This window comes from Onychostoma macrolepis, chromosome 12 (genome assembly GCF_012432095.1).
Source record: "Onychostoma macrolepis isolate SWU-2019 chromosome 12, ASM1243209v1, whole genome shotgun sequence".
Classification (NCBI taxonomy): domain Eukaryota; kingdom Metazoa; phylum Chordata; class Actinopteri; order Cypriniformes; family Cyprinidae; genus Onychostoma; species Onychostoma macrolepis.
Genome location: NC_081166.1, coordinates 16,835,397 through 17,054,794, shown reverse-complemented (window position 1 = coordinate 17,054,794; position 219,398 = coordinate 16,835,397). Strand labels below are relative to the sequence as shown.

General features: G+C 36.8%; 5 protein-coding genes, 1 long non-coding RNA gene and 1 other non-coding gene across 10 annotated transcripts; 1 reads left to right on the top strand and 6 right to left on the bottom strand.

The window, feature by feature from the left end:
- Window positions 1-40,341: 40,341 nt before the first annotated feature.
- Window positions 40,342-192,806, bottom strand: snx29 (sorting nexin 29). Of its 3 annotated transcripts, none has more exons than XM_058792899.1 (23): window positions 192,429-192,806; window positions 191,654-191,718; window positions 187,107-187,159; window positions 186,859-186,983; window positions 184,602-184,782; window positions 184,392-184,462; window positions 184,031-184,285; window positions 182,550-182,910; window positions 181,515-181,633; window positions 181,230-181,323; window positions 181,046-181,128; window positions 174,627-174,690; window positions 173,486-173,614; window positions 164,944-165,029; window positions 138,103-138,209; window positions 109,941-110,057; window positions 109,809-109,846; window positions 101,274-101,313; window positions 101,093-101,148; window positions 100,615-100,696; window positions 77,042-77,182; window positions 51,224-51,363; window positions 40,342-41,606 (listed from the first exon to the last, which is right to left on the bottom strand). In XM_058792899.1, the coding sequence occupies exons 1-23, from the start codon at window positions 192,433-192,435 to the stop codon at window positions 41,477-41,479; spliced, it is 2,544 nt and encodes an 847-aa protein (XP_058648882.1). In that variant the 5' UTR covers window positions 192,436-192,806; the 3' UTR covers window positions 40,342-41,476. The 3 variants fall into 3 exon arrangements, with proteins under 3 accessions (XP_058648882.1, XP_058648883.1, XP_058648884.1); XM_058792901.1 differs by lacking the exon at window positions 40,342-41,606 and adding an exon at window positions 41,614-45,830; XM_058792900.1 differs by lacking the exons at window positions 101,274-101,313; window positions 109,809-109,846.
- LOC131550639 (uncharacterized) lies at window positions 66,430-70,975 on the top strand. The gene is made up of 4 exons (XR_009273609.1): window positions 66,430-69,127; window positions 69,507-69,563; window positions 69,759-69,880; window positions 70,639-70,975. It is a non-coding gene; the product is annotated as an uncharacterized LOC131550639 (long non-coding RNA).
- A 254-nt stretch (window positions 192,807-193,060) lies between the features above and the next one.
- LOC131551256 (tumor necrosis factor receptor superfamily member 17) lies at window positions 193,061-195,464 on the bottom strand. 2 transcript variants are annotated; one of them, XM_058794051.1, is made up of 3 exons: window positions 195,289-195,464; window positions 194,570-194,638; window positions 193,061-193,837 (listed from the first exon to the last, which is right to left on the bottom strand). In XM_058794051.1, exons 1-3 carry the CDS (start codon window positions 195,440-195,442, stop codon window positions 193,650-193,652), a joined length of 411 nt encoding a protein of 136 aa, XP_058650034.1. In that variant the 5' UTR covers window positions 195,443-195,464; the 3' UTR covers window positions 193,061-193,649. The 2 variants fall into 2 exon arrangements, with proteins under 2 accessions (XP_058650034.1, XP_058650033.1); XM_058794050.1 differs by having other exon boundaries at window positions 193,062-193,837; window positions 194,570-194,710.
- Window positions 195,465-199,199: 3,735 nt separating this feature from the next.
- Window positions 199,200-202,114, bottom strand: rsl1d1 (ribosomal L1 domain containing 1). The gene is made up of 9 exons (XM_058792678.1): window positions 201,977-202,114; window positions 201,469-201,608; window positions 201,229-201,367; window positions 200,810-200,958; window positions 200,483-200,584; window positions 200,158-200,251; window positions 199,882-200,007; window positions 199,646-199,792; window positions 199,200-199,505 (listed from the first exon to the last, which is right to left on the bottom strand). Exons 1-9 carry the CDS (start codon window positions 202,016-202,018, stop codon window positions 199,362-199,364), a joined length of 1,083 nt encoding a protein of 360 aa, XP_058648661.1. The 5' UTR covers window positions 202,019-202,114; the 3' UTR covers window positions 199,200-199,361.
- LOC131551640 (small nucleolar RNA SNORA55) lies at window positions 201,055-201,185 on the bottom strand. Its single transcript, XR_009273811.1, has one exon. It is a non-coding gene; the product is annotated as a small nucleolar RNA SNORA55 (small nucleolar RNA).
- Window positions 202,115-202,579: 465 nt separating the features above from the next.
- On the bottom strand, window positions 202,580-214,952 carry gspt1 (G1 to S phase transition 1). The gene is made up of 14 exons (XM_058794159.1): window positions 214,511-214,952; window positions 212,322-212,363; window positions 207,687-207,923; window positions 207,492-207,525; window positions 207,309-207,386; window positions 206,490-206,670; window positions 206,025-206,179; window positions 205,799-205,939; window positions 205,611-205,704; window positions 204,308-204,388; window positions 204,035-204,208; window positions 203,865-203,954; window positions 203,587-203,755; window positions 202,580-203,461 (listed from the first exon to the last, which is right to left on the bottom strand). The coding sequence occupies exons 1-14, from the start codon at window positions 214,674-214,676 to the stop codon at window positions 203,409-203,411; spliced, it is 1,695 nt and encodes a 564-aa protein (XP_058650142.1). The 5' UTR covers window positions 214,677-214,952; the 3' UTR covers window positions 202,580-203,408.
- Window positions 214,953-215,053: 101 nt separating this feature from the next.
- Window positions 215,054-219,055, bottom strand: dmc1 (DNA meiotic recombinase 1). Its single transcript, XM_058794161.1, has 14 exons — window positions 218,923-219,055; window positions 218,583-218,640; window positions 218,316-218,360; window positions 218,087-218,233; window positions 217,900-217,982; window positions 217,584-217,636; window positions 217,445-217,486; window positions 217,277-217,349; window positions 217,079-217,170; window positions 216,895-216,968; window positions 216,696-216,810; window positions 216,038-216,098; window positions 215,851-215,967; window positions 215,054-215,368 (listed from the first exon to the last, which is right to left on the bottom strand). Exons 2-14 carry the CDS (start codon window positions 218,637-218,639, stop codon window positions 215,299-215,301), a joined length of 1,029 nt encoding a protein of 342 aa, XP_058650144.1. The 5' UTR covers window position 218,640; window positions 218,923-219,055; the 3' UTR covers window positions 215,054-215,298.
- Between the last annotated feature and the right edge of the window lie 343 nt (window positions 219,056-219,398).

Below are 219,398 nucleotides of genomic sequence, written 5' to 3'. Positions count from 1 at the left end.
GATGTAGAATATGGTTATACAGAATACGTGCTTTATAAGTGCTAATAAACAGCCAATATGTTAATAATAGGCATGCTAATAAGCAACTAGTAAATAGTGAGAATTGGTATACCCTATACAAAGCTGTTACCCAAAATGTTCAGAGCCAGAACGGAGATGAAAGGGAGAAACAGTGAAACAACAGTGAGAGGAGAGTATTACCTTTATGTTTTCATATTTTAGAGTGAGTTTAGATAACAGGGTAATATACATAAATCTTTATCAATACATGATTCATTTATAAATCAATCAATGCATGAATATTAGTCTGGGTTAGGTTAGTTCTTTTCACACATAAACATAAAAACCAAAAACCACAGCACATTCACAAATAGCACTCACTGATTTGCGTTTTTTATACTCCAGTCAGAAATCTCCAAATTATGCGCACAACCTAATTTCAATTAAATGAGAAATGAGGTTGAGAAATGGTATTGACTGTGATTAATGGACTGAGCCTGAGATAAGTCTGATTGTTATGAGGTTATGATTAATTTGAACCTATATTGGATACTGAGAAACTAATCAGATTCAAGGGCTTATCTTTTTCTTTTCATATTTCAGTGTTGCTACTTGTTCTTATCTATGAGTGTAAAAAGCAATTCATTTTGTTTACAGTGCTTTTACATTAGGATATGTCACCACATGGCAGATAAGCTGACTTTAAAACTGTTATGTAAGTACTATTTTTGTGCAGTGTCTTTGTATACCAATGACATTTATTAAAGATACGCTAAACTGATGTAATTGTTGACGGTTCATTTAATTGTACTTTGATTTATTCCTAGTTTACTTAAGATTGCCTACTGTTAAATTCACAATTAGAGGTTTTTGATTTTCTTTGTTTGCACAGGTACATTAATGCCACGTTTGCATGTATCATGCAGCGTGGACAAATGAGGATTTGCTTGTACTGAATAATGCTAAACAAAAAGCTAATTTCATCCATATTATATGTTAAATATCATATCATAAAGTATGCAAAGCAGTACATACAAATTTGATGTTCATTTGAGAAATTTTTAGGGCTATCCCTTGAATAAACTGAAAAGTAATACGTTTACTATGTAATCTATATGACTTGGTGTTACATCTGAGTGACTGACACTGATGTTGCTCCTTTCACAGGGTTGCATCTGAATTAAAATGCAGTTTTGCTTCACCTATGCACCCGTCTTTACATTAAAGCTTGATTTATGTATTTCTTTGTTTCATGTGTAAACAAACAGACAGATAGACAGATGTATGGTAGCCATTCCATTCCAACACAGGCACTCCTCATTCTACCTTATGAAGAAATGATTGTCAGGTTGCTTCCATCCTTAAAATTTCAAAGACAGTGGTTCATAAGAACAAGGTCAAACTGCAGACATTGGGGACAACAAAGATACAGACTGGCAGAGGGGGAAAACGACTCTCCGCTGACCAGGATAACTGCCAACTCATTCGAATGTCACTCAACAACCATAGGATGACATCAAGTGACCTACAAAAAGAACGGCAAAATTTAGGGCTGGGTGATATATTGAACACGATATTCATGCGCATCTCGTCAGTAAAGCCGGTTCTGTGATTAACAGTAAATCTCCATCACCTGTTTTCAAATAGAGCGCCATTTAATACACAGAGCCATAGTTCACTGACAAGCTACGCAATATTGCGTTCTTTATCGAAGGCAATTCAATGCATCTTCATCTGGGGTGAAGTGCACAGCGAGGAACGTTCAAAACAGGCTCCTAGGGACAGTGCAAAGTTTGAAAAAAGCCCTTCGTCGGTGAGAAGCAAAGAAGAGCCAGGCTTAGGTTTGTAAAAGACCATAAGGATTGGACCGTAGAAGCCTGGAGTAGGGACATCTTCTCTGATGAGTCCAATTTTCAACTTTGTCCAACACCTGGTCACCTGGAGAGGCCCACAAGCCACAGTGTCTTGTACCCACTGTGAAATTTGGTAGAGGATCGTGATGATCTGGGGTGCTTCAGCAAGGCTGGATTTGGGCACATTTGTCTTTGTGAAGGGTGCATGAAACAAGTCACGTATCAAGTCAAGGTTATCCTAGAGGAAAATTTTCTTCCTTCTGTTCTGACAGTAGTGTTCCCCAACTCTGAGGTTTGGATTTTCCAGCAGGACAATGCTCCATGCCACACAGTCAGGTCAAGAACCTGTCATGGCCAGCCCAATCTCCAGACCTAACCTCATTGAAAATCTCTGTGACCACAAGGAAGATGGATAGTCACATGCGATCAAACAAAGCCAAGCTGCTTTCATTTTTGCACCAGGAGTGGTATAAAGTCTCCAAACAGCAATGTGAAAGACTGATGGAGAGCATACCAAGACGCATGAAAGTTGTGATTGAAAATCAGGGTTATTTCAAAGGTTAAACACTGGCATTGTGTTGTTTAAAAATTAATGTGAACTTGTTTTCTTTGCATTATTTGAGGTCTGAAGACACTGCATCTTTTTTGTTATTTTGACCAGTTGACATTTTCTGCAAATAAATGCTCTAAATGACATTTATTTGGAATTTTGGAGAAGTGTTATCAGTCATTTATAGAATAAAACAAAAATGTTCATTTTACTCAAAAACATATCTATAAATGGTAAAACCAGATAAATAATTTTGCAGGTTTTTTTTTTCAGAGCTGTAGATTGATGGACAGACAGACAGACAGACAAATGAAACCCACTGACATTCACTGTACAAACAAACAAAATATCTTCTTCAGACCTTTCCCTTTAAAAGGTCTTGGCTGTTAATGACACGGGTGATACCAATTAAGTTATAGTGCTATTGGTTTTTCCAAGCATTAATTACATGCTTTGTCTTGTTGACCATGGTGCTATCCTCATGAGAGCATGCTGAAACATCAACCGAAGAGACTAGAACAACTCTGGCTTAATTACAGCAGTACCTTTTCATTCATACTGGTTAAACCAGAACACAATGAAGTGCACAAAACGATCACTGATGCAATCTGTCATGTCGGACATAGATCTCTCATGGGTATTTCTGCAGAGGCTGTGTGTACTGCTGCGGTTTATTCCATACATTCAAGCCTGAGTGAGTTATTCTGCTCATCCATGGTTCATGGAGATGATAGGCCATTGCACCCACCAGTCCACTGCTTGGTCTAATGGCATGATTACTGAAAGCCCTATGAACACATTGAGTCTGCAGATCTAGCGCCTGTCACATGGTGAGTCACTGCAATGAGATTCAATTTCTCAACCTCATCTACAACTGACATGAATATTTATGTATGAGGTAGACTTTTATCTCCCACTGTTTTCCCCCAGAGTGTTCGCTCCTGTAACACTAACTTTCTGTTTGAGACAAATGACTGATCCTGGGACTGGTCATGTGGAACATAAAACAACCTTCAGAGCACTTCTTCTCTTTATCTGTGAGAGAATAAACCAGTGCAGGACACACAAGAGACTCCTCACCAAGCAATGCCCACCAATAAGATGAGCTCAGATCCTGAGCATTTCCATCACGCCTTTGGCCTCAGTGTGTGTCTATGGCTGCTAGACTGAATGACTTCTGAGAGGCAGTTCACATAGGATACATTGGAGAGTCCAGTCAGATCTGTGAACAAATAACTAAGAATGTGAGTGAACAAGGTCATCAGGAAGATTAAAGTTAAAATAATGATTTGTTCATGAAACAGACTTTGCTTCCATCTGCGCATGTGAACATGCAAACTTTAATTTGTATCATGAATCCATTCACCTCATCACAAACTGAGCTAATAATTAATGAATTGAACTGAATCAGCCGGAGCAGTTCTAGGGTCAACAACTTGCTATCTGTGTCTGATTCCAATATATTTTTTGGAATATGTACTAAATGTGATAAGGAACTAAGATAAAGTATGAATTATGATTTATAAAATACACTGCTGTTCAAAAGTTTAGGATCAGTATTTAAAATTTTTTTAAATATGCTTTATATGCTCATCAAGGCTGTATTTATTTGATCAAAAATACAGAAAAAATAGTAATGTTGTGAAATATTATTACAATTTAAAATAACATTTTTCTATTTTAATATACTGTAAAATACAATTTATTCATGTGATGCAAAGATGAATTGTTGTCATCCATTACTCTAGTCTTCAGTGTCACATGATCCTTCAGAAATCATTCTGATTTATTAACAATATGCCTGCTGAACATCTTTGCTGAGAAGAAAAAAAACAATTCTTTAAAAAAAAATGACTAACCCCAAACATTTGTACGTAAGTGTAAATTATTACAAAATATTTATTTTTTAAATAAATGCTATTCTTGTTAACTTTTTATTCATCAAAGGATCCTGAAAAAAGTGTAACAGTTTCCAAAAATATATTAAGCAGCAAAAACTGTTTCCAACACTGATAATAAATCAGCATTGAATAATGTATAAAATAAACCAAACTAAAATTCATTTACAAATTATACTGCAGTTTTATGAGCTGAATCATGGCTGCAACAAACCAAACTAGGCCACGTGAAATTTCAATAAACATCCTTAGTAGAAAATTGAATAAATGGCAATACATGCTGCCACATATGGCTTTGAACATCTCGGAGCATTTATTCCATGCCAGGATGTCAGAGACCACTGATTATACAAAATAACCATTCGACTCAGAAGAATTAACAGAAATGACTCAGAATTCCAATCACTAGTTTTCAAGATATTCTTTTAAAAATGAAAAATGAAATCCAGAGACCCCACTGTTCTCTTCCGTATCGCCTCACTCTGTCTACCTGGGCTTTTTTTTGGAAAGCTTCCTGTGCGAACAGCTCCTTTCACCATATTTCTAAAGAAGCATGGAGATTCAGATTGATACATAAACCATGACAGGTCATAAGACAGGTCATCACAGGAGGGACTCCAGCTATAATAATATTCATAGCGGTCCTTTAGTCTACCTTAGTAATTAAGACCTGAGTGGCAGTTTAGGAAATTCTAATAATACCTTTTTGTTACTGCCGGGTTTTCTTTAGCTTCATTTGTGCTCCTGAATAATGTTATGATGAAATTATGACAGGTGAGCGCTCGGCGGAAATGAAGCTCACACGGGCCATTTTAATGCCTTTAGATCCAACAATTAGGTTTTCATAAAGCCCATTCTCGTTTTATACCCATAATGAATGTTCAGAGGAAGAGGAATTTTCTCATCAGTGATAATTTATGAGTTTTGCACAGCATATCCAGAAAGAGAAGCTGGGTCACGTAAGACGCCACAAGCGCCTTTTAATAAGCCCCCGTTCGGCACCCTGGAATATTTCCTCCTCGCAATCAGGAGTCATTTACTGCTTATACCGCAGGTTTAATGTGAAGTCGGCAGTCTGCTGGTGGTCACTTTGACAAATTTCAGAAAAACTGCGAGAACTAGTCCCCCAAAGCCTTGATGAAACCCAGCCGTTGCCATGGCAACAGAACTTGAGCCGCCTGCTTACAAATCTCTTTGTATGTTTCCACGGCAACAACTGTAGATAGGTGGAGAGGGGGTGGCGGTACGGAGGAGTGAGTGGGAGGGAGTGCTGGGTGCATTGTTTATGCTCTGGAATTCACTAGACCCCAAACAATACTCAGCAGTTTCAACTTAAGAACGATCATCCGAGACAAAGTTTGAGTGCAAACTAGATTTCAAACTCTTTTTTTGTTTAGAACCCAGATAGGTAACAGATTAGGTTATGTTTGTTCATCAAAACATCAGACAAGCCCTCTTTTAACCCAACATTCTTTACTAAACGACAGTCAATTTAGCTTTTCACAAAAAGGACAATGAGTGCATGCATCTGCAAGAACTACAGTATTTCAGTTTGGAAGCCTCTGAAAATCACTTGGCTTGTAAATCAGTTGGGCTCTAAAGACTGAAGGATTCTAGGATTCTATTCTTGTTACTTACAAGATTTGAAGCCAAACCACTGGATGTGGGCTATGAGCATTTGTTAACCATAGCAACTGGCACAGAATGAAGTACGTCCGAAAAACACAGCTAGCCAGCTCTATCATGCTGTATGACACAGGAGGTATATCAATAATTACACTAAATTGATGTTATGGTGTTTCTCATTATGAGAGAACAGCAAGTACACAAACAGTGCACACTTCGAGCTTCGCTCTACACTCAGGGACAATAAAGCTTCATCCCACTGAGAGATGCTGCTTATCTGAGAAAACAATTAGAATGGCAGGCATCAAGCAAACTGCAAACAGACTCAGGTACACACTCATACACACACACGAGTGCAGATACATCCTCATCAGCACGATACATCTTCCTATTCAGGCGAGCCAGACAGGATCCTATCTCAGTATAAGCTGTGGAAAGATTTAATAATGGAACATGGATATAAGAGAACACAAAACAGTAGAAGATCATTTCAGCTATACAGGTACTTGTATATATCTAAATGAAGCCGACAGTAACATTTTTCTTGTTTATTCTAAGATTTATTTTGAGCACTTTAGAATAAACCACAAGCAGTAGTGTGTCTTCAAATCCAAAAGTTTCCCTGTGGGCGATAAAGGTTTTATAATTACTTTTGGTGCAGAACAGGTGTATTTAAAACTGATAAGTAATTAAATTTGTTGTACGAATGATCGAGCATAATAAAGCTGCCAAAAAGCATCAACTTAAAATGGTTTCACATGAACAAAAAGACTGATGTTGTTCAATAACTGTTTCTGCAGGTTACACATTGCGGCGGTAGGTGGTGACAAGTGACTGATATGAGCAAGTCAGTCATTCAAACCCACAGCTTCAAGTCATTGAATCATTCACTTAACTAAATTGTTTAAAAACACACTAAAGAAAAACAAAAGGACTACTATATGTTCCTCAGAAGTTTTAATTGACATTGAAATTGACATTAATTGAAATTTTAATAGAACATTTAATTGACCTCTTTCATTCAACCGATTCGTGCAAACAAACTGATTCATTTAGGAACAAAATACATTCTTATAGGTGAGTCACTGAATCATTCACTTAACCAGTTTATTCAAAAACAACAGTTAAAGCAAGAACAAAATAGCAACTGTATGTTCCTCAGAAATGCACAATGGTTTATTCAGCTCATTCGTTCAACAATCATTGAATCATTCACTAAAGAAAAACAAAACTGTCACGGTTTATGGGTTCACTGACTCATTCTCGCTCTGTGTATGTGTGTGTGTTGGGATGGGTGTGTCTGTGATTGCTGCTGACAGGTTTATCAGGGCCAGCTGTAACTCATCAGCTCCGCTATTTAAGACCTGTGCTATCTGCCCTGTGTTGTTAAATCGTTTTGGTGTTCCCGCTGTGTTCCTGGTTGTGTTCCGAGTGTCCCTGTTTCGGTTCTTCGTCTCCTTTGGATTATGTTCCAGTTCTCTGTGGATTTCCATGTTCCTGGGATTTACACGGCTGCCCATTTGCGTCCCTGCACTGCCAAGAGTGACTGTGATTCTCCACATGTTTCATTTGACTCTTGCCTTCTGTTTTGCTGGGACTCTCTCTAATAAATTGTTATTTTTCACACTCGCTACTGAATCCTCTTTTGTGATCGTGACAGAACGACCTGACCAAACAATGGATTCAGCAAGTGCACCGGATCTAAGGGACTTTTTGTCCAACAACAACACACGCATGGATCAACAGGAGGAACAGATGTTAGCGACTTGTCGAGCCGTACAAGCCTTGGTAGCACAGGTGTCCGAGCTCACAACCCAATTCAAACAACTGAGATCGCCCACTGCGCCACCAGTTCCTCCCAATTTAACGAACACCAGACATCGACATGAGCTGCGTCTACCCACACCAGAAGCATATGGTGGTGAGCCCAATCTTTGTAGAGCATTTTAAACTAAATGTTCACTGTTCTTTTCTCTGCAACCCTTGACTTTTGTTACTGAAGTGTCAAAGGTAACTTTAGTGTTGACATTGCTGTCAGGACGGGCAGCTCTGTGGGGAACGGCGGTGTGGGAGAACAAACACCCTTGCTGCTCTTCGTTCCACACACTCTCTGAGGAGATGAGACGGGTCTTTGATTGCGCGGTGGCGGGCCGCAAGGCAGCGCGCATGTTGGCCGATCTACGGCAAGAGAACAGACCCGTCTCTGACTATTCCATCGAGTTCCGGACGTTGGCAGCTGAGTGTAAGTGGATTGAGGAGGTGTAGTGGGACATGTTCCTGCATGGGTTGGCTGATCGGATTCAGAAGGAGATTTTTACAGTGGAATTACCCACTGATCTTGATGGACTCATCGAATTAGAACTCCGTGTTGATGCACGTCTACAGCAACGCGATCAGCGAGACTGCTACAAGTTGGTGTCGGATTTTCATGAGTATTCCACTGCCAATTCCTGTAATACGGTCAGTCACCCATCTGATTGTGAACCCATACAGGAGAGGAGAGGGACCGTCGGAGAGCAAAGGGACTTTGCTTGTATTGCGGTGCTGCGGGTCACTTCCTGGCTGACTGTCCAGTAAAAGGCCAAGCCCAACAGCAGAGCTGAGGTTACTGTCAGGTGGATTGTCCCTGGAGAAATCCTCATCCACAACTCTCCTCCCAGTAAGACTCCAAAAGGCAGCCAGAGTCCACAACTGCCAGGCCCTGCTGGATTCCGGAGTGGAAGGTAATTTTATGGATATCAATTTGGCACAACACCTTCAAATTCCAGTTGTTCCTCTCATCCATAAAATCTCTGTCAACACACTCAATGGACAGACTCTTCCTAGCATCACACACACGACTGGTCCTGTCACCCTCATTACTTCAGGAAATCATACTGAGAAACTCACTTCTGCTCACAGAATCTCCTTTGACTCCTGTCGTTCTGGGCCATCCCTGGCTCGTTCATCACAATCCTTGGGTGGATTGGGGCCATAATTCCATCTCGCCGTGGAGTGACCTGTGTTATGCTTCCTGTCTTATGTCTGCTTGTTCGTCTGTGTCTTGTTCTTTGTTGCAAAATGAGACAGTGAACCTGTCTAATGTGCCCAAGGAGTACCTCGACCTGAAGGAAGTGTTCAGTAAGTCCCGGACTGCTTCTCGTCCTCTGCATCGTCCCTATGACTGTGCTATAGATCTAGTACTAGGTACGTCTCCGCCTAAGGGCAGGTTATACTCGCTTTCTGCTCCAGAAAGAGAGGCCATGGAGAAATATATTTCTGATTCTCTAGTAGCCAGGCTCATTCGTCCTTCCTCTTCTCCCACTGGGGCAGGATTTTTTTTTTTTTTGGAAAAAAAACCATGGAAGAATGATGTTTCCCTGCGACCTTGCATTGATTACCGAGGGTTGAACAACATCACGGTAAAGAATACTTAACCTTTGCCGTTGATGTCTTCAGCCTTCGAGCGGTTGCAGGGAGCATCCATCTTCACCAAATTAGATTTGCGTGATGTCTATCACTTGGTCCGCATAAGGGAGGGGGATGAGTGGAAAACCGCGTTTAACAACCCCAGGGGGCACTTTGAATATCTGGTTATGCCCTTCGGGCTGTCCAACTCCCCCGCGGTTTTCCAAGCAAAGAGACATGGTCTGTGCTAAGAGACATGGTCGATCAGTTCACATATGTCTACCTGGATGACATACTGACATTTTCTTCCTCTCTCCAGGAACATGTTCAGCACGTCAGGCAAGTGCTCCAGAGGCTGCTCGAGAATGGGCTTTTTGTCAAGGCGGAGAAATGCGAGTTCCATGCACAGTCAGTCCTGTTTTTGGGGTACATCATCTCGTCCGAGGAAATGCGAATGGATCCCGACAAGGTTTAGGCTGTGGTGGATTGGCCAACCCCAGATTTCCTTAAGGCCCTGCAGAGGTTCCTGGGGTTCGCCAATTTCTACCGGCGTTTCATTCACAATTTCAGCCAACTCCTCTGACTGTCTTGACCTCCACCAGAACGACGTTCATGTGGTCCAGTGCAGCTGCATTTGCCAACCCCAAGAGCCACTTTGTTTCAGCTCCCATTCTCATAGCCCCTGATCCCACGTGTCAGTTTGTGGTGGAGGTCGTAGCATCAGAGGTGGAGGTAGGTGCGGTTCTTTGCCAGCGCTCTTCCTCAGACGACAAGATGCACCCTTGCGCATTTTTTTTCTGACCGCTTGTCGTCCCCTGAACGTAATTACAACAATGGTAACATAGAGCTGCTGGCAGTCAAGTTAGCTTTGGAGGAGTGGTGTCATTGGTTAGAGGGTTCAGGGATACCCTTTATTGTCTGGACCGATCATAAGAACCTTGAGTATATTAGATCTGCCAAACATCCTAACTCCTGGCAGGCTCGGTGGGCAATTTTTTTCGCCCGTTTTGATTTTTCCCTTTCCTACCGTCCGGTTTCCAAGAACATCAAACCCGATGCTTTGTCTCGTATTTTTGATCATTCCGAGTGCCCATCCACTCCTGAGTGTATTATACCTGAGAGACTCGTTGTCTCTACACTCACATGGGAGGTCGAGTCGAAGGTTCGCACAGCCTTAGAAGGGGTAACGCCTTAGCCTGGGTGCCCACCGGAAGATGATTACATTACTTTAAACGAGTCTACACCCCAAGATTACTGTTACAAACATGAACCGCGTCCAAAAGGTAAAGGGGAGGTGTTGCTACAATTTATAGAAATATTTTCAGTATCTCTCAGAGGTTGGGTTTCAAGTATAATTCGTTCGAAGTAATGGTGCTTCATATAACGTTATCCAAAGAAACAAGTGTTAATGATAAATCCCCTGTGATGTTTGTACTGGCTACTGTATACAGGCCACCAGGGCACCATACAGACTTTATTAAAGAATTTTCTGATCTTCTATCGGAGTTAGTGCTGACTGCAGATAAAGTCCTAATCGTTGGTGATTTTAATATCCATGTTGATAATGACAGAGATTCGTTGGGATCAGCATTTATAGACATTCTAAACTCAATTGGTGTTAAACAACACGTGTCAGGACCTACTCATTGTCGAAATCATACTCTAGATTTAATACTGTCACATGGAATTGATGTCAGTGGCGTTGAAATTTTGCAGCAGAGCGATGATATCTCAGATCATTATCTAGTCTCCTGTATATTCCATATAGCTAAAGCTGTAAAGCCAACTTCTTGTTACAAATATGGTAGAACCATTACCTCTACCACAAAAGACTGCTTTATAAATAATCTTCCTGACTTATCTCAGTTCCTCAGCATATCCAATAGCTCAGAACAACTTGATGATGTAACAGGAACTATGGACTCTCTTTTCTAGCACTTTAGATGCGGTTGCTCCTTTACGCTTAAGGAAGATTAAGGATAAGAGTCCAACACCGTGGTATAATGAGCACACTCGCGCCCTAAAGAGAGCAGCCGGAAAATGGAGCGCAGCTGGAGGAAAACTAAATTAGAGGTATTTCGTTTAGCTTGGCGGAAAGTACCCTATCCTACAGAAAAGCATTAAAACTGCTAGATCTGATTACTTTTCGTCTCTTCTAGAAGAAAACAAACATAACCCCGGTATTTATTCAATACAGTAACTAAATTAACGAAAAATCAAGCATCAACAGGTGTTGGCATTTCCCAAGAGCATAGCAGTAATGACTTTATGAACTACTTCACTTCCAAGATCGATACTATCAGAGATAAAATTGTATCCCTGCAGCCGTCAGCTACAGTATCGCATCAGATAGCGCACTATAGACCCCTGAGGAACAATTCCACTCATTCTCTACTGTAGGAGAGGAAGAATTGTATAAACTTGTTAAATCATCTAAACCAACAACATGTATGTTAGACCCGATTCCATCTAAACTACTAAAAGAGCTGCTTCCAGAAGTCATAGATCCTCTTTTGGCTATTATTAATTCATCATTGTCATTAGGATATGTCCCCAAAACCTTCAAATTGGCTGTTATTAAGCCTCTCATTAAAAACCACAACTTGACCCCAAAGATCTAGTTAATTACAGACCGATCTCAAATCTCCCTTTTCTGTCAAAGATACTAGAAAAGGTAGTATCCTCACAATTATATTCCTTCCTAGAGAAAATGATATCTGTGAGGAATTCCAGTCAGGATTTAGATCGTATCATAGTACTGAGACTGCTCTCATTAGAGTTACAAATGACCTGCTTCTATCATCTGATTGTGGTTGTATCTCTTTATTAGTTCTACTGGATCTTAGCGCTGCGTTCGACACTATCGACCACAACATTCTTTTGAATAGACTACAAAACTTTGTTGGCATTAGTGGAAGTGCCTTAGCATGGTTCAAATCGTACTTATCTGACCGCCATCAGTTCGTAGCAGTGAATGAAGAGGTATCATATCGATCACAAGTGCAGTATGGAGTACCTCAAGGCTCAGTACTAGGGCCGTTACTTTTCACGCTCTATATGTTACCCTTGGGAGATATTATCAGGAGACATGGTGTTAGCTTTCACTGTTATGCTGATGATACTCAGCTCTATATTTCTTCGGCCCGGTGAAACACACCAAATTGAGAAACTAACGGAATGCATAGTCGATATAAAAAACTGGATGACGAGTAATTTTTACTGCTAAATTCTGAAAAACAGAGGTGTTAATTATCGGACCTAAAACCCCACATGTAACCTAGAACATTATCTAACACTTGACGGCTGCTCTGTCAATTCTTCTTCATCAGTCAGGAACCTAGGTGTGCTGTTCGATAGCAATCTGTCATTTGAAAGCCATGTTTCTAGCATCTGTAAAACTGCATTTTTCATCTCAAAAGCATATCTAAATTGCGACCAATGCTCTCAACGTCAAATGCAGAAATGTTAATTCATGCGTTTATGACCTCAAGGTTAGACTATTGTAATGCTTTATTGGGTGGTTGTTCTGCACGCTTGATCAACAAACTACAGTTGGTCCAAAATGCAGCAGCTAGAGTCCTTACTAGAACCAGGAAATATGACCATATTAGCCCGGTTCTGTCAACACTGCACTGGCTCCCTATCAAGCATCGGATAGATTTTAAAATCTTGTTAATTACTTATAAAGCCCTGAATGGTTTAGCTCCTCAGTACTTGAGCGAGCTCTTATCGCATTATAGTCCTCCACGTCCGCTGCGTTCTCAAAACTCTGGCCGTTTGATAATACCTAGAATATCAAAATCGACTGCGGGCGGCAGATCCTTTTCCTATTTAGCACCCAAACTCTGGAACAGTCTACCTAACACTGTTCGGGAGGCAGACACACTCTGTCAGTTTAAATCTAGATTAAAGACCCATCTCTTTAGCCTGGCTTACACATAACACATTAATACGCTTCTATTATTCAAATCCGTTAAAGGATTGTTAGGCTGCATTAATTAGATCAACCGGAACCGGGAACACTCCCCATAACACACGATGTACTCGTTACATCGTAAGTTGAATGGCATCTGCGCTAATGTTTGTCTGTTTCTTTCCTAGTCTGTTTCTCGGTCCGTGTCCGATCAGATGGTGGGTCGGCGCCGGGAGGTGACGTCTGCGGCCCTGATCGTCGGCGGAGACCAGGACGCCCGGATGACCCCCAGAGATATATCCCCAGATATATCAACCAAAAATAACAAAATAACTAAAATATAATAAAATACCTAACTACATAATACTACTATTGTTAGAAATTGCAACAAAATTAAAATAGAAATAGAAACTTTTGAACTGCGGGTTTCGTCTGGTCAGAGGAGAACTGGCCCCCCGACTGAGCCTGGTTTCTCCCAAGGTTTTTTTCTCCATTATGTCTCAGAGGAGTTTTGGTTCCTTGCCGCTGTCGCCTCTGGCTTGCTCAGTTGGGGACACTTAATTTCTAGCGATTATCGCCGATTTGATTGCACAGATACTATTTAAACTAAACTGAGCTAGACAATGACATCTCTGAATTCAATAATGAAATGCCTTTAACTGAAAATTGAGTGTTTAATCTTATCATTATACATTACTGACACTCTATCCTCCAATTTGATACTGTTAAGTGCTTTGACACAATCTGTATTGTAAAAGCGCTATATAAATAAAGGTGACTTGACTTGACTTGACCTTGTCATTAAAGCCTTTCAAATCAGGCCTGTACTATAATAGTGAAATGCAAAAGAGCATTTTCAGATAATAAGGCTATACGGCCATATATGACGCATCTAGAAGGTTTGCAAAGAATGACTGTAACTCCACATATCAGAATAAATGTTGTGTGCTGATAATGTTCTGGAGCTGAAACAAAATGCATTTGTAGATGAATAGATCTGACCTAATTATACACAAAGCCATTTTTATATCTCTAACATGCTTGAGGCAAAATACTTCATAGGTCGTTGGTGCTTGATGCAGCCCCATGAGAGATTATCTGTCTATATGAAAATATACAGTATAATGTTTTACAAAAAGATTTTATCTCCACATATATGGAATATTGATCTACATTTGCCAGGAAAAAGGATCCTTTGAGTATTACCTTTTTACAGTTTCAGTATCTGCCAGTGCAAAATGTTAATATTCAAACAAATTGCAAACCAATAAAAAGGGTTTCAGATTCATTAACTAAGTTATGAAAAGATTACTTAAAGGAATAATTCCACCAAAAAATGAAAATTCTGCTATTTACTCACTGTCGTGTTGTTCCAGACCCGTATGACTTTCTCACCTAGCAATTATTGAAGATTTCAAGCTTTAAAAAGGACACAAAGCACCTTAAATTATAATTACAGTAATTCACACCAGTTGTAAACAATATTCCAAGTCATTTCAAGTCATTCAACAGATTTATGTGAAGAACAAACCAAAGTTATGCACTCATAATCTTTCCCTCCAGTGGGCTGTTAAATGCTGTAACTGGATCATTACCTTAGTGGGTTAAACTAGTAAACTAATCATTCAGACTGGCTTTGTGAACTGGATCAGCTGATTAATTGACTAAAAAGAACAATTCATTCAAGCATCAGGCATCAGTACTTTTCTCTCAAAAACTTTTCTCATGAATGAGACTGTAGTTTTAAATATCAACTTAAATTTCAGCCAAAACTCTTGTGTGGCTACAGAATAATTTAGATTGTGGTGTGGACTGCTTCTATGATAATTTTATGGTTATTAAAAATTTGGCTTTGCTCCTCAGAAGAAAGTCAGTAATACAGGTTTGGAATGACAAGAGATTAAATGACAGTATTTTTGTTTCAGGTGAACTATCCTTTTAAGGTTCAATGAAAGTGGCAGTAGTGTTCCACTCAGGCAATTCATATAAAACATGTTCTTTGTGATCATGAAAAAAGAAGGATGTTTTCACCATGAGCTTGAGGTGTTTTTCTGTGTATGTTAGACAGTCCCTGCTGTCATTTGATTTTCACTTTAAAAGTTTTCCCACACATAATGGAGGATCCGTGAGAAGGGATTTACCCTCAGGCCTTGTTAGTGCAGCACTTTAAAGTAATTGCCTGAGAAAGTACAAATTCTGTGAGTTTTTTGTGCTCTCGATCCTCATCATCTACATGGAGTTAAATTGAATGTATGATATCCTCCTCAGAGGGTCGTCTGCCTGGTTCCACAAGATGTGGAAACTCATAAACTTGCTTTAATCTTACATTGAGATGCTGAGAGTGTACTAAAATGGTGGACGTGTCTGCATTTGCAACCACAAGGCGTACCTTCACAGTGACTAGAAACAGATAATTAGAAATAAACTGATGGACTGTAAACTTTCAAATAAAAAGTGACTTTCCTTTACCTGTTCCATAATGCATTAAATTATTAATTGCACATTAATATTTATGTGCAAAGGTGATATGCACTCTTTGCCTGTATTGATTTAGGTGAATGCATTTTCTTTTGTATTTAGATCATCTGTATTTCCATTGTCAAAGTTGACAGTGATGTCAGCATGATACTTGAATGATGCAATTGTGTGAAATCAGCACTGGTTTTTTATTTGTAATATCCATCACCCAACCCGGAAGAGAACATTGATTATATTACGATTTTAATGTGAATATTGATCCAAAGACAGGTCAAAACCCAAAATATTGAAAGAAACTCTTCACCTGATAATATACTAGATTAAAACTTGAGCAAAATTTCAGTATTAAAAATACAGTTCATGACAGAAATAATGAAATTCATTTTGATTAGGTGGTGACCTGAAATTGACCATAGTTGGGTCAATGACCTAAACAAATGTCTTATCCATTTTTAGTTTATTCAAAAATACATTAAAATTGCAATTCATATATATATATATATATATATATATATATATAAAAATATATAAATAATGTATATTAAATTCATAAACTCAAATGACAGTCAAAAAACACAAGGGTTCCTTGAGAAAATAAAAAAATCTTCTCTAAATCTTATCAGCAAAATGTTTATTATGTTTATTATTTTAGCAAAATAAGAGAGATCATAAAAAAAATCATGTTATTTCATATAAAAGACGTTTACGTATAGTCCACAAGAGAGAATAACAGTTAACTGACTATTGCATGCACTTTCGCTGAATGTAATGAGCATTGTTTATGTTCGCGCGCATGCTGAACTTAAACAACGCTCATTACATTGATTACGTTCTGGGCTACTCTCCAAAATGGCGGTGTTACAGTATGAGGTCTGACACAGAGAGTCGGTGAAAACTGAGATGATTTATTGAGCAGCAGAGTAACTCTACGGAATGGGGATGTGGAGAAGGTGATCACTTGAGATGGAAGAGCGACTGATGAAGTGAATGACTTGCCAGGAACTCGTGATCGGGAGAAGAGCTCACACCTCGAGTGACGATGGGGATATCCGCCGGAGATCGCTGGAGCAGACGAGACACTGGAGACAGGAGGGCACACTACTGGAAACAAGACTGGGGGTAAGTATAAGTTCAAGTTAGTAACATGTAAACGTCAGATAAGCTTTGGAAGGAATCCTCTTCGTAAGAACGAGATCGGACGTCTAACTCTGGCGAGGTGTGAGCTTATATGGGGTGTGCTGATGAGGTGCTGATAGTGTTCAGGTGCCATTCATTAACACTCGGGTGATGTGTACGTTGTGATTGGCTGGTGTGAAAACCTGGCCGATCTGTGACAGGCGGAAGACAGTAACTCAGGGAGAAGAACTGTTGAATACGTCTTTGATGTTAAAGAGGGATGATACCATAACATTTAAGTGAGACAATTATTACTGGGTGTGGAACAGATCAAAGATGACACTGAAAAGTAGTACGTTTCAGAAGACTTTACTTGACACATTGTGTGGAAGTGTACAAATAATTATTAAATGAAAAAGAACATGAAATTTAGCCTAAAAAATGGAGTGTCACCCAAATCAAAGAAATAAACAAAACAAAACAGTCCTTATAACTAACCTCTAAACTGACTAACAAAAAAAAGTTATGAAAATAAAACTGTAATCTTCGTCTTATACGACGCCCTAATTAAACTCCTCTAAACTAAAAAGCAAAAGTACAAGGGTAGCGTAACACTCACAAACCTAATCTAACAAAGTACAAACTAATCTAATCAAGAAACAAAACAAACAGTATCATAACAACGATTGACTAAACACTCGAATTATCACCAAAGACGTGTTTGGTTAAGCAGATGCACCGGGATGCATTCTTAACTTTGAACTTGACACAAACTCTGAAGCTCTAACACGGACATCAGCGTAATCTTTCACACAGAATTCGATACCAGAAGTCAAAAGGTCAATAGCCAAAGAACGAATCTAAAAAAAGGATCAAAGCATGACTCCATAAGACAAGAAACTTTAAGCATCGGGAGACAACTGGCGTCAAACACGAGGTACGCTGGCATGACACACACACACACACACAATCAAGTCGAGGCCTCAAATACAGCCGGCGCATCAGCGGATTGGCAGAACGTCATGACGTCAGAATGATGATTGACAATCTAGGCAGCCAATAAACACAGACCTAGAAGCGGACAAGGAGAAAACAAGGAGAGCGAGAAAAAAACAGAATATACACAAAACACACGTGGAACGTAACAATTATGTTATTATAGTTTTCTTTGAGCACAAAAAGTATTCTCGTACCTTTGTAAAATTACGTTTGAACCCCTGATGTCACATGGATTATTTTAATGATTTCCTTGCTACGTTTCTGAGCCTTGATCGTGGTAATATCCTTGCTGTCTATGGGAGGGTCCGAGAGCTCTCAGATTCCATCAAAATATCTTAATTTGTGTTCTGAAGATGAACAAAGTTCCTATGGGCTTGGAATGACATGTGGGTGAGTAATTAATGACAGAAATTTCATTTTTGGGTGAACTATTTCTTTAATGCTTCGTGTTTCCTTCTGGAGCATCAGTGACCGTTTGAGCCTTTTGTAATAGTTACATGAGTCCCTCAGTTGTATGTAAAAATTTTGACCATAACTGTAGCTTGACTAGTAGACTAGTAGTAGTTTTATTGTTTCTCAGAAAGAAAATGTCATTGACATCAAATGCTTTCATACTAAAAAAGTATTTTGGCACAAATTTATCTGTCATCTGACATTAGCCAAGTAAGGTTACAGATGCCAACATGGAAAGGTTGTGTGTCATTCCCTCATCCTATGCACAAAACTTTAGGCAAAGATGAAGAAAATATGACCAGACTACATGAAATACAAGATCTAGCAAGAACTAAATACTAATCTATAAATAGGCCTACTGTACATGTCATCAACAATTATGAATTGTAAACCTGACAAAATGTGTCAGTCCTGTGAATGGACCAGTATCATTTATGATTTAATCTGGTTACAGTTTCAGGTTGAAAAACAGCAGTGACATAATTGTGAACAGGATTCGTAAGAGGGCATTTTACAGACACATCAGCAAGATTCACTGACAACACATCTGCACTTGGAGAAAATCCAGAGCTGATTCAAACTGACCATGAGGAGCTCTGAGCTGCATACCTATGTAAACACTCCAGGCCCCTCTGGCCTTGGGCTGGTGAATGCAATTTATCCTTGTCTTTCTTTATAATGTCATTTGCAACAAGGTACTTCTTTAGATACTAGCTTGGGGGGCAAAAACAGAAGCTCTTTATCTGTAAACCGAGAGCTGTTTTGGATCCAGCCCCTTTTACTGTGTTGCTCCAGGTTAAAATTTAATCTCGAATAAGCACAGCAGAAATGTTTTGGCAGATATGGAGAATGCGAAAGTAACACATGGAAGCAACTGAGCGTTGTTGTGCGCTCTTCATGTACGTATCCCCCCAGAGACCACAGCCCAGATTCATTAGACCACTGAAATGTTCCAGTGCTCAGCACATCCTTAGGAACATCTGTGTTTTCATGTTACATAAGTCAGTGTGCAGAACCGTGTTTTTCGCTTTGATCTTTTCAGCTGTCAAGGGAGAAAAAGCAAATATACAAGATAAGCAAGTAGCAAGACATAATAGGATAAGCTCAGAAATCATTGCTTGACACAAATAGAAAAATCCAAAATTGTTACTGTAATGCTAAACAGCACAATCTAAGCTGACATAGTACCAACTAATTTACTGATCAATATACACATTTAATGCACATATAACACCTGAAAAATTAGCAGGATATTTGGTCCTACAGACCACCTACTTTACAGTGTAGATCATTCAGTCTTTTTATTGCATATTAAAATGCAATTCATTAGAGAACATTATTTACAAAATTCATATAAGAGGAGAGTAGGGCAACCTGACACTTTTGACTTTTCTTCATTTGTGTTAATGCACCTTTTTCTTTGGTCATATCAATTTTACGGATTTTACACATGCCTGGTACAAATAAGTGGTCTTGTTTGATGAATAGAAGATAAACTATAAATAATTAACAAACTAAATACTAAATGTCAATAAAAGATTTTCTTAAAATTCATTTTGGCACTTGTAGATGAGTTTGTTTCTTTATCAAACCAGATTTGGAGAAATTTAGCATCACAACAGTAGCTAACAAATGAATGGGTGCCAGCAGAAAGGGAGATCGTTAAGGCATTTTTAACTTCTAACCATTGCTTCCTCCTAAAATTCAAGTCCTCTATCCATAATACTGCTTTCTCCAGTGAAAAAGTCATTTTGTCTGAATCAGGAGAGAAATATGCAAAGTTCAAGCACTGCTTACAAGCAAAAACAGTCCTAAACAGTTCTAAACAAATATGTCTGTAGATTTCGATGTGAGAGGATTTCTGTCACCGATAAAGTTCCTTGCCACTGTCCTCAACTGACTTTAAAGTGACTGTTTGTTATTGTCCTGTGCTTAACAGCATAATAGAATTTTTTGCATTATTGAAACATTCTTTTCCTTTTTAACACTAAAGCTGCTTCGGCACGATCTGCATTGTATAAAGCTCTATATAAACAAAGGTATTTGAATTTTGATACATTTGTACAAAATTTACATGATAACATATAAACCAATGAAGTTCCATTATACTAGCAAGTATACTGTACTAGCATGTGTTACAACTTGCCCTGTTATCCCCTACCATATGCTACTTATGTGGACCAGACTTCATGCTCAATGCATGAGAACACTCAGTGGTTAAACTCTGTATTTTCTGCTTTAAAAACCATCTGCATAATTTGCTTAATAGTCATTTGTTGTGTCAGAGAAAGAAAAAAAACACTAGAGAGCAACTTTGTTCAAAAATTATGTAAAGGAATTCAGGAATGATGTACAACTGGTATCATCCTTAATTGATGTGTCAAAAATATGACCTTCAATGAATTATATGAAGTTTGTGGTTAACCTATTGACATCACCTTTTTTTTCCCCCAAAAAAGGCAAAAGTCATTTCCATATTTATAGTCTTTAAGTGCTATGAATAAATCACAGACAGCTAATGGCCTTTGTGCGTTGTAGTAAAACATGTTTTAATGAGCTTCATTAAGTTTCCTATTTGTGGTTGCAGGAAATGCCAGGAGTAATTCTTTTTCATTTGTATCACAATGTGCTTTTTTGCTCACCATACTTTTTTGTATTTGTTTTGTCATTTGTCTTGCCAGAGGGCAACATACTAACCACCTTACAAGTTAAAAAACTTCAGAGAGGTACAGTACCAGGTGATGATTTCATAAAGATATTCCTTCATCTAATCTCTTCAAATCTTGTCTGACAGTGACATATGTAGACATAAAACTTTCATCAAAACTAGGTGCTATATGGAAGTGGAGCGGCACATGAAATACATCGCTCAACCATGAAGAAAACGATGTATTCATTTACCACGCCTCACGGGTCATTATTTTGAAAGTCTACATAACAGGGTGCAGTATGTGCAAAATCATTGGAACAGAAATGATGGGATTACGTCTGTATCTGCGTTAAGGAGACTGACGGATTATAACTAGGTGAAAATGTAGAGGAAAGAGGCAGTGGGAGGCAGTCAGATGGTGAGGACACACCTTTTGTACTGGCAGTATGATGGGAAGAGGTGCTGTGTATTATTGGAAGAGAAAATGCCTCAGAGGATTGTGTACAAACCAGCCCAGGTTTCACGAGAGGCACAATTTCCCCCGTCCTTGCTTGTGCATTCAAATGCTTAAATGGAGAGCTGAGAGTTTTAAAGACAGGGAGAGAATAGAGTGTCTCAGAACAACAAAAAGACAGACAGAGATGAGAGGCAGTACATAAAAAGTACCCCCCAAAGATCATATTTTACACTGATTGTAGACGGTAATGATTACTTGCAGCCAAAATTACATACTGGAGCTTCCCGGAAAAGTGAAGGCCTGATTCAATGGAAAACTTTTCTAAACTTTTTTAGAATACTAAAATTCTGAGACAAAAAAAAAAAAAAAAAAACTCTCTGGCTTTAGGAGCTCAGGAGATATTTTTCAGTTATTCATAAAATGTTGTTTATTTCAGCAATGCCAGATCTATCAAAGAGTTCTATCAAAAAGTTTGGTCAGCAAGCTTTTGAAAGGAGTCTTGTATAACTACCAAGGCTGCACTGATTTGATCAAAAATGCAGTAAATACCATAATATTGTGAAATATAATTACTATTTGAAATGACAGTGTTCTTATTTAATAAGTAATGTATTCCTGGCATTTCAGACAAATGTGAATTTAGTGTCACTTGATGCTTCAGAAATCATTCTAATATGCTAATTTGACACTTAAGAACCATTTCATAATTTCTTATTACTTCCTGTGCTGAAAACAGCTTTGCTCCTTAATATTTTTGTGGAAACTGTGATACATATTTTTCAGGATTCTCTGTTGGTAACATTATTCTGTACATTTTAATTTCATGCGTCATCGCTGAATTAAAAAAATTATTTCTTAAAAAAAACAGTAACTTACATTTGAGAAAAAAGGCCGTCCAAAGGCAAAGCGCAGTAACTACACATCTGGTCAAAATTGAAGTCCTAAAATGTATCTGTTAATATTATTTAATAGACCTGAGATAACATGAACTAACAATCAATAGTTTTATTTTTATTAACTAACATCAACAAGGATTAATAAACACAGTAACAAATGTTTTGCTTAATGTTAGTTAATGCATTAACTAATATTAACTAACGGGACCTTTTTGTAAAGTGTTACCACATTTTTCCTCCCATTTATTATATGATATATATTTTTCTTCTCACATACTCTGGTCTAGAATGCTGCAAACCCAGACAAGCAGACTAATAAAAAATGAAACAGTAAAGCGTTATATGAAATATAACCACTCTTGCTACTTGTCCAATCAGCATAGCAGTATGTTTTATAATTGAAAAAGGTTTCATTGTTTCTCATTCGTAGTCATTATGTGTCACAAATGTAAATTCCGAGCCTGAGACAATTGAAGAAACCTCAGAAAGCAGAGGTCAATTCCACACAATGACCCAGTGTCCACATGGCTCAGTGCTTCCACCCTCAGTGTCTGTGTCCTTCCAGATCAGTCGTTCTGCTCCATTAGGTGGACATACAAAGGCTGTCATTTCTCAGACACATAATTACTACAAGCCACAAATGGAACGTTCCAGGTGCGAGTGGAATGACATGGTTTCATTTACTGATCTAATGCGCTGCTTCAGTAAACTAGACGCTTGAAAATCATGATGGATGTGGTTTGTTGAATAAAATTTTGTTGCAATAAAAAAACTTTCAACCCACCCAATTGTGACCTTGGCCCACTCTGGGCAACCACCCACCAAGAAAAGGAGTTTGTCATGAATTTTACAATTTTAATCACCATCAGTTGGTCATATATTAAAGTTAAACAAACCTTGTAACTCTGGAAAGAAAAATGGATGATTTTTGTTCTACTGTATATTTAATAATATCTGATTCGATGAGGAGAGGAAGAGCTCTTAACATTCATCCATACTGCACAAAAGGAAACTACCCAAAGGGAGCAATTTCATGATCACTAAGGTATTTTTTTAAACAGGAGCAGAGCAGAAGAATCTTACTGAAAATGTTCTTTACTCTCTGGAAAACCATCTGAAGAAAGCAGAACATCAAAGCTTGCAATTACACAGAAATGAGAATTATTTGCAATGATCTTATCAGACATAATAGACACAAATATCAGTCTGCGTAAATAATGGTTTGCATTTACCGACAGTGTCTTATTCATGACTGAGCTTTGAACATAAACTACCCAGGAAAATCACAGTATAGCTCTCTAACAGCTCAAGAGTTTCACTGCAGTAAATGTATTTTGACCTTTCTGTGAGTGCTGATGTCATTTGTTGCTATAGTGTGCATAGGCTGTGAAACGCACACAACTCTGATGGTCACCAAACGGTCAGCTTCCTTCTGTATGTTATTGGACTCATTTTCTCCAGAGTAAATGGCACTTTAAAGCTACAGTGTCAAACAAATTACTGCCATACATTTAGTCTGTGCAGAGTGTAATGGTGTGCAAGTGAATCTCGGGGGCCATCAGTGATTTGTGCTGAAAAACATATTGCCAACGTCATTTTTTCCCATATCCCTTCTCTTTCCTTATGCCCACTCAGATTTTCAGGCAAATGCTGTGGCAGAAACAGCGTGGTCAGTCCACCAAATCCAACGCCATTTGCTGTAAACACAAAATTCTGTCATTCATTTGTAATTTAGCATAGTTTATTAAAAAAAACAACAAAAAAACAACAACGTATGTTTCCATACACACAACAAGCAAATGTGCAGCTACACTTTTCCATTGCACACCCATAGTTCAAGTGGTCCCCTTTTATAATGTCTTATCTCAACAGGGCATCAATTGACTCAGGACTATAGTGTACCCTCTAGAAAATTCTTCTGTGCAAAATGCAGGTTGGGATTTTTTCTCTCTCTCCTGTTTTCCCACAATGTAATATCTTTGCATCTTCACACATACAGCACGACAGTTGCAAAGTGTGGAAGACTGCAAACAGATCAATGTTATGGACCTGTCTCAAATGGCACACTTGATGTTGACTTGCAGCTGTGATGTGCACTTTTGCAAAGCCTGCACTGATCTATCTGGGGTATGATGAATTTTTTTTCACATTTCCATTGTTCTCAAAAGCTGAAGTCATCATAATTGGGTAAACATCTGTAGTGGTGAACAGAAAATTCAGCAAATTTATTTTTTGTGTTCCCATTTGCTCCAAATGAAAAAAAAATCCATAATAGTGATTCTATGATTTTCTATAAAAATCAAGAGATAGATTATGTTGTCTTACACAGCAGCGTTAACTAGTTTTCTGTAATGTAATTCCAAAAAAAATACAACCCAAAGTACAGTATTTTAAATGTAGGCCTACATTTTTGAAAGGAAAATATAACTTTGCTAGTGTTTACAATGTTACTAACTGTGTAATTATCACTCTCTGTGAAAATAGTCAATACACAAAGCAACTGAACTTGACAGTCAGTGATCATACATTATTGTTGTAAAGAGATGAAAAGAGATACTTTGAAATTTAGATATTCAATTTTGTGTTCCATTGGGGAACAAATTATATGTGTGAAATGAAGCCAGTTTAATGCAAATTGTTCTGTGGATGATGTGACAAACTTTATAGAAGTAAATGGTTTGTTTCAGCGTTTTATACAATATTCTTTTTACCTCAAATTTCTTCTTCTCTAAAATTTTTGGTGTTTTTGCTTTTATTTTGATAGGACAGCTGAGTAATATCAAGAATCGAAGTGGGAGAGAGAGAGAGAGGCAGGATTGGGAAAAATTCACGAGCAGGAACTCAAACTTGGAACGCCTGTAGCACTATATGTCGGCACGCAGTCCACAAGGCTATCGACAATGACTTTCCTAAAATTTTCAAAAACTTTTTGGGTAGTTCAAAATATTCTTGGCATGATGTCTGTCTATATAATAGTCTATGTGCTAAAGTTTGGACAGAGGTCCTAAAGGACCTGAAGACCTCAAGGCTGAGGTCATCATTTGGGTCAGGACATCCTGATGTTTCTTCCTTACATAGCAGGTCCACAGCTGGGCTGTGTGTGTAGTCAGGGTGAAATACATATTATTATTCTCATGGGTGAATCTGAACAGACATGAAGTCTAACCTCTGGAAGAACGCAGATGTGACGATCTTTAACACCTGCGTGATCTGGACTATCCATATGTTGCAGATGCATAGATGTGGCATATGACTTTACTTATGCTGCACCATTATGGGGTTAGATCTCTGCCACAATTTTGAGTGCGAAATATCATATTTTGAGCGCGCAAAAGTGCATTTTGCACACACGCAAACTGAGTTTTGTGGAGAAAATATTTGTCTCGCAAAGAAGAAAGTACTTTGAGTGCACGAAAATCTATTTTGCATTTAAAATAAGTTTTTGGATGTGTGCAGACCTTCTCTTTTGCTGGTGCAACGTTTCACTAGCTTGCTCCCCTGATGCCCACCCTCAGTGCTCTCTAAATGCCGATGGCTCGCTTGCTCAACACAACCCAGCTTACAATATGCCATAATTCTAGCCAATCAGAGATGAGGTTGCTAAATTCTGATTGGCTGCTTTGACAACCAGTCGCAACATTCCCTGCATTACCGATAACAGCGGAAGAGGAAAAATACAGTGCGTGCATAATTATTATGCAAGTTGATATTCTGATCATACGTTTTCCAAGCACAATTTACCAATTCCAAACGACATCAATCATAATAACTACAATTAATCTTGTATTTAATCATTTATAACTGATATATAATTGTTCATGAAGGCTGGAAGTGAAAAACGCCTTATATTCAAGTGTGCATAATTATTAAGCAGGTTTTCTTTGCACTTTCTTCTTTGCGAGACGAACATTTTCTCCACAAAACTCAGTTCGCGTGCGTGCAAAATGCACTTTTGCGCGCTCAAAATATGATCTTTCACGCTCAGAATTGTGGCAGAGATCTAACCCCATACACCGTATATTTAAACAAATGTGCTCTAAAAAAACTCGTTCAGCTTCAGTTGACTAGAAAATGTGCACTGGTAATAAGGGCTGTTATAATTAACTAAATCTAGAAGTAAAACTAAAACCATAAAAAACAACAACAAACATTTCCATTACATAAACTACACATTAAATAAAATAAAATCTATACATATATATATGTCACAGTCGCTGCTGGAAGGAACACGGAGCTGTGGATAAAGTAGACTTTATTCAGATCTTACACACAGGGGAAATCCACACAGGGAGCAAGGAATGACACATGAACGTAGCTGGTAGACCCGACGAACACAAACTGAACAGACTAGGGCTTATAAGGACAGGACAATCAAGGAACTAAGGAGACACACCTGGAATTAAATGAAACAATCAAAGGGAGACAGAAACTGGGTCACAGGGAACACATGGGAAGCAAAGACACAACAGTCCAGGGGTGTGACATCACTCCCCCCTCCCAGAAGGTGCGTCCTCGCACCGTGGAACAACAGAGGGGGGGGGTGGGTGGGAACAAAGGCGGAGGCTCAGGAGGAGGACGGACAACCGGGAGGGGGCCGGCAGACAGAGACCAGGGAGGCGACGAAGGAGGGAGAAGCCAGGGAGGAGACAGGAGGGACCCGGAGCAGGAGGAGCCTGGCAGGACCCAGGCCACAGCCATAAAGATGGCCCACGGTGGAGCCGACGGAGGGAGGAGCCATGGAGGAGGAGTGGCCGCCGACTCCAGGGGGCCGACCAACGGCGGTGGAGCAGGTGGAGGAGGAGCCCGAGGCTGAGACGGAGAGCCGCAGAGCAAGGGCGACGGGGAGGATCCGGGGGTCCTAGGCGGAGCAGATGGTGCCGGCGACCGACGCGGAGGCGTGGATACGGGAGGCCGCGGTGGAGCCGGAGCGACAGAGAAGAGAGGAGGAGCCGAGGGGATGAAGGAGCCTGACGGAGCCAGAGGGACGAAGGGACAAGGCGAAGCCAGAGGAGTTGAGTCCCGAGGTGCAAGATGGTCGACGCCAGACCAAGGCGGAGCCGGAAGGACGAGGGAGCCCGGTGGAGCTAGTGGACTACCGGGCCATGGCAGAGAGGAGGGAGCTAGGAGCCATGGTGAAGCCGACGGGTCAACGGGCCGAGTCTGGGCCTCGGAGGCTGGAGGCGGAGTCGAGGGAAACTCCAACCATGGCAACGCTGGAGGATGGTAGTCCCGCCGAGCTCGCACCTCACAGATGGTGGGCTGAGGGCGAGCAGAGGGGCTGCCATACGACAGCGGTGGAGGAGGCAGGAGTGGGCGGGAGGGCTCTGGGGAGCGCCTTCGTGGTGCAGACACAGGGGGGGCGCTCTGGGGAACGCTTACGGGGAGCAGGCACAGGAGCCTTCCGACCCTCGCGGTGGCACAATCCACGCGCCATAGTCAGCTCACCCTCAGCCGCGGTGCAGGGGGCGGAGCTCCTCTCCGCGCTCACACAGTCCGTGGCGATCTTTCCCAAGGCGGGCGTTGTTGCCGGCTCACGCACCTTGACTGACGTCATTTGCAGCTCTGGCTCCGCGGCGATGGCTCGTCGGTCGCGGCGGGCTCTGGCTCTCCGTCAGCGGTGGGCTCAGGCATGCGCTCCGCGCAGCGGGGAGAAGGTGGGCTGGGCACTGGGTCGAGAGTGGCACTGGCGAGATTCTCCTGGGAACAGGCGGGGAACTGAGATCGGTTTCTCACCAGTGTCCACTCCACAAAGGCGGTAAAGATCGCTCGAGGGCCACACCAAACTGTTTCTGGTCCTCGCAAGCCTCACCACCTACCCGGATGACGGCGCTCTGTACGCGATGTTCAAACTGGCGTCGAGAACGCACAGAGCGCGTCATCCGGTAGGTGGTGAGGCTTGCAGGACCAGAAACAGTTTGGTGGCTCGAGCGATCTCTCCCTGCTCCAGCAGGAGGAGGAGATATTCCGGGCGAAGGAGGGGATCCATAGGGAAACACAACGGAAACAAAAAACACTGGGTTAAACACGGAAACAAAACGGAGGGGAAAACACAGAGGTTACTGTAATTTGGTCGGGTCTTCTGTCACGGTCGCTGCCGGAAGGAACACGGAGCCGTGGAACACATGGGAAGCAAAGACACAACACAACAGTCCAGGGTGTGACATACATATATATATATATATATATATATATATATAAAATTTAAAAAAGTTTTATTTCAGCTAGTTGACATGCAACATTTCCAATTATAGTTTAACTTGTACTAAAATAACTAAAACTGAAATGAAATTAAAAAACTATTTATACATAAAATAACAAACACTGCTAAAACATACAACAAAATTACCAAAACTTTAAAAACTGTCAGTTCATCCATCAATATTCACAAATAAGATTATTGTAACTATCAGAAGAAAGCTTTATATTGACGAGGGTTTGATCTTGAAGATTTTGAGGGAAAGAAAAGATGAAGGATCTCTTGGTACTCTCGAGTGTACGGAATGTGGATGATTTTGATGAAGTTGTTTATTTCTTTGCTTAGAGGCATTTTTCTGCAAATTTTTATTCTGCTGAAATATGGATTTTTTCTTCTTCTTTTTGTTGCTGCTGTGTGTGTGGCTTGATGATAATCACACAGAAACTCATCTGATTTTACATTCCTCACAAACGCCCTCATACAAAAAACAAAAAAAAATCACAGCATGAGATGTTTCCATGGTGACATACAGCAGCATGCAACGTTCAGAGTGTATGTGATGCACATACATGCTAGACAGACCGACATCCCATTTATCTTGGAAAATCTGCTAACATGACATGGCATAAAAATGATGCATTATCAAAACAAACTGTTTTCGTTCCAATAAATCAAAGTGTTAATGTCTATAAAACACCTTGTGCCTGACAAGAGATGCATTAATGCACTCTAGAGAAACAATGAAGTCTTCAAGAGGAAGAACTGAAGGGCTATCATGTAATTGCTCTTTGACCGTGCAGGTATGTCAATGAGACAAGCAATGTGCACTACAAAAACAATAAAATGCCCAGTTTGCTGGGCCACACTCCACAAGGATGCGTGCCTATAGAGAAGATTACACTGAGATCTCACAGCCTCTGGGACATATCATGCAACCGCAGGGTTCAAGGACAAAGCGATCATTACAGGGACTCCAGTCTGTCATCTGCTTGAAACTCTCAGCTGCCTGGGCACAGGAACAGATCAGAAGATAAAATATATAAAATATATATATATATATTTACTTGATTTCAATAAACCACGGCTGATTTAACTTAATGTTCAGGTGCATTCGCTTGCATGTAGGCAATCAATCAGTTTACTGTTATTGGAACATCCAGACTATCTCAAAAATAAATAGAGTAATTAAAGTTACCCTTTAGAGAAAGTATTTGCTACATTACAAGCAACTTGATATTTATAATAATAAACGTTAAGGACCTGATTTAAATTACATCTGCTTGCATAAGCAATGTGTTATTGTTATCAGAACATACAAGGCAGTAGATATCAAAATACATTTAAAAAATATCCTTTAGAGAGCTACGTTATTAGCTACATGACAAATACTTATATTAAGCACAACAGAACAAAATATATTTGTTCAAAACATATACCACTGTATTTTTGGTACTTAATGGGCCTCATTTACGAAACGAACGAACGTCCGACCGAAAATTGGGCGTATGGTCGTTTCTACGCAAAACTTGCGGTGGCTACGATCAAATCTCACGTCAGGTCTGAGCTCGTGTACGCAAGTTTTTGAGTTAGCCTGAACTTGCGCGCAGCATACAGAATTTCGGAGAATTGTATAATGACAGCGTTTTGTTCATTTAGATTATTTTCCTAAACCGACAAACAAAGCTTTTTTTTCCTTTCATGGCTTTAGCTTTTATATACGCAAATAGCAGCATAAACAACAGACCATGAATCACACAACGTCGTATCACGCACCTGCTGCGCTTCTGTGAACGGAGAAAAACAGAAATTATAAAAGGAATAATATAAATAGGGCTACACGAAATATATTTCTCTTAATTAACAGATTAACAAAACAAAAAAACAACAACAGTGCGACAAGTATAGGCCACTTTCGTTTTTGTGACACTCTTAATGCATTTTATTTGTTTTCTTTAGGCTATATCTTTATTTTTTAAAAATTAACTGATCGGTGATCACGCAGGTGCCTCGCACGCACACACACAACATTTCAGCCATTAATCAAACTAAAATGCAGTCAACCAACCATAACAGTTACACTGCACAATTTACAAGGTCCACTGTAAAATCAGCGTGCAGCGCCGAAACAAACATTTATTGCGCGTAAAGGGTGATATTTTACGTGGATATTGGAACACAAGTGAAGTACAAAGCCTTGTTTGCATCATAGATAATAGTTTAGCAAACCAAATGTTACATGGCAGAAATGGAACATTTGGATGCAGAATGAGAGAGGCTTGTCAGCCCAATGCCGTTTAGTTTCGCTTTAATAAATTAATTTTAGCTTGACGTTGTATTCTGTTTATAATTAATGCCACTATAGCCTAATTTGTGTGTTTTACTTCAGTTTAATATAACATTTTATAGCTACTCATTTTTTTCATTCTTGTTCTGTAATAGGCCTACAGTTAAATTTAAAGGGTTTGTTGTGGATTAAGCAGAACTAAATAATCTATATAGTGTTAATGTTTATAAATGTTTCGTTATATTTACTGGTAGCCTATTTAATATATATATAAATTAATGCCATTGTTTGCAATTAAGGTTAAAGGGTGTTTTTGGAGTAAGATCAATTTCTCTTTCATGAGATTAGCCTTCTAACGTTACCTCTTTTTGGCCGGGTTTCGTTCCTCCGTGTCCCTCAACTCTAGAGGCGAGGCTTCTAAACCGGGGTGTTTTTGATATTCAAACGACGATTGTTTTCTTCCGCCACATTTATCAACGTGCGATCTTTCGTACGATGAGATGGCGGCATATGAATGTTTCATAAATCACACATGAGCTCTAGCTCTGTCGTAAATTGATTTGTGCGCTCGGATCTGCGCTCGTTTCTACGTTACATTGATAAATGAGGCCCAATGTGTTTTGACTGATACTCGTTTGGTCTTTACCTGCAGTCCAAAGTTGTTTGCTTGCTGTATGTGCGGGTTTTTAATGTGATAAAGAACTTCCAAGTTCTGAAGTACTGTAATACCGTTATTATGCCATGGTCTGTCTGAATACTTGATTCTGATTGGCTGGCAGGTGTTGATTAAATTCGTTGAACCTCACAGGTAGTTCCTGGTCAGTTTAATCACGTTCTATATTAATGCGCTTCCTATAAACATTGGTAACCATAGTAACATAAAGTTACAGTTGAATAGTAATACAGACGAAAATAACCGTCATTTTTATCGTTCCGGTCAAATATTGCAGCACAAATATTGTTAACATCTTTAATATGTGAATGCTGGGAAATGACCATGGCATAAACGGGATAATCAACGGCTAGCTGTGCATTAAACGCTGCGCGTCGGGTGGTTCTTCGCCTCCACCTCGTGCATTCAAATCGTTTAATGCACAGCTAGCCGTTGATTATCCCTTACACGTTTTTAATGTTTGAAAAGCCATTGTAAGCAAATGAGCGTGCGTGAGCTGTTCGAATCCAAAATGATTCATTGAAAAGAACTGACTCAAAATAGTGATGGGACACACAACGTGATTCCTGAAATATTGTTTTAGTGACTGTCAAAGCTACTGTGCTATTATTTAGTAATTATAGCAAACAAAGAAGAAAAGGGGCTGGGACAAGAAGCCCCAGAAGATTTCACTCATTTGAATATAGGTTTTAAAGAATATCAAAGACATTTGAAATGTACATCTAGCTCATGGAATTATTGAAGAAAAATAAAAAAAAGAATTATATTTAAGTCACCCAAAAATTACATTAATTGCTGTCATTAATTACTCACCCTCATGTCCTTCCAAACCCGTAAGACCTTTGTTCATCTTCGAAACACAAATTAAGAAGATATTTTTGATAAAATCCAAGAACTTTCTGACCCTCCATAGACAGCAATGTAACTGAAATGTTCCCAGGCCCAGAAACATAGGGGACATTGTTAAAATAGTAGCCTATGTGTGACATCAGTGGTTTAACCTTAATTTTGCAGAGACACACATTTTAATTAATTCACTTTTTCTCTTGACCATAGATGGCACAAACTGTCATCTCAACAAATTTGATGAATGAACTTTCTTAATGTTTTCACATCAGCTGAATATTAACATTTGTCAAATTTACTCAGCCTGACCAGCTTTGATTATAAAGTAATATCTCGTGGCAACACTCTATACGCTCAGCTCTAAACTAGGTAAGGAGAAAGCATTACAAAACTGAAAACCTGACACCTTTAAGAACACTTTCAACACCCTGAATACAATGGATTGCCATCAAGAAGAAACAGCCTGAAACCAAAGGGACGGTATTAAATAATGTATAACCGCTGCACAATGGTGTATACCATTGTGCAGCAGTTATACATTACTTCCCTTTGGTTTCAGGCTGTTTCTTCTTGATGGCAATCCATTGCCAGGGAATATAGCCTGTGAGAGCTCTTATTACTTCCCCAGCTGTTCTGAACTTAGCTTAGCACAACCTCACACTGCTACAAAGAACACAGAAACTAACAGCCTGACATATTGCTATTGACAGAAATCAAAATGTTGGCTTGTCATTGTCATGTTGCATATTGTTACGGGTGTTGCTGTTTTATTGAGTGTTAATTTTTTTTATTATTATTAAAGCAAAATATGAATATTTCTAATATTATTTAAATATTTTAATACTTTTGTTATAGAAATAAATGAAAAGTGTTACAGTCTGAGAGGTCTTGGCATAAAGGCCATTTCTAATGACTGACAAGGTCTCCATTGGGTGGATCGTAACCACAAACTCCTCAGCATCAAGGCTTTCACACCCTGACCACGTTGAACCTCCCTCGAGAGCGACAAAGAGCATCAGAGGTATTAAGCGTACAGTACAATCTGTTTTCACAATGTCATGACCCAGTGAAAAACCACATTAATGCTTGTACACTTCCCACATGACCAGTCCCTAAATCCTCATCGTTCACACCACCTTATTTGTCATCAGGGGTTTGATTTCACTATTAAAGTGGTGCGAGAGAGATGACAGTTTAAAGTGTTCCTGTAAGGTTTCTCTGGCATCGCCGATCAGTGTTCAGTGCCAATAAAAACATGCTCCTGCTAAGTGGAGACAGAAATGGTGTGATGCTGTAGAGAGTGAAAAGAAAGTACCTTTTGTTTCATGCGCATTGAGATAGAAAGAACTCGAAGCGCATAGAAGTGTGAGGAATCGCCCGCGCCGCGCGAGGAGGGGAAATACCACGGTAAATGAGTGTGAAATGTAACACGTTTGTGTGACAATGCATGACTGCAGAGTTGAGGGAACAGAACTTAGTTGGGCAAAACTTTGAATTTCTCTGAACTTTCGTCATGAAGACCTTCCTACGGCACAAACCTACGGATCCCTGCGTTGCAAGCCTCGTTTAGCAAGGAAACATCAATCTAAGGGCTGAAGGGAGATAGAAATAGAAAAATAGTGAACCTCTGTCGACTTGCACATCATTGTTCATCTGTCCTTTGCCATCAGACCAGACACAAAGTGTTTGAAGTGCTAGATAAATGAAGTTTACCTCCATTTCTCAGATGAGTTCATACTGACAGCATTCTGGGAGTGTTGGTGGTTGACCTTCTCTGTCGTGGTTATATTTCACAGCAAATGTAACATGTTTTAGGACGTGACATGTTTGAGAAAGACTGAAATGCGATCTTGCTTAAAAAGTAGTTTTGTAAGCTGGCTTTGTAAGTGCAAATTTCATTTTTAATGCAAAATTTTTAATGTAAAAATCACAGAAAACTCGTGCTCTCGCTTCTTCTTGAGAGTTTTAGCTTCCACAATCAGTCACTATATTTGGTATGATTAAAAAAGTCAGTTAGCCTCATAGCCTAAATGCACAGCAAAGTGTCTTTTCATGGCCGGAGCACTTTGATTCTGGAGAAGAACATGAAGAAATAACACTGTGTACCTGTCAAAACACTTCCAGATCTCCAGAACCGCGGGGTGTAAAAGAAAGCATCTTGGCAAAGGGGAAAAGTTGTCATAGTTTTCACTCCAGTGACTGCTTCTCAGGTAAGGTTTATTTTTGGACATCAATTTCTGTATATATAGACAGTCGTGCCTACAAAAAAGTTATTAAACATTTCCACTGTTATTGCTCAGAAGAAAAGATACCGTTTTACATACTATGAACTAAAAGTTTGTTCACACCAACAACTGTAAAATAAAATAACTATATGTATAACTATCTTAGCATTCATATCAACAGTTTTGATGATGTTCTGTTTATTTATGTTGTCTGCTGCTTTAAATGCGCAAGCTATTAAAGTCAGATGGATTCTGATTGACTGTCAATGGTTCTGTCGTTCATCAACTGGAAAATATCACTCAAAGTGATTTCAATAAAATCGGTGATTAAAACTTTATATTTGCAGTTATCATTATCGTTATAGTCCATGTTGTCAAGGCCAGATTCACACCAAGAAGGATAGTCTCAGCCTCATTCTTCTACCGTCATCTGAAGGTCTGGCTATGAGAGACTAAAAGAAGGATAACTATAAAGATAACTACTGAATAGCGTCAACTATAATATTGTTCACACCAGTGGATGATAATGTTCTGTTTATTATGAACTACATTTTTATAGTTTATCAGCTGAAAAAAAAAAAAATAATAATAATTCTGAAAGCGATTCCAAAGATGTTCCTCTGTGTTGTTATCGTTATAGCTGTATGTGTGGACTTTCTTCTTCTCATAGAACCGGAGTGATTATTAAAACTTTATAGTTATTGTTATCATTATTGTCCTTGGTGTGAACCAGCTTTAATAGCAGGGAAACTTCACAATTAAACTGCCCATTATAGGGCTTTCAGCCAAATGTGAAACAATTACAAAACACAAAACTACTCAGAAAAAAGAAAAAGAAAAAATGGAATACAAAAATATCAAATCATTGTTTTGGCCAACAGAAATTGCATCTCATGACTTGCCTCTTCTTGACATTTATGAAAATTACCCTTCATTATATAGATGACTGTTGACTAAATGTACAGTAGCCTACATTCTTAAAAATAAAGATTACAAAAGTGTTTTTATTGTGAAGAACATTTTAATAATCTAAAGAACCTCTTTTTTCCATGGATGGTAAATGTTCTTCTTCGAACCACCGAAGCCATTAAAATAACCTTTCTTTTAGAGAGTGTATGTCAGCGTTGCTTTATTGTGTTCATTTGTTACCCTATAGCAAACGATGATATTTTAATTTTAGTTCATAGGACAGAATTCACATAAAAATAAAAATAGGGTTCTTTATAGGCATCCATGAAGAAGCTTTAAAATCCATGAAAATTTCCTATTACACAAAAGGTTCTTGGAAAACACAAAAAGTTCATATTTTTAAAATGTTCTTCACACTAAGAAAATGATATTTTTTAAGAATTGTTCACTTGTAAAAAACCTCTTTGGGAAACTTTATTTTTTAGTACCGGTAGATGTTCGTAAACAACAAACGTAAAAAAAAAAAAAAAAAACACTTGCTATTGGGCTAAACCTTAAAGTTACTGAGATGCAATCCTTCTGCAATGTGACAACTAATCTTGGTTTCCCATATTCAAGATCATGTGAGGCTGGCGTAAAAGTGGCCTAAAGCAGAATTCTGGATCCATGGCAGGTTAAGATTGTGTGGTCATTCCGCCATGTGTGAATAAATGAAAGCAGCATGTGCTGTGCGCTGCCATAAATCATCTCCATATCATTTGTTTCTCAGCAGACATGTGAGCAAAGCCAGTTAGATCTATAGAGCTCACTTACTGTCTAGATCTATGCTGGAGAATCCACTTCATGTAGTAGACGCAGTACGCTTGCTTTCCTTCTCTAAGTACCTGTTCTTTGTTGTTGAGTGTTTTCGTGTCTCGCTAAGACTTGTACACTCTAGATTAGCATAATCACAATAATTGAATCATAATTACATTTGCAATAAACACAAAGCCTCCATGCAAAACAGCATATAAATAGAGTGTTTCTAATGGGGCCAATCTTCTCGTGCTGCTACCTCCGGTTTCCGTTCTGAATCTTGATAGGCTTGTTGGAAAGGAACTCGATTGGGATGTTGGGTGACTGATGCTGTTTGTGTTCCTCAGATAAAATGACACATACTGTGCCATGTTTTCTTATACGCAAGGCCCTTCTCTCTTACCTCGCTCCCAGATGGGCCAGATATGACGTCTCCTCCCAGCTTCTCCATCAAAGCAAACGGAGCCAACAGCAACAGATGATCCCCAAGCAAAGCTGAATTACCATCTAAATCTGGCTTGTCTTCCAGCTCCAACTGTTTATGGAAGCGACACATGTTGTATTTAAAACCTGTCGGCTGCTTCTGCTCATTAAGCATTCGATTTGGAATTGGGTGTGAATTTTGTGGCTGGTTGACGATTAACAGCATGGTTCCTCCTGTTGTATCGACTGTTATGCTTATGTGTCCATAGTAGGTGGATCCAATGTTCATTTTCTTTTTTGTTTAAATTTGTCTTTTGACATATTTGTCTTTAGTCAGTTTTACTCATGGCATCTAATTTTACATATGCCATTCAAACATTTTAATTGACAGAATGTGCAGAATTAATCATTCAAACATGTGTTGTGAACACTTCATCTCATAAAGTAATGTTACAATGATTACACCATTTCCATAAAATGTTGTGAATTCTTTACGTTAGTTATTTACAGTCCATTTTTTTAGTGTGCTGTTATTAAAAAGCATATTGCATATTTTGACAAGTACTTGTGCGTGCATTTTGTCAGTTCACGTCATTGGCTGTAACTGGAGTATACAAAATCAGATTCTTTCTAGATTTTTCTTCAAAAAACATTATTACTGCACTGTTAATATTTTGTGGCATTATTTTGTATTCATTTTCATTAACAGTACAATTTAAGTGAAATCATTCAGATTTCATAGTCTCATTAAAAGAACCTTTGTTAACAAATATTTGTCAGTAATTTGTAGATCTTAAAGGTCACTCAGGTTGAAAGTAAAAGTAAACTTATGAATATTCTGACTGCATAGACAAAAAATAAATGTAACACTTAAGAAAACAGAGGTCTTTGAATGAAGCAAAATTTTAAAATTGACCGTTTGATGAAAACATCAGTTTCTTAAGATATTTCCTTAGTTCGAAATACCAGAGTTTTGAGATTCAAACCAATGATATAAAAAGAAAAGAGGGAACGAGAATACATGGCAGCTGTACTTCAATTCCCACTAAAATACTCAGGACTGTTTATACAACAGCCTCGACATAACTAAGGTCACTGCGTTCTGCAGAGAAATTCATGGAAATCATATTCAGCTGAACAATAAATGTTAGGAATGTATCACATGAATAAAACAGCTTATTTAAATGTGACATAACTATGCAGAGTGCTAAAGGTAAGTAGTTTAATGTTTAGCCCAAAGATTGACTATATCTTTGTAATGCAGATTTGACAGGACTTTTATAGTGCCTTCTATACAGTGAAATAAATTACCTGTGTTTTTTTTTTCGGTTTTAAATGCTGCCAAGCTATGACCAGAAGCACAAGTAACATTATCTAAATGGTCATCCAAGTGGAAGTGCACAGATTGTCTGGCCTGTATTCACTCAGCTGTGAATATACTCTCTGTGCTAGACTGCGACGAGCAGTGCTCTACTTCTGACTGCCAGCAAGGGACACCTGTGCTAGTTGACACAAAAACTGATCTCAGTAATTACAAAGTCTCCAGTCAAATGCTTGTGTTCTTAAAATAGTTTTGTATGTTGATGTCTTAAATAAAAAAATATCTTAGAAGCCTGATTTTCCATATAGTGTTGACAACATACCCCACTATTGGTCAAGGCGTGTTAAAAAAGCAAAATGGTTGATTAGTTTATTAAAGGTGCAGTAGGAGATCTTGGAAAATGCTAACTTTAGCCTGATAGCACTGAAAGCGAACGTCCCACCCTCCCTGCAATTGGCGTCCAAAGCCACGCCCCCTGAACGCATACAATCATTACTACATCAGCGGTTCCCAATTCCAGTCCTCGCGCCCCCCAACCCCACCTTTCACATTTCATATGTATCTATTATCACGTGCGACATTTGTTCTATTCAACCGTGAGTGTCCTGCTAAGTGGACATGTGCGAGACGTAAATTTAAATAGTATTTATTTACAGAGGTATAATATGCCACACTTCACACTTATCTAGTAAGTTTAGTCTGTGTGTGAAGATGCTGCGCAGCGCAAATCCGTGAATGAATGTTCCAAAGTGAACTAAACTTCAACGGATTTCCCTGCTCAGGGAGTAGGGAACAAAGAACACGGTGTAGGGAGCATGTCAATCGGAACAGTTAATGCAAGTAGCTCTCTTCTAACGAGCTCTGAATCGAGTGTGTTAATTAAGATATGCAAAATATGCAGAGACGGGGGGTGCGAGGACTGTAATTGGGAACTGCTGGGCTACAACGTGTCATTCACTGGTGAGAAAACTTTATAGTACAGTTAGTAAAAGTACTACAATACCAGGAAGGAAGATCGGGTTGTTGATGTTTGTCTGCCATTCTTGCTCTGTCTGCAATAGCGTACCGGGTGCGCAGAGGTATGCAAATATATACGTTGACAGGCAGGTAGGAAAGACAATTAAAACGCTCGGACCGAGCGTTTTGATTGGACAAACATTTCTTGGTCCTACGCCTTCCACAGAATATATAAATACAGATAAATACATTTAGACCACTTAACTTAATGATTGCTATCGGGACGTGAAGAGAATTTCAACCAGCATAACAAAAAAAAAAAAAATCACCAATTGCACCTTTAACTTTTGTGTAGCCAAATTATTTACTGTAAACAGTATAATGTCTAGCCCAGATGTCACTAATATTACATTCAGTTGTATTATATGAATATTTAACTTTGATAGTTTGATAGTTCTGACAGGATTACTTGTGGATTATTGTGATGCTTTAATCAGCTGTTTGAACTCTCAATGACGGCACCCATTCACTGCATGCTAAATTTCTAAATCTGTTCTAATGAAGAAACAAACCTACATCTTGGATGGCCTAAGGATGAATACATTTTCAGTAAATTTTCCTTTTTGGGTGAACTATCCCTTAAACTCAAAGTATTAAACTTGTATTCTTTGTTTTTGCAAGCTTTTTACATTTTAAAGAATTTAAAATATGTATACAATGTTGAATTATGATTGGATATAATTGCATGATGACAGCAAACCTACGATGCAGCATTTTATTTACAAAGAACCAAAGCCTAAAAACGCACTTAAAATTTTAAAGGGATAGTTCACCCAAAAAATGTTTTTCTGTTGAATACAAAACAAGATATTTTGAAGAATGCTGGGAAACAAACAGTTGATGGTAGCCACTGACTTACATATTATGGAAAAAAATACTATGGAAGTCAATGGCTACCAGAAATTTTTGGGTTACCCACATTCATCAAAATATCTTCTTTTGTGTTCAACAGAAGAAAGAAACTCATACAGGCTTATAAAAACTTGAAGATGAGTAAATGATGGCAATTTTCATTTTTGGGAGAACTATCCACTACTATTATTTTCCTGCCTTGCAAAGACTATTTTTAATTTGTTGGAATAAAAACCACATGTGACAAGACACTTTGCGTCACTCACAGTGACAGAAAGCGCCAACAATTAGAAACAACTGATCCATTTCTTAGTGATCTGGAGGTTTGTAAAATTCTCCTGATTTTGTTTCAAGTTACCGTGGCAACACAGCTCACAAGCTCAAAATCTGCCATTTAAATATAGATTTTTTTTTTTAATACATTGAGCCTTTAAAACACTTTCTTTACTCAAAATGGAAGAAAAACAGTCTTGTGGCATAGCACTAATATCGACTTACCTTACAAATTTGACACAAAAACAGAATGTGTGTTGGTACTTGTATTTATTCATGTATTCATTAAGCTCATGTACTCTTAAGGCTGCAAAAGAGCTGCTTCCTGTCACATTTGGGACAGAAAGATACTCTGTTTAAGAAAAACCATCATATACAGTTGCTTACTAGTACAAAAGGTTGCAAACAGACACATATGCAAAGCACACAACAGATCTGCTACTGTATGAGTTACAGCCGAGCAGAATCTGATGGCAATTCTACATCATATTCAATTTGATAGCAGACAATTTTTTTTTATTTAAACACATCATGGTTCCTCTCTATGATCTCCTTATACATTATAACATGTTAAAACCATAAATACTATTTATTAGTAATGAATCCCAATCATCATTGTGCTTGTAGTTAAAATAGGGCAAAATGATCTCTCACTCTTTTATTCAGTGGAGATTCCCCTGCTACGAAATTCTCTTCTGTTCAGTCCACACAATACGATACGCCCCATCTTTCTGTGTAACAGTACTCTCGAGGTCATACAGGATAATGGCAGCCCGGGAAATTTCCAATGAAAGGTTTTCAGGGACAGACGACAAGGGCTCTGGAGCATGAGAGTCCAGACCCGACTAACACTTTCATTCTGACCTGACATTCATCTACGTAATATCTGAAACTGTTTTTTGGATTTACTGTGAACAGGATGGTGGAAAGTGATTGTTTTGTATATGTATTATAAGTGTAGTCATAATACAATTACATCTAACTTTGTGCCTCATACATAGCAGAGCATGGTAACAAAATGTATACAAACAGAAAAATCAAATTGAGTCCCATGTGTCGCAGTCAAATAATATGATGTGCAAATTATTTCCAGACAATCGCACCATTCTCATCGCAGTCTCATAAAAGTTTCATGTCACTGCTGTTAGTCAAAATGACATCCTGGCTTTTCCCAAAAACAACATCTGTTATCAATCACTAGGCACAATAGTAACTGAAAAAGTTCTGCCACTAAACCGACACACGCCGCAGTTTCTTGCAGATTTTGTTCGTCGTTTCTAGACCCAGCTAGTCTCCAACGGTGTCGGTATGTACATCCATAATAGAAGAGAAGGTCCTTGGCTCGGCACATCCATACTGATGAGTTCTGAGGATTGCGCTCAGAGGTTAAAGGTCACCGCTCTGGGGTTCAGGGTTCCGAGCTTCGCGGCCCGAGTTGCGGCCTAGTCTGGGGAAGCGGCTGGAGGCTTTGGATCGGGCAGTTTTGGCTCCACTCTCATTAGCCGTCGGGCTGTCCCTGTTAGAGAACAAACGCAAACATCGGTAAACCCCTGGGCGCTCTGCTCTTTCTTCTCCTGCCTGACTCCAGGTGTTCATTTATGTTGTAATACCTTTGGAAAACAGATAGTTCCCACCAGGCACCTAAATGCTTAAACGGAGCAGGAAACCATGTTCTCTGTGCATTTACAATAACTAAACACTCCTTCGTGTCAGAGTCCCCGCTGTAGGTAAATAAACAATGAAACAAGCTCCTCGCAATAAATTTTTTCCTTACATCCTCACAGGCCGCACACTGACATCACCCGTAACTCAATGCTAACAAACTGAAATTGAAAGATGGCTGTGAGTTGAGCACCGAGCGGAAAGCCCTCGAGGCTGAGGGAGGGCTGTATAGACATCAGCTGCTGTTGAGGGTTAGACGCTATACATACACAGCTGCGGCTCACCGTACAGAGTCAACTCCAGCCTGGATATCATGACAACTATGTCACTCATGAGCTGGAGGAGTCTAGGAGCCAGTGGCGGTCCTGGCTCACATGGTGCCTGCTCCCAAACTACATATAAATAAACAATGTAAATAATGTAACAATGTACTGCGCAAACTGCTGTACGCCTCTGTGTGCTATAAAATAAGATAAACGATTAACTAAAAAGAACTAAAGATAATACAATGAAATACACAATTAAATAGAAGAGTAAAAATAAAATACAATGTCTGTGCCGCTAGCCTTGTGGGCAGCGTGCCGACATACAGTGCCGTTGTGCTACGGGCGCCCCGAGTTCGAATCCCGACTCGAGGACCTTTCCCGATCCCACCCCCTATCGCTATCCCCAACCCAGGCTCTTTCAAAATACATGCCTCTAAATACATTTCTGCAACACCGTTATTATGTACCTTACTGCACATTTCACAGCAGTGAAACATCCAGTGAGTGGCGCTAAAATGCTGGTTCAATTCGTGACCCTGACATGTTTTTCTTACGTTGATATGGGCACGTATTGCTGTGTTCTTTATTACGTAGTTTCAGGTACGTATTGTGGTGGTTCATAATTCAAATATCTGATGAATGTAGCTAAAAGTTAATGCTCTACCGTATTGGAAATATCCTCTACACCAAACCCAAGCCTAAACCTACCCGATAGTGTTAACAAATGCAAAAGTGATTAAAAAAAAAAATTATATATATATATATATATATATATATATAAATAAAAACATGCATTTGCTGAAGCAGCCGTGCTATTTCCACTTCCTTATGCGTATTTGAGCTTTTTTGTTGAACCGTAGTTTCACAGGGTTCGTACAGGAGCAATTCTTCACTCAAGTGCAACGCTGTTATCCTGTGAGCTACTGAGCAAACCTACTGAATTAGAAAACTCATGCAAATTAAGCTGTATATGTGATGACAATGTTCAAAAGTATCAGTTTTCAAATCTCGCAGCATGTTAAAATTGTTTTGAATTTATAACATAATATTTCTCAAGTAATTAAGCAAAAATTAGGCTTTATTAATCGAAATTAACCTGATTTGTGGACCTGCAAATCATATGTGACCCTGGACCACAAAACCAGTCTTAAGTCGCTGGGGTATATTTGTAGCAATAGCCAAAAATACACCGTGTGGGTCAAAATTTTTCTTTTATGCCAAAAATCATTAGGATATTAAGTAAAGATCATGTTCCATGAAGATATTTTGTACATTTCTAACCGTAAATGTATCAAAACTTAATTTTTGATTAGTAATATGCATTGCTAATAACTTCATTTGGACAACAATATTTAGATTTTTTTTTGCACCCTCAGATTCCAGATATTCAAATAGTTGTATCTCAGCCAAATATTGTCCTATCCTAACAAATTATTAATTCAGCTTTCAGAAGATGTATGAATCTCAATTTCGAAAAATTTACACTTAAGACTGGTTTTGTCGTCCAGGGTCACATATTTTGTGTGAAAAGGAATAAAAGTTTATTGCCTCTAGTGTTCCTTTCAACTGGAAACTGCAGCGATTCGTGTGTATAGGTACGTTTTTTAAGTTTCGCAGAAATGTAGGTAGAGGCATGCATTTCCAATGAGCCCATGTTGTATATCCCACTTCGCTTCTTGTCAGTTTTGATCTGTCCTATCATAATAAAGGCAAAAAAAAATGCAGATCTTGAGCCAAAAACTCTTTACCAAACACCAATGACTTGTACATATGGGTACAGTCATTTTAGACACTTCCAAAACTGTTGCAACAGACATGGAAATACAATTTTTAAATACATGAATTATGTTTCCATCTTTGTTGCCACAGTTTTGGAAGTGCCTTTTTCTGTTCTAAAGAAGGGGGTGTCCCAGTACGTTTGTCCATACAGCGTATGTAAAAGTCATTGGTGTTTGGTAAAGAGTTTTTGGCTCAAGATCTGCATTTAAAGTCACACCAGAGGTGTTCAGCTTGGATTAGGACTTGGCTTTCTGCAAACCAGTCAAGTTCTTCCACACTGACTAAAACAATCATTTCTTTTTGAACCTTGCCTTATACACAGAGGTATTGTCATGTTAGAATAGAAAAGGGTCCTGTCCAAACTGTTGCTTTAAAATTAGAAGCACACAATTCCCTAGAATATCATTATATGCTTAAACATTAAGATTTGTACTCATGGAAATGACTAAAGTAGTCAAACCTGTTCATTAGAAGGGGGTGACCCAATACTTTTGGCAATATAGTATATATATATATATATATATATATATATAGGTCAGTGGCCCTTGGCTTGGTATTTTTGGCAGAATTTGGCCCTCGGTGAAAACTAATTGAGGAACCCTGATTTATAGCCTATGTTTAGCTTTTTCCTTCTGCCGATTGTATTTAAGCTTCAAAATTCATAAAAGTTGTGTTCATTTGTGAGATCATAATGTACAAAACGTGTGAGAGTTGTAAACTTTTGTTGGTCACAGAGCTTATTTTCTGCAACAATCCAAAAGCCAATGGGAAAAATCTGTTTATTTGTTTAGGGAACGAGGGTGATGTGAACTTCTGGGATGGTCTACAAAATAACATCATAAATGTAACACTTTATAGATAAGGAGACTTTTTCTCTTTTATTCTATATCATCTTGTTTCAATTTGTCTTATATTTATGGTGCTGATGGTGAGCAGGGGAACTAAAAGCAGGCAGAAAAGCAGAAAGGTGCTTGGTTAAAAAAAAAAAAAAAATCCACATTGGGTTACAATTGGAGGTGTCAGGTGAGATGGAGGGCAGCTGCAATGTCATGAGACTGCCATAGATGAGTGACAGAGAAGTGGTGTGTGTGTGTCTGAGAGCGGTGTGACTGTATCAGTGCTGCACTGTCTGAGAGTCATGGTTTTTGTATGATTGTGGCTAAAATATATAGCCAAGGCTTCATAAACTTGCTGCATATGGGATGGAAAGGGTGCAACTGCATCCAATCGAATTCACACACTGATGGTGTGTGCTTTATATGCATGTTTAAAGTGAATGCCAGACATTTTAGGAGTATAAAACCACAGAGAAGAGCAAATAAATGGTTTTGTCAAACTGAATGCACCTACATTTGCAGAAAAAATGTTGCTACATTTGTGGATTTCTGCTAAAATGACTTTCGATCTTCAACCAAATCACAACAACAAACACCACAGTCTGCTTAAATATAAGTTTTCATGTCAAAAGAACAGGTTAATGACTAACTTAATTGGAGTCAACAAGAGTCAGAGCTAACAGAGCTTAAATAAGGAGTATAAAATAAAAAAAAATTACTTGCTCTTTGCTGTGGTTCCATACTTCTATAATGTCTGACATTCTCCTTACACAAGCATAAAAACACAATATCTCTGTGTGAATTCGAATGGATATAGTCACACTCTTTCTATCCCACAAAGCATCAAATTTTATGACCAATTTATGCAAAAATCTATGGTTCACGTACTTTTTTTCTGCAACTGGATAATCTTCAAGTGGGGAGGGAACCATGAATTTCCTTCTCTGTTCTCAAAAAGGACCAAAAACAACAGTTTCAAAGCACCTTTGTGAAGGTATGACGGAACAGCCACTTATGAAGCCATTGGTCTGAGAGCTGGCTAATCTAACTGTACTGATTACATAGAACTAATAACGTTCAAGAGGTTTCAAAGGAAATGAAATTTGAACAGTAAGCCAGAAGTGGGGTTATGCAACATACAACATACCATGATCGGCTTCTCCTCTGCTGTATTGCTGCTGTCAGATCGGCATAGAGCTGAGAGAGAAAAGAGGAGAGCTGGGCGAGGGGAAAGAGTGAGGGAGACAGCTAAAAAAAAAAAAAAGGAAGCCTGAAGTGTTGAGCAGCTTTCAATCAGGCTGGAGCAGCAGGGAAGAAGCTGGAAGCAGGTAAGTGGGGTGCTGCGATGCCCCCCACCAGTAAATCTATCCATCTCTCCATCCTCAGCTCTTCACAAAGCAACACACACACACACACACACACACACACACACACGCAGATACTATTGAATGGGTCCATGCGGCAGGAGGCTGATCTGCAGTCTAAACAGTAGCCGCTGAAAGAGCGTCCTTATATGTTACATAACCTCTAAGAACAGAGATTCAGCTCTTCATTTAGCCGTGGAACAAGCCCTCCTTATCTGTCTATCCCCTGCACCTCTGCTGGAGAGGCTTCTTGTTGTGGATTTAGGCGGTAATGAAGCAAATTTTGAAATGGCTCAACCACATTGAAACCGAATCGAGCCTTACTGGATGTGTCCCCTTCTCAATTGGAAAAACACTGGGATAGTCCATAGTCCCTGGGTGAGACTAGAAGCATCATCCCCATCAACCTGTTCCCTTTGATTTTTGGGCCAAGTGGATTTTAAACAATACAAAATAATCAAATAAAAATCTATCTAAAAATATTATACAGGTGCTGGTCATATAATTAGAATATCATCAGAAAGTTGATTTATTTCACTAATTCCATTCAAAAAGTGAAACTTGTATATTATATTCATTCATTACACACAGACTGATATATTTCAAATGTTTATTTCTTTTAATTTTGATTAGAGCTTACAGCTCATGAAAGTCAAAAATCAGTATCTCAAAATATTAGAATATTACTTAAGACCAATACAAAGAAAGGATTTTTAGAAATCTTGGCCAACTGAAAAGTATGAAAATGAAAAGTATGAGCATGTACAGCACTCAATACTTAGTTGGGGCTCCTTTTGCCTTAATTACTGCAGCAATGCATGGAGTCGATCAGTCTGTGGCACTGCTCAGGTGTTATGAGAGCCCAGGTTGCTCTGATAGTGGCCTTCAGCTCATCTGCATTGTTGGGTCTGGTGTCTCTCATCTTCCTCTTGACAATACCCCACAGATTCTCTATGGGGTTCAGGTCAGGCGAGTTTGCTGGCCAATCAAGCACAGTAACACTATGGTCATTGAACCAGCTTTTGGTACCTTTGGCAGTGTGGGCAGGTGCCAAGTCCTGCTGGAAAATGAAATCAGCATCTCCAAGCTTGTCAACAGAAGGAAGCATGAAGTGCTCTAAAATTTCCTGGTAGATGGCGGCGTTGACTGTGGACTTCAGAAAACACAGTGGACCAACACCAGCAGATGACATGGCAGCCCAAATCATCACTGACTGTGGAAACTTCACACTGGACTTCAAGAAACATGGATTCTGTGCCTCTCCACTCTTCCTTCAGACTCTGGGACCTTGATTTCCAAATGAAATGTAAAATTTACTTTCATCTGAAAAGAGGACTTTGGACCACTGAGCAACAGTCCAGTTATTTTTCTCCGTAGCCCAGGTAAGATGCTTCTGACGTTGTCTCTGGTTCAGAAGTGGCTTGGTAGCCCTTTTCCTGAAGACGTCTGAGCGTGGTGACTCTTGATGCTCCAGCTTCAGTCCACTCCTTGTGAAGCTCTCACACGTGTTTGAATCGGCTTTGCTTGACTGTATTCTCAAGCTTGCGGTCATCCCTGTTGCTTGTGCACCTTTTCCTACCCAAATTCTTCCTTCCAGTCAACTTTGCATTTAATATGCTTTGATACAGCACTCTGTAAACAGCCACACCTTTCAGTAATGACCTTCTGTGACTTACCCTCTTTGTGGAGGGTGTCAATGTTCGTCTTCTGGATTATTGCCAAGTCAGCAGTCTTCCCCATTATTGTGGTTTCAAAGAACAAGAGATACCCAGAATTTATACTGTAGGGATGGTCATTTATTCAAACTCAAATGTAAATATTCTAATATTTTGAGATACTGATTTTTGACTTTCATGAGCTGTAAGCTCTAATCATCCAAATTAAAATAAATAAACATTTGAAATATATCAGTCTGTGTGTAATGAATGAATATAATATACAAGTTTCACTTTTTGAATGGAATTAGTGAAATAAATCAACTTTCTGATGATATTCTAATTATATGACCAGCACCTGTATGCTTATGTATATGTATGTATGTATGTATGTATACATACAGAGCTGGGTAGTAACTGATTGCATGCAATCTGGCTTACGATTATCAGATTCCAAAAATTAAGTACACTGTAAAAAGTGATAAGTTGACTTAACTTAAAAAAATTGAGGAAACCCGTTGCCTTAAAATTTTTTAAGTAAATGATAATTAAAAAAATAAGTTAATTGAATTGTCAAGTTCACTTAACTTTGTTTTTTATTATTATTATGTACTTAATAATTTTAAGGCAACGGGTTTCCTCAATTTTTTTTAAGTTAAGTCAACATCACTTTTTACAGTGTACTTATAATTAGATTAAATATTACATTTTAAAATACTCGTAATCAGACTACATTTACGTTTTTGTTTTGTTGTTTACATATCATTCACTCAATTCACTCGAAGTTCTTTTGAACTTTCTCATTAATGAATCCTGAAAAATGTCACTACCACAGTATCTACAAAAACTATTAAGCATAACTGCTTTTCAACCTTGATAATCAGAAATGTTTCTTGTGCATACAAATAGTATATCAAAATGGTTTCTGAAGGATCGTATGACACTGAAGACTAAATTTGCCACCATTCAGCTCTGTCAAAAAATAAATTACAACAGTTATTTTAAGTTGTAATAATATCTCACAATATTACTGTTTACTGTATTTTCGATCATAATAAATCTATCTATCTATCTATCTATCTATCTATCTATCTATCTATCTATCTATCTATCTATCTATCTATCTATCTACATATACACGACAACCTGATGAACCTCCATCCTAAATGAAAATGCACTAGTAGACTAAGTCTCACATAAATTGCTAAAGCGCATTTTTGTCTTTGGTCATGTCTAATCTTGCCTAGAGTACCAAGTGAGTCGAGACTGCCAGTGAAGCTCCATCAAAACCAAAACAACGACTCTGGGTGAAACCACCTTTGCTGGAAGCTCTTTGAAGCAGCCCTGCACTGTAAAGATGTATAGACCTCAAGTGTCTTCCATTTCAAAGCTGAAGTCTCAAAGTCTGAAAACCCTTTTTGTTCCACAGAAACCTTCTCACAAGTATGTCTTTTAAAAGACCTTCGTCATTCCCACTCAAAACTGACAGTGACAGTCAGGAGATGCCAGGAACGGGCACACAAGAGCAGTTTTAACATGAAAGGATTCCCTCGTTGCCAAAGCGAGCTCACTGTAACCTCTGTGTGACAGCTTTCCACTCTGTCTGTTTGCCAGGAGGCGGCTTTATTGGCATGCAATGGATATGTAATCACCATGTGTTTAATGTGACTGTGAGCAGCTACTCCAGGTCTGAGAGCGTCTTTCAGAGCACAAGAACAGAACTGTTAATCACATAAATCACTGGCAAATTTATCGAGAATGAACACAGTTGCTAGACAGCATGTTCAGAAACACAAGCACTCAACCGATGAACGGTGAACGGTGAACTGGATCTACACTAAGAAAATCCAACCCACATGCAGAATGGAATCAAGGACTCTGGGAGCCCTAGAACAAGTGCTTTTATGATATATTCGCGAAACATCACTGCCTAATCATACATCACATTCAGATCTCTGCCCAGCTAAAAAGCAGCTGGACTCATCTGTCCTTAGTACTCAAATTATCTCCAGTCATGCCAAGCAAAGAGCCATTATCGTCTCACAATGTGCCAAGGGTCTCTTTTAATTAAATCAGATTTGATGTGAGGGTAAAATAGTTTTTTTTAATTAATTTCCTGTTTGAAATCGCGTCACGCTGCCAAATCCAGCACTAACAATAAACCAATGAGATGCAGCATGTGAAAGGAAGTCTGACCTGATAAATCAATGAGCCAATCAGAACAGACAATTGGCCAGTAAAATGCAGGATGTGAGCGGTCCTGTAAGCAAATCAAATTTCCTGTAAAAGAACAGCTGTGAGATGATTGGTGACGCATTTGTCTTGTGTAATGCGCAGATTGGGATTTCAGCGAAGAAACCTGTGCCATATTCACTAACTGTCGTAATCTAGCTTAACCAGGTGCTGAAAAAGTGCCTTGGGTATATAAATGAAGTCACTGTCATTCTTTTCAGCACAAACACACCTGTCTATGTAAATAAGGCTTTAGAAAGTTTGTAAAAGTGAGCGCTATTTGCTTGCTGTAATTAACGCTGTGCTACTACCGCCCACGGAATGCAGGCAGTAAATAGGGTTTATTAAAAAGTGAAGTTTGTGTACATTTTCTACTCATCATGGCAGTAGTAATTCATCAAATGATGATCAAATAATGGAGAACAGCATTATAATTGCGCATATATCCAGACAGCGTGCAGTCGAGTACACTTTCTGCATTTTAAAAAGCCGATCGCAGTGGTGGAGTGATACTGGTATAGTAAGTGGTTCTCAACAAAGATGATTATCTATGACAGGGCAACAAGCATTAAAATAAGCTAAAACGAGTCGAGGTGTTTCTTATTTAATTCTTGCTCGCAACAACTTTTTTGTCTTGAAAAACCAAGGTTGCTGTGTATTTATGAGGTAGCCTAATTTTAAGTGCAATTTCTAGACCTGAAAAAGAAATCTGAATCAATAAATTAAAACTCCCTGGGCATGTTTTATAATGAATATATATTTTTTCAAGCCACGCCAAGCTCTAAAATATTTTACTGGGTAGAAATTGTGAGTAAAAAAAATATAGATTTAAAAATCCTTATCCTTCACCCTTATCTAGTAACTCACAAACAAGTGGAAAAGTTCTATGAATTCAGTGTTTAAAAATAGTGGGAACCCTGAAAAACATTCAGCTCTTAAAACTTCTGTGTCTGGCCTTCAAATGTTGTTGTGGACAATAGTGTTGAGAAATTGTGAATTTTAGCACGCAAAGTGCATTCAAAACAAACTTTTCACAGCCTTATTTGCTTAATTCCTTTAGTGAATCATGTGTAGCGCAAATGGCGAGTGTGAATGTGGCACTCTAAGTAGGTGCAATTCATTCTTGGTGAATTCCCCTTGTGTGTCTATTTTATTCAGCATGCATTTGTGGCATTTGAAAGTTTGATTGCATTGGCCTACTTGAGTGACAACTCAAAATGGCATGAATCATCCATTGAAGCACTAAAATACAGTGTCATATAGAGTTCATGGAGCTGAAATACATACAGTTGATTATTATTGCATGTGAATTATTGTGTCACTGTGTGTATGTACTCACTGGCAAAAAGGCAGTAACTGCAGTAAAGTCTCCTTTGTGGGCTGGGCAGTGAATTCAGGCAGTGTCTGGATCAGTTTATTCATCACCATACGCAGGTATGACTGCAGCAGTTTCCTCCTCTCCTCTACAAACTTGGCATCCTACAAATTGATACAAATACACAGTTCAAATATCTTAAAAGGACAGTCCAGCTAGAAATGAAAATTGCCATTGTTCACTTCCCCTCATGTCATTCTTATTAATAAAATAAAAAGCCGCTTAAGTATATCCAAAGTACACTTCCATGTTTCCTAACAACCTTAAAAGTTTTAAAGTACATTTTAGATCGTTGTTTTAATAATCTTTTGTCATGATTTAAAAAAGAACAGTGCACTTATTCTGATGTGGTGAGTAAAATATTAAAGCACTTGTAAAGTACTTGATAACTGTAGTGTGTTATTATTTTACATTACATTTAAAGTTAATATATATATTTACATGTACTAAAATGCAACTTAATGATTACCAAATGAGTAATTACAGTACAAATATATTCAAATACATGATATGTAAGATTCAACAGAAATTACATTAAAGTATATTTTACTTCACCATTTTGCTTCTCAGTACATTTGACAATTCAAATTATACAGAATTATAAAAAAGTTCAATTAACCACATTTAAACTATGATATATTTTCATTTAATTGTATATCCCAGTAATTAAGTGTCCAAAAACATTACATTCAGTTGGCTCAAGCATAAAGTATATTATTTCCATTTTTCAAAGTACGCCAAAAAAATGTACTTCTTAAAGGATGTTTATGCAGCTCTTTTCCATACTGTACACTGACAGAAAAACCAACAATGTTCTATAATAATCATTTATGTCAAGCCTGGTGCAACACCTGAAAATGCCATATTTTAACATACAAACGTGATTGAGATTTGAGAGCTTTGGTGGAAGAGATCATTATGAGAAATTATGAAATATGGGTCTATTCATCACGTAATGCTATTGTATCACTCATAAATATTTAGAATAGAGCACAAATGTTGTATAAAGCTAGCTACTTGCACCTTTGTGGCACTTTTAGTTCTTTTCAGAGATTGAATATATATATATGGAACAGAAAAAGAGAAATTTAGCAGAATGTTCATGCTACTTTTTTATATACTGTGTGTATCTATCTATCTATCTATCTATCTATCTATCGAGAGTAGCATATAACAATAGAGTAGCATGAACATTCTGCTGAATTTTTCCTTTTGTGTTCCACATGAAGGTGGGAAGTTAACTATGATAATATAGTTGATCCAAACAATATTCCTCTAAAAGCCTGTTTCATCAGGACTTGCTTTGAATTTAGAGCATCAAAACATCAGCATCACGACTGTACGCAGCATATCAAGCTGATGGATAACCAGATCAAAGTCAGTGCTGTGGCGGGGGTGACATCAAAAGCAAATGAGACAGAACAAGGGACAGCGGGAGAAAGATTGAAATGTTATTAATGTCCCCTTGATGGCTGATTAATTGGCCCTGATGCTCCAGTTCGCGTGTGTGCATATGACATCAGTCAAGTCTCACGTGCTGAGGGGAAGTGGACTACTCTAAATGCTCTGGCGTCACCCACTTCATCAGAGGCCAACGGCTCAATCGCTTAACAATAATAAAGAGCGTTAGGAAATGAGTGTTTGTGTGCCATCTAAACCACTGTCACCCCGCATTTCAGCATTAGTGTGTCATCGGGGCATGAAGTTCTAATAGTGGTCTATCTCCAAAAGGCATAAAAGTTGATTATGATATGGGGTATGTGGAGGAGATCACCGCTGTCAGATTAGCTTACCCATGAGGGCTGTGCCTGCCAGGGCTAATTTAATGCTCCGGCCCACATCATCTCAGAACTCTTTTTAAAGGTTAGAACCATGACACCAAGCACAAATATTTGCTCTTTGAGCACTTGACAACAATAACGTCAAGTGATACTCAATATTAAGCATGTTAGGGGGTCTTCAAACACTTAATCGGGATGGAGACAAAGCAGGGATTCCCCTGTTTCATATTATAAGAAACTGAGTGTTGCATTTTAAGCCTGACCTATAAAAACATAAATATAGTTATAAATATATGTATTTGCATACATTGTTATGATGCTTACATTACAATAACAATTTAAGGTTTGTAAGATTTGTTTGTTTTTGAAAGATGCATCTTTTGCGCAACAAAGATGCATTTGCTGTGTTATAAAATACAGCAAAAACAGTTTGAATTTTTGAAATATTATTACTACTTAAAATAATGTGGTTTTTAATGTTTTAAAAGTGTCATTTATTCCTGCAATGACAAAAGTGAATATTCATCAGTCATTACTCCAGTCTTTAAAGTCACATGATCCTTTAGAAATCATTTTAATATGCTGATTTGGTGCTCAATTAACATTTCTTATTATCTTCAATATTAAAAAAAGGAAAAAATCAGATTTGCTACTTAATATTTTTTGGAAAAACCGTGATACATATTTGACAATTATTTAATGAATATAAAGTTACAGCATTTTCAACATCTTTTGTAACAATTTAAATATCTTAACTGTCATTTTTTTCATTTAAAAGTATTAATTTCTTTAAAAAAAAAAAATCTGACCTTAAACTTTTGAGCAGAAGTGTATCAATTAATTATGCCAGAAAACTACATCTTAATAGGATAAATATGATATGATAGAAATAGTCATATGAAACAAAAAAAACCCAAGCGTTTGGTATTCTTAGTAAAAGGCTAATTTCTAACACTAGTTTGAGGATGTATTATGCTACTAATTGGATTCTATCAGGATAACAAGACACTAAAACACCTTTTCACTGAGGGACCATTAAGGGCCAAACACCTTGATAAACAAGCCAAGCACACGCGCACACAGCATTATGGCAAGTGCATATAATAACTGATGTTTTAAGCTGTTTATGCGTGCAGCTTGAGTAGGACCTTCAGACAATCTGTTAACACAAACACCCGCCTGCATTTCACACAAACAACTCGTGACAAAACCAACAAAGCACTTCGCGATCTCTTCAGAAAACTAGAGTGTTTCTCTGCAAATTATTTTCTCAGGCTTCTGTCTTAGGGCCAGTTTTGTTTCTTTCCTTAAACGACAGGCTCCTATCCAAATTCCTCAAAGCACAGTTCTGCTGATCGTCTGTGTCTGACAGCGACAGGCAGTGAGACAGAGAAAATCACTGCCAGACGCTGCCATTATAGCCAATAAATTCTTGCTGGAGTGCTTCTCCATCTTCACAGGCTATTGTCTGGACCAGGAGATGGCTTTAGCCAGCCGGTGCTGCACTGGGAGTTGTGTTTGTGTTCGCTTTTGTCCGATCGCACGTGCAGCATGTATGGACACGTGTGCAGATTTGAATGAAGGAGAGCCGTCGTCAAAATGACAAAGTGTGAGGGTGATTCAAGCTGGTACAGTGAAGCACAGCACAAGCCATCATACTCTCCCTGAGAATTAAACAGTTATGACTGAAAGAGGTGATTTATCACGCTGACCGTCCCACTGAAGGTTGCTGTAAAAGTGGTTGTATGTTGCTTTTCGAATGGGCAAATAAACTCATTCATCCTACAAATAAAATCTGATGGTACATATTTACTCTAGTTTATCTCCGTGCTGCCCGCAACTGTTTGACAAATTGGATTTACTGTACAAAACCACACCGAGCTAATCAATCATTCTAGGCATATCTGCAGTAACTAATCAGGTGCGATGTGAGACGTTATTTACAATTATGCATTTGCATGATGGTTTTATCCAAAATGACTTGCAGAGGATTCAGGATTTAATCCTGTGAATCAAACTTTTGATGCAGTTATTGCAAAAGCCATGCATGTTACAAAACCGGGCTTGTGAAAAATGCAGAATTGAAGAACATGAACTGAATGGGCCAGAGGAGAAGTAATCCTCGACTGAGCCTGGTTTTTCCCAAGGTTTTTTTCTCCATTTCTATCACCGGATGAAATTTGGATTCCTTGTGACGGTTTCTTTTGGCTTGCTTAGACTTTAATATTCATTTAATATTCAGTAATATACTGCACTGACACTGTTGAATGAGAACAAAACTTAAACTGAATTGAGCTGAATACTGATAGCATTGTCTACTGTAGAGCTCCTTTATGGCTCAAATTAGTTCACAACTGACAATTTTTGCAACATCAACTCTGTTATGGAATCGAACTGAATAATGAATAGTTTGAGTTAAATAATGACACTACTGTATACAATTGAGCTGCTATTCTCTAAATTAAACTTGTTTGAACTTTACACAGTCATTGAACTGATCTGAAACAACACTGAATATCTGCACTCTCAGAAATAAAGGTACAAAAGCTGTCACTGGGGCGGTACCTTTTCAAAAGGTACATGTTTTTACCTAAAGGGTCCATTTTGGTAGCTTAAGGGGAGACACTGCAGGCAAAAACACTGTTTTTTCATGCATCTGTCAATTTTGAGATTTTGGGCTTTTTGGCTTTTCATGAAGTGTTTTTTCAGACTAGTAGAACGAAAACATCCAAAAGACACTGTTAAGTGTTTCTTTTATAGCACTTTATCTATTTGTGTCAATAGATTTCAATTACAATACATATTTTTAAAGGCCGTTTTCTCAAAATGAGTTTTTTCTCCTACACTGAGCCATAAATCTCCACTTCAGTAGCACTTACAGACACCAAACTTTACATTTTTATTCCTGTCTATATCCTGAAGGTTTTTACAGAGGGATTTGTTCATATATAATTTGCTTGATTATATACAACATTTTAATCCCCCCAAAATTGTCAAAATATAGTGTTTTCTGAATTATGGAGTGACAAAATGAGATACCCAAAATTCCTTCTGTAAAAACTTTTGACTGTAATATGTCAAAAAAATTAAACAAGAATTTTGAAACTGACTTCATCCAGTGTTTAGATTTTTGTACTAGAAATGTATGCAAATTAGTGCATATTTCATTAAATAATGCCTCATTTGCATATTTAAACCTAACATTTTAGAAAACTTGTAATACAAAAAATGTTTGCAATTATCAATATAATCAATCAACTAGGTAAGTAAGGTAAGGTAAGCAAGTAATTTACCCTATTCACCTGCAGTGTCTCGCCTTAAAGGTACATATTTGAACCTAATAGGTACAAAAGTGTACCTTTTGAAAAGGTACCACCCCAGTGACAGCTTTTGTACCTTTATTTCTGAGAGTGTGACTGGAGTTGAATAATGACACTATTGTCTTGTTAGAGCTACTTTACAGCAGAACATGTACTTGCCTCATTTTTGTAGTTTGCATCACTGATTATGTTACTTTCCTGTTTAATACTGTTAAGTTGCTTTGAAATAATCTCTATTGTATAAAGTGCTACAAAAATAAAGATGCCTTGACACCCTACAAGAAGATGAATTGGAATTGAATGAATTGTAATTTACACCAATTTAACAATGTTCTCTCACCCGGAACACAAAAGAGAATTTATTAAAGGGAAAATTAGACAATGGAACACACTTGTTATTGTGCTTTATCTGAGGAGACAATTGAATAATCAGTACTTGTATGGCTGAAAAAGCAGAAAAGGTCTGAAGAAATAAAAACGAGTGTAAACATTTGTTAGTTATGAACAGATTTGATTCAGCTCAGTACAGGATACAGAAGATGGAGAAAATCCTGTGTAGTGATGCCCAAGTTGCCTCTTTTCTGTTGGATAGTTAAGGGAATTATTACATACACCGTCTTTTTATTATTATATAACTTATTTTCGAAAGTCAATATTCAAATTTTGTCTTTACAAATTTGATTTTTTTAGTTTAAAATGACATGTGTCCTTGAAGCATTTTCACATTCACATTCAAATTGCAATTCTGCATTTTGTTTGCTACCTCACTTCAAATTCATTTCAATTTTGGGAATTGAACTGGAATTCAGGAAACATTTTCAAAGCAATTCCAAATCATGCACAATCCTTTTACACATATTGAAACAACAAGCAATTTGAACATTGAACTCTTCACAGCTGGCTATTAAAACATTTTTGTTGCTATTTATTTTTTGTTTGTTGACTTGTTTAGGACATGGTCTGACAGTATAAAGTGATTCACAATTGCAGCATCACACACTGACAGTTTTTTATTAAGAAAGTTTTCATAAGAACCAAACAAGTTATGAGATCACATGTGTTTCCTGTGTGTTCTCTGCACATGTTCGGTGCAAGAAAACACTAGCACACACATCAGGCATGATGCATATGCATACAAAATCCAGGAGTCATAATTTATTCACTTTGACTAGTGAAAGCAGAAATGGCAAACACCGCATTAATGAGAACAGGGCAGATCCTCCTGAGGCTGTCATCTTTAATGCAAAGATAATGTGGAGTTCAATTAAAGCTGCGCCCAAGAAGCCCGAAGAGACAACAGACTGTCTTCTATTTCTGCGCCTCCCTCAACCTTTTGTTTAAGCCAAATGGTGGGAAATCAATAATGTATGATGCAGGTAGCCAGTACCATAATGACCATGTGTTATGAACCATAAAGAACTTTCCAGACTCTTGCACTCAAGAAAATATGGATACTAATGTCTCAAACCAGGTGTTGGGAAAGGCCAATGATGAGAACAAATGGGTCAGTAAATGTACAAGAACCTGCAGAGAGTCAGTGAATAATTCAGCACACAGCAGAAGGTGGGTCAGAAGAGAAAGTCTCAACCTCCACTCAAAATCTTGAGCTAGAAAGAGCCAAATGATTAAACGAGTAGTTCACCCAAAAATAAAATGCAAACAAAAATGTAGTCATTTTATATATATATATATATATATATATATGTGTGTGTGTGTGTGTGTGTGTGTGTGTGTGTGTGTGTGTATGAGTGTGTAATAACAGTTATCTGAAAATAATTAAAGATTATAATGCATTTATTTGTATAATATAATATTAGGGCTGTCAAGCGATTACAATTTTTAATCTAATAATTACATGATGGGCTGATTAATTAATTAATCACAAATTAATCACACGTCAGTTTTGGCAAAAGATAATTTAAGAACCCCCCAAAACATAATTTAAAGTCATTATTGTGTTAGATGAAAAAAGCATTGAAGAGACATTACAAAAATATTTTTAGAAAGAAATATCTTCATTCAACATTAAATAAATAATTTTTTTTTTTTGGCAGATTCTGAAGGGATGTATTTTTTATTTATTTTTTTTACCACAACTGTAATGAACATGCATGACAATGTACTGAACTGTGTTTTTCTTTAAATTATCAATGTTTTCTGTTATGTAGTATGTAGGGCTGCCACTAACGACCATTTTTATTTCGATTAATCTATCGACTAATTTATCGATTAATCGATTAATCTAAACAATTAATTTCCCACCCAAAAAAAATCAACAATTTTACTTAAGAATATTTTATTAAACCAAATGAAATCCAAATTTCTATTAAATGCTTTTTTAAAGTAAAAGTAAAGTGCAACAGAGTGCAAGAAGCAAGTGTCCATCTCATAGTCCAAATCACTGAAATCAAAGGGAATGACAACATATCCACGTGTTCTAGTCTACTAATAATAAAATTATAACCAAAAAACACTTTTTAAAGGAGTATTTACCAGAAATATTATTTACCAGAATTTATTTACTCACAACAACATGCAGAGATGGAGTCTGAGACGCTCCACACATGTAAATGATAACAGTTTCTGTGGAGCTACTGTGAACGGAGCCGCTGTGTGACGCACGTACGTAACCTACACGCATGTGAATAATTAAAGCGCATAGACTGTATTAGAACTGTATCGCACATAATTATTTTATTAAATCATAGCGTTTGTGAATTCACAATTATGCTTAATTATGATTTTTAAATGGGTTTAATATATCATGCAGTCTTGGAAAATAGTCTAAAAATGTGTTTTATGCACTGATTATAGATCAGTGGTTTTATAGATTCTCGTCTGTGAAATGCGCCACTTCCGGTATTTTAAGTCGATGATTTTTAAAAATCGACTAGTCGACTAAAACCGACGAATCGCGACAGCCCTAGTAGTATGTGTCAAGTTTATAGATGCAGAAAAGTGCCAGATGTTAAAAATGAGTTGTCATCAAAATGACTTTTCAAAAAAAATAAATGAACTTGACCAAGCAAAATTACTTTAAATAATCCCCTGCCTAGAATCACCGCTGAATATCAAATTTTCAATCGTGCAAATATTCACGAAAAAATTACACTCTTGCTCATGCATGTTATTTCTAAACTATATCATATGATATCATTATAAGATAAAAGCCCATAGGCTTTTTAGCTGAATAGTTTTTGCATCCTGGGAAGAATGTATATTGGGACGCGGGCTGTGCAACATCTACGCATTCCCTCAAAGTTCTTCTGAATCTCTGCTCTCATTCTGGCCTGTGGCTATGTGGTACAGTATCACCTCTCTCTACATCTGTGCAACCCAGCTGCAGTGAAGATCACACTGTATGCAGCAAAGCGTGAAAAAACATGAACATTTGCTCATTTTAATCATGGTAAATGTGGGTCACAGGGATGGTCAAAGGTCTGTAATTGTTCCCCCTGGAGACAAGAGATGTGATGAACAATATGAGCAAAATGTGAGTGCGCAGATAATCTAGATAAAGGTTATTCATTCATAATATGACGTTAGCGAGGTCCTCTAAGAAACAGTGTAACTAGAGTTCCCAGCTTTGCCCTTATATACTCATTATTCTAATCAGATTAATATTCATAACCAATGTTAGATTCATTCTTTGACCACATTTACATACACATTTTCAGATTAAAATAAATATTCTCATTAAACCTTTAAATTGAAAAGAGGTCCGTGTGTAACTATTTTATATTCCTGCATTCATGGAAAACATTGTATTTTGAATAAACTAAGACATGCACTCTTTCCACACTATTATTCTCTTCTACGTCTCTAGCCACTTATTACTCCACATTTGAATAATTTAATCATTCATTTACATTCATATCCACAACAATAGAATAAACTGAAAAGTTTTTTTTTTTTGTTTGTTTTTGAAAGAAACCTACTATGTCCAACAAGGCTGCATCTAAAAATTTTGTCATATTGTGAAATATTATTATAATTTTAAATAGTACTCCATTCTCAGTAGAGCTGTGCAATTTGGGGAAAATATCTAATTGTGATTTTTTTGACAGATATTGTGATTGCGATTTGATTTGCGCTTTTAATTTTGCAAAGTCAAGCTTCAGCTCAATATTGTCAATAGTGTGCAGCACAGTATGGGTATTGTTCTTTGCTGAAAAAAACAATAGAAACCGTCACAGAAATTCTTATGGTTTCCATTAAAACCATTACAAAATTGCTTTTTGTAGTGTGTTTTGGGCATTATTGCATAGGAATTACTGTTGCTCTCCTGGTTCCCATCTGCCAGATTACATCCCACCAATAGAATCCATCAAATTCCAGTAGACACCATTATGTTAAAACCAATAAAATTCCCATTATAACCCTTTATAATTATAACCCATTACATTTTCTATTGTGTTTTGGGAGGGGTTCTATTGTTTTTTCAGCAGGGAAGATTATAATGGTATTACTACTTTTACAGAATTTACTTAATTACTGAATTTCACCAGAAAGATTTGTTTATTTTGTGTAAATAAAGAACTGCATTACTTTAGTCAATTATTCAAGTATTACATAGGCTGTTTTATTCATTTTTAAGTATTTGGGATTTTAAGAACAAGTGGAAAATGTGCTGAATGTTTCATTTCATCCAAGTGAAATTAACAAAGCAGTTAGACTGAATTTACATTTGTTTCAAACGCGGAGCCAGGCGCGAGTTGACACAAGTTTGACACAAGGCGCTTGCGTCAAGCCTCGTCCATACTGCCAGATGCGCTCGTGCGGAGCCGGGTACGAAACCGTGAGTATAAACGAGCATTACGAAACAGGCTGCGTGTGTGCGGCAAGTGTAAACGGCTCGTCCGTGAGACGCGGAATACGCGCCGCGTGGGGCAGAGAGGAGCGAGTATGAGAAGTATTCAGAGACGCAGGCTGTGTGTGCGGTCTTCTGAATTGGGAATAGCAAACATGCATTATAAACTTATTTCAAATTAGAATCTGTTGGGGAGACAAAATGTGTAAGATAACGTTCATGTACTAATAAAAAAAAATAAGAAATTGTGTATTTTATTCTCCAGTACTAAAAGCAGAACCGATAAGGGAGCTCTTTTGCGTTGTGGCACAGCTCTTGCAAATTAACCTTTTTTGTTCGGTGTCTGTCATTTCGAAGCCGAAGTAATGTCATATTACATAAAATTTTCTTTAGTATTACTTTGCCTGACTATTGATCTGACCTTGTAGATGCCATAATCCTACTCGCGCGCGCTTTCTATTTTTTTTTGCCACTAGAAGGCTGGCAGTCACGCATTTGTGTTCGATCTGGAACAGAGAATATCGCGTCCACATCGCAGGCTTTGCGATTAGTAAAATCGCAACATCTCAAATCGCGATTGTGGTTCGATTTCGATTAATCGCACAGCCCTAATTCTCAGTATCACATTATCCTTCAGAAATCATCATAATATTCTGATTTGGTGCATATTAAGTATGATAAAAGAGATAAATGTTGAAAACAGTCGTGCTGCTTAACATTTTTGTTGAAACCATGATGCAATCTTTGATGATCAGAAAGTTTCAAAGAACAGCATTTTGAAATCTTTTGTAACAATGTCATTACTGTCACTTTTGATTGATCCTCAAAGAAAACAAAAGTATTACACTGTGCAATAAAAGTACTGTACTGTACATTCTGAGACTCTGACATGACGCATAATAGGAATATAACTAATTTTGTATTCACTTTGGAATATTATTGTGCATGTCAAATGTGGTCTCCTTTTTTTCCCCATTCATTCACTCTCAGAAATAAAGGTACAAAAACTGTCACTGGGGTGGTACCTTTTCAAAAGGTACACTTTTGTACCTATTAGGTTCAAATATGTACACTTTAAGTACTAATATGTACCTTTAAGGTACCAAAATGGACCCTTTAGGTACAAATAGGGCTGTGCGATATGACAATATATATCGGATGGACGAAATAAAAAGTCTATCGTTTCATATGTTCTATCGTTTATTTCGTGGTGTCGCAAAATACATTGTTTACGTCGCAATACTTTTTAATCATTTGGATGAGTGCGATCTTTACACGCCACCCACGGGGCGTGAAGGGGTGACAGAACCAGGTGGAGAACGACCAGAACAAAACGAGGAGCTCGTTCCTAAACGAGGGACTACATCTGTAGCATGGACAAGCGTTTTTAAGCACTGCAGTTTTAAAACAACCGATTTTAAGCCGTTGAAACACAAACAACAGAGCTATATGCGCCGTCTCCGTTTCTAGAGAGAACCGTGCATTTTATTTATTTTTTTTTGCCGCTTTATTGACTTTGAACGATTACATAAACACACTTATGCGCGTCAGAATCCCCGTCTTGGCAAGCATCCTCATAAAGACAGCGATTTAGGCCTTAAGAGAGAGGAAACAGCTAAAAGAGAAAACGCATATGTAACAGTATATTGGATCCGGACTTCGGTCTTAAAGGGGAAGCTGTCCAATATTCGTTCTGTCTGCCATTCATATTAATCATAGCACAGTGCTAGAAAATCTGTCACTGCTCTTGACTAAATCACTTTTGTAACTTTAATAAGAAGAAATAATAATAAAAAATAATTATATATATATATATATATATATATATATATATATATATATATATATATATCATTAAAATAATGATATAATATATGGGTAGGGGTTTGGTCCCCCTCGGCTAGGGGTGGGCGATTTGGCAAAAATATCACGATTTTCTTTAGAAATATCACGATTCACAATAGTACCACAATTCTTTGTCATGTTGGATTTTCTATTTTGCAAGTTGTTTGAGCAGTACAGCCAAACTAATTTCCCTACTATAAAGACAAAGCCTTTCAAGGTAACAAAATATAAAAAAGTATGGCGGATATTTAGGCCAAAGTGGGTGAAGATAAAAATCGTTGTCATTGTTTTATCTTTGTTATTAAAAAATGAGAGCAAAGATACACATTACAAATACACATAATATACAAATAAAATAAACAGTGTTTTATTTTCAGGTAGTCAATAGGTGTACTTAGCAGGAGCATTCAAGAAATTGAATGAACAAATATAAAAATAAAACACTATATAGATTGATTCCTATTAAAGCAACTGTATTAAAGTTTTTCAGTCAAGAGTAGTGAGTGATTTTTCTCTTTGTGTTTGGTGTTTTATTAACATTAAAGGAATAATTCACCCCAAAATTAAAATAGGCTAGTGTTTTATTTTTATACCTTCATTTACTCACTCAAAAGTTGGTTTAAACCTGAACGAGTTTTTTCTGCTGAAAATAAATGCTATTTTGAAGAATGTGTAGAACAGTTGCTGGTCTACAGTGACTTCCATAGTATTTTTTTCCCTACTGTTAAAGTAAATGTGGACCAGCAACTGTTAGCCACATTCTTCAAAATATCTTCTTTTGTGTTCAGCACAAGAAAGAAATTATTACAGGTTTGGGACAACATGTGAGAGTAAATAATGACAGAAATTAAATTTTAGGGTGAACTATCCCTTTAATTACAGTCGGCAGCATGTTTAGTACTATCCCTTTAAGACCTGCATGCATATAATATATAGGCACGCATGCGTTTCTCTCGGATGTTTACTTTCATTTTAGACATAACCAACTGAGTCTATATATAAACATTGTGTGTTTTGACAGTATTAGCACAAAACATAACTTAGTTCAGTAATCAGGCGCTGTTTGACAGGCTTTTTAGAGCACGCGCTTTGGGTGTATGTGCTCAGAAAAGGCGCTCATCAGAACAGCACACAAATGAAACGTTTAACCAGTCTTTGAAGCAGATGCAAATAATGTACTTTTGTGACTGCAAATAAGTGCAGTGTCCCGTGAGAGTAACTCTACCGCTGAGTTAACACTGATGTGAATGTATGTGGCGTTGTACAGTATATAGAGACGGCGGCGCCAGAACTGCAGCTGATAGAATGCGCGCTGAAGTACCATACTACGATATTTCTTCAAAAAAGCAGATCGTGGAGACATTTTTATAGTCCACCATCAAAAATCGTCATATCGAACACCCCTACCCTCGGCAGAAATCGCATAACGGGAGCACCGGACCGCAAAGAGCACTTTTCCGTCAGACCTCAAAGGGGCAGGGGCTCGAGCCCCCCTGGACCCCCTTTGTGCACGCCACTGTATATATATATATATATATATATATATATATATATATATATATGTGTGTGTGTGTGTGTGTGTGTGTGTGTATAGAATCTATACATAATACACGTGTTAATTATGTCTATCATAGATAGATAGATAACACAGTAAACATTTACATTTACATTTACATTTAGTCATTTTGCAGACGCTTTTATCCAAAGCGACTTACAATTTGGGGAACACATGAAGCGATTCATCTTGAAGAGGCAATTCGACAAAGGAAGTGCTTGTAACACCAAGTCTCAGGCATTGTTTAAATAAGTACAAGCTAGCAAGGGAAGGAATAAGTAAGGAGAAAGATTTTTATTTTTTATTTTTTATTTTATGTGTAGGTTGAAGTCGAGTAGTGTCGAAAGAGATGAGTTTTCAGCTGTTGCTTGAAGATTGTAAAGACTAATTAATTTACACAATGTATGTAGCGTTTCTTATTTATTGTAGTTTTTTGTCCTATTGCTTGCAATTAGTTTCTTATACTTATTTCATCACTGACTATTTATTTTCAGTGAGCTTGAGGTTTTTTGGGGTTTTTTGTCTATTTTTAGGCTTGTATTAGTTTGATATTGACATTGGTGACAAGGATTATGAAAATTCTATGGTATCAAAGATTTTTATATCATATATATATATATATATATCATGATATATATCGTTATCGTGATATAAAATTAGTCATATAAAATTAGTCAGCCCACCCCTAGGTACAAACATGTACCTTTTGAAAAGGTACCGCCCCAGTGACAGCTTTTGTACCTTTATTTCTGAGTGTGTTCAGTCAGTTCAGCTCACTCATTCGCACTCGCACCACTAGAAAATAAAGTCTGTGCACTCTGGCGTGTCAGTACATTAGCACAAAAAGTTCTCTCATGCTTTTGTCTGTACTTGTGTCGTTATATGAAAATGTTTACGTCAGTTTCTGCACTGATAAATTGCAATCTGCTTGCTTGTAAGTTTGATGTGGTATGGTGTAATGGTAACATATTTAAGTAGCGAAGTTACAGATTTGAATTCTGTGAGCGGCAATCAATGATTTAATGCCATTGTGCCCTTGAGCAAAGCACTTAAGGGATACTGTCCCTGTTACAAGTGTACTGTAATAACTGTACCTTTAGATTAAAGCATCAGCTTAATAACTACTATTGTTGTGCACCTTCGCCACTTTTTAAATGGCAATGAGTCATAATAGCAGAATAAATAAATGGTTCAATTAAACAGTCTCTAGTGCTGTGTTCTTAATATACAGACCTGGGTTTAACGTGTGACAAGAAAGTATATTATGCTAAAAAACGTCAATATATGCCTTTACTATAAAACACCCAGGTAAAAGTGATACATTGATACACTTATCAGTATGCATATGTGGGTGAAGCTAGCAGGTATTACACACTGGCATTGTCCTGTGTTGCTGTGAGGCTATCAGCTGAGAGCAGGGACAGTGAGGATGCTGCCTAGGGAGGATGTGCACATTATCGCTGTACTGAAACCCTCTAAACAGCCAATCCCCAGACAGACTCACCAAATCCCTCCATCAGCCCCCTCAACCTATGAGTGGATGAAATAAACCTACCGCACAAGACACACACACAAAACAACACAGTCACTTGGACAAACACTCAAATGAACGGAAGAGCATGATCTTGAACCAAACACAAATGCACAGATAGATACAAACATACTAAAACTCTGTAGTGAGGGGCATAGACAAAGCTTATATTATTGTATTTCTAATATATTAAGAATATATTAATTCAATAAAGTTGAATTTTTTATTAAAAATGAAAAAGACGACAAAAATATTACTCGTTATATTTTAAATATTATTATTATTAAATTACTTAATAATTTTACAATATTATATTTAATGGGCTAATAGTGACCAAATTATTCATATTTCTGGATATTATTATAAGATATAACAGCATATCAATATAGAATTATGAATAATTAATATTCAAATCATTATTATTTTTAATTATTTAAAAAAATCTGGCTATATTCCTCCTTAACCATACATAACATCTCAGGACTGTACATAACTTTTCATCTGTAAAATAGCACATTCATTATTCTTACTATTTTCTCTATATTTTTATTACCATATAGCTATAATTTTTAATTTATTCTCTGTTCTCTTTATTATTAGTTTTATATTTCATTCTATTACCTTAATTTTTATGTATGTCTGCACTAGGTCTGTATTTTCTCCACTGGAAGCTCCTGTCACCAAGACGGATTCCTTGTGTGTGTAAACACACTTGGCAATAAAGCTATTTCTGATTCTGACATATGAAATGCATCTTGAGGTCTAGAAGTGATTGTTAAAGTAAAAAAGTGTTCAAATTTTGGATTTCGATAGGGCAGTGTATATATATATATATATATATAGGCACAGTAAATGTGTTAAAATATTCTTACTTCACAAGATCAAGACATCTTTCATTAAACTACTTTGTCGGATTTAATGCATATTTGCAGATTGCAGAGAAATTTGAGTTTCTTCATTCAGTTCTATCAGTGCTTATTGCGAGCACCTCGTTACATAAAGGTGTTTCACGAATAAGGAGCTGAATTCAGCTTCATACTCCACAAACTGCTCTAATGAAATCCAAACTTAAAGCTCAGTGCACACAGTCGTATTGCACAATTCAGCCCATTTAATGGCGAGCCTTCTCTGCCGTTACAGAGGATGCGTTAAAGCAGACATAACGCCGTTATATAGGTATAGAAGCCCATTTTTGAACAAATAGGTCCATATTAAGTCATGTGCATCCAAACTCTTGTTTTCTTCACAGTAAAACTGCAGTGACTGACAAAGGAAATAGGTTATAGTTTACATAAATCTGACATTGTAACGTGTGCGCATGTGAAAAGTTTCTTGTGAGCATGCAATAGTTTCTTGCGCTTATGCGAAAGTCTGTGTATTTTTTAATGTTTGCAAATGTCCTATTAGGGGCTCCGTACATACCCCCCCTCAAGAAACTCTACCTGTCTCAATGTGCATACAACTACTCATCCCGAGAGTTTTTAACAGGATAACACTGGCTACTTTATATGATCTCTCAATTACTGTCTAAGACAGCTCCCTTAAGATTTTCTCCCCTTTAAAGTCCTGAAGCGTGAACAAGAAAAAAAAAAACCCGCAAAATGGAGCCTGTAAATGTGATCCTGATAAAAATTTTAAAAAAAAAAAACCCTCAGTCATAAAAAATGTTTAAAAAATCAAAACAGAGCTGAGGAGCTTATGAGGTGACAGTTTGACTGTAGTGCTGACAGTCGCCTCTCTTTGATGTCATCATTCTTCCTGTGGTTGGCTGGGTTCAGCATGGCTCTGCTTGGTATTCAGGGCACATTTGACGGGTAGGCTGGGGAGCATTTAGCGTGTTTGTCCGGCAAGCCTCTGACAAATCAGCTGTTTAGAAGCTGTCAGTATGGTTGAGCAGCAAGGGGCCTGACATGGCCCAAGCAGATGGAGTCATGGACACAACAAGACACCAAATTCATATTCCATTCCAAAACACAGAGAGCTTCACGACAATCACAGAAGGACAGTTGCAGTCTTAGAGATAGAAGGATATTATACACACTGTATGGAAGTGTATGGAAGCGACAAGGAAACTTTTAAATTTATATTTTTGTGCCATTACTTTTTCTAAGGTGTCAGACTTTTATGCCTGGTGGATGATGAAAAGGGCCAAAAAAGTGTAATAATCGAGATTCTTTAACATTGCATGTTTGGAATTTGTGTGTAATCACCAAAGTATCGAATCTATTTGATTCACTCACAGGTGGAAAACAAAGTGACAGTTGAAAGAAAATTCAAGACCTTGTCAGAGGAGATGCAAAAGCAGGCCTACACTGTAAAAAAAGTACAATATACCGTAATAATTTGAAGGAATTTTCCGTATTTGGTTTTTACAGGTTTTTTTCCGTATTTTTTAAATTATGCTTTGCATTGTGGGAACAAGAAGGTCAGTCGATTATCGGCGCGAAAACAATGCTAGAGCAGGCGCCATTATTCACGGAGATAGTATCAGTCAAAATTTCATTTTAAAGTCGGATTTCGGGTTTGGGAAACTGTTCTTACACTTCCGTGGTAAATTAGTTTTTGTTAAATGTAACAAACCGTAACTTTAACTTAGTTGCTGTCTAGCTTGTTTGGTAAATGAATGTCGGAGCCGTCATATTCAACATTTTCAGCACACCGTCACATCTTACTCGACGACGTGGAGGTAAGTTACTTGTTACAGTGTTCTCACTTTTAGTTTTATAATTACAAGTTAATTAACTTTTTAATTGTTGTTGCTGTGTATTTGTTACTGAGCGTGTCATAAAGCATCGGCACATAACGTTACTGAGGTGATGTTAAGAAGCTGTAAGAACATTACATCTGAGGTACAACTGTGTTTAGAGAACTTTATGCCTTCAACAGGAGCTGGCAGAGGAATTGTCAAGAAAAGAAGACTCCATTTACGACTTTTTAAAAAAAATTGTAAAGATATTAAGATAAGACTAGGTGAAGATCTGACATCGCAGAATTCTTCAAGGATAACGCCTTTTCTGCCAAACGAGGTAGGTTTAGACTTTTTATTGTCTTGTTTATGTTAAACACACACACACACACACACACACTAGAAGTTCATTCGGTAACGTTACTGGCACACTGTCTGTGAACACGCATGTCATACACGCGCAGAGAATGCCGCTTTATTTATTTATTTATTTTTTTTCAGACAGCGCATCAGTAGCGCACCGAGTTCTCTCTTGCACTTACACAGACAAAAGCACACAAAATTATGTAAAAATTACCATTTTTGGCGAGTGACAGTCTTAAATAAGTTAATGTCTTGACTGATAATGAGTTGGGATGTGTCAGGTGTGAGTCATGTTTTAAAGGGACAGCAGTTCATGAGATTCATGGTGCTTCTTTTGTTTTCTTTTCTAATGACAGGTCTAATTGCTGCTGCTGTACTGTACACCCCAAGCACCCCCTGCATTCTTATCATGGGTTTGTATTCTGTTTTATTTATTAACTGTTTTTATTTTATTTACCATTAGGCCTGTTCAATACTGACAAAAAATTAGTCATTGAGTCATTTATTCAGTTGACTTTTGTTTGTGTAGATTTAATCAATGTTTGGAGTGGTTTTCTGAATTCACCATGTGTTTTTTATAATTTCTTATTTGTTACTGGTGATTCCAGATTGCTGTCATTCAAGAAGTTATCATTTCCTCCCATTGTGGCTGAGCTACACATTCTCTTTGTTTTATTTTAAACATAAAACATCCAGAGGAGATGGCACCTATGCTGGAATCCATACAAATGTAAGGAATTTATTGTGTTGCTGTTTAGTTAATAATCAAAGGGTTATTTCACCCAAAAATGAAAATTCTGTCATTAATTACTCACCCTCATGTCATTCCAAATCCATAAGACCTTTGTTCATTTTTGCAACACAAATTAAGATATTTTTGATGAAATCTGAGAGCTTTCTGACCCTCCATAGACAGCAAGGGTCCTTACACAATCAAGGCACAGAAACATATAAGGACATCGTTAAAATGGTCCATGCGACATCAGTGGTTCAACTGTAATGTTACGAAGCTATGAGAATACTTTTTGTGCTCAAAGAAAACAAAAATAACTTTATTCAATGATTTCTTCTCTCCTGGGAGAGTCCGCTGCCATTAACGAGAGTACCACAACGCATGTTCATTTGCCAGTAAAAAAAAGTGCAGCGTCAGCACCACCATGGGTCAGAGAGCTCTCGGGTTTCATCAGAAATATCTTAATTTGTGTTCTGAAGATGAACGAAGGTCTTACGGGTTTGGAACGACATGAGGGTGAATAATTAATGATACAATTATCATTTTTGGGTGAACTTTAAGTATATCGTAAAACATTGTTGACAAGATCACATGACAGATGCAATTGGAGACCACTGGAAATGCAAGTTTAGCATTTTATAAACAATGTTTGAACTGGAAAGTATTTGGAATAGCAGCTGATAATTCAATCTCAACCTGTTCTGCATGTTACTCTGTACTTCACTTTCACTCATTTAGTTTCTTGTCATTTCCAGTCTTCCTGTGAAGAAATCCTGAACAAGGGTCAAAGGTTGAGATGATGGGAACCTATGCTTCCAAGACTTTGAGAATCCATGTACAATTTGAGCTTTTTTCAAATCTCAACATGGAACTTGGACTGAACATGCAGAAAAAAAAGTAGTTTTCACAAACTGGCACATGACAAGAGATACTAAAAGCACACAAGTTTAGTTTAGTATAGTTGTATAGTATAGTTTCACATTGAAATGTGAGGCATGAGTGCATGAATCTTTGTTTTTTTATTTTCAAATGCTGTACAAGAAAGTATTTTTTGCAGTACCATGCCAATTGTAGATGCAGATAATTTAGCATGAATTAGAGGTTAGTAATCTAACTTAAAGGGTTAGTTCACCCAAAATGTTATATGAAAAATCTTGTTCCAATCCTTTTAGACTTTTGTTCATTTTTGGAACACTAATGAAGATCCTTTTTAATGAAATGTGACAGCTATACCTTATTGGACCTTGAAATGGTAGTTGTATATGGTAGTTGTCAATGGAAGGACAGAAAGATTTAATTAAAAATACTCTTTGTTTGTGTTCCAAAGATGAATGAAAATCTTATGGATTTGGAACGGTATGAGGGTGAGTAACTGATGTCAGAATTCACATTTTTGGGTGAACTGTCCTTTTAAATAATATTGTGTTCTTCTATAGGTTAAATGGTGTAAACACTGGAACATTTCACTTGATTATTGACTGTAAGTCTATAGCAATTGTTATTAATGACAGCCCTGTCTTTGTATTATTTTTTCCCCATGTATTTGAAAATATTTTGAATCTTGACTGTTTCACAATTAAGTTTACCTTTGTGACCACTATTTGGTGCAACAAGTCAAGTACCTGCTCATGTTTTCTACTAAACTAAAAAGTTTTCCACAATACAAGCATTTTCAGTGGTGCTTTACACATTGTTAAATTAATTGATGTAATAATATTTTTGTCTTCACCTGTTTAAGGCAAATAAAAGCTACTGAACACACTTTTAAGAATGTTTACATGAGGTAAAAATAAACCATGTTCAATTTGTATATATTGTGCTTGATTTATTTGCTACTAAAGATAGGCCTATGCTATAATTTTTTAGAAATTTCTGCATTAAGGATTGTCCGTTTATGGTACAGAAGAAAATGTAAATCTACAGAATTTTCCGTTTTAATGTTGAAGGAAATGTCCGTAAATTTAACAGAAAATGTCCTGGTAATTTTCTGCCAGTACATTATCCGTTTTTATGGAATTATTTTTTACAGTGTAGTGTTGCACTGGTTTAAGCGAGGCTCATGAAAGGTCTGGATGGGTAATTACACAAGCTGCTGTCTCAAGATAAATGATGAGACTAGCAATGAGAGACTCAAAGATGCAGATTAGACAAGGCCAGTGATAACTCAGTGTAACTAGTTGCAGAGATTCAGGCCTGAAGAGAACACAACCATGTTACACAGTTCAAAGTTAGCTTTCGGTTCAAGCATTACAGGATGGACTCTTACCATCAAGAGACATCAAGCAACATGATTTACTGAGAGAGAGAAGGTTTTTATATATTGTAAACGGAATATAGCTCTCTTAATATTAAAGTATATACACTGCCATTCAAAAAAATAAAGCAAAAACAGGAATACTGTGAAAAATATTATTACAATTAAAATAACTGTTTTCTAGTTGAATATATTTTTAAGTATCATTTATTCATGTTTTGGCAAAGCCAAAATTTTAGCAGTCATCAGATTCTTTAGAAATCATTCAGATATGCTGATTTGATGTTTTGGTGCTTAATATGTGTGGAATCTTTATTCACAAAACAATATTGAGCCTATTTGAAATAGGAGATTTTTGTAAATATGATGCATAATTTCTGAATAAAAGTATTAATTTCACTAATGTATAAAAATGAAATCACTATATGAAAAAATATATATTCATATTAATATGAAAAAAGAAATATTATATATAAAATAAATCATTTCCCCCCCTTTTTGATGAAAAGTTCAAGTTAGCTTATTGAAAGCAATATTGATGATGTTCCACAAACCCACATAAAGGATTTAGAATAAAAATAAGATTATAAAATAAGCCTACTGTGAAATTGTCTGAACATCCATCCACTTATTTCATCATATATGTACGGAGAGCCACACATGACATGCAGACAAAAATATAGTTATTGTGACCACAAATGAATAATTCATTCTTTCGTTTTGTAAATCATGGCCACATTGTACTAATTTGTCCGCTCGTTTAAACTAAATCAAAACGAGAGAACAAATTAGTATGACCACGGTTTGCTAAAATGAGTAAACAAATTAGAACAACATGGCCGTGATTGGCTAAAATAAGGGAAGAAATTAATAAGCAGTGGGAACAAATTTCCTAATGCGTGGCCATGATTCAACTAAAACAAGGGAATGAATTCCTAATTTGTGGAAACGCCAAACGTATTTCATGTGCAGGCTTTCTATTTTTAAAAAGGAGCCACTCAATAAATCTGAAGTACCCTGTTAACCTTTGATTTATCCACACAAGTGGATCCACAAAGAATCATTCTACGGCCCTTTTAGAGTACCTCAAAGATTCGGTTTAAAGCTCAGGCCTGCAGAAGATCAGATATCATACGTGCATACGTGTGCAATGGCGCATATCACAAGGAAAAATAACGGAGCCACTTTTTAACCAACCTCCACCGAGCTCCAGCAAAACAATAAGAGAATTAACGATAACATGACAGCTAATCTCAACGGGCCAATGATTACAACAAAAGCCCTGTCGCCATCAAAACCCTCCACACTTGCAGCCATTTCAACTTTAAAAGCCTGCTCTCAACGCACCCTTTTCTCCCTGGTTTCTTGTTCTAACTGAGCCCTGAGGGTTTCCACACTCCAGTTGCATTTGCATGTCAAAGTTTCAACTAAAACTTCAGCAGAAGGCAGTTAGCAGCTCTCGGCTCTGAAAAAAAGAGAACAGAGAGGCTCCTTCTGCCCCGTGTATGTGCGTAGCTTCTACACGGCACATAAACGAAACCCGCTTCCCTAAGAGGTCAGGAAATTATCACTGAGCAGAGCAAGTTACTCGAGGACAGATGCAGACACATCTCCGAATTGACAATTGCTCAGCTGTTTTCTACTCCTTGGTGGTATGTTAAGAGCAAGATGGCAAAATGTGGCACAGGGTTAAAAATAACTCATTTTGAAGTCCAAACCAACAACCGACTGCTGGTAGTGCAAAACTAATGTGCTCAGAGCAGGTACAAAGCGTGCTGTCTTCACGCCAGCCCTGGGGTTGATTGACTCTTTTGATTGGCCGTCCTTGAGGTGGGACGCAGGCTGGCAGTGCCTGTCTGGGTCCCGGTAAATCAGGTCTGTCTTTCACGCTCTAAAAAGTCTACCTTTGAAGGGCCGCGCGGGGGCCAGTGGCTCTGCCTGGCACGCTCTCAAAAATCACAGGCAGCGGGAGGAAGCGGTGCCACAAGCCAATTACCTGCCCCTGGGTGAACAGAGGGGGGAAAAAAAGAGGAAAATGAAAAGACAGGTGGGGAATCAGAGTGCTGTCAGAGTGGACTATCCTCATTAGTGCATACAGTGCTGCCCCGCTGATGATGCTGATGGGCACTGGGGCAGAGGGCAGGAACACATGACATAGCAATCTCGCCCTTATACTCACTGCGCAGCAGCCTTGTAGATGAAAAGCTAAGAAAAGTGTCCATACCTCCAAAGTGGCAAAATCAATGATGATAGAATTGAAGTTGGTCAGCAAAACTCTATATATATCAGTACAGCATAGGGTCAAACAAAAAGGTGCTTCGGGCAAAAAATGCCACTAAAATAAACTAAACTGCTCCCCAGATTCAAGAAAAGAGGACAAAAATGCCCCTGCATAATTAAAGTGGTTAAAGGGAAAGGTGAAAATGAATGACAAGTGTCAATTGTGTTTACATTACATTTAGACCTGCTGATGTTGCATCATCATGTTGATTTCTTTTTACACGTTTTTGGCAGAGTTGAGTATTATAACCACTCCTTTTGCAGGGTAGACAGCTTCAGTGATTATGATGGCATTTTTTGCAACTCACACTAGAATGAATGTTTTAGTGATGGGGAATGTTCTTTGAAATGGAATTTAATCAGAGTTTGAATAACCATTCTGTTTTAAACAATAACCAATGTGTAAAAAGAAATAAACTATTTCATAAATGGTTCTTAGCTTGTTGTGTTTGTGTAACAAGAATGTGATGTGCCACTCCATGTTTTATGTCTACTATTAAATCAACATTAATAATAAATATTACAATATCAAAAGAAATATCAACAATAATGATTTTTGTTGCAGCTCTACCTTGTAATGTCTTTTTTATTAATATACTTTATTTAGGCTATTTACATCATGTCACTATTGTGTAAATACATGTATGCCCACTTTGAACAGCATTAATCATAAATGCCATGTCATATGCAGCTTCTGTTCCACCTTTGCCGTGTAAAGATGGTTTATTGGTCTGTATTCTGTAGTATTCTGATTGATTGAAATAATTGGTTAAATATTTGTCTACAAAGGCACAATTTAAAGGTGTCATATGATGTTGCTAAAAAGAACATTATTTTGTGTATTTGGTGTAATGCAATGTGTTTACGTGGTTCAAGGCACATTATTTTCCACATACTGTATATTATTGTTGCTCCTCTATGCTCCGCCTTTCTGAAACGCACCGATTTTTACAAAGCTGATCGTTCTGAGAAGCAAGGTGTGCTCTGATTGACCAGCTATCCAGTGCATAGTGATTGGCTGAATACCTCAAGTGTGTGATGGAAATGTTATGCCCCTTACCATGTTGTGATGCCATGTCCTGGTGCGACAAGACTAAAACAATAAAACCCACTATAAATGAGGCACCTGTTGCATTCAGTGAGGACATAATTACTGATTATAATGACTCATACGGGCTTTTTACGCGTTGCGCCGCGCCGCATAACATAACACCACATGTCTGCATTTGTGATTGTAGAAACGCCAAACAAGCACTACTCTACACTGCTCAAAACTCACGTTTGAATAGTCAGTAGCAAATTCTTTAAATATCGAAACGTACTTACAGGCTGTGAGTCAGAAGCACCAGACTGTCCTTGCGACCTTTCATTGCGTATACATTTAGTCGGTGTTATGCAAATCTTTATACACTGTGACGTAGACATGTGGGGGCGTGTTTCAATGAGCCGTTTTAGGAAGGCATGGCAGAGTCTTAACTTTTATAAAGAATATCTCTTTTGGTTTGAGACTTTAATCTTTGCAACTTTACAGATCTTTTATATGCACAAACAGCTTGCAACACTCCAAAGACAAAGGAAAACACGAAATCGCATCATACAACCCCTTTAATGCGGTAATTTCCCTTACTAACTTAAAGCTCCTGGAAATCAATTCCAGGGGGCAAATATTGCCCCTTAATGAAAATGTTGATTTCTGATCCTGGTACAGAGTGATCTGGTCTTGTTGTGTGGTTCAGTCAGAGAACAGAGAATGCTTTATCCAGGAAGTTCTGAAGAAGTAGCTGAAAACAGTAGATTATAGCATTGCAACTTCTACAATTCTTCTGCAAGTTTCAAAACATCACTTTGCACTTTTCTTATTGCAAAACTACCTCTGTGAAATACTTCACAAAAATTGTGAGGGCTGAAACAGGGCTAGTGATGTCATGCATGCTGGTTAGTAGCAGGTGGTGATGGTGGCTCTGATGGAAAGTGTTTTTTGAAAGCGATCTGGTTCTCTTTTCAGTAGCATTCTTTTTATTTTGCCTTTTTGTGCTCTGCTGACATGTTTTCTTCTCATATTTTTGGATTACCGTCATTTAAAAAGTTTAAATGTTATGGCCTAAAACTTTGCCATTGACAATGTTTTCTGCCGGCTGTGCACAGAATCAACAATCAACTTTCGAGAGTGTGATATACTGTTTCCCACAAATGTGAATCCTTTGAAAATGTCAGATTAAAAGTTTGTGGATCCACCTTATGGTGGTTTGGATGCAGTTTTCTTTGCAGTACAGGGTTGTGCCAAATTCTGAATTTAAGAAATGGATTCACAAGTGTGAATTTGGATTACAACTTTCACACAAGAAATTTCTGTTGAATTTCAATCCTTTTTAACTCATTAATTCTCAACTGCGCATGTTTTCTCTTCTTTCACCTCAATTCAAATTCAACTAAAATTCATGTATTCTCAATTTAACTCTGAAAGATGCACAGCCCTGTGGATTTAAGTAAATAAATAAATAAATAAATAAAATATATGATAAAGACAATCTGCATACTAATCCTGTATTTTCAGGTGAGTCAAGCAATACAAGGACAAGGAAAAAAGAGAACCTGCCATTATAGAGAAAACCTGTGGTACATACCTTGTTGCCGATGGCTTTTTTAGGTGGGAAATTGAACGCGTCGACTTGTGGGAATTGTGGCCGCAGGTAATTGTGCAGTACCCTGAACTCAGCGTAGCGCCGATACACATTCCACTCATTGTCCAGGATTCTAATGTAGACCTGGAAAAATAAATACATAAAATGTCACGGGTTACGGTGATGAGTATCTGATGTGTCATTTGGCTCTTGTTAGTCTCATTATTATTTGCATCTGTTATAAATCAGGTCTCCCGTGGTGCCATAGCCAGATAGACACAAGGGACTGTATCTAGAAGTGCATTGCAGGGACAACAACACAAGGAGGGAGCTAGAGGGATGCTATTTTCACGCCTCACTTTCTCCTTCAGAGCAGGACAGAGGATCCTGGCTCGAATTACCCAAGCAAGACCTCTGATCACAGCAAAGTGGCATGCTTAAGTCTCTTGAACAGACAGCAGCGAGTCCACTGGGGATGCAGAGCAGAGAGTGTGTACGTCTGGCTTTAGTAACAGGATCTCATGAGAGGTTAGACTCTGACAGCACGTTTGCACCTGCAAGGCCTCACTGATAGTGTCAAACTCAGGCTGTTCACAGACTACTGGTGTCACAGCGTCAGTGCAATCACTACCCGAGAAAACAGAGACATACACTGTCATTGGGAATGGTAATTTTTTGTTTGTAATATTTTTACATTTAGACATTTTTAAGTCTCTTACGCTCATCAAGGCTGCATTTATTTGATCAAAAATACAGTAAAAAACAAACAAACAAAAAAACTGTAATATCATGAAATATTACTGCAACTTATAATAACTGTTTTCTATTTAAATATATTTTAAAATATAATTTATTCCTATGATATCAAAGCTGAGTTTTCAGCATTCATTACTACATCACATGATCATTCAGTAATTATTCTAATATGCCAATTTGGTACTCAAGAAACATTTCTTACTTTTCTCAATGTTGAAAACAGTTGTGCTGCTTTTATTAACAGAACGTTCAAAAGAACAACATTTATTTGAAATCATTTTAACATTATAAATGCCTTCACGGTTACTTTTGATCAATGTAATGTGTCCTTGCTGAATAAAACTATGAATTTGTTTTAAAAAGAATCTTTTGAATGGTAGTGTATATTTCAAAGAAGGTGACTTCTAAAACACCATAGCGTCTTATTACAATTGACCCTTCACAGGGAGTTTGATTGACAGGCGATCTGACCAATCATAATGCTGAATCTGCCATTTTTGTCCGTCAAACAAACCAGACAAGAGAGTAGATTAATGTCAGCTGGACTTGAACTTGAAAAATGATGTTAACGTCTTTCCGCGGTTGAAACAAGATCATTTCTGATGTTCATTCATGTTTATTTTCATGTTTTAAAGCTGCAGTCCGTAACTTTTTTTTGATTAAAAATTATCCGAAATCAATATTTGAACAAGTACATAACCAGCCAGTGTTCAAAACTATCGCCTTACTTTAGCCCGATTCACAACGGTTAGCTTATGATAATGTTTTATAATTTGAGTGGTACGGGTAGGTTTTCACGGGAAATGCGTCATTACGTCACGTCTGTAAACAAAGAAGTTGTCCCGGCTAGTAGGCTATCGCATGTGAGGATCCTGCAGGTAGCGGATCATTTATAGCCTTTTCTCACAGCAACTAGAATAATTAAATGTATAATTTTGATGGTGGATTGTAACCCAGAAAGGTTGTGTATGTGTTTATAAAAAATTTGAAATTATTAAATTATATTATATTCCAGTTTTAAATGTGCTTCTGTTTACAGATAGCCTGGGATTACACAAGATTTGTATTTTAAAGACAACCAGTTCGAAGGGAGCATAATTTGCTTTTTGGGTAAAAATAATTTCTTAATATGAAATTCGAATGGTATGACAATTACAGATTAGACCGTACAGAAATTGAAATCTACACGCTAATGCACACTATACTCATAGTCACGCAATGCTGATGTTGTTAACATTAATAATTTGAGAATAAAGTATAAAAATAATAATAATTTGCACGGTTTGATGTGATATGAGCTAATCGATCGTTAGATTAAATCAACATTGGTAGCGCAATTTATTGTAATGCTTTTTTCCTCAGTTGGTCAGAACAAACATGGCAGACTTAGTACAGTACATATCCACATCGGTGCGGTGACTGCCACGCATACTCCTCAAAACATTAGATTCATCTGGGCTGGAGCCGTGCCACAGCACAACAAACGCAATAAAAATAATTCCTCAATGAGCTGCAATTCCAGGTTTTCAAACAGAGATGGCAACAAAGAGGCAAAACTTACTGACTGCAGATTTAAGTAAATATGAGATGATGATTGGTTCACATGTCGCCTGAACTGAGGCACTACACCAATCCGTCACAACACATTACAGAGCCACAAAATGGTATTTGTTGTTTCTTAAAAAAATGACCAAATTTGAAAGCTGAGACTTTGTTTCATACCAAAAGTAACCTGCTCTGTCTTGTCTGTCAGCATGTTGTCAGTTTTCTCTTTGCTCTGCAATGTCTTTTTCACTGCGCAAGAACATGAGAGTGTTAAGAACACTCATTACGAACAGTAATGAAGGGGGAGGGTCTTTGCATGTCATGATGTTAATTAATAAACCTTTTCATATGAACTACAAATGAGGTTTCATTTGTCACACGTTATGAATTTTGAACTGTTTGCATTTGGGTCATGCCAAGACCACACATAACCAAACACCTCTTGTGATCCATGATCCAGAACAATAATAAAAGGGTACCCACACTTTCCCATAGTGCACTGGGAGAATAGACATGTAAAAAGCAGAATGACTGTAAAAATCACATTAGAAGGACTAGGGTGGTGAAGATGAGAGTGAGCAGAATAACAAATAAGGCTTAGTCACAAGCAGCAGGCCATTACAGTTTCACTCATAGCCATTATCTTTAATAGCCTGTGCTCCGTTTGAGTTCAGTCTGGTTTGGCGCGTTCATGAATATAGGATGTTGATGCTTTATAAAGTTTAATTTAATTCTCTTTACAAATTAGCTCGATAGCAACTGCTTTATGCAAATCTTATTTATGATTAAACCTTGAAATTCTCTAAACATATTAATCAGAGGGATATTTCAAAGAAGCTGCCACAATCATATTAAGGCACACAGAATGATGAACATACACACAAACACACACACACACGAGAGGTTTTATGGCCTTAACTAAAGGAAATCAAAATGACAAACTGACGGTGTATTAAAGCTATCATAATCCCATAGAGGCGGTCTCATTAGCATACATATTTATGGCAACAAATCATCCTCTAAAGAGCAATCACTTCCCCCTCGATAATCGCAAATTAATACCATGAAAAAGTGTTTGAGGAAATCCAGCTCTCACTTAAAACTCTTTCTTGACAAAAATAAAACCAACCTCAATTAAAATGAAAGCTTATGGCAACATGCCAAGAAATTCTGGAATTAGCCCAATCAAACAAAACAACATTCACAAAAAAAAGGAACAAGTATTTCACCTGCAATTCACTCTCACTAGTTATTAACCATTAAACATTACAACCTAGATTTTAATTCCATCATGATGTTCAAGTGTTTCCGCAGGGCATTTCTAGACAGTTTCTAAGGTGTTCTGAGTGGTTGTAGCACACTGTTATGCGATTACTAGGGTGATCTGTGCGGCTGCTATGCAGTGTGGTTTTAGCACACAGCTAAAGTGTTGTGATTGGTGTTTGCACATTGCTATACATTTACAAGGTGTTGCTATGTGGTCTAGTTAGCCACAAACTGTCCTGTAATTCCAAGTCAAAAGGTAATATCAAGTAAATAGGAAATATGGGCAAATTAAAAACAAATACATTAATCTGCTCTAATTAATCTAGCACTGAGAATAATTAATGACAATTTACGAGTGTCAGTGGGACGCACTAAGTCACCAGTCTATTTATTTGGGCATTACTGTAATGTGTATTAGACTTGTGTACCTTTTCAGATGTCTTTTCAGATTACTTCCACTACGGACAGTATAATGGAAAAGTCTTTTATCTTTTTTGAGAAACAATGAAAGAAAAGAGCAGCCAGTGTATGATTCATACTAAAAGCAAATGTCAGCCTGGGGGAGGATGCTAATATTTAGCCCAGCTATAAAAGCATTTACAATATCTCATTATATCCATATTGAGAGAAGATGTGTTCCTTATGGAGAGACGACAAGATGCGGAGAAAAAGCATATTGTGGCGATTTACCACTAACACACACACACACACACACACACACACACGCACACACATAAATACTCGTCTTTGTTCCAGCTCAGATACCTCACACCATATTCGTCGGGCAAGCGTGCGATCTTGTCTGAAGATGAAATGCAGGGAATTAATGTCGGTTTGGCAGCATGTCTAATTGGAGTTGCCCAGCTGTGGTAAAAGCTGTGGTTTGACCCCTTCTATTTCGGGTGGAATCATATAAGGAGGCCTCCTCCTCATCTCACGCTCCCTCTTTCTACCTACAGAGACTCCACACATCCTCTCTACTGAGCCATTGAGCTTAACTACAGCTGTCAGTGCACAAATCACTGGCTGCCGGAGTGCCGAGGTCTCTTCCTGCTGAGGGCTCCCCGGAGAGATTTGTCTTTTAGTCGATCCTAGAATTATGTGCATTATTCTAATTTGACCACTAAGGGATATTTTGAGCAAAAATGGAAATGCACAAACCACCCGCAGGGTTCATTTCACCCATTTTCCATCAACAAGCTTCAAACTTGCCATTCATGATGCTCCTCTAACTGGCCTCTACCCACATCTAACTGATAGCGATGCAGCATCATAGGAGCAAATGTGTTGTTGTATTTAATATTAGAGCGGCTGTGAATCGCCCACAGGCAGGGTCATCTTCAGGGTGGGACAACAAGGAATGTTGGGAGGCTCACTAAGTTTTCGAATACACCAACAGATATTCAGTAAAACTGCAAGACTATGAGTGTGATCTCGCACTTACACAACAGTTCAGTAAAAAAAAAAAAAATGGTAGCACTTTAATGTGTCCGTTATACAGCACTTTACATGTATTTACTATAGAAATAGCAGTTACTTATACATAATTACTGGCCCAAAAATGGATAGTTCAAAAATGAAAATTAAGTCATTCACCCTCGTGTTGTTCTAATGCCCTATGACGTTCTTTCTTTTTCAGACTGCAAAATGATTTCTTTGTTATGTTTAGTGCGTACTTGTCCATATAATGGCAGTATATCAACAAAAAAGATGCAAAAATATCAAAGTGGTCCCATGCGACACATGCCGCATATTCCAAGTGTTCGGGGGGTATTCAATAGAGTTTGGTGAAAAACAAACAGAAATTTGACATATTTAACAAATATATTGACTGGCCAGTGGTCTCTGTGCACTGTTCATGAGACTCTATTAGCATAGCAGTTCACTATGACTCGCCCAGGAAAAGCACACAAGTTGTGAAAAATCAAGATTAATAAAAACACGACATGAGATTAAATCCATCTACTTTATTCTCTGAGGTAACTATAACTGCTCGCAATAAGTTATTGCATTCATCTGTCAACTGTCATTTTGACCATCACGGCAACCAGAGTTCAGATCCAGAGATATTCAAATCAGTGAAGAACGTTTTTAGCAATCTTGATTTCTCACAACTTGTCTGCTTTTCCTGGGCGAGTCGGAATGAACCGCTGCCTAATAGAGTCTCATGAACGTGCAGTTGTGCACAGAGACCAACAGCGCAAGTCAGGATATTTGTTAAATAATGTTAAATTTTGGTTTGTTTATCAAACCCTATCAGATACTCCTCCAAACACTTGGAATATACGTCACGTCGCATGGGACCACTCTGTGATTTTTAAAAAGCTTGATACTGATCGCCAAATACTGCCACTATATGGACGAGCATGTGCAGGACATCAGACCTTTGTGGTCTGAAACACCTTGTAAAAATCTTTCATTTCTGAAAAATGACAGCTGTGACTCCATCTACTTTTGGAAACTGTTAATGGACAAATTAAATAAAATGGTGAAAAGTGCATTTTAAGAGAGTTATTAAAAGTCCAGCAGAGACCAAATTAGAGGACCGGAACCAACAGTTGTATTATACTGAACAGAATTTCGATGGTCTGTCCAAAACCAGGTTACACTACGTAGAGCATCTTAAATAACTCCATTCACAAGTAAAATCTAATTATACAGTTTTGAGTGATTCTGGAAAGCACACTCATCATGGTACACAGCCCTACAATTTGACACCCACCCCCAAGTTCACTCTACACTCCAGTTCTACCGAGACAAAACATTTGCCAAATTAGGCAGAAAATAGAATCCATTTGGAAGATTGCTGTGCCAGAGTCATGGTGTAAAAGGAATGACAGAGCCAGCGAGAGAAATGAAGAGAGGAAGGAAAGGAGGAGAGGGAGCAATAAGGAGGAGTGAGAAGAGTTTTTCATTAGGAACATTCAGCCACAACACCTGTCACCTGTGTGCAAAATGCAAGCAGGTGTGTGTGCATGTCATCTTCAAAGCGTAACCATTATCCTTCCAGATGACATTCAAGAACCTCAAAATACGAGTGAAACCCAGTAAGCACTCGCGGTAAAGCATGGTTACATGCATGAATGGTCAAATTCGCTTAGCTTTAAAGGAACACTCCACTTTTTTTGGAAATAGGCTCATTCTCCAACTGCCCCAGAGTTAATAAGTTGAGTTTTACCGTTTTTGAATCCATTCAGCCGATCTCCGGATCTGGCGATAGCACTTTAGCATAACAGCATAGATCATTGAATCCTATTAGACCAGTAGCATCGCGTTCAAAAATGACCAAAGAGTTTCGATAGTTTTCCTATTTAAAACTTGACTCTTCTGTAGTTATATCGTGTACTAAGACCGGCGAAAATGAAAAGTTGCGATTTTCTAGGCCGATATGATTAGGAACTATACTCCCAGTCCAGCGTAATAATCAAGGAACTTTGCTGCGGCAGCAGCGCAGTGATACGCAGCGCCTGAAAGCAGTCCCCAGCTATATTATAACTGGGTAACTGGCTGGGGACTACTTTCAGGCGCCGCATATCACTGCGCCTGCTGCGGCCATGTTACGGCAGCAAAGTTCCTTGATTATTACGCCGGAATGAGAGTATAGTTCCTAGCAAAATCGGACTAGAAAATCGCAACTTTTCATTTTCCGCCGGTCTTAGTACACGATATAACTACAGAAGAGTCAAGTTTTAAATAGAAAACTATCGAAACTCTTGGTCATTTTTGAACGCGATGCTACTGGTCTAATAGGATTCAATGATCTATGCTGTTATGCTAAAGTGCTATCGCCAGATTCGAGATCGCTGAATGGATTCAAAACGGTAAACTCAACTTATTAACTCTGGGGGAGTTGGAGAATGAGCCTATTTCCAAAAAAAGTGGAGTGTTCCTTTAATATGCTCTCTGCAATCGAACAGGAAAATAGTCCTAAAGAAACAAAGTAAAATTAGAGCAGCTAAAAGACAGACCGCATTGAATCAGTATTAATGTTATATTATACCTAATAATACACTACCATTCAAAAGTTTGAGGTCAGTAAGTAAACTTTTTTTTTAATATACATAATTTTATTCACCAAAAATGCATTAAATTGATCAAAAAGTGACATTAATGACAAATGAAAAAATATTTCAATTTCAAATAAACGTTCTTTCTTTTAACTTTTTATTAGGAGTCCTGAAAAAATGTATCTCAGTTTCCAACAAAAATAGTAAGTAGAGCAACTTTCCCTACTGTTTTCCCCTGTTTTTAATAATAAGAAATGTTTCTTGAGTAGCATAGCAGCATATTAAAATGATTTCTGAAGGATCATGCAACGCTGAAGACTGGAGTAATGGCTGCTAAAAAAATTCAGCTTTATTGTATTTTTTTTTATTTTAAAAAAACATTTATTTTAAATTGTATTAATATTTCATACTATTACTGTTCTTACTGTTATTTTTGATCAAATAAATACATCTTTGTTAAGCATAAGAGACATAAATTATATTTTAAAAGTATATTAAAATAGGAAACCAATATTAGAAATTGGAATAATATTTAACAATATTACTGTTTTTTTTCTGTATTTTTGATCAAATAAATACAGCCTTGATGAGCAGACTCCATTAAAAAAAAAAAAAAAAAAATCTTACTGATCCCAAATTTTTGAACGGCAGTGTAATAACTAGCAGTGAAGAGAAACACATAAAATAACTGAGGAAAAAAATATATAATTGTATTATTGTGATAAATCTAATAATACCATAAATGACCTCACCTTATTTGTCACCCTGAAAAATAACTAGGGGTGTCAACGTTAACTAATTTGCCAAAAAAGAAAAAAGATTAATTTGCGTTAAAAAATATTAACGCGTTAACATTTTTTGATTAATCGCATGCGTTAAAGCGTTGATATTTTTTTACGCAAATTAATCTTTTTTTTTTTTTGCAAATTAATCGTTTGATAAGGTTTGACCCCAACTTCTTCCCGTCATCGTAGCGTGGAAGGTTATCTATCATTGTGTGATGAGGGTACAGCGGAGCAGTGTTGTCAGGGTAACGGCACAATTGGGCTATTTTGAAAATACAGTCGTGGGAAAAAATTACAGAGCCGTGGGTTGCGTTTTTTGGGCTACTTTTAAAATGTACCACGGCCGCCCAAAGTGTATATTTTACTATTTTACTAATATTTTACTTACTTTTACTAATGTGTATTATACTTGGAATGTATCCCTGGCAACTTAAGAACGGAGAGGCGGTAACATCACAAACAACGTGAGTTTCAGCAGAGCATACATGTTAAGGCTTTACACAGCAGAAATAAACATGACAACTGCCACTATAGATTATATAATAAACACACGATTACGATAGGATATTTGTATGTGATTTTCTTGAGAGGATGTGTACATCTGAAATGCTAATTTGTGCAGCGATATAAAAGGCTATAAATAGCATATTTTAACAACAGTAAACGACCAAATTCCACATGTGATTGCAAAAGGAAGTTATTACAAACACTCAATGGTGTTTGAAGTAAGTTCTGAGTAAAAGTGTACTATTAATCTCATAAATTATCTTATGAAGCATGATGCTAATAGCTCTAATGCACCTTCAGAACAGGTCCAATTCTTCTTCATAATGCATTTTGTCATAATACTTCACATAAGGTCGCAAGAAATGTTTTGTTATTTACTTAGAAATACTTTTGATAATAGTTGGGTAAATGTATACTGGGATTGAAGCGATGTGGCTTAGTAAACGTTTTATTGCCAGTATAAAGGCTGATAATGGCTGAATAAAAACAAAAGAATAATAAGGATTATGTCTCATACCTGGCAGAAGTGTGAAAGGTTTCCTTAAACTAGTTTGTCATGCATTTCTTTATTTCAACAAATTTACAGGTAAATCCTAGTACTTTAAAATTGTGATTAATCATGATTAATCACAGTCCAAGACTGTGATTAACGCAATTAAAAAATTTATCGATTGACAGCACTAAAAATAACCAAAACAGCAAACCACTTACAGTTGAATGCTGCCGAAATAACAGAATAAAATAAGAGTCAGAAGGTAAAAATAATCTAGGCATGGAGCTGGGGTGCCATCCTCAGCCTGACCTTTCTGTCCAACATACATCGATCTCATTTTGTGTAAGATCTGAGGCGTGATGCCCTCTAAAATTCTGGCCACCATGGGTCGAGTCAAACAATGCCGAGAGCCAGCGTAGGCGTGAGGGAGCGATGCAAGCAGGACTGAAGAGACAGCAGCAGATGGGCCCATAAATACCGTTAGTCTGGGTTAGTGCGATCACGCGGCAGCATGTGAGGAGGGCAATTAGTGCTTGAGCGCCACTAAGAACTTTATTAAAGGTGTGATTGCTGCTGATCACAGCTGGATTTAGAGGGAGATGTAAAATGATTCAATAGGAAAAATAACAGATGGGGAATTGTGGAAATAAGGCAATGGTTCACAAGCGGTGAGTCACGGGTCTGTTCCGATTGGACAGCGAAAGGTTTTGTTTCAGATTGGAAACAAAAACCAAAGCTAAATGCAAATAATAGACTGTAACAAACCTGAAGATCATGCATGTTTAGTACAGCAAAGTAAATACCCTTATCAACTTTTTAAAAGGAGGTGAAAATCATCCCAAAAACCAATGTTGTTGATGTCAAAGGTCATGGTCCCAATCAAACTCTTAAGTTAACCAAATTTAGCTTACTAATTTAGATGCTAATATGGACATGTTGCTTGACCATATTTACTGCACTCTGGGTTGTTTTTACTTTAAAGATTAGGTCATCTTAAATAATAGTTCACATACAGCTTGTACTAAAGTTGACTAAATTTGTTTAGTGTGGTCAATTAATGGCTGCTGAAGGCATGAAACTATAGAAATGTTTCATGCATACAAACAACCAGAATTAGAAACCACAATCTTTAAATTTTCTCCTCAGTATATGCAGTTCCCGCAATATTAATAAATGCCAATGCAGGATTATTTACTTTTGTATAATGGCATTAGATCCAATATATAATCTGGGTCATGAAGCAAGACTAGTTGAGACAGCAAAAGTCACATGTTCAAACAGAGAAGAACTTTCTACCACTGTCAAAAACCTGGACCAAAACTGACTATCCAGCCCATTCATATCCAGATTCGTTCAGCAAGAAATGCAGACAGGTCATTTCACCTGTTGGTATTGCCCATTTTATTTTCCTAAATTAACTTGCTCCTGATATGATACTATGCATCTCATACAGATCTCTCTCAATTTCCCAAGCCCCATCCCAGTTTATAGGCAATCTGCTCTGGGCACATTGCCTTTAAGGTTAAGAGAGTGTGATACTATAAAGATGCAATCTGGACTAGTATGAGCACATGCACCACACAAACCATCAAACGCTCAAGTTCAATACAGCCAAAAAAACATTTGGATTTTTGTCCATTTAACTTTGGCTAAATTGCTTTTTAAACTCCCAATTGTACAGGGGGTTAAATATTTTGAATATTTTTAAATATACGGAGTCACAAACCTCCCAGTTTTCATCCAAAATATCTTAAATTGTGTTCCGAAGACGAACAAAGCTTTCATGGGTTTGAAACGACATGGGGGTAAGTGATTAATGACAAAATTTTCATTTTGGGGTGGTGTAACCTTTTAATGCGCCTCTTGTAGAGCGATAATCAGTTGTTTTAATACTAACTAACTGACCAAGAGGGGGAGAAGATAAACCATAAATAATTTTATACATCAAGCATACATTTGCATACTTAATCATGTTTTCCCAATTTAACAAATTATATTTTTTCAGTACTGGACAATGATGATAATGTACCGATTTCTTATCGAAGACTTTAAGTGTACGTTTTTATAAGGACTCTAATGGTTTTAGAGTCACTGAACTTGCCTGAGACCAGGTGGTTAAACAGTAAGTCATGTGAGAAATACCATAGAATACATATACATCTTAGCTGCCTCTAATGACATATAATCTGTAGTAAATTTAAAATTATAGAGATTAAACTTAACCTGCTTACAAACCTTTTTAACTTGAGCTTTAAATGTAAGTTTAGAATCAATCGGTATTCCCAGATATTTACGTATATTGAGGCACTACCTGCAGCCTCACCCCTGACACGTAAACATCCGGCTCTTTAATAATACTGTTAGACTTAGAGAAAAACATACATACTGTTTTGGACACATTTAGTTTAGAAATTCTCTTTCAGCCATGCAGACACATTAACCATAGAATTCGTAAGTTCTTTTGCAACTTATGTCATACTATTACCATGTATATAAATTACTGTATCGTCCGCATACATTTGTATGTTAATGCCAGGACATGCAAGATGAAAATCATTTATATATATATATATATATATATATATATATATATATATATATATATATATATAGCATAAAGCATTGGACCCAAGATAGATCCTTGCGGAACACCAGTTGATGAACCTAAATCATTGGATAGGTGATTTTGTACTGATAGATATGTAGGTATGTACAGATAGATATCTGATAGATATGACTCTATCCAGTTACAGTCATGGCAAAAAATATCTTTGGTAAATATGACCAAAGAAGGCTGTGAAAATTAATCTGCATTGTTAATCCTTTTGATCTTTTATTTAAAAAAATTCACAAAAATCTAACCTTTCATTGGATAATAAGAATTTAAAATGGGGGGAAATATCATTATGAAATAAATGTTTTTCTCAAATACACATTGGACACAATTATTGGCACCCTTATAAATTCTATAGTATATTCCCATTCATATTCACAATTTTGAGCACTCCAGGGTGATTATGAACATGAAATTATCCAGCCATGGCTTCCTGTTTCAAAGAAATATAAATAGGAGGGAAAACAAAGCCCAAATTCCCTTAATCATCCATCACAATGAGAAAAACCAAAGACTATATTTCTGATGTGCAGCAAAAGATAATTGAGCTTCACAAATTAGTGAAGTGGCTTTAAGAAAAGAGCTAGAGCAGTGAAAATTCCTCGCCAATAAGTAAAAAATTCCACCATCAGGGCAATAATTAAGAATTTCCAATCAACATAAAATGTTATGAAACTGCCTCGAAGAGGACGTGTGTCCTAATGCACGGTGAGAAGGAGAGTTTGAGTGGCTAAAGACTCTCCAAGGACCATAGCTGGAGAATTGCAGAAAATAGTTGAGTCTCGGGGTCAGAAAACCTTAAAAAGAAAATTGTCAAACAGCACCTACATCACCACATGTTGTTTGGGAGGGTTTCAAGAAGAAATCTCCTAGCTCATCCAAAAACAAACTCCAGCATATTCAGTTATCAAACACGACTGGAACTTCAAATGGCACTGGCTTCTATGGTCAGATGAAACAAAAAAATTAGCTTTATAGCAGCAAACACTCAAGATGGGTTTGGTGAACACAAAGATAAAAAGTACCCCGTATATACAATGAAATATACTGCTGTATTTTTGATGTCGTGGGCCTATATTTCTGCTGGAGGTCCTGGACATCTTGTTTAGACACATGGCATCATGGATTCTATCAAATACCAACAGATAAAAAAATCAATAAGTGACTGACTGACACAAACCTCAAAAACAACACAAAAATGGGTCACTGAGCACAAAACCAAGCTTCTGCTGGCCATTCCAGTCCTCTGACCTGAACCCTATAGAAAATGAGTGGGTGAACTGAAGAGAAGAAGCACCAACATGGAGCTGGGAATCTAAAGGGTCTGGAGTGATTCTGGATGAAGGAATGGTCTCTGATCTCTTGTCAGGTGTTCTCTAACCTCATCAGGCATTATAGGAGAAAATTTAGACAACTGGCAAATGGAGGTTTCAAAAAGAATTGAACAAAAGGGTGCCGTTAATTGTTTATTGGCCAATGTGTATTAGAGAAAAACATTTATTTCATAATATTTCCCCCTATTTTAAATTCCTATTATCCAATGAAATGTTAGAATTTTGTACATTTTTAAATAAAAGATCAAAAGGATTAACAATCCAGATTAATTTTCACAGACTTTTTGATCATATTTACCAAGGGCGCCGATATTTTTGGCCATGACTGTAAGTGTATGTAATGAGAAATTAAAACAAGATAACTTAGACATAAGGATTCTATGATCAACCATGTCAAAAGCTCTCTTTAAATCAAGGAACACAGCTCCAACTACACCACCTTTATCTAAGAAAGTTGTAATATTTTCTATAAAAAACAATTAGCAGTTTCCATTGAGTATTTTGCTCTAAAACCAAACTGTATCAGATGCAACGAAAATGAACTACTAAAGTAACTGCTAATCTGTTCTGTAACTAGTTTTTCCATAACCTTAGAAACAGTGGGTAAAATGCTAATTGGCTAATTATCAATAGAAAGGGGATCTCCACTTTTGAATATTGGAACAACAATCGCCGACTTCCAAACACTTGGGAATTTCCCCTGAGAAATTGATAGATTAAAAACTTTAGTAATAGGTTTAATTAGGGTCAAACTAGACTCTTTGAGCATAACAACATCCATGGCATATTTATCTTTTGCTCTAGATCAGGCATCCTCAAATCTGGCCCACTCCTGCAGAGTTTAGCTCTAACCCTAATCAAAAACACCTGAGCATGCTAATCAGAGTCTTCAAGATCATTAGAAAATCACAGGTAGGTGAGTTTGATCAGGGTTGGAGCTAAACTGTACAGCAGATTGGCCCTCCAGGGAAAGATTTGAGGAACCCTGCTCTAGATGATTTAAGAGATCTAATTGTTCTCTTAACATCAGAATCACTAACAGGCCTTATTCTAAAAACAGGCTCCACTGTTGTAACCGGACAGACATTAGTATGGCGGAAAAGGCGGAAAACAAGGAGTAATAGTTTCTACGGAATCAACAAAACGATGATTAAAAATCTCTACCACCTCAGCTGGATTGTTTATTGATTTTCCCTTTACTTTAAGTTCTAGAATTTTCTTATCTTCATTTTGTTATCCTGTTAATTTTTATTTTAACTGATTCCAAATAATTTTGCCTCTTGCTTTTTCTATCATAGTGAGGAAAAAATCTGCTTTAGCTTTTCATAATTTCTTTACCACAGAGTTCCTTAACATAGTAAATCGATATCTATCATTACTCAATTTAGTTCTAAGTGAGATCTTTAAAGCATGATCCCTTTCTTTCATCAAATTCAGAATGTGTACATTTATCTATGGGACCAAATTCTTTTTCTTTCTATGATAAAAATTTACAGGTATAATCAGTAATAATATTTTCTAATCTTCCTCATATTCAAGATCCAATAATAGATTATCCCATTCTATCTGCTGAATAGCACCTTTAAAGTTCTCTTGTTTATTCTTTGGTATCCCAAAGGATTCACGTTTCTTAACAAATTAGCTAAACGTTGTTTAAGTTAGTTTCCTAGTTACCAGAATCATATTATGGTCAGACCAGTTAACATATTACAGGATTTCAAAATTCACTCAGGTCTATTAGTAAATACTAGATCAATTTGACTTTTAGTAGAATTAGTTATTCGAGTAGGTCCACTAATTAATTGTTTAAGATCAGCACTATCAGTTATCTGCTTAAGATTTTTCCTAGTAGATTTATCTTTCCAGTTAATGTTGAAATCACCCATGATAATTACCTCCTGGTTAAAATTCAATTCTTTCAGTAAAGTCTCAAAATTTTCATAGAAACAGCAATTAGAAGAAGAGGGACGATAAATTACAATGACAGTAAACACACATTTGTGGAGATAAGACAATGTTTAAACCAATGCATTCCAATTCCTGGCAATTCACCCATTGGATTTCATTACACTGAATAGTATCCTTTATATATATCATTACTCCACCACCCTTGGAACCTTCTCTATCCTTTATAAAAATATTAAAACCAGGCACCTGAACTACTGCAATAGAAACCGCAGTTGTATATTTTTAGAAGTAACATTTCATAATATTTCTATATTTCAGCCCTTTCCTTCAGCTTTCTAAGACTTTTTTCAAAACTAAAAACTTCCATTAAAAATTTGACCCCAAAGTTTTGAATGGTACACACACATATATATACATACACATGCACGCACACACACACATACACAGTATATTTAGGATACATTTCATTCAAGATATGTCACATCCTTAAAATAATTGAGACATTTAAAAAGTTTAAGCAGGCAGTTGAAATGACTTAATATGGGTATGTGTGTCTCAACCGAAGCACAGAAAACAACATCAACGCAAATGCAGTTATAAATGACAAACACAGATTCTAGATTTCTCAAACTGCATCAAACGCAGAGGGAATGCATACACTGAACTCAATGCAAATCTGCAATAATGGAATATCATCACATTTTTCCCCACATTTTTCAAACAATAAAGATGTTTCTGTTCCTGGTCTCCAATGGTCTTCTCATTAAAAATGTGCACAAATGATGCCATCTTTCATTTGTAGGTTGCATGTCATGCTTGCTTGTTGAGCCTCAATGATGCTCAAATTGTGATTCGTTTCTTCTGAAAGGTCTCATCTGGACTTCATTTATAAATAATTAGCTGTCAAGTCTTTCTGCTCACAAAACTGTCAAAACTTGTAATAGACAAACAAGGAATAGAGGAAGCTACTTATTGGCGAGCAAGTTTTTTTACCCACATATCGATTGCTTTGAGTTTAAAAGTGCATCACTGCAATAATTGGCCAATTTAAATCATGCCAAAAGATCTACAGTGATATTTCATACTTTTTCTATTACATAAAATTAACACATCTGGTTTCGTGTTGATTAAGAGGTATAGTTAAACGTATGGAATGGTTAAATAAGACAAAAAAAGTGCTTTGGATACACCAGTTTAGGAGAACACATAAATATAAAGTCTATAAAAAGGTCCATCTAGACAAGTCTCACTATTATGAAATGAAATATTCAAGAAAGTGGCACATATTGCTTGGGACCCAAATCAAGCATCCATGAAATACTGATAGCCACACTATCACTCTCAAATTTATTATATTTGTGAAAGGATTTGAAACTCCATTTGAGCAGCCAAGAGAGAAAAGCAGAGGAGGGAAAGGCAGGGGAAACTGAGAAAAGGGAGTTTCAGGGAACTGACATCTTGTCTCCTCATCCAGCTATGATGAAGTCATTGAGCCTTCCCAGCGTTCAGTGAGGTTCTGGCCCCAGTGAGCTCCAGCAGTCCTCTCTGTATGAATTAGTCATGAGTGCAGCTCCACAGCCGCCATAATGAGGATGAGTAGGAGATCAGTTCTGCTTTGTAACGAGCCCCATTCTAAAGGTTAAACATACACTCTCACACCTTCTCCCGTCCCTGGGTGTTAACCTAATAATCAACCATTCAGACATGAGCAAATACCACGGCAAAAAGTGACCTGCCATAACCCATGTCAAACTTCTGGAAATCTCTCAGTATGATTGATAATACAAGAAATAAAATTGGTATTGTAAGGTCGACCACTCAAAAAAATATTTAGGCCTACATTTAAGATCTATGTATTTAAATTGCATATTAAATGTCCATCCATTTGGACGTGTGATCTATGCATCCACGTGATGTATATTTCTCAGTCATATAAAAATGAAAAAGGCAAGAAACAGGTAAGATTTCTACACTCAAAATAATTACGGTATAGTTCATTATGAACTATTTCCATATTTCTGTTTTTATTTAAATTATATTTTCAGAATGCTTTTATTTAAACTGGCCACCTTCTTTAAAACTTAGAATCAGCATAACTCCATTTAAAACAATTAAAAGTATTCAGTTAAAAAAATATGAACATGGCTAAAATTGCTAGATGTGGAATAAGCAATATTTAATTAGTTAAAATGTATGAGATTGAAATGAATTGGATTTATGAATGATAAATATATAAACCTGGTTTAGTAGTTAGTACTACTACAAAATCTTGTCTGCTTCATTTTTGTATGACTGACAAAATGCACCACATTAAGCTTATTACAGTAGTTTATGGTAAAACTGTAATCCAAATGAATGGAAATTTTGATATGTAATTCAAATACATTACTCGAAAAGGAAGAGTTTACCCAAAAATTAAAATGTGCTGTTATTTCACTCACCCTCAGGTCATCCAAGATTACTTCATTTTGAGTCACAAAAGCAGAAAACAAAATTAGAACAAAATGAATACCCGTGGCTTCAGACAATATATTGAAGTCTTATGAAGTGAAACGATCAGTCTGTGAAAGAAACCAAACATTATTTACAACAGCAATACCTGTAACTGTCACCATTGTTGTTTACAAGAGAGAGGCAGGATGCATGTAAAACAACAATGGTGTCATTTCACGTGATTTACCACACAAACATCATCGTGCAACAGAAAGCATGAGCATCACAATCATTTGCCTGAGGTTGTGGATTACAGATAATAATATCCAGTTTCTTGCAGAGACCAATCATTTCACTTCATATGACCTCAGTATATTTTCAGGAACTGTGGGTATTCATTTTGTGTTTCGTGTAAGTGCTTTTTTGGCTTTCAAAGTAAAGGAACCCATTGACTTGCTTTTTATGAAACACCAGGCACTATGGATTCAGCTAAAATCCTCTTGTTGTTCTACTGAAGAAAAAGGCACAAAACCTCTGGATGGCCTGAGGGTGAGTAAATTACTAGCAATTTTTTATTATTGGATGAACTATTCATTTAAATTTAGGCCTAAACATTTTTCTGAGTGTAAGGGGCTGAATGAAAACAAGAAACTTCAGAACAGCTGGATACTTTTCCTATCTATAGAAGATGTCTCGTAAGACACAACCAAGAAAAACGAGCAATGATCCATTCATCACAAGTGCCATCCCTGCCAGATTTCAATCAAATGGAGTGGCACAATAGCCAGCGGGCAATTTTTAATGTCGACATGCAAAGTACTTTGCAATTAATAACAGCCCGGCGATGATCTGACTGCAATGAGAATCATTATCTTACTAACCGTCATCGTGATTCTCATTATAATCATAATCACCGGCTTCACCATCCTGATCATCATTACACTATAATCAGTGTAATATCCTTCAAAATACATATGCAAGGTTCAGCTTTGCGCACTGCGCCGTGCTCATGCATGCAGCATCTGTCATTTTCCTTTTTAAGTCAAGCAAGATTCAGTTTAAATGAGACTATTTTAAATGGGCAGGCGACTGGAGGCTGTGATACTGATATTAGAGACTTCACTACATCTTCTCTGGGGAGAGACGATGACATGAATTATGGAGATGTCCACTTTTCTACAGATTTATACTAATTCAATAGTCACTTATGTGTGCATATTCAATGCTATCACTAGAGAAGTCATTTAGCATGAACTTACATAATACCAATGCTCAGTTACCTTAGAGCATTCACGTTAGAAGACACGAGTACAAGCACATCATTTGGTTGTGTTCTTAACCTAATCATTAGCTATAGGAAATATTCAGAATGGAAATAAAAGGGAGAGGGAAAAAAACAAGAGTTATCAAATCTCATTAGTTCATAAAAACAAGAACTTTGTGGAGTTCGGAGGCACTGGGCTCAGCTGGTTTTGCTGATCAAAGGGAATAACTCATTTAAAAAAAAAAAAAAAACTGAATTCTGACTGAGGAGTTCAGTGCTTGTATATGTGCACTTCAGAAAGCTAAGAGCAAACCCAGAGCACTGGAACAGGAAAAAGTACAGCAACACCAGGGAAAGCCTTGCAAAGGAAGCTATTCTTGCCCCTTTTTGAGTACTGAGGCAAAAACACTATTACTTTGTAGAGGGCATCAGAGTGTGTAACATGGGCCAGTCTACACTTGGGGCCTGTGCCAGGATGATCTTAACAAAATGTAACAGTTCTAAATAAATAAAATGAAATTTACAGCTGGGTTAATACATGCATATGTATAATCTGTTCAAATAGTTTATATATTTTACAGACGTTTATATATTTTACAGATGCTGTCACATCCCACAACCTAATAATCTCCAGAGATAACCTGACACGATGAAATGATGGATTTAAAGGCGTCATAAAGGATTGTGAAGATACAGTCTATTATCTATTTTGTGATTTACTTCTTTATGTATTTATTCATGTTCGATCTCCATTTATCAAAGTATTCAGCTATTAATTTGTTAGAACACTCATGTTTGTTTCAATTTCACCAACAAAAATAAAAGTACTTAGTTGAAAAAAGGCAGATACCAAAATAAACTTGTAGCCAATCAGCAGTAAGGGGTGTGTCTACTCATGATCCAGACTCCGGAGGAGAGAGCGCTCAGTGCACATGGCGAACATTAGCCGAGCGACGACAGAAAGATAAAGATGGCGGATAAAAAAACAAGAGGAAAACGTCTGCGGTACAAAAGGCGGCTTACACCGTGTGTACACCAGACGTCGAGCCGCGCCGTGCCGCAACAGCTAAAGTCTGTCTACACAGGACGCGACCATTGAAAATCATTTGAAATTTGTGTCAATACGTCATAAATAGAACGTGGCAGCAGTTTACTGTCTGGGATTTGTCGTGTCCCATCCAGTGTAGACAGCATCACTGATTATAATGAGTTCTATAGTATTTTGTCACACCGCACCGCACGCGTCTGGTGTAGACACGGTGTTACGATAAGGCAAGAAGTAGGACACCGTGTAAATATTGGATCAGCTTTCCAGCGCTGGAGAGAACTCAAGGAGCGGGAAGGCCTGGTCAGACGCCGAGGTTGCTTTGTTTCTTCTCTATAGGTGCGTAACATTGGTTTTGCTTTGTTTCACAGAACTAATTGTTGCGTACGTATGTGTGGGGCGGAGTTATCAAAATAGGGGGGTGTTTGTTTTGGTGATTTCAAATATCAACATTGGCTACCAGAAATCACTTAACCCACCTTTAAGGTCTAATTCTCACTATTAACAAACCATTAACTATGACTTTTGGCTAAATAAACTCCTAATTTGCTGCTTATTAATAGTTAGTAAGTTGTTATGTTTAGGTATTGGGTAGAATTAGGGATGTAGAATATGATCATGCAGAATGTGTGTTTTATGCAAGTACTAATAAACAGCTAATATGTTAATAATAGGCATGCTAATAAACAACGAGTTAATAGTGGGAATTGATCCCCATACTAAAGTGTTACCAAAAAACAATATTAATAAATATATAATAACAATATGAATGATATTAATAATATGACTACTTATCCTGTTGATATACTGACAGACAGTGACTAAAGAGAGGGGGGGCACCACAGGGAACTGTTTGGTAAAAGATACCTACTAGATTCAATGAAATTGACCCAAATATAAGAGCAGCATCTGCACACACCGCCCCACAACCTCCTATATCGCATATGCCAAGATGAACAAGCTCAGAGTAAATAATTTCACTTTTTTGTTTTACATGTGATTTTAATTTACTAATGCATTTATTTTCAAATGTTGCATATAAAAACAAATGGGAATATATAATAGTTTGGTCTATGCATTCTGGCTGGCAATAGAGTGGGGACGGCCCCTCGAGAGAACCCTGCAGCATCGACCCTGTCTATATGTATGAAGCAGTGCACACGTTTCGTCACCACCTCTGATGTCTTTGAAGAAAGGAGATATGAGGGAAGGGTAAGGAGAAAAGAACAAGGAGATGAAAAGAGAGAAAGGTGTATCCTTTAACTGCATGACCATGATGAGAGCTGCGATTGCTGCCTGCCACCATATAAAATCCCTTATTAAGACACTATCACCGCAGCAACACTGATTTACAGCGGACATTTACAAAGGCAGAGCAGCACCATTAACACTTGAGAATGAAACCACAGATCACACATACAGTACATCAAATGGAAACAACCGTACACAGAATACAGGCCATTTCTGTGAGATATCACCAAGAACGTCTGCACTGAAAAAAAGGAAAACAGCAGAACGACACAGCCCCTGTAAATCCACATTATAAAAGTCATTACATCCGCTTTTTTAATAACCCTTTCCGGCGAAATTGTATAAGCTTGAATGAGTTGTTTTAGGCAGCTGTTATATTTTTTCATTATGTGACATGAAACTGAGGAGGTAGAATTCTTCACAGCAAAACAAAGCTCTGGTAATATTAGTGAAGATCAATTACATTCTTTCTATGGAATCCAACAGCAGTCTGATTTATTTTATAGAGGGTAATTTCGAAGCACAGACGAGAGGCAGAAACACAAAAGTGGGAAACGGAGGAGCTGCAATTTTGGACGGTGGTGGTAATGTGCCATAATCTGCTGCCAGGAGATGCCTGATGCAGGACTCCAGACTAAAAAATTGCCTCTGGAGCCACTGAATCATAAAATGAAACATTCAGGAGCCAGATGACTTTTTTTGTTGCTGAATTATAGAATCACTCAATATAGATCGGAAAGTACTGACATCCATGCATTGACATTTAGTTATGTCAATGAATCTTGAGGATCTATTGCAGTGGATTTACATGGAGGTGCATCACACTCTGTACTTTTCCACTTTTGGCATTGTTAAAAGACCAGTTAGCATGTGGAATGGCTGCAGAAGTATATTTACAAAAAATATAGATAGCTTGTTAATTTGTTCCCTTTCAATCAACAAGCACTGCCGTGGGCTGCGACAAAGAGACTTTGATTAACCTAAATCAACGACTAAATAACTAAGGATAGCATGATATAATGTCTAATAATTATATATAGCAATTCAAAATTTTAGTTGTAAAGATATTAGGTATATTTTATTGGTTTGGGGTAAGATTTTTTTAATTATCAGAAGTGAGAGAGTTTTTTTTATTTATCAAAAAATCACTTATTCTAAAATTACATGCGACAATGAATACTGGAGTAATACTTATCTATTAATATAATATCTATTTTTACTGTATTTTCTATCTTTTTTAGTCTATAATAAATAATATGATATAATATAATATAAATGTGTGTGTAGAGAGAGAGAGAGAGAGAGAGAGAGACAGAGATGCTTACAGTGCGCGTGTATGTACAGAGTGTATATGTACGCCGTCAAATAGCAAGGGTTAATAGGTTAACCTTGGCCCCTTGGTGCACTCCCCAACTTTCAACCTCCTTTTTCGCTGTGCTATTCCATTAAAAAAAAACCTAACTGCAAAACCTAATTCTTGATCAATGGCTGACTGAACATCAAAAAAAATCATGACAAGCTCTTTAAAATGACACAGGTTTGCTACATATAGCCACTAGTGGACATCTCTCTGCAAGATGAGATGAATGCAAGTATATTCCAATACATATAAACATGAGATCAGTTCTCACGTGGGAAGCACAATGTCTGGAGTCATTAATCATATCAGGAAATGAGAAGACCTGATATACAGGGTTAAATCTAAAATAATGGAAAGCATTATCCATCAGTCATGCCTTGAAAAAAAACAATGGATCCGTTTCTATAGGGATCCATTTCAAGGCCAGATTCAAGGGAACACTCAAAGAAAATCGAAAAACGCTGTCAAAACCAATTCACTCAGCAAAATCAACTAATACCTGGGGGCACTATTGCTACTTAGTAGGGTCTCTTGGTAATCTATACTGTTACAGAAAGTGCATGGGTCACTATCACATGAAAACAGCAAAATTACAAAAGGTGTCATATCGTCATATCACCCATTTAAACTATATGTCAACATGCTGGGGGTTCAACCCAAATGCTGGGTTAGGACTGTTAAGATTCAATTTGGATTGATAATCGTTCATAATCAGTAACCTAACAATGCTGGGTTTGGAATGCTGACATGTAAAAGCAAGCAGTTCTATGTGCACCAATACCACTTCACATATCCATGTTCTAGTTTTGGTGTTGTACTATATAATTATCTATTAACTTAAATACTGAGGCCCCCTGGTTGAGAACCGCTGGACTTGACTTAAGTCAGCTAACTTTCTGTACAATCCAGCTGACAGAGCAATACATACTGTGAGGAAAAGGGTGGTAAAGAGAAGATTAAAAAATTTCTGGAGTGCATGGTAGATTAAATTCTGATTAAAAGAACTACCTGATATACATGATAGGCGTTGGCAGCCCGACCTTGAAGGAACACAGAGGGGATCCACACGTTGACAAGGGCACGTTGTGTTCTTAGAGAGACAAGGAAGAAGAAAACAAATTGGGAAAGTCTAATTAGAGAACCTCAACAGAAGAGTCATTTAGCAATAGATTAGTGTAGCTATGATCACTTTATCTGCCCAGGGGTATGAAAAAACACTCCTTTGACAAACTGAGGAGGGTGGGGGGATGACAAATATTGACACCATGAACCATTACTGGAAAAAAAAGTAGAATTTTACTTAACACACAAGTTTAACATTGTATGCAGCATTCAGCTTCCCTATTTTTAGCACAGTCAGATCGGAGGCATTGCTTTATGGAATTCCATACCATCGATTTGATTCTCAAAAGAGGCTTGCGTGTACACCACCTCCAACATAAATACATACAAATATAAAAAGAACAGCGAGTAGGAGGCCACTTACGTCTCGAAGTCAGATAGGCTGGGATCGTCAGAGGTCTGGCTCAGGTCCCCTGGCACCTGTCCAAAAGCAGAGCGCATGAGGCCATGGTGAGCTTTTCCTTTTGCATCCAGCTGAGTTTGCTGATTAACACTGAACTTTTGCATAAACTTCCAAAACAGCTACTGTATATTCTGTTGCTTACTTTCCTTTCTGCTAAAGGCATGCCAGTCCAGTGATATTTACTGGGGGGAAAAAATGAATTTGGACCCAAATAAAACTTGAGAACTGTCATTTGCCTTCATAATATAACATGTTTCTGAATTAAACAAGATATTTTATTATTTAAAAAGTAGGACAGTACTTGATTTTATGCATCAGGAAATAACTGAATTGTCAAAAGTAATATACATTATATTCATATTATAATAATATATATTATATAAATAAATTATAATAATATTATAATAATAAACATTTTCAACTTCATAATAGATTGGTTTAATTGGTGCATCTCAACAAAACAGATATAAATATAATAAATTTTTCCTGCATTATAAGCAATGCATACAGTCTTAGGCAAGCAGTAAAAAAAATAAATAAATAAAATAAATATTTGTATTCAGCAAGATACATTACAATGATCAAAAGTGACAGTAAAAATGTGTTGTATTTACTAATTTCAAAGAAACGCTGTTTTGAACTTCCTATTCATCAAAGAATGCTGGAAAAATTTATAAAGGTTTCCACAAAAATATTAGGTAGCACAACAGTTTTCAACATTAATAATAATAAGAAATGTTAATTGAGCATCAGATCAGCATATTATTATGAATTCAGAAGGATCATGTGGCACTAATGACTGCAGTATTGACTGCTGAAAATTCACAGGAATAAATTATTTTTAAATATAATTAGAAAATTGATTTCAAATTGTAATAATATTTCACAATATTAGACTATCTATTGTATTTTTGATCAAATATGTGCAGCCTTGATGAACATAAAAGACCTTTTTCAAGAACATTAAACGTTTTTACTTATCAACATCAAATTTTACATAACTTGTATGTATAGTATATACAACTTTAATAAAACCACTTGCCCTAAACAAATTTTTTAAAACATAAAAACACAAAGGCATTTCAGTGTACTGTAATGCTGATGGAAAATTACTTCACTACTTAGATAATCTATATAAAGCTCTGCACATTTACCCCTCATTCCTGAAAACACAAGAGCTCTAATCCTATTTGAGTGTGCATCTTATCTTGTGGTGAAAGTGTGGTAATGTCATTTACAGGGGTCAAAGGCTACTGCATCTTGGCAGGCAGTGGCATCAGAGAGGAATGGACATATGAGCCATGGAGGCTAGATAAACCATCCACCGTATACAGTTCAGCACAGTTACAGAAGGCCATGGTTCAAAGCCACTGCTGTCAGATGTATCAAAAAATAATCAGTGGTCAACAGATAAGCAGTGAACAGGAAAGAGCACACAGTGGCCGAGTGTGCCACTAGAGACAGACTGGTCAAATTAAATGGACACTTCACCCAAAAATAAAAATAGCTCCCTTTCCCTTGTGGAAGGGAAAAAACAAATTTTAATTGATATTCAATGAATGTTTTCCTCTCAAATCTCATTAAAATAGAAATCTAATTGGGGAAAAAAATGTCTTTTCTTTTTCATTTACCTGTTTCAGTGTTATGTTATTTGCTTTTTTTAGGTTAATGCCATATTTGTTTGAGTATAAAAAAATGCTTGAATGCTACAGAAAGTACTTGCAATAACAAGACACAGACACTGATATGGAACTGGAAAAGAAGTATAAAGAAATATAAAAAGACTGAAGAGTAAATCACTCTTTAGATGCTCCCTGCATTAAGCATGAAGGACACCTGATACCCTATCGAGGAGTGCTTAACAGCATCTCCACTATTGCTGTTTAGAGTTTGATAATAGAGCTCTTAGCTTAGCCGATTTAAAATATTATTTTTGCATTAACTGCTTTTTATTGTAACCAATAAAATTAGTGTTTTTATTGTTATAATTGCCTCCCATGAGACTTTACTTATAACTACAAACTGACTTTGTTTTAGACACATGAACCTTATTTTAAATATAATGTAATTAGTGGTGTCAAAATTAGCGCGTTAACGCAGACGATTAATTTTTTCAGTTTAACGTGTTAAAAATATTTAACGCAGGGGCAGAGCTAGGGTTGGCCACCCCACTCACAACTGCTGTTTCTGTCACTTTTTCTCTTGACAAGAAGTGCATTCATTCAGTCGCAGAACGTCTTTACGACCACATCAAACCGGAGACATTTCAGACACGTGCTCCACTTCAGCGGCAGGTGCGAGTCAAACGAGTGTCCGGAAACGGTACTGTGCTCGCAGCGCCAGCGCGCGCTGTATCCTGTATCATTTCATATCAAAGCATGAAATAAACTACGTACATGCAATGTCGTGATCAGCTAAGTCATGATGTTACTAAAAAGGCAATTAAAGCTGCCTTAAAACGGTGTGTGCATGTAATATATTTTATATGAGTAACATTTTAGAACATGTCTATGAAATGGTTTTCAAAACTGTCCTGGAGCAGCCCAGCACTGTCTTCCTCATCTAACACACCCGATTCAACTCGTCAGCTCGTTAATAGAGACTTTATGATCTGAAGTGTGTCAGAAAATGTAAAAAGAGTTGAGAGAAAGTATGATGCATGTCAGATCCACGTCACATTCAGCAGCAGCAGCTCTTAAAGAAATAACAGCCAAAATAACCTAATAACCAGCTGCTGTGATGTCTATTAATCAAATGACAAAGAAAAAAAAAAAAAAAAAAAGAGGAAAAAGCTTTAAGCTTTTATAGCTTTAAGAATTCATCTATATTTAATTTAGTATTTGATAACTTCAATTTCAATTTCTGTATATTTCTGCTGAAGGGCACAGGTAAATATGATAATTATTATAATGGGTTTATAAGATTGTTTTAAGTTCACTTAAATTAGAAGTTATTTTTTTAAAAGTCTAATAAATGTTAAAATTGATATCTCTCAATTATACTGTAATGCTGAATGGCTATAGTCAATAGGTAAATATTGGGGGGGGGGCAATTTTATAGAGAAATCAGTATTGGTATCAGTGATACTGGCCTTCAGTCATTAAAAAAAGATGCAATTAAACAAATATTTAAAAAATATACTGTCTTTATGTTGTTTGTACATTCATTTGAAGATTGAATGTGAAATTATTGCAATATAAAAGTACATTTAAAAATGTTAATGTTAGGTGGGATTAATCGCGATTAATTTCAGAAAAATGTGCGATTAATTAGTTAATTTTTAATCGATTGACAGCACTAAATGTAATATAATATAAAACAGTGAAGCTATTTTTTGTCCTACAAAATTAATAACAGCATATAGATTTGGAATGACCTGAGTGTGAGGGGTAGGGTTGGCAATACTGAATAACAGATTTTAATCAATCTTTAATTTAAAGAACCAATATTGATTCTCAAATCTTAATCTAAAATTTAATCTATGCCGTTTCCTGTTGATGCTCGAACTAAATTTCACTAAACATTATTCATAGCTTGCCTGCCATCCAATAATCACAATAAGCTTTTGATATGAAACAAGGTCTGAGCTTTCAAATTCTGTTAGTTTCATCAAACAATAAATGTAGTTTTGATGCTCTTTAATGTAGCGTGACTGATTGATGTAGCCGTCTCAGTTCAAGCAGCACCTGAACAGATCATCTCTTCCACTTCGCTATTAGTTATAGCAAGAAACAGAAACTAATAAACATCAGAAAGTATGTTGAAAAAACTGTTGCAATGCTGTACATGTTGCACAACGGTTTCATATTTCAAACCGCAGAAAGACATCAATAAAAAAAACTTGTAAACAATATGTCAAGTAAAATTATATTTACCTCAGGAAAGCTATTCAATGGCTACAGCACATTAGCTAGAAAAAAGTTATAGGTTATTAAGTTATTGACGTATAAGAATTTTAGACATGCAAATTTTAAAATACAAAAAATTATATATTTTGTATTTGTTCAAACATTAAGAAAGTTGTGTACACAAATTCATATTAAAATTTTAAATTAAGTGATTTTAATGTTTTTTCATCTGGATGAATCGGCCGTAGCCTTAAAGAATGTCATGTGGTGCGACCATGATTTATATTAAAATTAATTAATTTCCTTAACATGCTTAACATTTTTTTTTTAGGTGTTCTCAGTAATTAAAGTGTTTAAAAACAAAGTATTTGCATTTCCTTTGAGTTTTTGTAAATAATGATCTCATATTTTTGTTCTGTAATTTCAGAGTTGCCTTCTTCATTGTAGTTAGCAGACTTATTTTTACTGTAAATTGTATAAAACTGATAAAAAATATTTTAAATTACCATTCACTTACTACTACTATACTAGCATACTATAGAAGTGATTCATATTTCAGCCACAGAAATTTGATAATTTATATTTAATTTAATACAGTTATTGCTATTATTGGTCGCACCACATGATGAGTGGTCACTTCAAATTACACAAAGACCTTACATCATTAAAAATCTATTTAAAGAAACGTGTGAAAAGTTCAGCATATGGCATTAACTGCAGTCATTTTTTTTTCAACTGACCCTGCGCCGGGAGTTTGATTAACAGGAAATCTGAGCAATCATAATGCCAAATCTGCCATTTTTATTCGACAAACAAACCAGACAGGAGAGTAGATTAAGGTTGGTGGAATTGAACTTGAAAAATAGTGTGTATTGACATCTTTTCAGTTGAAACAAGATACCTTCAGTTTGTGCTATAACTAGTAAGAGATGATCGGTTCACATGCCGCTTCAACTGAGGTGCTACAGCGATCTGTCACGACACATTAAAGAGCCACAAAACAGTATTTGTTGTTTGAATTTCAAAAAAGATGACAAAATTTGAACTCTGAGACTTTGTTTAATACCGAAAGTAACCTGTTCTGTCGTGTATGTCAGTGTGTTGTCAGTGTCTTCTTTGCTCCGTGATGTATTTTTCACTGCATGAGAACATGATATGTGGCATAAAAGCACCATGGTTTGTCAGATAGTTTGTCGGACGTAGCAACAGTAACTAAGGGCGGGATTTTGCAAAGGGTCAATTTAGAGTAGCGGAAGGTTGCTGGCTCAGGTTCTGAAATGAAATCATAAACATCTTTCTTACAGCAGAAAATTACATCTGGAGTTTGTGCTTGACTGCAGGGTCATGCTGCCTATGGCGAGCGTTTATTTTACTTTTCTTGGCAGTGGAATCTGGTAAAATAGATTAAAATAGTTAATAAATATATAATAAATTACTAATAAATGCATAATTACCAAACTAAAATTAGATGCTCTAAATTATTATTTTTTGCATTTTTGTCTCATATTGTACAAAGATTAAACATAAACCACCCAAAATGGTCCAAATTGCATAAAGATCTATTCCAAATGATATTAAAATAAAGTATTTTGTGTATATAAACCATTAATTGAATATAAAAGCACAAAAATGGCGAATCTGGGACATAGTGGGTACGGAAAGTATTCAGACCCCCTTAAATTTTTCACTCTTTGTTATATTGCAGCCATTTGCTAAAATCATTTAAGTTCATTTTTTTTCCTCATGAATGTACACACAGAACCCCATATTGACAGAAAAACACAGAATTGTTGACATTTTTGCAGATTTATTAAAAAAGAAAAACTGAAATATCACATGGTCCTAAGTATTCAGACCCTTTGCTGTGACACTCATACATTTAACTCAGGTGCTGTCCATTTCTTCTGATCATCCTTGAGATGGTTCTACACCTTCATTTGAGTCCAGCTGTGTTTGATTATACTGATTGGACTTGATTAGGAAAGCCACACACCTGTCTATATAAGACCTTACAGCTCACAGTGCATGTCAGAGCAAATGAGAATCATGAGGTCAAAGGAACTGCCTGAAGAGCTCAGAGACAGAATTGTGGCAAGGCACAGATCTGGCCAAGGTTACAAAAAAAATTCTGCTGCACTTAAGGTTCCTAAGAGCACAGTGGCCTCCATAATCCTTAAGTGGAAGACATTTGGGACGACCAGAACCCTTCCTAGAGCTGGCCGTCCGGCCAAACTGAGCTATCGGGGGAAAAGAGCCTTGGTGAGAGAGGTAAAGAAGAACCCAAAGATCACTGTGGCTGAGCTCCAGAGATGCAGTCGGGAGATGGGAGAAAGTTGTACAAAGTCAACCATCACTGCAGCCCTCCACCAGTCGGGGCTTTATGGCAGAGTGGCCCGACGGAAGCCTCTCCTCAGTGCAAGACACTAAAAAAAACACCTGAAGGACTCCAAGATAGTGAGAAATAAGATTCTCTGGTCTGATGAGACCAAGATAGAACTTTTTGGCCTCAATTCTAAGCGGTATGTGTGGAGAAAACCAGGCACTGCTCATCACCTGTCCAATACAGTCCCAACAGTGAAGCATGGTGGTGGCAGCATCATGCTGTGGGGGTGTTTTTCAGCTGCAGTGGCAGGACGACTGGTTGCAATCGAGGGAAAGATGAATGCAGCCAAGTACAGGGATATCCTGGACGAAAACCTTCTCCAGAGTGCTCAGGACCTCAGACTGGGCCGAAGGTTTACCTTCCAACAAGACAATGACCCTAAGCACACAGCTAAAATAACGAAGGAGTGGCTTCACAACAACTCTGTGACTGTTCTTGAATGGCCCAGCCACAGCCCTGACTTAAACCCCATTGAGCATCTCTGGAGAGACCTAAAAATGGCTGTCCACCAACGCTACCATCCAACCTGACAGAACTGGAGAAGATCTGCAAGGAGGAATGGCAGAGGATCCCCAAATCCAGGTGTGAAAAACTTGTTGCATCTTTCCCAAAAAGACTCATGGCTGTATTAGATCAAAAGGGTGCTTCTACTAAATACTGAGCAAAGGGTCTGAATACTTAGGACCATGTGATATTTCAGTTTTTCTTTTTTAATAAATCTTCAAAAATGTCAACAATTCTGTGTTTTTCTGTCAATATGGGGTGCTGTGTGTACATTAATGAGGAAAAAATTAACTTAAATGATTTTAGCAAATGGCTGCAATATAACAGAGTGAAAAATTTAAGGGGGTCTGAATACTTTCCGTACCCACTGTATATCTATAATGGAAAACACTCTGCAGTGGTCGCACCACATGATATTTTCAAATTCAGTCAAAATTTACAAGCACAGAATTAGCCACCTAAACAAAACAAGCTAGCTTCCCATGAAAGGTCACTATGAAATTTATAATAAAAATAAATGCTTGTAGAAATAACTTAATATTCATTGTTTTTTTGAAGGTCATACCAATGTGGTAACTACATACCAGCCATTAAAAAGGTTATTTTTTTCAAAATTTGAAAGAGAGTTACAAACCTGCTTGATGCTTCGATGGGTCCTTGGCAAATTGTTATATGATGCAACGTCTCATTTTTGAATGGATTTTAACATAAAAGTACCAAAATGGTAGTTTCTTTATGGTCGTACCACATGATATTTCATAAAATGGAGATCATCGGACAAAGTTTGTTTGAATATTATGATGGAAATATAAATACAAATGCTTTGCAATTTTATACAGGATTACAAAACGCTTTGGAAATCATGTCAAATAGTGCAGAAAATTAATCTGAATAAATTTAGGGTAATTTCAAAGATATTTCCAAAACAACAGTTATTGCCAGACGGTCGTACCACATGATGTTTTGACACTTTGAATAACAGAAAAATTACAAATAACTAATGTTTTTTGAAAAGTTAAAGTTGGTGCATATGTGGGGGAGAAGTACTTCTTATATATGACATCTTTTTTAAGCATTTAAACCAATTTTTAACTGAAAAAATGCAATCGGATAGAAAATTTAGGCATCACGTCATTGACCCAGGTATACTTTAGTATGGGGACCGATTCTCACTATTAACTAGTTGCTTATTAGCATGTACTATTAACATATTGGCTGTTTATTAGTACTAATAAAGCAAATATTCAGCATGACCATATTCTACATTCCTAAATATCTAAACTTAACAACTACCTTACTAATTATTAATAAGCAGCAAATTAGGAGTTTGAGGCAAAAGTCATAGTTAATGCTTTGTTAATAGTGAGAATTGGACCTTAAAATAAAGTGTTTTGATAAATATATTCACTACTTTACATATTGTTTATATGTTTAATCAACCTGTTAGCAATATCTTCATTACTGTATGTTTGAAAAAAAAAGTTATGACAGACACCGTTACATTTTGCATATTTTGTCTGCAATTTAAAAGTTTGAATAAAACTTTGTGATTGTTGATACGGTATATAAAAATAAATAGCAGTTGAATTGCATAGTTTGGAGTCTGTTGTTAATTTTAAACTTTATTATTAATGTACCAAAGCTTGTGAATCAGAATCTGAATTCAATAGAATTTTAAATTTGGCTTGAGTTTTAAAAAAAAAGAGTGAAAACTCCTTTTAAAAGATTAGTTCACCTAAAAATTGATCATCATTTTGTCAACTTGAAGTCATTCCAAAACCACAAAAAATGTCAAATGTCAAAATAGCTCTTATTTAAAAAGAAAAAAGTATCTATAGAATGCCCTTATTTATCTAGCTAGGTAATTGTGTGCATTTGGGTCATGGAAAGGAAATGGTGTATTGGCACAGACAGACAGTTAATGATAGACGTGGGGGCAGACCTATGGAAGCAGACAGCGATCTGCCCAGAGTGCCTGGACTGCAGAGATAGAGAAAAAAAGAACAACCACTCAATGAGGGTACGGTTTCACAAACCCACAGAGAGGAGTGTGTGTGTGCTTGCATCTGCTTACCGGCCCGCGCAGGTCGATGAGTTCCTGTCTCATCTGTCCGATCAGGTTGTCTTTGGCCATGAGGGAGCGGTACAGCCTCTCGTTAAACTCTATCAGCTCTCCGTGCATCTCAGCCACCTAAAAACACACACATTGACAAACTCGCATCAAACTCCCAGCCAAATAGGCTGTTTAAAAGGCACTAGTCACTATCGTGAAGCAGGTTGTAGTATGTGACATTTCTTAAAGGCATGTGAATATGAGTTAGCTTGGTTTTGACTCTCAGGTGTGGAAGTGTTCAGGCGGTGAGCGTTAACTGCTCGTTACAGCGAGTCCCACACCTGCCCGGCGACTCGTCAGCTGTCACTTAGAGTAAGTGACACAGACATGGAGGCAGGCTCCAGTCTGCTATTCAGAACTTGCATTCATTTGTTTATGGAAATCATATGTCAGGGTATATTTGGGTTAGCGGCGTTTTGCCTGACAGACGCATCATGTCACTTTTTGACATGTTTGTCCTGGTTGCAAGGCCGCACCTGGCCAGAAAAACAGGCATGAATGAGTAAAAAAAATAAATAAATAAATGAGTCATGTAAAATCCTGAACTTGAAAGTGAATGCGAAAGACCATAAGACTGCAAATTCAAATGCATTTTTGGAAAAGGATGGACACAAAAGAGAATGTCAAATATAAAGTGTATTTTGTGCATTAGGATTCTCTATTTACATATGCTAATGCAAACAAAATTAAATTAACCTAAATTAAAGTCTTGATAGCTTGAACTAAACTTGTACAGTGCATCCTAACCAGATGCAACATGGTAAGTCTCATGTAAATGGGATTTTTTTATTTTTTAGTACTGACATTTTGCCAATAGCTTGGTTTCTATTCTGAATCTCACTGGTCCAAAATCCTGCTCCATATAACTTTGTTTTTGACTTTTGTTAGAGTGAAAAGACAAATTGTTGCATTAATGCTGCCTTAAAGTGCACCAAGGAATGTATTTCAGAGTTAGACATTTATTATAACGACATGTTGTGCATTCAAGTCAAAAATTTAAAAAAGGAGTGCAGATGTTTCTACATTTACTTTTTATAACATTTTTATTGCTTTGCAATATAAAACTATGTAAAAATTACATAGAATTTTTATATTTTACACATTTTATATCATTTCAATTTCTGTCTTATTTATGCATGCATCTCTTACACAAAAATTTATTTTGGATCATTTTTATTGCTTACAATTTATATCATTTTAATTTCTAGTACTTATTTATGCATAGTACCAAACAAAAACATTAATTTTGCATGTTTTATATTTTAAATTTATTTTAATTTCTCTCTTATTTATGCATAGTACCAAACAAAAACATTTTGCATATATTTTTTTATTTATTTTTATAGCACTTTAATTTCTCTCTCTTATGCATGGTATCTTACAAAATACTTATTTTGCGTATTTCACATTTTACATGTATTTAATGTCGTTTTCATCTTGCAATAACATTTACTCTGCATGAAGCAAACCATAAAAGTGAGTGATTAACTTTACATTGGTAGTCAACTGTCTAAATTCTGAGCAGAATCACTTCCCACTAAAAATACATCACATTGCACCTGATGTACACAAAAAAAAAAAAAAAAAAAACGAATTAAAACTTCCTACCAAAAATTGAATTTCAAACAGTGCTGAACGAGTGGGTGGCAGTCTCAAAGAATCTCACAAAGCAGTCTGAACTACAGAAATAGCTTCAAAACTTTTGTAATTGATTGTCAGACACGGTCCTCTATCTGGCTACTTCACTGCCTAATGTAATGCTTTATATAGCACCTAGCTGTTTCACAGCATAAAATCCATTTCTCCAAGTCTTTTTTAGTAGCTTGTGTGACAACTTCAAAAATAGTGACCCTTTCAACATGTTAAAAGAGTGTGAAGCTTCAAAACACATATTTTACAAGAGAACTATGAACATCTCTTGTCAAGAAGGCCACTGCAGGTACTGGAACACAAGCACGTACAACAATCAAGCAAGCTCAAACATACACTACACCATGACAAAAGAGTGATTATCCATCAAGTTGGATACAAAAAGGGGAAATTATGGCAGTTCTGCCATTGTTACACACCCAGATCGATATACACACACATTGATTACATCCACGGTTTCAGGTTTCATTCATCTCGCCATGGCTCCGCATGGCACACTGCTCGTAGTATTCTCATTCATCACATTTATTTATCTGCGGCCCAGCTTTCGAACAGGGCATTAAAAAATGGAAATTAATTTTAAGCGTCAAGGAACCCAATTAATTCTCTGCTAGGAAGCGAGCTAATCAGTTTGTTGTTCAGTAAGCAATAAGCTGGCTGCGTCCTTCCAGGTCGCTGGGTGAATTTTCCGACCTGCGCTGCCGGGTGTTAGCGCTTTGGATTTATCTAAACAGGCGACAGGTTCATGCACTTCAGACAACGCATCAAACCTCATTACTGGGCCTTAGCAGGAATCTGAGTGTGTGACTGTATCTGTATTCACTCATTGTAATTACGGGCCGCCCTAGTGCTCCAGCACAGATATCAAGAACACTGTATTCCACAATTATCCCTAGTCATTATTTCCATGATGGAAAGAAAAACAATTGTGCAAAACACAAACACCACACAAGCATAGCATCGCTGAAATAAGTCAAAGCCGAGGTGAAACCGAATAAATGTCAAGAAGGATGAAAAGCACGTGCGTGTTTTCATAACACGCTCATAAGCAATAAGCAGAAGTAGATGGGAGCATATTAATGAGAGGAGACTTAGAGGAGTTGATTTTTCATTTTTAAGATGCACAACGAGAGAGATGGATATATTTTAAGACTGATGTGTTTGCCAGATGCTTTCGCCTTTGAATAAAATAAACTTCAACTGATTAATACTGCCTCTAAATGGATTTAAACCACCAACAAAACAAAATGAAAAGGAAAGGTTCTGATTCCTTTTAACATAGTTGCTTTATGGTTCCATTAAGGATTCTTTTATAGGCACCATAAATGCAATATAGGATCGCATTTAAGGCCTGTTAAAAATGCATAGAATTTATTAAAAATATATGATTCAAATAATAAATAATACAGATAATTTATTAGATGTTTTTAATAATAAATAGTTATTAATTAAATAAAGTACTTAAACCAATAAAAATGTTGCAACTGGGTTAGGTTCATAAAACTGAAAAGAATATTTGTTTGGTCATTCACTTAAAGGGATAGTTCACCCAAAAATGAAAATTACTCCATAATTTACTCACCCTCAAGCCATCCTAGGTGTATATGACTTTCTTCTTTCAGATGAATCCAATTGGAGTTATATTTAAAAACATCCTGGCTCTTCCAAGCTTTATAATGCCATTGAATGGATGTTATTTTTCAATAGTCCAAAAGAAGTCCAATAAAGCACATCCCATCCATAATAAAAAAAAGTGCCTCACACGGATCCAGGGGGGTGAATAAAGGCCTCCTGTAGGGAATTAATGTGTTTTTGTAAGAAAAATATCCATATTTAAAACTTCATAAACACTAATCTCTAACCTTCGCTAACTGCCGCATATAGAATATATAGAATGCTGTTTCAGTCGATAACGTAGGACGTCAGCGTAGCATTAGCTCCAGTGAGAATATGCTAGTCTCGCGAGAACCAACGTTTTTTTACTTCTAATTCGTGACCAGTGTTTTGTTTTGCTCTCTCCTCTGTACTTCCGCGTTCATCACTTCTAACCGGAGCTTACGCTACGACGACATCCTACGTCATCTGCCGGAACGGCATTCTATTGTGAAAGCATATACGACAGTTAGAGAAAGTTAGAGATTAATGTTTATAAAGTTTTAAATATAGATATTTTTCTTACAAATACACATCAATTCGCTACAGGAGACCTTTATTCACCCCCCGGAGCCGTGTGAGGCACTATGGATGGATGCGCTTTATTGGACTTCTTTTGGACTATTGAAATATAACACCCATTCACCACCATTATAAAGCTTGGAAGAGCCAGGACATTTTAAAATAAATTATGGGGTAATTTTCTATCCCTATGCCTATAAAACTATCTCTTTAAAATAACCTCAGAAGATTTGTATTTATGTCTGAATAAGAAACCGGTTCTTGGTTCCTGATCCTAACTACCAAATTAAACAAGATGGCTGTGTCTGAACACTGAAAAACTCACAGGCAGTATAAAATGGTACAGTAGGAAGGCAGCAAACCCAAATCCAATCTTTGTATCACATCCTGTCTATTATTAAGATGCCTGGGCTGATTTTGAAGGCAGCAAAGATGTATTTATATTCCACAATCCTGTGCATGTGGCTGAGGGAAAGAATAAAAAAGGCATTTGAAGGAATGGATGAAAGCAGAAAACTTATTTATAAAGGTACTCTTTTTTAAAATTATGACTCCATTTCTACTGAGAGAGAAAAAAAAAAAAAACATTAAATATTCACTTGGCTATCTCCAAAGCTCATACTTGAATTTGCTTTAGATCATTAGACATGAAGGTGCTCTGGAAGCCTTCTGAAACCAGAGGGAACCTTCATACATAGTCATTGACTAACAGCAGTGAGACAGCAAGGCTTCTTTCAGTTTCAAACACAGCCAATGATTCAGTGCTTTGCGTGTGGGGGGTTTCCAGCCATCCAATGGGCCTTTGAGGTTACGTTGGACCCAAAAAACCCAAAAAAATCCGACAACGGCAGGTTATATTACAGGTCTCTGGTCTTCTGAGGTAAAGCTGTTGCTAGCATTTTGGAGCAGTGCTACTTTCAGAAGCAGGTGCTGCTGACAGCTCGTCTGCATGGCTGTCAGTGAGCGGGAACGAGTGCTGAGCCAGGTGTCCTGAATGAAAAAGACTTGGTCAAAGCAGTAGGGGGGATGGGGGAGCGTGGCCCGCTGCAGCTCTAATGCCCGTAATTGGATGTGAAACAAGTTTGAGAAGTGAGCTTAGAAGACAGGCTTAGCAAACACAAACAGACTTGAAGTGTCAGAGGAAGAGCGAGGGACTGGGGCGGGTGTAGAGACAGAGGAGGGGGGATAAGTGTGACAGTGAATGTGCTGCTATCACTTTCTTCCCCAGGCAAACACTCGCTGACAGAGGGAGAGTTTGGCCTGGCAAAGAAGATCCAAACTGATGGGTAAAAATGCAGCAGGGATAAAAAAAGAATGGAAAAACCAATAGTACACCGCCAGAATAGAAGTAAGGAGAATTTGAGCTTTAAAATGAAAGAGAATTATCATTATCATTATCATCAATTGATACTGGAGTTCATTACACAAAGTACATCAAACCAAGTAAATTAACATCACATCCAACTCTAAATGACTATAACACGATTAGAAACCCCACTGAATAGACTGCATCTTGCTTTTCACTATATTAGCAGTCATACTTCATTTATACAGCTTAAATGCTCTAATTACTATATATATATATTTTTTTTTTTCAATGTCACTGTATGAGGGTTCCTACACATTTTCCATTTCAAAATTCCATACTTTTCCAGACTCAAATTTCCAAACCTCTCAGTAGATTTTCAAACCATATTTAACATAAATGGTTCATAGAGCATTATTTTCACTTTTATGTTTGGTATACAGTACAGTCATCTGTAAATATTTTTATTTACTCAGGTTTTTTTCAAATTGATTTTCTCGAAGTGACAACACACAGAGTTACGGAGCCCCTAAAGGGACATTTGCAAAAAATAAAAAATGAAGACTTTCGCGTGTGCACGAGAAACATTACGCATGAGAACGAGAAACTATTGCGTGCGCACGAGAAACTATTGCGTGTGCACGAGAAACTATTGCGTGTGCACGAGAAACTATTGCGTGCTCACAAGAAACTTTCGTTACAGTGTGTTACAGTTTCCAGTTGAGTCTCTTCTGCCATTTTACAAAGAAGAAAACAAGAGCAAGCATGCGCATGAATTAGCCTAATTGAGATCTATTTTGGCCTTCAATAAGAAAACATTGTTTCTGTTCTTGCATTCGACACAAATAAAGGACACAGATAAATCATCACTGAGGGCTTTTATAAAGACAGGATAACGAGGGAACTAAGGAGACACACCTGGAATCAAATTAACAATCAGACTGGGGAGAAACTGGGTCACAGGCAACACAAACCACAACAAAACAGTCCAGGGGCGTGACACCTTGAGGCTAATTAATACGGTCCAAAGAATATAGTGAGAAGAAACCCAAAATGCTTATAACCGGCATTTTGCATAATGAAAAAGTGCACCTTGAATTCATTCAGTCGTATTTGACAATCACTAAAGAATCACTAAACACTTGCCATGAAACCTCAGTTCTTGTACGTTACATTTATTTTCATTAAATTCTTAATTTTCTATTATAAAAAAAAACTAAATAGGGGCAAAAGTCTGGAAACACAAATATTTTTCCATACTCTGCTTTCTCTTTTCCATACTTTTCTAGACCTGGAAAATTCCGCTTATACTACGGTTGCCACACCTCAAGACATCGATCAGATGATATGTTTCAAGGCATTCGTCCAGTATTTCTACTTAAATCGCTATTGTGAGTAGGATTATTTCTTCCGCATCTCATCCAACGCCTCCGTTGCTAATTCCAAAACATAATTTTAAACCTGTATGTGCGGTCTGTGAGGGAGAGAGAGCGGGAGAGATAGAGTATGTGCTTTCCGTGCATAATAAAGCGTAATTTTATGGCAAAAACATGGACATGATCTGTTGTTTTTATCATATTGTTTACTATATTTATTTATTTGGCCAGTGTCGTTGTGAGTTTTGGTTATTTTGCTATTGTAAGACCTTTGAAATAACAGAAATCATTTGGCGAAGTAATGCGGTCAAGAGCGGCCTGGAACTATTCGCTGTGCGTTTCCCTGAAAATAATTGCACACCTTCAGGGATCTCAAACTGCCGGCCCGCGGGCCATTTACGGCCCCCCCTCCCCCTCCCTCCGGCCCGCAACTGACATCAAAAATTAAACGCAATCCGGCCCGCAAAAATATTATTATTTTAAAATGATTATTATTATTATTATTATTATTTGTAGTTGTTTTATAGCAATTTAATATGTACTAGAAACAAAAACACGGTTAAAAAAAATTTAAATTAAAATAGTGATAGCTTAAAAAACCCGCGCTTACCGGCAGACTTGATAAGACGTTAGCTGGTTTCTGAGGTGTAGCAGTTTATTTCTTGTTTGACTGTGAACGAAAATATGTCTAATTCCAAACCGAAAAGGAAGGTTGATGATGAACACAGACTGTTTCAAGAAAGATGGACACTGCAGTATTTTTTTGTGGAGTTTAATGGAAACGCCACCTGTCTGATATGCAAAGAAAAAGTTGCGGTTCTGAAAGAATACAATCTCAAGCGTCATTACTCGACTAAACACGGAGACCAATACGAGAAGTACCAGGAAGACGAGAGAAAAAAACGAGCCACACAGTTGCAGAGAGAGCTAACGTCCCAGCAAAGCCTTTTCCACAGAGCCAAAAAGGATGCTGATGCTGCCGTCGAAGCGAGTTATGTGGTGAGTGAGATGATCGCTAAAGCAGGAAAGCCATTCACTGAAGGGCAGTTTATGAAGGACTGCATGTTGAAGGTCGCTGATATTCTATGTCCAGAAAAGAAGAACATGTTCAACAATCTCTCTCTATCGGCCAATACAGTGGCAGAGCGGATTACCGAGTTATCCAGTGACATTTATGATCAGCTACGTGGGAAAGCTAGAGTTTTCACTGCATACTCTGTGGCGCTTGACGAAAGTACAGACAAAACTGACACTGCTCAGCTAGCTATTTTCATCAGAGGTATTAATGACCAGTTTGAGGTGACGGAAGAATTGCTGAGTTTGTGTCCAATGCACGGCCGTACGACAGCCAAAGATATATTTCAGCAGCTGTGCGACGCGATTGAACGTGCTGGTTTGCCGTGGAGCAGACTAGTAGGCATTACCACCGATGGCGCCCCATCTATGACAGGTAAAAAAAATGGACTGGTAGCGCTGGTACAAAGAAAGTTGGAAGAGGAAAATGCAGATCCAGCAGTTGTTCTGCACTGCATTATACACCAGCAGGCACTGTGCAGCAAATGCTTAAAATATGAACACATCATGTCTGTTGTCCTAAGATGCATCAATTACATCAGGTCAAGAAGTTTACAGCACCGCCAGTTTCGAGCCTTTTTAGAAGAAATTGAGGCAACATATGGTGATGTACTTTACTTTACTGAGGTGCGCTGGCTCAGCAGGGGAAATGTCTTGAAGAGATTTTTTGAGTTAAGAACAGAGGTGAAGAGATTTATGGAAGATGGCAGAATGGATGTTCCTGAATTTGATGATCCTAAATGGGTCATGGACCTTGCATTCCTAGTGGACATTACACAAGAGCTGAACATCCTTAACCTGAAGCTCCAGAGCCCTGGTCAGCTCATCACAGCAGTGTATGAAAGTGTGAAAGCCTTCTCCACAAAATTGAGATTGTGGAAAACTCAGCTTTCTGCAAAAAATCTCAGTCATTTCACAACATGCAGATCTCTCGTGGAGGAGGGCATAGCATTCAATGGTGATGAATATGCCTCTGCTGTTGAAAACCTACTTCAGGAATTTGATCAGCGTTTTGCTGACTTCAAGGCACACCGTGACACTTTCCAGCTGTTTGCAGACCCCTTCTCAGTTGATGTGGAGAGTGTCCCAAATTTGTTGCAAATGGAACTTATTGACTTGCAGTGCAACAGTGAGCTAAAAACTAAATTCAGAGAGGCACAAGGAAATGCAGACAAGACTGCACAGTTTCTGAGAGAATTACCTCCATGCTTCCCAGAGCTTTCCAAAGTGTTCAGTCGGTTAATGTGCCTTTTTGGAAGCACATACCTGTGAGAGAAACTTTTCTCAACTATGAACTTCAATAAATGCAAGTTCAGGTCCAGGCTCAGTGATGCTCATCTTGAAGCTCTACTCAGGGTTTCAACTGTGAACTCCATCAGGGCAAACGTGGCTCAGTTGTGTGAGCAGAAGCGCTGCCAAGTGTCTGGCAAGAAATAGAATAGTTTGTAGTATTCAGAGATCGCAGTTGTTCAGTGTAAGGTTCAGCACAGTTTTGAAAAGTTACTTAAGTTAAAATAAAGTAGGTAACTGTTAAAAATGTAAAATTTGACACTTTTGTTTATATTTTTGTTAAGCATGACAAAAATATGTTAGTAATGTAATTTAAAAGAAATGTGAGCTAATATCTTAGCAATTAAAGTAAATTTCCAGAACTTTTGTGCTTCAATGTTAAAACGGCCCTCCTATGAGATGTCAGTCACAGCAATGGCCCCCAGCCAATTTGAGTTTGAGACCCCTGGAACGTTCGGCAGCCAATCAGATTCAAGCATTCAACGGTCCCGTAGTATAAACGTATATATACACTACATAAATGCATACATAGATATAAACATATAGCTTAGGGATGCACCGATCCGATATTCGGTATCGGTATCGGCTCCAACACTGGCATTTTCCGCCGGATCTGGTATCCAAATCCAATATTGTGCATATACTATTCTGTGTTATTATTAAGCCCCACAAGGCACAAAAACATTATAAAGCACCATAAAGTTTTTGTGCACTATATTTCAAGTGCTCTGAAGCGGTTCCATAGTTCAATGTGAGGTACAGATGAGTATTTAAATCGTTAAATTCGAGTTCATGTGAACTCTTCGCTGTGGCTGTCTGTCATCCTCCATTCAGCATTCAAACTGCATGTCACGTTCGGTTACTACAGTCAAAACGATGAAACTCTCTTCAAGAGCTTTGTGCTTTGAACTTTATGCTGCGCGCTGTGACCCCGAAGTCCGTGTTGCGTCAAGTGTATCATTCTGTGCACAGGATGCGCATAAACGCTTTTTGTCGCTCTGTATTGGAGCCATACCCTTTCGTATTATAATACTTTTGTGCAATGAAAGAATTTTAATAGTCATTCTTGTTCTGTCCTATCTAGCATATGTTGCTGCCTTAATTACTGCACTATACATTCAAAAATATATTTTTTAACTTTATATATATTTTATATATAAATATATTTAGGCTACTTGTTTTTCATGAATGCATTTTACAACAATACAAAGAGCAATTTACATTTACATTTAGTCATTTTGCAGACGCTTTTATCCAAAGCGACTTACAATTTGGGGAACACATGAAGCGATTCATCTTGAAGAGGCAATCCGACAAAGGAAGTGCTTGTAACACCAAGTCTCAGGCATTGTTTAAATAAGTACAAGCTAGCAAGGGAAGGAATAAGTAAGGAGAAAGAGTTTTTTTTTGTTTGTTTTTTTTGTGTGTAGGTTGAAGTCAAGTAGTGTCGAAAGAGATGAGTTTTCAGCTGTTGCTTGAAGATTGACAGGGATCCAGTACTCCGAATATGGGTGGGAAGATCATTCCACCAGCCAGGAATGGTGAACGAGAATGTTCTGGAGAGTGATTTTGAGCCTCTTTGTGATGGTACCACGAGGCGTCACTCACTAGCAGATCTCAGACTTCTGGAGGGGATGTCGATTCTTAATAGTGAGTGCATGTAGGCGGGTGCTGAGCCTGTGGTTGTTCTATGAGCAAGCATCAGTGTCTTGAACTTGATGCGAGCTGCGATTGGTAGCCAATGCAATGAGATAAAGAGAGGTGTAACATGGGCTCTTTTGGGTTCCTTGAAGACCAGTCGTGCCGCCACATTCTAAATCATTTGTAGAGGTTTGACTGTGTTTGATGGAAGTCCAGCCAGAAGAGCATTGCAGTAGTCCAGCCTAGAAATGACAAGGGCCTGGACAAGAAGTTGTGCAGCATGCTCCGTCAGAAAGGGCCTGATCTTTCTGATGTTGTGTAGTGCAAACCTGCAAGATCGAGCAGTCTTTGCAATGTGGTCTTTGAAGGTCAGCTGGTCATCAAAGATTACACCAAGATTTCTGACCGAAGTTGATGGGGTAATTGTTGATGAACCTAACTGGATCGTGATGTCATGCTGTAGAGTTGGAACGGCAGGAAAGACAAGAAGCTCAGTCTTTGCCAGGTTGAGCTGGAGGTGATGTTCTTTCATCCATGCCGAGATGTCTGCCAGGCAACCTGAGATCCTTGCAGCTACCGTTGGATCATCTGGTTGAAGCAATGTGTAATGTGTAACATTTTACCAGATTTAGTCCTACACTTATTAACTTTTATTTGCTCCCCACTAAATAATTTTGTTTCCCTAAATTATTATATTTTAATCAAATTGTGCACCCATGATTTGTATATGCTGCTGAATTATCCACTAACCTAGTTTATAATAGTATTTTTGTCATAGATTATGATTATATATTTTTTTCATTTGTTGTTTTTCATTAAAATTAAGTTGTCCATTTAGCAGATTGTGCTTAACACACAAAAGAACGATGATCAGGTCAACACACAGAAGTATAGAAATTCTACATTGATTTTTTTTTTTTTTTAACTGCGCTGGATCGGATCAGAATCAGCAGATACTCCGAATTTTCGGTATCTGATCGAATCGGTGCTGAAAAATGGTATCATTGCATCCCTAATAATGCTGCAGAATGTGCAAATGAAAGGGTCTGAATACTTTTTGAAACCACTGAATATACATACACACACTTTAGAGAGGAAGCATTACAATGGTCAAAAGTAATGATCACACTTTATTTTAAGGTCCAATTCTCCCTATTAACAAACCATTAACTACGACGTTTACCTCAATAAACTCCTAATTTGCTGCTTATTAATAGTTAGTAAGGTAGTTGTTAAGTTTAGGTATTGGGCAGGATTAGGGATGTAGAATGTGGTTGTGCAGAATATGTGGTTTATAAGTACTAATAAACAGCCAATATGTTAATAATAGGTATGCTAATAAGCAACTAGTTAATAGTGAGAATCGGTCCCTATATTAAAGTGTTACCGAAGTGACAGTAAAGCAGTAAATGTTACAAAATATTTCTTTCAAATTATTGCTGTTGCTTTATTCATAAAACAATCCTGATAAATGTTAAAAATTGTTAACATGTTTTCAACATTGATAATAATAAGAAATGATTCTTGAGCACCAAATCAGCATATTAGAATGATTTCTAAAGGATCATATGACAAAAGACTGAAGTAATGGCCACTGAAAATTCTGCTTTGCCATTACAGGAATAAAATACATTATCAAATATTATAAAAATTACATTAAAATAGAAAAACATTATTATAAATTGTAATAATATTTCACAACATTATAGATTTACTGTATATTTGCTCTAATATAGCCTTGGTGAGCATAACAGACTTCTTTCAAAAACAAAAAAATCTTTTGATAGTATATTATGGTGTTTATGCATGTTTATATACATTTAAATAACAATATGGCAAGAACCAAAAACTATTTAAATTACAAGACCAAAGACCATATACACAATAAAATAAAAATTCAGATAGATAGAAAAAATTATGTAGCTCTGGAGTGTGTCAGGAGATTTAAGTGTAGACAGCTCTGTTGATTATAATGGAAGCAATCTAGTTTGATCACATCACAGTGTCTGATTGCTAGTCTTTTACATATATCATATCTAAATGCCAGCCATGGCAAATAGCATCCAAATATGAACAACATTACGACCAGAGCAAAAAAAGGTTTCCGTGTCTACACTGAATGAAGTCTGTTTAGTAACAGAATCAGATGCATTTACCAATGCAGAAAACATCAACGTACTATATTATTCCTAATTTGTTTCTCATAATATGGTCAATGTCGTGACTGACCTATTGTCCCAAATCCAGACGGTATAATGTGAGCAGGTGGTGCTATGAGGTGGGTCACAGCTATGAAGTTCTTGAGTCTGGTCTCCCCCGTGCACAAGGTGTCCTGATGGCCACAGGTGGCTGCTACACAGACAAAACACCTCCGTGGCAATGACCTCTCGGCCCAGTTTCTATGGCACAACCTTTAATTCCACCACCACTACAAGGATGTCACACCACAAGGACACATTAATCCCTTTTAATTTGTTACCCCTTTTAATTTACTTCTGCACAGTAGTGTATGTATATACATATATTACATATACATAGTCCCGAATGGGCTCAGCCCTCCCCCCGCGCGTTTGTCATATTAGAGTTTAGGTAGGGTTTCGTGATCCCCCCGCAATCCGCCGCATCCCAACGTGTTCGCAAAGAAAATGACATGTACTGTGGAATGCGGATCCCTTAAATCAGTGTTACTCATTGCGCGGCTCACGAGACTCATGCGGCTCGCCAAGCTTTCATTTGTGGCTCGCATGGTAGTAAATAATACGATGATATGAGCAATACAGAGATTTCATAAAAACATTAAAAGAAGAAGCAGGGCTATAACATAACCCATAAAAAAAACTTACACCGTGTCTACACCGGTCGTGAGCGTCACGGTGCGATCAGGGCTTTATGATTTCCGCGATGCGGAAAACGCGGACGGAATCGCGGAATCTAGTTATAAAAACAGAATTTACTGTATAACGCAGAATGTCATTGAATTTGTCAAAGTTTGGATGAATAAATCAAAAGTAGGTCATTACACTTAAATCAAATTGCGATATGAACTAGTATCTGTAAATGTTAAGCTGCAAAAATACCATTTAAATATGAATCATGCGTGTCTCGTTATGAATGAATGCACAGATGTGCAGTTTCGTTTACTACACATACTGAAACGTTTCAGCGTCTGCCGTCTCGCCAAATGAGGGCATAAATACATGAACAACAGTCAGTGTCTGCTCTATTACAAATATATATTTTTTTTTAAATACCCAAAACAGCGGGATTACAAAATGGAAATATAGACTAGAAAGATATTTAAACTTGCTCTGCCCTTACATCCATGACACTGACTTACTGCGGAGAATAAATACAAGATGGGAGGAAAATGTATATTTCTTTCCCTCGCAGTTTTATCATTGGGTGATCATCATACTGTATATAAAATTGCGGGATTCAGGGAGCCGTTATTATGCATTGCTACTGCTTTTGAATGCATGATTGCTTTTTAGTTTCACTTTCACTTGCGAGATTGGCGATTGCACGTCCGTGTTTATACTATGGAGCGGCAGTATTTACCACACATTTTACAAGATTAGATGTTTGTCAGTTTTGCTCATGATCTGCAAATCATTCGTCATCGTCCTGAGTCATCTCTCCTTACTCTGTTTATGTGGTAAGTGAAATTTTAAGTACTGTATTCGTTTTCCGTGCCTTTCTGAATACGGATTCACGCTTCGGGCACACCCCCTAACCCCCACGATGTCATCGTCCATCGTTTATCAGAACTACCTCCTATCTACTGAATAGCAAGATGTTAAACTTGTGTTTAAAGAAAACTTATCAAAAAGGGTCACATAATTTTATGTTTTATGTTACATTTTGTGTTTTATATGTTATGTTATGTTACATTTTCACTGTTTACAATGGCAGGGCCTGCCATCTTGTCTCTTTGGCTTGTTGTTTCTGATTGTACTTTTAACACCAAGGGGGAAATCCAGATCAAATCCCAGAAGGGAAAATCAAAACAAAATAAAGTTAAAACTTGTTTTGAACAATTTCTTTGTCATCTGCAGATTGATTTTAAGTAGGGGGAGGGAAAAAAAAATCTATTTAAATCGTAAATCAGATTTTGTGAAAAAATCAGGGATTTTTTTTTTTAGGCCATATCGCCCAAGCCGCAACACAATGAAACTAGCACAACACAACAGAAACAAGCCACAACACAACTAAATTAGCACAACACAACAGAAACAAGGTGCAACACAACGGAAACAAGCTTGCAACGCAATGGAAAAAAGCCACAACACAACGAAATTAGCACAACACAACAGAAACAAGCAGCAACACAACTAAATTAGCACAACACAACAGAAACAAGCCACAATGCAACTAAATTAGCACAACACAACAGAAACAAGGTGCAACACAACGAAATTAGCACAACACAACGAAATTAGCACAACACAACAGAAACAAGCCACAACGAATCTAAATTAGCACAACACAACAGAAACAAGCAGCAACACAACGAAATTAGCACAACACAACAGAAACAAGCCACAATAACAACAAAAAGCCGCAACACAACAAAATTAGCACAACTCAATGGAAAATAGGGGTGGGAGAAAAAATTGATTTTCCGATGCATCGCGATTCTCTCTTTTTCCCCCGCATATGGCACGTGCGCGCGCTAGAGATTTGCGCTGAGAGACACGTGCACATTGCTTGACAGTGTGTGCTTCCACCTGCTGTGTTTTCTTTAGATATGATTTAGATATGCTTTCATTTATGCCGTTTGGAATGCAGTACTATTAGATGCACAAAACTCGTGCACCAACAGACCTTCACGTGCACTTTGTGTTTGTTTGTCCTGAAGCTCGATTGCGGCTGCGGTTAAATGCACTTGCATTTTCGAATATTTTTATATGAAATTTATGTAAACACTCAGTTATGTTTTCAGAGCAGGACAAAACATCTGATATATGGAAATAGATCTGTGCATTAGTCTGAATGCAGCCTGTTAAAGCTGCTACCGTCCATGATCTCATCAGTAATAATCAAACGACAATAATGCAGAGGAAAAAAAGAAAAACCCATAACTATTGTCTGTAAACTTTCAGATACTTAAGGAACACTAATTTTAAATAAGTAATTGTTTTAAAAAGTATATACTTATAATAAAAAAAGAATAAAGTACATTTTGCACAAAATAAATTTGATTTAAAATTTATATGAAAATGTAGCCATGTGCAGTAATATTGAAAACTGAGAATGTGATATTGAGTTGATAATGATAATCGTAATTGAATTGAATCGTCAAACCAGTGAAGATTCACACTTTTAAGATGGCAGTACTGACACACAGAGATTTTGGTTAAGATGTAAAGTTGTAAAGATGTATTTGCACAGCAGAAGAATTAATTGGGGGAAAAATGTAGGACACGGCTCGCAAAATTTCAAAATCCCTGGTAGCCCTTTGGGCAGGTACTCTTCAGATTTTGGTAGCCCGAAAATTAATTTAACTAGCCCGAATAAAAAAAATATATATATATATTTTTTTTAAATATAGGAAATCAGATAGGAGTCTAAATGTCAATCAAAAATATGTTCAATACACAAATAGGCCTATCAACAAATATGAAGGAAGGAATTTTATTTCATTATTTACAGGGTATCTGCAGAATTTAAAAAAAAATTTATTTAAGGCAATTTATGACCCATTTTAAGAGCTGCACAAGTAAAATGAACACATTATGAGCGGGGATGGACAATGTCTATGGTAACCGTATTAAGCCATAAAATTACATTTATAGTTCAGATACAGATTTTCACAAAAACAAAAATCTTATACAACAGTATTTCAGCCTTTAGACCATTTTTATGAAAAGGGATAAATCAAGCATATATAAATTATTATATTAATTTAAAACTAATAAATATCACGGTCTTAATTGTTTAGATTTTTGGAAGGCACATTAACTTCTTTCTCATTTACAACTCTATGTGTTTGCTGCGTAAAAACATGGGTCGATATTTGCTTTGATCTGACCATAAACAGCAAGAAAGGCCTATTGGAAATGCAAATATATTCTCTGCCACGATGTGGCGCTTTAGGAGCAGCTTAATATAATGTTAGGTGCTTACGTAGTTACGTCCCGGGACGTGCTACTGTCGGTTAAGCTTATGAGGCTGTCACGTGATGAACAAACAACTCAAACCCCAAGACTCGAGAGATGAACTAATCAATTCTTTTTCCGGCTCAGATGGCATAGGTTTACGCGTATGGGGCTGTCACTTGATGAACAAACGACTCGAAAAACCCGAAGACTCGAAGCTGGTGAACTAAATCAGTGCAGAACCTATAGGATGTTGCGCATGCGCGACTGAACGAATCACTCCCCGAGACGACATGTTCTTCCCGAGTCACATTAAAGATTCGTTCAAAATGAACAAATCATTCAAGAACGACCCATCACTAATAAGCGGTTTCCGGTGCTGTACACAAAGCAGCACCGTCCGTGCTCCTGAGGACAGTCGGTTCCCTTCAGATACATTCACATAAAGACATCTGCGCCGCGTTTTGACTTGAAACGTGCAGTGCTCATATTTAATCAATTGCATCATTGCCTTTTGAAGTTTAATCCAGTTGTATCGCCATTTTTGTCTTTCCGTCCCCAACTGTAAGACCTTTTGAAATTATAGTTAAGACATTTCTTATACCATTTAATGTATTTAAAACATTTTTATGGCCTTACGGCCGTCGGGCAGGGCAGTGATATATTTTAGTAGCCCGAATGGAAAACACAATAGCCCCGGGACGTCGGGCTAGCGATTTTGCGAGCCCTGCTAGATCAAGAATCGTTTTGGAATCGGATCGTGACTCCCAGAATCGGAATCAGATCAGATCGTGAAGTGCCTGAAGATTCCCACCCCGAATGGAAACAAGCCACAACAACAAATACAAGCCACAACACAACGGAAACAAGCCACAACACAATGGAAACAAGACGCAACACAATGGAAACAAGCCACAACACAACGAAATTAGCACAACACACCGAAAAACAAGCCGCAACACAAAGAATACAAGCTGCAACACAACGAAATTAGCACAACACAATGGAAACAAGCCACAACACAACGAAAAACAAGCCGCAACACAAAGAATACAAGCTGCAACACAACGAAATTAGCACAACACAATGGAAACAAGCCACAACACAACGAAAACAAGCCACAACACAATGAAAACATGCTGCGACACAATGGAAACAAGCCACAACACAACGAAATTAGCACAACACAATGAAAACAAGCCGCAGCACAACAAAATTAGCACAACACAACAGAAACAAGCCGCAACACAATGAAATTAGCATAACTAAATGGAAACAAGCCACAACAACAAAAACAAGCCACAAAACAATGAAATTAGCACAACACAACGAAAACAAGCCGCAACACAATGGAAACAAGCCACAACACAACGAAATTAGCACAACGCAACGGAAACAAGCCACAACTACGCATGGGCCGGTATGAGATTCTGATGGTATGATAACCTTATATAAAAATATCACGGTTTCACGGTATTGCGATTATAGCTCTAAAATATGTTATTTTTAAATGTCTGGGTAAAAAACAACGTTTTTTCCACTGAACACAATACATTTTATTTTTAAGAAATATATAGAACATTTTGGAATGGTAAACATGTCAGGCTAAATAATTAATATAAATTAATTAATTCTTGTTAATTAAATTACATGCAGTCACTTAAGTGAGCCTAAACCTGCAGCTCAACAATAATCAGAACATAAATAAATTATTTTCTGCAAAAAAATAAAAAATAAAAAATCCTTCTAAATGAAAAAAAATTGAAAATGCAGTCACTTAAACTAAACCTATAGCTCAATAATCAAAAACAAATCAAAACAATTTCTGTAAAAAATAACAAATGCAGCCATTAAACCTGCAGCTCAACAAGGTTTTTGGAGATATGCTCACTTTCTACACATTCATCTTTCAGTCCAAGTTATGAGCGGTGAGGTACAAAGATGTGTGCACATACACATAAGGAGAGTGCGAGATTGTGTCTCTCACACACACACACACACACACACACACACACACGGTCTCTCTCCGTATAACACTCAAACAGTGGCAAAGACACCTGAGCCAGCAGTTTGTTTCTTTTTTTAAATGACGTGATTTTGAACAGATGTAAACAATGGCAGGAGGCTTAAAATTATAGACGTGATACCAGCTAAATTTATTGTACCAAATCGCAGAAACGTAGTACTTTAGTCTGCTATTCCCCACTCTGTGAAGTAATGTGAGGGAGGAAACTAGTTGACGTTAGCTAGTTAATTAGGTATGTTACCTGCCTCGGTAGCAAGCAAAATAGTATTTATTTCAACACTGAAACAACCGGCGAATGGATCTCTGTCTTGATTGAGGGTGAAAGAGGGAGAAATGAAGACGACACAGATATATCGTTTGTGTACGACCTGGAAGTATTTATTTAGCGATCGGCGCCAAAACGGCATCTGTACGGAACATCATTGTGTACGGAACATGATTGGTCTACGACGTTACCTGAGAAATTCCCATACAGCAGACTTCGCCTTTTTCGACGGGGGAAAAAGTTCCAGGGATTCACCTCATGCGGCCATCATCCTACACACATGTGACTCTCACTGACCATAGTCTGGAGGGGGAGGGGTCGTGTGACTCGTTACGCTCTTCACTGCTCACAACTGAGGGGAGTCCGGCACTTTCCGTCTTTGACGACACGTAAAAAAACTGCGCATACCGCAGGAACGGTATAACAGAAAATTTTTGTGGTTTTGAAACCGTGAATTTTCCAAACCGCGGTATACCTTGAAACCGGTCATCATCCCATGCCTAGCCACAACACAACAAAATTAACACAACGAAAACAAGCCAACACAATGAAAACATGCTGCAACACAACAAAATGAGCCGAAATGCGAAAGAAATGCATTGTGTTGTGGAGATTTTGTTGTGTTGTGCACTAGAGGTCTTCACGGGTCCAAAAATTCATACCCGAACCCGAAGAGACCCGTAAATGTGCTGCACCGAACCGACCCGAACCCGTATTTTATTTGAAAGTGGGACCCGAACCAGTACAGACCCAAGAAATGCCTTAAATGTACTGCCCGGACCCGACGCGGACCCGACCATTATTCGAAAGTTGGACCCGTACTCGGCTGGGAAGACACAGACCCAACTGCACCCAATCCACTGATTATTGCTTTAAAAGTCTACTTGCTGTCACGGTCAGTGACGGATGACTAATGAAACTTCGCAGTTTTTTTTGTTTTGTTTTTTTTTCATCTCGAGTCAACTTCGACTGTTGCGTTTACTCAACAATAATGATACTTTTTGATTCGGAGCAATTCTTTTTTAGCAAAAAACGTGCAGAACAAGAAGCGAGTTACACTTTACTGCATGCGTTAGAGATGCGCGGATGAGCTCAAACGTCACCCAAATCCGCTGCTTCAAATAAATTATCCGCCCACCACCCACCCGCACCTATATTTTTCTCTGATTTAGATAACCGACCCGACCCGCACCCGATCGTCACATTACAATGATTCTAATTAGACTAATTCTTAGTTTTGCACAATGATATGATGAATGGATGGTTCATTTTTAACAGCAGATTCAGTGATGTGAGAGCTGATCTGCGCATCACGTCTGTAACGGTAAAGTGATTATATTTCGTTTCGTTTTTTATAAAGCTAATTTATAAAAAACGTTTGAAGCACTTTTTGTTCGTTAAATTTGTAAGGGTTTTTTATTTTTTTTTATATAAGTAACAACCAAGCGGCCAGCTGCAGACAGTGATCAATTTAGCCTTCTCAAATCATCACGACTTGCTTAAAATACAATCTATAGATATAAAAAGTTCAAGCATATCACAATGTTAGTTTAAATGTTTGAACTATATAAATGCGCTAGGTGCATATCTAATCGTTTGTGTGAAGAGTGGAAGCTGAAGCGAGCTTTGCAGGACATGGAGGCGCCAGAGCAGTCACTTGCATTTTTTTCTTGATCGTGGAAACAACTTAAAATATGCCGTAATTTTTGCTTATAAAGGTAAGAGTAATACATCATTCGGAACTGTAAAGGGTCTACTGTTATTTGTGTGCATTCACAATATCAACAAAATGTTGTGCTTTTATTAAAATAAATAAGAAAACAGAAGATGCACTTGCCGTCTCGTCTTGAACAGGAGCGCTTCACAATGATGAACCGAAACTCAACGAATTGAGTCACAAATATGATAAATATATCTATAGAAAGCTTTAAATTACTACTTTAAAACGAAATAATTCAAGTCGAAAACAAAAACTCTTTCATTATGTAATCCGTAAAGATGCATTTCTCTCTAAAGGCAAGTCCAATGAGGAGATGGCAAATCATTTTTCATCACCGTCTAAAATATAAAAATAAGCGAAAAGCCTAGAACAGGCCCGATTATATATTTTTTTCAGATTTTTATGTTTCTCTGCTCTGAATTCCTTAGAATTTCCTTAAAATTTAAAGGATTTTCTGCAACGCAATTTTGTCTGATATGTGAATTATTTATTAGCCTATTTTTAATCCATGCATCTTTAAAATTACTTTATTGCATTCCAGATGATTTTAAAGAACTTTTCACTATAAATTTTACGGGTAGCTTGAATGTAAAACATCATGAATGTCATGAATTCGTTGTATTCCCATTTGTAAAATAGGCTACAAATTAATTGTTGTAGTCTAACCCGATCTCATGAAAGTACGTGTAGCACGATTTTCTCTTTCTATTTGACGCAATGTTTATAAGCAGAAATTGGCTTTGGCATGCAAAAGACTGATACATTCATTATTAATGGCATGGCTGGTTCAGTCGACAGACATACGGGACAAACGGGCCTATAATTTACTGCTGAAATGTTTGCGGGGCAAATCTCAGGACAGTCTGAGCGCTCATGGTACGCATAGTGCGTACATCCGTACACCTGCAGGCACCACTGGTCTCGAGAATCCAGTTGCTTCGCTCCTGATGTGATTTGGCACCGCGTGGAGGAACAAAACGTCGTCGCAGCCGTAAGGGGTAACGGTAACGGTAACAGGCTAATACAATTATAATAGGCTGCTTTTAAATGAACATTTAATTAAAAAACAAAAGTTTTTCTTTGGCCAGATTATAGTCTACTTACTTAATAGCATAAACACACGCTTTACACCATTCAAACTTTATCTGGAATGCCACTGTATCTGCAACTTCCCGAACAGGCGAACACACAAAAATTAAATCTGCGTGTCTGTCTGCCTGATGAAAAAAATTCATTAAAAAAACGTTCATATTTTAGAGAATATTTGCATCACTAATGATTTATCTCATCCACCCGCGACCCACCCGCAATTAATTAGAATGTATTTTTTATTACATGACCCACCCGACCCGCGGACTACCCGCGGGCCCCGCGGATACAACCGCCATCCGCGCATCACTATCGTGCGTGTTCAATAACAGGTGCGTCTCTTCTTCAGTTTTGTTTCAGCTTTTTTTTTTTTCAAAATCACTCATGAAGGAATCCATGATCACCGTCCGCTTGCAGTAGGCTACATTAACTCCGCCCGCGCTCTGCTCCTGGCGGCTCGAGATAACGCATGTGTTTTTTTTTCGTTTTTTTTCTTTCATCTTATTTCCCGCTCACAATTTTCTCATCCTAATTTTACAAACTGCAAGTTACAAAACACACGCATGCTGACTGACACTGATCTCTGGCGGGTGCGGTGTTCTCCGATCGACTCGGGTAGGCTATTACACACAATGTTAAACAGTCCTCGGGTCTCGGGTCCTCCGTGAAGACCTCTATTGTGCACTATTGGGCCACCGTAGTTTTCTTACCTTGACATTAAATTACAGAAAACTAATACAACGGCTGACAATTTTGACATCTTTCTCTCATCTGAACAACATTTCTTTATGACTGCACATACATAATGGTACAATTGCTGTTTTGTTTTGGTTTTCTCTGATTAAGAAAAAACCTTTCTAAAATATATTTACTATAAGCATTTTAACTATAATCGCCAAGCCCTAATGCCAAATTACTTAATGTGCCACACGCTGTTCTAAAATGCCATCATCAGTGAGCAAGTGAAAAACAAGCATACATGTGAGCCAGTGGAACAGTAAAGTGGTCTCAAAGCAATGCCTCATACAGTCTGATGTGACACTAGTCACACAGTCCTTTAATTCCTCTACCTACCAGACTGGAGTCATTAGCCTATACTCACCTGGAGTGGTGAAGCAGTGGATGTAATGATATTCCTCTACCACCATACTGACTACCAGCTGAAGAGACCTTCAGGTGTGAAGACTGTAGAGCAGAGGTTCGGTAAACATGCTAACCCTGTAGTGATGATCATACATCACATCCCTAATGAAGACTCGGATCAAAGAGGGATTTTCAGCAGTTCTTGCCATTACTAGGACCTTCGCTGCTCGAAACAGAGTAGTTCTCCAGACTTCAAAGCACCTTCAAGAGGTGGGGATCATCTTATTCATCAGGTTGCCAATTCAAAATGATTCAGCCACAAAGAAAGAGAATAGTTCATAAAAACCTGTGGCTGGACTCTCTTCATTTTCTTCTTAACCCCTTAACTGTCACTCACAGTTTTGAACAGAGACATTATAGTGCACTATCCAAACTTAAATTTTTATAATTCATGAATGAAAATATTTTGTAACATGATTTTAATGTACCATTTCCATGGTAACGCAATGTCTGATTTTAAAATGGGTTTCAAAAGGATGAATTTTGAGATTTTAAGTTTTCTACTGATAAATAATTTCTTATGATTTCTAATTCGTGATAGAGAACAAGGCAACTAAGAAGACTTTCTGTGACAAAGGTCAGAATTCCCATTATGATGTAGATTTTTTTCAGGTGCACTCTTGTCATAAATTAATCTATTACTTTTCCTACATAATCTGAGTGTAACAGATTACTGAACAATAAAAAACAGAGTGGTTGGTTCTATATATCAGTTGTTAACTGAATTGTGAGATGTTAGTGTTGCAGACAAAAATGAATAAAAACTTATAGTCGATTGTTGATGGCTGAAGTTTAAAATATTTTTATTACAAAAATAAAAGTGTTTTTTCATGAGAATGTTAATTTCTTTTATGATAAGATTACTGGTTACACTTTATTTTTCAGCATGTGTACTTACAGTGTACTTACCCAAGAAAGTACTGTAATATAAGGTAACTACATGGGTTAAGGTTAGGATCAGGGGTAGGTTAATACCTAGTTATTACCCAGTTATTGTAGTTATTGCAATTACTATTATAAGTACACAGTATTTACATGCAGAACAGAACTGTAAAATGCAGTGCTATACCAGATTATTCTTAATAAGAATGAATAAATAGATAATACTACACTCTCTTACGAATTGTGATTTCTGTGAACCCAGTAGTGAATTCACAGTACTAAAGAGTTACAGCCATAGTACTAAAGAATTTAATTGTTTTTTAATAATCTATTTAACCAGATGGTTATTTTTCTCTGATATAAGGGGATAATTCACCCAAAAATGAAAATTCTGTCTTCATTTACTAACCCTCTTGCTGTTCCAAATTTAAAGAACATTTACCACTATGGAAGTCAATGGGAACCTAAACTGTCTGAGTAAATGATGACATAATTTTCATTTTTTGGGTGGACTATCCTTTTAATTCATCAGAGTTTACCTTTTTTGGTCCTTTTTCAACCAAAGTATAGTGTCTTTCTTCACTCAGTGTACATCAAGTATGTTTCTTCCTGATCTTGGAAATACAGGATATAGGTCAGCTTTATTTGTTTTTCCAAAATCCTTTTTAACAATCTCAGGTCTATAAATTCAACTCATTGTTTGTCCCTGTTCTATGCCAAAGCTGAGAAACATCCCCTTATCCCCCTTAAGCTTAAATTGCAATTTGATGTAATCACTCTCATTTTAGAAGACTTACTTACACTATAAGTTAAACTGAAAGAAGAACTCATCAACCATGGGAAGTCTCTGGTGTGTAAAAAATAAAGAGAATAAAAGATTAATATTAAATGTATTTATTTTACTTATACTTCACTTTAGAAATGTTTTAGGAACTCGCTTGCTTGTATATGCCAAACTACCTTTTGCAGAACGTTTCATTTTCTTCCACAGTCCATCTGAGGTCACAGCGCAAGAGCTCACAGCAAAACAGGCAGTCTGAACACTTTCTGTGCCTGGAGTCCCACAGGGCCATTAACTGGTGTGTGATAGTATTACGACAGCTTCCAAGACAGAGGAAGAGTATTCCACAGTGATAATTTGAAAGAAGACTGGGAGAGGAAGTGTGTGGGTTGCAGAGAGAGAGAGAGAGAGAAGATGCGAGGCTCCTTTGGTGTTACTTCTGAAGAATGATGACATCTTCAAATCATCTGATGCATTTAATATGATGTAAGTACACACTTACAGTGTTTCAGGCACACGTGAAACATACCAGTACGCTCGACTGTATACTTGTGGCAGAAACGGATAGTGAAATCAATCATTTAAATAGATTTATAGATGTACACGCAGGTCTTTACAGTATATAATTTCATGCAATAAATCACAACTGCAGTCAAGATACCACTGCTTTTACTTTTTGTAGAAGCAGAACTTTAAAAATATTCATTTAGCTACATAAATGCACCACAAATGTAATAAAACTTCCATATGGTCCATATTCACTGCTGCTCTTGTGGAAACTGAAATAAATATGCTAAATTTGTCAGAAGAGAAAAATTGCAACTCTTTTACATATCCGGGCAGAAGCAAAAAAGGATGCCTGCTTGCCAACCAAAATTAAATAAAGCCTTCAGAGCTCTGCATGTAAATTTAAAAACTACAAGGAGGCAGTCTTCACACCCATGTTTGAAAAACCTTATTGAGGCCGACAGCTAAGCAAAAGGACCCATAAATAAATGACTTGTTGAAAAACATACTACTGTAAATACATAAGTTAAAAGATACTCACACGCAGAATATGAAGTTATTACAGCAGAGAGAACTATATATGAATTATTCCTACATCCTCCATTATATATTGTCCAGACAGTTCTGTAGATGTTTGACAAGTCAATATAAGCTCAATGCACAGTTACAGCAAAACAAAATGTTTTTCAAATTTCAGTCCTTTTCAAAGGCTGCGTTTTCACTGGCACAAAAAAAAATCTGTTTTTGGCTCACATATGACAGATCGGAATTTGTTGCACACGCGTAAACTCAAAAATCCGCATGAGATCCAATTTTTTTTTTGAGCCACTTCCAAATGTGGTTTTAAATCAGATACAAATCCAATATCGGCATGCTGTATTGAGGTGGGAACTTTATACAGTACATAGGTAAGAAATTGCACAACATTCAGGAGCTGGTTTTCAACCCCTACCCTGTGAATTTTACACGTAAATACAACAGCTTTGCTACTAAAAGCTACATTATATTTCTCAGCAATGAGGTGATGAAGTAGCTGGTTTTGTAATTAAACAATCTTATAGGCAACTCGCTCATGTGTTCGCTCTCATTAATTAATTCAAATTGCTTCACATAAGTATAATCTTACAGTGCTACTTTATTTCACTTCAGAATTCTACATCTAACGAGCTGTAGACAAATGACAAATACAAATTACCATTATTTTACAGTCTTTATCCATTCAGTCAGATTTTGTACTGCAAAACTTCCATGACAGCTGGTGTTCATGCTGGCAAATAATAATTTCTACTCGACATGAAATAAAATATAAATCATTTTAATAGCACGGCCATTTAAAACCAAAGGGTCCATAGTGTGCATAGTAAAGCGATCACTGACAGGAATTAATGTAAACACAGACACTGGAAAACAGTCGTGTCTAAAGTGAATGTAAACAGGCGGGCCAAAAAATCGGATATGGCCAAAAGATTGGATCTGTGCATTAAGAACATAGACTGTAAAAAAAGATGGACGACGCGTCTCCACTTCCTTCCACTACAGAAAAGAGAAGCGAATACATCTCAGTATGGCCGCTGCCATCTTGAGTAAATGACGTCATTTGGAGCCTGAGTCTGCGCAGTAGAGATTCATTTGGAGCCCGAGTCTGCGCAATAGAGATTCGTTTGGAGCCCGAGTCTGCGCAATAGAGATTCGTTTGGAGCCCGAGTCTGACTCGTGAGGTGGAGCCGCGGAATCAAACTTCCGCCCAAACTTCCGCAGACCCAATCAACCATAACGACACTTTTATAGCATCAAATTACTAGCTAAAATCAAACGTATCACAAAAACGAACAATTGAACATATATCAGCGTGATAACAACTGCCTTAATTGACCAAAACCATATTTCGGAAAATTGTATTGGAAGTGTAATTTATTTTTTTATTTTGACTGAAGTCCCATTCGTTTACAGGGTTCATGACCTGTACTGCAGCCAGCCACCAGGGGGCGATCAAAGAGCCTGCAGCTTCACTTTTAAAGACAAGTGAGACACACCCGATTAAGACGTGCAGTGTAAACGCAGCCAAAATGAATCTAGACAGTAGTGATGCACGGATGAGCTAATACGTCACCCGAATCCGCAGCTTCAAATAAATTATCCACCCGCCAACCACCCGCAACTATATTTTTGTCTTATTTAGATAATCAAACCCGATCGTCACATTCCGGGTTCATACGGTCATGAAAAACCTGGAAAAGTCATGGAATTTTAAAACAGCAATCGGTCTAATCGGTCATTGTTGCATCGACACAGAAATGTATTATTTGCATGTCTTTTTAAGACTTTCGGTACTCGTGCGCTCCAGAGGTGCTTTTCTGTGTGCTGCAGTCACATCCAAAGTGCGCGCTGCGAACAAACAAACAAAGCTTGTTGCGCTTAAGTGGCCAAATACACACAAAATAACGTCAAAATGGTCGTCCTGGCAAGTATCCTCATAAGCATTGTCGGTTTTGTCTTAAGTTGCTAAAGAAAACGCATATGTATAAGTATTGGTTCCGTGAATTGGTCTTGGTCTTGTATTGGTCTTGTGACAGCAGCCTAATAAAGCTGTGCCGTCTGTCATTAATGTTAATCAAACAACAAAAGACAGAAGAAATCCCTCACTGCTCTTGACTAAATAATGTTTTGTTGAATAACTTTAATATGTTGATTTACAGTTTATTCAATTTCTGTATCCTATTTAAAACATGTTCATATTTTAGAAAATGTAGTTAATATTTGCATGATTAATGAATTATCTTATCCACCCGCGACCCACCCGCAAATAATCAAAATGCAATATTTTATTACTCGACCCACCCGATCCGTGGATTATCCGCAGCACCTGCGGATGTAACCGCCATCCGCGCATCACTACTAGACAGCATACGTTGAATCTACACATTGCACTTTTCATAGAAATTACACAAAATGCTGTAAGAAATTGAAATTTAGTAATTACTGACATCATTGAACCTGTTTGCTGAAATTTGGAGTGGTAAATGTTGGTTTACATTACATGACATTGAGATTAGAGAAGGAAAGGAAAAGTGCTGCTTGCTTTGGTAGCTCCGGTACTTACCTCAATGAGTTTACGCTCATAGTTGGCAGCCAGTTCCTCTATATCAGCTACAGACCGGTTTTGTGGAACTGGAAGGGGACCGTCACAATTCCTTTGAATGGTTAATGCTGGGAACAAAACGTAACACACATTAGGAAGTGCAATCAAATGAAAAAAATTGAAACAGTCCTTAAATAAAATAAAATACATTTTAATATAACCCAAACATTTAAAAGGAGGTCATTTTATAAATGTTAAAATACCACCAGTTTATTGTGCACAGTCAAATAAAAATAGTGTAAATGTTGCAAAACTGTATTTCAGTGGTCGACTTCCAGCACAACCAATGGCATGAGTTTGGGGCGGTATTATCTGTCTGATGAATATCGAAGACGATGCAGTATAAGATGTCTGGAAACAATTATTTTTGCAAGCTGCAGTTTGGTTGCCCTAAAGGTGAAAAAATTACACACTTCAGCTTTATGGCAAGTTACAAAGATTCAGTAATATGATTATGTCTTGTAAAAGTTTGGGAAAAACAATAAAATCTGAGATGCTTGTTGTTCACACCAGCAAACTTGGGCTTCCTCCAGTGCTGCAGAGCTGTAGCCTTTAAATCCGGTGTAATCTAGTTTCAGTTGAGCCGCCTGTGACGGCTGAGATCCGCTGAGTTCATAAGCAGCAGAACAGAATCTTTTACCAATTGAAAACTCAATTAAAATCTGCAACTTTTCACAACACAAACGTTGCTTGAGGCGCCACAGGACAGCAGAGACGAGGAAAGCAATAAGAACATAAACGCAACCCTGGACCTGGCCGACTTTCAACTGAACAGCTGTTAGACTCTCTCATTTCTTAATTCTCAAAGGAGAAAGAAAATACAGATATTTCCAGGGCGAAAAACAAAATTACATGCAAAAAGTTTTCTTTTGTGAAAAGCCAAAAGATGTTTTTGACCAAGAGAGGATGTAAAAGTCACAAATTGACTGTCACTGATGTTCTTAGTCGGGGCAAAAGCAATTTTGCATGCTAAAAGCCTAGTGTGACCACATCTTAACACCAATTGGCTGATAAAGGGTGGCTGGATCATCAGAATAGTGGAGATATGCACACAAAGTGTCCAGAGGGCATGAATCTGCTGGGGTAAAAATGATGGCGACGAGGAGGTGGTGCTCAGCTGAAAAGTTTGTCATAAAGCCGTGAATAAGTCTATGGAGTACAAGTCAACAATCCTGAACATTATCAGCTCACCCGCACACAGCCGCCCGCCATTTCAGCGCTGAGTCTTATCAGTGCTCTGCCAATAGTCTACGCGTCCCACGAACTCACACACCACTACTGTCAGCAAGAGTGGACTGCACTCAAATTACTGCCAATGTGCAGCTCAACCTTGATTTCAGTCCACCACAGTCATGCCTGAATGTATTAATAATAAATACATTTATATATAATTGTTGTGTATGAAGTTTATCACACTTTTTGAAACAGAACAACTATACACAAGAGTTTACGTTGTGTCAGAGAATTAAAAAAAAAATATTCGGACACGTCACGGCAGATTTCACATCATATTCAACAATTCAACAATCAGTTGAGAAACTGATACTCAATTAAGAAATAAAAAACAAACTGAGAAATAAATAAATTAAATGACAAACTGATGCATCATTTCAATGATTAATTAAAAAAGGTGGATAAATATATCCACACTAGAATCTGATTGTACAATCAAAAAACGAATAAATAAATAAAAATGAGTCAAAACAATTAATAAAAATGCAAAACAATATTAAGAATTTTTAAGATTTTTTTTATTATTAACACTATTAATGCTTTCATCACAAAGCAGTAAGCAATCTACTGTCAATCACTGCACCAATGGGTAACACTTTATTTGAATGTGTCTTTGATAAACACGATACATGTACTTACTATTATATAACATTATACTACGGGGCCGTTGAATGCTTGAATCTGATTGGCTGACGAGGTGTGCAATTATTTTCAGGGAAACTCACGGCGAACGTAGTTCCAGGCAGCTCTTGACCGCATTACATGACCATATCATGACCTTACAATATGATAAAAACGACAGATCATGTCCATGTTTTTGCCACAAAATTACGCTTTATTATGTACGGAAAGCACATACTCGGTCTCTCCCGCTCTCTCTCCCTCACAGACCGCACATACATAACAGTTACAGTTTGCGCACACTAACATACATCGCGCTAATGTTAGCGCTACTCTGACGATTTTATCAGTAAACAACTTAAAAACTACATGACTTCTCACAAGCGAGGTAACAACAACGGCGCAGTTCATGAACAAAAGGAACTAAGTTTCACTATAACTAGAGACATTGCCGCAGAACACTATTGAGAGACGCACAGAGGTAATTATCTCTTTCTCTCTCTCTCTCATAACTTACTTATTAACTGTATTAACTGCATTATTAGTCCACTATCAACGGCTCAAGCCTCAGTTACCAGGTTTAAAATGACGTTTTGGAATTAGCAACAGAGGCGTTGGATGAAATGCGGAAGAAATAATCCTACTTACAATAGCGATTTAAGTAGAAATACTGGACGAATGCCTTGAAATATATCGTCTGATCGATGTCTTGAGGTGTGGCAACCGTAGTATAAGCGGAATAATTGACTTCGGTCCGTTGAATTATTAGAAAAATAATGCACACCTCCGCTTCGCGTCGTGACCGCATCACCACCTCGGGTGTGCATTATTTTTCTAATAATCCAACGGCCCGTCGTCAATTATTCCTTACTCAATAAATTATGCATAATTACATGCATAGCCAAACCCTAATCCTAACCCTACCCATATAGTACTGTAAGTACATGTAGTTAAAGGGATAGTTCACCTAAAAATGAAAATTCTGTCATTAATTACTTAATTACATTAATTACCAAGACCTTCGTTCAATCTTCGGAACACAAATTAAGATATTTTTCCTAACACGATCAAGGCACAGAAACATAGCAAGGACATCGGTAAAATAATCCATGTGACATCAGGGGTTCAACCGTAATTTTACGAAGCTACGAGAATACTTTTTGTGCGCAAAAGAAAACAAATATAACAACTTTATTCAACAATTCGTCTCCTCCGCATCGCCATTTTGGAGAGTATCCACTGAATGTAAACAACGAATGCTGTTCTGTGTCAGCTGCGTCATGCGGATACATTGTCTGCGTTGTTTACGCTGTTTACACTTTGATCAGAACATAAACAACTTATCCGCGTGACGCATCTGACACAGAACAGCATTCGTTGTTTACGTTCAGTGGAGTCATTAATGACAGAATTTAAATTTTTGGGTGAACTAACCCTTTAATTAATTTTACTCAGTACTTAAACGTATAATTACACTTTAACAAGGACACCTTAAAATAAAGTGTAACCCAAACTAACATTAGTTGAGACTATTTCATGTATAAGGCTTAAAAAGCAATTTGGGTCATCATGATCATAAAAAGGTTATACAATTTCTAAACTGTAACTGCAGATTAGATGTGTGTCTATGTAAGGGTAATTTATGTTAAGGCAAAAGTTATATTTAATAGCTATGCCAAACAGGAGGACACCTAATAGCAGTGGACCTCATCAAATTGATTTGTTTTCAGGCATTAGAGAAGTTTTAATGACTGTAAAGATAAAACACCAACAACAGCTCCCTGAATTAAAAATAGATCATTTCAGTCTGGGCTGTCCTGAGAGACCCATACGGTGGTGTGGGTTATCATTATATTTTCTTTATGAATTTCAGATGGTTCTTTTTTAACCCCAATTCTGTCAAAACGTTCTTAGAGAACTTGCATCTCAAGAAACCAAGAGGAGAACAAAAAATCGTACAAGTCTACTATGTGAGTGAATGAACGTAGGTTTGACAGACATATGCAAAATTAGTGTCTGTTTACGTGCTGGAAAAACAACAAAAAAAAAAAACGAAGAGAGTTAATGAGAGTGTTGATCAAAGTAATCTCCATCCATTTTCCCATCATGCAGCAGTCGCTTCCTGTGAGACAGCTTGAGATAACAACAGCGTATCATTCCATCAGTGAGCGATCTCAACTAAGTACAGGACGCAGTCAATTTGACGCCCAGACGTGAAATTGCATACCAAACACTCATCGCACCTTAGAGGGCAAACGCAGAGGGTTCTGAAGAGCAAGTTTGCTTATAATCTTCCAGCTTACACATCTGAACCCCTCATTCCTCCATCAACATCTGACCTCAATCAGACTGAAGAAATTAGCCAACAATAGGTGATTTAAAAGACAGAGGAGGCACAGACTGAGTTGTTCTGCTTTTCTCTTTGATGTAGGGACCTCAATAAATTCATCTTGTGTAAGTTTCAGTAAAGGTACTCTACTGGGTTAATCTTTTTTGTGTAATTTTGAGTTTGTCGTGGCCGTGTTACCATTTTTCCCCTTGTACTTCACTATTTTTATATCACAAAACAAAATCCTTGAGGCAATTTCTTGCGTCACTGGCTGTTTTTCCAGCATCAAAGAAAGGGCATCTGCTGTGTAATCAGGCCCTTGAATAAACAGCAGATATCTGAAATATATTTATATATATATATATATTTATATATATATATATATATATATATATATATATATATATATATATATATATATATATATATATATATTAGGTGTGCGATATGCCGATTTTTGATCGTGGGCGATAAATATGTCTCCACGATCTGCTTTTGAAGAAATATCGTTGTATCGTGCTACAGCACACATTCTATGAGCTGCAGTTCTGGCGCCTCCGGCTCAATATGTACAATGCGACTTGCATTCACATCAAATGTTAAGTCTGTAGTAGAGTTGCACTCATGGGACACTGCACTTCGCAGTCACATAAGTACATCTGCATGTGCTTTAACGCCTTGCTGGTTAAACATTACATTTACAGGCTGTTCTGACGTGCGCTATTTCTCAGCGGATACACATGAAGCGCACGCACACTGTCAAACAGCGCCTAATTACTGGACTCTCTTATCTTTTGCACTAATACTGTCAAAACACACAAGGTTTACATATAACCACAGTTGGTTATGTCTAAAATGAAAGTAAACATTTGAGATATATATATCCGTTTGATATCAATTCAGCCAAAATCATTTATAGCCAACACTTTAATTTTTTATTTAATTTTTAATTTAAGAAATAAAAAGAGAGATTACTAAGCAACATGGTAATGCTATGCCTTACAAATTTTCATAAGGAGAAGGAAAGCGGCCAGTGCATTATTAAGGAATCCCTTTTTTTTTTTTTTTAGCAATTTGGTTAAAATAACCAGGCCTGATTTAGCTTGTAATCTGCCAATGGCTTCCTTGTAAGAATCCGCATGCTTTTCTAGATCAGTAAGAGAAAATATGTAATGAATAAAACAAAAATAACCTTTTTTCTGGTAAAAACCAAACAAACTGATATGTTTACTTTGAGAAAGCTTGATCATTTACATAAACATGACCACCTATATATCTCAGAGTCAGCATGTGTAATGGAGTACATCAAACAGAACAAACTTCAGTTTTGTTATTCTAAACTGTACAGCACCAGTAAAAAATCTTCTAAAACATTAGGAAGAAGACTAGATAATATCACCCTCGATTTCCCACTTGACTTCACATATAGTTCTTTAGTATAAATTTATGTATACTTATCTGTGTATGTGTGTGTGTGTGTGTGTGTTAGAAATAAAATCCTCATTATTCACATTAAGATCAAAGCTGTTAGCTTAAGAAACTTGACCTGATAACGTCAGCTGCACTAAAAACATGGAACCAGCCTTGTTGTGGCTCATTAATCGTGAAATTCTGAAAACATCACAGGCTACAAGCCATAATGAGGATTCAAATCATCCTCCCCTACCCTTCAGTGGCCTTAATATAACCCATGAATGACACATTCATTGATGGCCGGTTATTAGAGTCACCACAAACACCGTTTCGCCTTGAAAATAGACTTGAGGTAGACAGAGTGCCCCTAAACCAGTGCTTTTGGGTCATTTAACTCATCCTGCATTGCTTAAGCGAGAGGGGTGGTGGGGATGCTTGTTTTTATTAGCGGAAAGCAACATTATCGGATACTCAACAATCTAGTTCCAGCCAGTGTAATTGACTGCCATTTCTAAAAGTCAATCTAATTGCTTTTTCGTTATTGTGTTAATAGTCCTGACAGCGGTAAAGGGAAATCCCCCTCCCCATGAGAGGGACCAGAGCCTACAGACTATTAATTTGCCTCTTCACCGTAATTAAATGCACCGTGGCTGATAAACTTGCAGATGACTAATGACAAATGTTAAAGTAGGTCAAATCAATTATTTCAACATCCAGCCACCAGAAAACAAAGAGGAAAAAAGCAGCATTCAAGCAGTCTCAAGGGGCAACATTAGGCGAGTTCTTGAATGTGGTAGGGGAGTCCTACACAACGTCTGAATACTAATCATCATGCCTGGATAGTTTTTTTGTTTTAGTCCATCAGCCCCAAGGACTGATGACATGAAGAGAATGTGGGACTATACTTTGATTTTTCCTCAGAGACATTCCCATAATGGTTTGGTTATAATACAGTGGTAATGTACAAAATAACTTGAATTGAGAATATTCTCTGGTGAAAAAGGATGCTGTGCTGATATTCAGTACAACATCACCCTTGTTCGGTGCTCAATTTTATACAATAAGTGCTTATTCGTTCTTCGCTTGGGATTAGAAAGAAGTTTGAAATACCCGAGAAGCAGTATTTGTTTTGGCCTGACTTCACTCGAAGTTATGTCACATGCAATTATATCCTAAACGAACAACCTAGGCTCACTGGAATATATGCGTAGATGTAGCGACATTCCAGCAAAATTATGTTTCTTGCACGTTCTGCAACACTTTCAAAATGTCCAGTGAGTGTCGCTAAAAACGTGTTCAGTTTTATCCGAAACAAGATCAATGTGAATCTGGAAGCTATATATTACATTGATTGCTGCACGTATTGCACCAATTCAGAAATCAGCGAGTGGCGCTAAAATACTCAACAATATTTGAAAAATGTACCACCTACACTAAAGCATGTAACCCATAGTGTTAACAAAAGCAAAAATAAGATAAAAACACATTCGCTAAGTGTGGACTATTTTTAGTCAACTATTTACTATTTATTTATTTATTTGTTTGGAAAAGAGTAGTGAGAATAATAAATAAAATGCAAAAAATGTAATTAGGGCCTTTTTATTAGATTAATACATTTATCAAAGAAACAAATCAACAAAGGTAATTAATAATCAATACAATTATCACCAATAAATAATCATCAATGACAATTTAATAATGAAAAAAAAATCAATAATTATTAGACCAGTAGGCCTCAGCAAATTTCCAAGGAGGTAACAGAATAACTTAAAATCAATTACCTAAATAAAACATTTATTTTATTTTATTTTTTTATATTTATTTTTCCTCAATCACTACTGGTTTTTTTGGAGAGCATGCATTGCAGAGAACCTTGAGTATTCTGGAGTCACAACATGAATCATGGTTAATTAACTTAAATACATTCATGTAATATAAATATATCAGTAACTTAAAAAATATAAACATATTCCCAGTTTTTGTTAATAAAAAAAGTTTGAAAACAAGCAACACTGTCACAATTACAGCAGAAATACCAGAGGACAATATATTTGGACAATGGGGGGCTTGGATTCAAAAAGCCATCACACTAATCTTTGCAAAATTAAATTATAAAATGCAGTGAACTAAGCCAGATTTTGCATTTGATTAGTATATTAATCAATTCCTTTAATCATTCAATGATGGCAAGTGGGGTGTGTGCATAAAGTCCTGATATCCCCATCTGTTTATAAAAAGACAGGAGGTTGGGTGTCTGCGACGTGGCCACATGCAAAAGTCCTCTCCTGCCCCCCGCTACTCTTCTTTTCAAATTGTTGATAAGAGAAAGCCTTTCATTTCATATCAAATGAGATGTGCTCTGTTCCTGATAGAAAGGGAATTAAAAACCAAGCGACGGGAGGGCAAAATAGAAGAATCGCCATCACGGCATGCTATTAGCAAGTGTAATTTAGACATTTCCTATTTTGAGGTTTGGGAACGAGTGCAGAGGAGGCCATATCTTGCTTGGCAGTGGGGCTCAGTGCTAGTCTGATGCTATCGTGCTCTATTATGAGAGCTAGATGCCTGACACTGGCTACGATACTCTCCTCACACTCCCAGCATTCATCAGCAGGGACAGAGAGCACGTTCTTCTGGAGGATGCTGAAATGAATCCCGCTGGAGAGGCCATCAGTGCACCACCTCTGACCCACAGTAATATCCCATGAGCAGAGGACAGCTACATCTCAGTCCCCGGGAGATTCAGAGTGGTGGCTGGCTACAGGTTATGAGATATGAATTAAATCAGCTGAGACATGCATCTAAATCAGCTGTACACATTGCACCAACGAGAGTAATTTACAATGTGGGCTAATCAATCACTGTGATTATTACAATTTAAAATAACTAATTTATTGGAATATATAATATTTCAAAGGAAATTTATTCTTGTGATAGCAAAGCTGAATTTTCAGCAGCCATTAGTAACATCTTGTAACATTATAAATCTCTTTACTGCCACTTTTGATTAATTTAATGCTGAATAAATGTGCTAAAAATCTTGCTGACCCTCAACAGTAGTGTTAAATCACTAACAGTGACAATGAGCATTGCCTACGAATGCAGGACGTACTGTTATATTTTGAAGTGGGGGCAACATTTCTTCAAAGAATCTGAGGGAGCTCTGACAAAAAGAAACCCGTTGTTCCAAGAAAACGATCAAGGAATTTTTTTTTTTTCCTGCCCCAAAAAAAGTTAAAGCTCCTTCAGCCTCTCAAAGTTTGGGGAACTGCAAAGGAGGAAGCAGCAACATTTCATATTTCCCTGCAGCACTGACGCATGGTACTGTATGTGGAATAATAATGTGCTAGTTTGATCATTTAACGTTGTTTCACTATATTAAAAAAATCGAAATATTTCATTGCTGGTTTATGGATATTTTAAGAAAATGCAAATATGCAGACTCTATAATGGGACTACTTGTGCATTATTAAAAAGGTCATTGCATAAATAACTCATTTATGTTTATATTTTTTTATTTGAAATATAAATCGTTCAGGTAATCCAGCCAAGTCGTGACATTGGACCACTTTTTTTAAAGTCAGATTTTTACATCACCTTTCCCTTCAACTATAGTACTAGAGTACTTTTTAAATAAATACCCTACTCCATTCCATTTAGTGAGCAATCTCACACATAAACATCTAGTAGGGTTAAACATAGTGATCAAAAAAAACCATTAAAGGATGGGCTGTAATTACTGAACGACTGGTGTCTCCCCTGAAGCAAATGACAGTCAGCGTGTAAATCACAGTGACCACAATCAAGGACAGAATTTACATGAAGTATTTCTCCATTCCAACAGGCGTCATATAGAGTGCTGTGGGCTTTTTCATCTTGTGCTACCTGAACTGAGACACCAGCATATTAAATATGACACCTTCACTAACCGAATCAGGTCTCAAATACTCACCGCACAAGCATCCACCTCACATCTCATTTCCAAGCAACCCGCAATTTAAATTTCACAATCATGTTCAATCAAAGGTGTCATGTAACCATTATTTCCCCCAGCCTTAGTTAGAATATTAATGTAACTAATAAAAACAAAACACGTCAAACAAAAATTCACTAGTCTTGTCAGCGAATTATTTTCCTATTGTTGAAAAATAATGCAGAAATGAGTCAGAGAACACCTTCCAGTTTCCATTAAGAACATTTCCTGACAGCAGATGGCAGAGCGATTTTCCATATTTAAATCATTACGAATAAAGGACCGCAAGGTTACTACATAGCAACTTCTGAGAAAGATGTTATTCTGAGCAATTTCACTGAGAATCACTTCCTCCCTGTGGGCAGATTTCAGTCCATGCACACTAGGATGAGCAGTAAACGCATAGCAGCTCTTTTCTCAGAGCATCTTTACGTGATAAATCTAAATATCCAGAGGCTCTCAGCACTGAACGGTCAAACCCAAAAATATAATCTAGAGGAAACGCATGGCTGTAGAAATTAGGCCAGTGACGTTATGTCCATATGTCGCGCACATTATTCACAAAACAATTCAAGGGATAGTTCACCCAAAAATTTTGTCATTATTTACTCCAAACAGTATGCTGCATTTAAAGAAATGGGCTACAATGCTTCAAAATAGATAGATATTTAGATAAAATGATAATGCCCTTCCCATTTGAAGCATTTGGTGCAGAGTCAAACAACCAAGTTGAAAAAAAAAAAAAAAATAGATAAAACACAAACCAAACCAACGCATTAAAACCAAAACCAAACAACATAAAAAATTTTAAAACTTTCTCTGAAGTCCACAAGAAATAAAGTCCAATAAAGTTGTCTCAAATTGTTCACAGATACTCAACTAAAAGGAAGAACCTGCTCAATGAACTGCTGTATATTGATGGGGAACATTCAAGGCTGAAGAAGGACATTCTCTTGCAGGAAATTGAGGCAACCTCCTCCCCTGGCATCTATGCAAATACACAAATAAGCTTCAACATGCATATCCGATTTAATCAGCCAGGCATCTAATTACTGTTCAGATTAAACTGCCATTAGATATTAAGTCACCAGTGGCAAAGTGGTAATAAGATTGAGTATTGTGATGCGAACTTTAGATGGCTGTTCCCTCACAGTCATATGGCACGTATTTCTGATAAAAAGGCTCCTCGGCTCAAACGTGATGAGTCCGAACCGAACTGACCTCAAGCATTTCAATACACAAGCTGTCCTACATGTTCATCTAATTTGGCAGCCCATGAATATTTTCCCTTGAAAACCCATTATAGTCCAAAAATTAGCACAAGGAAAAGAGCATGAATCAGAAATAACACAGTCGTATTTGAAAAGCCTGTAGGTCTAATGATGCTGGAACAATTTCTTTTCTCTGTAATAGTGACGGCAGCTGCTGTTTGAGACGTTTATGAGGTGAGCTCAGCTGGAGCAAACAGATGGTCCAATAGTTCCTGGTTTTGGCTAAATTTATATCAGATGTCACATTGATGAACTCAGAGATGCAAGGAATAATGTAAATCAGCTCAAACAGTTTGCTGCAAGAAAGAAGGGAGGAAAACATTTTACCTTCTCGCATCTATTGTACTCTGCATAAAAGTTTCAGTGTGTCAGCAGAAAGGAAGCACTAAAATCCTAAAACGTTCCGAGATCATGGGGTCAGCTGCATCAAAATATGCATGAAAAAACCATGTCAAAATGTCTGTTTGCATAATTAATGCACAGACACCATTATGCAGCATAAAATATGAGGGCAAAGGTACTGCTTCACATTACAGACAAGGGCAACTGGAAATCTTCGAAAATGGAGAATTATGTAACCCCAAAGCGGCGGAAGCTTTTCAAGGGAGCATCAGGTTGCTTTGAGACAAGAGAAGAAACGTTTTGTTTCAGTATCTTGGAGAAGGGCTTGTTGATCTTTCTCAGTTCACATTTTCTGGCCTAATAGGATCGGATGATGAGAAAAATAATTAAATCATTCAGTTTTTACTGAAAAACTGCAAATCATTACATTAAAAAAAACCAAGCAGCACACAGAACCAATTAGTCTTGAAAGGGTAACCTAAGCCTTAATAAAAATTAAGACAAAATGTTCTCATTATTCCTCACAAAAATGTTACATAATTTTAGCCTAATCAGTCTTTACATATCGATAAATTCAGATTTGTCTTGTCCCAGCAGGACACTACATCAACAGTCAGGTATTAATGAGTATTACTTCTGAAATTAAGTCCTTTAAATCTGTTACTTTTAAATATTATTAACCTTAAGCCAAATTTATTAGTAGCCAGCAAAACACATCAAATATTACACTAAACAATGTAATGAATAACTGCTGTTATTGATTAGTGACAATTTACAATCTAGTGTACATTAAATTTATTAGCTAATGCAACAGGTATCATAAATTAACAATGAAAAACCTTTTCTAAATGTTTCTAATTGTATAAATTAACATTAAACTATTATAAGCAAACTAAATTTAAAAAAGAACAGTAGTGTGTGTGTGTGTGTGTGTGTGTATATATATATATATATAATCTAAATGGGCAATAAATGGACAAAGCCCAAAATGGTTGAACACTAAGCTTTTAATTGTCATAACCACAAATTATTGGTCAGGAAATATGCAAAATTTAAGCAAATGCACTACTTAAAAAGCCATTGCTATCTCAGAAAAACATCAAAGACAGAATTAAGTCAGAATATGGGAAGTCTGATTTTGTGATGAATCACGATAAAACACGAGTTGCATGGTAATGTTCCAGAGCGGTGTCTCTGAAGATCTGATGAGAAATATAATAATAAATGCATCTCTACCACACTGCAGCGTGGATGAATAAGTGTCATTGTGTGGGGAGCCTTTTTACCTGCTGGTGCTGGTGAACTACTTCACTGTGAACTAGGGCTGCACGATATTCGAAAAAACTCACATTGTGATATTTCTGCAATATATATTGCGATATGAAGATGATGATGACTTGGAAAGTTCTATTTGGAAAAAAATATCAATGATCGGGGTGATTTTGTAGGTGAGTAAATCAGCATAGAGAAATAAACTAATTAAAAACATAGATAAATATAATAGAACAAAGATATAAATTAAATAAACAGTGCTTTATATTTTTCCGGTAAGTCTAACAGTATTCAGGTATACTGGTTGAATAATCAAATGTAAAATAACACTGCATAGTCTTCACTGTATGAATTAAATCTAATAAATCTGTGTTAAAGCTACAAAAGTGATTTTTCTCTATGTGTTTTGTTGTTTGATTAACATTCACGACACAGAAAGCCTTTGGAACATTAAACTGCTGTGAACCATACTATCCATTTTCTTTATCAATTATTCACCTTCACCTAAGCCATAAGCAACCGTGTTTACAAGGATACTTGCAGAGACATGCATTTTGACAGTTTTGCGCATGTGTGTCATTTCAGACACAAACAGACGCGGAGATGAACGGAATTCAGTGTTCACATGCATCTGAGTGGCTCTCACCGTGTCTACAATGGGCGCGAGCAGAGCGGCGTGGCGCAACGCAACAAAATACAATAGAACCCATTATAATCAGTGATGCTGTCTACACTGGATGCGGCAAATCCCGCGAGTAAATCCCTCATTCTTTTTATGACGTACTAACACAAAGTTCAAAGGATTTGCAACGGTCACTTTGTCGCGTCCAGTGTAGACAGCGTGGCGACAGCTGTCACGAACAATCAGTAGTCTATACTAAAAATTGCACATCCTGCAATATGACTATCGCAGATGTGCACATCGTGATATCGATGCTGAAACGATATATCGTGCAGGCCTACTGTGAACAGTCACTTAATGCTTTGGAGTAGAGGTCTTCACGGGTCCAAAAATTCGTACCCGAACCCAAAGAGACCCGTAAATGTGCTGCACCGAACCGACCCGGACCCGACCATTATTCGAAAGTTGGACCCGAACCTGGCTGGGAAGACACAGACTCGACTGCACCCGATCGGCACATATTGCACAACAAACTGCTATTAAGTCAATAACAAGTTGCAAGAAAAAAAATTCCCTTATTACTGTTAGTAGCCTTCTCCCTGACTGCGATGCATACAATCCTCCTAGACAATAAATTTCCATCCATGTTGGCTGTTCATTCCTCTCTATTGCCGACTGAAAGAGCCTTCTTAATCCACTGATTATTGCTTTAAAAGTCTACTTTCTTTCAAGGTCAGTGACGGATGACTAATGCAACTTCCCAGTTTTTTTTTCTTTTCTCCATCTCGAGTCAACTTCGACTGTTGCGTTTCTGCAACAATAACGATACTTTTTGTTGGTTGTAATAAAGACTCGGAGCAATTATTTTTTAGCAAAAAACGTGCAGAACAAAAAGTGCGTTACACTTTACTGCATGCATGTTCAATAACAGGTGTGTCTCTTCTTCAGTTTTGTTTCAGCTTTTTTTCCCCCAAATCACTCATGAAGGAATCCATGATCACCGTCCGCTTGCAGTAGGCTACATTAACTCCGCCCGCGCTCTGCTTCTGGCGGCTGAGGTAACGCGTGTTTTTTTTTTTTTTTACCTTATTTCCCGCTCACAATTTTCTCATCCTAATTTTACAAACTGCAAGTTACAAAACACACGCATGCTGACTGACACTGATCACTGGCGGGTGCGGTGTTCTCCGAATCGATCGACTCGGGTATTACACACAATGTTAAACAGACCCGGAACCCGAAGTAGTAGATTGGGACTCGGCTGACCATTTAAAATATAGACCCGAACCCGTACGGGTCCCGGGTCCTCGGGTCTCGGGTCCTCCGTGAAGACCTCTACTTTGGAGTACTAGAGAATATTGGCAGAATGGCTTGCTTCCCACAGCTGAAAATTTGTTTTATAAAGAGGAATGATGAGGTGTCATTTCTCAACAAGACAATGCTCCTGCCCAAACTGCAAAAACAATCAAGAAGTGGCTTGTCCATCAGGCTCATGTTTTGGCCTGGTCTTAGTCTATATGAACCCTATAGTGAATATTTGGTCTCGCATTAAACCCAAACAAACTGGGAGACATATTTAACTACTCATGAACCATTTGAAGCCATTAACATTGAGTGGAACAACAGTGATTATTGATTAAAATGGTTAAGACCATTTAAAGATCACTAAATATTTTGCCATTTTGGCTTGTCACATTTTTTTTTTTTTTTTTTAAACGCTGTAAAATTTTTAACCATATTCTAAAGTGTTACCAATTAATAATGAGCTAATAGTGGAACTGATCAAACCCATGTACTTTCCCAATTCCTCAAAATCTTTATTCAGCATGTAATAATTTATTTTTTCAAAAATACTCAAGTAGGGCTCGCTGCAGTCCACAAGATCCAGGGGGCGTGGTTGGATCCACATCTAGGGGGATGGAGATTGGTAGGTTTAGGGGTGGAGATGGGGTGGGTTTAGGGATCAGGGGGTGGAGATGGGTAGGTTTAGGTATATGTAAGGTGGGAGGAGTTGGATCTGGATCCAACCACGAACCTTGGATCTTGTGGGCTGCAGCGAGACGCTCCTCAAAATACTACTGTTTCAGCTTTTCCTGATGGATATCACCCTACATTTTTGTCATATATCCCGACTCAAAAATGTGCTAATAAAATAGATTGCGTACAGCAATTCACACTATGGTGACCCACAAAACATTTTTTAATTTTGTCTGCAGTTTGACGCAACTATAATGTAACACAACTGTCATGCTTATTAGTTTACAATTAGTCACGCATAAAAAGACAACAAACATAAAAGTTCTGGCTCCCAAAAGCTTATCAAGTGCAAAAAACTTGCCAGCATCTATCACCTCCTCAGTCTGGCTGCTAGGTTAACAAGAAACGCTTCAATTAACCACGATAACCATCATGCATGTTGAAGAGCTTAAGTCACCATGCTGAGAGGCACATTAGCATGGGCCAGGTACAAGCAGCACCTGCGTTTACTCTTCATCTCCTCACACTTTTTGAAGCAGGGCCTGGGGACAGGCAGAACAGCCGGCCCCACTTTGATAAGAGCAGAAGCGCCAAGCTGCTTCTCTGATGAGCGCAGGTCTGCTCAAGCGCAGAGCATTCCTGGAGAGCCTCAGCATGGTATAGGCCTCTGAAGTCCGGCTTCATCTGAATAATGTCAGATAAGCAGCTGCTACTCACCAGAACGCAACTGTTGCATTGGTTCTTTGTGCTGCCTACAATCTGTTGCCCTCTACTTCACCCTCACTGTATAGCTGTCATTGTGCAAGACGAACACAAAGTCAGTGATGCTACAGGAAGAAAACAGCCAAGTCAAACACAACAACGTTAAGATCTTGTTCTTACTAGATGGTTCGTACTAGACTTTTAGATCTTGTTCGTAGAGAGACGGGATGATGCTGCAGGCAAGACTCCAAACTAATGCAAAGAAGAAACAAATATTTTGTGCAGTTCGCCTGACTACAATTTACTTTGTGTGTGTGTGTGTGTGTGTGTGTGTGTGTGTGTGAAGTAAATTGCTGTTATTTTCTTGCACAATCACAATATATAATGATTATGTCTTCAAATATCTGGATAAATAGATATTTAAGTCTTAAAATAAATGCACTGATATTGAAACTGATTCAGATACCAATAAGCTGATCATTACTTTCCTGTTATGGTGAATAACTGACAAATGACTAGTTGAATAGTTTAGTATTGTGTGATTTTTTATTTTGTAAATAATGTTCAGTTTCTTGCACAGATCGATCATTTCGTGTCATAAGATCTCAATATATAGTCAGGAGCCATGGGTATTAATTTTGTTTCTCTTGATTTGTCTTTTTTTTTATTCTTAGATTACAGACATTCAGACAGCCACTGACTTGCATTTTTTGAATCACTAAGGACCACAGTTTAGCTAAAAAACTTTTTTACTCTTCTACTGAAGAAAAAAGCCTATATCTTGGATAGCCTGAGGGTGAGTAAATTTTCATTTTTGGGTGAACTATCCCTTTAAGCATTTCTCTAAAATTTCAAAACCCATTATATACTCCTGGAGAAAGCCTACATTGACATGATAATATGAATGATATTAAGGTCTAAACATGCAATACAGAGACAGATTTAACTGTTGTGATGTATAACATGTCTTTATCTTAAAATAAATGAAACAACTTTTCATAAAGAAACAAGAATATGGTATTCTTTTCAACAAAAGACAGTGGTTATATTCTGTATGTGTTTTTTAAACAACGTTCTTCTTTCTTTGAATCAGACATATTTTATATAAATTAAATATAAATTAAATATAAATTAATCCTTATTAAAGCTACTAAAGTGATTCAGTCAAGAGCATTGAAGTGATTTTCTGTTTTTCTTTTGTTGTTTGCTTAACATCAATAACACATTCACTTAAGACATAACCGACTTTGTTTGTCAATACATTTTGACATAGACATTGACATAATATTGTGCACATTTGTCCATTCAAGCATGATAAGATGCGAAAAAGAACTCAATTCGGTACTCTTGAATCTCTTTCCAAATCTTCCCTCCCTTACATTTTCATCGTTTATATTCGTTGATATAAACGTATATCTCTTAGTTTTTGTCATTTAAAACTATTTTTTATTTAGCTATCATCTTGTTTTTGTCTGTTAAAAAATGTCAATGATGAAAAATATTTGTCAACTAAATATTATCACTGGACGTGGACCATCCAGAAGCAGGACTGTATATATGTGTATATATATATTAAAAATTAAAAATTATTAAAACAATTATCTTTTTCAATGTGAAAGCACTTAAATGACAAATTGGCATAACTTGCATTTAACTGGTAGTTTCTATTGGTGCTAAATATTTTTAGGTAAAGAATGTTGAGTGAACTTGTAAATTTGTATACTTATAACAAATTTTTTCTCATTAATTTGACATAAAATTGCTTCAGATGTGAAGCAAAAATGGTGAATGTATATTTAAAGTAAATCCAACACATTTTTACCAGTGAAGGTTTTGTGATGATTACTTGTTCAAAGTTTCAAAGATGTTTGTATCAATTCCGAGTTATCAAAGTTGGCATCATGCAGAAGAAAATTTTAGTGAGGAAAAAATCCTGCTGCACTACTGCTGTAAAAAAAAAAAAGTTTTCATTCTGATGTCTTTATTTACCTGTCTTGCCTTGTGCTTTTTATTTGAGATTGAACCTCACTGAGATAATGGCTTGAGTAATGACGGGCAAATGTAGTCCACCCTCTGCCCTTTTTACTCGCCTGTCTGTTTCTTTCTTTCTCTCTCGGGTGGCACGGCAGGACCTGAATCACAAATTAGTGCCGGCATCACACTCTGACTGTCAGTGAAGATCTCGAGGTCCGCCATAGCCAAGAACCAGAGCGCCCGCTCTGTCGCCGGAGGGGAGCATCTGTGGAGACGTCGGAGGATGGCTTGACAGTAAATGAAAAATAACCACAGGCAATAGAAGCCATCACTGTCCAGGTGCTCCCACCAAGGTATCTGGTGTACACCTGCCTAGCCTCTCTATCGTCAGGCACGACGGCTGTGCAATAACGGACACGAGTTATGAGGTCCCCTGTTTAACCTGCGGGTGATGATTAAAATGTTCATTAACACCGTTCATTAACAGGTGATCAGGTACGTCATCCCCCTTGCAGAAGACCACCTGGCCCCACCTACACGGCCGCTCATCTCCGCTCTGCTGCAAACGCACCCCTCTGATTAATAAAGACCAAGCTCGCTCACACACGACGGGGATCCGCATTAGTCAAAGTAAACACAATAACCCACATTACCCACACACGGCTGCACACTCATCTACACCTCTCCACCGAAACAGAGGCGCAAACAACAAAACAGCTTCACTTCCAGAACCCAACAGGGATGAGTAAATACAATCCGCCGTGTAATGAATTCGAAACATGAAATTATTAACGCTTTTCTGGCTGCACCAGTGAAGAATGGCCTTCATTGACTCATTAACTGTGGCTGTCATTGGAGAGAGGCGAAAGCCCGGCACGTTTATTCATTTTTAAATAGCACCCTGATCCATTTTCTGAACTAAGATTCATTTAGCCTGTCAGAGGCTCTGTAATGAATGCATTACAAGTCAAGGAGGGCTGATGGAGCAATGAATCCATCGCAATTTGAGTGCCAAAATCTCACACTGTGATAGACCTGGGCGGCATATGAATAGTTTGAGAGTGTACACTATATCTGATGAAGATATACACTGAAAAAAAACTACAAAAGAGGCTGGTCATTTTTGACAGGGAACACCAAATTAGGTAAAGGATTTTCAGCACAGTATAATTTAACCACAAGAAACAAAATAAAAGTAAAGTAAAATTTTCAATTGTTTTTAAAATAAATCTCTAATGCTCAGAAAGGCTACGTTTATTGGACACTCGCGCAACCGCCGTGCATACGAGGCACTTCAGACCAATCAAAGACTATAGAAATACAAAGACGGTTCACTCCTATACTTATGAATGGGAGAAACTGCAACGTGCAATATGGCGGGATAGTCCCGCCTTCTAAATGAAAGAGCCAATCGTTGATTGGTAAAGTGATTGCGTCACTGCAGCGGCCGTTAGAAGCTCCGGTTCCCATAGAAACTGGACCAGCCGATGCACGTGTGCAGTCATAAGTGCATTGGAACTACGCATGCGCATTGGCTGGTCTAGCCTGAAGTAAGCTTTTTAAACACTATTTGAGCAAAAGAAACAACATTCATGGGGCAGTTCATTTCAGATTTTGTTTCTGATTTGAAATATGTAATTTAATTGCCACTTCAGCAAGCAGTTTTTGAGATTTCAGGATTCCCCCATTCATTTAGATAGGACTTGGTCTTGTTTGAGCTGCCCGGAGGCGTTGCAAGTATGGCGGCCGAGTGAACGGACTTTCCTTAAAAGGGACTTTGGATCAATGCAAATCAAAGTAGGCAGGGTTTACTGTTCACAGACTAGTGATGGGAAGTTTGGCTCTTTTCAAAGATTTGGCTCCCTTAGAAGAGCCGGCTCTTGCGGCTTCATTTAGTATCACTTGGAGCCTTCTATTTTAGCCGAATTTAGCAATTGTGAACGGTTTGTGTGTTGGCAAGCAATTTTTTATTCAGTGTTTTCATAAAAGCCTTATTTTTATGCAGCAAACATATCAAATAAATAAAGGCAAAATTATTAAGATACATTAGACTTTAGTGCAGGTTGTCATTCAGAAATATCAGATGCCTCAGCTTGGATGGGCTGATGCGATTTCTCCTCTCCGTGATTATTTGTCCTGTTTTTGAGAAGACTCTCTCTGATGGGACCGATGTTGCAACAATACAGTGTCTTCCTACCATTATCTTAACCAACGCGCCTGCATTTAAATCCGGCTCCCCTGCCTCTCTCTGTCGCTCTGTGTACCTGGCCTGTACTACACTCGCAATCTTCGGAGCGTGTGTCCCCTTCCCTCTTTCACATAATGGTGTGACCCTAGTCTGTCCTCCCATGTGATTAGCCGCATGTGTGTTGTTTTTTGTTTTTTTTGTAATGAAAAAATGCAGAAGGCGGCTTTTATGAAAACAGTAAATAAAAAATTGCTTACCAACACACAAACCATTCACAAGTGCTAAATTGGGCTAAAATAGACAGTTCCTGGCTGAAGATTTGCCTCTCCCCGACGGGAGTCGCCTCTTCTCGTTCGCTACAAAGAATTGGCTCTTAGAGCCGGCTCGATCGCGAACGAAATCACCATCACAGACACAGAGCGCGAATTCCAGTGGAATTAATGTTGAAAGAGAGTGAGGTAAGATGAAGCTGCAAATCATTTAATATTAATCAACTGTTTCACGGTACAATTTGTTAAATGACCAACAGCTATATCCAGTGATGCAAACTACTCGATTATTTTTTTTTTCAAATATGGCCATTTTGAGAGAGAGAGAGAGATTGAAGTTGCTTGTGTGAATTGCTTGCATCTGTCTCTCTGTACAAACAATGAAGTTGAGTTTAGTTAAATAAAAAAACAGTGATTTTACCCCCGCGTTACTGAAAAAAATAATGTAGCAATTCAGTACCGATTAATATGTCACAGGACAGCACTGACAACAAGTTTATGAGCTCCTGAATGTTTCTGCTTGCACAGCGCAATCTCCGATCTCTGTGTTCAAGTGGTGTGTGTGTGTGCACATCAAATAAAGCAGCACATTAATATAGAACGGTGATTAAACTGTTTTAATGCACAATTGGCCTTGTTACACACACACATACAGTGGTGTTCAGTACGGTCATGTTGTACATCTGTTATTAAAGAACCTTGGAAAAGTTTAAAAAACAATTTATGAAAAAATGCTTCAGAAACTATTTGCATGAAAATCAAATATTGCTTTTTTATCTTATTTAAAAATGCTTACAGTGGTGTGAAAAAGTCTTGGCCCCCTTCCTGATTTTTTAATTTTTTGTATGTTTGTCACACTTTAATGTTTCAGATCACCAAACAAATTTAAATATTAATCAAAGATAACACAAGTAAACAACATGCAGTTTTAAATGAAAATTTTTATTATGAAGTGAAAACATAATCCAAACCCACATGGCCCAGTGTGAAAAAGTGCTTTTCCCCTCCTATTAAATCATGAAAGAACTGTGATTAACCACATTATTTTAGAAAGCCGAGTTAAATTTCACTAGCCAAACCCAGGCCTGATTACTGCCAGACCTGTTGAATCAAGAAATCACTTAAATAGAACCTGTCTGACAAAGTGAAGCATGTTTAAAGAGCAACACATCATTCCGCGATCTTAAGAAATTCATAAACAGATGAGAAACAAAATAGTTTACATGTCTCAGTCTGGAAAGGGTTATAAAGCCATTTCTAAGGCTTTGGGACTCCAGCAAACCATGGTCAGAGCCATTACTCACAAATGGAGAAAACTTGGAACAGTGGTGAACCTTCCCAGGAGTGGCCGGCCTACCAAAATTACTCCAAGAGCACAAAGACGACTCATCCAGGAGGTCATAAAAGAACCCAGAACAACATCTAAAGAACTGCAGGCCTCACTTGCCTCAATTAAGGTCAGTGTTCATGATTCAACAATAAGAGACTGGGCAAAAACAGCATCCATGGGAGAGTTCCAAGGCAAAAGCCATTGCTGACCAAAAAGAACACAAAGGCTTGTCTCACATTTGCCAAAAAATATCTTGATTATCCCCAAGACTTTTGGGCAAATATTCTGTGGACTGATGCAACAAAAGTTGAACTTTTTGGAAGGCGTGTGTCCCGTTACATCTAGCGTAAAACCAACACAGCATTTCATAAACAGAACATCATACCAACAGTCAAACATGGTGGTGGTAGTGTGATGGTCTGAGGATGCTTTGCAGCTTCAGAACCTGGATAACTTGCCATAATTGATGGAACCATGAATTCTGCACTCTATCAGAAAATCCTGAAGGAGAATGTCCGGCCATCAGTTTGTAACCTCAAGACTTGCAAACGCTTGATTGCAGTTGTTGCTAAAAAAGGGTGGCACAACCGGTTATTAGGTTTAGGGGGCAAGCACTTTTTCACATAGGGTATTGGCACACTGGTTAACCAGAAAAATTAAAATGGTATGTCATGTCGAAAAGTTTGCAAACCCCTGCTTTCAACAAAAATAGTTGCTACTAAATGCCAAGCCATACTTACCAATAGCAAAAGTCCTTAAGTTCTTGTGTTAGAAAAAAGCTAGAAAAGTATGAAACTTCTCTGAAATGATGCCAACTGTCAGCTAAAAAAAACAGCAGTATGTTAGATTGCTAATTAGAAAAAGGAAAAGAATCTATATAAATTTGCGGACCACACTAATTGACTGTTGTTGGACAACTAGTCAACCACTGCGACCCATTCCTGTAACTTCTTTTTTCAAACTACACAGATACATTTATATAATAACGAGCTGCAGAACTACCATCCATCGTATGAGACAAATGTAGGGTTCTCTCAGCTTGGGTTATCCCAGAACTGATGACTCTCCCTTTGACCCACATTTCTGGAGAAAAGAAGAGAAACAAAAAGAAAACGAAAACCCCAGCTGTTTCTGCTCTCTTTGCAGCCTTTGCAAGTGACAAGACACTTAACCTCTCCTCATTTGCATGATTTCCTGTTCACTTCCAGTGCCTAATAAAAGAATATTTGATACGGGAATGAAAAAGATTCTTCAATTTCACATTTTGGTGGAGCGAGGCATTTATCTAATTGCATGTTCTAATTCAACACTCGCAATACCGTGATAGCAGTTCAACTTTGGGGAGACACAAGGAATTCTTTTTTATAATATCATGATCTTAGTAGTGTGGGTTCACGTAAGATCACACTGGGAGCACACTATCATTAAAGCAAAACTTTCAAAAGAGCTCATATCATGTGCGCACAGTCTGACAGAACATGAAAAAGTCTTGTATTGTGCGCTTGTATATCAATTTGATGTGTCCCTACCATCCTTTTCAGTTGCTGTTCAACATCAAAGTCAAGATTACAGTACGGACACATCATTAGCCCAGAAGACATGGAGGGAGGAATCATTTAAGCACTGTTCTACAATCTAGTGAGCTGCCTCGCTGTCTACAGCCAACACAGGCAGCACCTAACCTCATATGTGCATGCTCTACATAGGCAGCGCACCATACCAAGAGTGTTGCATTTAGAAGACTTATGCTGCGTTCACGCCATGTCGTAATTACCGTAATTCTGAGATGACAACACGTGACTGTTCACGTCCTCGGACTGGGGATTATCTTCCGTATTTTAAAAAATCGAGTGAAATATATTTCTACACATGAAATATGAAAGCAAATAGACATATGATTATGACGATATATTTTCAGTATGTGTTTTGTATGCAGCTCATGGTATGTTTATGACAATAAGCAGTGTGGCATTAAACATACAAAGTATGTTTGTCTGCCTATTACAGAATCAAAATCAACTATAGATCACAATCGGAAGTTATTACAAGCACTCGATGATGGTTTAAAGTGGGTTTTAAGCAAAAACATTAATAATTAGTGTATATAAATTTTCAAATGTGGCTTATGCTACTTCTGTTTGTATTTTAAGTAGGGGTGTCAACGTTAACGCGTTAACACATGCGATTAATAAAAAAAATTGTAACGCGTTAATTTTTTTAAATGCAAATTAATCGTTTGATAAGGTTTGACCCCAACTTCTTCCCGTCATCGCAGCGCGGAAGGTTATCTATCATTGTGTGATGAGGGTACAGCGAATCAGTGTTGCCAGGGTAGCGGCACAAGTGGGCTATTTTGAAAATACAGTCACTGGAAAAAATTACAGAGCCGTGGGTTGCGGTTTTTTGGGCTACTTTTATAATGTACCGCGGCCGCCCAAAGTGTATATAGACAAATAAAAATTAAAATAGATCCTTTTACTAACGTGTATTATACTTGGAATGTATACCTGGCAACTTAAGAACAGAGAGGCGGTTGTAACATCATGAGTTTCAGCCAGAGAATACATGTTAAGGATTTTACACAGCAGAAATAAACATGACAACAGCAACTATAGATTATATAAGATAATAAACACACGATTACGATAGATATGGTCTGTATGTGATTTACTTGAGTTGAATGTGTACATCTGAAATGCTAATTTGTGCAGCGATATAAAAGGCTATAAATAGCATATTTTAACAACAATAAACGACCAAATTCCACATGTGATTGCAAAAGGAAGTTATTACAAACACTCAATGGTGGTTTGAACTGAGTTCTGAGTAAAAGTGTACTATTAATCTCATGAATTGTCTTATGAAGCTTGATGCTAATATTAGCTCTAATGCACCTGCAGAACAGGTCCAATTCTTCTTCATAATGCATTTTGTCAAAATACTTCACGTAAGGTCGCAAGAAATGTTTTGTTGTATTTATTTAGAAATACTTTTGATAATAGTTGGGTAAATGTATACTGAGATTGAAGCAATGTGGCTTGGTAGACATTTCATTGCCGGTTTAAAGGCTGATAATGGCTGAATAAAAACAAAAGAATAATGATAAAAGAATAATAAGGATTATCTCATACCTGGCGGAAGTGTGAAAGGTTCTGTTTCCTTAAACTAGCTTGTCATGCATTTCTTTTTCAACACATTTACTGGTAAATCCTAGTATTTTAAATTTGCGATTAATCATGATTAAATCACAGTCCATGACTGTGATTAACGCGATTAAATTTTTTAATCGATTGACAGCACTAATATTAAGATGTTTTCTTGTAAGCATTATAGATAGTTTGTGTTTCTGGCATAGAACCAAACTTTATTTATCTTAATGCAGTATATCGAGCAGCGGACGATATTAAATCCATATATGAGATACATATCTGAGGAAAAATGCATTGTTGGTTGGCACCACCTAGCGTGCAGGCGTGAATTAGCAGAAGGGGAACAATCACGCTCAGCGTGAAACGACCTTAATACTGTGCAAAGTTATAATAGCTCAATGATAAGCATTACAACAAAAACAAATCACCTAAAAATGAAAATTATTTACTTAAAGAAAAAAAAAGTCAAATTAGAGTAACTAAGTATGGAAGCTTGTTTCTGCCACAGGATAAAATAATACAAAAGGTAACTAAAACTTTATCTCAGAATTTAGAATTTTTCTCTTGATAAATTTGAAATTGCAATATATAAAGTCAGAATTGCAAGATATAAACTTGCGACTACAAATAAAAGTCAGAAATGTGAGATTTTTTTTTATTTTGAGATGTAAACTTTGAAAATTCTTGAAATTCTGTGATTATATCAAAGAAAAAGAAAAATAAATCATTTTTAAATTATTAAATAGATTTTTTTGCATTAAATTGTTTAATTTAATTTTCATTAATTTTTGAAAAATCACTCATTTACAAAGAACTACTTCAACCGATACTCATAAATAAAAAATTAAAAAATCACAATGGCATTTCTCTTGTTCGCCAACTTAGATTCATCTTATCACTAGAGCTGGTCATTCTGTGAAGGATACATGCAATCCTATCATAAAATGTGGCTAAAACTGCAAAACATTTGATTAAAAAGAAGGCAGGCAAGGAATTCCTATGCCTAACATCAAATTGGGAGCACATTTTCAATGCTTTAAAATCCAGCCTCCATAGGCAGCTCACTGGGTTTTCGAATGGAGAATTAGACTCGCATGTAGTCACCTCTATTTTTTCTAGTATTATTTCTTGCAGCAACGGAGAGAGAGAAAGCAAGATAGACAGCAAATGGGGAAATTTGCAACAATAGTGCTGCTCGGTGCATCCAACAAGGAGCCATAATAGACCCAGCACACGCAGCATGATCCGGCCGCATAAAACTCTTTATTAGGCATCCGTTTGGGGTTTCTCTGAGGCTTTCACTCCTGTGGGAACACACTACCACACACAGATATGACTGATACTGTAATACCGCAATGCAATGACGAGCTGGGAGAGCTGTGACTGCTGATCTGTGAAGATGAGCATGTTTGTCAAATCCATTAAAGAGATGCAGAGCACAATCAAAAAGGTTTGCAACCAACTGTTGCTGGGTGTGCATCACCCAGTTATCTGGATTTATCGAAAGGGCTGAGAAGCAAACAACCCACACAGGAATTTTGATAAATGCTTCGCATTTCAGCTCCTGTAAGGCACACTTTTACTTTGCATATGAGAGCCGTGCTACCACACTAAAGTTACTGCATGGAAAAACCTTACAATGTTCATCTGATGCAAGCTGTTAATGAAATGATGTAGAGATAATTGAAATTCCCACCAAACTGCAGAAAAAACTGTGAAATTATAGACACAGGCTGTTCAAACATATGACAGCATCCCACAGAGGGATGTCATGTCATTCATCACACACATGCTAATAGTCTGCAGAAGCGAAGGAACAACTGCATTGCAATATTTCAATTTTTTATTTTTTTTTTAATTAGGAAATTTTTGGGTCCCTTCTAAACCCTCCAGGGGCTTGGGTTGTCTGCAGATCCAACGCATCACTGCACAGATAACTGTGTTTTGTTTTGGGTTTTTTGACACTGAAAATATTAACAGTCCTTTTTCCTCCACAAAATCATTCATGTTTATGTATCTGACTTTAAATAGGTGGTTTTATCCCGTTACAAGTTTTAAAAAGTTTTTAAAAAACCACCAAGTATATAAAAATGGCACATTTCGTTAAACATGCTATAGTATGAGAACACTGCCTTACCGTCATTGCCTTGGCTGCCTTCTCTTTTCAGCATTTGGACAGCTGCAACATACTTCTTCAGCTGGACCTTCAGAACCTCATTTTCTCTAAAATAGTCAAAATAAAATTATCATAAAAGAGATTAAATGTGCATAGAAGCTGGTGAGTTCAACAAGTAGCTAGTTTATATTAAAAAAGAGAGAAACATCATGTGGAGTTATTTTACAATAGATAAAGGCAAAGCATAACATGCTATTAATTAAAATATGATAACTTTGACGGAGTACATTTCTAATTAAAAGTTGTTTTAAGTTTCATCATGTTCTATAATTGTTAATAAATGATTAAAAATATATATTTTAAAAAATTTTATCAGGGATGTCCGGATTAGGTTTTCTGCACCCACAATCTGATCCAAGTCATTGAATATTGAGTACACTCGTATTTTTCTATTGCTTAGTGCACACTACAAGTATAATAAAGTTATTAAAATCAATCCAATTTATACAGGAATCAGCAGATAGTTTCTCATGGCCACGGGCACAAATGTAAAAAAATAAAAAATAAAAATGACAATTAATACAGTGTGTATAGTGTATATGTATGCATACATATATACAAATAGGCATTGGTAGATGTAAACATGTTACAATGGTAGATATTGTAAACAGACTGTGTGGTCAAAATTATGAATATGGGACTACTGATATAAATGTCTTGTATTTTATATGTACAATAAGCAGAATAATTGCAACATGAAGGAAAAAGTGGAATTAAAGGGGTGGTTGATTGAAATTTCACTTTTTTAACATTAGTTGGAGTGTAATGTTGGTGTTTGAGCATAAATGATATCTGCAAAGTTACGACACTGAAAGTTCAATGCAAACGGAGATATCGTCTTTTAAAATTATGAAAGTTTAATGCCTACAAAAACGGCTCGTAGGGACAACAACGAGTTACTTCCCAGGTTTGTGATGTCAAAAACACAGATAAACCCCGCCCCCGGGAACACGCAACAAAGGCGGGGAGAGGCCATGCTGCGCTGCTTAGAGAATAGGAAGAGAGAATAGGAAGAGAGCCGTGCTTGCACAGGTTCTGCGCAATCCTCTTCATTAATATTCTCTGGGTCTCAGTCGGGCTCAAATTGATAAGCAATACTGACGTTTTGTTTACAAAACACCATTGTTTACAATACAACACCAAAGCACATGCACTGAGCTGAGGGGAGTGACATTTAGACGCGCTCTAGGCGGTTTAGCAAATAACCAATCTGAGCTCATTGCGTATTTCTGAGGGAGGGGCTTCATTAAACCAGGAAATCATTAGAGCGTTAATTGGAGAAGGGACAGAGCAGTGTAGAATAAAGATAAATTATGTGAAAAATAATGCGTTTTTTTTTTTAAACGAAGCATTAACACATGCTAGACTGCACCCCATAAAGACAATCAAGCCTAGAAAACAACCAGTCAACCACCCCAGTTAAACAAGACGCAACCCATAGCAACACATTATGACAACAACATCTGATGGCAAATTAAAGTAAATGGTAAATAAATGACTTTCGAGTGAAACACCGGCCCCTGCGTCAACAGCACCACACGCATTCGTTATGGTACTCTAATGAATGCGGATCAAAAACTGACACGGAAGAGAAGAAATTGTTGAATAAAGTCATTATTTTGACTTTATTCAAAAAAAGTATTCTTGTAGCTTCAGAAAATTACAGTTGAACCACTGATGTCACATGGACTATTTTTAGCAATGTCCTTACTACCTTTCTGGGCCTTGAACGTGGCTGTCTATGCAGGGTCAGACAGCTCTCAGATTTCATCTAAAATATCTTAATTTGTGTTCTGAAGATGAACAAAGGTCTTATGGTTTTGGAACGACATGAGGGTGAGTAATTATTGACAGAATTTAATTTTTTTTGGTGAACTGTCCCTTTAACTGCACTTAACATGATTAATTGCTATTAAATCACAGAAAACTCTGAGATTTTTTTTTTTACATTTTTATTGATTCACAGCCTCAATTAAAATAAAACTCCACCACTATCTGTAATAAAAGCTTGCATATTCCATAACATTAAACAGAACTGCTCCACAGAAACAAATTATTCATTTAGGAATTACAGGAAAATAATGCATAAAAGGATATGCTAACATCATCCAACACTATCCTGACATTCAGGATGTATGTGCAGTATGCATTAGGAGCCCACTGAGAGACTCCCACAGCAAGCCCCCCACTGAATTCAATTCCAGGAACTGCTTTACACAAAGTTTAATAAGGCTGTTCTGGGGAGCGAGATGTGTGCGCGCGTGTATGCGTGCTTGCTTACAAGCCTTGTTACTGGTGGTTTGGGAAAATCAATCAGAATCAATCCAGGTTGTGTTACTGTGAAAAACATCCCTTTCTATCCCTCCAGGACGCCTTTTGTAACTCACTTATCACTGACCATTTTATACCCTTCAATAGACGGAGAGAATGAAGGAGATCCAAAGGCGTCTGGCAGGCTCTCAAAGGAGGGGACTCGGCCGTTTTTCACACCGGCGAGCTGCGCACGATTCCGCGGCGATTTAATTAAAGTTAATAAGAGACAGCTTCTCTATGGGGAGGACTCGGCAAGTCAGGTGTGCCACATTGATCTTTTCCATTGCCCCTGCAGAGCGAGCCACAGTATGCACACATGCCAGTGGATTCATATTAAAAGACTAACATCCAGCACAAGAGGGGGACCACTGGTCTCCCTCTGAAGGGCTTATGGGTCATATAGTGCTCTACTTAATGAGTGCCACCTTGAACAGACACATAATGTCATTCTCTCCAAAGTAATTGTTGCATTAGTCTAAAAGGTCTAGAATTAATGCGCATGTATGAATCATTTATCCATACCACAAAAAGGTCACTGTTCTTAATACACCAGGTCAGTGTTTTCTCACTGTAACAGTAGTTTGAATTAAACCATTTAACTTAAACACACCTGTGAGATAAAATTACCTAACATACAATTTCTTTTTGTATTCAAAAACACTCTGCTATATGTACCATACATGTACTGATGTACACACAGAAGAGAAAAGTTTCGTTTAAAAACCTCTTCCTCAATGAATTCCCTAAATGTAAGTCCAGTAATGAAATTGGATCATAGAAAAACTAATAAAAAAATGAGCTAAAAAGGATTTGCTATACAACCTCTCTGGTTACAGAATTCAAAGTTCCAAGGAACCATAATGCCCATCAATCATAAAATTCAATAATGTATTCTATAAAATTATATTTGTAGTTGTATGTGTTTTCTGTTTTTTTTATGAACACAGCAGAAAGTTCCCCAGAACTTAAATTAATTTATATAATGTATTCTTTACACTTAATAATAGTTTATTATGAATTTTGGCTTCTTTAACTTCCTGATGCATGAACTATAAAATCACAGATGAACAATTAGTCTTATAATCTTTAAGAATATATATAATTTGCATAACATTGTTTAATTAAAATATCCCGCGCATCAAGAAATTTGAATCATATTTATTTTAATAATTAAAAGTCACCATATATCTCAAAAATTGCCCAAATGAACAACATGCCCTCTGGATTAAACTACAATAAACACATAAAATCAATAAAACAATAAATGATTAATACCTAAATAAAAGTGTTCCTTATGATCTCATTCAATTAAAAATATTTGTATTTTTATTAAATCATAAAAATTAGAAAAAACACAAAAAAACAACTAAGTAATTGTAAAATAAAAAAAATTAAAATAAAACCTTTACTAACGTAGTAGTTTGGGAATCCCTGTTCTAGAGGTATGTGGTGCCTCACCAACTTAAATCAACCATGCTGAGCACAAAAATATATTTAGCTGAAATCCACAGATGCTCCTTCAGCACTGCAAATGTCCCTAGACATGACTATGCATGACAGCAGTCTAGATGCCCTTCCCAGAACCCATTTCCATCTCCCTAAGGCTACAGGTAAATAAAATGTCAAACACAGCACCAGCATTATGCAGCAGCTGCTATTATCTTAAGTGTTACAAAATGTGACGATTACTGAGCCAAAACAGAGGTCAAATATAATCCAATGCCAATCAGAAGAGAACATTCTCCAAAACTAAACGCAACGGTAAATACAAAAGGCCTGTCTGGCGGCCCCTTCAGATAGATTAATAAATTGACTTGTAAACAAGGCCAACCCTGTGTCAGTTTGTCTAAACAGGCTGATGAAGAGCAAGTGGAGCGATGCACCATCCAGACATGGTGCAGATGTCACCAGCATGATACTGAGTGTGGTTTTCTCCCCCATAATCCTCTCTTTGACACAGCGTCATACTGACAAGCCTGCCTCCTGCTCTCGGCCGCTGTCTTCCTACTGAGCTAAATTAATTTGTTCATTCACTCCCCACATTATCCCCCTGAGGAACCACTACATTAGAGCTGATGAAATGCTCACAAAAGCAAGATGTCTCTCCCAATAATACAGCAGCACTTCAGGAAGACAAAAACCCTGGCAGCTCCGCAGCGTTCGGTGAAGTATTATTCTGACTGTCAGACGCTGCCACAACCATCCCTTTGTCTGTTTCTGCTCGTCCGGCCGAACCTGGACGTGACGGCGTGGGAGAGCTTTGTGTTGACAGGAGCCTGAGTGTGAGTGTGAGAGCATTTTGGCCTCTGGATCCTGCTTCTTAAATACTGCCCAGTGAGTCAGGCTGAATCGATGGAGCTAAGCCCAAGAGCACGGCTCACAGGTGCTTCCTCTGAGCGCACAGCCGCACCGAGCGTTTCCACACCTTATTTTTAGTCTCTATTGACTGGAACAGATTAGGTTTGAGACAGAAAAACTGACTGGACTCTTAACATTTGAGTTTGCAAGACTCTGAGACAGGAAGCAACAAGATGTTAGAAAAACATGTTTTACTTAAGTAGTGGTAATCAATTTGATGACGCTGATACTTGAAGTGAATAAAGTAATACACAAAATGCTTAATGGTTTCTGATCATCTTATAGCGAATAACTGCAACAGTGTTAACATGTCATTCTTTAGTTAGTCTCAGCAATAGATCTCTTCTGACATTGATTTTCACCATAGGCGTTTAAAAAAATGCTTTAACAAAGAGTTAGAAGCCTTACTTAAAAGACCAAATCACAAAATCATATCACTTGATTTAGCCATGAAGAAAGTATTTTAAAAATGTAATAAAAAATGTATAATTACTACACAAGGACTGCAAATAATGTACACTTCCATTTAAAAATTTGTGGACATAATATGTGTGTGTATACAGTGCTGCTTGAAAGTTTGTGAACCCTTTAGAATTGTCTATATTTCTGCATAAATATGACCCAAAACATCATCAGATTTTCATATAAGTCCTGAAAGTAGACAAAGAGAACTAAGTGAGAGAAAAATACCGTATTGACCCGAATATAAGACAATGTTTTTTCCTTGGAAATACATCTGAAAAAAACGCGTTTGTCTTATATTCAGGGTCTAGACTTTGACATGTCAATAATACACCCACAACAATTGGTTGGCGGTAAAAACACATAAAACGAGTGTGCCATGAAATATGTAATGTAATGTGTGTTGTAAAGATCGCGAATGAAAACAAATGAAAAAGAAAAGCTTACAGCAGCATGATCGTGACTGTCATGTTAGCCTGATGGGAACAAACTTCCTCTGTAAGTGATTTTAAAACATAAGACAGTACCCAGATTTGAAGACTATAATAAGATTTCACATCTACTGATAATAACATTTTGGTAGGCTACTATGAGTTGGATAGCCTAATTGTTATATAATTCAGATGGGCTACCTGTTATTTCAATGGTATATCAAAATTTTCCAATGTCATTGTTGGTACATTTTACCAGTATTTACCATACTTTCAAAACAAAAATTAGAATTGGAAAAATATGCAATATGAAAATAATTTAAGAATAAATGTGTTTTACAGAGAGAGAAAAAAAAAAAAACAAGATTTGGTTTTCAAAAAGCCTTTTTCCAACAGGTACATCTGGAAAAGGGGGATTGTCTTATAATCAGGGTTGTCTTATATTCGGGACAATACGGTATTTTTTTTGTCATTTATTTAGAAAAATGATCCAGTGTTACATATCTGTGCGTTGCAAAACTATGTGAATCTTTGGTTTCAGTATCTGGTGTGAACCCCTTTTGCTGCAGTAACTGAAGGTAAAGTTTCTTGTAAATGCTGATCAGTCCTGCACAATAACATGTAGGAGTTTTAGCCCATTCCTTAGTGCAGAACCACTTCAAATCTGTGATGTTGGTGGGTTTCCTCCAATAAACTGCTTGCTTATGTCCTTCCACAACATTTTAATTGGATTAAGGTCTGGACTTTGACTCAGCCATTCCAAAACATTAACTTTGTCCTTTAACCATTCTTTGGTAGAATGACTTGTGTGCTTGGGGTTGTTGTCTTGCTGCATGACCCACGTTCTCTTGAGACTCTGTTCTTAAACAGATGTCCTGACGTTTTGCTTTAGAATTTGCTGGTATAATTCAGAAATCATTGTTCCATCAAAGATGGCAGGCTGTCCTGGCCAAGATGCAGCAAAGCAGGCTCAAGCCATGATACTACCACCACCATGTTTCACAGATGGGATGAGATTCTTAAGCTGGAATGCAGTGTGTTCTTTTCTCCGAACATAATAGCTTCTCATTTAAACCAATAAGTTCTATTTTGGTTTCATCCGTCCATTAAACCTTTCTCCAATAGTCCTCTGGCTTGTCCTCATGATCTTTAGCAAGCAATTTTCTTTTTGGAGAACAGTGGCTTTCTTCTTGCAACTCTGCCATGCACACCATGGTTGCTCAGTGTTCTCCTGATAGTGGGCTCATGAACATTAACATTAGCCAATGTGAGAAAGGCCTTTAGTTGCTTAGAAGTTACCCTGGGAACTTTTGCAACCTCGCAGACTATTACACGTTCTGCTTTGGAGTGATCTTTGTTGGTCGACCACTTCTCGGGAAGGTAACAGTGGTCTTGAATTTCCTCCATTTGTGGATTTGTGTAGTCCAAACTCTTTAGAGATGGTTTTGTAACCTTTTCTAGTAATCTCCTCTGTTCGTGACATGATTCACTTCCACAAACATGATCAGACTTTGATAGATCCCTGTTCTTTGAATAAAACAGGTCACATACTGACATTTGATAGTCATTGCACTGACTGAAAACACCTCTGCACAGATGGACTCTAATTTCACCTTTAAATTAACTGCTAATCCAAGAGATTCGCATACTTTTGCCACTCACAGATATGCAATATTGGATCATTTTCCTGAATAAATAAATAACAAAGAAAATATTTTTGTCTCATTTATTTGATTGGGTTCTCTTTGTCTACTTTCAGGACTTGTGCGAAAATCTGATTATGTTTTGGGTCATATTTATGCAGAAATATAGAAAATTCTAAAGGGTTCACAAACTTTCAAAACAGCACTGTGTGCGTATATATATATATATATATATATATATATATATATATGGGTGTGTGTTTTTTTATTATTAATTAATATTTATAGAAAACAACTGTTTTCAATATATATTTCAGTATAAATGTTTCAATATATATAGATAATAATAATATGTTTAAGCCTGGAGTAATAGCTCATCTTTTATTGTTCATCAATGGTTCAGCTAAATGACATTTTAAAATATACCGAAATAGAAAACTGTTAGTTTAAACTGAAATAATATTTCGCAATATGGCTGTTTTTACTGTATTTTTGTTCAAATATGTGCAGCCTCAGGAAGCAAAAGACACCTCAGTCAAACACATCAGAAAATCCTAAACCCAAACATTTGAATGGCAGAATCATTAGAATCAGTGGGGATTTTTAACATTTTAACATATTTTCTGAAAACACTGCCAACATTTAAGCTCTAACACAACAACATTCCATATTACGAAATGCTAACATTAGTCCGCTATCAGCCTGTAGCTACTCTCCAAAACACACAAAAGCTCTGCATGCACTGATTCTATTTTTCTCTCCAAACTTCTCTAACTGGTATATCTCTCATTGGGATCACGATACATCACTGAAAATTCAAGTGTTAAACATACATAAAATCAAAACAAAGTGACAAATGTCCTCATATACTGTTGTTTGGCAACCTCAAAGCTCAAGTATATGAATTTTGTGGCATCGAATGTATGAATGTTTTGTTTCAAGTAACAAGTTAGTGAGATAACTGAAAAAACGGCCAGGAAGCAAATAGGCTACATTTGGTCTGATGGAAAATCTGGCCTCAAAATAAATTTTGATTATTTCTTTGCTATTATTGTGCAACATTTACTTAGACTGCTGAACAGTTATTTGAAGTAGCGAGAGGTCTATTACTGCGATATCACCAATTTCAGACTTTCTCACCCCTAAACTACAAAAACCACAGTGCTTCTCATGTAGGTCAGATAGCTGCTATCCGTCTAAGTAGGTGGTGTTTGGCTTAAAATGCAATGTGGACTAGAGTTTAGGCTGATAGTCGGCCTGTCAGACTACTGTTCAGTTAGTCTCTAGGGACTTTACCTCATGAGAGCTTGGACTTTGGCTGCATGTCTCTCCTCTAGTTCAGCCAGTCTCTTCTTCAAGCTGTCCACCTCCTGCCTCAGCCCAGCCGAGTGCTCCATCTCTCCATCCAGGAGACTGCGCAGAGATCTGTGCCAGAGTAGAACAACAGTAAGACACACACACACACACACCTGACCCACTTTTCCTCAGCTGTCTTTAATGACTACAAGTGCACGTGATATTATTTAATGTGCACATCATGGCACTTTTCACAATTAGGGTACAAAAAAGGCCTGTTACTCACTGAAACTCAAGGGTTTTGTTTTGTTTTGGTTTGGGTTTTTTTCAATAAAATGGTCAGCGAAATCTCAAAATTATAACATTATATACTTAGGTCACAATGCAAGTTATTTTCTATTTGTGGTTTGCAATTTTTTGTATTGGCTGAATATAGTAAAAAACCATGATATAGACAATTACGTTAAAATATCAGCTCACCAACCCTGCATTTATTTGATTAAAAAATACAGAAAAAAACAGCAATATTATAAAATGTTAATACAGAAATCATTCTAATATGCTAGCATTCCGCTCAAGAAACATTTCTTATTATTATTAGTTAAAAACAGTTGTACTGCTTAGCATTTTTGTGGAAACTGATACCTTTTTCAGGATTCTCTCATGAATAGAAAATTCAAAAGAACAGCATTTATTTGAAATAGTACAGATACATTTTTACTAATTTTACTTAAAAGAATACTGTTACTTTTAATCAATTCAATGCATTTTTGCTAAAAAAATAAAATACTGACCCCATTTTTAAAAAAAAGTGTTGGTTTTGTTACTTCAGCAATACATATTGCATAAAAATATTGATATCAACTAATTAAAAGTAAACTTAAATTAATAAAATGCATGAATAATTATTATAATAGCAGTTTTTAGTGCAAGGATCTGAATAACAGTTATGTTGGATTCCCAAGTCAACACCAAGGCAGGATAAGCCACAATCATCAGAACGAATTTCTGAAAATTGTTCAAATCATTCCAACCCAAAAGAATTCTTTAATAACAGATTTCTACACAAATTTGTTAAGATCGTATTTCACGAACGAAAAATGTCTGTCCATAATGATCAGTGCAATCAGCAAAATCTTACGTGTTCTGCTCAGTGAGTTCATCTTTCCTGTTCATCATGGCCACAATGGCTTGCCGCAGTTCAGCTAAGGAGAAAAAAAAAATCAATGTTATAAGGGAATCAAAACCTACTCAAAATGAACAATGGCTTTTGTCCTCACCCAACTCAGAAAAAAACATGACTTCTGAACAATAAGACTCAATATCTCAGTGGGATTTAATGTCCCACACCTGTCTTCATTCTTTCAATAAGGGTTACTGTTTTATACCACTGACATTTTCATTTGTGTAGCACCACAGAACTAATAAAGAGAACTATGCGAGGCTTAAAATACCAGCCCGACATTAATTTCTTTAAAATGAAGGTGATGTGAAAGGGTAAGGCATTTATAACACAGCCGTAAGGGGAGCCTCTGCAGATTTTGTCTCAAAACACATTAGCCTGTGAATAATCCGAGTGAAACATAAAGCTCTGACTGGGAAGCATTATTATAGCACTTCAAAACACTATGGAAAAATCGGCAACACTCGGTACTGTCTAAATCAAGAATGGCGAGTGAAAAGGAGAGAGAGAGAGAGAGAGAGAGAGAGAGAGTCAGTTTCTTTGTTGTTGCACTCTGAAAGCTGGATAACCTGGCACTGGCTAACCTAGATAACCCCAACAACACGGCTCCGAAAGACAAAGTCTGAACGCTCCTATCAGTCCATTATCATTTAATGAATCTCAGAGGAACCGCAGGCTTGGACGGAGCCATCTATATAAACCTGGCTGGTCTGATCCACATTTAACAAGCTTAAAGTACTTTCAGCAAAAGAAAGTCAAAGATGTCTTTGTTATTTTTTTGAAGAACAACATTGGTATCTTTGAACAGTGATATAGCTCAATTACTGTCTCTCTAAGAGAAAAAGCTTTATCAGACCACCAGAGATCAATTTGGCAGCCATAGGCGTAATCAGAAACCGCTTCACTTATGTGCAATGTCCCTTTCAAAAACTAATTCCAGAAAATGGTTACAACAAAAGTCTTTTTTTCAGTCTGGTTACTGTAATAAATCTGGCCAAGTTATACACTGAGGACATGAGTTGTTGAAAAAGGGATAGAAATTAGATTACAAAAAAAACAAAAAAACATACAGGGTTGGCATGCAAAATATTGTCCCAAATGAATAAGTAAATTAAAGAAACCATCCTGAGGCAAAAAGCAACTCTTGAAAATTAGAAAATACCCCTCTTAACAAAATATAACTTCAACCCTTGAGAAAGAAAGGCAAAAAAAATTATTAATCATAATAATATTTACCATAAAAATGTAATATGTAAATTAATAATCAAAACAGATCTGCAGAGGTGAATAAGGGACCCCGTTGCTGACAGAAATGGTACAATAAAATTTTCCCGCTGGAGCCAAAGCGCGTTATTAAAGGAGGAGATGGCAACCTCAGCTTCTGTATCATTGAACAAAGCGTTATGCTCAATTTGGGGTCATGTGCAGTGTTTTCACAATACCAAAATGTCAGTAGTTGGGACCAATACCAGTAAACTTTCGCAGTTCTTTGTACCAATTTCTTTAAACTACTGGGAACGTTTAACTTTTTTATAAATAAAAATAAATAACATGATATAATAATAAACATTTACATCTCTGTTTGTAACTTGTAATTGCAGTTATTTGCGGAATCATCATATTTGCATGGGTTGTGCACTTGCAGGTCTCCTCAGTGCAGATGAATCTATTGTTTTGAGGAATATGTGTAGTTGTCAGTTCTGACCAACTGAGAAAAAAGCATTACAATAAATCGTGCTACCATTGGTGATTAAATCTAATGATCGCTTAGCTCATTAAACATCATACCGCATGTCATGGCCACATCACCACCTCAGGTGTGCATTATTTTTTAATAATTCAACGGGCTGTTGTCAATTATTCCTTACTTAGAACTGGTTCTCTTTGAAATAAATATCTTGTGTGACTACGGGTAAATCTCCAGTTGTCACTGATGATTGTCATTTGGACCTTTCTGGACTACAATCCGCCATCAAAATGATAAGTTTTATTATTCCAACTGCTTTGAGAAAAGGCTAGAAATGATCCGCCACATAGTTTTGAACACTGGCTGGTTATGTACTTGCTCAAAATTTAATTTTGGATCATTTTTAACCAAAAAAAAGTGATAGACTGCAGCTTTAAGTAAACATTGCTGAAAGTGTTCAAGTTAGTAATAAAATGAATAAAGAAGCATATTACATTAAACAGAACAAGTGACATATCTTTTGATTTGCATTTGCACTTTTAAACTTAATTTACAGACATATTGACATATATTTTTTGTCATCCGTTGCTATGGTTATCACTTTGTCAATCCCTGCGATTTCAGATACAGTTACGAATTTACATACTCCCAAAACTTTGCAGCTTTTAGTGAATGGTTAAAAAATTTTCTCCAAAAGTGAACAAAGAGCATCACTGAAGCAGTCAATCACTTCAGTTCAATGCAATCTCACGGAATTACACCCTCTTGAGAAAATTCCAGTCATAATCAAAAAAGCTGTTTACACTGCACAATTAATCTCTTATTTACATCATATTTACACTTTGTTGGTTATCATGAAACAATCTGTGAACGTGCAGAATTCATTCTATAAGCTGAAGCTGAAGATTGAGGGGATTGTGACTAACAAACACTCAATGCACTCAACATATATGTCTATGATTGTCTACAGTGCTCAATGTTGCAAAAAAAAAAAAACTGTAAACTGAAATCTTTGAGGCCCTTAACAGAATGCTCATACAAATAGGCACTACTGCTAAAATTAAGTTGCTGCAATCTTATTACTTATGAATGGGAGAAAGTTTAAGGTGCAATATGGTGGAATAGTACCACCTTCTGAATAAAAGAGCCAATCGCTAGTTGGTAAAGTCATCACATCACTGTAGCTGCTGTTAGAAGCTCCAGTGAACAGCTTTGCAGAATTTGATGTTTCCCTATTCAAAAAGATAGGAGCTGTACTTGCATATCTGAAATAGCCATCCGAGATGCATTTCAAAGCTGGCCACAGAGTGAAATGACTTGCCTTAAAGGGACTCCAATATTACCCACTGCCTATCAGCTGCTTTCAAATGCTTCTGTATTTATCATACATGCGAGACCAAAAAGGGAACTGAAACTGGCTTACTGTCTTTATAAGCTAAACATTTAACATTATCATGAAATTCACAGCATTCCCTAATTTTAAATAGTCAGCAAAGATACTTTTATACAGAATTTTTACTAAATAAATCTGTAGATAAGGCTGTTTTTCACCCACACAAAGGATTGTAAATATGTGCTGCACTATGCACTTGTCACGGTAGCGCTACACAGCAGCAAAGAAGTGTGTGCCGGAGAAGGAGCGGGAGGAGAATTCTTGCGGAAGAGCCCATTCCCTCTCCCAGAGCCCCTCATCTGGAGGAGGAGAAACACACCAGAGCGAGGTGGTCCAAGTATGTTTGTAATCCTTAGAGGAAGCAGGCAAGTACAGAAGGCGAAGCTTTGACTTCCTTCCCAGAAAGCAAGGTTCACAGACAGCAGTCTGAGACACCTGGCATTGGTTCACATTTAGCACAGGCTTTTCATCAAAGGCTATTTACGGTGCATTATCTGCATGAAGATTCCCTCTGGAGTAACCTGGGATTAAGTGTCTGCTTAAAAGTGCAATGGGGTCACCCCTACTTGGGATTGAACCTGCAGCTTTGTGTTACAAGTAGTGTAACTATACACTCATGTCTCCATTCGGTTCGATACACATTCTGATCACACAAAAGGGTTACTCTAATGATACTTTCAACAAAAAATGTGAAGGGTTTATTGCTATTATTATTACTACTATTTCTAAGATATAATATAATATAATATAATATAATATAAAGTTTACAGAGAGTGCTGTTCATAAAAATGCTAAAATTGGTATTCATGAGTGGACCTGAACAGGCATGGTCTTGGTCCTTGTGCCCAATGCACAGGGTAATATGGTAACACCAAAATAGAAAAATTCATGATTCTGCTTAGCTGAAAATTAGGGTTGCTTAGATGCAGGAAATTTCCAGTGCATTTCAGAAACTTTTTGGAAAGTTTCCACAAATTTACTGGACATTTTCTGCCCCTTTGAAACCCTGTTGAAAATACAGAATTATGTTAGACTGTCGCTGATTAAATACATTTAAAAAGTTGTATTATTCTTAAAATATAATTAGATTATTATAAGCTGCAGTATTAAATATTTATTATAATTTACTGGTGAAATCAGACATTCTGCATTATCAGGATGAATTTTACATTTTGTACCACGATACATCATGGCATTATACTATCAGTACACCGCTAGTTACAAGCAAAAAGGTATTGCAATCAATTGAGTCAATGTTTCCATATCGTTAAATATGTTTTGGGAAATTAACAAAAAAATTTGAATTCTGTCATCATTTACTCATCCTCATGTCATTAGAAACCTGTACGACTTTCTTTCTTGAGTGGAAATTAAAAGATGACATTTTTCAGACTGCTGGTAACCAAACCATTTTGGTTACAATTGACTTCCATTGAATGGACAAAAAAAAAAGATTTCTTAAAATACCTTCTTTAGTGTTTTGCTAAGAGAAAGAATTAGAAAGAATTCATACAGGTTTGGAAAAACTAGAAGGTTAGCAAATGACAACCGAATTATCATTTTTATGTGGAGTATCCTTTTAGGAATGGCTTACTTATAGTTGTTTCTGCATAATAAACAAACTATAATGTGAACTAAACCCCAATTCTTTTAGCACATAAATACAGTACATAAATGAGCATAAATATAATGATTCAGGTCAAAAAGCTGTCTACTTTATAGCTCATAAAAACAAAACTAAGGAGAAAATAGCATTTTCATGCCTTAAAGGTAATGTTCGTTGTATCCATATTTAAATATCAGTTAATAGGTTATTAAGGCATACTGAGAAAGCCATGTTTGATCTGAAATTGAATTTTACTCATGTATGAGAGCACAAGCAGATTTGGGCACCCTGCAATTTCTTGCTTTCATCTTTTCTCCTTTTTATTTTTGAAAGCTGAAGTATAACTGGATCAGTCACCTCCAGCCCCATCTCAGAGTTGTGTCCAGACAAAAGACAGAGAGAGAAAAAGGAACAATGTGAGAGTATTTCACACTGAAACAACAGTGCCCTCATCTGGAAAGCGGAAGTATGCAGGGGGTGAATCAAAAGAATAGAAATCCTATTCAAATCCAAAATGATGCACAAGCAGCACAAAAACAGCAAGTTGTTAGATCGCCCTCATAATTTCCAGTTTCAAAGTCACGTTTTCAAAGGCAAAGTCTTATGGCCAATATTTAAACGATGATTAAAACGGCCTCACATCTGCACCAAACCACTAGACAACAGAGCTGTAGTCAAGGCAAATTACCTCAATGATGCCATCTGTCCACAGCCCAAATCCTCAAAGACCTAAATGCTTTAGATGAAGCTCAAATACACAAAAAGTGTAGTTTTAAAGGAACAGTACGCTCAAAAATGAAAGTTGTCATTACACATATTTAAAATAATGATTCTATCAGTACTTATTCGCCTTCATGTTGTTCCAAAAAAGTCTGCTACAATTTTTTTCTTTTTGAAGAATCATCCAGCTCTTATTCATACAACAACAAAGTTCATAGTGACCACAGGCTGCCAAACTCAAACAAAAGTTATATGGTTCCTTAAGACTTTTTTTGAAATGCTCTCACCAAGGTTGCAATTATTTGATCAAAAATACAGTAAAACAGCAATGTTATAAAATAGAAATGTACATTTTAAAATAACTTTTCTATTTTAATATATTTAAAAATGAAATTTATTTCTTTGATAGCCAAGCTTCAGTAGCTATTACAGTCTTCAGTGTCACGAGTCTACAGAAATCTAGTATGCTGATTTTAAGTGCTGCGCAATAAACATTTCTTATTACTATCATCAATGTTGAAAACAGTTGTGCTACTTAACATGTTTGTGGAAACCATGATACTTTTTCAGGAATAGAAAAACAGCATTTATTCGAAACAGCAATGTTTGGTTACCATGTAAATGTCTACTCTCACTTCTGATCACTTGCAAATACAAATATTTTGCTGATTATTCATTTTTCAAATAAAAAGAAATCTTACTGATATTTAACTTTTAAACATTTTTTAGAGCTTGGCCATTGTATTGAAAAGAGCTGTGTGATCATACAAATCTTCCATTTGTGTTCCATGTGTTCCAAACAACATGAGGTAAAACAAGTAAAAAAAAAAAAAATGCAGAATTACCATTACCATTTTTGGGTGAACTATCCCTTTAAATTGGTACAATCTTTGTTCCTGTTAAAATTAATAAGAGCTTAAGACCCAAGGAAGACCTCTGGACAATGATAGGGTTATCTTAGGTCAACTCACCAACGGTCATGGATTCGGGAAGACCAGGGGTCGGCAAAACACTAGTCACAGGCGCAATCTGTGCTGGCAAGTCTGACTCCATGCTGAGACAGCAAAAGGTAATACAGACTATAAGCATCAGTCTTCAAAGAAGAAATTTTACTAATAGAAATCTTACAAAAATGTGTTCTTTTGTTTCAGATACCTAAACTGGAGTTGGCTTTGTTTTTCACTGTCAGCTGGTGGGCTTGAGCTCTCCTTCTGTCCATGAAATTCAACATTCTCAACTGAACTGCCAGCTGTAAGCACAAAAACAGCAAATTTATCTGCCAGGACTGTAGTTACACATAACGCACTCAATTACATAGTGCTATATTTTAAGTTAATTTTTAAATTTGGAAAATCCGAAGACATAAAAAGCCTGCCACATCTATGTGGACAAGATTGTGAAAACATAGCAAGATGTCCCTGAATGAGGACAGTGTCTGACCTTGTTGTGTGTAGGGCTCACTGGGGGCCAAAGGTATGAGAATGTGTGAGTTGTCATTGTCAGTGATGATTTGCCTTGGACTCCATGTGGAAACACTGGATAAACTCCCCACAACCATCCTATGCAGAACAGAATGTTATGGTCACACTTTATTTTAATATGTCTTTGTTTCGATGTAATTCCACAAGTAGATTATAAGTAATATTAATTAATAACATGTACTTACTATAGGGTTTGGTTTATGTTAGTTGCTTGTAATTACAGTATGCATAAGTTATTACTATAGTAAATACGTTATTATTCAAAAGTTTGGAGTAGGTACGATTTTTTAAATGTTTTTAAAAGAAGTCACTTATGCTCAACAAGGCTGCATTTATTTGTTCAGAAATACAGTGAAATATTAATATTGAGAAATATTATCATAATGAAATAACTGATTAAAATAAATGTTCTATTTTAATGTCTCTTAAAATGTAATTTATTCCTGTGACAGCAAAGCTGAATTTTAATCAGCCATTACTTCAATCTTCAGTGTCACACGATCCTTCAGAAATCATTCTAATATGCTGATATGGTGAAAACAGTTGAGAACAGTTGTGCTACTTAATATTTTTGTGGAAACTGTGATACTATATTAACTTCTTAAATGTTAATATTAACTTCTTAAAAAAACCGTACTGACCCCAAACTTTTGAACATTAATTTACTTGTGATGTGTTACAAGCTTTATTATAAAGTTAATAGTTTGTCAATATTGCTTTTAATTGTCAATTCAACTCAAGTCTCACAACATTCTGGTGTTGATTAAAGGGATATAGTTCACCCAAAAATGAAAATTCTGTCCATTAATTACTCACCATTATGTCGATTCAAACACATAAGAGCTTCGTTCATCTTAATTTGTGTTCCAAAGATAAATGAAGGTCTTACAGGTTTAGAACGACATGAGGGTGAGTAATTAATGACAGAATTTTCATTTTTGGGTGAACTAACCCTTTAATGCAACAGATAAAGCAAAATGTCAAGTAAACTCACTGCTCTCCATTCCCAGGATCCTCTTCTGGGGGCTCCGGCCTGCTCTTTCCATAATTATCATTCTCTTCCTCCTCCTCATTGTCAATGCTCTTGGTATCAGGCAGTACTCCGTTCTGTGGGGGTGTTTCAGCCCAGCTCACGATCCCAGGCTCAGTCAGGCCGTTATGAACAGGAGAGGTGGAGTCCGGAGGGTCCAGAGCCTCCTCAGAACTCACATGACCCACCGTACTCTTCCTGAGACTCCTCACAACGTCCTCACCAGCCTCGTCCTCATCTTCTGCACCCGCATCCAAGTCATCATCAAAGGAGATGATGTTTGTGATCTTCTTTTTACGTCTGCGCTCTTTTCTTAAACCAGAATCTAAAATGCAAGTAAAAAGAATAATATGAGGGTGACTAAATGATGCCTGAATCTCAATTATCAATAGCAATATAACACTACAACAACATTTATTAGTGGGAAAAAGGAGAATAAAAACAGAAAATAAACACATTCAGAAAAAAAAAAAATCACTTTTAGGGGCACAACAACCTGTAATACATCTTTGTACTGTATTTGCCCTTAAAAAGTTCATAGTCATACATCAAGACCCTGATCGAAATGCGAAATCGGAAAATAAACTCTTGTGGCATCATTTCAAACAAAATCAGTCCAAAACAAGTTCATCTGGAGTTTGTTTTGGGAGTCCTAGACAGTTTGTTAAAAGCAAACTTTTCCAAAAGGTTTGCCCTAATTAGTAAACACCTTCAAACTACCATTTATTCCTGAGGATTATATAATAGGTAGGTGTGCTCTGGGGCTCCTCCTCTTTTGATGCAGAAATCTTCTCAGTTTCATCGAGATCAGACGCAAGTAAAAACATGAATTCACTGGAGAGCTGCTTCATAGTAGAAACTGAAGATTTCATTCTAATTGAAAGCAAAACTGACACTGCTGTTTAATACTGTAAAGTCACTTGCTTTAAAGAAATCTATTGCATAAAGTGCTATATAAATATATATATAAACGATGTGATTTGACTAAGTGCAGAACTGCAGAGTTTATGCAAACATATCCACTTCGCTATGATCAGATGCTTTCTTAACTGCTCTTTTCTCACTGCTGTCATTTGTGTTTATTTTGTTATTGATAGGAAAGCGTGCAGCACATATTTACATATTCGTCTAAACACTGCTCTTAGCAGTGTGGGTGGTGTTGGGATGTTCAAAAACAGTATAGCGCTGCTCAGGTATTTCAGGTATAACTTCTTTTTACCCCTAAGCAGAGAACGAAAAAGAATTTTGCTGTGAGTATATCAGGGCCTTAGGGGTATATATTACTACTCTACAATACAAATATGCACCTTTTAGGCGTAGATAACATACAAAGTTGTCCCTTCAGGGATTGCTAACACAGTGACAAGTTGTACTCTTAAAAGTACAATGTTTGCACATATTTCTGACAGTTCATGTGGATTTCTGTTATGGTATGTGACAAGTACCTGCAGAAGTGCTGCGGGGCAGGACAGGCAGTGGGTCTGATGGTGCATCTGAGCGAGGGATGAAACCAGGAACCACCGCAGTGGCGGTACCGATTTCCCGCAGAAGAGTGCTGACACCTTGAGTGGACTCTTTCCACAAACTGCTCATGCCCTGTGTGGACTCCTTAAGCAAGTGGGACACAGACGACCCCCCGCGGACCTGACCATTTAGGTCCGTGTTGTCGATGTTGATGGCAAACAGTATGGAATTGAGCCCTGTTGACACAAACTGAATTCAGACTTGCACAGGAAAGAATGCATAGCTACACATTATGATATGACTACAAGACAGCAATTGGCAAATATCTCATTTAAATATTACCTGCAGCCATGGTGGGCAGCATACTGGCTCTCTCCTCATCCAGAACAAAAGCCCAGTCTTCATAGAAGGCACTAAATAAGGGGCATATTAAAGAATTTACCAAAGAACCTTCAATAAGTTAAAAGAGTCTCACTGATACGTACAGAAAAACAACAATAAAAGACAAGAAAACAGAAGACATCCACAACAGTGAATCATGGGTGTCTGCACCTAAGGCGGGCATGGTCTGCCAGAAGCATGTGAAGATAGCGCTCTAGTGAGTGTTCGTTCAGAGCACAACGAAGCCATGCCCGGCCTCGGCCCTGCTCAGATGTGATATTCCGCAGAGAGTAGAAGCGCTGCAACTCATGACGGTTGAGGTGCTCCTTCACATAAAACCAGAACGTCAGCTCTGCAACACACAATAGACAACTGAATGAACCAACATGTTAATGTTCTCAGTTCCTCATAATAGAAAATTCTGACAGATACGAAATATTACAGAAGTTGTATAAAAGGAGGTCATTTTTTCGACCAGAATTTAGGAAATAAAATCCTAACACAAAAGTTCTAAGATTATTTGAAACATAAGTTTTTAGTTCTGTATTTACATCCCTCTGAATATTTTAGATTTCTTTATCTGTTGCTGGTTTCTGCCCAAGCTTGGATCAAAACAATGGTGCGTTTTACTTGGTTAGCTGTCTGTATGTAACACTTCTTCAAATGGATCACATAGGTCTCAGGAGGTCATAATTGTCTGGGCTCTGTGACATTTAGGTATTGCAGGATACAGGGTGCTGCAGCCTCGTGGTTAAATATCTGGGCTGGAAACCAAAAGGTTGTGGGTTTAGATGTGACCATTTTCACAAAAATATTCTCTTATGCTCACCAAGGCATTTATTTGATCAAAATTACAGTAAAACTGTAATCCTGTGAAACATTATTACAGTTTTAAATAACTGTTTTCTATATTATTCACTGCTGTAATGGCAAAGCTGAATTTTAAGTAGCCATTACTCCAGTCACGTGATCCTTAAGAAATCTTTCCAATATGCAGATTTGGGGCCCAAGAAACATTGGTAACACTTTCCTTAAAACCTTTATGTATAATGCATTATAAAAGTACTTGTAATACACCTTACAATGCATTGTACAATCTCATGAATAATTGTAACCCCAGTTAATACTTACAGTTAAATTATAACGCTTATCAATTCATTGTTACTCTATGCATTTTAAATTCGGTAATAATTATTTACGACAAGATATAATGCACTACAATGCACATTATGAATAATTATAATGCATTATACCCTTTAATAACCCTTTATAATAAATTACACAAAGGCTTTAAGTAAAGTGTTACTTAATTTAATGTTAATTTACGTAATTTAATGCATCCTTAAAAGTAATAGTTTCTTTTTTTATCAAAAAGAAAATCATATATATAGACGAAGTCATTTTCAGGCATCAAAATAATAAAAGTTTATTACAGTTTTAATTTTTTTTTTTTCATATATTAGAATGTATCCTGTTTAATTCAATTTTTTCTGAGCAAATAATAATGACTATCATTATTTTTACCATGATTTACAGACGACACGCACTAAAATGTCATTGAGTGTAATAATAGTTCATATATTAAAACTTTTGTCAGGCATATTTACAGAGAGAATCGTTAAAATGCTCTATCTAAGGATTACAATGCAGCCCCCAAAAACTAATTAATGCTTTCTATTTATATGAAATCACTTTTTCTCATTTAGTTTGATGCGGACACCTTGTACAGATGTCTCGTCTTTCACCCATATACACAAAAACATCTGCAAGATAAGACTTAGCACAACAGATACGCGTGTGAACTCATTCAGCTATGAATTTTATCAAGTATGTTTGTTAAGGACTTGAGTTTCGAGAAGAGTTCATCAAGTACATTATTTACAATAGAAACTCAAGCTTAATGAACATCACTCAAAATCCCCACTACTTTCTGAGTGACAATCAACTTTCTAATCTACAAAAGCTAAAAGTACTCAGCATTGATTCATAGTATCACTCTTAGTTCTGCTGTTAATTTTAAACAGCTCAAAACCACAGCAGGTGCAAAAACCTCAGAAAAAACCTTGTTTCTCTTTTTTGCCATTTTTACAAGGCATGTTGCATAACCATCTGGTTTCATAAACAGTATCAGCACCTGGTTTTCCTGTATGAGCACTTATGAGCATCTGTTTCCTCTATGGACAACCCAAAACACCACATGTGTTCTTTGTTACTAGGGAAATCTCTCTGGCAATGTCTCTCAGGGGTACCAACTAAGACAAACTCATTAAGCAGAGCAAAGAGTTCAGTGAGTAAAAGCTTGGAAAAACACTTCACTTCAGCATGTTCTTTCTGAAGATCATGCGTCAATTAATATGGCTGGCCAAAAGATGAGTGACAAGAAAGTAAGGTCTAGATGGCCATTATTTGATGGAATCAGTTACAGTACCTGCTTCAGTTTTACTGCTAAATCCAGCAGCATGTTTAATGGCAGCTGCTGTGAGGGCTAAACCACGACTTTTCCTCAAGCCATGTTGAAGTACTGCTTCAAACTGGGCACACAGGCATATGACTCTACAAACACCAAAAGAGGGGAAAAAATTATAATTTAATTAAAGCACATAACGTTGGCTTAATCGTATCAAACCATTTATTTTATTCAGATTTCTAAATAAATAGGTAATATTTTTATGGCACCTGCTATCAGAATCCGAGGCAATCTCCTTCCTGCCACCAAAGCGAATTTGGCACTGAGGAAAAGATAATTGATTTTAAAAAAGTCATGTTCGGTCCTTAACTAACATTATTATATTTCAAAATACAAATTATTCATAACAGTTGAAAATGTCATTTCATTGTATATCTTCTTCACAGACCCCTGCAGTAGCATCATGGGCACCTATATAAATATTAATATTTAATAACCTGATCGACCATTGGTACTAAACTCACTTACTAAATACAACAGCTGGTAAACGGGAGAAACATAAACAGTTTTCTGCACTCAAAATAAAATGGCATGGCTCAACAGGGCATTATGTAGCACTGGAGTGTTTGTTCACAAAAAGGCAAAGGCAAAATAGGCACAAAAAAAAAAAAAGAAAAGAAAAACAGTTGTTTATCATTAGGATTTATATTGTTTTCTTAACCAAAACATCCGATGATTAACAGATATTTGTAGATTGGGACAATGATATAACACTAATAAGAGTAAAATTTATTTAATAAGTGTAAAAATTGCTATCATGTGATGTATGTGTGTGTGTGTGTATATATATATATATATATATATTAGTGCTGTCAAATGATTAATTGTGATTAATCGCATCCAAAATAAAAAAAATTGTTTACATAATATATGTATGTGTGCTGTGTATATTTGTTATGTATTAGGGATGCACGATATATCGGCCACCATACTGGTACTGGCCGATAAATGTTAATTTTTCTATTATCGTTACCGAACCGATAAGAAAATTTGGCCGATATATTAAAGCCGATAAATAATGCATTATCTCCTGCAGAGGCACTTCAGATGCGCACTGTTTGCCACGATGGTTTTTAATTGCTTGAAATGTTATTGGAATCACTTCGAAAAGGAAAATACAGTGAAGTGCAGCATCTGCAGGGAAAGTCTATCATATTATAATGAGAACATTACTGTTAAATAATTAATGGAATCTCTGTGCTCCCGTGTTGTTAGAGTGCATCCACAACGGCTATACATTCATGACTAGCACAGTTAAGTTCGCTTGTGCATTTGCAGTCTTTTGTGCAACTGTAGGTTGTAATATTGTGTTTATTTTATGCATATATATCTGATTTATTTCATAAGCCTATAGAACTCGTTTGGTTAAGCTAATAGAGCATTAATACAGTGCTTCAGTGATCATCTTTAGCTCAGCACATGCAGCTAAAACTACAGCGCACAACATTAATAACTATATGATTGGGACTATCATATATATAAAATATTATAATGAGAACATATTATTATAAAACGTTGTGAATTCTTTGGTTTAATATGGCTTAAAGAGCGCATCCACAACAGAAGTTACACATTCTGGTTAGCACGTAACTTAGTTCGAGTTCACTTGTGCATTTGTGTCTTTTTGTAGGCTACATACAAGTTAATATTATATTATATTATATAAGGTAATATTATGTTTAGTTTATGTTGTATAAATAGCTGATTAATCTCATATATGATGCATTTCCTTGAGTTAAATAAGCTGCCAGCAAAGCACTTCAGTTTACTAGTGTTCATTCAGCTCTTAAGTTTCAATGCACACAGCTCGAACAGCAATGCACAACATTAATAACAATGATTGAGACTATCATATATATTATTAAAATGAGAACACTATTATAATAAAACGTTGTGAATTCTTTGGCTTAATTTGTCGCGTTTCAGCGTGTTGTTGCGGGAAGAGCCAAGAGCGTGTCACATCTTATTAGCGCATAACTTAGTTCAAGATCACTTACGCGTTTGAGTCTTTTTGTGCATAAGTTATAATATTACATTTATGTTGTATAAATAATAAGCGCTTCAGTTTACCGGTGTTCATTCAGCTCTTCAGCGGCTCACGCAGTTAAAACTGCATGCTGCTATTTTAAATAGTGGTAATAATTTAAGATACTTCTTTTTCAAAATCATTGATATATTAATAATAATAACCACTAGTGCTGTGTTCGATACGACGATGTATCGTCACAAGAGATTTGACAATATGAGTATCGATACAGCTGGCCCTGCAAGTGTGCAGCAGTGACCGCGCTTAATTTGAATACAAGAACACCGTTTAAAATGGAGTAGAAATGTGCAAGGTTTCTAAAAAAATAATGAATATACGTATCGTATCTTTGCTGGTGATAAACAGCCCTAATAACCACCACTTTTATTTTTATCTTATTATTTTCATCAACAATATGGTTTTATTAAAATAATTTAATTGTCGGTGCGGAGGCTATTCCGTTTAATTTATCCATGGCACATGATTTTTGATTTTTATTATTTATTTTTTTTACAGGTATGTTGTCCAGTGACTTGTTTGCATTATTTAAGCATAGTTTTATTTATTTGTAAGGCTGCTTTGTGTTTGATTTATGTTTACTGTGTTTAATGCTTTTAATGGTGAGACTTTTTTGAAATCAGGCTCAAAAATCATATAAAAATTATCCAAGCCAACATCCAAGACAACATATCAGTTATTGGCTTTCATCTATTAAGAATTATCGGTTCTATGTATCGGCCAAAATTTTCATATCGGTGCATCCCTATTACATATATAAATACACACACATGCATGTATTGCAGAAAAATATATGTTTAGTTTATATATTAAATACATTTATTTATAATATAAACAGAGCTGGGTAGTAACTGATTACATGTAATCTGGATTACGTAATCAGATTACAAAAATTAGTATACTTGTAATTAGAGTAAATTACATTTTAAACTACTCGTAATCAGCCTACGGTTACTTTTTTATGGATTACATGATTACATATTATTCACACAATAGCAATAAATTATTCATAATTCATTGATTCTCCCTAATTTCTCTTTTTCATCTTTTAAATTTTCCTTTCTAAACTAGCGTACCGATTATATACATATTATAAATGTATATATTGTCCAGTTTTGTGGACATTCACACAAAGATCAGTCATTAGTCAGGTGGCGACAGCATTTGAACACTGGGTTTACAAAAATCATTTCAGGTTTAAGAAGGGTTTCAACACTGCATCAACTACTGATGAACAAATTCATTTTTATTTGAATTATTACTCTTTAGGTTTTTTTTTAACCATGTATTATTAATTATAACTAATTAAAATGCACATATTCACATTATTTCTTAGTTACATGTAATGCAGGCATTCCAAAACTTTTTGTCATCTAAACCTTATTCACCAAATTTACCCCTGAGATTTTAAAATAAATATTTCAATAATTATGTATCACATTTGCATGCTCACGGTTTCTATTATGTTGATTAATCATCACATGGCATGCAGGTAAATAAAAATATATTTTTTAGCAAGTGTTTTATTTAAAACAAAGACTACAGAAATACAAAGATGGTTCACCCCTATACTTAAACTGCAACGCACAATATGGAGGAATAGTCCCACCTTCTAAATGAAAGAGCAAAATTTCCCATAGAAACCTGACTAGACCAGCCAATGCATATGCGCAGTCATAAGCGTGTTATGACTCATTGCACATTGGCTAGTCTAGCCTGAAAAATAAGCTTTTTAAACGCTATTTGAGCATTAGAAACAACATTCATGGGGCAATTAATTTCAGATTTTTGTTGCTGATTTCACATATGTAATTTAATTGTGAGTTCAGCGAGCAGTTTTTGAGATTTCAGGATTCCCCCATTTATTAAGATAGGTCTTGTACGAGCTGCACGGAGGCGTTGCAAATATGGCCGCCAAGTAAAGAGACTTTCCTCAAAAAGAAGTTTGTTTTAAAATGACTAATTTTCATTTTATTTATTAATTTTATTTTTATGATTTAATTAATGGTCAGCTTTTCATTAAACTCACAACCCCCACCCGCAGTTCCTTTACGAACCTTAGTTTGGGAAACCTTGATGTAATATAATGTTTAATGCACTTCATGGTGTAAATTACAATGAATGGAACAAGTTTTCTTACTCTTTGCATTTTTTACATCATTATGGTACAAGATAATGCTATCAATGTGATAAACGAGTTAAATCAAAAGTAATCTAAAAGTAATCTAATTATATTACCTAAAATGTGTAACGTAACGGATTACGTTACTGACTACAATTTTTGTCATGTAATCTGGAATCAGTAACAGATTACAATTTGTAAGTAATCTACCCAACTCTGAATATAAATTATATGAATATAAATATAGACATGTAAATACATGTAAATATTTTCAAAATATATACTGTATGTGTGTGTATTTATATATACATAATAAATATACACAGAACACACACATATATTATGCAAACAAAAACTTTTATTTTGTATGCGATTAATCGTTTGACAGCACTAATATATATATATATATATATAGTACTCATACACCAGTCGTCCTGGTATCTCTAGTGTTATATTTAGCCACTGAAAAGCCTATAAACCACTTCTCTTCTCGTCCCAAGCCAGCATTGCCAAAGAGGAAATGTTTTGTGATAACACTGGAAAGAAATAAATTATCATACAGTCAATGAAACAACTCAATGTCACCTTACCTGTTTAACTGCATCAAGAAGTCTCTCTAACAGGTTTTGTCTTTTCAGGTCATTTTGCTGCGCGCCTGTAAGGAACAATGTCCTGAAATATTACTGGCTGAATTTACCTCACTTAACAGCATAAAAATACTTCAAATAAACACACAAAGACCACAGAGCATGAAATGAACAAAAATGATTAACAATATGGTAAACGATTGACTGCTTAGAAAAGCACAAGCTGTTTTTAATGGTGTAGGCACTATCAGTTTGAATATACTTATCTATTTCTTCTTCATAGACCCACAATTATATATACATATATTTATATACATAGAGAGATACAGACATTTATATATATGCAGTCAATCTTTTACCATAATGTTATTCATACTGTGATTCATTTCATGCACTTTGATTTTTGTCCTGAATGAAGCCCAACACAGTAACACATTTGGCATGACCTGTCAAAACAACAAAATTAGGAAGTTGTTGCAGCTACTGTAGATATGGAGATATGTAGACGGAACGATCAGATTTACTCTTCTAAGGTTCAAAATTTAAGTTCAAGTTTACTCTATTTTATTCCATTTTAAATGGTCTTGTCATTTAGCTCTTTAAATAAGTATGACATTTGAGGATCTGCATATTCACACCACAGCGACACAGACGGAATGTTTTGAAACCTCTGGCTGCCTGACAAACAATATTTAACATTACATGACGATATACAACGTATTATATACAAATAAACAACTTAACAGCATGAATCCATCACCTTAGGTTTACAACTCACCGTTCATTCTGAAATTCCAGATCAAACGGTTTAGCAAGCGACATGAATCCCGGTTGTGTAGGTCCCCAAAAGTATCAGATTAATGCCAAAAGACGTTTAACAACACTGTTTACATTTTGGGTCGTTCTCCATAGTTTCATTTGCAGAGCAGTTAGACGTTACAGTACAGCCTAGGCCTAGCTTAGACAACACTAGCAGTTTTTTAAAGCCGTTTAATGCATCACAACTATGAATATTCTGTTTATGAAGTATCGTAAGGGTTTACTGTTTAGCAAGAGTGAACTGTTTCTACCGAGTTAAACTGTATCGTTCTGCTAACGAGAACTCGCTAATGCCACTGTACGGCGCTCGTGTCAGTCACATGACATTGCCCTGGAGTCACGTGACAGCAACATTGTCACGTGGGTCATACCTATATAGCCTGATAAATAATTTAAAACATTATTACAAAATATTCTGAAGTCGAATTTACGTCAATGGATTCTGAAAGTCTGATTTAAAGAGACAGTTCACACAAACATGAAAACTCCGTCATCGTTTACTCACTCTCGTGTCGTTCCAAACCTGTATGACTTTATTTCTAAGGTGAAACACAAAAGGAAATCTTAGGCAGAACTGAACAACTTCCGTTACCTTAACGTTCATTTTTCTTTTTTTCTTTTTCTTTTTTCATACAGTGATAGTAAATGGTGACTGATACTATCATTGTGCCTAACATATCGTTCTGGGGAGATAAAACAGAGATTATCTCACTATGCTTTGGGATAAAATATACATTGTTTGGAAAAAAAATTAAATGTAAAAGGGTAAATGATGGCAGATTAAAAATGGGTGAACTATCCTTTTATTACATTTATTACATGCATTTATTTCTTCTATTTATAAATAGTAAGACTTCATAATTGAAGTAACATTTTAATTTAGCAAAGATACAGCATAAATGTGTGTGACCTTTTGAACAAAGTATGGTGAAAATTGTTCTAATATTTGATCAACTCTAATATCGCATTCCATTCTTCCAGTGAGATGTTCACTTCTGACAGTCAGATATCATCCTGAGTTCAAGTCCTGTGTCCATTATTAGTGCATCCAGTAGTCGTGACAGTTTTGTCCAGTCTGGACAGAGTAATGGTGAGACGATGTTCGCTATCATCATTCACCAGGTGATGTGCAGTGTTTTCTGAGTCTGCTGCTGTTATAGAAGTTCCAGTGATCTCCTCTCTACATGACAGGTGTACAGTGGTAAGCTTGCACTGTCTTTGTAGTAACCAGCAATGTAGTGCCTTCCTCAGTGGAGGGAAGAGGCAGGTTGGAGTTGTAGTGATGCTGGTTCAATCCGTCAGTATCTTCAGATTGCTCTGTGACATTCGAGCCTCTCTCGCTGTCAGTCTTTTGTTCTTGGCCTTTCACTGTGTGACATTTCATTGACTTTATGAGAATTTGTTTCCCACACAATTAATGTCACTATAAAAACAATGACTGCAAACTTAAGCATATTTAGACATACAAATCATACTAAATGAAATAATGTATTTGTGACCCTGGACCACAAAACCAGTCTTATATCACTGGGGTATATTTGTAGCAATAGCCAAAAATACATTGTATGGGTCAAAATTATCGATATTTCTTTTATGCCAAAAATCATTAGGATATTAAGTAAAGATCATGTTCCACGAAGATATTTTGTAAATTTCTTAACGTAAATGTATCAAAACTTAATTTTTGATTAGTAACATGCATTGCTAAGAACTTCATTTGGATAACTTTAAAGGCGATTTTCTCAATATTTAGATTTTTTTTGCACCCTCAGATTCCAGATTTTCAAATAGTTGTATCTCAGCCAATTATCCTAAACAAACCATACATCAATGGAAAGCTTATTTATTCAGCTTTCAGATGATGTATAAATCTCAATTTCGTAAAAAAAATTGACACTTAAGACTGGTTTTGACATCCAGAGTCACATTTGTTGCAATAATGCCATACACATCAAGTAAAGTAAACTAAAAATAAATGTATGCCCTATGATTATGACACTTATAGCCTATTAAAGTGCTAACATTTGAAGGAATGTATTATAATTTGGACAAAACTGTCTACATTTTTCTTAATATATCAAAAGCCTTGCAACATTATACCTTTGTTCATGATGGGCTTACAGGTTTTTCTGCGTATAACTCGCAGAATAATGGTCAGTACTGTGAAAGCTCCCAGGAACACAAAAAACACGATCAAAATTAAACGGATATTTTGATTCTTTTCAACTTCATTTTCTGGGACTGAAAAGGACACAATGAGGCACTGAATAAGAGACTGAAATCATAAGACATTGTGTACTTCATGATACAGTTCGACTCATAAGTGATCATACCTTTTGCAGAATTATCAAGAGTTTAAATAATTTTATTTGAATAATAGCATTTAAATAATAATTGCATTTGGTATTTTGTTGTACTGCCCTAAAGAAACTCATGAACAGCTATTTCTATGCATTTATATTACACATATATTTCAGAAGACAAATTAGTTTATATCCTCATGGTTTTTAATATACAACAAAATAATTTGCGTAAATCAAGGTATTTGTCTTGGAGAATATATAGACAAAGATTCTATTATATATTGAATGTTGAATTGTTAAGTAGCTTCTTCAGGGCAGTAAAAAAATATATTTTTCAAAAATTCTAAACAACTTACTAATTCTGCAAGGAGTATGTTGACTTACCATAACTGTAACTATTACATTTATACATAAAATGAGTAAATTCAATGTGCTTGTACAACTATCTTAGTCTGAGTTTTGAAAATGAAAATGAAATGAAAAACGTTTTAAATCAGATATAAAAACAATACTTACTTGAGGTACAAAATGTTTTGCAAATAATTGGTGGGGAGTTGCATCTAATGGAGCAATGTTGACACTCCTCAAGAAGTCCATCGTAATAATAATTCTTTGCACATTTTCCCTCAGCATAAATAATAATGTAAAGCAGCAATATAAAGAGAAGCATCTTCCACTGAGGTGCTAGGAGTCACTGAACACTTACGCAGCAGCCAACTTTTTATTATGCCCCAGTATGTAAATATGTCTTAAGAAGGGGATGTCCCTGAGCCATGTACACTTTTGTCTTTCACATTGTTATCAGTTTAAATTTTAATCACATTTTCTCATGACAAAATGACCAAAACAAAAATCCATTTTTGTTTAACTATCTATGTAACTACATTGTAAAAAAAAAAAAAAAATATATATATATATATATATAGTTTTTACAGACAAAAACTGGCAGCTTCCAGAATTTAGCTGTCCATATTTAGAAAACAACCCATAAATTTTAGTTTAAAACTGTAAAGTCCACGTGCTACTAAAATCTGTTTTGTAGTATACATAAATATACATAAATGATAACAAAAACCTAAACGAAATACCATCAAATGTTAAGTGTCACCATGGGGAAAACATGAAATATCAGTTACTGTTTTTCACTGTAAATTATAAGATGTCTTGTAAACTAACATTATATTACAATTTGTACTCCTGTTAACCAAAGTCTTTTACAGTTAATTCTATCATCGTTTTTTACAGTGTGTCAGTAATTTCAACTTTCAATAGTGACCTTTCAAATAAAATAAAATGGACTAATAAATATGTTCTTAAATTATTTTAATTGCAAAAGTCTGTATACATAACACAAATAATATATTCCTGATACTGCTATAAACACATAAAAGCAAGCACTGCTTATTAGATATAGTGGGACAACATATTAGTAAAAATAGCACAAAAACACAACGTGAAAATAATACAAATCAAGAATGTTTGACTAGCATATTATATTAAATAATACAAACATAGATTAAAAGTGGATTAAACAATATTTAAAAAATATGTATATGTGAACAATTACATATAAATGTAGCCGAAAACACTGATGATCCTAAATATCTCTAAAGCACTTTTAAAGGCAAGTCATTTCTAGGCAGCATAGATGCAGATGTGAAGAGGAGGGTCTCCCCGCAGAGCACTGTGGGAATAAAGATGCAAATCAGAGCCTGACATTTGAATGTCGAGCAAAGTTTGCTGTATGTGGTAAAAAAGATAAGTCTTATTTGATTCTCTCTCCTGGCCAATAGCGGCCCACCTAAAGACCAGAATGCTATAAATGATTAACAAGCCCACAGGTTGCATGATCATTAAAATAAAAAACATCATGCTTATAGATAATGACATGGAAGATGACTGGTTTCAATGGATTATCAAACTATGTATTCATTTAAAACAGTTTTACCTGTATGTTATATCACTAAAGGATCTCGGTTCAGATGGGTGGTCGTCCCAGGTGGTTGTGTATTCAGATAGGAGCTCATGGCAATAGTAACAGGTTGATCTGCTCTGGCCGTGCGGTTTGCCTGAGAGCCTTCAGCCTGAATGTTGATTCTTCCACTTCTCCTGAAGGAATTCCTCAGTCCGTTGGAGAGACTGCTGGAGACTTTACGCATAACGCCTGAAATTCCTTTAGTGCGTTTGTATTGAGCAATGTCGTCCTCCAGCTCTTCAGGAGGCACTTCAATATTACCAGTGTACCAAAACACCCACCAGATGAGACTCAGGAAAATGATCACAGCTCCAGCGTAAATTAAAAAGTCATGGAAAAAGATGTCCCAAAACACACCAACCAGGAGGATAAAAAGTCCAAAAATGTCGTGAAAAACAGCAAACCAAAACGCACATTTACAGCGACCAACTCCTGGATGCTTTTTCTCCATATCCACAATCATTTATTGGTGTCCTTTTTTATTGAATTGTATCACTAGACTGCAGCTTGTCCGTCCAGAAGACTACGGTGCTAAAAGTACACATTTGCGAGAAACATGACGTACACCTGTACAGATGATGTTCAAAGTACACTACTGTGAATAAACTTTGATGTTGAGCAGTAAAGTAATGCTTTTATCAGAAAACTTTATCAGGATCACAATTGTGAAGATAAATAACTTTCAAAACACACTACACATGAGTCAAAATGACAACAATCATACATCAACAAGTAAAAATAAAAATGCTAACACTAGTAATATTTACATAAAGGTTTTCCACGTGACATTGTTGGCTACTGTTTTATCTACTTCTAGATCATCTGCCTTTTGTGTTTTACATTTTCTTTTATGATCAATGTCCAGACCACACCGAGCACAGCAAACATCAGCCCAACTGCAAGACACAATGGGCCCATTTCATCATCCACTGGCATTGTGTCTGTAGAATTACTAGTAAATAACCCACTGGAATTGAGGATTATCACAAAACCAGCAGCTAATGCTAGCCCACCAGCGATCAAGATGAAGATGGGTTTGTGGTAGTAAGTCCAATAACTAGGGTTTCTGGGTACGGGGTCCCAAACTGGAGTTGAAACAGTGTGCCGAGTCACGTCTTCACTTAAATCACACTGATCTATAGTATGCATCCTGATGAATCTAAACGAAATGAAAAATACATGTCAACTCACTTTGAGCTGGTCTGCAAAAATCTAAATAGCTTTCTGAATGGGATAGTTCACCCAAAATTGAAAATTCTGTCATGTATTCATCCTCATGTTGTTCCAAAACTGTGATTTTCATTTTTTGGTTAACTGTCATTAACAATATTATTCTCTAAGCAATGTTCTTGAGGCTAATTGGTAGCATTAGAAATTAGTTTTTTTACTTGCCTTCTGTTTCGTCTCTGAGAACACTTTCGTTGGGATCAGCCTAGGATGTATATCCAGGAAGCTTAATATTGTCAGAAAGAGAGAATGATCAAGCTCGTCTCAAAAGATAAGTCTAAATAGGAGACCAAAATAGGAATCCTTCAAAGGATCTTTAAAACAACAAGATAAATCCAAATGGAATAACTCAAACCAAACCCATGTAACATATACCAGGAACAACAGCACAAACAGAAGAGCAGCTGGTCCAACACATCGTCCAGCTCATCAAATACATGTAATATAATATAGCTGCAAGCACCAAAGGTACAGTAACGCGCAATGCAGAGCCGGAAGAAGACAAAGAGGAGAAACAGAATGTACAAGAATGATAGATATGGTTCAGAAGATTTAAAAAAAACAAAACAAAACAAGTATCCACAGATTCAGCATGAAACAAGGAGTCCATAGACACCTAGAAATCATGATTTTCTGACAAAACTGTTCAAAACTTATAAGCAAAAAAAGCCATTTTTCAGATCTTATGACCTGTAGGACATGCTCTTCCCAAATTTGGTATGAACCCTGTTGACAATGGGTACCAAGTTTAATTTCAATAGATCAAAGTATTTCTGAGATACAGCCTCTGATCCAAATTTTGGTCAACATCTAATTTGCATCATCTTAACTTTTTTTTTTTTTTTAAAAGAACATTCAGTCCAGTGATAATGTAATGGGCAGAGACTTCATGCAAGTTATCATTCCATGATTCATGGAATGTGATCACCATAAGGAAAGTAATCTCAGCTTCACACATCATGCCCAGGGACCATTGCTTTCTGCCATTAGTCTGAAGATCTGGCTATGTGAGAGTAACCCATCCCATTGAGGAAGAAGAAAAAGAAAATCCACAACTACAATAGGGGCTAGAGCACCTTCAGTGTTTGGTCCCTAAACACATCTATCACACAAACCAGCTGTAAACAGAAAATTCTATCATCAAAGCTGACGAGTCTGGCTTCATTTAAATCAATTCACCAAAAATCACCATTTTATGCTTGGTTGCATAAAATTCTCAGACTAGTCAGATTTAGAATTCTTTTAATTGGCTGTTCACATGGATCAGAACAAACGCTCATATGAACCTCATAAACAACGTGTAATACAAATTTCTGCTCCATATATATCCATACAAACTGTTAGCAGGATGAGAAAGCGGCACATTAATTGCATTTACAATTTTATTTTATTTGTTTTTAGCTTTTTTCTTCAGATCACGTGCTGTGACCTTTGGTGTTTTCTTGGTCAGTTTTGTGTCTTTTACAGCTTTCTTTAATCCTTTGCCAGCAGCGGGCTTCGGTACTTTTTTCAGTCCTTTTTTAGATATGGTCTGTAAAAACAAAAAGATTTCTTTATTTATTTATTTTTTTTAAATCATCACACATACAACATCATTATGACATTAACACATCAATGCAGTGTAAATATCAGTTTTATTAACGGTCTCTTGTTAGACAGACAGACACTGACCTCCTGTTTTGGCTTTTTGGTTGGCATCTCGATTGGCACCAGCTGTGGCATTTCCTCTTCTTCAATATCTTTCTCTTCCTCGGTTTCTTTAGTCTTCAGCTCTGACACTTCTGTATTCTTATTTTCTCTCTTCCTCTTTTGTGCTCCCTACAAATTAAAGGGTAAAAACAATGACTTCTCATTTTATGACCTATTTTTGGCCACAAATCTGTTTTGCATTTGTTAAGCAACTCCACCTTTGTTGAACGGGCTTTCTTCCTGGCCTCCTCCACCACTGTGAGATGACTCAGGTCAGAGGTGTAGATGGGCAGCGCAACTGAGGTCTGACTCTTCAAATGGATAATTTTCATGTTTTTTCCTGTCTGAGAGTGAAATATAATACAGATTGTAGGTCAAAACTTGGGGAACAGAAACAAACATCACCCTGTTAAAAAAAGAAAAACAAGAATAGGCAAAGAATACAAATGATGCTGCAAAAAGAAAAAGCTTATGTACACAAAACTCTTACTCACCGTTTCTAACTTTGCTGAGATGGTGGAAACCGCTGTCACCACATTCTCAACCATCTCATCTGCTGTCATGCTTGAATGTGCTACACGTACCATGCTGTAATGATAAACCACACAATCAGGTCAAAGCATTTAAAACAAAAAAGAAAAAAAGTCATGTATCATAGTTTGTAGGGACAAGTTCCAACAGATGAGGATACCCGTCTGGATACACTACGAGTTACTATTGCACGGTTTTAACCCACTTCATGCTATGACGGAGCAGGAAATGGTTTGCTGTAGTGCTTCTACCTACTGTAGTGTACCACAAAAAAAATAATGTTCATACCAACAAGAGCCTTTGTTTGAGACAGTGAGGCTGGTGCCCTGAATGAGGCGCTCCATGTCTCTGGCTAGATGTTTACTCCCTAGATCCACCGACAGAGGAGCCCTGAGAGAGAGAGAGAGAAAGAACTTTAATCAATGTCATGCACAATGACTGACAACCCTGATAGATCCTGAAAATCTGCACAAATAATCTATTATACGCTTTCAGCGATTAGTCTTAGAACACATTTTCTGCAAGACTAAAGATGTGGTCACGTCAAAATTTCACAGGCATAAAAAAAAAATTTGTTTTGTTTTTTTGTGTATTTACAGTTAGAAACAAACTTACTTCTTCCTTTCATAGAAATGCTTGCCAATGTGGGAGGGTAACCTGCGTCGGATGCGTGCGTCTGACAGAAACAAATCAAAGTTGCCCAGCAGTCTCCTTTTGGCTTCAAAGGGCTTATACTCAGTTTTCAACATGTTGAAGGGAATCACCTAACAACACAAAAATTGTTGTAAACATTTAAGATGACGCCATATTTCATAATGCATATTGTCACATAAAATGGACCTGCTTGGGAAGTCATGACTTGATGTTTCAAAGTTTGTAGAGACAAGCTCCAATAGAGGAGGAGACTCGTCTGGATACACTCTGAATTACTCTAGCACTTTTTAACCCATGACCAGCACTACAGATAGAAGGAAAGGGTTTGCTGAAGTGCATATAAATCTAGTAAACCTATAACAATTAGACAGATGAAATACCTCTATGGCATTTTTGACCCCTCTCTCTGCGAGTAACTTCTTGTAGAATCTCACTGTCTGTTCTGAGGTCATTCTGGGTTCATCTCTGGTGAAGAGACACACGTCTCCTGATTCGGTCCTCAGCCCATGGGGTAAAGAACTGTAGGGCAAAACACACTTGGTAAGAACAATATCATATTTAATTAACTTACGTTTCTCTATATCAATGATTCTAGATTAATTTCCCATTGAAATACTCACATGCGAATGGTTTGCTCCTTTCTAGGAATTCTCCATAGAGTTAACAGTAGAGAGATGGCCTGACCATCATTCTCGAAGAGCTTTTGCGATGAGGAGCTGCTCTTTAGATATGCCCGTAATGCCTGTACAGCTTTCTTTACCTGAAATAATGTTACATGTTATTAACTAAATTAATGTATTTCAAACTGTAGTAGCTCTAACAGCCATAGAACATTTTACAAAGACAGTAACCAAAATTTATTGTTAAACTAGTGCAACTGCATCAGGAACATACATTTAATAAATAATAAAAGCAAAGATAACATTTATGTTTTATAGCTAACGTTAAACTACTTCGAGATTTGGGTGCTTCCTTGGCTACAGCCGTTAGCCAACTTTCAGCCTAACGTTAGTTTGTTACTAGATTTTCACAAGGTTCCCACCAAAAAGTAAATATACAAGCATATAACAAAATTACGACAATTTAACAAATACGTAGGGGGGAAACTATCAAATATTCCTAGTTTACCTGAGACCGATCGACATCCAATTCTTCTCGTGGGGACTCCATGCTGCACGTGTGTAGAGAAAGCAGAACGGCGCATGCGTATTTCCGAAGTAAACGTCACAAGGACTTTTATTTTGAAAATATATTGGCGAACGGAATGCTTCATGAGTTAGGCAACATTATTTCATCTTCCTGCAGCACAGCATAGCGTTTAAATATGTAACTTGCTTCTATTTTTGAATCCAGACCTACTTAAAAAAAAAAAAAAAATATATATATATATATATATATATATATATATGTGTTATACCTTTATTATATTTTTGTAATATTCGTAACAGATTTATTATAATGATATCATAAATATAAATTGTATTATTTATTTATTATTACCAACGTTTTCATTTCTTGCGGACGTTTATAAATATACAAATATATCAAAATTAGATGGTCTAAAAGTGAGTGTAGGCAACTTAATAAATGAAATTAAATACCATAGTTAATAAAACAGTGTTGCAGTATTCTCTGCTTTAATCGTGCCCATTTGGCATTCCAGCTAGAATTACTAAACTGCAATGTAAGTTCCAGGACATTGAACACAAATATTTTCCATTTTCATTTGAAGACATTTTAGCGTTTTATTTTTTGGAAGTTTGATGTTTACATCCCCAACAGGAGAGTACAGAATTTACACCAGCTGATGTGACAAGTTTTTTTTTTAACCACATGGGTGCATTTGTTATGTAATGACATCACAGTAAACAAATCCATCTGTTTATCTTGTGCATGATTACATCTCTACATAAGTGTCATTTTATTTGAAGGACCAAGGCCTCTTGTACGACCTGATCTTGACAATCACGACCCTTGCAGGACTTGCCAGGTAAAGAGCAAGGGTACTGGCAAGCTTAGACCCTGTATGGACCCCCTTCATGCCATAATGAAACAGTCAGCAGTCTCTAACTGCCCAGATGATGCTGTTATAAAGTGATATGCAATCAGAGACCCTGCATTCTTATGGGGGGAAGTGATCTGTGTGTTATGTTTGAATGGGGCACACAGTAATGGCATGAACCTTTCAAACAGATGACACCAAGACTCCCTGTCTCATATTTTAACATAAACTTAAAAAGCCAATACCTTAAAAGAAAATTGCATCCATTTTAAGATTGAATATGTACCAGTGGAGAGAAACTGGCTTTAAAAATTGGGCTACATGAGTGGCATAGCTGAGCTCTCAATATGAGAAAGCTGTCACACTGAGCTTGACTTTCTATATTAATGTTCTTCCTAAAATTGATACTGTCACTTTGATAATGTCCTTTTTCCAAAGTAATTTTCTTAGACTGATCCACAATGGGAAGATGGAGCAGTTTGGAGGACATCTGGCAGGCACACATCACTGCATCCTCCTCAATCCCAGAGTGCACCAGGGAAGTCCTTCTATCTGCATTTAGTCCTTCTCAGGTACCAACTTCAGCACCTTGCCAATTGCAATTGTCTTTCCTAAAAGATAACATAAAACATCTTTAATTTTAGTATTTAGATAGAACATTACATCCATCATTGGGGTGAAAACGGCTGAAAATGTGATGTTTGATCTGTCACGTTAGATTTTCTTAATACCTTACCCTCATCTCTCAAGGTGAAACGTCCCATTTGAGGGAAGTCTTTAAAAGTCTCTAAGCAGATAGTTCCTGCGGCCCTAAGACGGGCGATGCATACTTGGTCTTGTTTGACGAAGCGTGGACGAGTCTTGCTCTTTTCTCCTGTCTTCTTGTCCACCAGACAGATTAATGCCTAATTGTGGAGGTTTTTAGGAACATATTTTAGGCTACCAAACCATAGAGCTCTGTTTGTTTGTTTTTTTTACACCTTTTAACATCTGAATGCACTCAAAATGACTTACTGTTATCTGCACTTCTTCTATGCAGGTATGGATGTGTAGTACTGCATTGTAACCTGGGCATATTATGGATTTGTGTTCAATAATGACAATCTGTGAACAAGAACAAACAAAAAATGTCAAAATAAAATAACTAAACAAAATATTCTCCTTGTCAGTGTTGAAATCCTTACCTGGGCATCAAAAGTGCGTCCTGAGTGGCAGAGGTTCTCAGCGTTGCATAGGATAAAGCCTGGGAGAATCTCTTCCTCCTCAATGCCTTTGAGCCGGAGCTTCAGGTTTTCACCAGGTCCAGCGTAATCCGTCTCCACTTCATCAGAGAGAAGGCTCAACACTTCCACCGTGTGCTGGAAAACCAGAACAAATTTTTTTGACATTTTGAGATAATGGCTAAGATTCATAATGGTTGCGAGAACAAGAAATTCTATTGTTTTGTACAGTCTTACCCTATTTGGCATCATAATAAGTTGTTGTGCTTTCGCAATACTTCCAGACTCCAGTTTTCCAAGCACCACGGTGCCCATGTCCTACACAAAAGGTTATAAAGGAGCATTATGGACTCTTGCTGATATTTGCTGATATTTTTTTGGATCAGTTTTGGACAATATTAAATATAGAATTTTTGCCACCTTTGCCATCATTTAATGCTCACTTAAAGTTATTCATAAAAAACACCAATAATCTTTAGCAAATGTCAATTTTTTACTATAAATGCATTCGCTTGTAGGACATTTTTTCATTTAGAAAACTAGTATAGAATTGTAATACCAGCTATAACATGGAAACAAATATCTCATGAGAGAATGTAACTATTTTACAGTTTGAATTTGTATGAATTAGTACGATTTACTTTGTAAAAAAAGCTTACAATTTTTAGGAACAAGTAGGCATGAAGGTTCATCCCTAAATCTAACCACCAACAAGGCATTATACAAAAAAGCTACGTTTTCTTTTACATTTTCATTTATAAAAATGTAATGTACTTTTATAACTCTAACCTTCTTACCTTGGTATTAAATCACAGAAAGTTCTTTAACGATTGGGGAAGAAATGATATGTTTCACCATTATAGAAGATTACCCAACCATGATGACTTAGTTTGAACTGTCAAACAGTTACAAACTGCCACAAGAGTGCGTTGGTTTATCAGTCAGAATTTTAATGTCGGTGCATATTCATTTTAACACTGGTATATTTTAACATTGGTACTTTTTTATCAAAGATAAGAAAAAAACTAAATCTATTTGGGTGCCAAAAGCGTATTTGAAGATCTTTCTATCCAATTACTGACACTTAAATCTGATGGTAACCCTCAGCTCTAGCAAGGCAACTAAGCAAGGCTTTAATTAACTTAATGAACTTAATCTCATTACATGTGCTGAACACAGGACCTAGTTTAGCTTATTGGTTTCATAATACCTCACACATTTAGTCTCAATGGGAAGAGAACCGCTGAGAAAACAATTTCCTCCTATTATACTAGAAATTTTCCTGCCAAAACACTCCCTCATGCTGTGGTATTAGAATAATTGGAAATCATCAGCAGAAACTGAGACAATAGCAGTATTTGGAGCAGTAAGACACTCCTGATATGACAATATTTCAGTGAAACAGATGCGGTTTTGAGGAGCATGTTGCTTATGCAAATGTACTTAGTGGTATTGCATATAACTACTCTAGTATCTTTCAGCATTGCAAAGTCATTAAACCTGACATCAAATATCAAGCTATCAACCATATTTTATTTACCTTGTATTTATCCACAATAGGCAATCGGATGGGGCCATCACTTGATCTGGTGAAGTTTGGCAGGCTGTCCAGATGTGGAATGAACGGTAATCCCCTATAAAAGTTCAGAGTTAATTGCCAGTTGTCACTCTGATTTGATTTCACCTTCATATATTCACAGTAGCCTGAAAATGACATGCTATACTTACGTGTACCAAGGGCAAAGCTCAGAAGATTCTTTCAGGTTGGCTCCAGTCAGTCCAGAGCAGGGCATGAAGTGAATGTCTTTCTTTGGATTAAAGCCCACCTTCTTCAGAAATGGCACTAACTTCTCTTTACATTCCTCATATCTGTGGGAAAATGTGAAGTAATTCGTAAAAGATGGACAAGATACAAGAACAAAAATGTTGAGAAGTCAACCTCTATTTCATTCACCTATCCAAACTCCAGTTCACAGTGGGATCGTCCATTTTGTTGATGAGGACTATCAGATGCTTGACTCCAGCTGTTTTAGCCAGCATGGCGTGCTCCCTTGTCTGACCTCCCTTTTCAAAACCGGTCTCAAACTCACCCTTTCTGGCAGAGATGACCTGAAGAAATGGAAAATGATGTTTTCTTGATAATGTGTTCCTCAATAAATCTAGACTAAATTGTTTGTTTGTTTATCTATCTATCTATACTACTCTTCAAAAGTTTAAGGTTGTTAAAAAGTAATATTAAAGTAATATTTTTGTAGAAACATTTTGTGATACATTTTTATTAAGGATTCTTTCATAAATAGGAAGTTCAAATTAACTGCATTTACTTTGGCAAAGACTTTCGCAGCTTAGCTACAGAGCTATAAGCAACAATTGGTCCTGCTGTGAGGCAAATAAAAGAAGCGTTTCAAGAGGAACTCACCAGCACTGCCAAGTCAGCTTGGGATGCCCCTCCAATCATGTTGGGTACAAAGCTTTTATGGCCTGGGGCGTCAAGAATAGTAAAGTGCTTTTTCTCAGTTTCAAAGTAGGCTCTTCCAACTTCTACTGTTTTCCCCTTGTCTCTTTCCTCTTGGTTTGTGTCTAGAGCCCAGGAAAGATACCTGCAGGGACAAGCAGATGTATGAGATGTCATTTCAACCCAGACTGCATCATGAGAGCAAACATTTCACTCAAAAAGACATGAATATTTGATAAGCTCACATAGACATCTAAGACTGACTATGCCATAAGGTTTTCTTATCTTAGACAAAGCTTTTTAACCAGACTTCATGTTTGTTACATGATGTACAATACTGTTCAAAAATATGGGGTCAGTAAGATTTTTGTAAAAACTAATTAATACTTTTAATTAGCAAGGATGCATTAAATGTATCAAAAGTAACGGTAAAGATCTAGATTTCAAGTAAATGCTTTTCTTTTGAACTTCCTGGGGAAAAAAGCCTTAGACAGAAGAAATTGTTTCAATATTAACAATAATCAGAAATGGTTCTTGAGCACTAAATCAACATATTAGAATGATTTATGGAGGATCATGTGACACTGAAGACTGGAGTAATGGCTGCTGAAAATTCAACTTTGCCATCACAGGAATAAATTATATTTCAAACTGAATTAAAACTGAAAATAGTTACTTTAAAACTGAATAAGATTTCACAACATTACTGTTTATTGTATTTTTGATCAAATAAATACAGTCAGTAGTGTATATTATGAAAAGACATGAACTTGGTCTGTTTACCAAGTCTCTCTGTTCTTCTCTTTTGCCTCCCGTTCATATTTCTCCAGCGTTCGTTTGTCCACCATACCAGTTAGATACCTTAATGGAAAACAATTAAATATGCATTTGCTATTTCATATATCATAATGCAACAGAAAGTTATGTCAGTCAAGACTTTGTTATAAAGAATAATCATTCACTTACATAATCTGTCCACCAATTGTAGACTTGCCTGCATCTGTACAAAAGAAAAATAAATCAGGCAATAAATCAAATCAAAAATTCTGGATAACATATATATAATAACTAGACAAGCAGGCGTTGTTACAAAAGAAATAGAATATTTGCATATATTTGTATATTTTAACACTAAATGATACCATAAACATGTTAACATACCCACATGTCCAATGAACACAACATTCACATGTTCTTTCTTAGGGGCATCCGGTGGAGGAGGAGGCAGCTTGGGTGTTGGCATCTCCTCATCCTCCTCCATCATTTCATCCTGTGCCTCATCCCCACAAAATCCTGTGTCTGCCGGGGATCCACCTCCTGGTTCCTCCTCATCTGGCTCACCTTTCTGCTCCCATGTTTCCACTGCGCTGGCATCTGTCTCTCCATTCTCCACTGCAGCTGTGGAGACATGTTTGTGTTTAGTGGACACAGGATTCAAGGTTAAGGCTTACTAAAACACAGAGGAAGAAACAAAAACAGAAAAAGAGCCAACAAAAATGGTCTTTGAAATGATTCATTATCTAACATGGCCCTTTAATCATAATTGTCATTTCAGTTTTTGACATCAGAACATCAGACAACAGTTTTTGACATCAAAAATGACATAATTGTCATTTGTGTCAGCTCCGCTGTTTGGTAAAGCAATGTCATTTAGCTACATCTCTGAAAATGTTAAGAAAAAAAATGTAAATGTTTTTCGTTCTAAAAACAGCAAAGGACCTTCTGAAGAAAAGCAAACAAAAGAGACTATAAGGGCTAGTAAGGTGTTATCAGGCTTGGGGAGTAACGGAATACATGTAACAGCGTTCCATAATCAGGATACAAAAATCTAGTAACCATAATCCGTAATCCAAGTAGTAATCCGTTACAGTTACATCAAAAAACAAAGTATTCAGATTACAGTTACATTTGATAAAAAGTGGGAATACTATCAGGATTACATTTGTTTCATTTGAAATTAAATAAATGAGTTTTTTGACATATTAACCCTATATTTAGCGCTGCTTCATTGTTCCTAGTTCTGTTGACACTCAGACTCACGTGAGCCACCTGCTGGTGCGTGCGCAAATAACACCCGTCTACAATTATTCTCCTCAAATGCTGGATGAGATGCTGCTACAGTTAATTACGAAGCTTCCTGCTGAGAAAAACTTTTCATGTCTGGAAAAATTTCAGTTATTTTGTCTTCAAAGAAAGATAAAGGAAATAACATAGTTGTACATCGTAAGCTATGCACGAAGACTGATTTAAAATCCAATGGTGTGCATATAGTTGTGTGTAAGTTTTCTAGCGGAAAATGAGCTGGAAAATGTAGAAATTAACACGAGAGTCCCCACACCCCGGTCAATGAAATAAAGAAAGATCATAGCATTTCACATACATTTCGACATGTAGGCTTATTCTAAAATAGACTAATATGTATATGGTGAAAATTGTTAATGTTGTGTATAAACTATTTTTATTTTTACCTGTAGGCTACATGTAAAATAATAATAATAAAAAAAATAAAACTGTAAAACTAAACTGTATAGCCACTAGATCTTTTATATAAATATATATACGGGCTGTAATATCTAGATTGTGAAACAATAATTTCACATAGTTTTAGTATAGTTTTTATTAGTTTTAATTTTAAAGTCAGTTAAATGAAAGTACTTAGATATTGCTTTTTTTTTACTTTATTTACATTACGTTACTGAATACTTTTTTGATGAAGTAATTTGTAACTGTAACGGAATACAGTGCCCTCCAAAAGTATTGGAACAGTAAAGACAAAATTGCTCTGTTGGCTGTGGAGTCAAGACATTTACAAATATGATTAAAAGATGAATATGAGACAAAACTACAGAATGTCACATTTTATTATTGGGTGATTCAACACATAGATGTTTTTCCAGCTAAGAAGTTCAGCACTTTTCTGATGTGAGCATAAGTATTGGAACAGTTGCCTCACAGGTCTTTCTGAGTGATCAGCTGTGTCCTGTTGCATTAATTCTTCAGATATTAAAAGCAGGGAATGTGTCGTATCAGTTATATCCATTACTTCTGCATTCTGAATCTTGCATTCGATGATGACACACACAAACTAGGATGAAGATGAGGGAGCTGACTTTGAGAGAAAAGCAAGCAATTTGGATGCTAAAAGAAAAGAGGAAGTCAATTATAGCTATAGAAAAAACAAAGGGCATGGAGAAATCAAGAGTTTGGAAACCACCAGCGACACCAGCAACCAACAATGACCTGATCGGCTGAGAAAACAACAGTAGTTGATGACAGACAAATCATAAAAGCTGTGAAAATGAATCCTAAAAGACGTGTCTGTAAAATCACCAACAACTTCCAGAAAGCTGGGGTGATGCTCTGACAATCTACTGTCCTCAGGAGACTTTGACACAGAATTACAGATGCTACACAGCAAGATACAAACCTCTGACCAGCTCCAAAAATAGAAAGGCAAGATTAGAGTGAACCAGAAGAGTTTTGGAACTGTGTTTATGGACCGATGAGACAAAGATGAACCTTTATCTAAGTGTTGGGAAAGCAAAAATGTGGAGAAAAAAAGGGAACTGCAATGATCCCAAGCATACAGCCTCATCTGTAAAGCATGGTGGAGGTGGTGTCATGGCATGGGCATGCATGGCTGCCTCTGGAACAGGCCCTCTCAACTTTACTGATGACTTGATGTATGATGACAGTAGCAGAATGAATTTGAAAGGGTACAAAACCATCTTGCCTACCAATATTCAAGAAAATGCCACCAGATTCATTGGTGGTATGCTTCATATTGCATCAGGACAATGACCCAAAACACCTGCCAGTTCAGTCAAGGAGTTTATAAGGGCAAAGAAATGGAAAGTCTTAGATTGCCCAAGTCAATCTCCACATTTAAATCTGATTGAACATGAATTTCATCAGCTGGAGAGGAGAGTACAGGCAGAAACTCCCCAAAACAAGCAACAATTGGAATTGGCTGCATTAAAGGCTGGGAAAAGCATTTCAAAGGATGAGACCAAGAGTCTGGTGATGTCTATGGGTCACAGACTCACTGCTGTGATTGTGCGCAAGGTATCTGCAACTAAATAATAGCTTTTAATCTTTTATATCTGCCTTATGTTAAACTGTCCCAATACTTATGCTCACATCAATGAGGGGGATGAACTCTAAAAGTGCTGTTCTTTTTATTTGGTAAAACATGTATGTGTTGAAACGTCTAATAATAAAATGTGACATTCTGTAGTTTTGTCTCATATTCATCTTTTAATCATATTTGCAAATGTCTTGACTCCACAGTCAACAGAGCAATTTTGTCATTACTGTTCCAATACTTTTGGAGGGCACTGTACATTTTAAAATTAACCCTCCCAACCCAAATGAAAAATCTGTCATCATTTGTCATGGTGACTTGTTTACAACCCATATGACTTTTCACAGAACACAAAAGAAGAAATATTTGAAGAGTATTTATATGCAGGACAGAAATAAAACATTTTGTCATCATTTACTCACCCTCATGTCATTCCAAAACTATATGACTTTCTTTCTTCTCTAAAACATTAAGGAAGATTTTGAAAAATGCCTCTGTGTTTTTGTTCATACAATGGATATTGTTTTTGTTACATTCTTCAAAATGTGTTACAAAGAAGAAACAATAAATACAAGTTTGGAATCAGGGTGAGTGAATGATGACAATTTTTGGGTGGTGTATCCCTTTAAGAGTGCCAAAAAAAGAAAGAAATCAAATATCAATGTTTTCCCATTTAAATGCAACAAATATTCAACTGTTTAATTTGCATGGACTACTTATTGTAAGATATATGTGTGGTGCTTTTGCATCCTTTTTTTGAAGCGTGAAAGCTTCAGTCCCTTTCATAGCAGCTGCATGTTAAAGAGCGACCAGCACAGGGTGTCTCCTTCTGGGTTCCAAAGAAGAAGGTGAGTCATATGGGTGTGAAACAGCATGAAGGTGAGTAAAAAATGGCAGAATTTTCATTTCTAAGCCAGTGGTTCTCAACCAGTGGCCTGGGGTCCACTAGGGGGCCTCAACAAACTTCAATCAAAATTGTTCTTATGTACAATAAATATATAGGTGTAAAATAAAGATGTACAACTTATGAAAAAAAATGAAATATTTTTTTTATTTTCATTACAACTAAAGTACCAGAAATACATATCAGCTTAGATAAAAGGGAAATAAAGGGGTGTCTTGGAGTCAAAAAGGTTAGGAACCACTGCAAACTAAAGAGATTTGAAGACTTAAGCGTAGGACAGGGAAGGAATTTCAATTAACTGATTTATATGCCATTACAAATATTGTACTGCATAACAATTTACAAAAACACAATAGACCCTTATGTTCAGCAAGCTACAACAACATACAATTAAGAGACGCATTCATTGTGTTGACAGTTCTATTAAACAGGTCAGTGAACACACACAATGCAGTCCTGCCTGCTTTTAACAGCTTCAGAGAACAAGCAAGGTAACAACTGATTCATAAAACTGTGCAGCTGTATGAACATGTATGCTTTACATAAAGTGTACAGCTGGAATCAGGGCTAAATGAGTAAGCACTGCTCCATTCATGGAAACATTGTCATCTGCTTCTCTGGGTCAGTAGCTACGGCTGGAGGTGTAAGTACAGAGATAAATAAGGCCTGTAATATGAGCACATGTGTGCTGATGTAACAAGCCCAAGTTGCCCTCCGTATGGCTGATGAAGCAGCATTAGTGGAAGTGCAACACTATATCAGAACACAAACCCCAAGCAGAAAAGCAATCCAAAAAACATGAACATACCCACTGGTTCTGAGATCTCCATGCTGGCCACTGCATCAGTGCCTGTGGACAGAGACAGATGGGGTAATGATTAGATAATGTTAAATTATAATTATAAATCTGTTTTTAATATTAATTAGGTTAAGACAATTAAGTCATTTAAATCACTATTGTGACAGAAGTGGAATAGACATAATGGTAACACTTTATTTTAAGGTGTTTTTGTTACACGTTACATGTGCTTGCTATTATAATAACAAGAAATTATGCATAATTACATGCAAGTCAACTCTAAGCCAAACCCTCATCCTAACCCTAACCATATAGTAAGTACATGTAGTTAATTAATATTACTCAGCACTTAAATGTATAATTACACTGCAACAAGGACACCTTAAAATAAAGTGTAACCAAAGAGTATAGAAGACCGAGAGGCGAAACTCTGATGCGTTTTGGGTAACAGCCACTAGGTGGCGCTTCGGCAGCGCGGCCGCCATTTTGGAGTGAAAATTCCAACAAAATTCCAAACAGACCAAAATAACAACGAAAGACAAATCAGAGTGGAATAAAAGAACGCAGTGTTGGGCAATCCTCTGCAAAAACTGTTAGTGTGACAGTAAAAATCTTGCCTTTCATCGTTTATTTCAAAGACCCTGACAGGTGAATATTCACAAAAGTGTAAAAATATTGTGTGTTTTGAAGTGGGACGTAGCGCTGTCTTATGCACCTGCTGACTTTAACTGTTTTTAGTCTAGTAGTAAACTTAAATCCTTTTAGGAACTGCAGGTCCTAGCCATAGAAAACATAATAATGATTTATATGGATGACACTAAGTTAGAATGAGTTTATGTAACTTTACACATTTACAATTACTTAATATATTATTATTTACTATTACTCCACTAGGTCTGAAATATATATTGTACGTTTTAATCCCCTGGAACACACTACAAATATGATGCATTGCTGTGTCTGTCATAATTAAATAATTAAACAATTTTGGAGAAAATGGCTGTACATGTGTTTTTTTTTTTTTTTACATAAAAACTTTTTTTACAGTCTTCCTTTAACAGTTTACTGACAAGCTGTTATATTCCTGTTATATATTTATTGTCCAACATTACACATTTTTCTGTCATTAATTTAATTAATTTCATATGTTGGTATTAATTCAGTGTTTATAATGCTAACACTTGAACTTGAAATATTTTCAGCCGAAACTGACATGGTTTCTAGAGGAAGACTTTAAAATAAAGTCTGTAAAATAAACTGTTTAAAAGGATTTGATGATCACTAGTCTAGTGATTGTACGTTATTGTTGTCATCGTTCAGGCTGTATTTCAGCTTTAATGCACGGCTTTTTAAACAAATCAGCTGATATTTGCCATAGCGACAGCTAGAATCTAGTGGATTGCCGAGTCGCTTTCACCCCAAAATGGCGGAAGCGCGTCGTTGCAACAGAACATTCTACAGAGTTTCGCCTCTTCTATACTCTTTGGTGTAACTGACATAATTTCAATGTACAGGTGAAAACTAACAGGAAATGTTGACTGTATTTACGATTTTCTCAAAGTTGGTGTGAACTTTACCACTTGTAATTTACAGAATAAATTACATAACCTGAAACAGACAGGTGATAAATGTTGACAGCAAGTCATCTGCCTGTTATTATAGTAATATTAACAATTGTACGTCAGTTGGTCATGTGATATCAACAACGCAACACCCATGAGGGGCGACCCGCTCCTGTGTAAACTAAAACAGCGAACTAGGGTCTTCGTTTCATGTAAATATACATAATTTTAGTGGTATCAAAAAGGTCGCTTATTTATTTATTTATGTGTAAAGCTTTTTATTAAGGAAACCATTAGTGTCATATATTAACTACTAGAAGAATCAATGAAGGGGAAGAAACAGGAAATATCCTGGTGTGAAGTCGGCGGCTAAACCGGCCACGCAAGGCTAGCCGGGTATTAGTTCATGACAGATCAGCAATGTGTATTGAAGTGCACTAAATCAACATTTTATGAAGTGGTAACGTACAACCGCCTAGGTACAATAAAAATATTTCACTCGGCTATGATAAACAGCGCTCAACTAACCACTACCATCTTTCCGGCTAGCCTGCTATAAACATTTCCAGCTAAAAGCCCTTTTATGGGCAGACCTTATCAATGCTGTCAGTCGGTTTATTAACGTTGACAGTTTACCATCAGACGTGGCGTTCTCCGGTGGACCTCGGGTAAGAAAGGACGGTACGAATTCCGGAGCGTTCACGTTGAGCCCGGTGAAGGCGGACTGAAGCTCGGTATCAGCCGTGGCCTCAACATCGTCCTCCTGTTCCCACGAATCAGGGGCTGTGTCTCTCGAGTCCATAGTGGCTTTAACTCGAATAGCTGACTTTTCTAGCGTCTTGCGCTATAACCCACGAGGCGGATTTGACCAAAACCAAATCTACCGTTTTTTCAGTATCTATTCCAGGTAAATCGAGGGATTGGGGAACTCGTAAATGTGCTGAAATGGTGCATGGGGCGCCTAGTCTTCATGCGACACCATGGACGTGTAGCTAGTTAGCTGATCCTGGATCTTGCATGCGCGCAGTGCAGAAACGTGGACTGTGAAAGCAGCGACTATGTGTGATAATAGCCACAGCAACAGCTTTTCAAATTAAGGCGATTATTCTAAAGCGTTCAAAAAGGCAAATATTAACATTAAATATGTGACTAATCTGCAGTAGTTTTTATTCAGCCTTTTTATTTCATTTTAATTGAATTAAAATAGCTTTGTATAAATAAATAATACTGTACCATTCAAATTACACAATATATAAACAGATGTGTAGTGTATAAAGTATAAATACAATGAATAAACAGATAGATAACAGATAAACATGTAAATAAATAGGTACAACTGGTTCAATTTGAACAGATTCCATCATTAACAAACTGGAGACGCTGAAGGATTGGGGAACTCATAACATGCTATGTAACATGTTTTCTTAGTCTTTGGCATCTGATATTCCTCCAGCTGTGATGGCAAAAGTAGCCTCATTTTCCGGCATGTCTGGGCTGTAGAAAAGCAAAGGTTTTGTTGATGCAAGCATTTCAATCAAAAGACAATCAAATAAAATGACTGTCTAAATATGCAAATATATTTACCTAATAATGTTAATGTATGCATAAATTGTGCGTTGTATGTTTTCTCTTTATCTTAGTTGAGAAATAAAAAGAAAATGGTAACACTTGACAATAAGGTTCCATTTGTTAGCATTAGTTAACTACATTAGTAACAATGTAATAACAAAAATACTTTAAAAGCATTTATTTATCTTTAAGCTTCAACACGTACTAATTGAATATTAAAATCAAAAGTTGTATTTGATCATTTTATTTAATAGACCATGAACTAACAATGAACAGTTGTATTTTTTAACATTAATAGATGAATAAATACTGTAACAATTGCAATGCTCATTGTTAGTTAATGCATTACTTAATATTAAGTAATGGGACCTTATTGTAAAGTGTTACTGAGAAATTCTTGAAATTACCTATCAAATATTTTGGCAATTCTCAATTCAGCACGTCCTTTCCTCAGGCTGATGCGTGTGGTGGAGGCATGTGCCAGTATATGTCCACCAATGGGCTTTTTTGGATCCGCTTGAAATCTAAGATCATAATAATCAGTTTAAAATTCCCCAAAGTTCTCTTTCTGGTTTGTTTTGTGTTCCTACTTACGTCATTCCAGCTCCTGGGTCTGCAGTCATCTGGTTGGTAACAAACACTGCAACGTTGTACTCTATATCCAAAAAATGACAGATATTACTAATTAAGTGAAGCTCAGAAAATAAAGTTCACACGTCTAGATCATAAGCTTACTTAACTAAAGATAAGACTGACTACCATCATTTTATTGACAGGTTTATTACATGAGCAATCTTTATTCTCATTAATATATGTGACCCTGGACCACAAAACCAGTCTTAAGTGTCAATTTTTCGAATTGAATAAATAAGCTTTCCATTGATGTATGGTTTGTTAGGAACGGACAATATTTGGCCGAGATACAACTATTTGAAAATCTGGAATCTGAGGGTGCAAAAAAATCTAAATATTGAGAAAATCGCCTTTAAATTTGTCCAAATGAATTCTTAGCAATGCATATTACTAATCAAAAATGAAGTTTTGATATATTTACGGTAGGAAATTTACAAAATATCTTCATGGAACATGATCTTTACTTAATATACTAATGATTTTTGGCATAAAAGAAAAATCGATAATTTTGACCCATACAATGTATTTTTGGCTATTGCTACAAATATACCCCAGCGACTTAAGACTGGTTTTGTGGTCCAGGGTCACATATAGGCTCAAAGATGATGATTTTACAGACCTTCAGAGATCTTCTGCAGTCTGGAGAGCATCTGTGCAAGCTTCTGCTGTCTCTCAGCCAGCTCACCTCTTCCAGAGAAGTCCACCCGGAACAGAGCCATGATTGAGTCTATTATCTGTGGAAAATTAATTGTTGATGGCCACGAAATTAATTAAAATCACTTCCTTAAACCTCAGAATGTGTCTTTCTTCTGTCTTACCAGAAGCTTGAAGACACCTCCTTCCTCGTGGAACTTGGCTGCAACAAAGTCTAACAGTTCCATCTGATGCTCACCTATTAATGAAAAAGACAGGCTGATAAAAAAAAATAAAAACACCACTCTTTGTGACCTCATTGGCTGGCCTGTTAAACAACATTTCAAAACTAAGTTAAAAAGTTCTTACTCGTATATGCACGTGCATATAGCACATTATCCAGTACAGCTTCATGATCCACACTGAATCTGTCAGCTATGTCCTTTAGCCTCTCAGGCCGACTGGTGTTCCAATTATTAAGGAGAAAAAGTTCAATATGGCTTCTCCGTATTGAATAGGTTTAGTAAAATGAATGTGGCACAAAGCAAGCAAATGCAGAAATGATACAAGGTGTTTTCAGAATCGATGAAGATGACCTTTCCTCCTGTGTAACCATATTCACCAGGAAGCTGAGCAGTTACTTAAGAAAAAGAGAAATGGAGTGACATTAATGATCTTAAAATTAGACTTGAATTCCACATTTAACATTTCCACAAGATCCATTTTTGCTCTTACCACACAGTGTATGAGAGAGTTGAGTCTTTCCCGTTCTGAATTCTGAAGGAGGCATGGGAAACGATTTATAAAAACATGTCATTTTGGACAGAAAATGCATAACATATAATTTTGGTTCGTAATCATAAAAGCACCCTACCACCAAAAGCCTCAGTAATGGCCATACTCTCCACACCTCCTCCCAGGAGTTTGCTAAACAAAATATGAATAAAGTATTTCTGCTTTCATGTGACTTCTATCAGACAAAATGTTAAACCCTTATTAAGTACAGAGCCCAATATTTGAGACAGGAAATATGGATTTTGTTGCCACAAATTAAGAGTTTGTTCCCACAACTTAATTTGGGGTCATGTTTTATTAATTCCCTCATTTTAGTTAAATCATGGCCACAATATCTAGTTTTGTTCATCTGTGGGGCTTTGTATTTTAGGGCTATTAAACAGGTTATTTCTTACTCAAACTCCAAACTGCCTGTTGTGATGTGGAACACTTGCTTCCTTTTTATACTGTATTCAGAAGCTGTCTGAAATCCACATATCTGCATGCAAAAAGACAAAATGTAATGACTATACAATACATAAATCCAGTCTCCTTCATCAAATAAATTTGTTATATAAATTCCAGGAAGCCCCATCAAATTACCATCAATTTTCCAGCGGCTTCCTTTATTTTGTCAACTTTAGCCTCAGACAGTCCCTTTACGTTACAGAGAGCGCGGCGTGTGGTCATCTGGATGCCTTTCACAGTACAAATGCCTACAGACTTCAGTTTCTTAATGTCAGCCATGTTCTTAAGAGAGAGGGATATGAATCAGAGCCATCTTCTGGCATTTTCATAACTTTAAAAACTTAAAAGTAACATTATCACTTACAATTCCGTGTTTCTGTAAGAGCTCAATATCTTGAAAAAAGGATTCCTATGGGGAAATTTATAGGTCATTTTTTCATTATGTTATACACAACTTTTAACAAGCAAAAAAATAAAAGAAAGAAAAAAGAAATAAATTCTAATTTAAAAGTTTAATATGTTCCTTAAATGTATTTTGAAACGGGTAATATCCTGTATAAACACAAGACCTCACTAACACGTTTGAAATTGTATTGGTTAACGTTAGCTCATAGAAATGAATGTGAATCACCTCATCTTCTTGGTACCCCGACTCATCCTCCAAAGCCTGGTCCTCTAAAGCTTTCATTCTACGGATTTGTTAAAAAAAAAAAAAAGAGTTTACAATAAATTAAATTGTTTGAGGGTCCAGATAAGCGTTAATTACAGTCTGAAAGTATCTAGATAAATATTTATATTCGGCTTACATTTTAATCAGCTGTTTGTTAACTATGTTAGCTGTCTGTTTCAAAGGAATTGATCTTAATTTTTGTTGTAGTTGTTAAATTACATTAACAGTTAGTTTCATGTTTCTCGTAAGAGTGTAAAATAATTATTTTGACAAAAATAAATAAATATAAACGAAATTTTACCTCACGTTTATCCCTCAAAGAAAGCTGACAGAAATCAGTGACTCAAATCAGTGACTTCGCGCCGAGTGACACTTCAGCGCGCGCATCTGACCCGCGCTCTGATAGTCAAATGGCTGTTCTGAATGTCACGCACATTACGTTTCAGGTTTTTTTTTTTATAGTTGTGGTTTTTAAATTTCAATAAACATCCAGGTGGTTTTGTTTATCCCTTTCTCCGTTTTAACTAAAATCTAAAACTAAATTAAATAAAAACATTTTTTTTTTTTTAATAAACACAGGTGACAGATTACGGACCCTTCGAATACGTTCCACAATTTTATTTAAAACGATTTACTTTCAGATCTGTCTTTTAAAAAAGTTTTTTGAAAAAGTTTTACCATGCCTTCATTTATTTCTAAAGCGTTCAAATACCTTAATGCTGTCGATATTTTATTCTCCAAAACCCAGATCTCAAAACATGAAAACCTAAACTACGA

What these genes read in the sequence shown, in the direction of transcription:
- LOC131551256 (XM_058794050.1), bottom strand. Translation starts at nt 195,442, where the DNA reads ATGCTTCTCTTTATATTGCTGCTTTACATTATTATTTATGCTGAGGGA. An exon ending in CAAAACATTTTGTACCTCAA is followed by an intron (nt 194,711 to 195,288) that starts GTAAGTATTGTT and finishes TGTCCTTTTCAG; the next exon opens with TCCCAGAAAATGAAGTTGAA. An exon ending in TAAGCCCATCATGAACAAAG is followed by an intron (nt 193,838 to 194,569) that starts GTATAATGTTGC and finishes AATGTCACACAG; the next exon opens with TGAAAGGCCAAGAACAAAAG.
- dmc1 (XM_058794161.1), bottom strand. Translation starts at nt 218,639, where the DNA reads ATGAAAGCTTTAGAGGACCAGGCTTTGGAGGATGAGTCGGGGTACCAA. An exon ending in TCTTACAGAAACACGGAATT is followed by an intron (nt 218,234 to 218,315) that starts GTAAGTGATAAT and finishes CTCTCTCTTAAG; the next exon opens with AACATGGCTGACATTAAGAA. An exon ending in ATTGCCAAAATATTTGATAG is followed by an intron (nt 215,369 to 215,850) that starts GTAATTTCAAGA and finishes GCTTTTCTACAG; the next exon opens with CCCAGACATGCCGGAAAATG.
- rsl1d1 (XM_058792678.1), bottom strand. Translation starts at nt 202,018, where the DNA reads ATGGAGTCCCCACGAGAAGAATTGGATGTCGATCGGTCTCAG. An exon ending in CATTTCTATGAAAGGAAGAA is followed by an intron (nt 200,585 to 200,809) that starts GTAAGTTTGTTT and finishes TCTCTCTCTCAG; the next exon opens with GGCTCCTCTGTCGGTGGATC. An exon ending in TCTCAGCAAAGTTAGAAACG is followed by an intron (nt 200,008 to 200,157) that starts GTGAGTAAGAGT and finishes TTTCACTCTCAG; the next exon opens with ACAGGAAAAAACATGAAAAT.
- snx29 (XM_058792899.1), bottom strand. An exon ending in AGGCAGCCAAGGCAATGACG is followed by an intron (nt 138,210 to 164,943) that starts GTAAGGCAGTGT and finishes TTTTGTTCCCAG; the next exon opens with CATTAACCATTCAAAGGAAT. An exon ending in ACGCCTATCATGTATATCAG is followed by an intron (nt 77,183 to 100,614) that starts GTAGTTCTTTTA and finishes TTATTTTTCCAG; the next exon opens with GTCTACATTAGAATCCTGGA.
- gspt1 (XM_058794159.1), bottom strand. Translation starts at nt 214,676, where the DNA reads ATGGACTCGAGAGACACAGCCCCTGATTCGTGGGAACAGGAGGACGAT. An exon ending in GAGAAGAACAGAGAGACTTG is followed by an intron (nt 206,671 to 207,308) that starts GTAAACAGACCA and finishes TTGTCCCTGCAG; the next exon opens with GTATCTTTCCTGGGCTCTAG. An exon ending in GAGCTTTGCCCTTGGTACAC is followed by an intron (nt 205,705 to 205,798) that starts GTAAGTATAGCA and finishes GAACTTTTATAG; the next exon opens with GGGATTACCGTTCATTCCAC.